We start from the raw sequence: 271,981 nt of genomic DNA, 5'->3' as shown, positions 1-271,981 counted from the left end.
ATCATCTGAAGCAAGAGGTGGTAAAGGAGCTAAAACAGAGCGATTCCGCTAGGCATGTGGGACTTGTGGATGGAGCCCTTCATTCGTTTAACCAGGATTCACGGGTGGTCAATCTGTTGAAATCAGAGCACTACATTTTGGCCACCGTGCTTGATCCTAGGTTTAAAGCCTACGTTGTATCTCTTTTTCTGGCAGACACAAGTCTGCAGAGGTTCAAATACCTGCTGGTGAGACACTTGTCAACTCAAGCGGAACGTGACCCGTCAACAGCTCCTCCTTCACATTCTCCCGCAACTAGGGCTGCGAGGAAAAGGCTAAGAATTCCAAGCCCACCCGCTGGCGGTGATGCAGGGCAGTCTGGAGTGAGTGCTGACATCTGGTCCGGACTGAAGGACCTGCCAACGATTACTGACATGTCGTCTACTGTCACTGTATATGATTCTGTCACCATTGAAAGAATGGTGGAGGATTATATGAGTGACAGCATCCAAGTAGGCACATCAGACAGTCCGTACGTATACTGGCAGGAAAAAGAGGCAATTTGGAGGCCCTTGCAAAAACTGGCTTTATTTTACCTAAGTTGCCCCCCCTCCAGTGTGTACTCCGAAAGAGTGTTTAGTGCAGCCGGTCACCTTGTCAGCGATCAGCGTACGAGGTTACTTCCACAAAATGTGGAGAAGATGATGTTCATCAAAATGAATTATAATCAATTCCTCCGTGGAGACATTCACCAGCAATTTCCTCCAGAAAGTACACAGGAACCTGAGATGGTGGATTCCAGTTAGTGATGTGCACCGGACATTTTTCGGGTTTTGTGTTTTGGTTTTGGATTCGGTTCCGCGGCCGTGTTTTGGATTCGGACGCGTTTTGGCAAAACTTCACCGAAATTTTTTTGTCGGATTCGGGTGTGTTTTGGATTCGGGTGTTTTTTTTTTAAAAAAAACTAAAAAACAGCTTAAATCATAGAATTTGGGGGTCATTTTGATCCCATAGTATTATTAACCTCAATAACCATAATTTCCACTCATTTCCAGTCTATTCTGAACACCTCACAATATTATTTTTAGTCCTAAAATTTGCACCGAGGTCGCTGGATGGCTAAGCTAAGCGACACAAGTGGCCGACGCAAACACCTGGCCCATCTAGGAGTGGCACTGCAGTGTCAGGCAGGATGGCACTTCAAAAAAATTGTCCCCAAACAGCACATGATACAAAGAAAAAAAAGAGGCTCACCAAGGTCGCTGTGTGACTAAGCTAAGCGACACAAGTGGCCGACACAAACACCTGGCCCATCTAGGAGTGGCACTGCAGTGTCAGACAGGATGGCACTTCAAAAAAATTGTCCCCAAACAGCACATGATGCAAAGAAAAATTTAAGAAAAAAGAGGTGCAAGATGGAATTGTCCTTGGGCCCTCCCACCCACCCTTATGTTGTATAAACAGGACATGCACACTTTAACAAACCCATCATTTCAGCGACAGGGTCTGCCACACGACTGTGACTGAAATGACTGGTTGGTTTGGGCCCCCACCAAAAAAAGAAGCAATCAATCTCTCCTTGCACAAACTAGCTCTACAGAGGCAAGATGTCCACCTCATCATCATCCTCCGATTCCTCACCCCTTTCACTGTGTACATCCCCCTCCTCACAGATTATTAATTCGTCCCCACTGGAATCCACCATCTCAGGTCCCTGTGTACTTTGTGGAGGCAATTGCTGCTGGTGAATGTCTCCACGGAGGAATTGATTATAATTCATTTTGATGAACATCATCTTCTCCACATTTTCTGGAAGTAACGTCGTACGCCGATTGCTGACAAGGTGAGCGGCTGCACTAAACACTCTTTCGGAGTACACACTGGAGGGAGGGCAACTTAGGTAGAATAAAGCCAGTTTGTGCAAGGGCCTCCAAATTGCCTCTTTTTCCTGCCAGTATACGTACGGACTGTCTGACGTGCCTACTTGGATGCTGTCACTCATACAATCCTCCACCATTCTTTCAATGGTGACAGAATCATATACAGTGACAGTAGACGACATGTCAGTAATCGTTGGCAGGTCCTTCAGTCCGGACCAGATGTCAGCACTCGCTCCAGACTGCCCTGCATCACCGCCAGCGGGTGGGCTCGGAATTCTTAGTCTTTTCCTCGCACCCCCAGTTGCGGGAGAATGTGAAGGAGGAGATGTTGACGGGTCACGTTCCGCTTGGCTTGACAGTTTTTTCACCAGCGGCCCTCTACAGACTTGTGTCTGCCGGAAAGAGAGATACAACGTAGGTTTTATATCTAGGTCCGAGCACGGTGGCCAAAATGTAGTGCTCTGATTTCAACAGATTGACCACCCGTGAATCCTGGTTAAGCGAATTAAGGGCTCCATCCACAAGTCCCACATGCCTAGCGGAATCGCTCTGTTTTAGCTCCTCCTTCAATGTCTCCAGCTTCTTCTGCAAAAGCCTGATGAGGGGAATGACCTGACTCAGGCTGGCAGTGTCTGAACTGACTTCACGTGTGGCAAGTTCAAAGGGTTGCAGAACCTTGCACAACGTTGAAATCATTCTCCACTGCGCTTGAGTCAGGTGCATTCCCCCTCCTTTGCCTATATCGTGGGCAGATGTATAGGCTTGAATGGCCTTTTGCTGCTCCTCCATCCTCTGAAGCATATAGAGGGTTGAATTCCACCTCGTTACCACCTCTTGCTTCAGATGATGGCAGGGCAGGTTCAGAACTGTTTGGTGGTGCTCCAGTCTTCTGTACGCGGTGGCTGAATGCCGAAAGTGGCCCGCAATTCTTCGGGCCACCGACAGCATCTCTTGCACGCCCCTGTCGTTTTTTTAAATAATTCTGCACCACCAAATTCAATGTATGTGCAAAACATGGGACGTGATGGAATTTGCCCAGATGTAATGCACGCACAATATTGCTGGCGTTGTCCGATGTCACAAATCCCCAGGAGAGTCCAATTGGGGTAAGCCATTCTGCGATGATCTTCCTCAGTTTCCATAAGAGGTTGTCAGCTGTGTGCCTCTTCTGGAAAGCGGTGATACAAAGCGTAGCCTGCCTAGGAACGAGTTGGCGTTTGCGAGATGCTGCTACTGGTGCCGCCGCTGCTGTTCTTGCTGCGGGAGGCAATACATCTACCCAGTGGGCTGTCACAGTCATATAGTCCTGAGTCTGCCCTGCTCCACTTGTCCACATGTCCGTGGTTAAGTGGACACTGGGTACAACTGCATTTTTTAGGACACTGGTGACTCTTTTTCTGAGGTCTGTGTACATTTTCGGTATCGCCTGCCTAGAGAAATGGAACCTAGATGGTATTTGGTACCGGGGACACAGTACCTCAATCAAGTCTCTAGTTGCCTCTGAATTAACGGTGGATACCGGAACAACGTTTCTCACCGCCCAGGCTGCCAAGGCCTGAGTTATCTGCTTTGCAGCAGGATGACTGCTGTGATATTTCATCTTCCTCGCAAAGGACTGTTGGACAGTCAATTGCTTACTGGAAGTAGTACAAGTGGTCTTCCGACTTCCCCTCTGGGATGACGATCGACTCCCAGCAGCTACAACAGCAGCGCCAGCAGCAGTAGGCGTTACACTCAAGGATGCATCGGAGGAATCCCAGGCAGGAGAGGACTCGTCAGACTTGCCAGTGACATGGCCTGCAGGACTATTGGCTTTCCTGGGTAAGGAGGAAATTGACACTGAGGGAGTTGGTGGTGTGGTTTGCAGAAGCTTGGTTACAAGAGGAAGGGATTTAGTGGTCAGTGGACTGCTTCCGCTGTCACCCAAAGTTTTTGAACTTGTCACTGACTTCTGATGAATGCGCTGCAGGTGGATGTTCCGAGGTGGTTAATGTCCTTACCCCTACTTATTACAGCTTGACAAAGGCAACACACGGCTTGTCACCTGTTGTCCGCATTTGTGTTGAAATAATTCCACACCGAAGAGCTGATTTTTTTTTGTATTTTGACCAGGCATGTCAATGGCCATATTCGTCCCACGGACAACAGGTGTCTCCCCGGGTGCCTGACTTAAACAAACCACCTTACCATCAGAATCCTCCTTGTCAATTTCCTCCCCAGCGCCAGCAACACCCATATCCTCATCCTGGTGTACTTCAACAGTGACATCTTCAATTTGACTATCAGGAACTGGACTGCGGGTGCTCCTTCCAGCACTTGCAGGGGGCGTGCAAATGGTGGAAGGCGCAAGCTCTTCCCGTCCAGTGTTGGGAAGGTCAGGCATCGCAACCGACACAATTGGACTCTCCTTGGGGATTTGTGATTTAGAAGAACGCACAGTTCTTTGCTGTGCTTTTGCCAGCTTAAGTCTTTTCATTTTTCTAGCGAGAGGATGAGTGCTTCCATCCTCATGTGAATCTGAACCACTAGCCATGAACATAGGCCAGGGCCTCAGCCGTTCCTTGCCACTCCGTGTCGTAAATGGCATATTGGCAAGTTTACGCTTCTCCTCCAGATGCTTTTAATTTAGATTTTTGGGTCATTTTACGGAACTTTTTTTTTTGGATTTTACATGCTCTCTACTATGACATTGGGCATCAGCCTTGGCAGACGACGTTGATGGCATTTCATCGTCTCGGCCATGACTAGTGGCAGCAGCTTCAGCACGAGGTGGAAGTGGATCTTGATCTTTCCCTATTTTAACCTCCACATTTTTGTTCTCCATTTTTTAATGTGTGGAATTATATGCCAGTATCAATAGCAATGGCCTACTACTATATATACTGCGCAAAACTAAAATGCACCACAGGTATAGAATGTAGATGGATAGTATACTTAATGACGACACAGAGGTAGGTACAGCAGTGGCCTTCCGTAGCGTACTGCTATATATAGTATACTGGTGGTCACTGTGTCAGCAAACTGCAAAACTAAAATGCACCACAGATATAGAATGTAGATGGATAGTACACTTAATGACGACACAGAGGTAGGTACAGCCAGGGCCGGTTCAAGGGCGCTCTGCGCCCCGGGCAGGAAAAGGGGTGTGGCCTGATACAGGGGGCGTGGTCAGTTACGCCCCCTGTACATTGCTAGCGCCGCTTGAATGCTGAGCGGTGCGCGATGACGTCATCGCGCACCGCACAGCAAAAGGTCCTCTCCACGAAGGGAAACTAGACGCTATGGGGTAAATTTACTAAGGTCCCGATTTTGACCGAGATGCCGTTTTTTCATCAAAGTGTCATCTCGGTAATTTACTAAGCAATAATCACGGCAGTGATGAGGGCATTCGTAATTTTTTGGAAGTCCAACAAAAAAATTACGAATGAATACACCATCGGTCAAAACGTGGCTGTTTAAGTATGAATCTCGGTCATTTACTAAGAAGTGCAAAGCAAAAAAAAACAAAACACTGCCGTGAAAAATTACAACTCGTAAAAAAGTGCTTAAAAAAACAGACCTGCTTTTTTTATCCGTGATTGGATAGGCATGCACGGATCCATGAGATCCGTGCATGTATATCAGTGGGAAGGGGTGGGAAAGTGATTATTTTCTCAAAAAAAATTGCGTGGGGTCCCCCCTCCTAAGCATAACCAGCCTCGGGCTCTTTGAGCCGATCCTGGTTGCAGAAATATGGGGGGAAAAATGACAGGGGTTCCCCCATATTTAAGCAACCAGCATCGGGCTCTGCGCCTGGTCCTAGTTCCAAAAATACGGGGGACAAAAAGAGTAGGGGTCCCCCGTATTTTTAAAACCAGCACCGGGCTCCACTAGCTGGACAGATAATGCCACAGCCGGGGGTCACTTTTATATAGTGCCCTGCGGCCGTGGCATCAAAAATCCAACTAGTCACCCCTGGCCGGGGTACCCTGGGGGAGTGGGGACCCCTTCAATCAAGGGGTCCCCCCCCCAGCCTCCCAAGGGCCAGGGGTGAAGCCCGAGGCTGTCCCCCCCATCCAATTGGCTGCGGATGGGGGGCTGATAGCCTTTTTTGAAAATGAAAAGATATTGTTTTTAGTAGCAGTACTACAAGGCCCAGCAAGCCTCCCCCGCATGCTGGTACTTGGAGAACCACAAGTACCAGCATGCGGCGGAAAAACGGGCCCGCTGGTACCTGTAGTACTATTACTAAAAAAATACCCAAAAAAAGACAAGACACACACACCGTGAAAGTAAAGATTTATTACATACATGCACACAAACATACATACATACTTACCTTATGTTCACACGCAGGTCGGTCCTCTTCTCCAGTAGAATCCAAGGGGTACCTGTTGAATAAATTCTACTCACCAGATCCAGGGTCCTCGGGGCAACCATTTGTAATCCAGGTACTTGAATAAAATAACAAAACGGATACCCGAGCCACGAACTGAAAGGGGCCCCATGTTTTCACATGGGACTCCTTTCCCCGAATGCCAGAAACCCACTCTGACTTCTGTCTAAGTGGGTTTCTTCAGCCAATCAGGGAGCGCCACGTTGTAGCACTCTCCTGATCGGCTGTGTGCTCCTGTACTGAGTGACAGGCGGCACACGGCAGTGTTACAATGTAGCGCCTATGCGCTCCATTGTAACCAATGGTGGGAACTTTCTGCCCTGCGGTTGACCTAAAGTGACGTCACCGCTGAGCAAAAAGTTCCCACCATTGGTTACAATGGAGCGCATAGGCGCTACATTGTAACACTGCCGTGTGCCGCCTGTCACTCAGTACAGGAGCACACAGCCGATCAGGAGGGTGCTACAACGTGGCGCTCCCTGATTGGCTGAAGAAACCCACTTAGACATCAGTCAGAGTGGGTTTCTGGCATTCGGGGAAAGGGGGCCCATGTGCAAACATGGGTCCCCTTTCAGTGCGTGGCTCGGCTCTCCGTTTTTTTATATAAGTACGTGGATTACAAATGGATGCTACGAGGAGCCTGGGACCCTGGATCTGGTGAGTAGAATTTATTCAACAGGTACCCCATGGATTCTACTGGAGAAGAGGACAGACCCTCGTGTGAACATAAGGTAAGTATGTATGTATGTTTGTGTGGATGGATGTAATAAAACTTTACTTTCAAGGTGTGTGTGTATTGTCTTTTTTTGGGTATTTTTTTTGTAGTAGTACTACAGGTACCAGCGGGCCCGTTTTTCCGCCGCATGCTGGTACTTGTGGTTCTCCAAGTACCAGCATGCGGGGGAGGCTTGCTGGGCCTTGTAGTACTGCTACTAAAAACAATATCTTTTAATTTTCACAAAAGGCTATCAGCCCCCCATCCGCAGCCAATTGGATGGGGGGGGACAGCCTCGGGCTTCACCCCTGGCCCTTGGGTGGCTGGTGGGGGGGGGACCCCTTGATTGAAGGGGTCCCCACTCCCCCAGGGTACCCCGGCCAGGGGTGACTAGTTGGATTTTTGATGCCACGGCCGCAGGGCACTATATAAAAGTGACCCCCGGCTGTGGCATTATCTGTCCAGCTAGTGGAGCCCGGTGCTGGTTTTAAAAATACGGGGGACCCCTACTCTTTTTGTCCCCCGTATTTTTGGAACCAGGACCAGGCGCAGAGCCCGATGCTGGTTGCTTAAATATGGGGGATCCCATGTCATTTTTCCCCCCATATTTTTGCAACCAGGATCGGCTCAAAGAGCCCGAGGCTGGTTATGCTTAGGAGGGGGGACCCCACGCAATTTTTTTTTTAAGTTTTACAGTGTTTATTTAAAAAAAAAAAAAATGAACCCCAGCACGGATCACACAGATCCGGCCGAGATTCATTGTGATAAAGTCGGCAGTGTTTTGCTAATCACTGCCGTAAAAAACGGGAAAAAAACACGAATGACATCGACATCGGAACAAATGAAAAATCCGAATACGACAGCTTAGTAAATTAGGCGTAATAAATTCAAAAAGTTGCAGTTTTACACTTTCGATGTCATTCGTGATTGAACTTTGACCTTTTTCCGAAAATTACGAATGTTAGTAAATTTACCCCTATGCGTCTAGTTCCCTTCGTGGAGAGGACCTTTGCTGTGCGGTGCGCGATGACGTCATCGCGCACCGCTCAGCAAAGTTACTCTCCACGAAGGGAAACTAGACGCATAGCGTCTAGTTCCCTTCACAGGAGGCGGAAGGGGACGGCAGCGGGCAGCGGAGGCGGACGGGGGACACAGCGGGCAGCAGTGGCGGCTCTTACCACGGTGCGGCGCCCTCCGGATGGCGCCAGCACCCTCCGGAAGGCGGCGCCCCGGGCAAAAGTCCTGCTTGCCCGTGGCAAGATCCGCTACTGGGTACAGCAGTGGCCTTCCGTACCGTACTGCTATATATAGTATACTGGTGGTCACTGTGTCGGCAAACTGCAAAACTAAAATGCACCACAGGTATAGAATGTAGATGGATAGTACACTTAATGACGACACAGAGGTAGGTATAGCAGTGGCCTTCCGTACCGTACTGCTATATATAATATACTGGTGGTCACTGTGTCAGCAAACTGCAAAACTAAAATGCACCACAGGTATAGAATGTAGATGGATAGTACACTTAATGACGACACAGAGGTAGGTACAGCAGTGGCCTTCCGTACCGTACTGCTATATATAGTATACTGGTGGTCACTGTGTCAGCAAACTGCAAAACTAAAATGCACCACAGGTATAGAATGTAGATGGATAGTACACTTAATGATGACACAGAGGTAGGTACAGCAGTGGCCTTCCGTACTGTACTGCTATATATAGTATACTGGTGGTCACTGTGTCAGCAAACTGCAAAACTAAAATGCACCACAGGTATAGAATGTAGATGGATAGTACACTTAATGACGACACAGAGGTAGGTACAGCAGTGGCCTTCCGTACCGTACTGCTATATATAGTATACTGGTGGTCACTGTGTCAGCAAACTGCAAAACTAAAATGCACCACAGGTATAGAATGTAGATGGATAGTACACTTAATGAAGACACAGAGGTAGGTACAGCAGTGGCCTTCCGTACCGTACTGCTATATATAGTATACTGGTGGTCACTGTGTCAGCAAACTGCAAAACTAAAATGCACCACAGGTATAGAATGTAGATGGATAGTACACTTAATGACGACACAGAGGTAGGTACAGCAGTGGCCTTCCGTACCATACTGCTATATATAGTATACTGGTGGTCACTGTGTCAGCAAACTGCAAAACTAAAATGCACCACAGGTATAGAATGTAGATGGATAGTACACTTAATGACGACACAGAGGTAGGTACAGCAGTGGCCTTCCGTACCATACTGCTATATATTATATACTGGTGGTCACTGTGTCAGCAAACTGCAAAACTAAAATGCACCACAGGTATAGAATGTAGATGGATAGTATACTTAATGACGACACAGAGGTAGGTACAGCAGTGGCCTTCCGTACCGTACTGCTATATATTATATACTGGTGGTCACTGGTCAGCAAAACTCTGCACTGTACTCCTCCTATATAATATTAATTATACTGGTGGTCCCCAGTCCCCACAATAAAGCAGCACACTGAGCACAGATATGGAGTGTTTTTCAGGCAAACAACGTATACTGGTGGTCACTGTCAGCAAAACTCTGCACTGTACTCCTGCTATATAATACAGCTGCTCCCCAGTCCCCACAATTAAGCAGTGTGAGCACAGATATATATGCAGCACACTGAGCACAGATATGGAGCGTTATTTTTCACGCAGAGAATGGATAACTGGTGGTCACTGATCAGCAAAACTCTGCACTGTACTCCTCCTATATTATACAGCTGCTCCCCAGTCCTCCCCACAATTAAGCAATAATGCACAATCAAGTTCAACATAAACGGAGAGGACGCCAGCCACGTCCTCTCCCTAACATTTCCAATGCACGAGTGAAAATGGCGGCGACGCGCGGCTGCTTATATAGAATCCGAATCTCGCGAGAATCCGACAGCGGGATGATGACGTTCGGGCGCGCTCGGGTTAACCGAGCCATACGGGAGAATCCGAGTATGGCTCGGACCCGTGTAAAAAGGGTGAAGTTCGGGGGGGTTCGGTTTACGAGAAACCGAACCCGCTCATCACTAATTCCAGTGGGGACGAATTAATACTCTGTGAGGAGGGGGATGTACACAGTGAAAGGGGTGAGGAATCGGAGGAGGATGCTGAGGTCGACATCTTGCCTCTGTAGAGCCAGTTTGTGCATGGAGAGATTGATTGCTTCTTTTTTTGGTGGGGGCCCAAAACAACCAGTCATTTCAGCCACAGTCGTGTGGCAGACCCTGTGGCTGAAATGATGGGTTTGTTAAAGTGTGCATGTCCTGTTTATACAACATAAGGGTGGGTGGGAGGGCCCAAGGACCATTCCATCTTGCACCTCTTTTTATTTATTTATTTATCTTTGCATCATGTGATGTTTGGGGCCAATTTTTTTAAGTGCCATCCTGTCTGACACTGCAGTGCCACTCCTAGATGGGCCAGGTGTTTCTGCCGCCCACTTGGGGCGCTTAGCTTAGTCATCCAGCGACCTCAGTGCAAATTTTAGGACTAAAAATAATATTGTGAGGTGTTCAGAATAGACTGGAAATGAGTGTAAATTATGGTTATTGAGGTTAATAATACTATAGGATCAAAATTACCCCCAAATTCTATGATTTAAGCTGTTTTTGAGGGTTTTTTGAAAAAAAACACCCGAAACCAAAACACACCCGAATCCGACAAAAAATTTTCAGGGAGGTTTTGCCAAAACGCGTCCGAATCCAAAACACGGCCGCAGAACCGAATCCAAAACCAAAACACAAAACCCGAAAAATTTCCGGTGCACATCTCTAAATAGCTGAAATATTCAGTAATTATACATACTTGCCTACTTTACATGTACTCTTTTGTCTGAGAGTCATCTCATAATAGTGATCTATGGCCAACTCTAAACGAGCCCAAAAACCATTACATAGTTTGACGCAGCACACATTTAAAAACTGAGCGACTTACTTTGGTAAGTTGGCCTGTTGATACGGCTGAGAGAGGTTTCTAGTTCCCGCCATGGCTGGAGTCCAACTGCGCATGTGTTGTCAGTCAGCAGTCTTTCTCAGCTCAATTATCCTCCCCTAAAATGGGAACTCACCTAGCAGGCAGTGATAGGTGATTGCACGCTCTGCAATTTTGAAAAGTTAAACTGGTTCCTGACTTTTGCCGTTACCTGACTTTCCCTCTGCCTGTCGCTAGTTCTGAATACCTTGTGTATCGGCCGGCTCTGTTTAAGTGGACTCTGATTACGCCTAAGCCCTGCAAATTGTCTTCTCTTGCACCAGTTTCACTGTAGTATTGTACATGGCCTAGTTTTTCTCTGCACTTTTGTATCTTATACTGCAGAAGTGATATGATATACCAATAAATAGGACTGTATAGATGTATCTTCTTTGACTGTCAAACAAATGTTCGTGCCCGTATTGATCCAAAACCTCCTTTCGACAATGGTTGTGTGCAGTGGCTACCTGGGTTAAAGGGGGGGAACAAAGCGGGCAGGTCTCCAAGCTAATAACATAATCCTCTTCTGCACATGCGCCCGGCCTTCTCTTGTAGACCTCTATTCATGCTGCCTGGGAATGACGGCATTGAACACCCTGGATATATAACCCGGGATGGCCCTAATCCATATGATGCCCTAGACAAGATTTTGGTACGCCCCTTCCCCATGAAGCCCCACATCTACATTTTTGGCAAGTGCCTTAGGCGCCACTGTCCTTGCTTTAAGTATGGGAGGGGGATCACCCATTCCCTTGTCTGGCACAGGGCACCAAAATGTCTAGTTACGGCTCTGGGTCTGTGCACACGATTGTATTTAATCCTTGATTACATGTACTCATAACCAGATCCGGCCCTAATTAATATGATGCCCTAGGCAAGATTTTGGCTGGTGCCCCCTAGCACCGCTGCTAGTTCTGCCTCTGACCCTGCACCTCTCTCCCATCACCATCACCCCTCACTCATAGCAGTCCTCATTTTGGTGCTCCTACCCCCTATATTTTAAATAGGAACAGAGCGCACAGTAGTACCACTTTAACTTATATACGTTACTAATTACAGTAGTGCTCTTTATTCACATTACATCACATTGAATTGCTCCTTAGCCACATTACACCACACTATATTGCTCTTTATTCACATAAGACTACACAGTAGTGCCCTTTCTATATGTTATGCCACACAGTAGAGCACCTTATACACATAATGCCACACATTAGTAATGCATTTATACACATTATTCCACACAGTAATGGCCCTTACACATATGACACACATTATTAATGTCCTTATAAACATAAAGCGCCAAACACATTATGTCAACCTTTATTAATGCCTTATACACATAATGACACAGATAATGTCCCTTGCACTTATGTTGCACATTATTAATGCATTTATACACATGACACACATAATGTCCCTTACAAATATGCCGAACACTATTGCACAACAATCCTGGGGCGGATTGGGATGGAAAACCAGCCCGGGAAATTTATGGAAGCAGCCCTAATTGGAGTGTGGTCTGATGAGGGGGTGGAGTCTGTCGAGGGGGCGGATCACTCCTCATAGGGCCTAATTGTACGCAATTGCAGCCTTCCTAGCATCTTTTGCTGCAGACCAGGGACAGATTGGGAACTAAAGGGGTCTTGTAAAAATTTCTAGAAGTGGCCCGACATGGGCAGTACAAGAGGTAGAACATACCGTCTAGCCATGGCAGCATCACTGGATGGCAGAGTTGCTGTACTGCATAAATGGAATAACAGAATGAATGGGGACAATGCAGTGTACTGAGTGCGGTGGTCATGTGGGGCATGGAGCCACATGACAATACTTGAAACAGGCCCAGGGACACGTCAGCCTACCAGAAATCTTCCTAGTGATCCCTATGGCCAATCCGCCCCTGCAACAATCCTACTCCCACACAGCACTCACACGGCCGCTAACACTGTGACCTCTGCCTCTGCTTGGATACAGATATGTCCTCATACATCTTGTCTCAATATGCCATGCAGCTCCTGTCCAGCTCTTCTAATGTTGGGCACCTTTTTTGCAGAAAATGCGCCTTATTTTCATTATTATGTGACTAGGATGCACAAGCAGCTTCTGCTTATTAAAATATGTAGCATGTCTATATTCTGTGTGTGACTGTGGCTATATCTGCATACGAAATGCTACGTTGCAGTGATTTACAGGAATACACTGTAACGTAGCATTTTGTATGCAGATACAGCCGCAGTCACACACAGAATATAGGCATGCCGCATATCATTTTAATCAGCAGAATCTGCTTGTGCCACTAGTCATTTCAAATGCCACAGGCATTTGCCTAGTTTGCCTATGCCTAGGGCTGACGCTGCTCATAACGTCACCCTTTTTACAGTAGTCAAGGACAGAAAAACTTGTAGCTAATCAGATCATTGCTAAGCTCACAGCAGCAGAGATGAGCATTGATCATGTAGGTGTCCTGTCCACTCCAGTGATGAGTTGCTGAGGACAGGGCTGCATGTGACAGGGATGGTGTCATGGTGTGAGGAGGAGATCCGGGATGGAGACAAAGAAGAACCCACAGACTGAGATACAGAGGAAGCCACCTACATTTGGCTCTGTTCTCACATCAAATAGGATTAGAATAATACCAAGAAGATATTTAAGACACAGAACATGTGTTCTACATATTTATTTGTATTATATTAAACATTATGACAGGTAAGGCACTGCCTCCCCTGACTGCACGTCCCTGGTGTCTAAGTGGCTCTACCTGGTGCAGGGTGTCTAAGGGGCTCTCCCTGGCACAGTGTGTACAAGTGGCACTACTGTGTGGTATAATGTGAATTGATACTATTATGTGACCACGCCCCTTCCCCATGAATCCACACCTCTAAATTTTTGGCAAGTGCCTTAGGTGCCACTGTCCTTGTTTTAAGTATGGGAGGAGGATCACCAATTCCCTTGTCTGGCACAGGGCACCAAAATGTCTAGTTACGGCTCTGGGTCTGTGCACACAATTGTATTTAATCCTTGATTATGTGTACTCATAACCAGATCCGGCCCTAATCAATTTGATGCCCTAGGCAAGATTTTGGCTGGTGCCCCCTAGCACCGCTGCTAGTTCTGCCGCTGACCCTGCACCTCTTTCCCATCACCATCACCCCTCACTCATAACAGTCCTCATTTTGGTACTCCTACCCCCTATATTTTAAATAGGAACAGAGCGCACAGTAGTACCACTTTAACTTATATACGTTACTAATCACAGTAGTGCTCTTTATTCACAATACATCACATTGAATTGCTCCTTAGTCACATTACACCACACTATATTGCTATTTATTCACATAAGACTACACAGTAGTGCCCTTTCTATATGTTATGCCACACAGTAGAGCACCTTATACACATAATGCCACACAGTAATGCATTTATACACATTATACCACACAGAAATGCCCCTTACACATATGACACACATTATTAATGTCCTTATAAACATAAAGCGCCAAACACATTATGGCAACCTTTATTAATGCCTTATACACATAATGACACAGATAATGTCCCTTGCACTTATGTTGCACATTATTAATGCATTTATACACATGACACACATAATGTCCCTTACAAATATGCCGAACACTATTGCACAACAATCCTGGGGCGGATTGGGATGGAAAACCAGCCCGGGAAATTTATGGAAGCAGCCCTAATTGGAGTGTGGTCTGATGAGGGGGTGGAGTCTGTCGAGGGGGCGGATCACTCCTCATAGGGCCTAATTGTACGCAATTGCAGCCTTCCTAGCATCTTTTGCTGCAGACCAGGGACAGATTGGGAACTAAAGTGGTCTTGTAAAAATTTCTAGAAGTGGCCCGACATGGGCAGTACAAGAGGTAGAACATACCGTCTAGCCATGGCAGCATCACTGGATGGCAGAGTTGCTGTACTGCATAAATGGAATAACAGAATGAATGGGGACAATGCAGTGTACTGAGTGCGGTGGTCATGTGGGGCATGGAGCCACATGACAATACTTGAAACAGGCCCAGGGACACGTCAGCCTACCAGAAATCTTCCTAGTGATCCCTATGGCCAATCCGCCCCTGCAACAATCCTACTCCCACACAGCACTCACACGGCCGCTAACACTGTGACCTCTGCCTCTGCTTGGATACAGATATGTCCTCATACATCTTGTCTCAATATGCCATGCAGCTCCTGTCCAGCTCTTCTAATGTTGGGCACCTTTTTTGCAGAAAATGTGCCTTATTTTCATTATTATGTGACTAGGATGCACAAGCAGCTTCTGCTTATTAAAATATGTAGCATGTCTATATTCTGTGTGTGACTGTGGCTATATATGCATACTAAATGCTACGTTGCAGTGACTTACAGGAATACACTGTAACGTAGCATTTTGTATGCAGATACAGCCGCAGTCACACACAGAATATAGGCATGCCGCATATCATTTTAATCAGCAGAATCTGCTTGTGCCACTAGTCATTTCAAATGCCACAGGCATTTGCCTAGTTTGCCTATGCCTAGGGCTGACGCTGCTCATAACGTCACCCTTTTTACAGTAGTCAAGGACAGAAAAACTTGTAGCTAATCAGATCATTGCTAAGCTCACAGCAGCAGAGATGAGCATTGATCATGTAGGTGTCCTGTCCACTCCAGTGATGAGTTGCTGAGGACAGGGCTGCATGTGACAGGGATGGTGTCATGGTGTGAGGAGGAGATCCGGGATGGAGACAAAGAAGAACCCACAGACTGAGATACAGAGGAAGCCACCTACATTTGGCTCTGTTCTCACGTCAAATAGGATTAGAATAATACCAAGAAGATATTTAAGACACAGAACATGTGTTCTACATATTTATTTGTATTATATTAAACATTATGACAGGTAAGGCACTGCCTCCCCTGACTGCACGTCCCTGGTGTCTAAGTGGCTCTACCTGGTGCAGTGTGTCTAAGGGGCTCTCCCTGGCACAGTGTGTACAAGTGGCACTACTGTGTGGTATAATGTGAATTGATACTATTATGTGACCACGCCCCTTCCCCATGAATCCACACCTCTAAATTTTTGGCAAGTGCCTTAGGCGCCACTGTCCTTGTTTTAAGTATGGGAGGAGGATCACCAATTCCCTTGTCTGGCACAGGGCACCAAAATGTCTAGTTACGGCTCTGGGTCTGTGCACACAATTGTATTTAATCCTTGATTATGTGTACTCATAACCAGATCCGGCCCTAATCAATTTGATGCCCTAGGCAAGATTTTGGCTGGTGCCCCCTAGCACCGCTGCTAGTTCTGCCGCTGACCCTGCACCTCTCTCCCATCACCATCACCCCTCACTCATAGCAGTCCTCATTTTGGTACTCCTACCCCCTATATTTTAAATAGGAACAGAGCGCACAGTAGTACCACTTTAACTTATATACGTTACTAATCACAGTAGTGCTCTTTATTCACATTACATCACATTGAATTGCTCCTTAGTCACATTACACCACACTATATTGCTCTTTATTCACATAAGACTACACAGTAGTGCCCTTTCTATATGTTATGCCACACAGTAGAGCACCTTATACACATAATGCCACCCATTAGTAATGCATTTATACACATTATACCACACAGAAATGCCCCTTACACATATGGCACACATTATTAATGTCCTTATAAACATAAAGCGCCAAACACATTATGGCAACCTTTATTAATGCCTTATACACATAATGACACACATAATGCCCCCTGCACTTATGTTGCACATTATTAATGCATTTATACACATGACACACATAATGCCCCTTACAAATATGCCGAACACTATTGCACAACAATCCTGGGGCGGATTGGGATGGAAAACCAGCCCGGGAAATTTATGGAAGCAGCCCTAATTGGAGTGTGGTCTGATGAGGGGGTGGAGTCTGTCGAGGGGGCGGATCACTCCTCATAGGACCTAATTGTACGCAATTGCAGCCTTCCTAGCATCTTTTGCTGCAGACCAGGGACAGATTGGGAACTAAAGTGGTCTTGTAAAAATTTCTAGAAGTGGCCCGACATGGGCAGTACAAGAGGTAGAACATACCGTCTAGCCATGGCAGCATCACTGGATGGCAGAGTTGCTGTACTGCATAAATGGAATAACAGAATGAATGGGAACAATGCAGTGTACTGAGTGTGGTGCTCATGTGGAGCGTGGAGCCACATGACAATACTTGAAACAGGCCCAGGGACACGTCGGCCTACTAGAAATCTTCCTAGTGATCCCTATGGCCAATCCGCCCCTGCAACAATACTTCCCCCACACAGCACTCACAAGGCAGCTAATACTATGACCTCTGCCTCTGCTTGGATACAGATGTGTCCTCATACATCTTGTCTCAATATGCCATGCAGCTCCCATCCAGCTCTGCTAAAGTTGGGTGCCCTTTTTGCAGAAAATGTATCTTATTTTCATTATTATGTGACTAGGATGCACAAGCAGCTTCTGCTTAATAAAATATGTAGCATGCCTATATTCTGTGTGTGACTGTGGCTGTATCTGCATACGAAATGCTACATTACAGTGATTTCCAGGAATACACTGTAACGTAGCATTTTGTATGCAGATACAGCCGCAGTCACACACAGAATATAGGCATGCCGCATATCATTTTAATCAGCAGAATCTGCTTGTGTCCCTAGGCATTCCAAATGCCCCAGGCATTTGCCTAGTTTGCCTATGCCTATGCTCATAACATCACGCTTTTTCCAGTAGTCAAGGACAGAAAAACTTGTAGACAATCAGATCATTGCTAAGCTCACAGCAGCAGAGATGAGCATGTAGGTGTCCTGTCCACTCCAGTGACGAGTTGCTGAGGACAGGGCTGCATGTGACAGGGGTGGTGTCATGGTGTGAGGAGGAGATCCGGGATGGTGACAAAGAAGAAGCCACAGACTGAGATACAGAGGAAGCCGCAGGTTTCATAGCAGCAGGAAATAGGGATGACAAGTGGCTCCTATTAATCTTGTGCAGGAAAACTGAGGGGTTAGATCTGCCTCTATATGAAACAAAGTTAGGACATCCAGAGTATCAGTGTTATTACCTTGGTCCATAGATGTACTCTTGCTTACTGCATTCCTAATTTACTTATGATCTTTTAAGGGGAACATACAGTAGGTGTAGTGCAGAAGTTGGTTGAAAACTTTTATGTTGTTTCCTATCACTTTGGATGTCGAGTGGCACTCCTTTGTACTTCCACACTGCAGCCACCCAGGACGCGGCAGTTATCTACACTTTTCTGTTGTTATTACCTGTTAGATTCGGGTTGGGTATGGGATCCCGGTGTCCAGGATCCCGGCAGTCAGCACACCGACGCCGGGATCCTGTCCGCCAGAATGCCGGCAGGGGGGAGAGCGCAACAAAGCCCCTTGCGGGTTCGCCACAGGTTTTATTCCCACTCTTTGGGTGTCGTGGACACCCACTAGTGGGAATAGCCCTTGGCCCCCTGCCGGCATTTTGACGACCAGGATCTCGGCGTCGGTATGCTGACCGCCGGGATCATGACTACATCCCGTTAGAATCAACCTGTTAACATGACCTTAATGAGCTGCTATTATTTGTTTTGGTTAATACATGTGTATTGCATTGCATGAAAACATTTGTGCCACTATAAGTCTAACTGAACCCACCTTAAACCCCCTTTTTGCCTGGCACAGGAATATATGGTAGCCCGGGGTGAGAGTAACCCCCACCTACCCATCTGCTGAAGTCTTGACAGGAGACCCTGAGTGAAGAACGGGAAGAGTACGGGCATCAGGCAGGACAGCCCCGCCTGAAGAAGTCCCAGAAGATGACCCGACTCTCAGCTAGTACTGTGGAGAGAGAGTGACAGCTGCCCAGTGAGGAAAATATTGACGGGGAGGATCGGAGAGGGCGCCGCCTGACGTGGACGGATCCCTGGGGAACTGCCCAGCGGAGTGCCTCCTTCAGCATCCAGGAGACCCGGAGTGACAAGAAGGAGTGTGAACAGCCAAATTGTTGTTGTTGTTGTTGTTTATTACACCTTCCTGGGCTACTTTTGGATAAATATTTTAATATATTTATTATTATTATTATTATTATTATTATTATTATTATTTATTTATTTTTTTCTCATCGGTTTCCATCAAGTGTGCCTCTTTTACTGTACTTGTCTATGTCCCAACTGTGTGGGAATTTGTTTGTTCCTTTTGGAATACATTTTACACCCCATAGATAACTTTATGTGCTTTGCACAACCTGATGGTATGCTTATCTATCTCAGGAAGTCCATTCCGTGTAAAAGAAACATAGAAACATAGAATTTAATGGCACATAAAAACCACTTGGCCCATCTAGTCTTCCCCTTTTTTTTACCATATTTTTTTTATCTCAAACCTTATTTGATCCTTATTTCTTTGTAAGGATATCCTTATGTCTATCCTTATGTCTATCCCATGCATGTCTAAATTGCTCTACTGTCTTAGCCTCTACCACCTCTGATGGGAGGCTATTCCACTTGTCCACTACCCTTTCCGTGAAGTAATTTTTCCTCAAATGTCCCCTGAACCTCCCCCCCTCCAGTCTCAGTGCATGTCCTTGTGTCCTCTTGCTTCTCTTCATTTGAAGAATGTTTCCCTCCTGGACTTTGTTAAAACCCTTTATATATTTGAAAGTTTCTATCATGTCCCCCCTTTCCCTTTTCTGCTCCAAACTATACATATTGAAATGTTTTAGTATTTCTGGATATGTTTTGTGATATAGGCCATGCACCATTTTAGTCGCCCTTCTTTGCATTTGTATTTGTATCAGTCTCTAATGTATTAATATCCTTTTGAAGATATGGCCTTCAGAATTGAACACAGTATTCTAGATGAGGCCTTACCAATGACCTATACAGTGACATTATTCTTTCTGCTGCTGATTCCTCTCCCAATGAAGCCAAGCATCTGACTAGCCTTCCTCATTGCTTTGTTACATTGCTTACCAGCCATTACGTTATCTGAAATAGTGACTCCTAGATCCCTTTCCTCCTCTGTAGTTTCCAGTATACTGCCATTAATACTATATTTAGTCTTTGGATTTTTGAGACCCAATTGCATGATTTTGCATTTTTTGGCATTAAACTGTAATTGCCACACTCGTGACCATTCCTCTAGTCTACCTAGATCATCAATCATTTGTTTTACCCCTCTTGGTGTGTCCACCCTGTTGCATACCTTTGTGTCAGCTGCAAAAAGGCATACTTTCCCTTTAATGCCATTTACAATGTCACCAATAAAGATATTAAAAAGCACTGGTCCAAGTACAGATCCCTGGGAAACTCCACTGGTAACGTTTCCCTCCTGTGAATGCACTCCATTTACCACAACTCTCTGTTTTCTATTCTGCAACCAAGATCTTATCCATTCAACAATCTTAGTATCTAATCCCAAGCTTTCCAGTTTATTTAGCAGTCTGCGATGTGGAATAGTGTCACAAGCCTTACTAAAGTATAGATAAGCTATATCCACGGCTCTACCTTTATCCATCACCTTAGTCACACCGTCAAAAAAGTCAGTAAGGTTTGTTTGACATGATCTCCCCCCAGTGATTCCATGCTGTTTGGGATCATGTAAATTGCTGGATTTGAGATAATCTACAACTCTTTCTTTTAAGAGTGTTTCCATCAATTTCCCTACTACTGATGTAAGACTCACTGGTCTGTAGTTGTTTGCCTCTTCCTTGCATCCACTTTTGTGCAGTGGGACTACATTCACTCTTTTCTAGTCCTCTGTAATTAGTCCTGTAGCTAATAACTGGTTGAATATTTTCTGTTAATGGTGCTCTCTAGCCTCTTTAAGCTCTGTTAGTATCCTTGGATGTATCCAATACATTTTCCCATATTGATTTGGCTCTTATATCCCCCGATTTGGTCCCTAAGGTAATTCAGGTTAAATACTTGCCTAGGGGGATTTCTGACCATTCCCCTGTCTTGTTGATATTGGATCCTTTGTCTCCTCAGGGTGTTAAATTCTGGAAACTCAACCCGTTCTGGCTGTCATTGATGGGTGATGGAGCTGACATGCTTGCTTAATGGCGTGATTTTCAGGATTTTAATGCCTCCAGTCCTACCCCTACTGTTAAACATGATGCATTTAAAGCTTCTATCTGTGGTTCCCTTATTAAAAAGGTGGCAGCTATTAAGCGATCTAGTAGGGAGGAGGCATCCCGTCTTGAACAGATCTGTTGCCAAATAGAAGCTGATTATCTTTTGATCAAATCTCCCTCCTTGTATGCCCGGTGGGAGCTGGCCCGAAGGGAATGGATGATGTTTTTGTTTGATAAATCCAAGCATCGATTGCTATTCTCTAAACATTCCCTGTACTCGCAGGCTGAGGTGGGGGGCAGTTATCTTGCCTTTCTTTCAAAGGAGGAGAGGGGCAGTATTTCTGTCCAGCAGATCTGTGACTCTCAGGGTGTTCTAAAATACTCGTGCCCTGATATTAATGACGTATTCTTTACCTACTACTCCTCATTATACACTTCTAAGGTGTCCTATAGAGCGGACCAGCTGCGTGATTACCTCTCCCATATACAATTTCCATGACTGTCCGCATTTTTGGACTTCCCATTTACTACTAAGGAACTGGACGCTGCCATAGCATCATTCCCCAATAATAAGGCCCCTGGATGTGACGGAATATCCATCGAATTCTATAAAAAGTTCAAATAATTTTATATTCCCTATTTAGTTGAGTTAGGTTCTCTGCCTCCCTCAATGTCTGAGGCCATTATCATTGTAATTCTTAAGCCAGGTAAAGACCCCACCTCCCTGGACTCTTATTGTCCTATTTCTTTGCTTTCCACGGACGTTAAGATTTTGGCTAAAGTTTTGGCTGTCCGTTTAAATACTGTGATTACATCTATTGTTCACAGTGACCAGACGGGCTTTATGCCGGGGAAGTCTACAATACAGAACCTTCGTAGACTCTTCTGCCCTCTGCAGAGGGGAGACCGCAATGGGCCGGAGGCGGTGGTGGTGTCCTTGGATGCTGCCAAGGCCTTCGACTCAGTAGAGTGGGTATATTTGTGGGAATTAAATTTGCATTCGGTCCTAAATTTGTTCGGTGGGTCCAGTTGCTGTATTCTTCCCCAGCTGCTCAAGTCTCAGTCAATGGTCATGTGTCACGACCCTTTCCGCTGGAGAGAGGTACAAGGCAGGGTTGCCCGCTCTCCCCGGCCTTGTTTGCCCTCGCCATTGAACCATTGGCTAGTTGCATACGTATGTCTCTGGACATTGAGGGAATTAAGGTTGGGGACCATGTTGATGTAATCGCATTTTATGCTGACGACATGCTTCTATTTCTTGATGACTCTGAGAACTCATTACTCTCCATGCTTAGGATAGTTAATCACTTTGGAACTTATTCTGGTTTACAAATAAACTGGAGTAAGTCCAGTATTTACCCCATATCTGGTGTTCTACCTGTTGTGGCGGACTCTTCCTGTCCGCTGCAATGGACTCTCCGGTTTAAATATTTAGAAGTTTGGATATCCCCACGTCCTCAGGATTATGTTGCACTGAATGTGGAGCCTGTGAAACATGATTTTAAGAAGAAAGCTCATCTGTGGAAGAAGCTTCCTCTCACTGTCATGGGCCGTATTAATTTATTTAAAATGTCTATCCAACCCAGGTATCTATACTTATTGCAACAATCTCCTGTATATATACCCAAGAAGATTTTTTCATCCATTGACAGTGTTATATCCTCTTTTATCTGTGGTGGCAGAGCACCTAGGGTTGCCATGAAAGCCTTGGTTAAGTCCAAATTGGACGGAGGACTGGGCCTCTCCAATATGCGGTTATATTACTTGGCCTCTCAACTGGTTCACCTTTCTGAATGGCTTCTGGGTACAGGTGGAGATACGTTATTGGGGTTCTATGCTGAGTGGGTGGAGTCCCCTTTCTCCTTGCTTCAATTTCTGCTTTCCGGCTCTATTCTCTCTGGCCTTCCTCCTATTCGCAGACAGGCTCTCTTGTTATGGCGTTTGGCGCACACCTTTTTTGACTGGCACGACATTGATGTAGAGATATACCCTTGTGGTTTAATGCTTCTTTCAAAGAGCTGCTTCCTTTGTCCCCAGATAATTTATGGTTGAGGGTAGGAGTTGCCACAGTTGCTCAGCCCTATGATAATGGCCCTCTTAAATCATTTGAACAGATACGTAGTGACTGTGCTGTTGCTAATTCTGCCTTCTTCCGTTATCTCCAGTTACGTCATGCAATGCAGGCGCAATTTGGTGCAGCCCCTCTAGTTGTTTCGGTGTCCCAGTCAAAAAACTGCTTCTTACGCTGGGCCCCATGGGACGTATATCTACGATCTATGCCGCGCTGAATGTACATGTCAATTCACATTTATTCAACCCATTGAAACTTAAATGGGAGAGTGATCTTGGTGCCCTCGCTAATGAACACTGGACACAAATCCTGGGCTCCATCCAATATACTACCCCGAGTGTTAGATACCAACAGGTCTACTTTTATATCCTCCATAGAGTATATCGCACTCCAGTAATGCTGCATAGAGCACACCTCCGGTCTGATACCTGCTGTCCAAAGTGCGGTGTAGGGAGGGCTGATTTTTGGCATTTACTCTGGTTTTGCCCGAGGTTGGTTCCCTTCTGGATTGCAATTTGGAATGACATTACCCTCACAGAACCCTCTCTCGCTATGTTGGATCCTAGACTATGTCTGTTTGGGCTAGATATCGAGGAGATGCACTCCCTGGTTCTATACCGCTATGTTTTATGTTTAACTACCTTGGCAAAGGTGCTGATAGCCAGGAAATGGTTCTCCCCTGAGCCGCCTAATATTTCCCACTGGAGGTCTTTGGTTAATGAGGTCTCTGGTCATGAAAGGGTGATGTTTACATCTAGGGGCACGTTGGTTAATTACTTGGCTAAATGGGATAGGTGGTATACATCCATTTATGGAATGGGAATGTGTGATGGGAGGGGGGTTGCACACTGTTAATACTGAATTCCGAGAGACTGCACTAATGTTGAAGCTGTCCTGAAGCTGACTCATATCTGCACCTCCATTATGTTTATTAATTTATTTTTTGCTACTTAATAAAGAAATACTGAATAAAAAAAAAAAAGAAGAAATGTCTGAGTCTCGCCCCCACCTCCAGGCCGCGCTGTCCACCGTCATGCTGAGGACTTTGGCGTACCTGGAGCAGGGTTCTGTTCCTGGCCACCCGCAGCAGCAGGTTTCTTGGATTTTGTCGACCTCCTCTAAAGAAGGTGTTGGACGGTTTGGCCTTTCTTGTTTTAGCAACCCGAAAGGACTGTGATGTAGCTGAAGAAAAAGGTTTCTTCGTAGCAGGTGCAGCTGAGGGAAGAAAAGGTGACTTACCCGCTGTAGCCGTGGAGATCCACGCATCCAGCGCTTCCTCAAAGAGAGTCTGACCTGTGTAGGGTAGGGTCTCCACACCTCTCCTGGATTCCGCGTTGGCAGACCACTGGCGCAGCCAAAGTCCCCTACGAGCTGAGAGAGACATGGAAGATATCCCTGCAGCCATGGAACCCAGGCCTTTCATGGATTCCACCATAAATCCTGCAGAATCCTGAATGTTACGTAAAAACAATTCAACATCACTTTTATCCATTGTATCCAAATCCTCAAGTAACATGCCTGACCACTTTACTATAGCTTTGGAAATCCATGTACAGGCAATAGTGGGACATAGAATCGCCCTTGCAGCCGTGTATATGGATTTGAGCGTAGTATCAATTTTGCGAACAGCCGGCTCCTTTAAGGCAGTAGATCCTGGAACAGGTAAAACCCCCTTTTTCGAGAGTCTGCATACAGATGCGTCCACTATGGGTGGGTTTTCCCATTTTTTCCTATCCTTCTCAGGGAAGGGGAAAGCAACCAGAACCCTTCTAGGGATCTGGAATTTTTTCTCCAGGTTTTCCCATGCTTTCTCAAAAATAGCATTTAATTCCTTGTACGCAGGGAAGGTTAGCGAGGCTTTCTTATTGTCAGTGAAGCAAGCCTCCTCAATCTGCACAGGTGTTGTATCAGCAATATTCAACACATCCCTAATTATTATTATTATTATTATCATCCTTTATTTATATGGTGCCACAAGGGTTCCACAGCACCCAATTACAGAGTACATAAACAAATAATCAAACAGGAAAACAGCAAATTACACTTGATGACAGTGCAGGACAAGTACAGGGTAAATAAACATAGTTACATCAGCAGATGATACTGGAATAAGTATCAGGTGACAGAAGACTGCTGGATTTGGTGCAGTTGAAGATTATTAAAGTAAGAAAAAGGATAAGCACATAAGGGAAAAGGGCCCTGCTCGTGAGAGCTTACATTCTAAAGGGGAGGGGTAGGCAGACAGGGGTGACACAGTTGGGGTACATAGAGAGCGTGGAACAGAGGGTTAGGATGAGATTTGGCTGGGTTTGGTGAAGAAGTGGGTCTTGAGAGCCCGTTTGAAGTTTTGTAGAGAGGTGGAGAGTTTGAGGGGGAGAAGTAGGAAATTCCAGAGAAGTGGTGCAGCACGTAAAAAATCTTGGAGGTAGGAGTGGGAGGAAGTAATCCGTAGGCAGGAGAGTTGGCGTGCATTAGCAGAGCGAAGAGGACGGGTGGGAGTGTAGAGGGAGATAAGGTCAGAGATGTAGATGGGAGAGGAGTGGGTGAGGGCTTTGTAAGCAAGTGTGAGAAGCTTGAACTGGATTCTGAAAGGGAAGGGGAGCCAGTGAAGGTCAAGTAAGAGAGGAAAGGTGGACGTAGTGTGTTTGGTGAGGAAAATGAGCCGGGCAGCAGCATTGAGGATTGGAGTGGAGAGAGGCGTTTTGGTAAAACCTCCCTGAAATTTTTTTGTCAGATTCGGGTGTGTTTTGGATTCGGGTGTTTTTTTTACAAAAAACCCTCAAAAACAGCTTAAAACATAGAATTTGGGGGTCATTTTGATCCCATAGTATTATTAACCTCAATAACCATAATTTCCACTTATTTTTAGTCTATTCTGAACACCTCACACTTCACAATATTATTTTTAGTCCTAAAATTTGCACCGAGGTCGCTGGATGACTAAGCTAAGCGACCCAAGTGGCCGACACAAACACCTGGCCCATCTAGGAGGGGCACTGCTGTGTCAGGCAGGATGGCACTTCAAAAAAATAGTCCACAAACAGCACATGATGCAAAGAAAAATGAAAGAAAAAAGAGGTGCAAGATGGAATTGTCCTTGGGCCCTCCCACCCACTCTTATGTTGTATAAACAGGACATGCACACTTTAACAAACCCATCATTTCAGGAATTGATTATAATTAATTTTGATGAACATCATCTTCTCCACATTTTGTGGAAGTAACCTCGTACGCCGATTGCTGACAAGGTGAGCGGCTGCACTAAACACTCTTTCGGAGTACACACTGGAGGGTGGGCAACTTAGGTAAAATAAAGCCAGTTTCTGCAAGGGCCTCCAAATTGCCTCTTTTTCCTGCCAGTATATGTACGGACTGTCTGACGTGCCTACTTGGATGCGGTCATTCATATAATCCTCCACCATTCTTTCAATGGTGAGAGAATCATATGCAGTGACAGTAGACGACATGTCAGTAATCGTTGGCAGGTCCTTCAGTCCGGACCAGATGTCAGCACTCGCTCCTGACTGCCCTGCATCACCGCCAGCGGGTGGGCTCGGAATTCTGAGCCTTTTCCTCGCTCCCCCAGTTGCGGGAGAATGTGAAGGAGGAGCTGTTGACGGGTCACGTTCCGCTTGACTTGACAATTTTCTCACCAGCAGGTCTTTGAACCTCTGCAGACTTGTGTCTGCCGGAAAGAGAGATCCAACGTAGGTTTTAAATCTAGGATCGAGCACGGTGGCCAAAATGTAGTGCTCTGATTTCAACAGATTGACCACCCGTGAATCCTGGTTAAGCGAATTAAGGGCTCCATCCACAAGTCCCACATGCCTAGCGGAATCGCTCTGTTTTAGCTCCTCCTTCAATGTCTCCAGCTTCTTCTGCAAAAGCCTGATGAGGGGAATGACCTGACTCAGGCTGGCAGTGTCTGAACTGACTTCACGTGTGGCAAGTTCAAAGGGTTGCAGAACCTTGCACAACGTTGAAATCATTCTCCACTACGCTTGAGTCAGGTGCATTCCCCCTCCTTTGCCTATATCGTAGGCAGATGTATAGGCTTGAATGGCCTTTTGCTGCTCCTCCATCCTCTGAAGCATATAGAGGGTTGAATTCCACCTTGTTACCACCTCTTGCTTCAGATGATGGCAGGGCAGGTTCAGGAGTGTTTGCTGGTGCTCCAGTCTTCGGCACGCGGTGGCTGAATGCCGAAAGTGGCCCGCAATTCTTCGGGCCACCGACAGCATCTCTTGCACGTCCCTGACGTTTTTTAAATAATTCTGCACCACCAAATTCAATGTATGTGCAAAACATGGGACGTGCTGGAATTTGCCCAGATGTAATGCACGCACAATATTGCTGGCGTTGTCCGATGTCACAAATCCCCAGGAGAGTCCATTTGGGGTAAGCCATTCTGCGATGATGTTCCTCAGTTTCCGTAAGAGGTTGTCAGCTGTTTGCCTCTTCTGGAAAGCGGTGATACAAAGTGTAGCCTGCCTAGGAACGAGTTGGCGTTTGCGAGATGCTGCTACTGGTGCCGCCGCTGCTGTTCTTGCTGCGGGAGGCAATACATCTACCCAGTGGGCTGTCACAGTCATATAGTCCTGATTCTGCCCTGCTCCACTTGTCCACATGTCCGTGGTTAAGTGGACATTGGGTACAACTGCATTTTTTAGGACACTGGTGACTCTTTTTCTGAGATCTGTGTACATTTTCGGTATCGCCTGCCTAGAGAAATGGAACCTAGATGGTATTTGGTACCGGGGACACAGTACCTCAATCAAGTCTGTAGTTGCCTGTGAATTAACAGTGGATAACGGAAACACGTTTCTCACCACCCAGGCTGCCAAGGCCTGAGTTATCCGCTTTGCAGCAGGATGACTGCTGTGATATTTCATCTTCCTCGCAAAGGACTGTTGGACAGTCAATTGCTTACTGGAAGTAGTACAAGTGGTCTTCCGACTTCCCCTCTGGGATGACGATCGACTCCCAGCAGCAACAACAGCAGCGCCAGCAGCAGGAGGCGTTACACTCAAGGATGCATCAGAGGAATCCCAGGCAGGAGAGGACTCGTCAGACTTGACAGTGACATGGCCTGCAGGACTATTGGCTTTCCTGTGTAAGGAGGAAATTGACACTGAGGGAGTTGGTGGTGTGGTTTGCAGGAGCTTGGTTACAAGAGGAAGGGATTTAGTGGTCAGTGGACTGCTTCCGCTGTCATCCAAAGTTTTTGAACTTGTCACTGACTTATGATGAATGCGCTGCAGGTGACGTATAAGGGAGGATTTTCCGATGTGGTTAACGGCCTTACCCCTACTTATTACAGCTTGACAAAGGCAACACACGGCTTGACATCTGTTGTCCGCATTTGTGTTAAAATAATTCCACACCGAAGAGGTGATTTTTTTTTGTAATTTGACCAGGCATGTCAATGGCCATATTCGTCCCACGGACAACAGGTGTCTCCCCGGGTGCCTGACTTAAACAAACCACCTCACCATCAGAATCCTCCTTGTCAATTTCCTCCTCAGCGCCAGCAACACCCATATCCTCATCCTGGTGTACTTCAACAGTGACATCTTCAATTTGACTATCAGGAACTGGACTGCGGGTGCTCCTTCCAGCACTTGCAGGGGGCGTGCAAATGGTGGAAGGCGCCACCTCTTCCCGTCCAGTGTTGGGAAGGTCAGGCATCGCACCCGACACAATTGGACTCTCCTTGGGGATTTGTGATTTAGAAGAACGCACAGTTCTTTGCTGTGCTTTTGCCAGCTTAACTCTTTTCATTTTTCTAGCGAGAGGATGAGTGCTTCCATCCTCATGTGAAGCTGAACCACTAGCCATGAACATAGGCCAGGGCCTCAGCCGTTCCTTGCGACTCCGTGTCGTAAATGGCATATTGGCAAGTTTACGCTTCTCCTCAGACGCTTTTAATTTTGATTTTTGGGTCATTTTACTGAACTTTTGTGTTTTGGATTTTACATGCTCTCTACTATGACATTGGGCATCGGCCTTGGCAGACGACATTGATGGCATTTCATCATCTCGGCCATGACTAGTGGCAGCAGCTTCAGCACGAGGTGGAAGTGGATCTTGATCTTTCCCTATTTTACCTTCCACATTTTTTAATGTGTGGAATTATATGCCAGTATCAATAGCAATGGCCTACTACTATATATACTGCGCACAACTGAAATGCACCACAGGTATGGATGGATAGTATACTTGACGACACAGAGGTAGGTAGAGCAGTGGCCTACTGTACCGTACTGCTATTATATACTGGTGGTCAGCAAACTGTGCAAAACTGAAATGCACCACAGGTATGGATAGATAGTATACTTGACGACACAGAGGTAGGTAGAGCAGTGGCCTACTGTACCATACTGCTATATATTGTCAAAGTCAGAAAAATATCCCTTTACACGCTGCCATATTTGCACCTCACGCTGGTCCGCGCTGCGCATGCGTGCGCTTTCCCGTGATAGCGCATACCCGCTGATGCGTGCACCCGCTCGCATCGGTATGCGTATTTACGGTAAGGAGTATGTAGTCGTAGCGTGCGACCCAATCGTTACATATTTCCACAATTAATGTAGTTTGTAGATCATGGTCCCTTTGATAGATTCTGAAAGTTTGGTTAATATAGAATGTCCCTGAACGGAGGAATCCCTCTTTGTATTGTAGGAAGGGTCTAACAGGAGTCATACAGTAGTGTTTGGTACCCATCGGAAGAGTATTTAAATAGCAATATTCCGGTGTTGGTTTGGAGCGTATTAATCGCTCGTGCGAATAGTTATGGACATAAGAAGTTTATGTCCATTACTATTATTTACTCTTACTCAGGTATGCGGCGGGAAACCTAGTTTCCCACCCACCTGAGCTGTTTGAAATCGTCACAGCCCACCTGTATGAATCACCCTATGACCTTTTGTTATAATGCGAAGCCGAATTCCTGCGTCCAATGGACAATGAGGTTGTAGGGACCATTAGATTGCATTGTGTGAGTAGCATAAAAGACGGGCCTGTGGCATCCAGCTTTCACTTCTCATCAAACGGTTCTCATTGCTGATAATCGGGAAGCTGGATGTCCAGAGGCGCATGCGATCATACCCTTTGTGCGTAAGTTTTTCTCCGTAATCATATTGTCTTTCCGTGAGCCAATCTCTCTCTCTCCGTCTCTCTCTCTCTCTCTCTCTCTCTCCCTTCTCTTTCTCTCGTATCTCCCATTGACTAGTATTGTATTGTATTAGATCAGCATAGTATTGTATTGTATTTCTTGTATAGTTATTCGGTTAGGAAGTCTCTGTTATATTGTAGTGTATCATTTGTACTGTGATTCCTTTTTACAAGTATATTAGTTATAATACAGTTAATAGGCTTTGGACCCTAAACCAGTATCTGTGTATTTCCTATAGTTTCAAGTGTTCACTTGAGCGTCGGTGACGCTCAAGCAGCTTTGTAGTTAGTCAGGTTACACAAGGTTGCACTTACACCCTGTATTCACATTAAGGTATTCTGTGTATTTCATTGATAAAAGGTTTAGACATAAAGGTATAGCGTTGTGAGCGTCGGCGCCGCTGGTGATCTCCTCGTGGTCTCGAGCGTCCGCTACGCCATAGCGAATCATTACTCTAGTCATCACCAATAACGTGCTGTCCTGTGATCACTGGGCCGTGAGCGAACGTGACGCTTGAGCGTCTCGCCTACGGCTAAGCGATCGTTACGCAACTAGCGTACCCTTACGGTACTTCTTAAGTAAACAGCGTACTGTGTTCTTAGACTTCATTAAGGGTTGTTTATACGACAAAGGAATTTAACATTGTCAATTGGGGACTCGTCCTGTCCTTCTCATATCTGCACTAGGTAGATCAGCAGACATTATCCCCCAGCAAAGGGTGGGAGGTTGTCTCGCAGTGCTGACGGGATAAGCGTCTGCTTCGCTTAGATAAAGAGTGCTGAAGGAATCCGGGAACCGGAAGTAAGAACAAAACGCTTGTGTCCTTTAAAACTGTTTATTTCTCTTCTGTCTTGCGTATACACGCACGCATACATATATATCTGCATTTCTTTTTCAATTTCGTATATCACTATTCCTGTTTGCCAATTTTTATAGTTGATAGAAAGTGCTAAAAAAGATTTGCTGTTATTTCATAGTAGAGGTAATAGTTAAAGTAAAGACCAACACACGGCTTGTCTGGGAGATAAGGCAGTCAGTGTGGTGTGCGGTAGATGATCAGGGATCATCTACATTGATAAAAGTAGAAATTGTGTTACGGTGGATCTTTTGTTTTGCGTACACGTGTCTCTAACAAAGACTAGCGTACGCAATCCAAAGGCAGACGCACGCAGCGTACATTACGCAACGTAGCGTCCGGTTACGCCCACGTAGCTCAAGTTGTGAAAAGGCGATAAGTAACGCGACGCGGTAAATAACGCAAATCTATTTTTGGAAAATTTGAAATTTAGTTTAACAGATCCTGCTCCTAATTGGTAACACAGCTGGGCTAAAGAAAATTTCTGCGCAGAAATAGATATAGAAACGAAAGTGTACATGTGTTGAGTGAGTGTGTTTTTATTACATAAGTTTATATAACTTAGAGGTTGAACCAAAAAGAAATCGGGTAGGACATACGTGTAAGTGACATATACGGTGGCTAAGGAGGCATCCTTGGTTAAATAAAATATGAGCATTAGAGTATAGCGGACCAGTATACAAGACCAGGAGGTCAAACCAGGAACAAGACCAGGAGGTCACAAGGTACAAGAAGGTCCGCTATAAAGGTACAAGAAGCACAACCCCGGGGGTTGGTGCTAAAACCCATATAGGCCATTGGAAGCTCTGGCTGAAGGAATTCGCAGCTGCAATTTTCGATTCCATTGATCTCTCAGTACATAACAGGTAGTGCTTATGTACTGAACGATTGTACCGCACGTAATTGTGTGCAGTAGTTAGTAATCTGACCTAATACCATTAGAGTAAAGTGGTCACAAACGCTATTTGTACATTCTGACGTGATTTGTGTAATTTTTTATTTTTAAAGGGAAGTTCGCTGGTCACTCAGGAACTATCTAACAACCCCACCTTTACTGGAAAGAGTAAGTGTCCTGCGGGTAACCCTCATATGTTCCAGTAAACAGAAGGTTTCTGGTAGGGCCCTGTATCGAGTACGCCAGCACCATATCGGTGTGATCAGGTCGTATTGGTCGAGGTGGGCGAGTGAGTGGGGTACTCGGTAAACCGCCACCGCCGGCCTATTTTGAATAATTTGGTTTGCTGTAAGGGTTCGCTGAAGACCGTGATATAAAGATCAAAGGAGTAGTAAGCAACACCTGCAGATTATGGGGGCCAATTGTTCAGGTAGGGGGCGATCAACCCCGGTTCGGGTTGATTCAGAGAACCGACCAGTCGGGTCGGCAAGGTACATCATGTGTGAAAAATACGGAAGTCACACAGAGGTTTTATGTGATGAATGGGAGAGAATGACTGTACAAGACAGGGAGAAATTCCCAAGAATAGGTAGCTTCAGTCCAGAAGTGTTACAAAATTTAAGGAGGAGGATATGTCTCATAAAATCAACAAAGAGACGAATTCAGCATCATGATTATTTACAGTTGTGGCAACAGGAAGGTGAGATACAGAGAGGTTTGGCTCTGGCGGCGGGATCTGGGGCAGTCAGGAAACTGATAGCCACAGCCCCGCCACCACCATACATAGCAGGAGAGAAGTTGATTACGGAGAGAAACGCACTGGGTTGTAAAACACAAACACTTAGTAACCCTGTAAATGTTAATGATGTTAACCAAGTAACTCATGCAAGTATTAACCCGTGCAAGTTGTACCCTGTTTTGAACTTTCCTCAGGAGTGTGATCAAGAAGACGATCCAGCAACAATTTCAGCTCTCTCTCTAGCGGCCACCATAGCAGAGACCACAGTAGGCACAGCAACACCCACGAGATTAGCGAAGGCCCCTAGCGGAGGGATAGGTGAGGTCGTGTCAACGGGTAAGTACGGCACCATGCATTATACTGAAACAATTTCACCACAAGTTGTAGAATCTACACAGAATGAGGTTGTTAGAGTTAACCCTGTTAGAGTAATAGCAGTTCCCAATGGGAAAACAGATGTATCAGGAGCCACTCCCATAAGGAACATTGCCATGTACACTCCATTTTCCCGAATGGAATTAAGAACAATAGTGTCCGAATTTCCTGACCCCAGGAAAGACTTAGTTGCTAGCCAAAAATACATCAGGGATCTAGGTAACACTGTAGAACCCAACAACAAGGATTGGCAGATACTGCTAAGAGCTTGTTTACCTTCAAATGTCGACTCAGTTCAATTCTTAGCCGATTGTGGACTAGATAAAGATGTACCGCTTACAGACGTGTACAACAAGGATAATGTAAAAAGGATAAATTTACAGCTAAAGGAGTATTTCCCAGCCGTTGTTAAATGGAACAAAATATTCTCCATTAGACAAAAAGAGTCCGAAACGGCAACAGAATATTTTCATCGGGCACTATTAGAAATGGCAAAGTACACTGGAATAGAAGACATTAGGACCAACCCAAACCACCAAGAAGTAGCAGTATCTGTACTGATGGATGGTTTAAAGGAAACATTAAAGACTAGGGTTCAGACCACGCAACCATGTTGGCGAGGTCTGTCGGTGTCCACATTAAGAGAGGCTGCTATTGATCACGACAGAAACATCACTAGACACAGGGAGTCGCAAAGTGATAAGTTGATGTCAGTAAGTATACAGGCGCTGACCACAAGGCAGCCTGCGTATGTACCACCGAATCCTGTGGGTAAGTCAAGTATAATAACATGTTTTTCTTGTAACAAACAGGGACACTATGCACGAGACTGTAGAACAAAGAGTGTACAAAGATCTTTTCAACCCCCTAGACAACGACACGACACACGACATTGGGAGCAGGGTCCACAGAGGCGGAGTTTTGAGCCACATACAGGGGAAACAAAAAGATACCCCCCGAACAGAGATTGGCATGCCTCTGGTAGTTCCCAGCTAACTCCCCCACAAGTAGTTGCTGCCAACGGGATTCAGGGAGGTCAGCATACCCAATAGGGGTGTGGCCATACCTGTAATCTGCAGCCAGTGAAATTGATTGCCAGTCTTGGAAGTGAACCAGAGATTGCAATCAATGTAGCTGGTAAAACTTTAAACTTTCTTGTAGACACAGGGGCGGCCAAGTCAGTGATAAATTCGACAGTGGGCATGAGAACCACTGGTAGGACAGTTCCAGCCATGGGAGTAACAGGAGTAGTCCAGCACTACCCTGTTAGCAAACCAGCCGAGATTACAATAGGGCCTTTGCATACCAAGCATTCGTTTTTGCTAGCTGCATCGGCACCAACCAATCTCCTGGGAAGAGACTTACTATGTAAAATGGGTTGCGTCATTTATTGTACTCCTGAAGGTGTATTCTTGGACATTCCTGAGAATCACGCTCAGGAAGTACGAGACATGTTAGACTCCCCATCAAAATTAATGTCACATCCCATTATGACAAATAGGAATCCATCCCAAATAGAAGAGATGACATCTCAGATACCAGTGTCACTTTGGACAAAAGATGGACAGGACACTGGATTAATGGCAAACGTAGCTCCAGTAGTTGTACAAGTAAAAGATGGTAGGATAGCTCCAAAAATCCCACAGTATCCTCTGAAGCCAGAGGTGGAGTTAGGAGTTTTCCCAGTAATAGAGCGCTTGCTACAACAGGGCATTCTAGTAAGAACGTCCAGCACAGCAAATAGTCCCATCTTCCCTGTTAAAAAGAGTGGGGGGAGGGGTTACAGGCTAGTGCAGGATCTAAGGGGGATTAACAAAATAGTTGAGAGTCAGTTCCCCGTAGTGCCAAATCCAGCTGTCATCCTAATGCAAATTCCTCCCACTGCCAAATTTTTCACTGTTATTGACCTCTGCTCCGCATTCTTTTCGGTACCTCTGCACCCTGACAGCCAATACTTGTTTGCATTCACATACAGAGGAGTCCAATACACGTGGACTCGGTTACCCCAAGGTTTCATAGATAGTCCAAGTATATTTTCTCAGGCTTTGCATGATTGTTTACAGTCTTTCCAACCGGAGAGTGGATCAGTATTGATACAGTATGTAGATGATTTACTACTGTGTTCAGATTCGCTGGAAGCTTCCCTGAAGGATACGAAACAGCTCCTGTTTCATCTTTCAGACACAGGACATAAGGTTTCCAAAGATAAGTTGCAATTATGCCAACCTAAGGTAAAATATTTGGGACACTGTCTAACACAAGGACTGAGACACCTGACCGCTGATAGAATCCAAGCCATTAGAGACATGACACTGCCACAAACCCAGCAACAGATCAGGACGTTTTTAGGAATGTGTGGGTATTGCCGTAATTGGATCCCAGGGTTTTCCATATTGGCGTTACCTTTGCAGGAAATGGTCTCCTCAAACAAACCTGATAGGATCTCGCATACAGACGAATCCGAAACAGCATTTGAGAGACTCAAACAGTGCCTAACGCAGGCGCCAGCACTAGGTATGCCAGACTATGGGAAACCCTTTGAACTATACGGAACAGAAAGTGCTGGTTGCGCAGCAGGTGTACTAACCCAAAAACACGGTGATGCCAGCAGGCCAGTTGCATACTACAGCGCTCAGCTAGACACGGTAGCGCGATCCCTTCCCACATGCTTGCGTAGCGTTGCGGCGATAGCATTGCTAGTGACAAAAAGCGAAGATGTCGTGCTAGGCCACAACCTCACAATCCATACACCACATGCAGTATCTGCCTTATTGAATTCTGCCCAAACCAGACACGTCTCATCAGCAAGGTTTACAAGATGGGAATTGGCATTAATGGCCCCAGTAAACATCACCATAAGGAGATGCAGCGCATTAAATCCTGCAACATTTCTCCCAGGTGTGCCTGGTCAGACACAAAGGGTGGAAGGTGAGAGTGATGGGGAAGGAGGATTTAATACAAAGGAAGATGCACATGATTGTATGGAATATTTGACCCAAAATTTTACCGCAAGGCCTGACATCAGTGACAATCCACTGGAAGATGCAGAACTCACGTTCTACACTGACGGTAGTTGTCATAGACAGTCAGACTCGGGAGACTTGTGTACTGGATACGCAGTCGTAGATGACCAAGACACCATAGAAGCGGAACCGCTAGGTCCACCTCACTCAGCCCAGGTTGCTGAACTGGTCGCCCTAACCAGAGCATGTGAATTGGCTAAGGGTAAGTCAGCCAATATCTACACCGATTCTAGATACGCCTTCGGGGTAGTACATGATTTCGGAGCCCTATGGCGCCTCAGAAATTTCATGACGGCAGCTGGTACACCGATAGCGCATGCAGCTTATATAAAAAGGCTTCTAACAGCGATACAGGAACCCGACAGAGTGGCTGTTATCAAATGTAAAGCACATACATATAGTCAAGACCCAGTGTCACTTGGTAACAGCCGAGCAGACGAAGCAGCTAAGCTTGCAGCTGCTACCCCCATACAGACAGACACCACACAACTGATGGTATTTAATACCATCAACACACAGAAGTTGTGTGAGATGCAGAGTTTGTGTTCCACACAGGAAAGAGCAGTCTGGAAGGCAAAGGGATATGGCCAGGAGTCCTCAGGGCTCTGGACGGATGGACATGGTAAACCAGTGGCCCCCAGAGCATATCTTCCATGTCTGGCTGAAGCAGCTCATGGGTTGACTCATCTAGACAAGGAGGGAATGTGCAAATTGGTAAGAGCATACTGGTGCGCCCCAGGATTCTCCTCTCATGCGGGTAAAAGAGCAATGTCATGCCTTACCTGTCTGAGAAAGAATATTGGAAAAGCAATACCTACAGAACCATCCCATATCCCACCTGCCGGCGGCCCTTTCCAGGTAATACAAATTGACTTCATTCAATTACCCCCATGTCGAAATTTGAAATATGTACTTGTTTGTATAGATGTTTTCTCGAATTGGGTCGAAGCATTTCCAGCAGCTACAAATACCGCTATGTTTACAGCTAAAAAAATTGTACAGGAATTTGTATGTAGATATGGTATCCCTAGAATCATTGAAAGTGATAGGGGTACCCATTTTACCGGTGATGTCTTTCAAGGAATGTGTAAATTAATGGGTATTGATAGCAAGCTGCACACTCCGTACCGTCCACAGGCGAGTGCGAAGGTCGAAAGAGTGAACAGCACTATTAAAAATAAATTGAGTAAAGTAATGGCAGAGACAGGATTGACGTGGCCAGAAGCTTTACCCATTGTTTTGTATAGCATCAGAACCACTCCCAGGTCCCCTCTTAACCTGTCCCCTTTTGAAATTCTGTTTGGTCGACAACCGCATGTCATGATTAACCCTCAGGATGATTTGAAATGTAACAATGAAGTAACTGTAAAATACTTGATTAACATGAGTAAGCAGTTGAGGAATCAAAATGATAATCTGAAGTTGGTGATTCCTGATTTACCAGATAGTAATTGTCATGACATTGAACCTGGGGATTATGTAATGATACGAAATTTTCTACGCTCAGGTTGTCTTATTGATAGATGGGAAGGACCATACCAGGTCTTATTGACTAGCACCACAGCATTGAAGGTTGCTGAGAGAGAGACTTGGGTCCATTCATCCCACTGCAAAAAGGTTGCTGATCCAGAGAAGTCCCGTGATAAGGAACAGACGGTAGAGGTTGTATCACTGGAGTGTCTGTTCCAGGAGGACTGAGGCGGCACCTGAGCCTTGAAGACCGAAAGCAGTTGTTGACTCCCTTCCCCCTTTTATTGTTTTTCTCCACTTCCCATCCCCTCTCCCTTAAATTTTCTTTTTCCCCCTTCTCATTCTTCTCTATTTCCTCCTCAAAGATGGACTTGCCCCAAGAGACTGTGATCCGGATTTTGATGTTAACCATGATGTTGACCAGAGCAGTCTGTTCCGGCGAGAGTACCATAGAGGTCGAGAGAGGTTCTGGAATGGGTTCCGATTATGATGATGGAGGCGTAGTTTTCCAAGATCAACCAAACCAACAAGCAAAGGCGAGTATCAGAAAACGATCCGATAGAAGAAATTGTGATGGATTGTTAGCTGAAGAAAACTGTATCTGTAGGCTCTGTGACAATTTGATTGAGGATGGGTGCATAAAGAAATGCCAATCCAGTTTTAATATCCATATGGACCGGCATCCATTGAGTGACTATCACTCCTTAGTGGGTAACGTATTAAACCAAACAGATTGTTGGGTATGCTCTCAAGTACCTCAGGGTCATAGCAAATCAGGGCTAGTACCATTTCCTTTAACGTTAGGGGAGGTACTTGAGCTAAGTGGTGGGAGACCGGTGGACCGGAGGTTTAACATCTCCAGCCCTCCTAGTTTGAAGCTCCACCAATACCATGTGGATAGGTCCCTCTTATGTTTCAATATCTCCAATCCCCGTAAACCGGGAAATTGGGAAGTGTCATGGAGCAACCTTACCATGACCTTTTCACACAGAGCAGATAGAATGCCTACAGATACAGAGCTTGTACGCCACATAGCCAGTAGAGGAAAATCTTTCCGGTATAGGTATACCTTAGGAAATAGGATTACGAGAATTGGAGAAGTATCACCAGGATACTGTGCACATATCGTACAAACTGATACATGCATTAAGCAGATGGAAGAATTAGGGTCAGGAGAGTTCACCTGGAAGGTGTGTAATATGGTAATGTCCTTCTCTGTCCCATATGTTCTCTCCGATGATGCATATTTCATATGCGGGAGAAAGGCGTACAAGTGGCTTGCCCCAAACTCTGAAGGATTGTGTTATATTGGAAAAGTATTGCCTGAAGTGATGACTGTTACACATGACAAAATGAAGGACATACACCGGGGTGCCCAAGCTCCTTATACTCACACTCATTACGAGCACCGAGTTAAAAGACAACTGTCAGAAAGGTTAGAGCATCCGGTCTCTGATCTTATCCATGAATCCACCGGGATTCAGGTTCTGGTAGCGTTAGATTTCACTCGCACCGCTCGAGGAGTGATGAATTATAGATACATTTCCGCACTCGCCAATTTGTTAGATAATATCACTGAAATGTATGATGACACGTTCAGATACACTGGAAGAGAACTTCAAGCTTATAAAACAGAACTAGTTCAGCATAGGATGGTTCTTAATTATCTTACAGCAGTAACAGGCGGATATTGTGTTACATTGGCAACACAGTACGGCATAAAGTGTTGCACGTATATCACAAATAGCACCGAGGATCCGGTAGAGGTCATAGACCAAAAGATGGACGATATTCTCCAATTAAAATGGGAATTTCGCCGAAAACACAATCTCACCCTTGCCGCTGTAGGTAATGAGCTGACTAGTTGGGTGTCATGGTTGAACCCGCGAAATTGGTTCTCCGGTTTAGGAGACTGGGCTCAAGGAGTCATAATGGATGTTGGAAAGTTTCTCCTATGTATCTTAGGTGTTGTTATATCTATTGGATTGATATTTAGATGCGGGCAGGCTTTAATGAGGTGCAAACAAAGTACAAAAGTGATGAGCTTGAGGAGTGAGGAAACCGTAATTAACCTAGATTTGATTTATGACCCAATGATAGAAACCATGATGTGATGAAAAATGCGATTATACGGTCCGTTTCTTTCACCTGTTTTTCTGCTTTTCCCCAAGATACAAAGACCCCCTTGGACGAGGAAGTTGACGAGACGCTATACAGACAACAGACAAGCACCAAAGATGAAGTTTTGACCACTTGAGAAATGGACATTTGATGAACTTTGCCATGGATCCCCAGTTTCCCTAGTATTTTTAAACTCACGCTAGCCCAACATTTTTTGTAAATCTGATGGCACTGACAAAGCTATTTGCTCATGCCCAAGGAGCAATACAGCGCAAAGAAGACGACTCTCAACAGATACCGAACAAAACTTCAACAACAGATGTACATTTCCCTGACATAGAATATCATTGCATTTTCCATAAGTGTTCTTTATCTTCATCTCTACAACCCTCAGGTAATAACACACATAGTATAGGGAATACAGGCACAGATATCAGCAATCACATATTCCCCCATTCATGTATCATCAACTAAAATGTGCTCCCCATTTTGTTCAAAAGCCGAAAAGAGCTCGGTAAAGTTTGACAGCCCATCCACAGACCTGTACCACGGGATAAGAAGGAATTCAAATGTATACTTCGCAATACCTCGAAGCTTGATTTACCACACGTACGGCACGATGATACATGACCCTCCAAACATGGACTCATACACACATGCTTCTGCTTTCTCACTAGGTCATACCCTCTTCACACCTACTCCACTCTTCTTCCTTTCCCCACCATGGAAATCAATTAACCCCTGACTTATATTTTTCTCCTTTTGAAATGTTTTAGAAGGTGGCAGTTATTATTGACTGCCAAAGGGTGGACTGTCAAAGTCAGAAAAATATCCCTTTACACGCTGCCATATTTGCACCTCACGCTGGTCCGCGCTGCGCATGCGTGCGCTTTCCCGTGATAGCGCATACCCGCTGATGCGTGCACCCGCTCGCATCGGTATGCGTATTTACGGTAAGGAGTATGTAGTCGTAGCGTGCGACCCAATCGTTACATATTTCCACAATTAATGTAGTTTGTAGATCATGGTCCCTTTGATAGATTCTGAAAGTTTGGTTAATATAGAATGTCCCTGAACGGAGGAATCCCTCTTTGTATTGTAGGAAGGGTCTAACAGGAGTCATACAGTAGTGTTTGGTACCCATCGGAAGAGTATTTAAATAGCAATATTCCGGTGTTGGTTTGGAGCGTATTAATCGCTCGTGCGAATAGTTATGGACATAAGAAGTTTATGTCCATTACTATTATTTACTCTTACTCAGGTATGCGGCGGGAAACCTAGTTTCCCACCCACCTGAGCTGTTTGAAATCGTCACAGCCCACCTGTATGAATCACCCTATGACCTTTTGTTATAATGCGAAGCCGAATTCCTGCGTCCAATGGACAATGAGGTTGTAGGGACCATTAGATTGCATTGTGTGAGTAGCATAAAAGACGGGCCTGTGGCATCCAGCTTTCACTTCTCATCAAACGGTTCTCATTGCTGATAATCGGGAAGCTGGATGTCCAGAGGCGCATGCGATCATACCCTTTGTGCGTAAGTTTTTCTCCGTAATCATATTGTCTTTCCGTGAGCCAATCTCTCTCTCTCCGTCTCTCTCTCTCTCTCTCTCCCTTCTCTTTCTCTCGTATCTCCCATTGACTAGTATTGTATTGTATTAGATCAGCATAGTATTGTATTGTATTTCTTGTATAGTTATTCGGTTAGGAAGTCTCTGTTATATTGTAGTGTATCATTTGTACTGTGATTCCTTTTTACAAGTATATTAGTTATAATACAGTTAATAGGCTTTGGACCCTAAACCAGTATCTGTGTATTTCCTATAGTTTCAAGTGTTCACTTGAGCGTCGGTGACGCTCAAGCAGCTTTGTAGTTAGTCAGGTTACACAAGGTTGCACTTACACCCTGTATTCACATTAAGGTATTCTGTGTATTTCATTGATAAAAGGTTTAGACATAAAGGTATAGCGTTGTGAGCGTCGGCGCCGCTGGTGATCTCCTCGTGGTCTCGAGCGTCCGCTACGCCATAGCGAATCATTACTCTAGTCATCACCAATAACGTGCTGTCCTGTGATCACTGGGCCGTGAGCGAACGTGACGCTTGAGCGTCTCGCCTACGGCTAAGCGATCGTTACGCAACTAGCGTACCCTTACGGTACTTCTTAAGTAAACAGCGTACTGTGTTCTTAGACTTCATTAAGGGTTGTTTATACGACAAAGGAATTTAACATTGTCATATTATATACTGGTGGTCAGCAAACTGTGCAAAACTGAAATGCACCACAGGTATGGATGGATAGTATACTTGATGACACAGAGGTAGGTAGAGCAGTGGCCTACTGTACCATACTGCTATATATTATATACTGGTGGTCAGCAAACTGTGCAAAACTGAAATGCACCACAGGTATGGATGGATAGTATACTTGACGACACAGAGGTAGGTAGAGCAGTGGCCTACTGTACCGTACTGCTATATATTATATACTGGTGGTCAGCAAACTGTGCAAAACTGAAATGCACCACAGGTATGGATGGAGAGTATACTTGATGACACAGAGGTAGGTAGAGCAGTGGCCTACTGTACCGTACTGCTATATATTATATACTAGTGGTCAGCAAACTGTGCAAAACTGAAATGCACCACAGGTATGGATGGATAGTATACTTGACGACACAGAGGTAGGTAGAGCAGTGTCCTACTGTACCGTACTGCTATATATTATATACTGGTGGTCAGCAAACTGTGCAAAACTGAAATGCACCACAGGTATGGATGGATAGTATACTTGATGACACAGAGGTAGGTAGAGCAGTGGCCTACTGTACCATACTGCTATATATTATATACTGGTGGTCAGCAAACTGTACAAAACTGAAATGCACCACAGGTATGGATGGATAGTATACTTGACGACACAGAGGTAGGTAGAGCAGTGGCCTACTGTACCGTACTGCTATATATTATATACTGGTGGTCAGCAAACTGTGCAAAACTGAAATGCACCACAGGTATGGATGGAGAGTATACTTGATGACACAGAGGTAGGTAGAGCAGTGGCCTACTGTACCGTACTGCTATATATTATATACTGGTGGTCAGCAAACTGTGCAAAACTGAAATGCACCACAGGTATGGATGGATAGTATACTTGACGACACAGAGGTAGGTAGAGCAGTGGCCTACTGTACCGTACTGCTATATATTATATACTGGTGGTCAGCAAACTGTGCAAAACTGAAATGCACCACAGGTATGGATGGATAGTATACTTGATGACACAGAGGTAGGTAGAGCAGTGGCCTTAGGGCCGTAACTACGTGTGTGCCAAGTGGGCTTGGCACACAGCGCAGTTGCCCTGAGGGCGCACGGCCAGAGGCATGTAATGAGTCAAATTGACTCATTACATGCCGCCTCTGAAGTCTGCGCCGTGCGCCGCGCTGTGGAGGAAGAAGTCAGCAGCGCCGGGCAGCGGAGAAGGAGGAGGAGGGAGGGGGACTGGAGCCGCAGCAGCGCTATTTCATTGGTAGTAAGCGCCGCTGCAGCATCCCCCTCTCCTTCCGTATTGGCTGCCCGGCGCTGCTGTGGATGCTGGGATGCGGTTCCTCCATCCCAGCATCCACAGCAGCGCCGGGCAGCCAATATGGAAGGAGAGGGGGATGCTGCAGCGGCGCTTACTACCAATGAAATAGCGCTGCTGCGGCTCCAGTCCCCCTCGCTCCTCCTCCTTCTAACGCTGGGTGGAGTTCAGCGTTATGATGCGGTAACGTCACACGCTGGGGGGGGGGCTTTTCAAATGGAGTCGCCGAGGAGGAGCAGGCGGGTGCCATTTCACACACAACATCAGGAGGAGGAGGCGCTTGGAAGGGTGTGGCCTGGGCCGTGTGGCGGTGTATTTAACGGGCAGCGGCAGGCGGCAGCCAGAAGAGGATGGTACTGACAGCAGTCCCACGGTTCCACTCTCTCACTGAGAACACCGCTCGCTCCAGAGTGAGTATTCATTCTGTGACTGGGTATGCTCTGCTCCCTGGCTGCCTGGCTCAGTGGCTCCAAATAAAATACCCCCCGGAGTGGGTGGCTGGTTAGTTGCTGCTGATACCGTGTTATTGTGCAGTCACAGAAGTGAATGAATGTCATTTTAACAAGTGCAATATACAAGTAGATAGTGGCGCGGCTGGGGATTTCAGAAATGTGGATCAATTATCTATTACAATAAGCAGCATAAATTGCACATTTAAAAAAGGTTCTTTAATTTCTCTAATAAAATTACACATAAAAAATGATGTACATCATACTTAAATCAATTCTCAATGGCCAATTCTTAATTTCTATCAAGTCATTTAGCTTAAATGATCATTATGAAGGAATGACTCCCAATTTGCAATGAAAAAGAAACAAAAATAAAAGAAAATCACAATAGTCTCTCAATGAGGTGCCGGCACCCTAAGCGGTTTTCCAATCTAATAGTTGCTGTCCCGGTGGAAATATTTTCTTCCCCTAGTTGACAGATAGCAATCTGTATATTGGAGATTCTCACTTTTAAATAATTACTGTTGTAATATAGATACTGTTCCCTTTAGCCAGTTCCTTGGTCTAATTTCCACACATTGTGCAGTGTGTATTTTACACAGTGTACCTGCGTCTCCCCGGATTTAATCCGTCCCGTCCACTCTGCTGGCTATGCCAGTGTCTTACAGCATTGGTGGTCGGTGGAAGTACGGGTTCGGTCTCTCTCCTTTCCCCGGAGGTTCGCGTGCTCCTGCGGCAAGTGAACAGTCTGACGTCAGTGGTGGAAATTTCTCCGTGTAGCCCCTTCGTATAACAAGTGAGTTGACTTCAGCATCGTAGTGAGTGGCCAATTTGTGCCCAAACATCTAGAGACTTTACATATGGGCTAGCTGACGTTTGCTAACGCCAAAGAATTTCTGGCAAGACATAAACATAAAGACATACAGAGTAATACCCATTTCACACTGCCAATGCCGGATCCCACTCGGGAATTGGAAACGGGTCCTTCCCAGGTGGGATCCGACATTGGCCGCTGCTGCAGGCTTCCCCGACCCGGGAATATGCTGGGCGGGTTGCCATAGCAGCGGGGGGCAGAGACGGCGGCGGCGGTGGAGGCCGCGCTGGGAGATGAGATCATCTCCGTGTCGCCTCTCCCTGCTGTAGTAAAAGGGTCCCGGGACGCATCGACCCGGGAGCCCGTTTACGCAGCCACTGACCCGGTATTAAACCTGGGTATAATACTGCTTTATTCCCGGGTTGAATTGCCGGGTCAGGCGACAAGGGATTTCAGCTATGCCCCTTTCATACCGCACGCTGACCCGTGTCGACCCAGCAATATGCCGGGTCCATACCGGGTTATTTGTGCGGTGTGAAAGGGGTATAAGCAGGGCCGTAACTACGTGTGTGCCAAGTGGGCTTGGCACACAGCACAGTTGCCCTGAGGGCGCACGGCCAGCGGCATGTAATGAGTCAAATTGACTCATTACATGCCGCCTCTGCTGTGTGCGCCGCCGCGCTGTGGAGGGAGAAGAGAGCACAGAGCAGCGCCGGGCAGCGGACAAGGAGGAGGAGGAGGGAGGGGGAGCAGGGAGCTGCAGCAGCGCTATTTCATTGGTAGTAAGCGCCGCTGCAGCATCCCCCTCTCCTTCCGTATTGGCTGCCCGGCGCTGCTGTGGATGCTGGGATGCGATTCCTTCATCCCAGCATCCACAGCAGCGCCGGCCAGCCTATACGGAAGGAGAGGGGGATGCTGCAGCGGCGCTTACTACCAATGAAAAAGCGCTGCTGCGGGTCCAGTCCCCCTCCCTCCTCCTCCTTGTCCGATGCCTGCACAGAGGGAGCTGCACGAGGAGCCTGACTGCCAGCGGGGAGAAGGTAAGTATATCTCTCTTTCTTTCTCTCTCTCTCTCTCTCAGGGGGACACCGTCTGCCATAATGTGTAAAAAGAGGGACTGGCTGCCGCAATGTGTAAAATGGGGGACCGGCTGCCGCAATGTGTAAAAAGGGGGACTGCCTGCCACAATGTGTAAAAAGGGGGACTGGGGCTGCCGCAATGTGTAAAAAGGGGACCTGCCTGCCGCAATGTGTAAAAAGGGGAACTGCTGGGGCTGCCGCAATGTGTAAAAAGGGGGACTGGGGCTGCCGCAATGTGTAAAAAGGGGGACTGGGGCTGCCGCAATGTGTAAAAAGCGGAACTGGGGCTGCCGCAATGTGTAAAAAGGGGGACTGTGGCTGCCGCAATGTGTAAAAAGGGGGACTGGCTGCCGCAATGTGTGAAAAGGGGACTGGCTGCCGCAGTGTGTAAAAAGGCGGACTGGGGCTGCCGCACTGTGTAAAAAGGGGGACTGGGGCTGCCGCAATGTGTAAAAAGGGGGACTGGCTGCCGCAATGTGTGAAAAGGGGACTGGCTGCCGCAGTGTGTAAAAAGGGGGACTGGGGCTGCCGCAATGTGTAAAAAGGGGGACTGTGGCTGCCGCAATGTGTAAAAAGGGGGACTGTCTGCTGTAATGTGTAAAAAGGGGGACGCTGTCTGCCGTAATGTGTAAAAAGGGGGACTGTCTGCTGTAATGTGTAAAAAGGGGGACGCTGTCTGCTGTAATGTATAAAAGGGGCTCTACCTGGTGTAGTGGCGCTACTGTGCAGCGTAATTTGAATAATGGAGACTACTGTGCACCATAGTATGAATTGCTATTATTTTGTGGCCACGCCCCTTCCCCATAAAGCCACGCCCCTATATATTTTTCACGCGCCTACGGCGCGCACTGCCCCTGTCTTACATGGGGGGGGGCGCCAATGTCATTTCTTGCACATAGCGCTAAAATGCCTAGTTACGGCACTGGGTATAAGTGGCCCACCACTGGGCTAGCCGCTCAGCTGCTGTAGACGGAACTTTATTTTTTTTTCTCTTACAGCCTGCCAACGACCTTCCCATCCCTCTTGGTTCAAGTGCGTTGCCTCTCTGCCATGATACAGAGACAGACAGCAGCGGGGTTTTCCCGCCCGTGAGCTGGAATAGCGTCTGGAACTTCTGGCCTATGACCGAGATAGCAGCGGGGACCCTTGAGTGTGAGCCGTAATCTGGCACGGGTCTCAAACCTGTGAGCCGGGGTAGTGGCAGTGGCCTCTGGCCTGTGAGCTGGGGTAGTGGGGGAACCATTGACCAGTGAGCCAGGGGAGCGGTGGGGGGGGGGGGGGGTTTGGGGCGTCATCCTGTGAGCTGGGTAGTGGCATGGAGCTTCCAGCCTGTGTGCCCGGGTAGCGACGGGGGTTATGCTGGCCATAGTGATAATGTTGCTGGTAGACCAGATCGCAGATCGGCTGACCTTGTCTTGGAGATTATTGTAGTGTGCGAGGGTAATATAGCTATATAATGATATGTACATGGCCTGTTGTATAGTGTTGCTGTAATATCCTTTATATACAGTATGTCGGAGAACTTCAGTACGCCACAGGCTCTGCCACAGCCCCTCTAACCCCCCCCCCCCCCCCTCCACTTCCATTCTTATCCACTTCCCATCATCTGGCACCTCCTCCTAGGGGCCCTGCCTATTTTGTCAGTCCCCGGCCCCACAATTTCTGATGGCAGCCTTGTGTGTGTGACCCTCCTGGAGCCGGGTCACTGGGAGAACCACATCTCTCAGCTAAGCCTCCCAGCAGCCCCCTCTCCAGTTGGAAGATAGAGGTGAGACCACCGGGAGCTGCGGAGACCACCAGAGACCTCCAGAAAGGTGAGTACAATTTCTTTTTATGCATCACTGGGGTTTCAGCACTAAATATCCTGCAACCACTTTTTTTAAAATGGATACCATGGGTATCCGGCGCACACATACCCGCTGTAATCCAAAATTGGGCGCGAAGTAAACTAGTTTTTTTACCTCACTGTACCTCTCTCCCAATTGAATCTTATAAAGTTCAATTTACTTACAAGGAAAAGCAGTACCTTGTTACACTAGTTATAGCCGCTGCGGCCGTCCAAACATAAGCAAATAACCGCTAAAATATGTATGCACGTTGCGGATACATGCCGACACACTGTGCGCACAATGCAGCGACGCGTGTGGCTGAATACACCTTATCCCTAAACAAGAATGGAATGCGACACCAGTAGTTAAATGTAATGTTGTGATCCAACGCATCAACAGTATTTACTCAAAAGATACAGATAAAGATACAACAATGTTACAGAGAAGAGCTACAACCAATAGTACATACGTTTGTTCGCGAGCGCTCCCGGATCCAGGACTCAGTCAGTCTTGGCAAGATGACCTCAGAGAAATAGGGACTGAAGCCTGGATCAGGAGACCTCTCTTTTATACAATGAGTCCAAATACAGCACAATGGGAAATGTAAGCTCTTCTTCCATAGGTCAAGGGGCAGGTCATTTACAGTACATGAGGTGTCATAGGTTGGTTTGAATGAATGGGCGATGCTTGGTCCAGGTGCAGATGTTCGCCACTGGGTTCCCGCCGAATATCAAGGGTACAGTAATTACGGTAGTTTATGAATATTACAATTCTGCACATATCTATACGCTGAAACATGCGATAAACTGCAAATAGCGACCGGAATGTATATCACAAAATACTGCACATCTGGATACCAAACACTAAGTCCTAACCTTGCTCTGTCCCCTCACATCCAGTAACCCTGAATAACTCTGTTGTTCTACCTTTAGAGTATATGTAACTTGCTGGCAAAGTGTGTGGAGATTATGTGTAAATTATGCACTATATGAATAGAATATTGAATATGTCTTTGTGGCTTTTCTGTGCGAATGCGTATGCTACCGTATATACTCATACCATGCGCCAATCCGCAAGGCTCGTGAGCCAGTGTATGTAGCGTGCGTGTATGCGTACGCACGGCGACCATGCGCACACACAGAGGCCACTCTGTTTGGTGTTTGCATGTGGTGTGTGTGTAATATTTTCGACTTTGACAATCTGAATTCCGGAGAGACTCAATAGGCTGCACACTGTGGAACTTTCTGGTAACTTGAATTGGTACATTACCCAAATGCTCGCATTGATATACCTGTGCACCTAAAGAGACTGAGGGGCCCATTTACCAAACAGTCTTTGCGGCTAAATCCTAGGTATCTGCTGTAATCTGCCCATTACCGCCTGCAGCCTGCCTGATGTATCAATATCGGGAATGCGAAGCATTCCCAATATTGATCCTGCAGCTACCACAATCTCCTGACTGCGGTAGCCCATTGTAGCCTATAGCTACACATTGCGGGATGTAGTTCCGTCAGGGTTCCCCGGGAACCCTCCGCCCTGCTGGAAATGGCCCCTGTGCACGGCAGTTAGGGTACAGCGCATACGCAGAGGCCCGATCACCCCGCTCGGCACATCTTTCGGAGCCTTTGTCCCTGCATGTGCCAGGTGATACATCCCGCTGATAGGATTGCATATTACAATGTGACCCTGGGCGATAAAATCCCGTCCAGAACACATGCAACATGTGATCTATGATAAAGGCCCACCCTCATTGTACTTGTACTGTTGCATTACCCGCCCGCTGACGCTGATAGACCTGCGCAAACATAAGAGACACAATAGACTGCTGATGGTGGAGCTTCCTGCTAACCGCCATTATTGCTTTATTCACCTGCTCACGTTGATATACCTGTATGTAAGGGGTAAATCAGAGAGTGTTATTCTGCCATTGACGGTACTATATCCTGGTACATGCTGTTTTTGCTTGTATCAATGACTTCATAGTACATCACAATAAAACTGAGTTGTACCAGATCTGTTTGTGGTTCTTGTGTCTGCTAGGGGAACAGCTAGAGTTTGCCACTCTGTCACGGTGGTTGCTCCCGGTACTCTCTGGGAACAGAAGCCATGTGGCCACTGATCTATAGGAAGAGGGAGCCTGCATCTAACACCTGTGCCTTGTACGGGGATACGGTCATTAGGTCGACCACTATTGGTCGACAGGGTCACTAGGTCGACAGTTCAAAAGGTCGACATGAGTTTTCCACATCTTCTTTATTTTTGGACTTTTTCATCCTTTTACGATCCTCGTGGACTATGATTGGGAATAGTAACCTGTGCCGAGCGCAGCGGTAGCGAGGGGACACGGTGCACTAATTGGGGTTCCCGGTCACTTTACAAAGAAAACAACACAAAAAAAGTAATTAAAAAAAACCCTCGTCGACTTTTTGACCTGTTGACCTATTACATGTCGACCTAATGACCATGTCGACCAATAGTGGTCGACCTAATGACTGTCGACCTAAGTTGTGTCGACCCATACCCCTTGTAAGTACCTATTTCAAAGGATCTGGAATCCGCCCAGAAGTTCAGGGAGTACTACATAGCGCAAGTATTTTATTTATTTATTTTTAGTGCACACAAACTCCATCTAATTAACATGGACCTTTATATTCAGGATCCCATTGTCCGTGCAATGACTTTTACTATTCACATTGATTGAATAACTAATGTGATGTATTGTTTTCTGAAGACACTAGCACATGAGCCTTTCTCTGCATACACAGCCTGATCCAGTGTTACACACAAAGCATCTGCAAATACGCCCAGAAGTAAATGTTATCATTCAGAGTCGTCGCATCTGTGTGACCGCAGCTCCTCCATCCCTCCGCTGATCAAAGCAGTCGCCATTATCATCAGCGGCAGCACATATCCGCCAGCCCTATCTGTGGTGCAAGAGATCCGGCTGAAATCAGATGGAACTCGGCATACGTTCACCTCTGATGAACCGTAGTACGCCCATGGATTACCTGTCCTACCTGTGAATGACCTGTCGCAGACCAGTAACACTCCGCGGAGATGGAACCGAGATCCGTGTGATAATGAAAAGCCGATAATTACCCTAAGCAGGGGCCGAGGCTTGCGCAGTCTGCTACAGATCGCCAGGCTCATACGCAGATGGAATTGTGCGCAACTCTGAATCAGAACCAGCGTAGCTAGCGAGATTCCAATGTACTGAACTCCAGTTTGTAGAAGAAACTTGGTCAATAGGTTTGTAGCAATACAATGTCAATTTCAGGAAGCAGCAATTAACAGATTGTTATCAGAGTGTTATCAAATACACAACTACAAGTGGAAACATTTCATCTCAATCATCCAATCATCTTTCACACTGGACGGGCAATTACTTTCATAAATCTACCCCTCCTTTAGACGACCTTTGATTGATTTATTTATTTAAAGCACCTGTAGTTAGGTTATGATAGTATTCCCAAGTAGCCCCAGGACCTCCACCGGAACCTGCGATGTCACATCAGGGAGGGGGGACACTCCCAGAGTAGCTGGGTGGGTAGTGTAAAGGTCCCCTGTATGGTAGGCGTGTTGTATATGAAGCACAAGATTGGCCAAGAGTCTTCCAATCAGGGTATGGATACACTGCACAAACGACCCCCTTGTTTACGGAACAGCGAGGACGGGCTCATTACAGCAGCTCTCACCCATCCTTAGTGTCAGGATAGCTGCGCTACATAACATTATTGGGGGTTGTGTGCGAGGTGTGAATATTGAACTGGGGCAGAGAAGGAGCAGGGAACCCAAACCAAGATCATTATCCCTCAAGTACAAACACAAACCGATAGCAAGAATGAGGCACCTTCTCTCAGGAGGCATTTATGAGAGGTAGTAGAGAGAAGTGAAAGTGTTAGCAGTTACAAACAACACCCACAGGAATACCAGGACTACTACACAACACACACAGGAGTACCTGGACTTCTACACAACACACACAGGAATACCTGGACTACTACACAACACACACAGAAATACCTGGACTACTACACAACACACACAGAAATACCTGGACTACTACACAACACACACAGGAGTACCTGGACTACTACACAACACACACAGGAATACCTGGACTACTACACAACACACACAGGAATACCTGGACTACTACACAACACACACAGGAGTACCTGGACTACTACACAACACACACAGGAGTACCTGGACTTCTACACAACACACACAGGAATACCTGGACTACTACACAACACACACAGGAATACCTGGACTACTACACAACACACACAGGAATACCTGGACTACTACACAACACACACAGGAATACCTGGACTACTACACAACACACACAGGAATACCTGGACTACTACACAACACACACATGAGTACCTGGACTACTACACAACACACACAGGAGTACCTGGACTACTACACAACACACACAGGAATACCTGGACCAGGGCCGTAACTGTGTGCCTGGCACACAGCGCAGTGGCCCTGAGGGTGCAACTGGCCACATTGTAATGAGTCAAACTGACTAATTACAAGCTGCCTTTGTGTGTGAGGTGAGGAGCAGCAACTCCGGGAGCAGGGGATTAGGAGGAGGGAGGGGGAGGAGGGAGCCGCAGCAGCGCACTGTAATTGGTGGCGGTGCTGCTGCAGCTGTCCCTCTCCTTCTACATAGGCTGGCCGCCGCTGCTGTGAATGCTGCGTGGGCTTCCCTCATCCCAGCATTCCCAGCGGCGGCGGCCAGCCAATGCTGCGGCTCCCAGGTCCCCCTCCCTCCTCCTCCTCCTCCCCTGCCCGGGATCTGCCAGCAGCTGCACTGAGGAGCCTGACTGCCTGAGCCAGCGGGAAGAGCGTAAGTATCATCTATTCTTTCTATCTATCTATCTATCTATCTATCTATCTATCTATCTATCTATCTATCTATCTATCTATCTATTCTATCTATTCTATCTGTCGTAATGTGTAAAAAGGGTACTCGGTCTGCTGTAATGTGCAAAAAGGGGACTCTGCTGTAATGTGTGAAAAGGGGACTCTGGGGGTCATTCCGAGTTGATCGCAGCCAGCAACTTTTTGCTGCTGCTGCGATCAACTAATCTCCGCCTATGGGGGAGTGTATTTTAACATAGCAGAGCTGCGATCGCTTGTGCAGCCCTGCTATGCTTAAAAATTTTCCTGCAAAACAAGACCAGCTGTGCAGCTACTTACCCAGCGCGACGGATCCAGCGATGAAGTCCCGGTCCTGACGTCAGACCTCCGTTCGCCTGGACACGCTTGCGTTCTTCTTACTACTCCCCGAAAACGGCCTCCAACGGTGAGTATCCGCCCCGGCCCGCCTCTCCGCTGTCAATCTTCTTTCCGTCCAGCGCTGTGTCTTTTCTTCACGCTAGGGCAACACCACGCGTGCGCACTGACCCGATTGCACCGCTGCGTGCGAACGGGTCAGAATGACCCCCTCTGTCCGCCATAATGTGTAAAAAGGGGACTCTGTCTGCTGTAATGTGTAAAAAGGGGACTCTGTCTGCCATAATGTGTAAAAAGGGGACTCTGTCCGCCGTAATGTGCAAAAAGGGACTCTGTCTGCTGTAATATGTAAAAAGGGGACTCTGTCTGCCGTAATGTGTAAAAAGGAGATGCTATCTGTCGTAATGTGTAAAAAGGGGGCGCTGTCTGCCGTAATGTGTAAAAAGGGGACTCTGCCGTAATGTGTAAAAAGGGGACTCTGCCTGTCGTAATGTGTAAAAAGGGTAATCTGTACACCATAATGTGTAAAAAGGGGACGCTGTCTGCCGTAATGTGTAATAAGGGGACTCTTCCGTAATGTGTAAAAAGGGGACTCTGCCTGTCGTAATCTGTCCACCATAATGTGTAAAAAGGAAACGCTGTCTGCCGTAATGTGTAAAAAGGGGACTCTGTCTGCCGTAATGTGTAAAAAGGGGACTCTACCTGGTGTAGTGGCGCTACTGTGCGGCGTAATTTGAATTGGTATTATTTTGTGGCCACACCCCTTCCTCATGAAGCCACTCCCCTATATTTTTGATGCGCACCTATGGCATGCACTGCCCCTATTTTACATAAGGGGGGGAGGGGGCGCTGATGCCGTTTCTTGCACACAGCGCTAAAATGTCTAGTTATACCACTGACCTGAACTACTACACAACACACACAGGAATACCTGGATTACTACACAGGAATACTTGTGTACAATAACATTACCTCTGTGCACAGAAAAGCCACATCTAGAGTAATACTGCCTGGAGCCGCCCCACACAGATATAATGACTGTTATAATGACTAGAAATAATAATACCTTGCTCCCATAGCCACTTGCCACAATTTAGGCCCCCGTCTAAATCCCAGTGTGCACTGTGGGCTCAGATTACCGTCACCTGTTTATTTATTTCCTTTCATTAACTAAAAGGGACGGAGGGAGCAAAACTTTAATGACATTGTTTTTAAAGGACTACTGTGAATTCTAGCACTAGTACAATACTGTACATTAGGTGTAGACAGAACTCAGGCAGCCCACATTTTTGTACACAGTCACAAGCCAAAAACATTTATCGTTACCCAGCACTGTCACTCAGGCCTCTCTCACTCACGGGGTGGCTCCCTATGTTTTGGCATCACCGCTGACCTAGTACTGTAGTAGTGGCTGAGGAGAGTGTCCAGTGGCTGCGGACTGTAACTCTGTAATGAGAGAGCTGGGAGGCGGACTGACTCTGCGCAGCCTCTTTCAGCAACTGTCCGGGTGTCAGCCCATTTGGCACATTCTACATTTTTGGTTAAGATATGTGTGTTACGTGTTTCATAATATAGAAGCTTCCTGTGTATAAGCCAGGTGACAGAGCCAAGCACATCCTAACATGAGGGTAGAAGTGCTGAGGACTTTGCTAGTGTACAAGGTTACATGCAGTGTTATAGAACGCTACTTCTGTCAAGAGATTGGAATTGATTGGCTGAGGTTTGTCAGTGTTGTAAGATGCTGTTTCATACTGTGATAACTAGTCTTCTTCAGAGGTCCTATAGCATAAACGGAGATAGTGAGACTTCTGTATAGAATGCACATTGCTTGCTGAGACTGTTAGTCAGTCACCCATCACCCGTAGTAGAGTGACTGCAGCCGCGGAGTACCATTTCCTCTCCTCCGTGAGGGCAGCTGCTGTACACCAGATCTCTGACGTTATATAGCGGCCAGGGCTGGCTTTCTGTGCGCCATTGGCCTTCTCTTCTTCTCTTCATATGCACGTGAAGCAACGTCCAGACATAAGTATATTGTTCTCAATGAATTGACAAGGGCACGGCACATCAAGAACACCCGTATGGCCTGCATCATGGACCCGGGGCAGTTGTCCGGTGGTCAGGAGACGCACGTAACAAGCACTCGCCATTATTAGGAGCTGTCGCGCCATCACCTGGGACAGAAAAAATTGGTTACACTGTGTTTCTGTAATCCACACTCACATCCCCTCCACGAGGACTCACCTAACCTACATTGGCTCACCCGATGTTCTCATACTACAACTCCCAGCATAGGTCTGGCTAATCACAATTCTATTCATTTTAAGGTAATAAAGTCAAAAACAGAAACATCCCATGCAGGCCCTTATCCTAAGCTTGTTCTCTAGACAGGGTTACAGCTGAGGCCTTATCCTCCGTGCACCACACACTGGAACCAACCTATCAGTGACCAACCCTGGTACCGCCACATCAGCCAAGGGCTAGTAGAAGCAATTCCAGATCACCCAGACAGAGTGTCCTATAGTAATGTGTAATAATGTGGGCAGAGCCTGAATCATGGTTTCCTTGTAGGGGGGATATTTGGGCACCGGGGAAGAGGAAGGGGTAGGGAGAAGGTAGTATAACAGGCCCCTACAGGCACTTACTGCAGGAGAAATTGCATGACATGACAAGGGAAGGAACAGCCCCCTGGTAGTTACCATATATAAAACAGCTAAAATATACAAATATAGGCTGTGACTCAGAGGTGGATGTGGGTGCAGTAGTCCTTGTGACTATTGCTGCAGCGGATACAGCGTTTTTATGCTAACCCGTGGATAAATGACATGGCCCCTGGCTGCCGCGTTAATCTGCCACATCATGTACAAAGATGCACCATCGGCGGACAATTGGTTGCAAGATTGGAAATTGCACCTGCCTATGGCAGAATATCAGGGGGATCATGGCTGCTGGTGTCAACAGAAGTGCATCTTTAGACGCAATCACTGACACCGACACACAATTTAGATCTACGTCTGCTGACAGTAATCATCAGGACATACGCGGCAAAACATGCGTCCACATCTGAGTCATACCCATAGTACCATATGGACCAAAACAAGTTGCTAGTATGACGTACTCCTCATGTGTTTAGCTGCACGGATCATGGAGCCCCGGAGTCCTGTGACACAGATGACACTACTGCCCGCCAGATGTCTTATCTTACTGCAGTCACAGGGGAAGAGGGGACGGTCCAGCATGCCCGAGGAGCAAAGATCAGCGCCAACCAAATGTGAAGACTAAAGAGAGAAGAAGGAGGAGAGGCGCGGGAGTGCGGTCAGAGAGGAGGAAGGCACGGCCATTGCTGGGACCGTCACCAGACCACTCTGAGAATCCACAGAAGGACAGAATGCAGTATAGCTGCACTCAATGGGGTAAATTTACTAAGGTGGGAGTCTTTTTAGAACTGGTGATGTTTCCCATTGCAACCAATCAATCTAATTTATTCTAGAAGCAGCTGGATAAATGTTAAGTAGAATCTGATTCGTTGCTATGAGCAACATCACCAGTTCTAAAAAAACTCCCACCTTAGTAAATTTACCCCTGACATAGGGATCATGGTGGTCATTCCGAGTTGTTCGCTCGTTGCCGATTTTCGCTATATTGCGATTAGTCGCTTAATGCGCATGCGCAAGGTTCGCAGAGCGCATGCGCTTAGTTATTTTACACATAAGTTAGGTATTTTACTCACGGCATAACAAGGAATTGTCATCGTTCTGGTGATCGTACTGTGATTGACAGGAAGTGGGTGTTTCTGGGCGGAAACTGGCCGTTTTCTGGGCGTGTGCGAAAAAACGCTGCCGTTTCTGGGAAAAACGCGGGAGTCTCTGAAGAAACGGGGGAGTGTCTGAGCGAACGCTGGGTGTGTTTGTGACGTCAAACCAGGAACGAAACTGACTGAACTGATCGCAATGGCAGAGTAAGTCTGGAGCTACTCAGAAACTGCTAAGAAATTTCTATTCGCAATTCTGCTAATCTTTCGTTCGCAATTCTGCTAAGCTAAGATACACTCCCAGAGGGCGGCGGCCTAGCGTGTGCAATGCTGCTAAAAGCAGCTAGCGAGCGAACAACTCGGAATGAGGGCCCATATTCCTTTAAGAATAAGCAGTGGGAACAACTACTGCAGGTTCAGGCAGAGACACACAGGGCGTCCGTAGCATAGAGAGGCTGTAGGAGTCTAGAAGAGAAATACATCTCTTACCACAGCTGCCAGTCTCACAGAGAAAACTGCACACGTGACAGACAGAGCTGAGATTTGTTTCAGAGAAAGCTGCATGTCTCTCCAAAACAGCTGCCAATCTATCAGGAAGAGTTACCAGATAACTAGAGAGAGCTGCCAGATAACTGAGAGAACTGCCTGTCCCAGAGGGGAGATTCACGGCAACAGAGCAAGCTGCCAGGGGTAATGTACAAGCTGTCAGAGAAACAGAGGGAATCCAGGTCCTGTGCTGTGGCCTATGAATAGGTTACTGCAAATTGTACTGTGTCTAAGCCAATGACCCAGGTGCATACTGTTGTAGCTAACACTGCAGCTATCTTACCATACAGACAGGAGATCACTGGAGAACCAAACAGGCGTGTATAGAAAGCTCTATAGCAGGGGTATTCAACATGCGGCCCTCCAGCTGATGTGAAACTACACATCCCAGGCCAGCATGCCCTACCACAGTATTCCCAGGGCCGGTTCAAGGGCGCAGAGCGCCCCGGGCAGGAAATGGGGCGTGGCCTAATACAGGGGGCGTGGTAAATTACGCCCCCTGTACATTAAAAGCGCCGCTTGAATGCTGAGCGGTGCGCGATGACGTCATCGCGCACCGCACAGCAAAAGGTCCTCTCCACGAAGGGAAACTAGACGCTATGAGTCTAGTTCCCTTCGTAGAGAGGACCTTTGCTGTGCGGTGCGCGATGACTAGAGATGAGCGGGTTCGGTTTCTTTGAATCCGAACCCGCACGAACTTCACTTTTTTTTTCACGGGTCCGAGCGACTCGGATCTTCCCGCCTTGCTCGGTTAACCCGAGCGCGCCCGAACGTCATCATGACGCTGTCGGATTCTCGCGAGACTCGGATTCTATATAAGGAGCCGCGCGTCGCCGCCATTTTCACACGTGCATTGAGATTGATAGGGAGAGGACGTGGCTGGCGTCCTCTCCATTTAGATTAGATTTAGAAGAGAGAGAGAGAGAGAGATTGCTGTGATACTGTAGATTAGAAGAGAGTGCAGACAGAGTTTAGTGACTGACGACCACAGTGACCAGTGACCACCAGAGACAGTGCAGTTGTTTGTTTTATTTAATATATCCGTTCTCTGCCTGAAAAAAACGATACACAGTCACACAGTGACTCAGTCTGTGTGCACTGCTCAGCCCAGTGTGCTGCACATCAATGTATTGTATATAAAGCTTATAATTGTGGGGGAGACTGGGGAGCACTGCAGGTTGTTATAGCAGGAGCCAGGAGTACATGATAAATAATATTATATTAAAATTAAACAGTGCACACTTTTGCTGCAGGAGTGCCACTGCCAGTGTGACTAGTGGTGACCAGTGCCTGACCACCAGTATATTAGTAGTATTGTATACTATCTCTTTATCAACCAGTCTATATTAGCAGCAGACACAGTACAGTGCGGTAGTTCACGGCTGTGGCTACCTCTGTGTCGGCACTCGGCAGGCAGTCCGTCCATCCATAATTGTATTATAATATATACCACCTAACCGTGGTTTTTTTTTCATTCTTTATACCGTCGTCATACTAGTTGTTACGAGTATACTACTATCTCTTTATCAACCAGTGTACAGTGCGGTAGTTCACGGCTGTGGCTACCTCTGTGTCGGCACTCGGCAGGCAGTCCGTCCAACCATAATTGTATTATAATATATACCACCTAACCGTGGTTTTTTTTTCATTCTTTATACCGTCGTCATACTAGTTGTTACGAGTATACTACTATCTCTTTATCAACCAGTGTACAGTGCGGTAGTTCACGGCTGTGGCTACCTCTGTGTCGGCACTCGGCAGGCAGTCCGTCCATCCATAATTGTATTATAATATATACCACCTAACCGTGGTTTTTTTTTCATTCTTTATACCGTCGTCATACTAGTTGTTACGAGTATACTACTATCTCTTTATCAACCAGTGTACAGTGCGGTAGTTCACGGCTGTGGCTACCTCTGTGTCGGCACTCGGCAGGCAGTCCGTCCAACCATAATTGTATTATAATATATACCACCTAACCGTGGTTTTTTTTTCATTCTTTATACCGTCGTCATACTAGTTGTTACGAGTATACTACTATCTCTTTATCAACCAGTGTACAGTGCGGTAGTTCACGGCTGTGGCTACCTCTGTGTCGGCACTCGGCAGGCAGTCCGTCCAACCATAATTGTATTATAATATATACCACCTAACCGTGGTTTTTTTTTCATTCTTTATACCGTCGTCATACTAGTTGTTACGAGTATACTACTATCTCTTTATCAACCAGTGTACAGTGCGGTAGTTCACGGCTGTGGCTACCTCTGTGTCGGCACTCGGCAGGCAGTCCGTCCATCCATAATTGTATTATATACCACCTAACCGTGGTTTTTTTATACCACCTAACCGTGGCAGTCCGTCCATAATTGTATACTAGTATCCAATCCATCCATCTCCATTGTTTACCTGAGGTGCCTTTTAGTTCTGCCTATAAAATATGGAGAACAAAAAAGTTGAGGTTCCAAAATTAGGGAAAGATCAAGATCCACTTCCACCTCGTGCTGAAGCTGCTGCCACTAGTCATGGCCGAGACGATGAAATGCCAGCAACGTCGTCTGCCAAGGCCGATGCCCAATGTCATAGTACAGAGCATGTCAAATCCAAAACACCAAATATCAGAAAAAAAAGGACTCCAAAACCTAAAATAAAATTGTCGGAGGAGAAGCGTAAACTTGCCAATATGCCATTTACCACACGGAGTGGCAAGGAACGGCTGAGGCCCTGGCCTATGTTCATGGCTAGTGGTTCAGCTTCACATGAGGATGGAAGCACTCAGCCTCTCGCTAGAAAACTGAAAAGACTCAAGCTGGCAAAAGCACCGCAAAGAACTGTGCGTTCTTTGAAATCCCAAATCCACAAGGAGAGTCCAATTGTGTCGGTTGCGATGCCTGACCTTCCCAACACTGGACGTGAAGAGCATGCGCCTTCCACCATTTGCACGCCCCCTGCAAGTGCTGGAAGGAGCACCCGCAGTCCAGTTCCTGATAGTCAGATTGAAGATGTCAGTGTTGAAGTACACCAGGATGAGGAGGATATGGGTGTTGCTGGCGCTGGGGAGGAAATTGACCAGGAGGATTCTGATGGTGAGGTGGTTTGTTTAAGTCAGGCACCCGGGGAGACACCTGTTGTCCGTGGGAGGAATATGGCCGTTGACATGCCAGGTGAAAATACCAAAAAAATCAGCTCTTCGGTGTGGAGGTATTTCACCAGAAATGCGGACAACAGGTGTCAAGCCGTGTGTTCCCTTTGTCAAGCTGTAATAAGTAGGGGTAAGGACGTTAACCACCTCGGAACATCCTCCCTTATACGTCACCTGCAGCGCATTCATAATAAGTCAGTGACAAGTTCAAAAACTTTGGGTGACAGCGGAAGCAGTCCACTGACCAGTAAATCCCTTCCTCTTGTAACCAAGCTCACGCAAACCACCCCACCAACTCCCTCAGTGTCAATTTCCTCCTTCCCCAGGAATGCCAATAGTCCTGCAGGCCATGTCACTGGCAAGTCTGACGAGTCCTCTCCTGCCTGGGATTCCTCCGATGCATCCTTGCGTGTAACGCCTACTGCTGCTGGCGCTGCTGTTGTTGCCGCTGGGAGTCGATGGTCATCCCAGAGGGGAAGTCGTAAGCCCACTTGTACTACTTCCAGTAAGCAATTGACTGTTCAACAGTCCTTTGCGAGGAAGATGAAATATCACAGCAGTCATCCTACTGCAAAGCGGATAACTGAGGCCTTGGCATCCTGGGTGGTGAGAAACGTGGTTCCGGTATCCATCATTACTGCAGAGCCAACTAGAGACTTGTTGGAGGTACTGTGTCCCCGGTACCAAATACCATCTAGGTTCCATTTCTCTAGGCAGGCGATACCGAAAATGTACACAGACCTCAGAAAAAGAGTCACCAGTGTCCTAAAAAATGCAGCTGTACCCAATGTCCACTTAACCACGGACATGTGGACAAGTGGAGCAGGGCAGGGTCAGGACTATATGACTGTGACAGCCCACTGGGTAGATGTATGGACTCCCGCCGCAAGAACAGCAGCGGCGGCACCAGTAGCAGCATCTCGCAAACGCCAACTCTTTCCTAGGCAGGCTACGCTTTGTATCACCGCTTTCCAGAATACGCACACAGCTGAAAACCTCTTACGGCAACTGAGGAAGATCATCGCGGAATGGCTTACCCCAATTGGACTCTCCTGTGGATTTGTGGCATCGGACAACGCCAGCAATATTGTGTGTGCATTAAATCTGGGCCAATTCCAGCACGTCCCATGTTTTGCACATACCTTGAATTTGGTGGTGCAGAATTTTTAAAAAAACGACAGGGGCGTGCAAGAGATGCTGTCGGTGGCCAGAAGAATTGCGGGACACTTTCGGCGTACAGGCACCACGTACAGAAAACTGGAGCACCACCAAAAACTACTGAACCTGCCCTGCCATCATCTGAAGCAAGAAGTGGTAACGAGGTGGAATTCAACCCTCTATATGCTTCAGAGGTTGGAGGAGCAGCAAAAGGCCATTCAAGCCTATACAATTGAGCACGATATAGTAGGTGGAATGCACCTGTCTCAAGTGCAGTGGAGAATGATTTCAACGTTGTGCAAGGTTCTGATGCCCTTTGAACTTGCCACACGTGAAGTCAGTTCAGACGCTGCCAGCCTGAGTCAGGTCATTCCCCTCATCAGGCTTTTGCAGAAGAAGCTGGAGGCATTGAAGGAGGAGCTAACACGGAGCGATTCCGCTAGGCATGTGGGACTTGTGGATGCAGCCCTTAATTCGCTTAACAAGGATTCACGGGTGGTCAATCTGTTGAAATCAGAGCACTACATTTTGGCCACCGTGCTCGATCCTAGATTTAAAGCCTACCTTGGATCTCTCTTTCCGGCAGACACAGGTCTGCTGGGGTTGAAAGACCTGCTGGTGACAAAATTGTCAAGTCAAGCGGAACGCGACCTGTCAACATCTCCTCCTTCACATTCTCCCGCAACTGGGGGTGCGAGGAAAAGGCTCAGAATTCCGAGCCCACCCGCTGGCGGTGATGCAGGGCAGTCTGGAGCGACTGCTGATGCTGACATCTGGTCCGGACTGAAGGACCTGACAACGATTACGGACATGTCGTCTACTGTCACTGCATATGATTCTCTCAACATTGATAGAATGGTGGAGGATTATATGAGTGACCGCATCCAAGTAGGCACGTCACACAGTCCGTACTTATACTGGCAGGAAAAAGAGGCAATTTGGAGGCCCTTGCACAAACTGGCTTTATTCTACCTAAGTTGCCCTCCCACAAGTGTGTACTCCGAAAGAGTGTTTAGTGCCGCCGCTCACCTTGTCAGCAATCGGCGTACGAGGTTACATCCAGAAAATGTGGAGAAGATGATGTTCATTAAAATGAATTATAATCAATTCCTCCGCGGAGACATTGACCAGCAGCAATTGCCTCCACAAAGTACACAGGGAGCTGAGATGGTGGATTCCAGTGGGGACGAATTGATAATCTGTGAGGAGGGGGATGTACACGGTGATATATCGGAGGGTGAAGATGAGGTGGACATCTTGCCTCTGTAGAGCCAGTTTGTGCAAGGAGAGATTAATTGCTTCTTTTTTGGGGGGGGTCCAAACCAACCCGTCATATCAGTCACAGTCGTGTGGCAGACCCTGTCACTGAAATGATGGGTTGGTTAAAGTGTGCATGTCCTGTTTTGTTTATACAACATAAGGGTGGGTGGGAGGGCCCAAGGATAATTCCATCTTGCACCTCTTTTTTCTTTTCTTTTTCTTTGCATCATGTGCTGATTGGGGAGGGTTTTTTGGAAGGGACATCCTGCGTGACACTGCAGTGCCACTCCTAGATGGGCCCGGTGTTTGTGTCGGCCACTAGGGTCGCTAATCTTACTCACACAGCTACCTCATTGCGCCTCTTTTTTTCTTTGCGTCATGTGCTGTTTGGGGAGGGTTTTTTGGAAGGGACATCCTGCGTGACACTGCAGTGCCACTCCTAGATGTGCCCGGTGTTTGTGTCGGCCACTAGGGTCGCTAATCTTACTCACACAGCTACCTCATTGCGCCTCTTTTTTTCTTTGCGTCATGTGCTGTTTGGGGAGGGTTTTTTGGAAGGGACATCCTGCGTGACACTGCAGTGCCACTCCTAGATGTGCCCGGTGTTTGTGTCGGCCACTAGGGTCGCTAATCTTACTCACACAGTCAGCTACCTCATTGCGCCTCTTTTTTTCTTTGCGTCATGTGCTGTTTGGGGAGGGTTTTTTGGAAGGGCCATCCTGCGTGACACTGCAGTGCCACTCCTAGATGGGCCCGGTGTTTGTGTCGGCCACTAGGGTCGCTAATCTTACTCACACAGCTACCTCATTGCGCCTCTTTTTTTCTTTGCGTCATGTGCTGTTTGGGGAGGGTTTTTTGGAAGGGACATCCTGCGTGACACTGCAGTGCCACTCCTAGATGGGCCCGGTGTTTGTGTCGGCCACTAGGGTCGCTTATCTTACTCACACAGCGACCTCGGTGCAAATTTTAGGACTAAAAATAATATTGTGAGGTGTGAGGTATTCAGAATAGACTGAAAATGAGTGTAAATTATGGTTTTTGAGGTTAATAATACTTTGGGATCAAAATGACCCCCAAATTCTATGATTTAAGCTGTTTTTTAGTGTTTTTGGAAAAAAACACCCGAATCCAAAACACACCCGAATCCGACAAAAATAATTTGGTGAGGTTTTGCCAAAACGCGTTCGAACCCAAAACACGGCCGCGGAACCGAACCCAAAACCAAAACACAAAACCCGAAAAATTTCAGGCGCTCATCTCTAGCGATGACGTCATCGCGCACCGCTCAGCAGTTACTCTCCAGGAAGGGAAACTAGACGCATAGCGTCTAGTTCCCTTCAGGAGGCAGACGGGGACGGGGATCGGGACGGGGACGGCAGCGGAGGCGGACATGGACACAGCGGGCAGCAGTGGCGGATCTTGCCACGGTGCGGCGCCCTCCGGATGGCGCCAGCGCCCTCCGGAAGGCGGCGCCCCGGGCAAAAGTCCTGCTTGCCCGTGGCAAGATCCGCCACTGAGTATTCCATACCCTCCAACATGACCCGCCCCACTAGGTACAAAATGCTCTGTTTCTGGACTTCCGTCTTAATTTATTATTGCCATCACCTGTGAAGAAACAGCTTTCTTATCATTTAACTAGTTCAACACAGGTGATGGAAATCATAAATTAAGAGGGAAGTCCAGAAACAGAGCATTTTGTACCTAGTGGGGCGGATCATGTTGGAGGGTCTGGTATTCCTATTACGGCATGCTAAAACTGTGGTAGGGCATTCTGGGATGTGTAGTTCCACAGCAGCTGGTTGGCCGCATGTTGAATACCGCTGCTGTGTAGGTTTCCAGCATTTATCACTGTCTGCTTAAAGTGTGAGTAACGTACCATGGGCCCGATTCAGACCTGATTGCTACTGTGCCTTCAGGTCCCGTGGCAATGATCAGGGCTGGCAGAGCGTGTCACATATCACCTGCTGCACAGCAACGTCTGCCAGTAGCGGGAGCAGAATAGGGTGGCAGAGTGACCTCCTACGTCTGGTAAAATTGTCCAACTTTCCCCTACACTGAGATGAAAATCACCCAACTAGAACATTCCTCTGACGTTTTCCAGCACGTGTCAGCAAACCGCCAACTATCATTTACTCCCACACACCAGAAGATTATCATTCCATTTCCAACATGCAGGGAACAAGAGCTACAGGATAGCTAACATGACAGCAATGGATTCCAATGGCTAGGAGCGACAGACCACGAGTCATAGGTAGTACGGACAAGGACGCCGGACAGCAACCAAATATAAGCAAACTCATACCAAAGGATCAGAGACTGAAGCTAGAAGAACAAGCACCGGCCCTGTGTACGCTCTGAGAGTAAAGTGGGGCTCTCAGGAGGGTGGACCAACATTACAGGGTCTCCGTAATCTCCAGGCCCCATAACCAGCAGCTCCCCACAGTGACAATAGTTCTACCACTAGTAATAATAATCATTATACTGTAATACAATAGAAATGTTTATGCCCTGCAGGAATGTAATTCATCCTTTCTCTGACGTCCTAGTGGATGCTGGGGACTCCGTAAGGACCATGGGGAATAGCGGCTCCGCAGGAGACTGGGCACAAAAGTAAAGCTTTAGAACTACCTGGTGTGCACTGGCTCCTCCCCCTATGACCCTCCTCCAAGCCTCAGTTAGATTTTTGTGCCCGAACGAGAAGGGTGCACACTAGGTGGCTCTCCTGAGCTGCTTAGTGAAAAGTTTAGTTTTAGGTTTTTTATGTTCAGTGAGACCTGCTGGCAACAGGCTCACTGCATCGAGGGACTAAGGGGAGAAGAAGCGAACTCACCTGCGTGCAGAGTGGATTGGGCTTCTTAGGCTACTGGACATTAGCTCCAGAGGGACCGATCACAGGCCCAGCCATGGATAGGTCCCAGAGCCGCGCCGCCGGCCCCCTTACAGAGCCAGAAGACAGAAGAGGTCCGGAAAATCGGCGGCAGAAGACGTCCTGTCTTCAACAAGGTAGCGCACAGCACTGCAGCTGTGCGCCATTGCTCTCAGCACACTTCACACTCCGGTCACTGAGGGTGCAGGGCGCTGGGGGGGGGCGCCCTGAGACGCAATAAAAACACCTTGGATGGCAAAAAAATGCATCACATATAGCTCCTGGGCTATATGGATGAATTTAACCCCTGCCAGAATACACAGAAAAACGGGAGATAAGGCCGCCGAGAAGGGGGCGGAGCCTATCTCCTCAGCACACTGGCGCCATTTTCCCTCACAGCTCCGTTGGAGGGAAGCTCCCTGGCTCTCCCCTGCAGTCACTACACTACAGAAAGGGTTAAAAAAGAGAGGGGGGCACTAATTACGCGCAGTATTAAAAATACAGCAGCTATAAGGGGAAAAACACTTATATAAGGTTATCCCTGTATATATATAGCGCTCTGGTGTGTGCTGGCAAACTCTCCCTCTGTCTCCCCAAAGGGCTAGTGGGGTCCTGTCCTCTATCAGAGCATTCCCTGTGTGTGTGCTGTGTGTCGGTACGTTTGTGTCGACATGTATGAGGAGAAAAATGATGTGGAGACGGAGCAGATTGCCTGTAATAGTGATGTCACCCCCTAGGGAGTCGACACCTGAGTGGATGAACTGTTGGAAGGAATTACGTGACAGTGTCAGCTCTGTATAAAAGACAGTGGTTGACATGAGACAGCCGGCTACTCAGCTTGTGCCTGTCCAGACGTCTCATAGGCCGTCAGGGGCTCTAAAGCGCCCGTTACCTCAGATGGCAGATATAGACGCCGACACGGATACTGACTCCAGTGTCGACGGTGAAGAGACAAATGTGACTTCCAGTAGGGCCACACGTTACATGATTGAGGCAATGAAAAATGTTTTACACATTTCTGATAATACGAGTACCACCAAAAAGGGGTATTATGTTCGGTGAGGAAAAACTACCTGTAGTTTTCCTGAATCTGAGAAATTAAATGAGGTGTGTGATGATGCGTGGGTTTCCCCCGATAACAACTGATAATTTCTAAAATGTTATTGGCATTATATCCTTTCCCGCCAGAGGTTAGGGTGCGTTGGGAAACACCCCCTAGGGTGGATAAAGCGCTCACACGCTTGTAAGAACAAGGGCTCTACCCTCTCCTGAGATGGCCGCCCTTAAGGATCCTGCTGATAGAAAGCAGGAGGGTATCCTAAAATGTATTTACACACATACTGGTGTTATACTGCGACCAGCAATCGCCTCAGCCTGGATGTGCAGTGCTGGGTTGGCGTGGTCGGATTCCCTGACTGAAAATATTGATACCCTAGATAGGGACAGTATATTATTGCCTATAGAGCATTTAAAAGATGCATTTCTATATATGCGTGATGCACAGCGGAATATTTGCCGACTGGCATCAAGTCTAAGTGCGTTGTCCATTTCTGCCAGTAGAGGGTTATGGACACGACAGTGGTCAGGTGATGCGGATTCCAAACGGCATTTGGAAGTATTGCCTTATTAAGGGGAGGAGTTATTTGGGGTCGGTCTTTCAGACCTGGTGGCCACGGCAACAGCTGGGAAATCCACGTTTGTACCCCAGGTCGCCTCTCAACATAAGAAGACGCCGTATTATCAGGCGCAGTCTTTTCGTGGGCAAGCGGGCAAAAGGTTCCTCATTTCTGCCCCGTGACAGAGGGAGAGGAAAAAGGCTGCAGAAATCAGCCAGTTCCCAGGAACAGAAGCCCTCTCCCGCCTCTGCCAAGCCCTCAGTATGACGCAGGGGCTTTACAAGCAGAATCAGGCACGGTGGGGGCCCGTCTCAATGAATTTCAGCGCGCAGTGGGCTCACTCGCAAGTAGACCCCTGGATCCTTCAGGTGATATCTCAGGGGTACAAATTGGAATTCGAGACGTCTCCCCCTCGTCGTTTTCTAAAGTCGGCTTTACCGATGTCTCCTTCTGACAGGGAGGCAGTTTTGGAAGCCATTCACAAGCTGTATTCCCAGCAGGTGATAATCAAGGTACCCCTCCTGCAACAGGGAACGGGGTATTATTCCACACTGTTGTGGTACCGAAGCCGGACGGCTCGGTGAGACCGATTCTAAATCTAAAATCTTGAACACTTACATACGGAGGTTCAAATTCAAGATTGAGTCACTCAGAGCAGTGATTGCAAACCTGGAAAAAGGGGACTACATGATGTCTCGGGACATCAAGGAGGCTTACCTTCATGTCCCAATTTACCCTTCTCACCAAGGGTACCTCAGGTTTATGGTACAGAACTGTCACTATCAGTTTCAGACGCTGCCGTATGGATGGTCCACGGCACCCCGGGTCTTTACCAAGGTAATGGCCGAAATGATGATACTCCTTCGAAGGAAGGGAATTTTAGTTATCCCTTACTTGGACGATTCCCTGATAAGGGTAAGATCCAGGGAACAGTTGGAGGTCGGTGTAGCACTATCTCAGGTAGTGTTGCGGCAGCACAATTGGATTCTCAATATTCCAAAATCGCAGCTGATTCCGACGACTCGTCTTCTGTTCCTAGGGATGATCCTGGACACAGTCCAGAAAAAGGTGTTTCTCCCGGAGGAGAAAGTCAGGGAGTTATCCGAGCTAGTCGGGAACCTCCTATAACCGAGCCAAGTCTCAGTACATCAATGAAATGGTTCTGGGCAAAATGGTGGCTTCCTACGAAGCAATCCCATTCGGCAGATTCCACGCAAGAACTTTCCAGTGGGACCTGCTGGACAAATGGTCCGGGTCGCATCTTCAGATGCATCAGCGGATAACCCTGTCACCAAGCACAAGGGTGTCTCTCCTGTGGTGGTTGCAGAGTGCTCATCTTCTAGAGGGCCGCACATTCAGGACTGGGTCCTGGTGACCACGGATGCCAGCCTGCGAGGCTGGGGAGCAGTCACACAGGGAAGGAATTTCCAGAGCTTATGGTCAAGCCTGGAGACATCACTTCACATAAATATCCTGAAGCTAAGGGCCATTTACAATGCTCTAAGCTCAGCAAGACCTCTGCTTCAAGGTCACCCGGAGTTGATCCATTCGGACAACATCACGGCAGTCACCCACGTAAACAGACAGGGTGACACAAGAAGCAGGAGGGCAATGGCAGAAGCTGCAAGGATTCTTCGCTGGGCGGAAAATCATGTGATAGCACTGTCAGCAGTATTCATTCCGGGAGTGGACAACTGGGAAGCAGACTTCCTCAGCAGACACGACCTCCACCCGGGAGAGTGGGGACTTCACCCAGAAGTCTTCCACATGTTTATAAAACTCGACAAGTATTGCGCCAGGTCAAGGGACCCTCAGGCAATAGCTGTGGACGCTCTGGTAACACAGTGGGTGTACCAGTCAGTGTATGTGTTCCCTCCTCTGCCTCTCATACCCAAGGTACTGAGAATTATAAGATGGAGAGGAGTAAGCACTATATTCGTGGCTCCGGATTGGCCAAGAAGGACTTGGTAACCGGAACTTCAAGAGATGCTCACGGAGGATCCGTGGCCTCTACCTCTAAGAAGGGACCTGCTCCAGCAAGGACCCTGTCTGTTCCAAGACTTACCGCGGCTGCGTTTGACGGCATGGCGGTTGAACGCCGGATCCTGAAGGAGAAAGGCATTCCGGATGAAGTCATTCCTATCCTGATCAAAGCCAGGAAAGATATAACCGCAAAACATTATCACAGCATTTGGCGAAAATATGTTGCGTGGTGCGAGGCCAGTAAGGCCCCGACGGAGGAATTTTCAACTAGGTCGATTCCTACATTTCCTGCAAACAGGAGTGTCTATGGGCCTGAAATGGGGGTCCATTAAGGTTCAAATTTCGGCCCTGTCAATTTTCTTCCAAAAAGAACTAGCTTCAGTCCCTGAAGTTCAGACGTTTGTGAAAGGGGTACTGTATATACAGCCTCCTTTTGTGCCTCCAGTGGCACCTTGGGATCTAAATGTAGTTTTTGGGTTCCAAAAGTCACATTGGTTTGAACCACTTAAATATGTGGAGTTAAAATATCTCACATGGAAAGTGGTCATGCTGTTGGCCCTGGCCTGGGCCAGGTGCGTGTCAGAATTGGCGGCTTTATCCTGTAAAAGCCCTCATCTGATTTTCCATTCGGACAGGGCGGAATTGAGGACTTGTCCTCAGTTTCTCCCTAAGGTGGTTTTCAGCGTTTCACCTGAATCAACCTATTGTGGTGCCTGCGGCTACTAGGGACTTGGAGGACTCCAAGTTGCTAGACGTTGTCAGAGCCCTGGAAATATAGGTTTCCAGGACGGCTGGAGTCAGAAAATCTGACTCGTTGTTTATTCTGTATGCACCCAACAAGCTGGGTGCTCCTGCTTCTAAGCAGACTATTGCTCGTTGGATTTGTAGTACAATTCAGCTTGCACATTCTGTGGCAGGCCTGCCACAGCCAAAATCTGTAAAAGCCCATTCCACAAGGAAGGTGGGCTCATCTTGGGCGGCTGCCCGAGGGGTCTCGGCTTTACAACTTTGCCGAGCAGCTACTTGGTCAGGAGCAAATACGTTTGTAAAATTCTACAAATTTGATACCCTGGCTGAGGAGGACCTGGAGTTCTCTCATTTGGTGCTGCAGAGTCATCCGCACTCTCCCGCCCGTTTGGGAGCTTTGGTATAATCCCCATGGTCCTTACGGAGTCCCCAGCATCCACTAGGACGTCAGAGAAAATAAGAATTTACTTACCGATAATTCTATTTCTCGTAGTCCGTAGTGGATGCTGGGCGCCCATCCCAAGTGCGGATTGTCTGCAATACTGGTACATAGTTATTGTTACCAAAAAAATCGGGTTATTGCTGTAGTGAGCCATCTTTTCTAGAGGCTCCTCTGTTATCATGCTGTTAACTGGGTTTAGATCACAAGTTGTACGGTGTGATTGGTGTGGCTGGTATGAGTCTTACCCGGGATTCAAAATCCTTCCTTATTGTGTACGCTCGTCCGGGCACAGTATCCTAACTGAGGCTTGGAGGAGGGTCATAGGGGGAGGAGCCAGTGCACACCAGGTAGTTCTAAAGCTTTACTTTTGTGCCCAGTCTCCTGCGGAGCCGCTATACCCCATGGTCCTTACGGAGTCCCCAGCATCCACTACGGACTACGAGAAATAGAATTATCGGTAAGTAAATTCTTATTTTTTAGTGACTCTCCCACATACAGAGGAGCCACCAGATACCACCAGGCAATGCATAGGCAGGGGTGTGGCAAGGCCTTTGTGGGCCCCACAGCAACATTTTGAATGGGCCCCCGTCCCAATGCTTCTAGAGAGTCTTCTCTCTGCAGCAGTTGTTAATTTTATTCCCTATAATAGTGCCCTGTTCATTTTCTGAACCACAGTAGAGCCTTATTTAATGTTATGCCCCATAGTAGTGCCCTTGTTTATTTTATGAATCATAGTAGTGCTTAATGTGCCTATGTCACATTTCAGAGCTGCCAGTACACATTATGCCGCACAGTACTCCCAATTCACATTATGATATATAGTGCTCCCCATTCATATTGTGCCTCATTACAGTGCCCCAGTTCATATTATATAGCATTAAGATGCCCTCCAGTTCATTTTATACCACACTACAATGAGCAGGACCAGGGGCATACCTACATATATTGCAGGCCTCAAGGAAAAAGTTTAAAAGGACCCCTGCATACCACCCAATGGCGAAAAATGTATATAACACATGTATCTGTGACAGGGAAGATGTCCCCTCTCAGCTCTGGGCCCCATAGCAGATGCACTGCCTGCACCTATGGTAGCTACGCCCTTGTATATAACACATGTATCTGTGACAGGGAAGATGTCCCCTCTCAGCTCTGGGTCCCATAGCAGCTGCACTACCTGCACCTATGGTAGCTACACCCTTGTATATAACACATGTATCTGTGACAGGGAAGGTGGCCCCTCTCAGCTCTGGGCCCCATAGCAGCTGCACTGCCTGCACCTATGGTAGCTACCCCCTTGTATATAACACATGTATCTGTGACAGGGAAAGTGGCCCCTCTCAGCTCTGGGCCCCATAGCAGCTGCATTGCCTGCACCTATGGTAGCTACACCCTTGTATATAACACATGTATCTGTGACAGGGAAGGTGGCCCCTCTCAGCTCTGGGCCCCATAGCAGCTGCACTGCCTGCACCTATGGTAGCTACGCCCTTGTATATAACACATGTAACTGTGACAGGGAAGGTGGCCCCTCTCAGCTCTGGGCCCCATAGCAGCTGCACTGCCTGCACCTATGGTAGCTACACCCTTGTATATAACACATGTATCTGTGACAGGGAAGGTGGGCCCCTCTCAGCTCTGGGTCCCATAGCAGCTGCACTGCCTGCACCTATGGTAGCTACGCCCTTGTATATAACACATGTATCTGTGACAGGGAAGGTGGGCCCCTCTCAGCTCTGGGTCCCATAGCAGCTGCACTGCCTGCACCTATGGTAGCTACGCCCTTGTATATAACACATGTATCTGTGACAGGGAAGGTGGCCCCTCTCAGCTCTGGGCCCCATAGCAGCTGCATTGCCTGCACCTATGGTAGCTACACCCTTGTATATAACACATGTATCTGTGACAGGGAAGGTGGGCCCCTCTCAGCTCTGGGCCCCATAGCAGCTGCACTGCCTGCACCTATGGTAGCTACGCCCTTGTATATAACACATGTATCTGTGACAGGGAATATGTCCCCTCTCAGCTCTGGGTCCCATAGCAGCTGCACTACCTGCACCTATGGTAGCTACACCCTTGTATATAACACATGTATCTGTGACAGGGAAGGTGGCCCCTCTCAGCTCTGGGCCCCATAGCAGATGCACTGCCTGCACCTATGGTAGCTACGCCCTTGTATATAACACATGTATCTGTGACAGGGAAGATGTCCCCTCTCAGCTCTGGGTCCCATAGCAGCTGCACTACCTGCACCTATGGTAGCTACACCCTTGTATATAACACATGTATCTGTGACAGGGAAGGTGGCCCCTCTCAGCTCTGGGCCCCATAGCAGCTGCACTGCCTGCACCTATGGTAGCTACCCCCTTGTATATAACACATGTATCTGTGACAGGGAAAGTGGCCCCTCTCAGCTCTGGACCCCATAGCAGCTGCATTGCCTGCACCTATGGTAGCTACACCCTTGTATATAACACATGTATCTGTGACAGGGAAGGTGGCCCCTCTCAGCTCTGGGCCCCATAGCAGCTGCACTGCCTGCACCTATGGTAGCTACGCCCTTGTATATAACACATGTAACTGTGACAGGGAAGGTGGCCCCTCTCAGCTCTGGGCCCCATAGCAGCTGCACTGCCTGCACCCATGGTAGCTACACCCTTGTATATAACACATGTATCTGTGACAGGGAAGGTGGCCCCTCTCAGCTCTGGGCCCCATAGCAGCTGCACTACCTGCACCTATGGTAGCTACGCCCTTGTATATAACACATGTAACTGTGACAGGGAAGGTGGGCCCCTCTCAGCTCTGGGTCCCATAGCAGCTGCACTGCCTGCACCTATGGTAGCTACGCCCTTGTATATAACACATGTATCTGTGACAGGGAAGGTGGCCCCTCTCAGCTCTGGGCCCCATAGCAGCTGCATTGCCTGCACCTATGGTAGCTACACCCTTGTATATAACACATGTATCTGTGACAGGGAAGGTGGGCCCCTCTCAGCTCTGGGCCCCATAGCAGCTGCACTGCCTGCACCTATGGTAGCTGCGCCCTTGTATATAACACATGTAACTGTGACAGGGAAGGTGTCCCCTCTCAGCTCTGGGCCCCATAGCAGCTGCACCCCCTGCACCTATGGTAGCTACACCCTTGTATATAACACATGTAACTGTGACAGGGAAGGTGGCCCCTCTCAGCTCTGGGCCCCATAGCAGCTGTCTGCACATATGGTAGCTACGCCCTTGTATATAACACATGTATCTGTGACAGGGAAGGTGGCCCCTCTCAGCTCTGGGCCCCATAGCAGCTGCACTGCCTGCACCTATGGTAGCTACACCCTTGTATATAACACATGTATCTGTGACAGGGAAGGTGGCCCCTCTCAGCTCTGGGTCCCATAGCAGCTGCACTGCCTGCACCTATGGTAGCTGCGCCCTTGTGCATAGGTCTACTCACTTCTGGAACATCCTGTGGGATAAGTGGGATCTTCTTGCTGCACAGCACAGGCTTCTCCCTGGAGCCACTGGCCAGCAGAGGGCTCTCCTCGGTCGCATGGTTCTCATCACCTGTCTGAGCCAGCGAAGGATCAGCGGGAGTCTCTATGTAGATAAATAGCTGGTCCAAGCACTGTCTGAGATCATCCTGCGCAAGATAAAAATACAGTGTAATGCGGGCACACCTTATTGCCATATACCTATACAGAACACACATATTCCGCAGCGTTCTATGGAGAGTATTCAGTTATTCACATCAATCTCTGCGCCAGTGGAGCTTACACCATATGAACACACACGCTAGAGATAATTTTTGTGTGGGGAAACCAGAGTACTCAGAGGAAATCACTTTAGCACAGGGAGAATATACAAACTCCATTCAGCTAGAGCCATGGTGGGAATCGAACCTCAGTGCAGTGAGGCAGAAATGCTAACCATTACACCAACCGTGCTGCCGAAACAGGAAAAGGAATCTCAAGTGCAACATAAACAAACACCTGTTTGTGTATAAGCACAAATCCTTCAGGCTTTCACACTGCGCAAACTCCGGAACCAAACATACACAAGTATGGGCGATGCAGACTTGTGCGTAGTTCAAGTGCACCTTGGCTAGGGACTGAAGGGCATAACCACAAGTTGTTCTCATGTAGGCAAAGCTCTGAGAGCGCATGTCGATAGAACTGCAGACTACACAGAGGTGGGTGGAAGTGTAATCCGGTCCATTATGTAGCTTCCATAACATCTGGTCCTCTATACCTAAGAAGTTGGGACTGCCTGTGCTACATATCTACAGCTCACTGCATGCATTGTTTAGCCTGTGTTGCATACTGAATGCGACATGTGTATTACATGGAACAGAGATTATGGAGAGTAAAGATGCACACTAAAAAATCCTCTTTGGTAAAGCTGGTATCCTCACTTTTTGCATTTAGATTTCCCCCACATTACAGCAGTCTGTAGAACAAGATGGCAGCTATGGCAGTGCACCTAGCTGGAAAGCCACCGATTGCCTGATCCACTGTACAAGTGAGACCTTACAACAGTAAAGCAGATTGTAAATTGAGAAGAGGGATAAACAATGTCTGAAAATCTCTGCTCTATGAATAAGCAGCCAAATATGTCTCCCAATATTGGGGGTAATTCAGAGTCGATCGCAGCAGCAACTTTGTTAGCAGTTGGGAAAAACCATGGTGGTCATTCCGAGTTGATCGCTCGCTAGCAGTTTTTAGCAGCCACGCAAACTCTATGCCGCCTCCCACTGGGAGTGTATTTTAGCTTAGCAGAAGTGCGAACGAAAGGATCGCAGAGCGGCTACAAAATAATTTTGTGCAGTTTCAGAGTAGCTTCAGACCTACTCAGCGCTTGCGATTACTTCAGACTGTTCAGTTCCTGATTTGACGTCACAAACACGCCTTGCGTTCGCCCAGCCACGCCTGCGTTTTTCCTGTCACGCCTGCGTTTTTCCAAACACTTCCTGAAAACGGTCAGTTGACACCCAGAAACGCCCCCTTCATGTCAATCACTCTGCGGCTGCCTGTGCGACTGAAAAGAAACGCTAGACCCTGTGTAAAACTACATCGTTGGTTGTAATAGTACGCCATGCGTGCGCATAGTGCCGCATGCGCAGAAGTGCCTTTTTTTGCCTCATCGCTGCACAGCGAACGAATGCAGCTAGCGAACAACTCGGAATGACCATCCATGTGCACTGCAGGTGGGGCAGATATAACGTGCAGAGAGAGTTAGATTTGGGTGGGTTATTTTGTTTCTGTGCAGGGTAAATACTGGCTGCTTTATTTTTACACAGCAATTTAGATTTCGGTTTGAACGCACCCCACCCAAATCTAACTCTCTCTGCATGTTATATCTGCCCCCCCCTCCAGTGCACATGGTTTTGCCCAACTGCTAACAAAGTTGCTGCTACGATCAGGTCTGAATTAACCCCCATTGCCTCCTCACCTGATTCATGCTGGCCAAACGCTGGGAGAGTCTCTGGTGACAGCCCCAGACATGGAAGTAGATGAAGCACAGCTGGACAACGGTGTCAAGGAAATGCTTTGTGCCCGGCTCAGGACACTTGATAAATGACTGGAAAGCTGGAAATGGCAGGAGCAGCACTGGGCAGAATAAAGTACACGTTCATGCTTTTATAAAATTATGTTAAGTAGATGTTGAGTAGAGCAAACATATGCCTGTGAGATGTTTCCATTCAAGTGTATTATCTATGTAGCCTAGAAGTATTCTATCTTATGATGGAGCTAAAATCTTGGCCAGTAGGGGGCGCTGTTCATTCGTAGTCTACGGATAAGTCTAGGGCTAAGTTTTATTTTCAACTTTGTACAACACACAATACGGATGCTGCAACCTATATGGATATAAGCAGCAGTGCCTCCTACCTTGTTGAAGGAGAAGGGCTGCCGCTGGCGATGCTGCCGGTCCTCCCCTCCTTGTCCCCGCCGGCACCTGTGCAGTTCACAGACGCCGGGACCCGGCACATGTGCAGTAGCGGCGACTGTGCAAAACCACAGCTTCTATGGACTGCATTGGCAGCAGCCCATAGAAGCCAGCTAGGGATGACAAGGCAGAAGCCAGCTCTCTGCCTACTGCAGCCCGGACTGGCAGTCCTAGAGAGAGGAAATGCCTCCCAGTGGGACTGCCTGTAGAGTCTGTGACTGGCAGGTAGGACTTCCAATAGGAAGTCACTGCCAGTCGCAGTGAAGCCAGTGCAGTCTCGCGGACTGCATCTGGCTTCACTGACGGTGAGCTGGGTGGCAGATTTTACCTGGGGGGGTGCATTCATGCATGCCATAGGTAAGTGTTTATAGCACTATAAGTGTATAGCACTATAAACCTTTATATATAACCTTTTCCCACAAGTATGACATAGCTTAATGCAGTATGACATAGTTTAAAGTGATATGGAAGAGTGGAGTAGGGACCAGGACAGCACAGGTGGAAGCTACAGTATACGGGTCCCCAATACCGCTGAGTCACATTACAGCTGCTGCCACAGTAGTGACACCTATGGCTATGGGGGCACTTTAATACAGAATACTATTTACAGATGAAATCCAGGGAGCAAATTTAGGGAACAGCTGGAAATGGCAGCTAGCTGGCCTACAACGCGGACTCACCGTGGCCTTTTGCTGCTTCAGCTCATTAGCCACACATAGTGTTTATTTCTTCAGTGACTCTGCTTCAACAAACATAGAGTTTGCCAGCCTGTAGTGTAAAGGATACAGATGGAACACTGTGCCACCTCTTCCATCGGTTACTGATTCCCAACAGGACATTGTATTCCATGAAGAGCTCATTGGCTGCCGCCAGTCGGATATCTGTATTGATATTTATCTAGCATGATGGACAGATGATAAGGTTAGTTCATAAGAAGGGTAAGAGACATCCCAAGTCCCCACGGAATGCATTCACCTCACCTTCTTTTGGTGTTGGTTGATGATTACAATGACCACGACAGTGACCATGGCAGCAGTCAGGGTGACGGAGATGCTGGTCAACCAACTATGGCCGCTGGAGAACACTTGTGCCGTGAAGTAGAGATTGGTCCAAATGGAAGAATACATGATCTAAAAGAGTAAGGCTGGTGAGAATATCTTGTGTTCCAATCCCAAGCTCTACCAATACTCATCTCTCTTTCCCATATCATTTACCTTCACCTACTAACAGCATCAATAGACTCTACTCTCTTTCCCCTCGCTCCCTGACAACATTTAATAATCAGCACTGCAAGTATGGTGGTACGGGGCGGTAAGGCGTACCGGTAAGAAATTCCCAGCCGATACGCCATACCGCTGGCTGCTGTGTGAGGGGAGGAGAGCGCAGCGCATCGCCTCTCTTGCCCCTCAATTCTCTCTGATGTACTTCGGAGGCTGCGGCGGCGGTGGAGTGAATCTCAATAAGGAACCGGTTTGGTAGCCAATCAGAGCTCGCAGACCGGCAGCCGCGGCTCCTGATTGGTTGCCGGTTTGCGAGCTCTGACGAACCGGTGCCTCATCTGAGATACCCGCCGCCGGAGACCGGACTTCACGAGCATTGAGCGGCAGGAGAGGCGCGCGCTGCGCTCTCCTCCCCTCACATAGCCGCAACAAACTAAGGCAGCGGTGAGGAGGGGGAAGAGGCACTCTGGGGCAATGTATATCTGGCACTGTGGGGCAATGTATATCTGGCACTGTGGGGTAATGTATATCTGGCACTGTGGGGGCATTTGTGTATCTGGCACTGTGGGGCAATCTGTATCTGACACGGGCATTTGGGGGCATTTGTGTATCTGGCACTGTGAGGCAATGTATATCTGACACTGGGGCATTTGTGTATCTGGCACTGTGGGGCAATGTGTATCTGGCACTGTGGGGCAATGTGTATCTGGCACTCTGGGGGCATTTGTGTATCAGGCACTCTGGGGGCATTTGTGTATCAGGCACTCTGGGGGCATTTGTGTATCAGGCACTCTGGGGGCATTTGTGTATCAGGCACTCTGGGGGCATTTGTGTATCTGGCACTCTGGGGGCATTTGTGTATCTGGCACTCTGGGGGCATTTGTGTATCTGGCACTCTGGGGGCATTTGTGTATCTGGCACTCTGGGGGCAATGTGTATCTGGCACTCTGGGGGCAATGTGTATCTGGCACTCTGGGGGCAATGTGTATCTTGTACTCTGGGGCAACGTGTATCTGGCACTATTGGGGTCATATGTGCATCTGGCCACCCCATATGTGTATCACGCCACCATTTTCATTGGCCGTGCCCCATGTGGTATTTGGTCACACCGATTTTTTTGACGCGCGCGCACACAGTACCTATAAGACATTTTTTCTACTTGCACCACTGTTAATAATACTCATCTTTTCTTCCCTTCTAATATTACTTCATCCACTGGCAGTATGTAACATACTCCATACTTACTGACAATCTGGCTGCCCCCTCCGGGAGAAGGCAGCAACGTCGGAGCAGCAGGGGCGTGGCGATGCGGCTTGATGACGTTTAGGGGCGGGGTTGGGGGGCGGGCTGCACGATCACGTCATTGTGGCCCCGCCTCCTGTCTAGCAATGCCGTTAATATTGGCATTGCAAGGCAGGGGGAGGGGCCAGGATGACGCGAATCGCGGCATCTGACTCCCAGACCGTGCACTTTGAACTGCGCCGCCGGGGATTGGTAGGTGATGTGGGGGGGTTGCGGGTGGTGGGCGCTCGGCCGGGAGACTTGCCTTCTCTTCCAGGGAGCCGGGAGCGCCACACGAATTTCGGGAGCCTCCCGGCCATTCCGGGAGAGTAGGCAAGTATGACATACTCATCTCTCTACATCATCATTTCTCTGACGTCCTAGTGGATGCTGGGAACTCCGTAAGGAACCTGGGGTAATATCAGAAATATGCAACACATTTTTCATTGCCGTAATCATGTAACGGGTGGCTCTATTGGAATGTACACTAGTCTCATCATCGTCGACACTGGAGTCAGTATCCGTGTCGACATCTGTGTCTGCCATCTGAGGTAGCGGGCGTTTTAGAGCCCCTGATGGCTTTAGAGACGTCTGGGCAGGCACAGGCTGAGAATCCGGCTGTCCCACATCTGCTATGTCGTCAAACCTTTTATGTAAGGAGTCGACACTGTCGCGTAATTCCTTCCACATAACCATCCACTCAGGTGTCGACCCCGCAGGGGGTGACATCACATTTATCGGCACCTGCTCCGCCTCCACATAAGCCTCCTCATCAAACATGTCGACACAGCCGTACCGACACACCGCACACACACAGGGAATGCTCTGACTGAGGACAGGACCCCACAAAGCCCTTTGGGGAGACAGAGAGAGAGTATGCCAGCACACACCAACAGCGCTATATAACACAGGGATTAACACTATAACTGAGTGATTTTTCCCAATAGCTGCTTGTATACACAATATTGCGCCTAAATTTAGTGCCCCCCCTCTCTTTTTTACCCTATGTAGTCTGGAAACTGCAGGGGAGAGCCTGGGAGCGATCCTTCCAGCGGAGCTGTGAGGGAAAATGGCGCCAGTGTGCTGAGGGAGATAGCCCCGCCCCTTTTTCGGCGGACTTCTCCCGCTTTTTTCTATGTATATCTGGCAGGGGTATTTTACACATATATAGTCTCTATGACTATATTATGTGTTATTTGCCAGCCAAGGTACTCAATATTGCAGCCCAGGGTGCCCCCCCCCCCCCCCAGCGCCCTGCACCCATCAGTGACCGAAGTGTGAGGTGTGCATGGGAAGCAATGGCGCACAGCTGCAGTGCTGTGCGCTACCTTGATGAAGACCGAAGTCTTCTGCCGCCGATTTCCAGGACCCTCTTCTTGCTTCTGGCTCTGTAAGGGGGGCGGCGGCGCGGCTCCGGGACCGGACGACCGAGGCTGGGCCTGTGTTCGATCCCTATGGAGCTAATGGTGTCCAGTAGCCTAGAAGCCCAAGCTAGCTGCAAGCAGGTAGGTTCGCTTCTCTCCCCTTAGTCCCTCGTAGCAGTGAGTCTTTTGCCAGCAGATCTCACTGAAAATAAAAAACCTAAAATAAACGTTCTTTTTCTAAGAGCTCAGGAGAGCCCCTAGTGTGCATCCAGCTCAACCGGGCACAAAATTCTAACTGAGGTCTGGAGGAGGGTCATAGAGGGAGGAGCCAGTGCACACCAGGTAGTCCTAAAGCTTTCTTTAGTTGTGCCCAGTCTCCTGCGGAGCCGCTATTCCCCATGGTCCTTACGGAGTTCCCAGCATCCACTACGGACTACGAGAAATAGATTTACCGGTGAGTAAAATCTTATTTTTCCTTCATTCGCTACCAGTATTTAATAGTACTGTACCCTCTTTCCATTATTACTTTATTCTCCTTCTCTACTTTAAGTGCTCTCTGATGCCCCTATTAAATAGTACTCTCCTTTTCCTTATTATTTTACTGAGAATTCCACCAGCATTAAATAGCAGTCTCCTTCCCTTATGCTTTTATAACACCCACTGGCAGTCTATATAATAAAGTCAACTGCAGGTTAAAAGTTATGTCATCACATTGACAGCTACTGTATTTTGGTATGACCTCTGACTCCTCCCGCCTGTATCATTCACTTACAGCGAGTCCCAGCATAACACACATCTATGGGCTCCTACAGATCCTAAGTAGGCATAGAAGTGGAGGAAAGAAAAGAGACAGAGGGGGAGATGTACTAAGCCTGAAAAGTGATAAATAGCACTGTGATAAAGCACCAGCCAATCGGCTCCTAACTGTCATGTTACAGGCTGTGTTTGAAATCACTGTGATATTTATCACTTTTCAAGCTTAGTACATCTGGCCCAGAGAGAGAGAAGGGAAAAGAAACCACAGGGACAATAGCTAATATTAATATAATCTCTTCAAAGTCTTATCATTTTACTTCACTTGCTACCATTTTCAATACTATTCTTTGGTTGCCGTCTCATTATATACTCATCTACTCACCTTATAATTTTTATCTCCTCACCATATCACTTTGATCACACTTTGGGGGTCATTCCAAGTTGATCGCACGCTGCAACTTTTTGCTGCCCGTGCGATCAACTAGACGCCGCCTATGGGGGAGTGTATTTTTGCGTAGCAAGGCTGCGATCGCTTGTGCAGCCGAGCTATGTAAAAACATTTTGTGCAATTTCTAAGTAGGTCTGGACGCCTGCGTTCGGATCTCCACTCCCCAGTTGACGCCCCGGAACACCTTCCTCCTGTCAATCACGGTGCGATTGCGGCAGCGATCGTTTTCTTCTTTAATTCAGTCGCTGCAGGGCAGCCGGCCGCGCGCATGCGCATTCAGGACCCGTTCGCATGGCTGCGAAAAAAAGCAGCGTGCGAACAGGTCGGAATGACCCCTTTATCCTTTATAGATATCTCTCTTTGGTCTGGAGGTCTCTTGGTCTGGACAACAATGAAAGAATTTCACTTTGAAGAACATGGAATCCCTATTTCACTAACTTAAACTAAACTCCAGGGGGCGCACCTTACTGGATGCCCCCGAGTGACATCACTGCACACCCTGAACTATCTGCATTGGACAACTGGCGAATACCTAACAGAAAAACACTGAGGCGACAACGTAGGAGCGACATTTGTAGTAAGGCAACCTGAAACGTGCAACCGCATCTTGCACACTATGGGCCTGATCTACAGTTCTAATGCGTATGGTGCAACCAACACAGGAAAACCGGGTGGTTATATGGTGTAACGGTACGGACAGAGTATACCACCAAAGTCATAGAGATCCCACACTTACCAGGGCCAGGACCATTCCAAAGCCTCGGGAGCTGAAGAAGATATATCTGTTTACCTCTGGGATGAGAGCAGGAATCTGTAGGGAGTCTCTGCACTGGTCCGCCGGGACCTCAGGGGAAGAACAAGGAAAGGTCATACTTAGGGGTGTATTCAATTGATGTCGGATACTTTCCGACGGTGACGATCCGACATTTGAGTATTCAATTTCTGTCAGATTTGGCCGTTCCTGACAATGCCAATCCAACTTTTTTTTAAGTCGGATTGACACTGTCGGGAATGGGGCTAAAACCTGTCAGATTTGGCCGAGATTCGGACAAAACACGTGGATCCACAGCTATTCCGCCGATCCACGTGTTTTCCGATAAGTCGTAGCCAAACTGAATAGGTCAGAACAGTTTCCGACCTAAAAAAGTCGGAAACTGACGTCTTTCCGACAAGACGACAGTTCTGACTACAATTGAATACCCCCCTAAGCCTGAAATATGCCGTAACAATATCTTCCTGATCAACAGAACATCACACACAGCAGTATGCACCCGTACCTACCCTCAGTATACACAAATGGTGGGATTAATCATTCTTCTGTCTGAGACCGTGCAACTCAGCCTGAACTCCCTGCATCTCTTACGGTATTCGGATGGAAAACAGACAGCAAATAGACGGTCAATAGGGCGATACCAGATGGTCGACAGTCAATAGATGGACAGGGTGAAAAGGTCGACAGGTAAATGGTCAGCAAAAAAGGTAGACACATTGTTTTTCATGATTTTTTATGATCTTCAGGATTAGGGTTAAGGTAAGAGTTAGGGTTAGTCACTTGGGGGCGTGTTAGGGTTACGCTGCCAGAGGAGACAGTTAGTAGTGTTGCCCCCGGGATTGTTTCGGGGTAGGGCGCTGGTGCTGCGGGGGCACTTTGTGTGCGCGAGCCAAAGGCTTGCACTTACACATAAATGGGCATGGCTTGCTGTGGAGGGGGCGCAGTTCCGCTGGTGTCACTAGTGGGGGCGTGCCCAGCCCGGCGCGTCACTCGTGGGGATGTGTATAGGTGCTGGGCTTACCCCAAGCGCTCCCTTTCCTGTGAATAGCGCACGGCATCTATTCACATAGTGGCGACAGCAGCAGGCTGTTTTAGCAGGGCGCCGCTGAAGGAGCAGGGCGCATTTTGCCCTTTAAAAATAGGGCAGGGCGCGGCGCTAAAACAGCCTATCATTAACACTAGGTAGGGTTAGGCACTTGCTGGAGGGTTAGAATGCTGAGAGGTAGGTTAGGGTTAGGCACTTGCTGCAGGGTTAGAATGCTGAGGGGTAGGTTAGAGTTAGGCACTTGCTGGAGGGTTAGAATGCTGAGGGGTAGGTTAGGGTTAGGCACTTGCTGCAGGGTTAGAATGCCGAGGCGTAGGTTAGGGTTAGGCACTTGCTGGAGGGTTAGAATGCTGAGGGGTAGGTTAAGCACTTGCTGGAGGGATAGAATGCTGAGGGATAGGTTAGGGTTAGGGACTTGCTGGAGGGTTAGAATGCTAAGGGGTGGGTTAGGCACTTGCTGGAGGGTTAGAATGCCGAGGGGTAGGTTAGGGTTAGGCACTTGCTGGAGGGTTAGAATGCTGAGGGGTAGGTTAGAGTTAGGCACTTGCTGGAGGGTTAGAATGCTGAGGGGTAGGTTAGGGTTAGGCACTTGCTGCAGGGTTAGAATGCTGAGGCGTAGGTTAGGGTTAGGCACTTGCTGGAGGGTTAGAATGCTGAGGGGTAGGTTAGGGTTAGGCACTTGCTGGAGGGATAGAATGCTGAGGGATAGGTTAGGGTTAGGCACTTGCTGGAGGGTTAGAATGCTAAGGGGTAGGTTAGGGTTAGGCACTTGCTGGAGGGTTAGAATGCCGAGGGGTAGGTTAGGGTAAGGCGCTTGCTGGAGGATTAGAATGCCGAGGGGTAGGTTAGGGTTAGGCACTTGCTGGAGGGTTAGAATGCTAAGGGGTAGGTTAGGGTAAGGCACTTGCTGGAGGATTAGAATGCTGAGGGGTAGGTTAGGGTTAGGCACTTGCTGGAGGGTTAGAATGCCATGGGGTAGGTTAGGGTTAGGAACTTGCTGGAGGATTAGAATGCAGAGGGATAGGTTAGGGTTAGGCACTTGCTGGAGGGTTAGAATGCTGAGGGGTTGGTTAGGGTTAGGCACTTGCTGGAGGATTAGAAACCTGAGGGGTAGGTTAGGGTTAGGCACTTGCTGGAGGATTAGAAAGCTGAGGGGTAGGTTAGGGTTAGGCACTTGCTGGAGGGTTAGAATGCCGAGGGGTAGGTTAGGGTTAGGCACTTGCTGGAGGGTTAGAATGCTGAGGGGTAGGTAAGGGTTAGGCACTTTCTGGAGGGTTAGAATGCCGAGGGGCAGGTTAGGGTAAGGCACTTGCTGGAGGGTTAGAGTGCTGAGAGGTAGGTTAGGGTTAGACACTTGCTGGAGGATTAGAAAGCTGAGGGGTAGGTTAGGGTTAGGCACTTGCTGGAGGGTTAGAAAGCTGAGGGGTAGGTTAGGGTTAGGCACTTGCTGGAGGGTTAGAATGCCGAGGGGCAGGTTAGGGTAAGGCACTTGCTGGAGGGATAGAATGCTGAGAGGTAGGTTAGGGTTAGGCACTTGCTGGAGGGTTAGAAAGCTGAGGGGTAGGTTAGGGTTAGGCACTTGCTGGAGGGTTAGAATGCCGAGGGGCAGGTTAGGGTAAGGCACTTGCTGGAGGGATAGAATGCTGAGGGGTAGGTTAGGGTTAGGCACTTGCTGGAGGGTTAGAATGCCGAGGGGCAGGTTAGGGTAAGGCACTTGCTGGAGGGTTAGAGTGCTGAGAGGTAGGTTAGGGTTAGGCACTTGCTGGAGGATTAGAAAGCTGAGGGGTAGGTTAGGGTTAGGCACTTGCTGGAGGGTTAGAATGCCGAGGGGCAGGTTAGGGTTAGGCACTTGCTGGAGGGTTAGAATGCTGAGGGGTAGGTTAAGGTTAGGCACTTGCTGGAGGGATAGAATGCTGAGGGATAGGTTAGGGTTAGGCACTTGCTGGAGGGTTAGAATGCTAAGGGGTAGGTTAGGGTTAGGCACTTGCTGGAGGGTTAGAATGCCGGGGGGTAGGTTAGGGATAGGCACTTGCTGGAGGGATAGAATGCTGAGGGATAGGTTAGGGTTAGGCACTTGCTGGAGGGTTAGAATGCTAAGGGGTAGGTTAGGGTTAGGCACTTGCTGGAGGGTTAGAATGCCGAGGGGTAGGTTAGGGTAAGGCGCTTGCTGGAGGATTAGAATACCGAGGGGTAGGTTAGGGTTAGGCACTTGCTGGAGGGTTAGAATGCTAAGGGGTAGGTTAGGGTAAGGCACTTGCTGGAGGATTAGAATGCTGAGGGGTAGGTTAGGGTTAGGCACTTGCTGGAGGGTTAGAATGCCATGGGGTAGGTTAGGGTTAGGAACTTGCTGGAGGATTAGAATGCAGAGGGATAGGTTAGGGTTAGGCACTTGCTGGAGGGTTAGAATGCTGAGGGGTAGGTTAGGGTTAGGCACTTGCTGGAGGATTAGAAACCTGAGGGGTAGGTTAGGGTTAGGCACTTGCTGGAGGATTAGAAAGCTGAGGGGTAGGTTAGGGTTAGGCACTTGCTGGAGGGTTAGAATGCCGAGGGGTAGGTTAGGGTTAGGCACTTGCTGGAGGGTTAGAATGCTGAGGGGTAGGTAAGGGTTAGGCACTTTCTGGAGGGTTAGAATGCCGAGGGGCAGGTTAGGGTAAGGCACTTGCTGGAGGGTTAGAGTGCTGAGAGGTAGGTTAGGGTTAGACACTTGCTGGAGGATTAGAAAGCTGAGGGGTAGGTTAGGGTTAGGCACTTGCTGGAGGGTTAGAAAGCTGAGGGGTAGGTTAGGGTTAGGCACTTGCTGGAGGGTTAGAATGCCGAGGGGCAGGTTAGGGTAAGGCACTTGCTGGAGGGATAGAATGCTGAGAGGTAGGTTAGGGTTAGGCACTTGCTGGAGGGTTAGAAAGCTGAGGGGTAGGTTAGGGTTAGGCACTTGCTGGAGGGTTAGAATGCCGAGGGGCAGGTTAGGGTAAGGCACTTGCTGGAGGGATAGAATGCTGAGGGGTAGGTTAGGGTTAGGCACTTGCTGGAGGGTTAGAATGCCGAGGGGCAGGTTAGGGTAAGGCACTTGCTGGAGGGTTAGAGTGCTGAGAGGTAGGTTAGGGTTAGGCACTTGCTGGAGGATTAGAAAGCTGAGGGGTAGGTTAGGGTTAGGCACTTGCTGGAGGGTTAGAAAGCTGAGAGGTAGGTTAGGGTTAGGCACTTGCTGGAGGGTTAGAATGCCGAGGGGCAGGTTAGGGTAAGGCACTTGCTGGAGGGATAGAATGCTGAGAAGTAGGTTAGGGTTAGGCACTTGCTGGAGGGTTAGAAAGCTGAGAGGTAGGTTAGGGTTAGGCACTTGCTGGAGGGTTAGAATGCCGAGGGGCAGGTTAGGGTAAGGCACTTGCTGGAGGGATAGAATGCCAAGGGGTAGGTTAGGGTTAGGCACTTGCTGGAGGATTAGAGTGCTGAGAGGTAGGTTAGGGTTAGGCACTTGCTGGAGGGTTAGAATGCCGAGGGGCAGGTTAGGGTAAGGCACTTGCTGGAGGGATAGAATGCTGAGAGGTAGGTTAGGGTTAGGCACTTGCTGGAGGGTTAGGAAGCTGAGGGGTAGGTTAGGGTTAGGCACTTGCTGGAGGGTTAGAATGCCGAGGGGCAGGTTAGGGTAAGGCACTTGCTGGAGGGATAGAATGCCGAGGGGTAGGTTAGGGTTAGGCACTTGCTGGAGGATTAGAGTGCTGAGAGGTAGGTTAGGGTTAGGCACTTGCTGGAGGGTTAGAAAGCTGAGGGGTAGGTTAGGGTTAGGCACTTGCTGGAGGGTTAGAATGCAGAGGGGCAGGTTAGGGTAAGGCACTTGCTGGAGGGATAGAATGCTGAGGGGTAGGTTAGGGTTAGGCACTTGCTGGAGGATTAGAGTGCTGAGAGGTAGGTTAGGGTTAGGCACTTGCTGGAGGATTAGAATGCTGAGGGGTAGGTTAGGGTAAGGCACTTTCTGGAGGATTAGAATGCTGAGGGGTAGGTTAGGGTTAGGCGCTTGCTGGAGGATTAGAATGCTGAGGGGTAGGTTAGGGTTAGGCACTTGCTGGAGGATTAGAGTGCTGAGAGGTAGGTTAGGGTTAGGCACTTGCTGGAGGGTTACGGTTAGGCACCAGGGGGAGTGTTAGGATTAGGCACTAGGAGGGTTACTAAACACAAAAAACATGTGTTGACTTTTTTTTGTGTCGACCTTTAGGCCCTGCAACATAAATCCATATCGACCATTTAACTGTCGGCCTTTTGACCCTGTCAACCGACTGACCATCTAAACACTGTCGCTCCTTTAATCCTCACCCATCTCTTACAGACTTCCACTATCTGATGTAACCGTGTAACTGTCACCACTGTAAGAAATCATCGCTCAGTGACAGTTTCATAAATGACATCTACAGTTGTTCCACATATGCCTGCGTCATAGACGTGTCACCCCTGTAATCCCATGCCTCAGACATACTCAGGCAAACTGACACTTTGGCTTCGGGGGCACTGTATTTATAATTAAGTGATAATTAAGCGATGGCGTTAACCCTGTTAGGATGTACATGGAGCGCTGTAACGGGAGGGAGGGAATGACTTTTCTAAATTATGTGAATCCCCAATTTCAATTCAAATGGATATCCTTAATGAATGAAACGACTGGAAGAGTGTCACTGCGATTCCAGCGTCACATAATACATTGTGTGCATTATCTGGCCGGAATTATACTGTTTTCTCTCCCGATGCGAATCACACATATTGCTAACACAAACATACATGCAATGTATAACACTCCACCTGTGTGACTGACCCCGAGCTATAACCCTGGTCATAGAGACAGTAGCGTCAGTGTCCAATTGTTCATGGCCTGTATGAATCGCAGTATAAGACCATTGATCTGTTTATCAAAGCAATGTAACAGATAGACATTTATGAAGCACAGCAGGGGCACAGTGTAAATCGTCCTTGGTAGTGCCTGTATTTGCTCAGTTTTTCCTGTATCTCCGGCAGAGACTTATGTAGGAAAGTGGTGGTATGGAGCATAACGCCACACCAGCCAATGGGAGAAATTAGGTAGAATGATGTCACTTCCCTCATACACACAAAAATCTACATGTTATAAAGACAGTCTCATACCCCTTTCAGACCGCATCAAAAACCCGGTATATTGCCGAATTTTTGCTGTATCAACCTGGTTTGAGCTTCAGTGTGAGAGCGCCATTATGAATTTACTGGGTCAAACAACCCGGTATTTCAACCCGTGTAAAAAGAAGGATCCTACACGGTTCGGAACCGGGTCATTTGGCAGTATGAAAGTCTCAGACCCGATATATTCAACCTGGGAATCTTAAAATGATGATGTCACTAGTCTGAACCCGGAAATAACAGGCAGCACTCTGTACACAGTGAGTCTTTATTTATACTGCATTCACAGGGCTACACTGCTTGGACAATATGGCAACCTGTAGTGAGGATGACGTTAGGGAGTTGTTGAGGATAAGAGGGGAGGCGGAAATCGCCAACCAAATTACAGGGACTGTAAAGGATGCAATAACCTATAAAAACATCACAAAGATGCACGCAGCCTCTGATTTCCAGCGCACCTCACAGCAGGTAAGAAATAAATTTAAGGCCCTTAAAAGGAATTTCAGTAAGGTCCACGACCACAACCGAAAAAGAAGTGGTGCTGCCCATTTGGCGTGGCAATATCACGAGCAGTGTGCCACCATATTTGGCCACACAGCCCTTACGACACCTGTTAGCTTATCCTCCAGCCACATGTGCTGTGTCGGCCATGTTTGCTGCACTACTGCGCACTCCCCAGCCCCTCCTTGTGATACCTTTCAAACCTCATCAATGTGAGACAGAAAAGTCCATTTAAAATGACATCACACTGTTTTCAATGGGTGAACCGGGTTCAGTGTGAAAGGCACCAATCCGGGAATAACCTGGTAATAACACGGCTCCAAAATGCGATGTGAAAGGGGTATAGCGTGTTCAGAACGGGGTTGGAAGCGTGTTCAAAAGCCGGTTCATTACCGGGTTAGTGATGTGAAAGCGGTATCAGTGTCTCCTCACTCTTAAGCTAACAATGAGGCTAAACAGACCTGTATTGGAGAAAACACGGAACCAGTTTATTGAATGACAGTGGATGCAGTTATGTAGTAGGAGCTTATGCTGGATGCTGACCCTTTATACCCCTTTCACACCGCACAAATAACCCGGTATCGACCCGGCATATTGCTGGGTCGACACGGGTCAGTGTGCGGTGTGAAAGCGCCATGTCGGATTTCCCGGGTCGCCTGACCCGGTAATTCAGCCCGGGTTATAAGCAGTGTTATTCCCGGGTTGAATACCGGGTCAGTGGCTCTATAAATGGGCTCCCAGGTCGAGACGATCCGGGACCTGTTTACAAAATAGGGAGAGGCGGCGCTGGCTCCGCCCCCTGCCGCTATGGCAACCGACCCGGCAAAATGCCAGGTCTGGAAGCCAGCAGAAAGAGGTAGGAGAGTCTCCAATGCCAGATCCCACCCGGGAAGGAGCCGTTTCTAATTCCCGAGTGGGATCCGGCATTGGAGATGTGAAAGGGGTATTACACTTCAGCCTTATTACCAGGTTGTTGCCGGGTCGACCAGGGTCGAGGTGCAGTGTGAAAGCGCCAAAGTGAATAACCCGGGTCGAGCAACCCTGCATTTCAACCTGGGTTAAAAGAAGGGTTAAACACGGGTCGGACCCGGGTCGCTGTGCAGCGTAAAAGCCTCTGACTTGGGGTATTCAACCCGGGTCTCAGAAAAAGGTGCTGATTGGCTGTGTATGTGTCGGCTCAGAGCAGTCCCCAGCCCCTCCTTTCATTTCCTTTGAAACGTCATCAATGTGAGCCAGAAAAGTCCATTATAAATCACATCACAGTGTTTAACATGGGTGACTCGGGTTCAGTGTGAAGGGCACCAACCCGGGAATAACCCAGGTTGAAACTGCAATGTGAAAGGGTCTCAGGCTGCTCGGACCCGGGTCGGACCCAGGTTCAAAAGCTGGGTCCGACCTGGGTTTACGATGTGAAAGCAGTATTACAGTTTCTCCACACAAGTATAGAACCTGCAATGCTGCTTTATATGCACCAGGTGGAGTCAGACCACTGAGGACCTACAGTGTGAGGAGATGATGCATTACCCTACACGTCTAGGCTCTCATTTAGAGTTTGATGCATTTGCACTCTGAACATACATGAACAGATTATCACAGAAAAAGCGTACTTATAGATGTGTCCCCATACACTATGCCATGTCAGATGTGTCCCCATACAATATGCCATGTCAGATGTGTCCCCATACATTATGCCATGTCAGATGTGTCCCCATACAATATGCCATGTCAGATGTGTCCTCCTCATACATTATGCCATGTCAGATGTGTTCCCATACAATATGCCATGTCAGATGTGTCCCCATACAATATTCCATGTCAGATGTGTCCCCATACAATATGCCATGTCAGATGTGTCCTCCTCATACATTATGCCATGTCAGATGTGTTCCCATACAATATGCCATGTCAGATGTGTCCCCATACAATATGCCATGTCAGATGTGTCCCCATACATTATGCCATGTCAGATGTGTCCCCATACAATATGCCATGTCAGATGTGTCCCCATACATTATGCCATGTCAGATGTGTCCCCATACATTATGCCATGTCAGATGTGTCCCCATACAATATGCCATGTCAGATGTGTCCCCATACAATATTCCATGTCAGATGTGTCCCCATACAATATGCCATGTCAGATGTGTCCCCATACATTATGCCATGTCAGATGTGTCCCCATACATTATGCCATGTCAGATGTGTCCCCATACATTATGCCATGTCAGATGTGTCCCCATACATTATGCCATGTCAGATGTGTCCCCATACATTATGCCATGTCAGATGTGTCCCCATACATTATGCCATGTCAGATGTGTCCCCATACAATATGCCATGTCAGATGTGTCCCCATACAATATGCCATGTCAGATGTGTCCCCATACATTATGCCATGTCAGATGTGTCCCCATACATTATGCCATGTCAGATGTGTCCCCATACATTATGCCATGTCAGATGTGTCCCCATACATTATGCCATGTCAGATGTGTCCCCATACATTATGCCATGTCAGATGTGTCCCCATACATTATGCCATGTCAGATGTGTCCCCATACATTATGCCATGTCAGATGTGTCCCCATACAATATGCCATGTCAGATGTGTCCCCATACATTATGCCATGTCAGATGTGTCCCCATACATTATGCCATGTCAGATGTGTCCCCATACATTATGCCATGTCAGATGTGTCCCCATACAATATGCCATGTCAGATGTGTCCCCATACATTATGCCATGTCAGATGTGTCCCCATACATTATGCCATGTCAGATGTGTCCCCATACATTATGCCATGTCAGATGTGTCCCCATACATTATGCCATGTCAGATGTGTCCCCATACATTATGCCATGTCAGATGTGTCCCCATACATTATGCCATGTCAGATGTGTCCCCATACATTATGCCATGTCAGATGTGTCCCCATACATTATGCCATGTCAGATGTGTCCCCATACAATATTCCATGTCAGATGTGTCCCCATACATAATGTCATGTCAGATGTGTCCCCATACATTATGCCATGTCAGATGTGTTCCCATTCAATATGCCATGTCGGATGTGTCCCCATACAATATTCCATGTCAGATGTGTCCCCATACAATATTCCATGCAGATGTGTCCCCATACATAATGTCATGTCAGATGTATCCCCATTCAATATGCCATGTCAGATGTGTTCCCATACATTATGCCATGTCAGATGTGTCTCCATTCAATATACCATGTCAGATGTGTCCCCATTCAATATGCCATGTCATATGTGTCCCCATACAATATTCCATGTCAGATGTGTCCTCCTCATACAATATGCCATGTCAGATGTGTCCCCATTCAATATGCCATGTCAGATGTGTCTCCATTCAATATACCATGTCAGATGTGTCCCCATTCAATATGCCATGTCATATGTGTCCCCATACAATATTCCATGTCAGATGTGTCCTCCTCATACAATATGCCATGTCAGATGTGTTCCCATAAATTATGCCATGTCAGATGTGTCCCCATACAATATGCCATGTCAGATGTTCCCCATACAATATGCCTTGTCAAATGTGTCCCCATACAATATGACATGTCAGATGTGTCCCCATACAATATGACATGTCAGATGTGTCCCTATACAATATGCCTTGTCAGATGTGTCCTCCTCATACAATATGCCATGTCAGATGTGTTCCCATACATTATGCCATGTCAGATGTGTCCCCATACAATATGCCATGTCAGATGTGTCCCCATACAATATGAAATGTCAGATGTGTTCCCACAAAATATGCCATGTCAGATGTGTCCCCATACAATATGCCATGTCAGATGTGTCCCCATACAATATGCCTTGTCAGATGTGTCCCCATACAATATGCCATGTCAGATGTGTCCCCATACAATATGACATGTCGGATGTGTCCCCATACAATATGACATGTCGGATGTGTCCCCATACAATATGCCATGTCGGATGTGTCCCCATACAATATTCCATGTCAGATGTGTCCCCATACAATATTCCATGCAGATGTGTCCCCATACATAATGTCATGTCAGATGTATCCCCATTCAATATGCCATGTCAGATGTGTCTCCATTCAATATACCATGTCAGATGTGTCCCCATTCAATATGCCATGTCATATGTGTCCCCATACAATATTCCATGTCAGATGTGTCCTCCTCATACAATATGCCATGTCAGATGTGTCCCCATTCAATATGCCATGTCAGATGTGTCTCCATTCAATATACCATGTCAGATGTGTCCCCATTCAATATGCCATGTCATATGTGTCCCCATACAATATTCCATGTCAGATGTGTCCTCCTCATACAATATGCCATGTCAGATGTGTTCCCATAAATTATGCCATGTCAGATGTGTCCCCATACAATATGCCATGTCAGATGTTCCCCATACAATATGCCTTGTCAAATGTGTCCCCATACAATATGACATGTCAGATGTGTCCCCATACAATATGACATGTCAGATGTGTCCCTATACAATATGCCTTGTCAGATGTGTCCTCCTCATACAATATGCCATGTCAGATGTGTTCCCATACATTATGCCATGTCAGATGTGTCCCCATACAATATGCCTTGTCAGATGTGTCCCCATACAATATGCCATGTCAGATGTGTCCCCATACAATATGAAATGTCAGATGTGTTCCCACAAAATATGCCATGTCAGATGTGTCCCCATACAATATGCCATGTCAGATGTGTCCCCATACAATATGCCTTGTCAGATGTGTCCCCATACAATATGCCATGTCAGATGTGTCCCCATACAATATGACATGTCGGATGTGTCCCCATACAATATGACATGTCGGATGTGTCCCCATACAATATGCCATGTCGGATGTGTCCCCATACAATCTGCCATGTCAGATGTGTCCTCATACAATATGCCATGTCATATGTGTCCCCATACAATATTCCATGTCATATGTGTCCCCATACAATATTCCATGTCAGATGTGTCCTCCTCATATAATATGCCATGTCAGATGTGTCCCCATACAATATGCCATGTCAGATGTGTCCCCATACAATATGCCATGTCAGATGTGTCCTCATACAATATGCCATGTCATATGTGTCCCCATACAATATGCCATGTCAGATGTGTTCCCATACATTATGCAATGTCAGATGTGTCCCCATACAATATGCCTTGTCAGATGTGTCCCCATACAATATGCCATGTCAGATGTGTCCCCATACAATATTCCATGTCAGATGTGTCCCCATACAATATGCCTGGTCAGATATGTCCTCCTCATACAATATGCCATGTCAGATGTATTCCCATACATTATGCCATGTCAGATGTGTCCCCATACAATATGCCTTGTCAGATGTGTCCCCATACAATATGCCATGTCAGATGTGTCCCCATACAATATGCCATGTCAGATGTGTCCTCATACAATATGCCATGTCATATGTGTCCCCATACAATATGCCATGTCAGATGTGTCCCCATACATTATGCCATGTCAGATGTGTCCCCATACAATATGCCATGTCAGATGTGTCCCCATACATTATGCCATGTCAGATGTGTCCCCATACAATATGCCATGTCAGATGTGTCCCCATTCAATATGCCATGTCATATGTGTCCCCATACAATATTCCATGTCAGATGTGTCCTCCTCATACAATATGCCATGTCAGATGTGTCCCCATTCAATATGCCATGTCAGATGTGTCTCCATTCAATATACCATGTCATATGTGTCCCCATACAATATTCCATGTCAGATGTGTCCTCCTCATACAATATGCCATGTCAGATGTGTTCCCATACATTATGCCATGTCAGATGTGTTCCCATACATTATGCCATGTCAGATGTGTCCCCATACAATATGCCATGTCAGATGTTCCCCATACAATATGCCTGGTCAGATGTGTCCCCATACAATATTCCATGTCAGATGTGTCCTCCTCATATAATATGCCATGTCAGATGTGTCCCCATACAATATGCCATGTCAGATGTGTCCCCATACAATATGCCATGTCAGATGTGTCCTCATACAATATGCCATGTCATATGTGTCCCCATACAATATTCCATGTCAGATGTGTCCTCCTCATACATTATGCCATGTCAGATGTGTTCCCATACATTATGCCATGTCAGATGTGTCCCCATACAATATGCCATGTCAGATGTTCCCCATACAATATGCCATGTCAGATGTGTCCCAATACAATATGACATGTCAGATGTGTCCCAATACAATATGCCATGTCAGATGTTCCCAATACAATATGCCTTGTCAGATGTGTCCCCATACAATATGCCATGTCAGATGTGTCCCCATACAATATGACATGTTAGATGTGTCCCAATACAATATGCCTTGTCAGATATGTCCTCCTCATACAATATGCCATGTCAGATGTGTTCCCATACATTATGCCATGTCAGATGTGTCCCCATACAATATGCCTTGTCAGATGTGTCCCCATACAATATTCCATGTCAGATGTGTCCCCATACAATATGCCATGTCAGATGTGTCCCCATACAATATGCCATGTCAGATGTGTCCCCATACAATATGCCATGTCAGATGTGTCCTCATACAATATGCCATGTCATATGTGTCCTCATACAATATGCCATGTCAGATGTGTCCCCATACATTATGCCATGTCAGATGTGTCCCCATACAATATGCCATGTCAGATGTGTCCCCATTCAATATGCCATGTCATATGTGTCCCCATACAATATTCCATGTCAGATGTGTCCTCCTCATACAATATGCCATGTCAGATGTGTCCCCATTCAATATGCCATGTCAGATGTGTCTCCATTCAATATACCATGTCATATGTGTCCCCATACAATATTCCATGTCAGATGTGTCCTCCTCATACAATATGCCATGTCAGATGTGTTCCCATACATTATGCCATGTCAGATGTGTTCCCATACATTATGCCATGTCAGATGTGTCCCCATACAATATGCCATGTCAGATGTGTCCCCATACAATATGCCATGTCAGATGTTCCCCATACAATATGCCTTGTCAGATGTGTCCCCATACAATATGACATGTCAGATGTGTCCCCATACAATTTGACATGTCAGATGTGTCCCCATACAATATGCCTTGTCAGATGTGTCCTCCTCATACAATATGCCATGTCAGATGTGTTCCCATACATTATGCCATGTCAGATGTGTCCCCATACAATATGCCTTGTCAGATGTGTCCCCATACAATATGCCATGTCAGATGTGTCCCCATACAATATGACATGTCAGATGTGTCCCCATACAATATGCCATGTCAGATGTGTCCCCATACAATATGCCATGTCAGATGTGTCCTCATACAATATGCCATGTCATATGTGTCCCCATACAATATTCCATGTCAGATGTGTCCTCCTCATACAATATGCCATGTCAGATGTGTCCCAATACAATATGCCATGTCAGATGTGTCCCCATACAATATGCCATGTCAGATGTTCCCCATACAATATGCCATGTCAGATGTTCCCCATACAATATGCCATGTCAGATGTGTCCCCATACAATATGACATGTCAGATGTGTCCCCATACAATATGCCATGTCAGATGTTCCCCATACAATATGCCTTGTCAGATGTGTCCCCATACAATATGCCATGTCAGATGTGTCCCCATACAATATGCCATGTCAGATGTGTCCCAATACAATATGCCTTGTCAGATATGTCCTCCTCATACAATATGCCATGTCAGATGTGTTCCCATACATTATGCCATGTCAGCTGTGTCCCCATACAATATGCCTTGTCAGATGTGTCCCCATACAATATGCCATGTCAGATGTGTCCCCATACAATATTCCATGGTCAGATGTGTCCCCATACAATATGCCTTGTCAGATGTGTCCCCATACAATATGCCATGTCAGATGTGTCCCCATACAATATGACATGTCGGATGTGTCCCCATACAATATGCCATGTCAGATGTGTCCCCATACAATATGCCATGTCATATGTGTCCTCATACAATATGCCATGTCATATGTGTCCTCATACAATATGCCATGTCAGATGTGTCCCCATACATTATGCCATGTCAGATGTGTCCTATACAATATGCCATGTCAGATGTGTCCCCATACAATATGCCATGTCAGATGTGTCCCCATACAATATGCCATGTTAGATGTGTCCCCATACAATATGCTATGTCGAATGTGTCCCCATACAATATGTCATGTTGGATGTGTCCCCATACAGTATGCCATGTCAGATGTGTCCCCATACAATATGCCATGTCAGATGTGTCCCCATACAATATGCCATGTCAGATGTGTCCCCATTCAATATGCCATGTCAGATGTGTCCTCATACAACTAGCCTCAATATGCCATGTGACATGAGATGCCTAGCATGAGTGGGCCGCCAGGTTCTGTCCAACTCTGACAGCGCCGGGTGTCTTTTTTCACATTTTTTTTACCTGAAAGTGTCTTATGGAGCCCACACACGGTGCAATTATCGCATGCTATTTGAACTTTATAGTTCAAATAGCATCGAGTCTAGTTCTGTGTGGTGTCACTTGCGATGCGCGCTCCCGTGAAGACCATATCACAAGGCAAAAAAATATGTGCAGGCAGGTATTTTTGTACTAGATCGCATACATTACATTGTAGTGTAGTCAAAATCGGATGTAGTTCAAATAGCATGTAGTTCAAATAGCATACCCCACTTAGTCCAAATCGCATAGCACACATTGTATAAGCTCAAATCGCACCTAGCACAAATAGCACCATGTACAGGCTCCATAAATCACGCTGAGGGCACCAGGAGACTGTGCTGATTAATCTGTAGACATGTGCAGTTCGGTTTTGCAGAAATCCGTATCCACCCAAATTTTGTGGATCCAAACTGCACCAAATCCCAGTCCGGATCTCCCAAGGAGAATTGATCAGAACTGGGTCACGGTTCAGATCTTCCTGAGGTTCGGAATTCGGATATTAAATCTGAATTTTGGGTTATGGATTGCAAAAATTACATGATTTTATAGATTTTTATCAAGGATTATCTATTTTTAACAAAACCGAATCCAAACCAACATGCTTCAGTATGATTTTACCAAAATACAAAGAGGTCTATTCATGAAGCAGTGAAAAGTGTGGAGAAGTGAGCCAGTGGAGAAGTTGCCCATCCATGGCAACCAATCAGCTTTGAAGTAACATTTAGAATTTGCATACTATACAATTATACGGAGCTGCTGATTGGTTGCCATGGGCAACTTCTCCGCAGGTTCACTTCTCCACTCTTTTCACTGCTTCGTGAATAGACCCCAAAGAATTAGAACTAAAACCAAAACATGGGCGACTGCAAACATCTCCATTCATTTGGACACCTGTATATCTGTGTGTGACGGAGTATACACAGCAGAGGCAGAACTCTGGGAGGCAACGGAGTCATGTGTTGCCGGGCTCCTGCTCTGAAGGGGGCACCTCTCCTCCCATTCTGTGACATCAGTGAATTAAGTTAATTGATAGCTGCCGCTATCTTTTCAGTGGGTGACTTCCTCACTGGTCCCTGCACCTTACAAATCACACCCTCTTTTTTATACTCAATATACACATAATTATCACACCCAGGATTAGAAACCACAACCTATTACACTGGAAGCAGACACCTTACTGATGAAGCTGTTTGCTCCTGTATAGGAAATATGAGAATTTTAACTATATGAAGATATTTCTCTGACAATTACATGTAACTTCATATAGTTAGAATTCTCATGCTTCCTGTACAGGAGTAAATAGCTCCATCAATAAAGTGGGGCACCAATATTTATCTTGCCTCCGGGCAACTGGGACGAACTTACGCCACTGATACACAGCACAACAGAAGGGAACTTGATGTAGAAAATAACTGCTGCATCGTAGCACTGTGTATACAGATTCAGAGACTTAGTTGTACATTTTCCGGTAAAAAGACACCCGGCACTAGCAGAGTCTCACGGTACCTGGCATGCTGAAAGGATGTTTGCTGCAACTGCAGCAGCATTGTATGAGGACACATCTGTACATGTGTAGGTTGTGTATGGAACTGTGTATAGTCAAGCCACAAAAACTGACATACACATGGGGCTGTATTTAAAATAAGATTTTACTCACCGGTAAATCTATTTCTCGTAGTCCGTAGTGGATGCTGGGGACTCCGTAAGGACCATGGGGAATAGCGGCTCCGCAGGAGACTGGGCACAACTAAAGAAGGCTTTAGGACTACCTGGTGTGCACTGGCTCCTCCCACTATAACCCTCCTCCAGACTTCAGTTAGGATACTGTGCCCGGAAGAGCTGACACAATAAGGAAGGATTTTGAATCCGGGTAAGACTCATACCAGCCACACCAATCACACCGTATAACTCGTGATACTATACCCAGTTAACAGTATGAACATAACAGAGCCTCTCAACAGATGGCTCAACAATAACCCTTTTAGTTAACGATAACTATATACAAGTATTGCAGACAGTCCGCACTTGGGATGGGCGCCCAGCATCCACTACGGACTACGAGAAATAGATTTACCGGTGAGTAAAATCTTATTTTCTCTGACGTCCTAGTGGATGCTGGGGACTCCGTAAGGACCATGGGGATTATACCAAAGCTCCCAAACGGGCGGGAGAGTGCGGATGACTCTGCAGCACCGAATGAGAGAACTCAAGGTCCTCCTCAGCCAGGGTATCAAATTTGTAGAATTTTGCAAACGTGTTTGCCCCTGACCAAGTAGCAGCTCGGCAAAGTTGTAAAGCCGAGACCCCTCGGGCAGCCGCCCAAGAAGAGCCCACTTTCCTCGTGGAATGGGCTTTTACAGATTTAGGGTGCGGCAGTCCAGCCGCAGAATGTGCAAGTTGAATCGTGCTACAGATCCAGCGAGCAATCGTCTGCTTAGAAGCAGGGGCACCCAGCTTGTTGGGTGCATACAGGATAAATAGCGAGTCAGTTTTCCTGACTCCAGCCGTCCTGGAAACATATACTTTTCAGGGCCCTGACTACGTCCAGTAACTTGGAATCCTCCAAGTCCCAAGTAGCCGCAGGCACCACAATAGGTTGGTTCACATGAAAAACTGATACCACCTTAGGAAGGAATTGGGAACGAGTCCTCAATTCCGCCTTTCCCATATAAAATACAGATAAGGGCTTTTGTATGACAAAACCGCCAATTCTGATACACGCCTGGCCGACGCCAAGGCCCACAGAATGACCACTTTCCACGTGAGGTATTATAGCTCCACGGATTTAAGTGGCTCAACCCAATGCGACTTCAGGAAATCCAACACCACGTTGAGATCCCACGGTGCCACTGGAGGCACAAACGGGGGCTGATTATGCAGCACTCCCTTAACAAAAGTCTGAACTTCAGGCAGTGAAGCCAGTTCCATTTTGGAAGAAAATCGATAGAGCCGAAATCTGGACCTTAATGGAACCCAATTGTAGGCCCATAGTCACCTCTGACTGTAGGAAGTGCAGAAATCGACCTAGCTGAAATTTCTCCTTTGGGGCCTTCCTGGCCTCACAGTACGCAACATATTTCCGCCATATGCGGTGATAATGGTTAGCGTTCACTTCTTTCCTAGCTTTAAATAGCGTAGGGATAACTTCCTCCGGAATTCCCTTTTCCTTCAGGATCCGGCATTCAACCGCCATGCCGTCCAACGCAGCCGCGGTACGTCTTGGAACAGACAGGCCCCCTGCTGCAGCAGGTCCTGTCTGAGCGGCAGAGGCCATGGGTCCTCTGAGATCATTTCTTGGAGTTCTGGTTACCAAGCTCTTCTTGGCCAACCCGGAACAATGAGTATAGTTCTTACTCCTCTCCTTCTTATTATTCTCATTACCCTGGGTAAGAGAGGCAGAGAAGGGAACACATACACCGACTGGTACACCCACGGTGTTACCAGAGCGTCCACAGCTATCGCCTGGGGGTCCTTGACCTGGCGCAATATCTTTGTAACTTTTAGTTGAGGCGGGACGCCATCATGTCCACCTGTGGCCTTTCCCAACGGTGTACAATCATTTGGAAGACTTCTGGATGAAGTCCCCACTCTCCCGGGTGGAGGTCGTGTCTTCTGAGAAAGTCTGCTTCTCAGTTGTCCACTCCGGGAATGAACACTGCTGACAGTGCTAACACATGATTTTCCGCCCATCGGAGAATCCTTGAGGCTTCTGCCATCGCCATCCTGCTTCTTGTGCCGCCCTGTCGTTTACATGAGCGACCGCCGTGATGTTGTCTGACTGGATCAGTACCGGCCGGTGTTGAAGCAGGGGTCTAGCCTGACTTAGGGCATTGTAAATGGCCCTTAGTTCCAGAATATTTATGTGTAGGGAAGTCTCCTGACTTTTCCATAGCCTTGGAAGTTTCTTCCCTGTGTGACTGCCCCCCAGCCTCGAAGGCTGGCATCCGTGGTCACCAGGACCCAGTCCTGTATGCCGAATCTGCGACCCCCTAGAAGATGAGCACTCTGTAGCCACCACAACAGCGACACCCTGGCCCTTGGAGACAGGGTTATCCGCCGATGCATCTGAAGATGCGACCCGGACCACATGTCCAACAGATCCCACTGGAAAATCCTTGCATGGGACCTGGCGAATGGAATTTCTTCGTAAGAAGCTACCATCCTTCCCAGGGCTCGCGTGCATTGGTGCACCGACACCTGTATACGTATTAGGAGGTCTCTGTCTAGAGACGACAACTCCTTGGACTTCTCCTCCGGGAGAAACCCTTTTTATCCTGTTCTGTGTCCAGAACCATACTCAGGAACAGTAGACGCGTCGTAGGAACCAGCTGCGACTTTGGAATATGCAGAATCCAGCCGTGCTGTTGTAGCACTTCCCGAGATAGTGCTACTCCGCCGAACAACTGCTCCCTGGACCTCGCCTTTATAAGGAGATCGTCCAAGTACGGGATAATTATTTCGGCCATTACCTTGGTAAATACCTTGGTGCCGGGGACAGACCAACGGCAACGTCTGGAATTGGTAATGACAATCCTGTACCACAATTTTGAGGTACTCCTGGTGAAGAGGGTAAATAGGGACATGCAGGTAAGCATCCTTGATGTCCAGTGATACCATGAAATTCTCCAGGCTTGCAATAATCGCCCTGAGCGATTCCATTTCGAACTTGAACCTTCGTATATAAGTGTTCAAGGCTTTCAATTTTAGAATGGGTCTCACCGAACCGTCTGGTTTCGGTACCACAAATTTTGGAATAGTAACCCCGGCCTTGTTGAAGGAGGGGTACCTTGATTTCACCTGCTGGAAGTACAGCTTGTGAATTGCCGCCAGTACTACCTTTCTCCGAGGGCAGCAGGCAAGGCTGATGTGAGGTAACGGCGAGGGGGAGTCGCCTCGAACTCCAGCCTGTATCCTTGTGATACTATTTGCAGAACCTAGGGATCCACCTGTGGGCAAACCCACTGGTCCCTGAAGTTCCCGAGACGCGCCCCTACCGCACCTGTCTCCACCTGTGGAGCCCCAACGTCATGCAGTGGACTCAGAGGAAGCGGGGGAAGATTTTTGATCCTGGGAACTGGCTGCTGGTGCAGCTTTTTCCTTCTTCCCTTGTCTCTGTGCAGAAAGGAAGCGCCTTTGACCCGCTTGCTTTTCTGAAGCCGAAAGGACTGTACCTGAAAATACGGTGCTTTCTTAGGCTGTAAGGAAACCCGAGGTAAAAAAATTTTCTTCCCAGCTGTTGCTGTGGATACGAGGTCCCAGAGACCATCCCCAAACAATTCCTCACCCTTATAAGGCAGAATCTCCATGTGCCTTTTATAGGCAGCATCACCTGTCCACTGCCAGGTTTCTAATACCCTCCTGGCAGAATGGACATTGCATTAATTCTGGATGCCAGCCGGCAAATATACCTCTGTGCATCCTTTATATCTAAGACGACGTCTTTAATATGCTCTATGTTAGCAAACTATTATCCCTGTCTTAGAGTATTAATATTATCTAACAGGGTATCAGACCACGCTGCAGCAGCACTATTTATGCTGAGGCAATTGCAGGTCTCAGTATATAACCTGAGTGTGTATATACAGACTTCAGGATAGCCTCCTGCTTTTTATCAGCAGGCTCCTTCAAGGTGGCCGTATCCTAAGACGGCAGTGCCACCTTTTTTGACAAACGTGTGAGCGCCTTATCCACCCTAAGGGATATCTCCCAACGTGACCTATCCTCTAGCGGGAAAGGGTACACCATCAGTAACTTTTTAGAAATTACCAGTTTCTTATTGGGGGAACCCACGCTACTTTACACACTTCATTCATTCATCTGATGGGGGAACAAAACACTGGCTGATTTTTCTCCCCAAAAATAAAACCCCTTTTATCTGGTACTTGGGTTCATGTCAGAAATGCGTAACACATTTTTAATTGCCGAGATCATGTAACGGATGTTCCTAGTGGATTGTGTATATGTCTCAACCTCGTCGACACTGGAGTCAGACTCCGTGTTGACATCTGTGTCTGACATCTGAGGTAACGGGCGCTTTTTTGAGCCCCTGATGGCCTTTGAGACGCCTGGGCAGGCGCGGGCTGAGAAGCCGGCTGTCTCACAGCTGTTTTACGTCATCCAGCCTTGTAAGGAGTTGACATTGTCGGTTAATACCTTCCACCTACCCATCCACTCTGGTGTCGGCCCCACAGGGGACGACATCCCATTTATCGGACTCTGCTCCACCTCCACGTAACCTTCCTCATCCCACATGTCGACACAGCCGTACCGACACACAGCACACACACAGGGAATGCTCTGACTGAGGACAGGACCCCACAAAGTCCTTTGGGGAGACAGAGAGAGAGTATGCCAGCACACACCAGAGCGCTATATAATGCAGGGATTAACACTATAACTGAGTGATTTTTCCCCCAATAGCTGCTTGTATAAACAATATTGCGCCTAAATTTAGTGCCCCTCCTCTCTTTTTAACCCTTTGAGCCTGAAAACTACAGGGGAGAGCCTGGGGAGCTGTCTTCCAGCTGCACTGTGAAGAGAAAATGGCGCCAGTGTGCTGAGGGAGATAGCTCCGCCCCTTTTTCGCGGACTTTTCTCCCGTTTTTTTATGGATTCTGGCAGGGGTATTTATCACATATATAGCCTCTGGGGCTATATATTGTGATATATTTGCCAGCCAAGGTGTTTTTATTGCTGCTCAGGGCGCCCCCCCCAGCGCCCTGCACCCTCAGTGACCGGAGTGTGAAGTGTGTATGAGGAGCAATGGCGCACAGCTGCAGTGCTGTGCGCTACCTTGGTGAAGACTGATGTCTTCTGCTGCCGATTTTCCGGACTCTTCTTGCTTCTGGCTCTGTAAGGGGGCCGGCGGCGCGGCTCTGGGACCGAACATCAATGGCCGGTTCCATGCGGTCGATCCCTCTGGAGCTAATGGTGTCCAGTAGCCTAAGAAGCCCAAGCTACCACCAGTTAGGTAGGTTCGCTTCTTCTCCCCTTAGTCCCTCGCTGCAGTGAGTCTGTTGCCAGCAGATCTCACTGTAAAATAAAAAACCTAAAATATACTTTCTCTCTAGGAGCTCAGGAGAGCCCCTAGTGTGCATCCAGCTCAGCCGGGCACAGGATTCTAACTGAGGTCTGGAGGAGGGTCATAGTGGGAGGAGCCAGTGCACACCAGGTAGTCCTAAAGCTTTCTTTAGTTGTGCCCAGTCTCCTGCGGAGCCGCTATTCCCCATGGTCCTTACGGAGTCCCCAGCATCCACTAGGACGTCAGAGAAAAGGGGGTGTGGTCATACACTCCCGATGCATGATCACGCCACAGGTTGGGGTGTCATGAGTCACAGGGGTGTGGCTCTTTGCATGCCTCGTCTCTTTCTGTATGTCAGCTGAGCAGAGCATCGGGAGATAGAGACGCTCGGCCTGGCTTTTGGGCCTGACTGGGCCATCGGCCCTTTTTGCATTTGCCAGAAGTGCCCGATGACTAGTCTGGCCCTCTTAGGTGTTACTGTAGTTGCTGCCCATAACTCCTATACCGAGCCTCAGATGTTCTGTTTTTGTACATCTAAATGGCGTCTTCAATTGCTAACTCATTTCAGTGACATTACAGCAAATGACATGTTATACATGTGACTCGTATTATGAAATACTGTGAATCACATGTCATAACTCATATGCAATAGGGAATCCGGTCTGAAAATCGACACTGTCTATATCGACAATGTTTAGGTCGACCACTATAGATCGACAGTCACTAGGTCGACAGGGTTGGAAGGTCGACAGGGTAAAAGGTCGACATGAGTTTTTCACATTTTTTTTCTTTTTTTGAACTTTTTCATACTTAATGATCCACGTGGACTACGATTGGAACGGTAATCTGTGCCGAACGAAGCGGTAGCGGAGCGAGGCACCTTGCTCAAAGTCGCTCGCCATGCAAGGGGACACGGTGCACTAATTGGGGTTCCCGGTCACTCTACGAAGAAAACGACACCAAAAAAACCTCATGTCGACCTTTTGACCTGTCGACCTAGCACATGTCGACCTAGAAACAATGTCGACCTTCCAACCCTGTCGACCTATAGTGGTCGACCTAAACATTGTCGTCCTAGACAGTGTCGATCTAATGATCCACACCCATGCAATAGTGGTACAGTATGTTACTGTTCAATAGGACCTGTAAGAACTTATGTACTGTACAGTGTCGGACTGGGGCATGAAGGGCCCACCGGGGGAATGCAGTGATAGGGGCCCATACTTAAGGGTGTGGCCAGCTTACAAAGGGGGTGTGGCCAGCCTCCACAGAGGCTTGAAATACACAATAGTCTAGTGCGGTGTAATGCATCATATCTACCATGTATAATACAAGTGAACAGTCTGGAACCTGATCCCTAGAGGAAGGAGTGGGCACTCAGGCAGTGGGGCCTACCGGTGGTTTCCCTGGTACCCCTGTGGGCCAGTCTGCCCCTAGTACTGTATCTCATATAAATGAATGAGAATCCTATAGAGCTTACTTGTCCCTTAACCAATATTACTGAAAATCATTTGTCACTGTAGTCTAGTGAGGTCTGAGGTACCTGGATGCCACATTCCTGGAGGCTCTGGAGGCTCTGGAGGCACTGTTCTGCGTGCTTATCTCTTGATGTGTATGGCAGGACTACCAATAATCGTCCATTGTAAAGACCTGCACAGAGGGAAAGAACAACCATTTAGATATCTGTGGTTGTACCATGTGCCTCAGATGTGACAGCATGGTTGGGGTAGTGGTTAACATTGCTGTCTCACAGACATATCGATTATTGTACAAGGCACTTTCTGTGTGAAGTTCGCTCCTGTGTGTTTGTGTGGGTCTCTTCTGTGTACCCCCGTTTCCTCCATTACTCCAAACACATACTTACTGGGCTTCTGACAATAAATATACCCTAATATGTGTGTGTGTACATGTGATAAGGAATATATATAGTAAACTGATGTGAGCGACTAATTATTATCTGTAAGGAGCTGTATAATATGTATAAACTACATAAATATCTATTAATAAATAAAATTAGCTTCTCATAATCTATAATTACATCTAGTACAGGGATTTTAAAGGGTATCCGGACTCCAGGTCGACAACAAAAAGGTCGACACACCTTAGGTCGACGCCAATTGGTCGACACACCTTAGGTCGACATTGACAAAAGGTCGACATGGACAAAAGGTCGACAGGAACAAGGTCGACATGGAAAAAGGTCGACATGAGTTTTTTATGTTTTTTTTTCTTTTTTCGAACCTTTTCATACTTAATGATCCACGTGGACTACGATTGGAACGGTAATCTGTGCCGAGCGAAGCGGAGCGAAGGCACCATGCCCGAAGCATGGCGAGCGAAGCGAGCCATGCGAGGGGACGCGGTGCACTAATTGGGGTTCCCGGTCACTCTACGAAGAAAACGACACCAAAAAAAATAAGAATTTACTTACCGATAATTCTATTTCTCGTAGTCCGTAGTGGATGCTGGGGACTCCGTCAGGACCATGGGGAATAGCGGCTCCGCAGGAGACAGGGCACAAAAATAAAGCTTTAGGATTAGGTGGTGTGTACTGGCTCCTCCCCCTATGACCCTCCTCCAAGCCTCAGTTAGGATACTGTGCCCGGACGAGCGTACACAATAAGGAAGGATATTGAATCCCGGGTAAGACTCATACCAGCCACACCAATCACACCGTATAACTTGTGATCTGAACCCAGTTAACAGTATGACAAACGTAGGAGCCTCTGAACAGACGGCTCACAACAATAACAACCCGAATTTGTTTGTAACAATAACTATGTACAAGTATTGCAGACAATCCGCACTTGGGATGGGCGCCCAGCATCCACTACGGACTACGAGAAATAGAATTATCGGTAAGTAAATTCTTATTTTCTCTAACGTCCTAGTGGATGCTGGGGACTCCGTCAGGACCATGGGGATTATACCAAAGCTCCCAAACGGGCGGGAGAGTGCGGATGACTCTGCAGCACCGAATGAGAGAACTCAAGGTCCTCCTCAGCCAGGGTATCAAATCTGTAGAATTTTGCAAACGTGTTTGCCCCTGACCAAGTAGCAGCTCGGCAGAGTTGTAATGCCGAGACCCCCCGGGCAGCCGCCCAGGATGAGCCCACTTTCCTTGTGGAATGGGCCTTGACAGATTTAGGTTGTGGCAAGCTTGCCACAGAATGTGCAAGTTGAATTGTGCTACAAATCCAACGAGCAATCGTCTGCTTAGAAGCAGGAGCACCCATCTTGTTGGGTGCATACAATATAAACAGTGAGTCAGACTTTCTGACTCCCGCCGTTCTTGAAATATATATTTTCAATGCCCGGACCACGTCCAACAACTTGGAATCCTCCAAATCGTTAGTAGCCGCAGGCACCACAATAGGCTGGTTCAGGTGAAACGCTGACACCACCTTAGGCAGAAAATGAGGACGCGTCCGCAGTTCTGCCCTGTCCGTATGGAAAATCAGATATGGGCTCTTATATGATAAAGCCGCCAATTCTGATACTCTCCTGGCTGAAGCCAGGGCCAGTAGCATGGTTACTTTCCATGTAAGATACTTCAACTCCACCGATTTGAGCGGCTCAAACCAATGGGATTTGAGAAAATTCAAGACTACATTAAGATCCCACGGTGCCACTGGGGGCACAACCGGGGGCTGTATATGTAGTACTCCTTTTACAAAAGTCTGGACTTCAGGAACTGAAGCCAATTCTTTCTGGAAGAAAATCGACAGGGCCGAAATTTGAACCTTAATGGACCCCAATTTGAGGCCCATAGACAATCCTGTTTGCAGGAAATGTAGGAATCGACCCAGTTGAAATTCCTCCGTGGGGGCCTTCCTGGCCTCACACCACGCAACATATTTTCTCCAAATGCGGTGATAATGTTGTGCAGTCACCTCCTTCCTGGCTTTCACCAGTGTAGGAATGACCTCTACGGAATGCCTTTTTCCCTTAGAATTCGGCGTTCAACCGCCATGCCGTCAAACGCAGCCGCGGTAAGTCTTGGAATAGACACGGTCCCTGCTGAAGCAGGTCCCGTCTTAGAGGTAGAGGCCACGGATCCTCCGTGAGCATCTCTTGAAGTTCCGGGTACCAAGTTCTTCTTGGCCAATCCGGAGCCACTAGTATCGTTCTTACTCCCTTTTGCCGTATAATTCTCAGTACTTTTGGTATGAGAGGCAGAGGAGGGAACACATACACTGACTGAAACACCCACGGTGTTACCAGAGCGTCCACAGCTATTGCCTGAGGGTCTCTTGACCTGGCGCAATACCTGTCCAGTTTTTTGTTGAGGCGGGACGCCATCATATCCACCATTGGTTTTTCCCAACGGTTCACAATCATGTGGAAGACTTCTGGATGAAGTCCCCACTCTCCCGGGTGTAGATCGTGTCTGCTGAGGAAGTCTGCTTCCCAGTTGTCCACTCCCGGAATGAATACTGCTGACAGTGCTATCACATGATCTTCCGCCCAGCGAAGAATCCTTGCAGCTTCTGCCATTGCTGTCCTGCTTCTTGTGCCGCCCTGTCTGTTTACGTGGGCGACTGCCGTGATGTTGTCCGACTGGATCAACACCGGCTGACCCTGAAGCAGGGGTTTTGCCAGACTTAGAGCATTGTAAATCGCTCTTAGCTCCAGTATATTTATGTGAAGAGACATCTCCAGGCTTGACCATACTCCCTGGAAGTTTCTTCCCTGTGTGACCGCTCCCCAGCCTCTCAGACTGGCATCCGTGGTCACCAGCACCCAGTCCTGTATGCCGAATCTGCGGCCCTCTAACAGATGAGCACTCTGCAACCACCACAGAAGAGACACCCTTGTCCGTGGCGATAAGGTTATCCGCTGATGCATCTCCAGATGCGATCCGGACCATTTGTCCAGCAGATCCCACTGAAAAGTTCGTGCGTGGAATCTGCCGAATGGAATCGCTTCGTAAGAAGCCACCATCTTTCCCAGGACTCTTATGCATTGATGCACAGACACTGTCCCTGGTTTTAGGAGGTTCCTGACAAGTTCGGATAACTCCCTGGCTTTCTCCTCCGGAAGAAACACCTTTTTCTGAACCGTGTCCAGACTCATTCCCAGGAACAGCAGACGTGTCGTCGGGGTCAACTGAGATTTTGGAAAATTCAGAATCCACCCGTGTTGTTGCAGCACTAGTTGGGTTAGTGCTACTCCGTCCTCCAGCTGTTCTCTGGACCTTGCCCTTATCAGGAGATCGTCCAAGTAAGGGATAATTAATACGCCTCTTCTTCGCAGAAGAATCATCATTTCGGCCATTACCTTGGTAAAGACCCGAGGTGCCGTGGACAATCCAAACGGCAGCGTCTGAAACTGATAATGACAATTTTGCACCACGAACCTGAGGTACCCTTGATGTGAAGGGCAAATTGGGACATGCAGGTAAGCATCCTTTATGTCCAGGGACACCATAAAGTCCCCTTCTTCCAGATTCGCTATCACTGCTCTGAGTGACTCCATCTTGAACTTGAATTTTTGTGTGTACAGGTTCAAAGATTTCAGATTTAGAATAGGTCTTACCGAGCCGTCCGGCTTCGGTACCACAAATAGCGTGGAGTAATACCCCTTTCCCTGTTGTAGGAGGGGTACCTTGACTATCACCTGCTGAGAAAACAGCTTGTGAATGGCTTCCAATACCGTCGCCCTGTCTGAGGGAGACGTTGGCAAAGCAGACTTTAGGAACCGGCGAGGGGGAGACTTCTCGAATTCCAACCTGTAACCCTGAGATACTACCTGCAGAATCCAGGGGTCCACCTGTGAGCAAGCCCACTGTGCGCTGAAATTCTTGAGTCGACCCCCCACCGCTCCTGAGTCCGCTTGTAAGGCCCCAGCGTCATGCTGAGGGCTTTGCAGAACCCTGGGAGGGCTTCTGTTCCTGGGCAGGGGCTGCTTGCTGCCCTCTCTTACCCCTTCCTCTGCCCCGAGGCAGATATGACTGTCCTTTTGTCCGCTTGTTCTTATAGGACCGAAAGGACTGCGGCAGAAAAGACGGTGTCTTTTTCTGTTGGGAGGGGGTCTGAGGTAAAAACGTGGATTTTCCGGCAGTTGCCGTGGCCACCAGATCCGATAGACCGACGCCAAATAATTCCTCCCCTTTATACGGCAATACTTCCATATGTCGTTTGGAATCCGCATCACCTGACCACTGTCGCGTCCATAAACTCCTTCTGGCAGATATGGACATCGCATTTACTCTCGATGCCAGAGTGCAAATATCTCTCTGCGCATCTCGCATATAAAGGAAAGCATCCTTTAATTGCTCTATAGTCAATAAAATACTGTCCCTATCCAGGGTATCAATATTTTCAGTCAGGGAATCCAACCAGACGACCCCAGCACTGCACATCCAGGCTGAGGCGATGGCTGGTCGCAGTATAACACCAGTATGTGTGTATATACTTTTTAGGGTAGTTTCCAGTCTCCTATCCGCTGGATCCCTGAGGGCGGCCGTATCAGGAGACGGTAACGCCACTTGTTTTGATAAGCGTGTGAGCGCCTTATCCACCCTAGGGGGTGTTTCCCAGCGCGCCCTAACCTCTGGCGGGAAAGGGTATAATGCTTATAACTTTTTTGGAATTAGCATTTTTCTATCTGGGTTAACCCACGCTTCATCACATACATCATTTAATTCCTCTGATTCAGGAAAAACTACAGGTAGTTTTTTCACCCCCCACATAATACCCCTTTTTGTGGTACTTGCAGTATCAGAGATATGCAAAGCCTCCTTCATTGCCGTGATCATATAACGTGTGGCCCTACTTGAAAATACGTTTGTTTCATCACCGTCGACACTAGATTCAGTGTCTGTGTCTGGGTCTGTGTCGACCGACTGAGGTAAAGGGCGCTTTACAGCCCCTGACGGTGTCTGAGACGCCTGGGCAGGTACTAACTGGTTTGCCGGCCGTCTCATGTCGTCAACTGATTTTTGTAATGTGCTGACATTATCACGTAATTCCATAAACAAAGCCATCCATTCCGGTGTCGACTCCCTGGGGGGTGACATCACCATTATCGGCAATTGCTCTGCCTCCACACCAACATCGTCCTCATACATGTCGACACACACGTACCGACACACAGCAGACACACAGGGAATGCTCTTATCGAAGACAGGACCCCACTAGCCCTTTGGGGAGACAGAGGGAGAGTTTGCCAGCACACACCCAAGCGCTATAATATATATGGGAACAACCTTATATAAGTGTTGTTCTTTATAGCAGCTTAAATATATCCAATATATCGCCAAAAAATGCCCCCCCTCTCTGTTTTACCCTGTTTCTGTAGTGCAGTGCAGGGGAGAGTCCTGGGAGCCTTCCTCACAGCGGAGATGAGCAGGAAAATGGCGCTGTGTGCTGAGGAGAATAAGCCCCGCCCCCTATTTCGGCGGGCTTTCCTCCCGTAGTTTTAGATAACTGGCATGGGTTAAATACATACATATAGCCTCAATGGCTATATGTGATGTATTCTTTTGCCATAAGGTATTAAAATATTGCTGCCCAGGGCGCCCCCAGCAGCGCCCTGCACCCTCCGTGACCGCTTGGTGTGAAGTGTGTGACAACAATGGCGCACAGCTGCAGTGCTGTGCGCTACCTTCATGAAGACTGAAGAGCCTTCTGCCGCCTGTTTCCGGACCTTCAATCTTCAGCATCTGTAAGGGGGGTCGGCGGCGCGGCTCCGGGACGAACCCCAGGGTGAGACCTGTGTTCCGACTCCCTCTGGAGCTAATGGTGTCCAGTAGCCTAAGAATCCAATCCATCCTGCACGCAGGTGAGTTGAAATTCTCTCCCCTAAGTCCCTCGATGCAGTGAGCCTGTTGCCAGCAGGACTCACTGAAAATAAAAAACCTAAAAAACTTTTTCTAAGCAGCTCTTTAGGAGAGCCACCTAGATTGCACCCTGCTCGGACGGGCACAAAAACCTAACTGAGGCTTGGAGGAGGGTCATAGGGGGAGGAGCCAGTACACACCACCTAATCCTAAAGCTTTATTTTTGTGCCCTGTCTCCTGCGGAGCCGCTATTCCCCATGGTCCTGACGGAGTCCCCAGCATCCACTTAGGACGTTAGAGAAAAAACTCTAAAATAAAAATAAAAATAAAAATAAAAAACTCATGTCGACCTTTTTCCATGTCGACCTTGTTCCTGTCGACCTTTTGTCCATGTCGACCTAAGGTGTGTCGACCAATTGGCGGCGACCTAAGGTGTGTCGACCTTTTTGTTGTCGACCCTGAGTCCCAGGCCCATTTTAAAGACCACTCGAAGTGCACTGTCATACTAACAATAATGATGGGGAGGGGGCATCACTGAGAAGATGTTTTCTCAAACTCACATGTAAAACATATAACTCAATGACCGCCAGGTCTACAGCTCCTGTGTCCTCCAAGAAGGAGACTGTAGGACACGCCTGGCCAACCTGTGGCTCTCCAGCTGTTGTGAAACTACAAATCCCAGCATGCCCTGCCACAGTTTTGCTATTAGGGAATGCAAAAGTTGTGGCAGGGCATGCTGGGATGTGTAGTTTTACAACATCTGGAGAGCCACAGGTTGGCCAGGCCTGCTGTTGGATGTCATATTAGAAACGAAGGCCAATCGCATTTAATAAAAATATCCCAAATAAGTACAGCCCCTTATAAGTTGTATCTATTGTACTATTAAATGTAATGCTCAGTACTACTTATTTTATAATGCTGCTAATTTCCATCCAGGGTGAGAGGGAAGCCCTGAATCCCTCCATCACTTCACAACTCTCACTGACTTCCTGCTAGATACAGCCACCTCACTTCACCCACAGCCAGTGCTGTCGCCAACACACACACATCATGGAGACGGGGGTAGGGTGAGAGACAAAGGAGACATAAAGAAAAAAAAGAAAGAGGGAACATGAGTCAGGAGAGACATGGGGTGGCTTGAGGCTGGAAAGACACAGGAGGAAATGAGGGTAGAGAGACACAGGTGGCATAAGGCTGGAGAGACACGGGGTGGCATGAGGCTTGAGAGACACAGGAGAACATGAGTCTGGAGAGAAACGGGTGAAATGAGACTAGAGAGAGATAGGAGGGCATGAGGCTGGAGAGACACAAGGTGGCATGAGGTTAGAGAGACACAGGGGTGGCATGAGGCTGGAGAGACAGGGGTGGCATGAGGCTGGAGAGACACAGGGGTGAAATGAGACTAGAGAGAGATAGGGGGGCATGAGGCTGGAGAGACACGGGGTGGCATGAGGTTAGAGAGATACGGGGTGGCATGAGGCTGGAGAGACACAGGGGTGGCATGAGGCTGGAGAGACACGGGGTGGCATGAGGCTGGAGAGACACGGGGTGGCATGAGGCTGGAGAGACACGGGGTGGCATGAGGCTGGAGAGACACGGGTGGCATAAGGCTGGAGAGACACGGGGTGGCATAAGGCTGGAGAGACACGGGGTGGCATAAGGCTGGAGAGACACGGGGTGGCATAAGGCTGGAGAGACACAGGAGAACATGAGTCTGGAGAGACACAGGGGTGAAATGAGACTAGAGAGAGATAGGAGGGCATGAGGCAGGAGAGATACGGGGTGGCATGAGGCTAGAGAGACACAGGGGTGGCATGAGGCTGGAGAGACATAGGGGTGGCATGAGGCTGGAGAGACACAGGGGTGAAATTAGACTAGAGAGATAGGAGGGCATGAGGCTGGAGAGACATGGGGTGGCATGAGGTTAGAGAGATACGGGGTGGCATGAGGCTGGAGAGACACGGGGTGGCATGAGGCTGGAGAGACACGGGGTGGCATGAGACTGGAGAGACACGGGGTGGCATGAGACTGGAGAGACACGGGGTGGCATGAGGCTGGAGAGACACAGGAGAACATGAGTCTGGAGAGACACAGGGGTGAAATGAGACTAGAGAGAGATAGGAGGGCATGAGGCTGGAGAGACACGGGGTGGCATGAGGCTAGAGAGACACAGGGGTGGCATGAGGCTGGAGAGACACAGGGGTGGCATGAGGCTGGAGAGACACAGGGATGGTATGAGGCTGGAGAGACACAGGGGTGGCATGAGGCTGGAGAGACACAGGGGTGAAATTAGACTAGAGAGATATAGGAGGGCATGAGGCTGGAGAGACATGGGGTGGCATGAGGTTAGAGAGACATGGGGTGGCATGAGGTTGGAGAGATACGGGGTGGCATGAGGCTGGAGAGACATGGGGTGGCATGAGGCTGGAGAGACACGGGGTGGCATGAGGCTGGAGAGACACAGGAGAACATGAGTCTGGAGAGACACGGGTGAAATGAGACTAGAGAGAGATAGGAGGGCATGAGGCTGGAGAGACACGGGGTGGCATGAGGCTGGAGAGACACAGGGGTGGCATGAGGCTGGAGAGACACAGGGGTGGCATGAGGCTGGAGAGACACAGGGGTGGCATGAGGCTGGAGAGACACAGGGGTGAAATTAGACTAGAGAGAGATAGGAGGGCATGAGGCTGGAGAGACATGGGGTGGCATGAGGTTAGAGAGACATGGGGTGGCATGAGGTTAGAGAGACATGGGGTGGCATGAGGTTGGAGAGATACGGGGTGGCATGAGGCTGGAGAGACACGGGGTGGCATGAGGCTGGAGAGACACAGGAGAGCATGAAGGTGGAGAGACATGGGTGAAATGAGACTAGAAAGAGATAGGAGGGCATGAGGCTGGAGAGACACGGGGTGGCATGAGGTTAGAGAGACACAGGGGTGGTATGAGGCTTGAGAGACACAGGAGAGCATGAGGCTGGAGAGACACAGGAGAGCATGAGGCTGGAGAGACACAGGAGAGCATGAGGCTGGAGAGACACAGGAGAGCATGAGGCTGGGGAGACACAGGAGAGCATGAGGCTAGAGAGACACAGGAGAGCATGAGGCTAGAGAGACACAGGAGAGCATGAGGCTAGAGAGAGATAGGAGGGCATGAGGCTGGAGAGACATGGTGGGGCATGATGCAGGAAACACAGGGGATGGGGACTTGATGCTAGAGAGCACATTGAGGGTTGGGGCAGGTGAGACATAGGGGGGACAAGGCTATATGGCGGTCACACTAGCTAACTAAAATAAATTTAGGGTCTGATTCGGAGTTGGATGCAGAGATGATGCCGGACGTAGTGGAGCATTTTATTCCTTCTGCCCATGCCTCTAATTCGCACTACACGCGAGTCCAGATCCCATGCACACAGAGTCACAGTTCTTGAGGCTCACGGGAAAGACAGGTTTTGAAAATGTATTGGGCTTTCCTGGAAGATGCCAGGGAGGTGGCTAAGCGGGCGCACCGTGATGGCAGTCTTATGGGCATGTTATGGGAGTGTTGTGGACGTGCCGCAGATAGTGGCTGCGACGTAGAATGGCAACAATGCAGGAAAGGGGAGTTAGAGTTCTACTATTCTGTGATAAATTCTAATACTTGCAAAGTGGTGCTAGTAGTGGGGAGAGCGTGGTTATTCTGACCCTTTATAGGTCACTAGTAGGATATCTGAGTACAGTTCTGGTGGCCCTACTTACAAAAACATATTGATAAAATAGCTACAAGTCAGGGAACGGCTACTAAGACAGTGCATGGGGTGCTTAGCGAAGCTTATCAGGAACATGCACAGCTATAGGGGTATACAAATCTGAGAGCAGTGTGCACTCACATCTTGTACACCTAGAGAACCAGGTCCGTCATGAGCAGTGAGGGGCCAGAGCACTGGAGAGGGGGAGGGGGGCGGGGGGGATCAGTTAAGGTGTGACCTCTGCCCTTCCCATTTTTAAAAATAGTGAGAAATGGGGTGGGCTCACTCCTCTCAGCCAGGGTGTAGATTCAGGGGAGGCGATCAGTGCGATGGCCCCCACCCCCAATAACACTTGCAGGGAGAGGAATCCAGAAGCAGCAGCAGCCTCCATGGACCCTCTGCAGACCAACAAAACAGCAGTCTGTGCTGGTGAACGAGACTGCTGCCGCTGCTCCTCTCTCTCCCTGCCCAATGTGCTACTGACCGGGCCCCAGGTGACAGGCAGAAGCTGGAACTCATTCTGTGTGCATTATTGCTTTTCTTACTTTCCAGCAGCCACTTATGCTATTACCAGGAGCAGAGAGCTGACAAGCTGCCTGTACACTAACGCCTCACATCTCTCACCTGAATGTAATGTGACCACTGGCTCAGAGCTCTCACTCCACGGACCCGCTCCCCCATCCTGCCCAGTCATCCTTCCATTACAGGCGGCTAATAGCAGGAGAGACGGTTTCAGCAGAAGTCAGGTGCCTCAGGACTCATCTCTGCTCGGGCGGGTTATCTGTAATTGTACAGAGGCCATGTATTAGTGTTCCCTTCACACAAAGTATTACTGTGTTCAACTGCCATGCAATCCCCACATACACACAAAAAGCAAATATGCAGAGAATCTATGGGGGTCATTCCGAGTTGATCGTAGCTGTGCTAAATTTAGCACAGCTATGGTCAGGCACTCAGACATGCGGGGGGACGCCCAGCACAGGGCTAGTCCGTCCCGCATGTCAGTGCCGCGCCCCGCCCCAACGGCCCGGCCACACCTGCGTTGACCGGACTGTGCCCCCTAAACGGCGGCTTAACGGCGCCGTCCAGTCTCCTCCCACCCGGCGACCGCCTCTGCCTGTCAATCAGGCAGAGGCGATCGCTAGGCAACGATGGCCTTCGGCCGTCTGGCATGTGCTGCAGTTCTGACCAGATCGCACCGCTGCAAACAACTGCAATGTGCGATCGGGTCGGAATGACCCCCTATGTGAGCAGGACGACTGTTGCCAATGTTTTATACCTGACATTTATATACTATAAATGTGGAAACAAATCCATAACCTTTGTGTACCTTATATACTGCATAAGATGTACCTTTATTATAAGTTTATATTTATATGATGCCAATAAGTGTTGGTAGCACCGTCCGGAGAAAATAACAATACTATGCACAAACAATGAAATATAAAAAGGTTCAGACCGCACAAGCTGAGAAATCAAACTGTGAGGAAGTTAGACAATGAAGTGAGTGACAATAATAAAGCTGGGTACACACTATGGCATTTTTGGGGGTGAAACCGGCAAATACTGTCGGCCCATTGTTCTGCTATTGGACAGGCCCGATATCTGCGCTACACATTAAGCGATCTGTTCTTATTTGCGACTTTCTGCACACCGCACTGGGGGCCCGATTCAGCATGGATAGCAGAAGTGCGGAAATCGCTGTACACATGCGCGAGAACTTAGATTTATCTAAGTCCCGGCAGGGGGCGGCGGCAACGGGGTGGTGTCGCTGCGTTCTATGGACGGCGTTGTGGTGTTGGGAGGGGCACGGTCCAGGCAATAGATGCGTGTCCGGACCGTTTGCAGTGCAGGACGCAGCGGCTGCATGACATCACACACAGCCGCCGCGACCCTGTGCTGGGCGCCTCCCCAGCATGCTAGTGAAAGGAGTTGTAGTTTTGCGGCTTCTTGCAAAACTACAACTCATGCTGAATTAGGCCCTGAATGTGCATATATCTGCCACAAGGAGGATTGGGTAATCAGGATACACCATAGGAAATATGGGTAGATGCCCACACACTGCACAAAGGGGGTTATTCAGAGATGGACACGGATCTTGCTTCGGAAGCAAAATCTGCGTCCATATACTCACAGGGCAAGGCCACCCAGCATGTGTGGGGCTGCCCCGCGACGCGTTTGCAATTTAATTGCGAACACATTGAATAGAGGTTGACCCTGCCTGTGCAGCCTCTACAGGCTGCAGGGTACATGACTTTTGCATTGACCCATCAAAGCCGTGTAGAGCAAATATACTTCCTCATGCTGAGGGGCGTATTGTTAAACCTTCCTGGCAAGCTGGGACACCCAAAGAAGCCCAGGTCAGGGCCATCTTAACATATGGGCTTACTGAGCAGCTACCCAAGGGCCCCACAGTTCTAGGAGCCTTCGAGCCAGGGAAGGTTGGGCCATGGACACCCCCCCCTCCCTCCCCCAACCAGAGCGCAGAATTTTCTACCTGCCTCCCAGACAGCAGCCAGACAGTGAATGGGACTGATTGGTGGATGACTGAAGCTATCCACCAATCAGAGTGCTGGCAGCCATTCACTGTATAGAAGCATGTGAAAAGATGGCGCAAGACTGCAGGAGGGGTAAGTTGTGAATTTTTTTTATGTTGTGCTTATTATTATACAGTACGTGTGGACACAGTAATATATTGCTTGTTTCTAAGAATTTATTTTGCTTTTAAATATATAGGCAGTGGAGCACGCGGGGGGGCTTCCGAGTACCTGGAAACCCCCCTCGCTAAATCCTGCATTTGCCCCTGATAAAGGGGATATTCAATTGTTTGAAAAGTCTGTTGGGTGTCTGTTTTTTTCCTGTCTTTTAGATAGGAAAAAACAGACACCCAACTGACTTTTCAAACAATTGAAGACCCCCCACAGTGCTCTTAATTCTCCTGCCAGCGATTCCTCAATTGACTTTACTAACTTGTCTACACATAGGTAGTCATTCCGAGTTGTTCGCTTGTTGCCGTTTTTCGCAATGGTGCGATTAGGTGGAAAATGTGCATGCGCATGGTACGCAGCACGCATGCGCTAAGTTATTTAACACAAAACTTAGTAGATGTGCTGGTGTTCGTGCGGCGCTTTTCAGTCGCACTGCTGATCGGTGAGTGATTGATAGGAAAGGGGCGTTACTGGGAGGTAACTGAGCGTTTTCCGGGAGTGTGCTAAAAAACGCAGGCGTGCCAGGGGAAAAAAACGCAGGAGTGGCTGGAGAAACGGGGTAGTGGCTGGCCGAACGCAGGGCGTGTTTGTGACGTCAAAGCAGGAACTAAACGGACTGAGGTGATCGGAATCTGTGAGTAGGTCTGGAGCTACTCAGAAACTGCAAGGAATTATTTAGTAGCAGTTCTGCTAATCTTTCGTTCGCTATTCTGCTAAGCTAAGATACACTCCCAGAGGGCGGCTTAGCGTTTGCAATGCTGCTAAAAGCAGCTAGCGAGCGAACAACTCGGAATGAGGGCCATATTTCATTCAGTAAAAAGCAGTGCACCTAAATGTACCATACTTCACTGTGCAGCATTTTGTGTGGAGAGTACAGCAGATAAATGGCCAGGTGCACGTTAGAAAGATGTGTACCCTAGCTGACGACACAACCGATATAACGTTATATCGGTTGGCCGTACACACTCAACGATATATCGCGCGATATAAGAGTTCACGGACACATTTAGGATACCTGCCATCGGATTGTTCTGATGAGTGTGCAGTGCACTGATGGGATGGCCCAGCAAACGACCCGTAGGTGCACACTAGGCGATATGGCCTGGTGATAAAGTTCCAACCAATCAGCTCCTGTAATTTTTCAAACACATGGTAGTTAGGAGCTGATTGGCTGATACTTTCTCACCGTGCAATTTATCACTCTCCAAGGCTAGACAAATCTGGGCCTTAGTTATTATGGATTCTAAGGTGCATATCCAATTTTGTGCGTTACTTTTCTTTTTGGTTGTGCCGCATATGAAATTTTAGCCGGCAGCGAGGTTCTTCCTATCCAATTGTCCAGGAGGATTTTCCCCATGTTCATTTCAATAGGATTTAACGCAGCTTTTTTCTTGCAGCTTCAGAGCATGTGTAAAGTCGGGGTCAGTCGCTATTTTTAGATAAAAAATGTTGGAACTTTCTTCAGAACCCCTGGGGCACCCATCCCTAATGATTAATTAATCAGTTAGAAGTTTTACATTTGCTTCATTTGCCCAATAATTACAAGTGATATTCTATAAAGTGCAGAATAATGGATGAAAAGATGTGGGACAGATATATGGGGGTGCTATACAGGGACGGATCAAGCCCTGGGGTGCCGGGGCACTTAAGACAGGGGGGCCTAGATGGAAGGTGGGGAATGTAGATTAAATTGTACATACCTCCCAACATGTCGCATTCCAGGAGGGACAAAATGCTCTCTACCTGGACTTCTCACTTAATATATGATTGGTGTGACCTGTGTTGAACTATTTAATTGATAAGAAAGATACTTCAACACAGGTGAGTGCAAATTTAGAAGGAAATCCAGGTAGAGAGCATTTTTTTTTTATCCTCCTGGAATAGGTCATGTTGGGAGGTATAGATTGTGTATATGAAATTTAAACCAATGGTGTATATTAGTTTTAACTACTAGTGTAATAATGCCTTAGTACTGTTTATAGTTCCACCTAACTGAAAGACAACTATTTTATAAACTTTTCTTGTAGTGGAACAAAGACAACTTAACCTTAAAATACACATAAAAAAATAAATAATTTACCTTGTCACATGCAAGAATAGCAGCAACCTCTGTACTACTTACACACTGGGACAAGACTCAGGAGGACTCCCTGTGTGTGTCTGTATCTTTAGGCCCAAATGGTTTAGTTGCATAACAGTTTACACAGGGCTCAGACACCCAGGCGGGGAGGAGGAGAAGCTGGGATCCCTGTGTCACTTACAGCTCTCTCCACCCTTCTATCTCTCCTCTGGTCAGAAAGCTCTGTCGGTAGCTCATTGTGACCGGACACCTTTCGTTCGCGTTCCCAGTGCACAGAATGGAAGGTTAGGTCACACGGACCTGACCACATAGGGGATTCCCGCTTACCGTCAGTAACCGCCTGTTACTGACTCCACCCACTGCGCTGTGGGCGGGTTTATGCTGCCACCACCAAACTCCTAACCTGCCATGGCGTTTGGAACCACGGTTCTGCTCTGTATGTGCCGACACGCTGCCTTACCACACCTGTGTGGTGTTGACGAATCCCCACTAGCCACTTGCTAGGCCTCTACCGGTAGCTGGCGGAAGGCGGAACTTGGAGACGTTAGGTGCTTCCCTGGACAGCCGGAGGACGGGGCTATGTTTGGCATAACCCTGTAGGTCACAAGATGAAGCAATCTTCTTGAGGCAGATGTTTATTTGCTCAATAATAGTCTTAAAAAAGACTCTTCCCTATTGCTAGGGGCAACAGCATACAGCAAGATGTTCACAGCAGAAAGTAGTTGGTATAATACAATTTTCATGGTGCAACTGCCCTCCTTTTATCCTACTCCAATACACATTACCACAAGGGGTAAGCCCGCACTGTGGTGTACAACCAATCAATGTTTACCCATGGGCTGTGCATGCCTTGGTCACATGCACAGCTAACATTGTTCTCTATGGACAGTGGGGAGTGGTCACTCTCCTTTGTCTGTCCCATCCTGGAGGATCAGGATACGCCCCGGTGCCGTTCAGTCTAGGCTGGGGGAAGTTTTCCCGCCTAAACTGACTTCCAGAAACCTGACCGGGACCTAGCCCACTGCCTGCAGCCTGGATTCGGGCTCCAGAACTGGGCAGCCTAGATCCCCGGTCAGGGTTTCCTGGCTACTACGGGTGATCTCCATGGAGCTCCAGAAAACCACTCAGCTTGTTTCAAAGCTGAGCTTCTCCTCTCTCTCCCAATGCCACTTTCAAGTGTGAGGCTGGAAGGGAAAGTATTCCGTTTTTGGGGAAAAGGTCTGGGAGAATCCATCAGCCTGCACAGCCATGGATTCCCCCCTCCTGGGACACACAACCAAGTAAGTGCATTTTACCTTTAAATACATCACATTTAAAACACACTGTACATTCTCCTTTAAATATACACTGAGCCTGTGCACTGCACAGGCTCCACATACCCAGGCACTGCAGTGCCTCACATACCAGTCCAATATCTCTTACATTTAAATACATTGTGTTGTTGTTATTAAATACTGTGCCCAGCGCTCAGCGCTGGGCTCCCCTAGCCCTGAAGCCTGGTTGCTAGGGCTCTCTCTCAGCGCTGGAGGTATGGGGCTGGCTTCCCCCATCCTCCAGCCTGCCTGCCTGCCACTGGGGTCCAGGGAGCTGGCTCTCCCTGTCCCCCCAGAGCGGCACTCACTTTGTGGCCTCGCCGCACGGTGAGGCGCACCCCCTGATCTAAAGCCCGGCGGCCTAGGACACTTGTCCCGGCCGCCGTGGCTCTGTGTCCGTTGCAGCGCTGAGGTGCCGGGAGCGTAGCTCCCGGACCCCAGCGCTCACCAGCCTGATTGTCCCCACGTCGCTAGGGAGCCGGCTAGCCCGGTCCCCCATGAGCGGCACACTCTGGAGCCCTCGCCGCGCAGGGGGGCGGCTAGCCCGGTCCCCTGTATGCGGCGCTGATATCTGTGGCCTCACCGCAGCGTCCGGCGGGGAGCCGGGCTGCGGCGCACCCCCCCTGCCGCCCAGCAGCCCGGGACATTCATCCCGGCTGCCGCGGCTGGCCACCTCCAATGGGCTGAGGCGCCGGGAGCAGAGCACCCGGCCCCCAGCGGCGGCACCCACAGAGCGCACTGCAGCGGGAGCGGCTCTCCCGCCTGCAGCGGCTCCCCCTCCGTAGCGCTGAGGTGCCGGGAGCGTAGCTCCCGGACCTCAGCGCATACACAGCGGCTCTCCCCTCCCCCGGCGCGCACACACAGATCAGTGCGCCGGGGAGCTCCCTCACTGCCGCGGTCGCCGGAGAGGTCCGGGACCGCGGCATACAATTTCAAAATACATTTTTAAAACATTTCTAAACACACAGCGCCTAGCGCCCACACTATTTTAAACATGGCGCCAAGCGCCCATTGTCCTCATAATGGCGCCGGGCACTAGGGGTTAACCCCTTCAGTGCCACGGCGGCCATTGTCCACGTGGGCTGGGGGTCTCTCCGGCCACACTCATGAAACCATGAAATATGATATTCCTGTGTCTCTACCTGCACTGCATACTGTCCTGCTCGCATTCTGGCTCCTGGTTCTGCTGCTGCCTAAGAGGGAAAGCTAGTGATGTCAGTGTGCTCTTGCCGGGGGAGGGGGGGGGGCAGCCTGACAAAGGGGGGCCCAGGGAACAGTATGCCCTGCATCCCCCCTTAATCTGGCTATGGTGCTGTATGGATGGTACAGGTGTTTTTAAGATTGCAGGTGAGACTTAAACTGGGTACACACTGGCCGATTTATCGGCCGTTCTATTGAACAGCTAATATATTGCAGGTCCGTCAGCCAGTACGTACGAACAACAGGTCTGCGAACTCCGTCGTTCACAGACCTATTGCGTCGGCCCTGCTGCACAGTCGACGGCCAATATATTGTTAAATATATTGGCATGTCGGTGTGTGTGTACGCGACCGCCCGTACACAAGCTGCAGCAGCCGGTGGTGACTGACAGCTGAACTGGGCGGGCTTGTGTAAATGCCCGCCCAGTTCGTGACATCAGTCACTGACGGATCCGGCACTTGATATATCTGCAGATCAATTGATCTGCAGATATATCTTTAGGTGTGTACCCAGCATAACAGATGTATTTTTTTTTTTTTTTTTAATAGAGTATTTTTATTCATCAAAATGGAAAAATTACAGACATTTCAGTTAGAGATGAGCGCCTGAAATTTTTCGGGTTTTGTGTTTTGGTTTTGGGTTCGGTTCCGCGGCCGTGTTTTGGGTTCGAACGCGTTTTGGCAAAACCTCACCGAATTTTTTTTGTCGGATTCGGGTGTGTTTTGGATTCGGGTGTTTTTTTCAAAAAACACTAAAAAACAGCTTAAATCATAGAATTTGGGGGTCATTTTGATCCCAAAGTATTATTAACCTCAAAAACCATAATTTACACTCATTTTCAGTCTATTCTGAATACCTCACACCTCACAATATTATTTTTAGTCCTAAAATTTGCACCGAGGTCGCTGTGTGAGTAAGATAAGCGACCCTAGTGGCCGACACAAACACCGGGCCCATCTAGGAGTGGCACTGCAGTGTCACGCAGGATGTCCCTTCCAAAAAACCCTCCCCAAACAGCACATGACGCAAAGAAAAAAAGAGGCGCAATGAGGTAGCTGTGTGAGTAAGATTAGCGACCCTAGTGGCCGACACAAACACCGGGCCCATCTAGGAGTGGCACTGCAGTGTCACGCAGGATGGCCCTTCCAAAAAACCCTCCCCAAACAGCACATGACGCAAAGAAAAAAAGAGGCGCAATGAGGTAGCTGTGTGAGTAAGATTAGCGACCCTAGTGGCCGACACAAACACCGGGCCCATCTAGGAGTGGCACTGCAGTGTCACGCAGGATGTCCCTTCCAAAAAACCCTCCCCAAACAGCACATGACGCAAAGAAAAAAAGAGGCGCAATGAGGTAGCTGTGTGAGTAAGATTAGCGACCCTAGTGGCCGACACAAACACCGGGCCCATCTAGGAGTGGCACTGCAGTGTCACGCAGGATGTCCCTTCCAAAAAACCCTCCCCAAACAGCACATGACGCAAAGAAAAAAAGAGGCGCAATGAGGTAGCTGACTGTGTGAGTAAGATTAGCGACCCTAGTGGCCGACACAAACACCGGGCCCATCTAGGAGTGGCACTGCAGTGTCACGCAGGATGTCCCTTCCAAAAAACCCTCCCCAATCAGCACATGATGCAAAGAAAAAGAAAAGAAAAAAGAGGTGCAAGATGGAATTGTCCTTGGGCCCTCCCACCCACCCTTATGTTGTATAAACAAAACAGGACATGCACACTTTAACCAACCCATCATTTCAGTGACAGGGTCTGCCACACGACTGTGACTGATATGACGGGTTGGTTTGGACCCCCCCCAAAAAAGAAGCAATTAATCTCTCCTTGCACAAACTGGCTCTACAGAGGCAAGATGTCCACCTCATCTTCACCCTCCGATATATCACCGTGTACATCCCCCTCCTCACAGATTATCAATTCGTCCCCACTGGAATCCACCATCTCAGCTCCCTGTGTACTTTGTGGAGGCAATTGCTGCTGGTCAATGTCTCCGCGGAGGAATTGATTATAATTCATTTTAATGAACATCATCTTCTCCACATTTTCTGGATGTAACCTCGTACGCCGATTGCTGACAAGGTGAGCGGCGGCACTAAACACTCTTTCGGAGTACACACTTGTGGGAGGGCAACTTAGGTAGAATAAAGCCAGTTTGTGCAAGGGCCTCCAAATTGCCTCTTTTTCCTGCCAGTATAAGTACGGACTGTGTGACGTGCCTACTTGGATGCGGTCACTCATATAATCCTCCACCATTCTATCAATGTTGAGAGAATCATATGCAGTGACAGTAGACGACATGTCCGTAATCGTTGTCAGGTCCTTCAGTCCGGACCAGATGTCAGCATCAGCAGTCGCTCCAGACTGCCCTGCATCACCGCCAGCGGGTGGGCTCGGAATTCAGAGCCTTTTCCTCGCACCCCCAGTTGCGGGAGAATGTGAAGGAGGAGATGTTGACAGGTCGCGTTCCGCTTGACTTGACAATTTTGTCACCAGCAGGTCTTTCAACCCCAGCAGACCTGTGTCTGCCGGAAAGAGAGATCCAAGGTAGGCTTTAAATCTAGGATCGAGCACGGTGGCCAAAATGTAGTGCTCTGATTTCAACAGATTGACCACCCGTGAATCCTTGTTAAGCGAATTAAGGGCTGCATCCACAAGTCCCACATGCCTAGCGGAATCGCTCCCTTTTAGCTCCTTCTTCAATGCCTCCAGCTTCTTCTGCAAAAGCCTGATGAGGGGAATGACCTGACTCAGGCTGGCAGTGTCTGAACTGACTTCACGTGTGGCAAGTTCAAAGGGCATCAGAACCTTGCACAACGTTGAAATCATTCTCCACTGCACTTGAGACAGGTGCATTCCACCTACTATATCGTGCTCAATTGTATAGGCTTGAATGGCCTTTTGCTGCTCCTCCAACCTCTGAAGCATATAGAGGGTTGAATTCCACCTCGTTACCACTTCTTGCTTCAGATGATGGCAGGGCAGGTTCAGTAGTTTTTGGTGGTGCTCCAGTCTTCTGTACGTGGTGCCTGTACGCCGAAAGTGTCCCGCAATTTTTCTGGCCACCGACAGCATCTCTTGCACGCCCCTGTCGTTTTTTAAAAAATTCTGCACCACCAAATTCAAGGTATGTGCAAAACATGGGACGTGCTGGAATTTGCCCATATTTAATGCACACACAATATTGCTGGCGTTGTCCGATGCCACAAATCCACAGGAGAGTCCAATTGGGGTAAGCCATTCCGCGATGATCTTCCTCAGTTGCCGTAAGAGGTTTTCAGCTGTGTGCGTATTCTGGAAAGCGGTGATACAAAGCGTAGCCTGCCTAGGAAAGAGTTGGCGTTTGCGAGATGCTGCTACTGGTGCCGCCGCTGCTGTTCTTGCGGCGGGAGTCCATACATCTACCCAGTGGGCTGTCACAGTCATATAGTCCTGACCCTGCCCTGCTCCACTTGTCCACATGTCCGTGGTTAAGTGGACATTGGGTACAACTGCATTTTTTAGGACACTGGTGAGTCTTTTTCTGACGTCCGTGTACATTCTCGGTATCGCCTGCCTAGAGAAGTGGAACCTAGATGGTATTTGGTAACGGGGGCACACTGCCTCAATAAATTGTCTAGTTCCCTGTGAACTAACGGCGGATACCGGACGCACGTCTAACACCAACATAGTTGTCAAGGACTCAGTTATCCGCTTTGCAGTAGGATGACTGCTGTGATATTTCATCTTCCTCGCAAAGGACTGTTGAACAGTCAATTGCTTACTGGAAGTAGTACAAGTGGGCTTACGACTTCCCCTCTGGGATGACCATCGACTCCCAGCGGCAACAACAGCAGCGCCAGCAGCAGTAGGCGTTACACGCAAGGATGCATCGGAGGAATCCCAGGCAGGAGAGGACTCGTCAGAATTGCCAGTGACATGGCCTGCAGGACTATTGGCATTCCTGGGGAAGGAGGAAATTGACACTGAGGGAGTTGGTGGGGTGGTTTGCGTGAGCTTGGTTACAAGAGGAAGGGATTTACTGGTCAGTGGACTGCTTCCGCTGTCACCCAAAGTTTTTGAACTTGTCACTGACTTATTATGAATGCGCTGCAGGTGACGTATAAGGTAGAGATGAGCGCCTGAAATTTTTCGGGTTTTGTGTTTTGGTTTTGGGTTCGGTTCCGCGGCCGTGTTTTGGGTTCGAACGCGTTTTGGCAAAACCTCACCGAATTTTTTTTGTCGGATTCGGGTGTGTTTTGGATTCGGGTGTTTTTTTCAAAAAACACTAAAAAACAGCTTAAATCATAGAATTTGGGGGTCATTTTGATCCCAAAGTATTATTAACCTCAAAAACCATAATTTACACTCATTTTCAGTCTATTCTGAATACCTCACACCTCACAATATTATTTTTAGTCCTAAAATTTGCACCGAGGTCGCTGTGTGAGTAAGATAAGCGACCCTAGTGGCCGACACAAACACCGGGCCCATCTAGGAGTGGCACTGCAGTGTCACGCAGGATGTCCCTTCCAAAAAACCCTCCCCAAACAGCACATGACGCAAAGAAAAAAAGAGGCGCAATGAGGTAGCTGTGTGAGTAAGATTAGCGACCCTAGTGGCCGACACAAACACCGGGCCCATCTAGGAGTGGCACTGCAGTGTCACGCAGGATGGCCCTTCCAAAAAACCCTCCCCAAACAGCACATGACGCAAAGAAAAAAAGAGGCGCAATGAGGTAGCTGTGTGAGTAAGATTAGCGACCCTAGTGGCCGACACAAACACCGGGCCCATCTAGGAGTGGCACTGCAGTGTCACGCAGGATGTCCCTTCCAAAAAACCCTCCCCAAACAGCACATGACGCAAAGAAAAAAAGAGGCGCAATGAGGTAGCTGTGTGAGTAAGATTAGCGACCCTAGTGGCCGACACAAACACCGGGCCCATCTAGGAGTGGCACTGCAGTGTCACGCAGGATGTCCCTTCCAAAAAACCCTCCCCAAACAGCACATGACGCAAAGAAAAAAAGAGGCGCAATGAGGTAGCTGACTGTGTGAGTAAGATTAGCGACCCTAGTGGCCGACACAAACACCGGGCCCATCTAGGAGTGGCACTGCAGTGTCACGCAGGATGTCCCTTCCAAAAAACCCTCCCCAATCAGCACATGATGCAAAGAAAAAGAAAAGAAAAAAGAGGTGCAAGATGGAATTGTCCTTGGGTCCTCCCACCCACCCTTATGTTGTATAAACAAAACAGGACATGCACACTTTAACCAACCCATCATTTCAGTGACAGGGTCTGCCACACGACTGTGACTGATATGACGGGTTGGTTTGGACCCCCCCCAAAAAAGAAGCAATTAATCTCTCCTTGCACAAACTGGCTCTACAGAGGCAAGATGTCCACCTCATCTTCACCCTCCGATATATCACCGTGTACATCCCCCTCCTCACAGATTATCAATTCGTCCCCACTGGAATCCACCATCTCAGCTCCCTGTGTACTTTGTGGAGGCAATTGCTGCTGGTCAATGTCTCCGCGGAGGAATTGATTATAATTCATTTTAATGAACATCATCTTCTCCACATTTTCTGGATGTAACCTCGTACGCCGATTGCTGACAAGGTGAGCGGCGGCACTAAACACTCTTTCGGAGTACACACTTGTGGGAGGGCAACTTAGGTAGAATAAAGCCAGTTTGTGCAAGGGCCTCCAAATTGCCTCTTTTTCCTGCCAGTATAAGTACGGACTGTGTGACGTGCCTACTTGGATGCGGTCACTCATATAATCCTCCACCATTCTATCAATGTTGAGAGAATCATATGCAGTGACAGTAGACGACATGTCCGTAATCGTTGTCAGGTCCTTCAGTCCGGACCAGATGTCAGCATCAGCAGTCGCTCCAGACTGCCCTGCATCACCGCCAGCGGGTGGGCTCGGAATTCTGAGCCTTTTCCTCGCACCCCCAGTTGCGGGAGAATGTGAAGGAGGAGATGTTGACAGGTCGCGTTCCGCTTGACTTGACAATTTTGTCACCAGCAGGTCTTTCAACCCCAGCAGACCTGTGTCTGCCGGAAAGAGAGATCCAAGGTAGGCTTTAAATCTAGGATCGAGCACGGTGGCCAAAATGTAGTGCTCTGATTTCAACAGATTGACCACCCGTGAATCCTTGTTAAGCGAATTAAGGGCTGCATCCACAAGTCCCACATGCCTAGCGGAATCGCTCCCTTTTAGCTCCTTCTTCAATGCCTCCAGCTTCTTCTGCAAAAGCCTGATGAGGGGAATGACCTGACTCAGGCTGGCAGTGTCTGAACTGACTTCACGTGTGGCAAGTTCAAAGGGCATCAGAACCTTGCACAACGTTGAAATCATTCTCCACTGCACTTGAGACAGGTGCATTCCACCTACTATATCGTGCTCAATTGTATAGGCTTGAATGGCCTTTTGCTGCTCCTCCAACCTCTGAAGCATATAGAGGGTTGAATTCCACCTCGTTACCACTTCTTGCTTCAGATGATGGCAGGGCAGGTTCAGTAGTTTTTGGTGGTGCTCCAGTCTTCTGTACGTGGTGCCTGTACGCCGAAAGTGTCCCGCAATTTTTCTGGCCACCGACAGCATCTCTTGCACGCCCCTGTCGTTTTTTAAAAAATTCTGCACTACCAAATTCAAGGTATGTGCAAAACATGGGACGTGCTGGAATTTGCCCATATTTAATGCACACACAATATTGCTGGCGTTGTCCGATGCCACAAATCCACAGGAGAGTCCAATTGGGGTAAGCCATTCCGCGATGATCTTCCTCAGTTGCCGTAAGAGGTTTTCAGCTGTGTGCGTATTCTGGAAAGCGGTGATACAAAGCGTAGCCTGCCTAGGAAAGAGTTGGCGTTTGCGAGATGCTGCTACTGGTGCCGCCGCTGCTGTTCTTGCGGCGGGAGTCCATACATCTACCCAGTGGGCTGTCACAGTCATATAGTCCTGACCCTGCCCTGCTCCACTTGTCCACATGTCCGTGGTTAAGTGGACATTGGGTACAACTGCATTTTTTAGGACACTGGTGAGTCTTTTTCTGACGTCCGTGTACATTCTCGGTATCGCCTGCCTAGAGAAGTGGAACCTAGATGGTATTTGGTAACGGGGGCACACTGCCTCAATAAATTGTCTAGTTCCCTGTGAACTAACGGCGGATACCGGACGCACGTCTAACACCAACATAGTTGTCAAGGACTCAGTTATCCGCTTTGCAGTAGGATGACTGCTGTGATATTTCATCTTCCTCGCAAAGGACTGTTGAACAGTCAATTGCTTACTGGAAGTAGTACAAGTGGGCTTACGACTTCCCCTCTGGGATGACCATCGACTCCCAGCGGCAACAACAGCAGCGCCAGCAGCAGTAGGCGTTACACGCAAGGATGCATCGGAGGAATCCCAGGCAGGAGAGGACTCGTCAGAATTGCCAGTGACATGGCCTGCAGGACTATTGGCATTCCTGGGGAAGGAGGAAATTGACACTGAGGGAGTTGGTGGGGTGGTTTGCGTGAGCTTGGTTACAAGAGGAAGGGATTTACTGGTCAGTGGACTGCTTCCGCTGTCACCCAAAGTTTTTGAACTTGTCACTGACTTATTATGAATGCGCTGCAGGTGACGTATAAGGTAGAGATGAGCGCCTGAAATTTTTCGGGTTTTGTGTTTTGGTTTTGGGTTCGGTTCCGCGGCCGTGTTTTGGGTTCGAACGCGTTTTGGCAAAACCTCACCGAATTTTTTTTGTCGGATTCGGGTGTGTTTTGGATTCGGGTGTTTTTTTCAAAAAACACTAAAAAACAGCTTAAATCATAGAATTTGGGGGTCATTTTGATCCCAAAGTATTATTAACCTCAAAAACCATAATTTACACTCATTTTCAGTCTATTCTGAATACCTCACACCTCACAATATTATTTTTAGTCCTAAAATTTGCACCGAGGTCGCTGTGTGAGTAAGATAAGCGACCCTAGTGGCCGACACAAACACCGGGCCCATCTAGGAGTGGCACTGCAGTGTCACGCAGGATGTCCCTTCCAAAAAACCCTCCCCAAACAGCACATGACGCAAAGAAAAAAAGAGGCGCAATGAGGTAGCTGTGTGAGTAAGATTAGCGACCCTAGTGGCCGACACAAACACCGGGCCCATCTAGGAGTGGCACTGCAGTGTCACGCAGGATGGCCCTTCCAAAAAACCCTCCCCAAACAGCACATGACGCAAAGAAAAAAAGAGGCGCAATGAGGTAGCTGTGTGAGTAAGATTAGCGACCCTAGTGGCCGACACAAACACCGGGCCCATCTAGGAGTGGCACTGCAGTGTCACGCAGGATGTCCCTTCCAAAAAACCCTCCCCAAACAGCACATGACGCAAAGAAAAAAAGAGGCTTTTTACTGATATTTGGTGTTTTGGATTTGACATGCTCTGTACTATGACATTGGGCATCGGCCTTGGCAGACGACGTTGCTGGCATTTCATCGTCTCGGCCATGACTAGTGGCAGCAGCTTCAGCACGAGGTGGAAGTGGATCTTGATCTTTCCCTAATTTTGGAACCTCAACATTTTTGTTCTCCATATTTTAATAGGCACAACTAAAAGGCACCTCAGGTAAACAATGGAGATGGATGGATTGGATACTAGTATACAATTATGGACGGGCTGCCGAGTGCCGACACAGAGGTAGCCACAGCCGTGAACTACCGCACTGTACTGTGTCTGCTGCTAATATATAGACTGGTTGATAAAGAGATAGTATACTCGTAACTAGTATGTATGTATAAAGAAAGAAAAAAAAACCACGGTTAGGTGGCATATACAATTATGGACGGGCTGCCGAGTGCCAACACAGAGGTAGCCACAGCCGTGAACTACCGCACTGTACTGTGTCTGCTGCTAATATATAGACTGGTTGATAAAGAGATAGTATACTCGTAACTAGTATGTATGTATAAAGAAAGAAAAAAAAACCACGGTTAGGTGGTATATACAATTATGGACGGGCTGCCGAGTGCCGACACAGAGGTAGCCACAGCCGTGAACTACCGCACTGTACTGTGTCTGCTGCTAATATATAGACTGGTTGATAAAGAGATAGTATACTCGTAACTAGTATGTATGTATAAAGAAAGAAAAAAAAACCACGGTTAGGTGGTATATACAATTATGGACGGGCTGCCGAGTGCCGACACAGAGGTAGCCACAGCCGTGAACTACCGCACTGTACTGTGTCTGCTGCTAATATATAGACTGGTTGATAAAGAGATAGTATACTCGTAACTAGTATATATGTATAAAGAAAGAAAAAAAAACCACGGTTAGGTGGTATATACAATTATGGACGGGCTGCCGAGTGCCGACACAGAGGTAGCCACAGCCGTGAACTACCGCACTGTACTGTGTCTGCTGCTAATATAGACTGGTTGATAAAGAGATAGTATACTCGTAACTAGTATGTATGTATAAAGAAAGAAAAAAAAACCACGGTTAGGTGGTATATACAATTATGGACGGGCTGCCGAGTGCCGACACAGAGGTAGCCACAGCCGTGAACTACCGCACTGTACTGTGTCTGCTGCTAATATATAGACTGGTTGATAAAGAGATAGTATACTCGTAACTAGTATGTATGTATAAAGAAAGGAAAAAAAACCACGGTTAGGTGGTATATACAATTATGGACGGGCTGCCGAGTGCCGACACAGAGGTAGCCACAGCCGTGAACTACCGCACTGTACTGTGTCTGCTGCTAATATAGACTGGTTGATAAAGAGATAGTATACTCGTAACTAGTATGTATGTATAAAGAAAGAAAAAAAAACCACGGTTAGGTGGTATATACAATTATGGACGGGCTGCCGAGTGCCGACACAGAGGTAGCCACAGCCGTGAACTACCGCACTGTACTGTGTCTGCTGCTAATATAGACTGGTTGATAAAGAGATAGTATACTCGTAACTAGTATGTATGTATAAAGAAAGAAAAAAAAACCACGGTTAGGTGGTATATACAATTATGGACGGGCTGCCGAGTGCCGACACAGAGGTAGCCACAGCCGTGAACTACCGCACTGTACTGTGTCTGCTGCTAATATATAGACTGGTTGATAAAGAGATAGTATACTCGTAACTAGTATGTATGTATAAAGAAAGAAAAAAAAACCACGGTTAGGTGGTATATACAATTATGGACGGGCTGCCGAGTGCCGACACAGAGGTAGCCACAGCCGTGAACTACCGCACTGTACTGTGTCTGCTGCTAATATAGACTGGTTGATAAAGAGATAGTATACTACTAATATTATATATACTGGTGGTCAGGTCACTGGTCACTAGTCACACTGGCAGTGGCACTCCTGCAGCAAAAGTGTGCACTGTTTAATTTTAATATAATATTATGTACTCCTGGCTCCTGCTATAACCTATAACTGGCACTGCAGTAGTGCTCCCCAGTCTCCCCCACAATTATAAGCTGTGTGAGCTGAGCAGTCAGACAGATATATAATATATAGATGATGCAGCACACTGGCCTGAGCCTGAGCAGTGCACACAGATATGGTATGTGACTGACTGAGTCACTGTGTGTATCGCTTTTTTCAGGCAGAGAACGGATATATTAAATAAACTGCACTGTGTGTCTGGTGGTCACTCACTATATAATATATTATGTACTCCTGGCTCCTGCTATAACCTATAACTGGCACTGCAGTAGTGCTCCCCAGTCTCCCCCACAATTATAAGCTGTGTGAGCTGAGCAGTCAGACAGATATATATAATATTATATATAGATAATAGATGATGCAGCACACTGGCCTGAGCCTGAGCAGTGCACACAGATATGGTATGTGACTGAGTCACTGTGTGCTGTGTATCGCTTTTTTCAGGCAGAGAACGGATTATAAATAAAACTGGTGGTCACTGGTCACTATCAGCAAAACTCTGCACTGTACTGAGTACTCCTAATGCTCCCCAAAATTAGTAAATCAAGTGTCTCTCTAATCTATTCTAAACGGAGAGGACGCCAGCCACGTCCTCTCCCTATCAATCTCAATGCACGTGTGAAAATGGCGGCGACGCGCGGCTCCTTATATAGAATCCGAGTCTCGCGATAGAATCCGAGCCTCGCGAGAATCCGACAGCGTCATGATGACGTTCGGGCGCGCTCGGGTTAACCGAGCAAGGCGGGAAGATCCGAGTCGCTCGGACCCGTGAAAAAAAACATGAAGTTCTGGCGGGTTCGGATTCAGAGAAACCGAACCCGCTCATCTCTAGTATAAGGGAGGATGTTCCGAGGTGGTTAACGTCCTTACCCCTACTTATTACAGCTTGACAAAGGGAACACACGGCTTGACACCTGTTGTCCGCATTTCTGGTGAAATACCTCCACACCGAAGAGCTGATTTTTTTGGTATTTTCACCTGGCATGTCAACGGCCATATTCCTCCCACGGACAACAGGTGTCTCCCCGGGTGCCTGACTTAAACAAACCACCTCACCATCAGAATCCTCCTGGTCAATTTCCTCCCCAGCGCCAGCAACACCCATATCCTCCTCATCCTGGTGTACTTCAACACTGACATCTTCAATCTGACTATCAGGAACTGGACTGCGGGTGCTCCTTCCAGCACTTGCAGGGGGCGTGCAAATGGTGGAAGGCGCATGCTCTTCACGTCCAGTGTTGGGAAGGTCAGGCATCGCAACCGACACAATTGGACTCTCCTTGTGGATTTGGGATTTCGAAGAATGCACAGTTCTTTGCTGTGCTGCTTTTGCCAGCTTGAGTCTTTTCATTTTTCTAGCGAGAGGCTGAGTGCTTCCATCCTCATGTGAAGCTGAACCACTAGCCATGAACATAGGCCAGGGCCTCAGCCGTTCCTTGCCACTCCGTGTGGTAAATGGCATATTGGCAAGTTTACGCTTCTCCTCCGACAATTTTATTTTAGGTTTTGGAGTCCTTTTTTTACTGATATTTGGTGTTTTGGATTTGACATGCTCTGTACTATGACATTGGGCATCGGCCTTGGCAGACGACGTTGCTGGCATTTCATCGTCTCGGCCATGACTAGTGGCAGCAGCTTCAGCACGAGGTGGAAGTGGATCTTGATCTTTCCCTAATTTTGGAACCTCAACATTTTTGTTCTCCATATTTTAATAGGCACAACTAAAAGGCACCTCAGGTAAACAATGGAGATGGATGGATTGGATACTAGTATACAATTATGGACGGGCTGCCGAGTGCCGACACAGAGGTAGCCACAGCCGTGAACTACCGCACTGTACTGTGTCTGCTGCTAATATATAGACTGGTTGATAAAGAGATAGTATACTCGTAACTAGTATGTATGTATAAAGAAAGAAAAAAAAACCACGGTTAGGTGGTATATACAATTATGGACGGGCTGCCGAGTGCCGACACAGAGGTAGCCACAGCCGTGAACTACCGCACTGTACTGTGTCTGCTGCTAATATATAGACTGGTTGATAAAGAGATAGTATACTCGTAACTAGTATGTATGTATAAAGAAAGAAAAAAAAAAAACCACGGTTAGGTGGTATATACAATTATGGACGGGCTGCCGAGTGCCGACACAGAGGTAGCCACAGCCGTGAACTACCGCACTGTACTGTGTCTGCTGCTAATATATAGACTGGTTGATAAAGAGATAGTATACTCGTAACTAGTATGTATGTATAAAGAAAGAAAAAAAAACCACGGTTAGGTGGTATATACAATTATGGACGGGCTGCCGAGTGCCGACACAGAGGTAGCCACAGCCGTGAACTACCGCACTGTACTGTGTCTGCTGCTAATATATAGACTGGTTGATAAAGAGATAGTATACTCGTAACTAGTATGTATGTATAAAGAAAGAAAAAAAAACCACGGTTAGGTGGTATATACAATTATGGACGGGCTGCCGAGTGCCGACACAGAGGTAGCCACAGCCGTGAACTACCGCACTGTACTGTGTCTGCTGCTAATATATAGACTGGTTGATAAAGAGATAGTATACTCGTAACTAGTATGTATGTATAAAGAAAGAAAAAAAAACCACGGTTAGGTGGTATATACAATTATGGACGGGCTGCCGAGTGCCGACACAGAGGTAGCCACAGCCGTGAACTACCGCACTGTACTGTGTCTGCTGCTAATATATAGACTGGTTGATAAAGAGATAGTATACTCGTAACTAGTATGTATGTATAAAGAAAGAAAAAAAAACCACGGTTAGGTGGTATATACAATTATGGACGGGCTGCCGAGTGCCGACACAGAGGTAGCCACAGCCGTGAACTACCGCACTGTACTGTGTCTGCTGCTAATATATAGACTGGTTGATAAAGAGATAGTATACTCGTAACTAGTATGTATGTATAAAGAAAGGAAAAAAAACCACGGTTAGGTGGTATATACAATTATGGACGGGCTGCCGAGTGCCGACACAGAGGTAGCCACAGCCGTGAACTACCGCACTGTACTGTGTCTGCTGCTAATATATAGACTGGTTGATAAAGAGATAGTATACTCGTAACTAGTATGTATGTATAAAGAAAGAAAAAAAAACCACGGTTAGGTGGTATATACAATTATGGACGGGCTGCCGAGTGCCGACACAGAGGTAGCCACAGCCGTGAACTACCGCACTGTACTGTGTCTGCTGCTAATATATAGACTGGTTGATAAAGAGATAGTATACTCGTAACTAGTATGTATGTATAAAGAAAGAAAAAAAAACCACGGTTAGGTGGTATATACAATTATGGACGGGCTGCCGAGTGCCGACACAGAGGTAGCCACAGCCGTGAACTACCGCACTGTACTGTGTCTGCTGCTAATATATAGACTGGTTGATAAAGAGATAGTATACTCGTAACTAGTATGTATGTATAAAGAAAGAAAAAAAAACCACGGTTAGGTGGTATATACAATTATGGACGGGCTGCCGAGTGCCGACACAGAGGTAGCCACAGCCGTGAACTACCGCACTGTACTGTGTCTGCTGCTAATATATAGACTGGTTGATAAAGAGATAGTATACTCGTAACTAGTATGTATGTATAAAGAAAGAAAAAAAAACCACGGTTAGGTGGTATATACAATTATGGACGGGCTGCCGAGTGCCGACACAGAGGTAGCCACAGCCGTGAACTACCGCACTGTACTGTGTCTGCTGCTAATATATAGACTGGTTGATAAAGAGATAGTATACTCGTAACTAGTATGTATGTATAAAGAAAGAAAAAAAAACCACGGTTAGGTGGTATATACAATTATGGACGGGCTGCCGAGTGCCGACACAGAGGTAGCCACAGCCGTGAACTACCGCACTGTACTGTGTCTGCTGCTAATATATAGACTGGTTGATAAAGAGATAGTATACTCGTAACTAGTATGTATGTATAAAGAAAGAAAAAAAAACCACGGTTAGGTGGTATATACAATTATGGACGGGCTGCCGAGTGCCGACACAGAGGTAGCCACAGCCGTGAACTACCGCACTGTACTGTGTCTGCTGCTAATATATAGACTGGTTGATAAAGAGATAGTATACTCGTAACTAGTATGTATGTATAAAGAAAGAAAAAAAAACCACGGTTAGGTGGTATATACAATTATGGACGGGCTGCCGAGTGCCGACACAGAGGTAGCCACAGCCGTGAACTACCGCACTGTACTGTGTCTGCTGCTAATATATAGACTGGTTGATAAAGAGATAGTATACTCGTAACTAGTATGTATGTATAAAGAAAGAAAAAAAAACCACGGTTAGGTGGTATATACAATTATGGACGGGCTGCCGAGTGCCGACACAGAGGTAGCCACAGCCGTGAACTACCGCACTGTACTGTGTCTGCTGCTAATATATAGACTGGTTGATAAAGAGATAGTATACTCGTAACTAGTATGTATGTATAAAGAAAGAAAAAAAAACCACGGTTAGGTGGTATATACAATTATGGACGGGCTGCCGAGAGCCGACACAGAGGTAGCCACAGCCGTGAACTACCGCACTGTACTGTGTCTGCTGCTAATATAGACTGGTTGATAAAGAGATAGTATACTACTAATATTATATATACTGGTGGTCAGGTCACTGGTCACTAGTCACACTGGCAGTGGCACTCCTGCAGCAAAAGTGTGCACTGTTTAATTTTAATATAATATTATGTACTCCTGGCTCCTGCTATAACCTATAACTGGCACTGCAGTAGTGCTCCCCAGTCTCCCCCACAATTATAAGCTGTGTGAGCTGAGCAGTCAGACAGATATATAATATATATAGATGATGCAGCACACTGGCCTGAGCCTGAGCAGTGCACACAGATATGGTATGTGACTGACTGAGTCACTGTGTGTATCACTTTTTTCAGGCAGAGAACGGATATATTAAATAAACTGCACTGTGTGTCTGGTGGTCACTCACTATATAATATATTATGTACTCCTGGCTCCTGCTATAACCTATAACTGGCACTGCAGTAGTGCTCCCCAGTCTCCCCCACAATTATAAGCTGTGTGAGCTGAGCAGTCAGACAGATATATATAATATTATATATAGATAATAGATGATGCAGCACACTGGCCTGAGCCTGAGCAGTGCACACAGATATGGTATGTGACTGAGTCACTGTGTGCTGTGTATCGCTTTTTTCAGGCAGAGAACGGATTATAAATAAAACTGGTGGTCACTGGTCACTATCAGCAAAACTCTGCACTGTACTGAGTACTCCTAATGCTCCCCAAAATTAGTAAATCAAGTGTCTCTCTAATCTATTCTAAACGGAGAGGACGCCAGCCACGTCCTCTCCCTATCAATCTCAATGCACGTGTGAAAATGGCGGCGACGCGCGGCTCCTTATATAGAATCCGAGTCTCGCGATAGAATCCGAGCCTCGCGAGAATCCGACAGCGTCATGATGACGTTCGGGCGCGCTCGGGTTAACCGAGCAAGGCGGGAAGATCCGAGTCGCTCGGACCCGTGAAAAAAAACATGAAGTTCTGGCGGGTTCGGATTCAGAGAAACCGAACCCGCTCATCTCTAATTTCAGTGTATACCGGGATATCCGGGTGACATTATATTACATATACAACTGTACTTAGCCACGCCATACCATATACACATAGGGTTAAACTTGACCGGCATACATATGGCTATCGCAATAACGACCCACAAAAAACATTTTTTTCTGAAGTCTGAAGGTAAATATCTATACATTCGTTAAACGTTTTCAAATTTCCCCCCATTCTAACTCAATTAACCCCCCAACTATAAGGCCAAACATGACCTAGCACACCGACCAAGGGTGCCTAAAAAATATCAGTAATTAACAAAAAAAATAAAAATAAAAACAAACTAAATAATAATAATAACAACAACAAAAACATAAGCAGAATAAACAAATCAATTCCATCAAGCCTGTAGTCTCATAGTCACGCGAGGCGAGGTACATAATCCGCATAATGTACATATCAATACGAGGGGAGGGGGCCCAGGCCATTTACACATGTCCCACATAGCCAGGCCCTCATGAAGGTACACAGAGTCTCAAAGCTTGAGAGCAGGGGAGGAGTATATAGAGTTGATCCAGAAGGGCCATATTTTCCCGTATTTAGAGAGAGCATTATTTTTCATATAGACATACTGATCTTTCAGTACGGTGTCATTCACCAAGACTTTAAATGCAGACATCGTAGGAGAATGTGGGGCCATCCATGTCTGCGCTATGCATACCTTAGCAAGGGCGCAAATGCTACGAGCATACAGTCCCTCCCACCGAAGCCCAGAATCATGCCCTCCCACCCCCAAAATGCAGAATCCCGGAGTCAGCATGACTCTCAGTACCCCTGTATGTTCCAGAATCGACCCGACCCCAGCCCAAAACACCTGTAAGGATGGACACTCCCACACTAGATGCAAGAATGATCCGCCAGAAGTCCCACATTTAGGACAGGCGGCAGCGCCACCGGCCCCGAACCTGGCCAACCTGCTCGGTGTCATATACGATCTGTGTAGTACAAAGAGTTGAAATTGTTGGAACCGCAGCGATTTGGTGACCTGGCTCGAGTTTCCTAGCGCAACCCCCCACTCCTCTACATCTATAGGGCCTAAGTCATGCTCCCAGCGCTCCCGAAGAATCGAGAGCGGGTCTGCATGTATTGTTGCAAGAAGGTACGAGTAGGTGAAGGAGATCACCTTGACCCGACCCAATGCACGTAAAAAGGTTTTGATGGGGAAGGGGAGGAGCGCTGGGGGTGAATCCCCGAACTGTGATTGTAAGGCGTGCCGGAGCTGTAGATATCTGTAAAAGTAAGAGTTCGGGAGACCAAACTCCTCTTTCAAGTGCTGAAAGGATTTCAGAGCCCCGCCGCTATACAGCTGGGATATGGAAGTCACCGAGTATGGGGCCCACACCCCCGTACCCTCCAAGGACCCCAGCTCACGAAGCGATGTGGAGTGCCAGAGAGGAGTATCCGGGTCCATACCATCATATCCAAACATACCTGACAAGGCCAGCCAAATCTTCATGGCCTGATAAATAATAGGAGGGGACAGCCGTGAAGCGCTCCCTCCCACAAGAATCTGCGCCGGGGAAAGGTCCGGGTAATAGCACCTTAAAAACGCCCGACATAAATCAGCCTCCTCTCCACCCCGCAACCAACTGCCAATGTGAGCGAGCTGGGCCGCATAGTAGTACAGCTGGAAGTGAGGCAAGGCCAATCCCCCGTCAGCCTTTTGTCTAGTAAGGGTAGTCAGCTTTATTCTAGGCCTTTTATTGGCCCATATTAGTGATGTCAATATACTGTTCAATTTCTTAAAGAAGGCCGGAAAGACGTACACAGGGGATTGTGAAAAAAACATATAGTAGCTTGGGCAAAACTATCATTTTAATAAGGCTAACCCTACCCATCATTGTCAGTGGGAGTTTACACCAGGCCCTCGACTTACGTACAATCATGTGTATAAGCGGGTCAAGGTTCAAGGGTATAAAATCTGAGGGGTCGTTAGTAACCTGGATCCCCAGGTATTTAAACTGGCCCGTCCAGCACAGCGGCAGGGGTATCTTCGGCACCTGGGGAGGAGAACCCATGATGGGCATTATAAATGATTTGGACCAGTTTATACGGAGACCTGAGAAGCCGCCAAAGGTCTCTATGACCTGCAGCACCACAGGCATATCCACGGCATAGTCATGTAAGAACAGCAACAGGTCATCCGCATAAAGGGCTATTTTATCAGTGCAGGGGCCCGTAACGACTCCCCCAATGTCCGAGTGCGACCTTACCAGACAAGCCAAGGGTTCGATGGCTATGGCAAACAAGGCGGGGGAGAGGGGGCATCCCTGTCTGGTGCCCCTAGTCAAGGTGAAGGAGGAGGATATATAGCCGTTGACCGAGATCCTGGCACGTGGATTCTGATAGAGTAGTTTGATCCATTGTATGAAATTAGGGCCAAAGCCCATATATTTTATGACTCCCCACAGGTAGGACCATTCAACACTGTCGAAGGCCTTAGCCGCATCCAGCGAAACCACAACCGCGTCCGAGGGGAAATCATGTGGAGCCTGTAATACTGTATAAAGCCTGCGCAGATTGATGGACGTGGATTTCCCCGGCATGAAGCCAGATTGATCCCGATATATTACCGTTTGGATTACCAGGTTGAGCCGAACCGCAAGGATTTTTGCCAGGATCTTGGCATCGGTAGGGATAAGGGAGATTGGTCTATAAGACTCCTTCAGTTCTGGGTCCTTGCCGGGCTTTGGCAACACTATAATAACGGCCTCGGACATTGAGGGAGGAAGTCGGTTGGAGGCAAATATATCCGTGTACATCTCAAGCAGTTTTGGGCCGAAGAACTGCACATACTGTTTGTACAGCTCGGTGGGAATACCATCACTTCCCGGAGACTTACCACCAGGGCACATTCCTATCGCCGCAGTCACTTCTTCTAAAGTCAAGGGCGCGTCCAGAGAGTCCCTAGCCTCAGGGGGAAGCTTTGAAAGGGGTATATTAGACAAATATAGATCTAAGTCCCCCTCGGAGCACGACATCTGGGAGCCGTAGATCTCCCTAAAGTACGATAGGAACAGCTGTATCATATCAGGGGTATTGCTCACAATGGAGCCATCGGGGCCAGACATCTGCACTATCGTATTCCCAGGGCAGTCATAGTGCACCAAATGAGCTAATAGACTACCTGGCCTGTCCGCCTGCATGTATAGATTGGTTGCCCTGAACAAAAGGGATCGTGCATTTTTGTCTGCGAGGCAAGCCAGGCAAGCCTCCTTAGCTAACAACCACCGTACTTTTAGTGCAGAGGTACCCTCCGCCAAATATCTAGTTTCTAAATCCCTATAGTCATACTCTAGCCGTCGCTCCGTCGCTCTGTACTCTAACTTGCGGGTAGCGATCTTACCGATCAGCGTACCGCGCATATATGCCTTAAATGTGTCCCATACAACATGTACCGGGGCTGAGCCCATATTATCCGCAAAAAAAGCCCTCCCACCTGGACTGTAACTTCGGGCATTCTCCTAACTGAATCAACCAGGATGGATGCAACCTCCAGTAAGACTGTCCCCTCCGGCACTCCACATCAAGAGACAACAACAGGGGCGAGTGATCAGACACCCCCCGCACCTCATAATGAACATCCGTTACACTAGGTAGAAGCTCGGGCGAGACCAGGGCCAGGTCGATTCTGGAAAATGTACCATGCGTTCCAGAGAAGCATGAGTACTGTCTAAGTGTAGGGTGCCGAACCCTCCAAGCATCCACCCACTGCATACTATCTATAACATCCGCGAACTTAGAGGGAGAAGTCGACTGGCCACCTTCCGCCCCCATATCTCGAGTGGACCTCCATCTATCCAGGGAGACATCCAGCACGTTGTTAAAATCCCCTAGACATATAACAGGAGTTTGGGGGGACGAAGCAATAAACGATGCAGCTTTCTGCAGGACATCATATGAAAATGGGGGGGGGATGTAGACAGACAAAATGAACAAAGCACGGGAGTTCAGCTTACATTCCATAAACACAAACCTGCCATATGGATCAGTATTTACCGTGATTAATTCAAACTGTACGGTTCTCCGTATCATTACCGACACTCCCCTGGAAGAGGAGGAGTGCGAGGAATGATACGCCCAGCCCACCCAAGGCCTACGGAGTGACAATAGCCTATTTCCCTCCAAATGAGTTTCACTCAAACAGATGACGTCCGGTCCATATTTCTTAATCATTTTGAATACCAGGGACCGCTTTACTTTGTTATTAATGCCCCGGACGTTCCAAGCCAAAATCTTTAAAGCAGACATGTGACACTATGTATATTCCGAGACGCAGCGCTCTGTGAAAGCCCAAGCAACAGCATAGTCTGGGCCCCCGCCCGTCCCTGCAAAGTGCTAGCCCGCAACCCACAACCCCTGAAATAGCACAACCTCACCTCGCATAAGAATAGGCCACCATATGGGAAACAGAAACCAATACAAAACAGAAACAAAAACATGCCAGAAAAATAAACAGCATCCCCACAACATCCCCCCTCCCCGTATACCTCCCCGAACTGTGGCATACACATATCCCTAACAAACCACCACCCTGGTATTCCAAAAAAGCCTACGACAGTGCTATACGCAGCGAACAGACCCAAAGGGAAAGAAACCCTTAATACTGTATGTAAAGTCACTGCTCAACAATGTCCAGAACAACCATGACCAGGGGAGACTCCCCGGACGTATACTTGCGTATAGATGGCCCATGGAGAAAGGTAGCTGGGCGTCAGTCCGGAGCCAGCTGGCGGGCACCCGGAGCGTATCTGTCCAGCCAGGCCGCCGCCTCCCTCGGAGTGTTGAAGAACTTGGTTTCCCCGTCCGCCACCACACGCAGCCGGGAAGGGAACAGCATTGAATAGGGGAGATTCAAGTCGCGAAGTCGCCGCTTGACAGGCAGAAACTGGGCCCGATCTTTTTGGACATCCGCAGCGAAATCCGGAAATGCTGACACCCGGACACCATTTCGAATCAAAGGGCCCTTCGTGCGACCCAGGCGCAGAACAGAGTCTCGGTCTTTGTAATGTAAGAACTTGGCTATAAATGTCCGCGGCGGGGCACCCGGGGGCAGAGGCCGGAACGGTACCCGATGTGCCCGCTCCACTGCAAACTGGGATGTAAAGGACTCAGCACCATATGCTTCTGTCAACCAGGATTCCAGGAAGTCCTCAGGATGTGCCCCTTCCTCCTTCTCAGGTAAGCCCACGAATCTTACGTTGTTTCTGCGAAGTCGTCCCTCCATATCCAGGAGTTTAGTTTGCAGTGTAGAGACTTGCTGTGTGACCGCAGAAACAGACCGCTGGAGGGGGGCGCTGAGGTCTTCCAAATTAGAGACTCGCGTCTCCGTTTCTCCCACTCTCTCTCGTACCCGCTGAACATCCTGGCGCAACAGGGATAGGTCACACTGCACCTTCTCCATTTTGTCCGATAGACGCTGTTCACTGGCCGCTATGGCCTCCAGGACCTGCTGAATGGAAGGAGGAGGTGGCTGCGCGTCCGCGCCCGAGTCGGCCTCAGCCGGGGGAGTCGGCTGAGCAGCCGGTTGACGGGCATACTTCTCCAATTTACCCGCCGCACTCTGGCCACCCTTCACCATGATAGCAAGGCTTAGGGAGCGCTCAGGGTCCCTGTATTCAGTGTCAGAAAGCACAGCAGAGGAGAGGAGGTACAATGTCAGCAGCACTTCAGGGCATCCAGCAGGAGAGCACAATGGAGGTGGGGGCCCAAGGGGGCCTGGGGCAATATGATATTGTATGCTGTGTAGTGTTCCACGGGGACAGGACAGTCCGTGTCCAGAGCAGCTCCCCCAGCCCCGCAGTTCCCACAGATGCAGAGAGTCACACAGGCAGGATATACAGCAAAGCTGCAGCCAAGATGGCCGCCGGATCATGCAGTCTCTCCCCTCCCTGCACAAGGAGCTCGGTTCCAGGCTCCAGGAGGCAGAGGTGGTCGGGAGAATCAGCCAGGGGACACAGGCGAGGGGGCACCGCTCACTCCAGGCACCGGGTAAGCCAAATCTCGGCGATCGCCGCTGGTCCGTGCGCGTGCGCGCGCCCGCGGCTATGTGTTATAAATTTAGTCCGGGGATCCTCTGGCGGCCTAGGCCCAGGAGTCGGGCGGCCGCTGGTACAGGCTGGGAGCTCCGGAACACGGCCGCAAACGATGCCCGCAGCCGCCAGACAGACAGCGCTCTATACTGGCCAGGTCTGAGCCGCAGAAGGGGCCCCAGGATGGATGCAGGATTTATCCGTCCGTGGAGCTCCACCAGTCTGCTTCCTACCCGCTCAGCGCCGTGGCCACGCCCCCTTAATAACAGATGTATTTAACACAAAAAAAACAAAAACAAATATTTAAATGGCTTCAAATTACACAAAAATGAAGGGGTCTATTTACTAAGCCTTGGAGTGTGATAAAGTGGAGAGAGATAAAGTACCAACCAACCAGTTAATGTCATTTGTCAAACACAGACTATAAAATAGCAGTTAGGGGCTGATTGGCTAGTACTTTATCTCTCTCCACTTTATCACACTCCAGGGCTTAGCACATAAACCCCTAAATTATAGGCATTTTTATGCACCCCAAAATTAAACTAGAGCCATTCTTTGGACAAAAACACTTCTTTTTTTATAATTTTTTACTGTTCTGTAACTTTTTTTGTTATGGACAGGCAGTCACATTTCTGGTGTTAGCCACAAAGTGCTGCTGGAATGGTCAGAATGGCTGCACTACACAACCACTACACGCTGGAGGTGCTCAGGAAAAGGCCGTATTCAATTAGCCGCAGTAATTTACAGCAAGGGGAAAAGGGTGGTGGCCTCAGGCTTTAACGCCCTGGGCTATTGAATTACAGCCCCTCTTCTTTGCGTGGGAAATTACCCGATACCGAGCTTTAACCCATAGAATTCGCAATAAATTCCCAAACCTGTGGGTTAACAGGTGTGCTGCACTCATGATCAGGGCAGTCAATGCGGATTTCTGCTCGATTCTCCTCAGATTCGAACAGAAATCCGCATTAACTGCAGCCAGCAGTCTGATTGTAAGTCTAACTGAATAGCCCCGCAGGATTAATTAACCTGCGGTAATTAACCGCGGCTTATTGAATCCAGACTTAACTATTTTAGGGTTCTTTACAGTGATGCAGTGAGTGAAGCCGCATTTCACCGAGAATTGAATAGGAGTCAAATACTGTGAACAAATGAATAGACAAACTTACACAAAGATGCAGCAAACTTTGCACACTTATTTTCTAAAAGTAAAACTGGGGTACCCGAGTGACGGGTGCCGTATAGAAGATCTACAGTAATTAGGCAGACAGTCATTAGGTCATCCCCATAAGGATCGACAGGGTCAAAAAGGTCTACATGGAAATGTTCGACACAAAAAAAGGTCAGCACAAGTTTTTTACTTGCCCAAGGGCAGTCCTATTATTTTTTAAGTCTAACATTATGAACAGACTCATAGGAAGGTGCTACGATACCACTTTCATGTGCTGCATCTCATTACACTGAGCTTACATTCCGGAAAAAAAACTAATTATTAATTATTCAGTATAAGAAAGGGAGGTGTTAAATGCATGCATTATCTACTGAGCTACAAGAAGCGCTGCAACTACCGTGTAAACCTGAAGAGAAAGAGAGTTAGTCATGTGTTATAGTTCTGTAATAATAGCCTGTTATGTCCTTCACTTACGTCTGGCCGGCTGTGGGGTCATCCACCTTGTAAGAGGGAAGTGTCAGTGCAGACATATTTGCAGCCACTTGTGTCAGTAATCAGAAGACAGGAAATACACTTGCTCTGTATTTCTATATATATACATACTGTATAATTACAAAAATGTGTGTGTATGTCTTCCTGCTTTTACTGACAGTACTGCTGCAGCTATGCTGGAGTCTCCTCCCCTTGTGTAGCCCAACACTTTCCAGGCTGCTAACCTGCTCCCTCCCTGGGCTGTCCTCATCACAAGGTAACCCTCAGGCTCCTGGGCCTGTGATAGGTCTTCCTAACCTGGAGAAGGGAGAAAAAGAGGGAGAGCAGGGAGAGAGAGAGAGGAGAGGGAGAGAGAGAGAGAGAGAGAGAGAGAGAGAGAGAGAGAGAGACACGTTGTGTCTCTCTTGGCATCTGGCCAGAACACGAGATGCAAAGGATTCTGGGTACAGATAAGAGAGAATTAAATTGCTGAACTGCTACTAAATAGTGCTGACTAATTGTCATGTGCGGTAATTCAGTTCCAGCTGTCCTAAAATTATTACAAATAGTTCTGTAGAATATGCAGGTTCAAATATGTATATATATCAGTATAAATATATATATATCATCGGGGGTTAACAGCCTGTCCTGCCGCCTTGTGTGCTTTCTGCAGCAGCTTCTCACGCCCCCCAGTTCCCCCGGTGCAGCGCACCAGGGGTTAACACTGGGTAGTACTGCCTTGTGCTGCTGGGGCTCCCTGCATGGAAACCAGAACATGAAATCCCTGATATTGAGCATGAAACAGATGGCAACTAGCATGAAACTGCTGGCAACGGGCATAGAACCCAGGGCATGAAACCATAAACAATGAGCATTAGACTCCTGGCAACGAGCATGGAACCCAGGGCATGAAACCATTGGCAACGAGCATGAGACCCCTGGCAACTAGCATGAAACCGCTGGCAAAGGGCATAGAACCTAGGGCATGTAACCATTGGCAACGAGCATGAGACACCTGGCAACGAGCATGAGACCCCTGGCAACGAGCAGGTAATCTAAAAATAATTAGAGGCCTTACTGTGGGCATAATTTGTATGGGACATTATTGTGTGTGGAGCATAAAATGGTGTCGGGCATAACTGTATGTGGCATAATTTGTAATAGGCATTACAGTGTGTGGCATAGTGTGGAATGGGCATTACGGTGTGTGTAAAAATGTGGAATGGGCGTTACGGTGAGTGGAATAATGTGGAATGGGCATTACTGCGTGTGGCATAATGTTGAATAGGTTTTATGGTGTGTGGAATAATGTGGAATCAGCATTACGGTGTGTGGAATTAGGAGGAATGGGCATTACAGTGTGGAATAATGTGTAATGGGCATTACGGTGTGTGGCATAATGTGTAAGGGGCATTACTATTGGGAGCAAAAATTACAAATAATGTAAAGGGCATGAATCAGTTTCTTTTTTCCTGTGTTTTTTTTTTCCTGTGTTGTATAGGGGTTCTACCTGGCATAATGTGTATTCGGGGGACTAATGTGTGGTGTAATATGACTGATGAACACTACTGTGCCGTGTAATGTGAATTGGTACTATTCTGTGGCTACACCCCTTCCCCATGAAGCCATGCCCCATATTTTTTATGTGCGCCTTCGGTGCGCACTAGCCCTAACCTTTTTACATACCCCCACTTCAAAATTTCCACCTCGACCACTGTGTGTGTGTGTGTGTGTGTGTGTGTGTGACTGTGTGTGTGTGTGTGTATATATATATATATATATCGGTGGAAAAGTGGTACTTAGCGCTACACCAAATGAGTGAAAATAAAGAGAGTCTTAGTCCAGAGACAGTGGTATGTCCAATTTCTCTGTCTCCAATCCACACTCCCTCTGACAGGGTGGCAGCCGTAATCCAGGTGACCGGTGTTCAGTCGGTCTGTTTTGATGGATCTAGAAAGAAGGTGAAAACAGCGCCTACTAGTGCAGTATATTAGGATCCTTCAAATGAAAACCTCCACCAGTTCAATAACACCCTTAGAAAAACGCAAGTACTATCATGAGTGGAGTTAACCACTTAATTAAACTGCACGCTCTCAAAATGGGAATTCCCGAACTGGATAGATTTCTCCCTTCAGCTCCAGAACCTCATGGTACTTCTAATGCTCAATGATCACCAATGAAAAGAAAGAAGGTAGCCGAAATAGTGTAATAAAGTTTTAACACCAGTTTAATTGTTAAAAAACAAAGCAAATACTAGAGATGAGCGGGTTCGGTTTCTCTGAATCCGAACCCGCCAGAACTTCATGTTTTTTTTCACGGGTCCGAGCGACTCGGATCTTCCCGCCTTGCTCGGTTAACCCGAGCGCGCCCGAACGTCATCATGACGCTGTCGGATTCTCGCGAGGCTCGGATTCTATCGCGAGACTCGGATTCTATATAAGGAGCCGCGCGTCGCCGCCATTTTCACACGTGCATTGAGATTGATAGGGAGAGGACGTGGCTGGCGTCCTCTCCGTTTAGAATAGATTAGAGAGACACTTGATTTACTAATTTTGGGGAGCATTAGGAGTACTCAGTAGTGTACAGTGCAGAGTTTTGCTGATAGTGACCAGTGACCACCAGTTTTATTTATAATCCGTTCTCTGCCTGAAAAAAGCGATACACAGCACACAGTGACTCAGTCACATACCATATCTGTGTGCACTGCTCAGGCTCAGGCCAGTGTGCTGCATCATCTATTATCTATATATAATATTATATATATCTGTCTGACTGCTCAGCTCACACAGCTTATAATTGTGGGGGAGACTGGGGAGCACTACTGCAGTGCCAGTTATAGGTTATAGCAGGAGCCAGGAGTACATAATATATTATATAGTGAGTGACCACCAGACACACAGTGCAGTTTATTTAATATATCCGTTCTCTGCCTGAAAAAAGCGATACACACAGTGACTCAGTCAGTCACATACCATATCTGTGTGCACTGCTCAGGCTCAGGCCAGTGTGCTGCATCATCTATATATATTATATATCTGTCTGACTGCTCAGCTCACACAGCTTATAATTGTGGGGGAGACTGGGGAGCACTACTGCAGTGCCAGTTATAGGTTATAGCAGGAGCCAGGAGTACATAATATTATATTAAAATTAAACAGTGCACACTTTTGCTGCAGGAGTGCCACTGCCAGTGTGACTAGTGACCAGTGACCTGACCACCAGTATATATAATATTATTAGTAGTATACTATCTCTTTATCAACCAGTCTATATTAGCAGCAGACACAGTACAGTGCGGTAGTTCACGGCTGTGGCTACCTCTGTGTCGGCACTCGGCAGCCCGTCCATAATTGTATATACCACCTAACCGTGTTTTTTTTTTCTTTCTTTATACATACATACTAGTTACGAGTATACTATCTCTTTATCAACCAGTCTATATATTAGCAGCAGACACAGTACAGTGCGGTAGTTCACGGCTGTGGCTACCTCTGTGTCGGCACTCGGCAGCCCGTCCATAATTGTATATACCACCTAACCGTGGTTTTTTTTTCTTTCTTTATACATACATACTAGTTACGAGTATACTATCTCTTTATCAACCAGTCTATATATTAGCAGCAGACACAGTACAGTGCGGTAGTTCACGGCTGTGGCTACCTCTGTGTCGGCACTCGGCAGCCCGTCCATAATTGTATATACCACCTAACCGTGGTTTTTTTTTCTTTCTTTATACATACATACTAGTTACGAGTATACTATCTCTTTATCAACCAGTCTATATATTAGCAGCAGACACAGTACAGTGCGGTAGTTCACGGCTGTGGCTACCTCTGTGTCGGCACTCGGCAGCCCGTCCATAATTGTATATACCACCTAACCGTGGTTTTTTTTTCTTTCTTTATACATACATACTAGTTACGACGAGTATACTATCTCTTTATCAACCAGTCTATATATTAGCAGCAGACACAGTACAGTGCGGTAGTTCACGGCTGTGGCTACCTCTGTGTCGGCACTCGGCAGCCCGTCCATAATTGTATATACCACCTAACCGTGGTTTTTTTTTCTTTCTTTATACATACATACTAGTTACGAGTATACTATCTCTTTATCAACCAGTCTATATATTAGCAGCAGACACAGTACAGTGCGGTAGTTCACGGCTGTGGCTACCTCTGTGTCGGCACTCGGCAGCCCGTCCATAATTGTATATACCACCTAACCGTGGTTTTTTTTTCTTTCTTTATACATACATACTAGTTACGAGTATACTATCTCTTTATCAACCAGTCTATATATTAGCAGCAGACACAGTACAGTGCGGTAGTTCACGGCTGTGGCTACCTCTGTGTCGGCACTCGGCAGCCCGTCCATAATTGTATATACCACCTAACCGTGGTTTTTTTTTCTTTCTTTATACATACATACTAGTTACGAGTATACTATCTCTTTATCAACCAGTCTATATTAGCAGCAGACACAGTACAGTGCGGTAGTTCACGGCTGTGGCTACCTCTGTGTCGGCACTCGGCAGCCCGTCCATAATTGTATATACCACCTAACCGTGGTTTTTTTTTCTTTCTTTATACATACATACTAGTTACGAGTATACTATCTCTTTATCAACCAGTCTATATATTAGCAGCAGACACAGTACAGTGCGGTAGTTCACGGCTGTGGCTACCTCTGTGTCGGCACTCGGCAGCCCGTCCATAATTGTATATACCACCTAACCGTGGGTTTTTTTTCTTTCTTTATACATACATACTAGTTACGAGTATACTATCTCTTTATCAACCAGTCTATATATTAGCAGCAGACACAGTACAGTGCGGTAGTTCACGGCTGTGGCTACCTCTGTGTCGGCACTCGGCAGCCCGTCCATAATTGTATATACCACCTAACCGTGGTTTTTTTTTCTTTCTTTATACATACATACTAGTTACGAGTATACTATCTCTTTATCAACCAGTCTATATATTAGCAGCAGACACAGTACAGTGCGGTAGTTCACGGCTGTGGCTACCTCTGTGTCGGCACTCGGCAGCCCGTCCATAATTGTATACTAGTATCCAATCCATCCATCTCCATTGTTTACCTGAGGTGCCTTTTAGTTGTGCCTATTAAAATATGGAGAACAAAAATGTTGAGGTTCCAAAATTAGGGAAAGATCAAGATCCACTTCCACCTCGTGCTGAAGCTGCTGCCACTAGTCATGGCCGAGACGATGAAATGCCAGCAACGTCGTCTGCCAAGGCCGATGCCCAATGGCATAGTACAGAGCATGTCAAAACCAAAACACCAAATATCAGTAAAAAAAGGACTCCAAAACCTAAAATAAAATTGTCGGAGGAGAAGCGTAAACTTGCCAATATGCCATTTACCACACGGAGTGGCAAGGAACGGCTGAGGCCCTGGCCTATGTTCATGGCTAGTGGTTCAGCTTCACATGAGGATGGAAGCACTCAGCCTCTCGCTAGAAAACTGAAAAGACTCAAGCTGGCAAAAGCACCGCAAAGAACTGTGCGTTCTTTGAAATCCCAAATCCACAAGGAGAGTCCAATTGTGTCGGTTGCGATGCCTGACCTTCCCAACACTGGACGTGAAGAGCATGCGCCTTCCACCATTTGCACGCCCCCTGCAAGTGCTGGAAGGAGCACCCGCAGTCCAGTTCCTGATAGTCAGATTGAAGATGTCAGTGTTGAAGTACACCAGGATGAGGAGGATATGGGTGTTGCTGGCGCTGGGGAGGAAATTGACCAGGAGGATTCTGATGGTGAGGTGGTTTGTTTAAGTCAGGCACCCGGGGAGACACCTGTTGTCCGTGGGAGGAATATGGCCGTTGACATGCCAGGTGAAAATACCAAAAAAATCAGCTCTTCGGTGTGGAGGTATTTCACCAGAAATGCGGACAACAGGTGTCAAGCCATGTGTACCCTTTGTCAAGCTGTAATAAGTAGGGGTAAGGACGTTAACCACCTCGGAACATCCTCCCTTATACGTCACCTGCAGCGCATTCATAATAAGTCAGTGACAAGTTCAAAAACTTTGGGTGACAGCGGAAGCAGTCCACTGACCAGTAAATCCCTTCCTCTTGTAACCAAGCTCACGCAAACCACCCCACCAACTCCCTCAGTGTCAATTTCCTCCTTCCCCAGGAATGCCAATAGTCCTGCAGGCCATGTCACTGGCAATTCTGACGAGTCCTCTCCTGCCTGGGATTCCTCCGATGCATCCTTGCGTGTAACGCCTACTGCTGCTGGCGCTGCTGTTGTTGCCGCTGGGAGTCGATGGTCATCCCAGAGGGGAAGTCGTAAGCCCACTTGTACTACTTCCAGTAAGCAATTGACTGTTCAACAGTCCTTTGCGAGGAAGATGAAATATCACAGCAGTCATCCTACTGCAAAGCGGATAACTGAGTCCTTGACAACTATGTTGGTGTTAGACGTGCGTCCGGTATCCGCCGTTAGTTCACAGGGAACTAGACAATTTATTGAGGCAGTGTGCCCCCGTTACCAAATACCATCTAGGTTCCACTTCTCTAGGCAGGCGATACCGAGAATGTACACGGACGTCAGAAAAAGACTCACCAGTGTCCTAAAAAATGCAGTTGTACCCAATGTCCACTTAACCACGGACATGTGGACAAGTGGAGCAGGGCAGGGTCAGGACTATATGACTGTGACAGCCCACTGGGTAGATGTATGGACTCCCGCCGCAAGAACAGCAGCGGCGGCACCAGTAGCAGCATCTCGCAAACGCCAACTCTTTCCTAGGCAGGCTACGCTTTGTATCACCGCTTTCCAGAATACGCACACAGCTGAAAACCTCTTACGGCAACTGAGGAAGATCATCGCGGAATGGCTTACCCCAATTGGACTCTCCTGTGGATTTGTGGCATCGGACAACGCCAGCAATATTGTGTGTGCATTAAATATGGGCAAATTCCAGCACGTCCCATGTTTTGCACATACCTTGAATTTGGTGGTGCAGAATTTTTTAAAAAACGACAGGGGCGTGCAAGAGATGCTGTCGGTGGCCAGAAAAATTGCGGGACACTTTCGGCGTACAGGCACCACGTACAGAAGACTGGAGCACCACCAAAAACTACTGAACCTGCCCTGCCATCATCTGAAGCAAGAAGTGGTAACGAGGTGGAATTCAACCCTCTATATGCTTCAGAGGTTGGAGGAGCAGCAAAAGGCCATTCAAGCCTATACAATTGAGCACGATATAGTAGGTGGAATGCACCTGTCTCAAGTGCAGTGGAGAATGATTTCAACGTTGTGCAAGGTTCTGATGCCCTTTGAACTTGCCACACGTGAAGTCAGTTCAGACACTGCCAGCCTGAGTCAGGTCATTCCCCTCATCAGGCTTTTGCAGAAGAAGCTGGAGGCATTGAAGAAGGAGCTAAAAGGGAGCGATTCCGCTAGGCATGAGGGACTTGTGGATGCAGCCCTTAATTCGCTTAACAAGGATTCACGGGTGGTCAATCTGTTGAAATCAGAGCACTACATTTTGGCCACCGTGCTCGATCCTAGATTTAAAGCCTACCTTGGATCTCTCTTTCCGGCAGACACAGGTCTGCTGGGGTTGAAAGACCTGCTGGTGACAAAATTGTCAAGTCAAGCGGAACGCGACCTGTCAACATCTCCTCCTTCACATTCTCCCGCAACTGGGGGTGCGAGGAAAAGGCTCAGAATTCCGAGCCCACCCGCTGGCGGTGATGCAGGGCAGTCTGGAGCGACTGCTGATGCTGACATCTGGTCCGGACTGAAGGACCTGACAACGATTACGGACATGTCGTCTACTGTCACTGCATATGATTCTCTCAACATTGATAGAATGGTGGAGGATTATATGAGTGACCGCATCCAAGTAGGCACGTCACACAGTCCGTACTTATACTGGCAGGAAAAAGAGGCAATTTGGAGGCCCTTGCACAAACTGGCTTTATTCTACCTAAGTTGCCCTCCCACAAGTGTGTACTCCGAAAGAGTGTTTAGTGCCGCCGCTCACCTTGTCAGCAATCGGCGTACGAGGTTACATCCAGAAAATGTGGAGAAGATGATGTTCATTAAAATGAATTATAATCAATTCCTCCGCGGAGACATTGACCAGCAGCAATTGCCTCCACAAAGTACACAGGAAGCTGAGATGGTGGATTCCAGTGGGGACGAATTGATAATCTGTGAGGAGGGGGATGTACACGGTGATATATCGGAGGGTGAAGATGAGGTGGACATCTTGCCTCTGTAGAGCCAGTTTGTGCAAGGAGAGATTAATTGCTTCTTTTTTGGGGGGGGTCCAAACCAACCCGTCATATCAGTCACAGTCGTGTGGCAGACCCTGTCACTGAAATGATGGGTTGGTTAAAGTGTGCATGTCCTGTTTTGTTTACACAACATAAGGGTGGGTGGGAGGGCCCAAGGACAATTCCATCTTGCACCTCTTTTTTCTTTTCTTTTTCTTTGCATCATGTGCTGATTGGGGAGGGTTTTTTGGAAGGGACATCCTGCGTGACACTGCAATGCCACTCCTAGATGGGCCCGGTGTTTGTGTCGGCCACTAGGGTCGCTAATCTTACTCACACAGTCAGCTACCTCATTGCGCCTCTTTTTTTCTTTGCGTCATGTGCTGTTTGGGGAGGGTTTTTTGGAAGGGACATCCTGCGTGACACTGCAGTGCCACTCCTAGATGGGCCCGGTGTTTGTGTCGGCCACTAGGGTCGCTAATCTTACTCACACAGTCAGCTACCTCATTGCGCCTCTTTTTTTCTTTGCGTCATGTGCTGTTTGGGGAGGGTTTTTTGGAAGGGACATCCTGCGTGACACTGCAGTGCCACTCCTAGATGGGCCCGGTGTTTGTGTCGGCCACTAGGGTCGCTAATCTTACTCACACAGCTACCTCATTGCGCCTCTTTTTTTCTTTGCGTCATGTGCTGTTTGGGGAGGGTTTTTTGGAAGGGACATCCTGCGTGACACTGCAGTGCCACTCCTAGATGGGCCCGGTGTTTGTGTCGGCCACTAGGGTCGCTAATCTTACTCACACAGCTACCTCATTGCGCCTCTTTTTTTCTTTGCGTCATGTGCTGTTTGGGGAGGGTTTTTTGGAAGGGCCATCCTGCGTGACACTGCAGTGCCACTCCTAGATGGGCCCGGTGTTTGTGTCGGCCACTAGGGTCGCTAATCTTACTCACACAGCTACCTCATTGCGCCTCTTTTTTTCTTTGCGTCATGTGCTGTTTGGGGAGGGTTTTTTGGAAGGGACATCCTGCGTGACACTGCAGTGCCACTCCTAGATGGGCCCGGTGTTTGTGTCGGCCACTAGGGTCGCTTATCTTACTCACACAGCGACCTCGGTGCAAATTTTAGGACTAAAAATAATATTGTGAGGTGTGAGGTATTCAGAATAGACTGAAAATGAGTGTAAATTATGGTTTTTGAGGTTAATAATACTTTGGGATCAAAATGACCCCCAAATTCTATGATTTAAGCTGTTTTTTAGTGTTTTTTGAAAAAAAACACCCGAATCCAAAACACACCCGAATCCGACAAAAAAAATTCGGTGAGGTTTTGCCAAAACGCGGTCGAACCCAAAACACGGCCGCGGAACCGAACCCAAAACCAAAACACAAAACCCGAAAAATTTCAGGCGCTCATCTCTAGCAAATACCCGTACATCAAAATAATGTAAAAATAGCTTATCTGATGTGTAGTAGATACAGTTCAGTCTCTGTTCCTCAATGCGTTTCGTCCTTATGGCATATCAAGCTTGGACTTCATCAGGAGTATACATATATACACACACTATATTATATATATATATATATATATATATATACAGAAATGGTGGATAAGATACTTTAGAGCGACCAATGGTGTCAATAAATATTAGGAGGGTAAAAGTTAAAAAAAGGTAAATTTTAATCACAATAACATTTGCACCAATAAAAGATAAAGAAAAACCACAATAAAAATATGTATAAAAATTTCACGGTCAGAGTTAAAAAAAGGGGGGTCAGTACAAAAATATCACCAGCATATATAAAAATAAGTTAAAAAAGTATATATATGATAAGGGTTATGAGGACTCAATTCAAAAAAGAATATATATATATACAATTAATAAGATCAACTATAGGTAAAAAATCAAATCTTAGCTTAAAAGGAGGTAGGTATCCCCAACGCGTTTCGTCCTATCTGGACTTCCTCAGGGGGTAGAGAGCAAGTGGGACAGCACAGGTATATATACCCCTATTAATGAGGAAGTGATCTCTACATCACTTCCTGTCAATCAGGAGACCAAGAATTAGCATATTGAAACATATTATAAAAAACAAGCTCAGACATGTTCAATCCACTATTTGGATTGGACTGAGCAAAACCGCTATTATATGTATTTAATTTGAGCTCAGGGAAGCCTTAGAAAGCTCCCTGAGCGGAGTTTCCCCGGACTTCCTGTACGGACAGTGGGTGACATCACGTCCGCCCCACTTCCGGCGTCGTGGTTTCTGTACTGCGCATGTGCCGGGTGCGGACATCCCGAACCCACGGCGCATGCGCCCACGGGCTGGAGAGGCAACAACTTTTGAGGTACAAATCGAAGACAAAGGGGGAGGATGTAGTAAGGTTCATCACTACCTACAGTAGACATGGTAACTTCATCAAGAAAACCCTTAAGAAACACTGGAACATCCTCTTAATGGATCCGGTTCTAAAGGAGTATCTCCCGAAAGATCCACTGGTGGTATTCAAGAAATCACAGAATCTCAAAGGCACCAAGCAGAATCTGGTGGCACAAAGCATGCTGAGGAAGAAAGAAATCAAATCAGGTATGCCCAAATGTGTCGGGTGCTACAAGTGTGGTCGCTGCAATATGTGTCGTTATCTACACCCCAACAGAAAGACGTTCAGGAATACAGATGGGTCCAGGGAGTACAAGATCAAGGGATTCATCAATTGCAACACGATTTCAGTGATTTACATGCTGGAATGCTCATGTGGAATGAAGTATGTAGGAAAAACCAAGAGACCCCTGAAGATTCGGATTCAGGAGCACGTAAGGAATATTAAAAATAAGGTACTATCCCATGCGGTCTCTAAACATTTCCACTAGAGATGAGCGGGTTCGGTTTCTCTGAATCCGAACCCGCCAGAACTTCATGTTTTTTTTCACGGGTCCGAGCGACTCGGATCTTCCCGCCTTGCTCGGTTAACCCGAGCGCGCCCGAACGTCATCATGACGCTGTCGGATTCTCGCGAGGCTCGGATTCTATCGCGAGACTCGGATTCTATATAAGGAGCCGCGCGTCGCCGCCATTTTCACACGTGCATTGAGATTGATAGGGAGAGGACGTGGCTGGCGTCCTCTCCGTTTAGAATAGATTAGAGAGACACTTGATTTACTAATTTTGGGGAGCATTAGGAGTACTCAGTACAGTGCAGAGTTTTGCTGATAGTGACCACCAGTTTTATTTATAATCCGTTCTCTGCCTGAAAAAAGCGATACACAGCACACAGTGACTCAGTCACATACCATATCTGTGTGCACTGCTCAGGCTCAGGCCAGTGTGCTGCATCATCTATTATCATAATATCTATATATAATATTATATATATCTGTCTGACTGCTCAGCTCACACAGCTTATAATTGTGGGGGAGACTGGGGAGCACTACTGCAGTGCCAGTTATAGGTTATAGCAGGAGCCAGGAGTACATAATATATTATATAGTGAGTGACCACCAGACACACAGTGCAGTTTATTTAATATATCCGTTCTCTGCCTGAAAAAAGCGATACACACAGTGACTCAGTCAGTCACATACCATATCTGTGTGCACTGCTCAGGCTCAGGCCAGTGTGCTGCATCATCTATATATATTATATATCTGTCTGACTGCTCAGCTCACACAGCTTATAATTGTGGGGGAGACTGGGGAGCACTACTGCAGTGCCAGTTATAGGTTATAGCAGGAGCCAGGAGTACATAATATTATATTAAAATTAAACAGTGCACACTTTTGCTGCAGGAGTGCCACTGCCAGTGTGACTAGTGACCAGTGACCTGACCACCAGTATATATAATATTAGTAGTATACTATCTCTTTATCAACCAGTCTATATTAGCAGCAGACACAGTACAGTGCGGTAGTTCACGGCTGTGGCTACCTCTGTGTCGGCACTCGGCAGCCCGTCCATAATTGTATATACCACCTAACCGTGTTTTTTTTTTCTTTCTTTATACATACATACTAGTTACGACGAGTATACTATCTCTTTATCAACCAGTCTATATATTAGCAGCAGACACAGTACAGTGCGGTAGTTCACGGCTGTGGCTACCTCTGTGTCGGCACTCGGCAGCCCGTCCATAATTGTATATACCACCTAACCGTGGTTTTTTTTTCTTTCTTTATACATACATACTAGTTACGAGTATACTATCTCTTTATCAACCAGTCTATATATTAGCAGCAGACACAGTACAGTGCGGTAGTTCACGGCTGTGGCTACCTCTGTGTCGGCACTCGGCAGCCCGTCCATAATTGTATATACCACCTAACCGTGGTTTTTTTTTCTTTCTTTATACATACATACTAGTTACGAGTATACTATCTCTTTATCAACCAGTCTATATATTAGCAGCAGACACAGTACAGTGCGGTAGTTCACGGCTGTGGCTACCTCTGTGTCGGCACTCGGCAGCCCGTCCATAATTGTATATACCACCTAACCGTGGTTTTTTTTTCTTTCTTTATACATACATACTAGTTACGAGTATACTATCTCTTTATCAACCAGTCTATATTAGCAGCAGACACAGTACAGTGCGGTAGTTCACGGCTGTGGCTACCTCTGTGTCGGCACTCGGCAGCCCGTCCATAATTGTATATACCACCTAACCGTGGTTTTTTTTTCTTTCTTTATACATACATACTAGTTACGAGTATACTATCTCTTTATCAACCAGTCTATATATTAGCAGCAGACACAGTACAGTGCGGTAGTTCACGGCTGTGGCTACCTCTGTGTCGGCACTCGGCAGCCCGTCCATAATTGTATATACCACCTAACCGTGGTTTTTTTTTCTTTCTTTATACATACATACTAGTTACGAGTATACTATCTCTTTATCAACCAGTCTATATATTAGCAGCAGACACAGTACAGTGTGGTAGTTCACGGCTGTGGCTACCTCTGTGTCGGCACTCGGCAGCCCGTCCATAATTGTATATACCACCTAACCGTGGTTTTTTTTTCTTTCTTTATACATACATACTAGTTACGAGTATACTATCTCTTTATCAACCAGTCTATATATTAGCAGCAGACACAGTACAGTGCGGTAGTTCACGGCTGTGGCTACCTCTGTGTCGGCACTCGGCAGCCCGTCCATAATTGTATACTAGTATCCAATCCATCCATCTCCATTGTTTACCTGAGGTGCCTTTTAGTTGTGCCTATTAAAATATGGAGAACAAAAATGTTGAGGTTCCAAAATTAGGGAAAGATCAAGATCCACTTCCACCTCGTGCTGAAGCTGCATCCAAGTAGGCACGTCACACAGTCCGTACTTATACTGGCAGGAAAAAGAGGCAATTTGGAGGCCCTTGCACAAACTGGCTTTATTCTACCTAAGTTGCCCTCCCACAAGTGTGTACTCCGAAAGAGTGTTTAGTGCCGCCGCTCACCTTGTCAGCAATCGGCGTACGAGGTTACATCCAGAAAATGTGGAGAAGATGATGTTCATTAAAATGAATTATAATCAATTCCTCCGCGGAGACATTGACCAGCAGCAATTGCCTCCACAAAGTACACAGGGAGCTGAGATGGTGGATTCCAGTGGGGACGAATTGATAATCTGTGAGGAGGGGGATGTACACGGTGATATATCGGAGGGTGAAGATGAGGTGGACATCTTGCCTCTGTAGAGCCAGTTTGTGCAAGGAGAGATTAATTGCTTCTTTTTTGGGGGGGGTCCAAACCAACCCGTCATATCAGTCACAGTCGTGTGGCAGACCCTGTCACTGAAATGATGGGTTGGTTAAAGTGTGCATGTCCTGTTTTGTTTATACAACATAAGGGTGGGTGGGAGGGCCCAAGGACAATTCCATCTTGCACCTCTTTTTTCTTTTCTTTTTATTTGCATCATGTGCTGATTGGGGAGGGTTTTTTGGAAGGGACATCCTGCGTGACACTGCAGTGCCACTCCTAGATGGGCCCGGTGTTTGTGTCGGCCACTAGGGTCGCTAATCTTACTCACACAGCTACCTCATTGCGCCTCTTTTTTTCTTTGCGTCATGTGCTGTTTGGGGAGGGTTTTTTGGAAGGGACATCCTGCGTGACACTGCAGTGCCACTCCTAGATGGGCCCGGTGTTTGTGTCGGCCACTAGGGTCGCTTATCTTACTCACACAGCGACCTCGGTGCAAATTTTAGGACTAAAAATAATATTGTGAGGTGTGAGGTATTCAGAATAGACTGAAAATGAGTGTAAATTATGGTTTTTGAGGTTAATAATACTTTGGGATCAAAATGACCCCCAAATTCTATGATTTAAGCTGTTTTTTAGTGTTTTTTGAAAAAAAACACCCGAATCCAAAACACACCCGAATCCGACAAAAAAAATTCGGTGAGGTTTTGCCAAAACGCGGTCGAACCCAAAACACGGCCGCGGAACCGAACCCAAAACCAAAACACAAAACCCGAAAAATTTCAGGCGCTCATCTCTAGCAAATACCCGTACATCAAAATAATGTAAAAATAGCTTATCTGATGTGTAGTAGATACAGTTCAGTCTCTGTTCCTCAATGCGTTTCGTCCTTATGGCATATCAAGCTTGGACTTCATCAGGAGTATACATATATACACACACTATATTATATATATATATATATATATATATATACAGAAATGGTGGATAAGATACTTTAGAGCGACCAATGGTGTCAATAAATATTAGGAGGGTAAAAGTTAAAAAAAGGTAAATTTTAATCACAATAACATTTGCACCAATAAAAGATAAAGAAAAACCACAATAAAAATATGTATAAAAATTTCACGGTCAGAGTTAAAAAAAGGGGGGTCAGTACAAAAATATCACCAGCATATATAAAAATAAGTTAAAAAAGTATATATATGATAAGGGTTATGAGGACTCAATTCAAAAAAGAATATATATATATACAATTAATAAGATCAACTATAGGTAAAAAATCAAATCTTAGCTTAAAAGGAGGTAGGTATCCCCAACGCGTTTCGTCCTATCTGGACTTCCTCAGGGGGTAGAGAGCAAGTGGGACAGCACAGGTATATATACCCCTATTAATGAGGAAGTGATCTCTACATCACTTCCTGTCAATCAGGAGACCAAGAATTAGCATATTGAAACATATTATAAAAAACAAGCTCAGACATGTTCAATCCACTATTTGGATTGGACTGAGCAAAACCGCTATTATATGTATTTAATTTGAGCTCAGGGAAGCCTTAGAAAGCTCCCTGAGCGGAGTTTCCCCGGACTTCCTGTACGGACAGTGGGTGACATCACGTCCGCCCCACTTCCGGCGTCGTGGTTTCTGTACTGCGCATGTGCCGGGTGCGGACATCCCGAACCCACGGCGCATGCGCCCACGGGCTGGAGAGGCAACAACTTTTGAGGTACAAATCGAAGACAAAGGGGGAGGATGTAGTAAGGTTCATCACTACCTACAGTAGACATGGTAACTTCATCAAGAAAACCCTTAAGAAACACTGGAACATCCTCTTAATGGATCCGGTTCTAAAGGAGTATCTCCCGAAAGATCCACTGGTGGTATTCAAGAAATCACAGAATCTCAAAGGCACCAAGCAGAATCTGGTGGCACAAAGCATGCTGAGGAAGAAAGAAATCAAATCAGGTATGCCCAAATGTGTCGGGTGCTACAAGTGTGGTCGCTGCAATATGTGTCGTTATCTACACCCCAACAGAAAGACGTTCAGGAATACAGATGGGTCCAGGGAGTACAAGATCAAGGGATTCATCAATTGCAACACGATTTCAGTGATTTACATGCTGGAATGCTCATGTGGAATGAAGTATGTAGGAAAAACCAAGAGACCCCTGAAGATTCGGATTCAGGAGCACGTAAGGAATATTAAAAATAAGGTACTATCCCATGCGGTCTCTAAACATTTCCACTAGAGATGAGCGGGTTCGGTTTCTCTGAATCCGAACCCGCCAGAACTTCATGTTTTTTTTCACGGGTCCGAGCGACTCGGATCTTCCCGCCTTGCTCGGTTAACCCGAGCGCGCCCGAACGTCATCATGACGCTGTCGGATTCTCGCGAGGCTCGGATTCTATCGCGAGACTCGGATTCTATATAAGGAGCCGCGCGTCGCCGCCATTTTCACACGTGCATTGAGATTGATAGGGAGAGGACGTGGCTGGCGTCCTCTCCGTTTAGAATAGATTAGAGAGACACTTGATTTACTAATTTTGGGGAGCATTAGGAGTACTCAGTACAGTGCAGAGTTTTGCTGATAGTGACCACCAGTTTTATTTATAATCCGTTCTCTGCCTGAAAAAAGCGATACACAGCACACAGTGACTCAGTCACATACCATATCTGTGTGCACTGCTCAGGCTCAGGCCAGTGTGCTGCATCATCTATTATCATAATATCTATATATAATATTATATATATCTGTCTGACTGCTCAGCTCACACAGCTTATAATTGTGGGGGAGACTGGGGAGCACTACTGCAGTGCCAGTTATAGGTTATAGCAGGAGCCAGGAGTACATAATATATTATATAGTGAGTGACCACCAGACACACAGTGCAGTTTATTTAATATATCCGTTCTCTGCCTGAAAAAAGCGATACACACAGTGACTCAGTCAGTCACATACCATATCTGTGTGCACTGCTCAGGCTCAGGCCAGTGTGCTGCATCATCTATATATATTATATATCTGTCTGACTGCTCAGCTCACACAGCTTATAATTGTGGGGGAGACTGGGGAGCACTACTGCAGTGCCAGTTATAGGTTATAGCAGGAGCCAGGAGTACATAATATTATATTAAAATTAAACAGTGCACACTTTTGCTGCAGGAGTGCCACTGCCAGTGTGACTAGTGACCAGTGACCTGACCACCAGTATATATAATATTAGTAGTATACTATCTCTTTATCAACCAGTCTATATTAGCAGCAGACACAGTACAGTGCGGTAGTTCACGGCTGTGGCTACCTCTGTGTCGGCACTCGGCAGCCCGTCCATAATTGTATATACCACCTAACCGTGTTTTTTTTTTCTTTCTTTATACATACATACTAGTTACGACGAGTATACTATCTCTTTATCAACCAGTCTATATATTAGCAGCAGACACAGTACAGTGCGGTAGTTCACGGCTGTGGCTACCTCTGTGTCGGCACTCGGCAGCCCGTCCATAATTGTATATACCACCTAACCGTGGTTTTTTTTTCTTTCTTTATACATACATACTAGTTACGAGTATACTATCTCTTTATCAACCAGTCTATATATTAGCAGCAGACACAGTACAGTGCGGTAGTTCACGGCTGTGGCTACCTCTGTGTCGGCACTCGGCAGCCCGTCCATAATTGTATATACCACCTAACCGTGGTTTTTTTTTCTTTCTTTATACATACATACTAGTTACGAGTATACTATCTCTTTATCAACCAGTCTATATATTAGCAGCAGACACAGTACAGTGCGGTAGTTCACGGCTGTGGCTACCTCTGTGTCGGCACTCGGCAGCCCGTCCATAATTGTATATACCACCTAACCGTGGTTTTTTTTTCTTTCTTTATACATACATACTAGTTACGAGTATACTATCTCTTTATCAACCAGTCTATATTAGCAGCAGACACAGTACAGTGCGGTAGTTCACGGCTGTGGCTACCTCTGTGTCGGCACTCGGCAGCCCGTCCATAATTGTATATACCACCTAACCGTGGTTTTTTTTTCTTTCTTTATACATACATACTAGTTACGAGTATACTATCTCTTTATCAACCAGTCTATATATTAGCAGCAGACACAGTACAGTGCGGTAGTTCACGGCTGTGGCTACCTCTGTGTCGGCACTCGGCAGCCCGTCCATAATTGTATATACCACCTAACCGTGGTTTTTTTTTCTTTCTTTATACATACATACTAGTTACGAGTATACTATCTCTTTATCAACCAGTCTATATATTAGCAGCAGACACAGTACAGTGTGGTAGTTCACGGCTGTGGCTACCTCTGTGTCGGCACTCGGCAGCCCGTCCATAATTGTATATACCACCTAACCGTGGTTTTTTTTTCTTTCTTTATACATACATACTAGTTACGAGTATACTATCTCTTTATCAACCAGTCTATATATTAGCAGCAGACACAGTACAGTGCGGTAGTTCACGGCTGTGGCTACCTCTGTGTCGGCACTCGGCAGCCCGTCCATAATTGTATATACCACCTAACCGTGGTTTTTTTTTCTTTCTTTATACATACATACTAGTTACGAGTATACTATCTCTTTATCAACCAGTCTATATATTAGCAGCAGACACAGTACAGTGCGGTAGTTCACGGCTGTGGCTACCTCTGTGTCGGCACTCGGCAGCCCGTCCATAATTGTATACTAGTATCCAATCCATCCATCTCCATTGTTTACCTGAGGTGCCTTTTAGTTGTGCCTATTAAAATATGGAGAACAAAAATGTTGAGGTTCCAAAATTAGGGAAAGATCAAGATCCACTTCCACCTCGTGCTGAAGCTGCTGCCACTAGTCATGGCCGAGATGATGAAATGCCAGCAACGTCGTCTGCCAAGGCCGATGCCCAATGTCATAGTACAGAGCATGTCAAATCCAAAACACCAAATATCAGTAAAAAAAGGACTCCAAAACCTAAAATAAAATTGTCGGAGGAGAAGCGTAAACTTGCCAATATGCCATTTACCACACGGAGTGGCAAGGAACGGCTGAGGCCCTGGCCTATGTTCATGGCTAGTGGTTCAGCTTCACATGAGGATGGAAGCACTCAGCCTCTCGCTAGAAAAATGAAAAGACTCAAGCTGGCAAAAGCAGCACAGCAAAGAACTGTGCATTCTTCGAAATCCCAAATCCACAAGGAGAGTCCAATTGTGTCGGTTGCGATGCCTGACCTTCCCAACACTGGACGTGAAGAGCATGCGCCTTCCACCATTTGCACGCCCCCTGCAAGTGCTGGAAGGAGCACCCGCAGTCCAGTTCCTGATAGTCAGATTGAAGATGTCAGTGTTGAAGTACACCAGGATGAGGAGGATATGGGTGTTGCTGGCGCTGGGGAGGAAATTGACCAGGAGGATTCTGATGGTGAGGTGGTTTGTTTAAGTCAGGCACCCGGGGAGACACCTGTTGTCCGTGGGAGGAATATGGCCGTTGACATGCCAGGTGAAAATACCAAAAAAATCAGCTCTTCGTTGTGGAGGTATTTCACCAGAAATGCGGACAACAGGTGTCAAGCCGTGTGTTCCCTTTGTCAAGCTGTAATAAGTAGGGGTAAGGACGTTAACCACCTCGGAACATCCTCCCTTATACGTCACCTGCAGCGCATTCATAATAAGTCAGTGACAAGTTCAAAAACTTTGGGTGACCGCGGAAGCAGTCCACTGACCAGTAAATCCCTTCCTCTTGTAACCAAGCTCACGCAAACCACCCCACCAACTCCCTCAGTGTCAATTTCCTCCTTCCCCAGGAATGCCAATAGTCCTGCAGGCCATGTCACTGGCAATTCTGACGAGTCCTCTCCTGCCTGGGATTCCTCCGATGCATCCTTGCGTGTAACGCCTACTGCTGCTGGCGCTGCTGTTGTTGCCGCTGGGAGTCGATGGTCATCCCAGAGGGGAAGTCGTAAGCCCACTTGTACTACTTCCAGTAAGCAATTGACTGTTCAACAGTCCTTTGCGAGGAAGATGAAATATCACAGCAGTCATCCTACTGCAAAGCGGATAACTGAGTCCTTGACAACTATGTTGGTGTTAGACGTGCGTCCGGTATCCGCCGTTAGTTCACAGGGAACTAGACAATTTATTGAGGCAGTGTGCCCCCGTTACCAAATACCATCTAGGTTCCACTTCTCTAGGCAGGCGATACCGAGAATGTACACGGACGTCAGAAAAAGACTCACCAGTGTCCTAAAAAATGCAGTTGTACCCAATGTCCACTTAACCACGGACATATGGACAAGTGGAGCAGGGCAGGGTCAGGACTATATGACAGTGACAGCCCACTGGGTAGATGTATGGACTCCCGCCGCAAGAACAGCAGCGGCGGCACCAGTAGCAGCATCTCGCAAACGCCAACTCTTTCCTAGGCAGGCTACGCTTTGTATCACCGCTTTCCAGAATACGCACACAGCTGAAAACCTCTTACGGCAACTGAGGAAGATCATCGCGGAATGGCTTACCCCAATTGGACTCTCCTGTGGATTTGTGGCATCGGACAACGCCAGCAATATTGTGTGTGCATTAAATATGGGCAAATTCCAGCACGTCCCATGTTTTGCACATACCTTGAATTTGGTGGTGCAGAATTTTTAAAAAAACGACAGGGGCGTGCAAGAGATGCTGTCGGTGGCCAGAAAAATTGCGGGACACTTTCGGCGTACAGGCACCACGTACAGAAGACTGGAGCACCACCAAAAACTACTGAACCTGCCCTGCCATCATCTGAAGCAAGAAGTGGTAACGAGGTGGAATTCAACCCTCTATATGCTTCAGAGGTTGGAGGAGCAGCAAAAGGCCATTCAAGCCTATACAATTGAGCACGATATAGGAGGTGGAATGCACCTGTCTCAAGTGCAGTGGAGAATGATTTCAACGTTGTGCAAGGTTCTGATGCCCTTTGAACTTGCCACACGTGAAGTCAGTTCAGACACTGCCAGCCTGAGTCAGGTCATTCCCCTCATCAGGCTTTTGCAGAAGAAGCTGGAGGCATTGAAGAAGGAGCTAAAAGGGAGCGATTCCGCTAGGCATGTGGGACTTGTGGATGCAGCCCTTAATTCGCTTAACAAGGATTCACGGGTGGTCAATCTGTTGAAATCAGAGCACTACATTTTGGCCACCGTGCTCGATCCTAGATTTAAAGCCTACCTTGGATCTCTCTTTCCGGCAGACACAGGTCTGCTGGGGTTGAAAGACCTGCTGGTGACAAAATTGTCAAGTCAAGCGGAACGCGACCTGTCAACATCTCCTCCTTCACATTCTCCCGCAACTGGGGGTGCGAGGAAAAGGCTCAGAATTCCGAGCCCACCCGCTGGCGGTGATGCAGGGCAGTCTGGAGCGACTGCTGATGCTGACATCTGGTCCGGACTGAAGGACCTGACAACGATTACGGACATGTCGTCTACTGTCACTGCATATGATTCTCTCAACATTGATAGAATGGTGGAGGATTATATGAGTGACCGCATCCAAGTAGGCACGTCACACAGTCCGTACTTATACTGGCAGGAAAAAGAGGCAATTTGGAGGCCCTTGCACAAACTGGCTTTATTCTACCTAAGTTGCCCTCCCACAAGTGTGTACTCCGAAAGAGTGTTTAGTGCCGCCGCTCACCTTGTCAGCAATCGGCGTACGAGGTTACATCCAGAAAATGTGGAGAAGATGATGTTCATTAAAATGAATTATAATCAATTCCTCCGCGGAGACATTGACCAGCAGCAATTGCCTCCACAAAGTACACAGGGAGCTGAGATGGTGGATTCCAGTGGGGACGAATTGATAATCTGTGAGGAGGGGGATGTACACGGTGATATATCGGAGGGTGAAGATGAGGTGGACATCTTGCCTCTGTAGAGCCAGTTTGTGCAAGGAGAGATTAATTGCTTCTTTTTTGGGGGGGGTCCAAACCAACCCGTCATATCAGTCACAGTCGTGTGGCAGACCCTGTCACTGAAATGATGGGTTGGTTAAAGTGTGCATGTCCTGTTTTGTTTATACAACATAAGGGTGGGTGGGAGGGCCCAAGGACAATTCCATCTTGCACCTCTTTTTTCTTTTCTTTTTATTTGCATCATGTGCTGATTGGGGAGGGTTTTTTGGAAGGGACATCCTGCGTGACACTGCAGTGCCACTCCTAGATGGGCCCGGTGTTTGTGTCGGCCACTAGGGTCGCTAATCTTACTCACACAGCTACCTCATTGCGCCTCTTTTTTTCTTTGCGTCATGTGCTGTTTGGGGAGGGTTTTTTGGAAGGGACATCCTGCGTGACACTGCAGTGCCACTCCTAGATGGGCCCGGTGTTTGTGTCGGCCACTAGGGTCGCTTATCTTACTCACACAGCAACCTCGGTGCAAATTTTAGGACTAAAAATAATATTCTGAGGTGTGAGGTATTCAGAATAGACTGAAAATGAGTGTAAATTATGGTTTTTGAGGTTAATAATACTTTGGGATCAAAATGACCCCCAAATTCTATGATTTAAGCTGTTTTTTAGTGTTTTTTGAAAAAAACACCCGAATCCAAAACACACCCGAATCCGACAAAAAAAATTCGGTGAGGTTTTGCCAAAACGCGTTCGAACCCAAAACACGGCCGCGGAACCGAACCCAAAACCAAAACACAAAACCCGAAAAATTTCAGGCGGTCATCTCTAATTTCCACATGTGCCATAATTCAGACCCTGAAGAACTGACCTTCAAAGGCATTGAACTTGTCTCATTGGGCGAGAGAGGAGGAGACCTTGGCAATCTCCTATCCAAGAGGGAGATGTTTTGGATTTTCGAATTGAACACTCTGCACCCTGAAGGCTTCAATGAGGGCTATGAAATAGCCCCGTTTTTATGACGTAAGCACATTGCACTTTTCAACCATTTCACCAGGGTGACCTACCTCTTTCTGCCTCGCTGTCGCACCTTGCAGACCCATATATTATACCACTATTACAGCCATACCACACTGGAAATGCCCAATTCCGCCCGAACTTGGAAGCCAAGCAGTGTTTGGGCCCGGCCAGTACATAGATGGGGAACCATCATGGAAGACCAGGTGCTGTAGGGTGGAATATGGGATGTGAGAGTGCTACTATGACTTCCCCGTGAGGGGTTCCTGGTGCCTTGGGTGATATACAGATGAGTTTTGAACACATGCAGTCTCTTGTACTACCATAATGGAAACTCAGTTTCTGATATTTATAAAACTTGGTATTATCCTGTTGCCAGTATTTCCTCTTGCCCCCCCCCCCCCCCCCCCCCCGCCCTTTTTCCCTTCAGGGCGTGTTTCCCTTGTGCATATATAGCTTTATTTTTATATATTTTTATATGTATTTTTATATATTTTTCTACTTTATGTCGGCCTCATCTGTCCTTGCAAAAAATTATAGTCAAAATTATTTTAGAATATATATCATTTTTTATATATATCTAGTCCCAATGTGCATCTTATTTACATGGGTCTAAGCCCATTTGTATAATAGACACCACCGTTTTGTTTGAGAAAATATCCTATATGAAATCATAATATCAGACAAATTCTATATTCCTTTTTTTATATCTAAAACTTCTGTATGACCCTGCTCCTTTTTTCATCTTCATTTTATATGTGTTTCCCAATGAGAAAAATCCCACCCAAGATGGCCGCTGGGACTGTATACAATTAGTGTCTGCAAGCAACATGCTCCAAGAAAATGGATGCCAATCTTTTATACCATCGGATGTGATCAAAGAACGAACATAACTAAATACAGAACTTCTCCTTAAATTAGTGTTGCAGACACTCAAGTACCATCTTATGCTGAACATTTATTAAACACTATATACAGATCGCGGGCGCAGGCACTGTGCGTCCGGGACGTCCGTACCCGGCGCATGCGCAATGGACGTAAAACACAACAAACTGAATGCATCAGGATCTGGACAATGCCCGTGGGCGCATGCGCCGTGGGTTCGGGATGTCCGCACCCGGCACATGCGCAGTACAGAAACCACGACGCCGGAAGTGGGGCGGACGTGATGTCACCCACTGTCCGGACAGGAAGTCCGGGGAAACTCCGCTCAGGGAGCTTTCTAAGGCTTCCCTGAGCTCAAATTAAATACATATAATAGCGGTTTTGCTCAGTCCAATCCAAATAGTGGATTGAACATGTCTGAGCTTGTTTTTTTATAATATGTTTCAATATGCTAATTCTTGGTCTCCTGATTGACAGGAAGTGATGTAGAGATCACTTCCTCATTAATAGGGGTATATATACCTGTGCTGTCCCACTTGCTCTCTACCCCCTGAGGAAGTCCAGATAGGACGAAACGCGTTGGGAATACATACCTTCTTTTAAGCTAAGATTTGATTTTTTACCTATAGTTGATCTTATTAATTGTATATATATATATTCTTTTTTGAATTGAGTCCTCATAACCCTTACCATATATATACTTTTTTAACTTATTTTTATATATGCTGGTGATATTTTTGTACTGACCCCCCTTTTTTTTAACTCTGACCGTGAAATTTTTATACATATTTTTATTGTGGTTTTTCTTTATCTTTTATTGGTGCAAATGTTATTGTGATTAAAATTTACCTTTTTTAACTTTTACCCTCCTAATATTTATTGACACCATTGGTCGCTCTAAAGTATCTTATCCACCATTTCTGAGATTACTTGTAAAACACCTTACCAGTGTTTTTTATTTAAGACATGAGCTGACGCCCTTAATATATTGAAGGGAGTGTACTTTTTAGGAGTATTTATAGTTATTCTGGTCCATATACTAGTACAAATTGTTATCGCTAATTGGCGCTGCCTAGCTTCCTCCTTTTCACACATTGTTTTTGGTAAACTTGCCCGCAGCTGCCTTGTGTAAGCCGATACATAACTGACAGTATGTTCCGAACCAGTGAACGCACCAACAGAAGGAGCAATGCTTGCCACAAAATTTTTAATGAAACAAGCCAACCAGAAAATGTACCCGATACCGACACACTTGACGAAATGTTTTGGAGCATGGAAAGGTTACTTATTAAAGAAGTGAAGGCATGGTGGAACATCAAGGGGCTTGAACATTATATCAGCGTGGACCGGGTACCCAGAGGCTTAAGAATTACGAAGCAGCCTACTTTTGGGACCGAGAACCCTGAGTTTATTAAGGAATGGGACACCACACTCCATGATTGTTCAGTCAAATTGATGAAGATCCTTATAACTGAAAAGAAACGTGTCATTTCGAAACTGGAATCAGAAATCAAAGAGACTAAAAACAGACTGGAGGTATTTAAAGACAAGGAAGACTTTAAGATCAACGAAAAGGTACTAAACAAGAAACTTGAACATATTGAAGATGAGGTTATTAGGAATAAAAGCAAGAAATTTTTAAGGGACAAGCAAGATTACGAAAATAACAGAATCAAGAATTGGAGCAGGTTCATTAAAGGAGACAAGCCAGAACCCAAACCTAGAAGGGAATATTGGCAGTCCACATCTAGGGGAGGAATGGAGAATGGGAGGAGTTACCCACAGAGAAGACAGAATACGGAGACCTTCAATAGATTTTCCGCACTGCAAAGATTGAGCTCTACTAACGAGGAGGCTTTTTTGTCACCAGGCCCAGATACACGTCCCAAAACTACGGCAAGAAACACCATAAAGGACAGGGTCACGAATATAACACCCATGAAAAGAAGACTGGCCGAAGAAGGAGAGGATGCAGAGGAGGCAGGAGGAATGTACAATTACAAAAACAAAAGGCGACACCTGTAGTAGGGGAGGCATCAAATGGAATATTCAATTTATCAAGTCACACACTATCAGAGTACGAAACAGCAGTATTGAGCAAAGGACTTTCTTATGCACCCACTAAAGGTATGAATAGATTTGACGTTTTTATCGACCTAAACAAGTTTATAAGGAAACTGACTCTCAAGAGGCATTTTCTTAAAAAAGAAAATGCAGTGATTCATAACTATGAACAATCAAAATCAGGATTAAAACCAGTTTCAAAATTCTACCCTCTAGAATCTAAAGGCCATAACGTGGGAATTTTTTATGATTTGGTAAAGAGGGATTTATGTGATACTGAAATTGAACCCATTAAAGAGAAGAACCTTACTAATAGAGAAGTAAAAGCTATTAAGGATTTGCAGGCCAATAACAATATCGTTATAAAATCTGCTGACAAAGGGGGGGGGGTTGGTTATTATGGACCGGGAGGCGTATGTAGCAGAGGCTAACAGACTACTGGGCGATAGAACTTCATATACGCCACTCCCGACTGATCCAAAAGAAGGTTTCGTGGAAGAGCTAAGAATTTTACTCCTGAAAGCTTTCAGATGTGAGATTTTAACTAAAGACGAGTACCAATACCTTTTTAACTCCAACCCCACTACCCCCATTTTTTATTTTTTGCCTAAGGTACATAAGTCCATGATAAACCCACCAGGGAGACCCATTGTGGCAGGGATTGACTCATTAACATCACATTTGTCAGAGTATGTGGACTTGTTTTTAAGAAAACATGTGGTAAACCTTCCGGCATACCTCAAAGACACCACATCGGTTCTTAACCTGATGGAATCGTTCGAGTGGAAAGAAACTTACAGATGGATCACAATTGATGTACAGTCACTCTATACATGCATAGAACATGAAAAAGGAGTTGAGGCTTGCAATGGATTTTTAAGCCAAGATGCGGACATCACAGAGGAACACAGACAATTTTTATGCGAACTAATGTATTTCATTTTAAAACGTAACTATTTTAAATTTTAGATGCATACTTCTTGCAAATCTGTGGCACAGCCATGGGCACGATTTTTGCGCCCAGTTTCGCAAATCTTTTTATGGGACATTGGGAGAAGGAGCACATTTTTAACGACCACCCATTTCAACAAAATATCGCTTTTTATAAACGTTACATAGACGATATCTTAATTGTATGGGATGGTGACGAGACGAGTTTTAATTAATTTTTTACGTATTTATCTAACAACTCGATGAATCTCCATTTTACCGCCAATGAAAACATTACAGAGATTGAGTTCCTGGATCTGGTACTGTCGCATGAGGGCAATGAAGTGATCTCCAAGAATTTCATAAAAAAGTAGACATGAACAGCTACGTCCACTTTAAAAGTAATCACAGTCAACAATGGAAGAACAATATCCCTTTTTCACAGTTTACCAGAATTGCCCGCAACTGCAAAAACCCTGAGGACCGTGATCAACAATTACAAGTGTACACCGAACGATTCAAGGAAAAAGGATATCCCAATCATCTCCTGGGAGAAGCAAATGTTAAGGCTAAAAACCTGGAGAGGCAACAACTTTTGAGGTACAAATCGAAGACAAAGGGGGAGGATGTAGTAAGGTTCATCACTACCTACAGTAGACATGGTAACTTCATCAAGAAAACCCTTAAGAAACACTGGAACATCCTCTTAATGGATCCGGTTCTAAAGGAGTATCTCCCGAAAGATCCACTGGTGGTATTCAAGAAATCACAGAATCTCAAAGACCTGGTGGCACCAAGCATGCTGAGGAAGAAAGAAATCAAATCAGGTATGCCCAAATGTGTCGGGTGCTACAAGTGTGGTCGCTGCAATATGTGTCGTTATCTACACCCCAACAGAAAGACGTTCAGGAATACAGATGGGTCCAGGGAGTACAAGATCAAGGGATTCATCAATTGCAACACGATTTCAGTGATTTACATGCTGGAATGCTCATGTGGAATGAAGTATGTAGGAAAAACCAAGAGACCCCTGAAGATTCGGATTCAGGAGCACGTAAGGAATATTAAAAATAAGGTACTATCCCATGCGGTCTCTAAACATTTCCACATGTGCCATAATTCAGACCCTGAAGAACTGACCTTCAAAGGCATCGAACTTGTCTCATTGGGCGAGAGAGGAGGAGACCTTGGCAATCTCCTATCCAAGAGGGAGATGTTTTGGATTTTCGAATTGAACACTCTGCACCCTGAAGGCTTCAATGAGGTCTATGAAATAGCCCCGTTTTTATGACGTAAGCACATTGCACTTTTCAACCATTTCACCAGGGTGACCTACCTCTTTCTGCCTCGCTGTCGCACCTTGCAGACCCATATATTATACCACTATTACAGCCATACCACACTGGAAATGCCCAATTCCGCCCGAACTTGGAAGCCAAGCAGTGTTTGGGCCCGGCCAGTACATAGATGGGGAACCATCATGGAAGACCAGGTGCTGTAGGGTGGAATATGGGATGTGAGAGTGCTACTATGACTTCCCCGTGAGGGGTTCCTGGTGCCTTGGGTGATATACAGATGAGTTTTGAACACATGCAGTCTCTTGTACTACCATAATGGAAACTCAGTTTCTGATATTTATAAAACTTGGTATTATCCTGTTGCCAGTATTTCCTCTTGCCCCCCCCCCTTTTTCCCTTCCCCCTTATATATGTGCATATATAGCTTTATTTTTATATATTTTTATATATATTTTTATATATTTTTCTACTTTATGTCGGCCTCATCTGTCCTTGCAAAAAATTATAGTCAAAATGATTTTAGAATATATATCATTTTTTATATATATCTAGTCCCAATGTGCATCTTATTTACATGGGTCTAAGCCCATTTGTATAATAGACACCACCGTTTTATTTGAGAAAATATCCTATATGAAGTCATAATATCAGACAAATTCTATATTCCTTTTTTTATATCTAAAACTTCTGTATGACCCTGCTCCTTTTTTCATCTTCATTTTATATGTGTTTCCCAATGAGAAAAATCCCACCCAAGATGGCCGCTGGGACTGTATACAATTAGTGTCTGCAAGCAACATGCTCCAAGAAAATGGATGCCAATCTTTTATACCATCGGATGTGATCAAAGAACGAACATAACTAAATACAGAACTTCTCCTTAAATTAGTGTTGCAGACACTCAAGTACCATCTTATGCTGAACATTTATTAAACACTATATACAGATCGCGGGCGCAGGCACTGTGCGTCCGGGACGTCCGTACCCGGCGCATGCGCAATGGACGTAAAACACAACAAACTGAATGCATCAGGATCCGGACAATGCCCGTGGGCGCATGCGCCGTGGGTTCGGGATGTCCGCACCCGGCACATGCGCAGTACAGAAACCACGACGCCGGAAGTGGGGCGGACGTGATGTCACCCACTGTCCGGACAGGAAGTCCGGGGAAACTCCGCTCAGGGAGCTTTCTAAGGCTTCCCTGAGCTCAAATTAAATACATATAATAGCGGTTTTGCTCAGTCCAATCCAAATAGTGGATTGAACATGTCTGAGCTTGTTTTTTATAATATGTTTCAATATGCTAATTCTTGGTCTCCTGATTGACAGGAAGTGATGTAGAGATCACTTCCTCATTAATAGGGGTATATATACCTGTGCTGTCCCACTTGCTCTCTACCCCCTGAGGAAGTCCAGATAGGACGAAACGCGTTGGGGATACCTACCTCCTTTTAAGCTAAGATTTGATTTTTTACCTGTAGTTGATCTTATTAATTGTATATATATATATTCTTTTTTGAATTGAGTCCTCATAACCCTTACCATATATATACTTTTTTAACTTATTTTTATATATGCTGGTGATATTTTTGTACTGACCCCCCTTTTTTTTTAACTCTGACCGTGAAATTTTTATACATATTTTTATTGTGGTTTTTCTTTATCTTTTATTGGTGCAAATGTTATTGTGATTAAAATTTACCTTTTTTAACTTTTACCCTCCTAATATTTATTGACACCATTGGTCGCTCTAAAGTATCTTATCCACCATTTCTGAGATTACTTGTAAAACACCTTACCAGTGTTTTTTATTTAAGACATGAGCTGACGCCCTTAATATATTGAAGGGAGTGTACTTTTTAGGAGTATTTATAGTTATTCTGGTCCATATACTAGTACAAATTGTTATCGCTAATTGGCGCTGCCTAGCTTCCTCCTTTTCACATATATATATACAGGTTGAGTATCCCATATCCAAATATTCAGAAATACGGAATATTTCGAAATACTGACTTTTTTGAGTGAGAGTGAGATAGTGAAACCTTTGTTTTCTGATGGCTCAATGTACACAAACTTTGTTTAATACACACAGTTATTAAAAATATTGTATTAAATGACCTTCAGGCTGTGTGTATAAGGTGTATATGAAACATAAATGAATTGTGTGAATGTACACACACTTTGTTTAATGCACAAAGTTATAAAAAATATTGGCTAAAATTACCTTCAGGCTGTGTGTATAAGGTGTATATGAAACAAATGCATTCTGTGCTTAGACTTGGGTCCCATCACCATGATATCTCATTATGCTATGCAATTATTCCAAAATACGGAAAAATCCCATATCCAAAATACCCCTGGTCCCGAGCATTTTGGATAAGGGAGACTCAATCTGTATATATATATATATATATATATATATATATAAAATGATCTGTCCTAGAACAAGTAAGGGATTCACTTGGATACACGTGGTTACTTAATAATATGATGTTCGTATGTCAATGGACACAAATCTGTGGAATGTGTTCCAGTCACGAGAGAATAAACCATCCCCAATAGCTCCTAGAAAAATCCTAAAGAGCAGTAAACCACAGAAATTTCTGCAACCTCTAACCATATTATATTACACTGGGTGCACATTATCCGTTAGCTTATTTTAGTTTTTATGTATCACCCTTTTGTGAATTTCTATTTTTTCCTTACTGTGGTTGCAGTAATCAGTCTTATTTTATAGCACAGCTTCAGTCTGTGTGGTGTGTGAGTTTTGCAAAGTTCATACATAGCCTCCTGTGTTGTGGGTTTATTTATTACATAGGGAACTGGTCTTTATCATCATCATTATTATTATCATATATGTATATGTATAATACATCTCTGCAGAGTTACAAATAACATAAAAATACAATTGTACATAAAAGCAAAACAAGTTCAGACCAGGTTGAGGAAGGAAATGCAGATGTGAAAAGAGGCTGGAGGGTCCTGCTGCAGGGAGCTTATAGTCTCTGGTATGTTATCATATGTACACACATATAAAAAAAAAATTGTTGATTTAACCTTAGTTTTGTCAATAAATTACCTTTAAACAGAGAATTGCGTGAAGTTCCTTCCTAAATATAATCCTGTCTTGATATCTCTTTCAGGTGCTCAACCAGATGTCTCTCAAACTCTCCGAAGCTGTCATACTTTCTCCAACGTTCCGGCTTCCCGTGCTGCCTCTGGATAATCCAAGCACAAATGTTTGAGATTTCTTTCACCAAAGTGCTGTCTCCTCCTTCTAGTCTAGCTGCAAAGTGTTAATGAAATGATAGTTACATGTTAAAATGTACAAATATTTTAATACTATATACTCCATGTTCTAGTCTATAGCTATGGCTATAAATAAATACACAACATTATAATACCATCAAATGTCCTGGAATTGAATATCTAAGCAATGAATAATGTTTCTCCTCTGTGCAATGCAGATGAAAAAGATTTCTGTTGTAATTGTTCCGTATTATAATAATTGTTGTGAAATCCATTGCTTTAGAGCAGACAGTTGGCAGGAAATGTGCTAATCACAGCCTCAATCTTTTATTGTTAAAACTGTCCAAAGTTTCTCAATGCCCTTTCACAATGCAATTGTATTGTAATGTAATCCCGTAAAGTTTGTAAGATTTATACATCAATATTGTAAACTTTTTCTCAGGGCACGAGGAGCACAGAATAAATGCTCATACAACAATAGTAAAGAAGAAGAATTAGGGGGGTATTCAATTAGCTCCTAGAATTTCAAAGCTATCTAATTCATAGGTGGTCTTCTGTATGCCGGCGGTCGGGCTCCCGGCGCTCAGTATACCGGCGCCGGGAGCCCGACAGCCGGCATACCGACACTTATTTTCCCTCGTGGGGGTCCACGACCCCCATAGAGGGAGAATAAAATAGTGTGGCGCGCGTAGCGCGCCACCGTGCCCGTAGCGTGGCAAGCGCAGCGAGTCCGCAAGGGGCTCATTTGCGCTCGCCACACTGTCGGTAAGCCGGCGGTCGGCCTCCCGGCGCCGGTATGCTGGTCGCCGGGAGCCCGACCGCCGGCCAGCCGTAGTGAACCTCTAATTCATCCCCCTGCGTATTCAATTGCAGGCCGTTTTTGCCCGTTTTTAAGGCATTTTTGCCATTGCCTATTCAATTTATTTTTTTTAGCGAAAAGGCATTGGCGAAAAATGCCTCAAAATCAGCTAAAACAGCCCGCGTTTTCGCAGGCACATGTGCGAAAAAAACGTGGATTCGCCAATCCACATGTTTTTCACTCCAGACAAATTTTTGGCCTAGGTGGAAAAACGGCCCTGCTATTGAATAGGGCGAATCCCCATTCATCCATAAAATAGCAAAGAGTGCAGTTTTTCACCTAGGTGAAAAAATGGTCCTAATTGAATACCCCCCTTAACCTTCATTTAATAGGTAGTTGCTTGCTACAGCAACACCTACCTAGGATGATGACCAGGGGCGTAGCCAGAACTTTATGGGCCCCATAGCAACGTTTTCAAGGGGCACCCGTTCCAATGCTTCTAGAGAGACACTTCTCTGCAGCAGTTGTTAATATTATGCCCCATAGTGGTGCCCTAGTTTCTTTTATGAATCGCAGTAGTGCTTAAGTTCACCTTATGTCACATTTCAGAGCTTCCAGTACACATTATGGCACACAGTACCCCCAATTCACATTATGATATATAGTGCTCCCCGTTCATATTGTACCTCATTACAGTGACCCGGTTCATGTTATATAATATTAAAAAATGCCCCCCAGTTAATTTTATACCACACTACAATGAGCAAGTCTAGGGGCATACCTTGATAAATTGCAGGCCCCAAGGAAAAAGTTTGAAAAGACCCCTACGTACCACCCAATGGCAAAAAATGTATATAACACATGTAAATGTGACAGGTAAAAAGGGGGTGTAGTATTATATGGCGGCGGCCGGGCTCCCGGCGACCAGCATACCGGCGCCGGGAGCCCGACCGCCGGCATACCGACAGCGTGGCGAGCGCAGATGAGCCCCTTGCGGGCTCGCTGCGCTCGCCACGCGCGCCACACTATTTATTCTCCCTCCACGGAAGTTGTGGACCCCCACGAGGGAGAAAATCTGTCGGTATGCCGGCTGTCGGGATTCCGGTGCCGGTATACTGTGCGCCGGGATCCCGACAGTCGGCAACCTGAAGACCACCTGTAAAAAGGTAGTCCCTCTCAACTCTGGTCCCCATAGCAGCTGCACTGCCGGCACCTATGGTAGCTACCCCCTTGTATATAACACATGTAACTGTGGCAGGGAAGGTGGCCCCTCTCAGCTCTGGGCCCCATAGCAGCTGCACTCCCTGCACCTATGGTAGCTACGCCCTTGTATATAACACATGTAACTGTGACAGGGAAGGTGGCCCCTCTCAGCTCTGGGCCCCATAGTAGCTGCACTCCCTGCACCTATGGTAGCTACGCCCTTGTATATAACACATGTAACTGTGGCAGGGAAGGTGGCCCCTCTCAGCTCTGGGCCCCATAGTAGCTGCACTCCCTGCACCTATGGTAGCTACGCCCTTGTATATAACACATGTAACTGTGGCAGGGAAGGTGGCCCCTCTCAGCTCTGGGCCCCATAGTAGCTGCACTCCCTGCACCTATGGTAGCTACGCCCTTGTATATAACACATGTAACTGTGGCAGGGAAGGTGGGCCCCTCTCAGCTCTGGGCCCCATAGTAGCTGCACTCCCTGCACCTATGGTAGCTACGCCCTTGTATATAACACATGTAACTGTGACAGGGAAGGTGGCCCCTCTCAGCTCTGGGCCCCATAGTAGCTGCACTCCCTGCACCTATGGTAGCTACCCCCTTGTATATAACACATGTAACTGTGACAGGGAAGGTGGCCCCTCTCAGCTCTGGGCCCCATAGTAGCTGCACTCCCTGCACCTATGGTAGCTACGCCCTTGTATATAACACATGTATCTGTGACAGGGAAGGTGGCCCCTCTCAGCTCTGGGCCCCATAGTAGCTGCACTCCCTGCACCTATGGTAGCTACCCCCTTGTATATAACACATGTAACTGTGACAGGGAAGGTGGCCCCTCTCAGCTCTGGGCCCCATAGTAGCTGCACTCCCTGCACCTATGGTAGCTACACCTTTGACAATCACGGAGACTTTAGTGATGCACAGCAGAGAATCGCAAAATATAGGTGCGAAAAACAGTTGATGTGGTTTATGTAATGTGTTGTGGGGTTACACATCCTAGTAAATATATGAGAAATGGGAAAATTAACTTCTCTGAACAGTATTCATAGTAAAGTCCATTTTAATTAACAACATAGTTTATTCACTTTTGGCCCAGAATTATTCATTTTTTACTTTTTCTCTACCTATGCCTTGCATCTCTCACGTTTCTCCCTGTCTTTCTCTGTTTTTCTTTCCACCTTCCCTGTGTGTCTCTGCCTACCTCGTGGCCAGGCCTGTGGTGGCTGCTGTGTTGGCAGGTGCTCACAATGCATGGTAGGTCCAGCGTGCACTCACAGCACCAAAGTGCTGCTATACAGTACGGTAGTTTTATTATCTCCTATATAATAGCCCAGATCTGTGACTCTGTGCCTGTGTGTATAATGCTGGGCGTGGCTAGGAGCTCTCATTGGGTTAGCAGCAGGTCTATCACACCCAGTCCACAGCTGATTGGGCGAGAAACGCCCTCCCACACAGGTTACATCCAATTGGAGGCTCTGCCTTTTGGCTGTTGGGTGTTCCCAGAGCAGGATTAACAATGGGGCTGATAGAGCTGCAGCTCCAGGTCCACACCCCAAAATAGGCCCACTGCATCTGCAGCAGCATACCCTCCAACAATTTACACATAAAAATTGCTACAAAATCAAAAAGGGGGCGTGGCCACGGGCACCCCTTTTCCTATAACTTCAATGGAAGCTTGGAGAGCCAAAAATCGGTACAGACCATAAAAAAAAGGTACTGTACCTGCCAAAAAGGTGCAGCTGGAGGGTATGCCACTGCATCTGCAGCAAGTCTCTGCGCTGTAGATAGGGGACAAAAATCCTTTTACTGCAGCGTCCTATGTCCTGCTGCCAGTCCGCTTGCCCCCTCCGGCATCAACAATCCCCACTCCCTAGCCACGGCTCAGGTGGAACAAAAGCTGCTGCGGCCACTGGCATAGAGGTGTATGAAAGCGGCGCAGCGGAAGGCTTTCATAGCCTTCCCTGCGCCGCATACTCTGAGCCCCGGAGCCTCCTCTGCGCGTGATGTGATAAAGCTAAATATTTATCTTATATAAAACCCTTTATGAGGTCTAAGAACACTGTACGCTATTTACGTATGAAGTACCGTAAGGGTACGCTCGTTGCGTAACAATCGCTTAGCCGTAGTCGAGACGCTCAAGCGTCGCGTTCGCTAACGGCCAAGAGATCACAGGCAGGCACGCTATTGGCTGCTGACTAACGTAATGATTCGCTATAGCGTAGCGGACGCTCGGGACCACGAGGAGATCACCAGCGGCGCTGACGCTCACAATGTTAAACCTTTAAATCTAAACCATAAACAATGTAATATGCTGTAAAACCTTAGTGTAGAGATAGGGTGTAGATGCAACACAGTGTAACCTTATTAACTCTAAAGCTGTTTGAGCGTCACCGACGCTCTGAGAATACTTAACACTATAAGAAATACACAGATACCTGGGCTTAGGGTCCAACGCCTAATATATATATATATTATGAATGATATACTTGCAAAAGAATTAATACAAATACAAATCATACACTACAATATAACATAGACTACCTAACCAGATAACTACACAGGAAATACAATACAATACAATTACGTTTTAAGGGAAAATAAGAGAGAAAGAGGAGGAGAGAGAGAGAGAGAAATTGGCCCACAATAACAAGAAGATCAATATAGTTGCGGAGAAACACTTACGCACAAGGGGAAACGATCGCATGCGCCTCTGGACATCCAGCTCCCGATTCTCAGCAATGATAACCGTTGAAGAGTGAGAGCTGGATGTGATCGGCCTGTCTATTTATGCCCCACACACAATGCAATTCAATGGTCCCTACAATCTCATTGTTCATTGGACACAGGAATTCCTCCTCGCATTATAACAAAAGGTCATAGGTTGATTCATACAGGTGGGCCGTGACTATTTCCAACAGCTCAGGTGGGAGGGAAACTGAGTTTCCCGCCGCATGGATAAGTAAGTGCAAATACAGTAAATGTTCATAAACTTCTTATGTCCATAACTATTCGCACGAGCGATTAATCCGCTTCAAACCAACACCGGAATATTGCTAATTAAATACTCTTCCGATGGGTACTAAACACCACTGTATTACTCCTGTCTGACCCTTCGTATCAAACAAAGAGGGATTTCTCTGTTCACGAACATTCTATATTAACCAAACTTTCAGAATCTATCAAAGGGACCATGATCTACAAAATACATTATATAGTGAAAATATGTAACGATTGAGTCGCACGCTACGATCACATAAACTCTACCGTAAATACGCATACCGTGCGCCTGCGGGTGCCCGCGACTGTGAGTATGCGCACGTTCGGGAGAGCGTACGCATGCGCAGCACGGACCTGTGTGAGGTGCAAATATGGTAGTGTGCATAGAGATATTTTTCTGACTTTGACAGTCCACCCTTTGGCAGTCAACAATAACTGCCACCTTCTAAAACATTTCAAAAAGAGAAAAATATATGTCAGGGGTTAATACATTTACATGGTTGGGTAGGGGAGGAGAGGAGAAGGTAGGAAAAGGGTATGACCTAGTGAGATAGCAGAAGCATGTGTGTATGAATCCGTGCTTGGGGGTCATGTATCATCGTGCCGTACGTGTTTTAAATCAAGCTTCGAGGTATTGCGAAGTATACATTTGAATTCCTTCTTATCCCGTGGTACGGGTCTGTGGATGGGCTGTCAAACTTTACCGAGCTCTTTTCGGCTTTGGTTGTAACAAAATGGGGGAGCACATTTTAGTTGATGATACATGAATGGGGGAGATATGTGATTGCTTATATCTGTGCCTGTATTCCCTATCGACTATGTGTGTCATTACCTGAGGGTTGTAGAAATGAAGAAAAGACATAATTACGGTAAATGCGGTGGTATTCTATGTCAGGTAAATGTACATTCGTCGATTGAGGTCTTGTTTGGTGTCTGTTGAATGCAGTCTTCTTTGTGCTTTTGCCCATAAGGTGCGAGCAAAAGCTGTCAATGTCCATAGATTTACAAAAGTGTTGGGCTAGCGTAATTTTAAAATTTCTAGGGAAACTGGGGATCCATGGCATAGTTCATCAAAAATCTGTGTATCAGGTTGTCAAAACTTCTTCTTTAATCCATCTGTTGTCTGTATATCGGCTCATCAAACTCCTTGTCCAAGTGGGTCTTTTTACCTTGGAGAAAACGGAAAAACAGGTGAAAGAAACGGACCGTAGAAATCGCATTTTCATCACATCATTGTTTCTACCGTTGGGTCATAAATCAAGTCCATTGGAATTACAGTTTCCTCACTCCTTAAACTCATTACCCTAGTACGACGATTGCACTTCATTAAAGCCTGACCGCATCTAAATATCAAGCCAATCGTTATGATAACACCTAAGATACATAGGAGAAACTTCCCAACATCCATTATGACTCCTTGAGCCCAGTCTCCTAAACCAGAGAACCAATTTCGCGGGTTCAACCATGACACCCAACCAGTCAGCTCATTACCTACAGCAGCAAGAGTGAGATTGTGTCTCCTGCGAAATTCCCACTTCAGTTGGAGAATATCGTCCATCTTTTGGTCTATGACCTCGACCGGGTCCTCGGTGCTATTCGTAATATATGTGCAACATTTCACGCCGTATTGTGTTGCCAGTGTGACACAATATCCGCCTGTCACTGCTGTGAGGTAATTAAGAACCATTCTATGCTGTACCAGTTCTGTTTTATAAGCTTGAAGTTCTCTTCCAGTATACCTAAACGTGTCATCATACATTTCAGTGATATTATCTAACAAATTTGCAAGCGCAGATATGTATTTATAATTCAGCACTCCTCTGGCGGTGCGGGTGATATCTAACGCGATTAGAAACTGAATCCCGGTGGATTCATGGATCATGTCAGAGGCCGGATGCTCTGTTCTTTCTATCAGGTGCCGTTTAACTACGTGCTCGTAATGGGTGTGAGTATAAGGAGTTTGGGCAACACGGTGTATGTCTTTCATTTTGTCATGTGATACAGTCATTACTTCAGGCAGTACTTTTCCAATATAACACAATCCTTCAGAGTTTGGGGCAAGCCACTTATACGCCTTTCTCCCGCATATGAAATATGCATCATCGAGGAGAACATATGGGACGGAGTAGGACATAACCATATTACACACCTTCCATGTGAAATCTCCTAACCCTAATTCTTCCATCTGCTTAGTACACGTATCAGGTTGTACGATATGTGCACAGTATCCTGGTGATACCTCTCCAACTCTCGTAATCCTATTTCCTAAGGTATACCTATACCGGAAAGATTTTCCTCTACTGGCTATGTGGCGTATAAGCTCTGTATCTGTAGGCATTCTATCTGCTCTATGCGAAAAGGTCATGGTTTGATTACTCCATGACACTTCCCAATTTCCCGGCTTTCGGGGATTGGAGATGTTAAAACATAATAGGGACCTATCCACATGGTATTGGTGGAGCTTCAAACTAGGAGGGCTGGAGATATTAAACCTCCTGTCCACCGGTCTCCCACCACTTAACTCAAGTACCTCCCCTAACGTTAAAGGAAATGGTACTAGCCCTGATTTGCTATGACCTTGAGGTACTTGAGAGCATACCCAACAATCTGTTTTATTTAACACACTACCCACTAAGGAGTGATAGTCACTCAATGGATGCCGGTCCATATGGATATTAAAACTGGACTGGCATTTCTTTATGCACCCATCCTCAATGACATTGTTACAGAGCCGACAGATACAGTTTTCTTCAGCTAACAATCCTTCACAATTCCTTCTATGGTCAATGCTATCGGATCGTTTTCTGATACTCGCCTTTACTTGTTGGTTAAGTTGTTCTTGGAAAACTACGCCTCCATCTCTGTCATCTGAACCCATTCCAGAACCTCTCTCGACCTCCATGGTACTCTCGCCGGAACAGACTGCTCTGGTCAACATCATGGTCAACAGGAAAATCCGGATCACAGTCTCTTGGGGCAAGTCCATCTTGTAGGAGGAAACGGAGAAGAATGAGAAGGGGAAAAAATAATTTGAGGGAGAGGGGATGGGAAGTTGGAGAAAAACAATAAAAGGGAACAGGGGATCGACAACTGCTTTTGGTCTTGTGATTTTCAATGCTCAGGTGCCGCCTCAATCCTCCTGGAACAGACACTCCAGTGATACAACCTCTACCGTCTGTTCCTTATCACGGGGCCTCTCTGGATCAGCAACCTTTTTACAGTGGGACGAATGAACCCAAGTCTCTCTCTCAGCAACCTTCAATGCTGTAGTGCTAGTCAATAAGACCTGGTATGGTCCTTCCCATCTGTCAATAAGGCAACCTGAGCGTAGAAAAATCCGTATCATTACATAATCCCCATGTTCAATGTCATGACAATTACTATCTGGTAAATCAGGAATCACTAACTTCAGATTATCATTTTGATTCCTTAACTGTTTACTCATGTTAATCAAGTATTTTACAGTCACTTCATTGTTACACTTCAAATCATCCTGAGGGTTAATCATAACATGCGGTTGTCGACCAAACAAGATTTCAAAGGGAGATAGATTAAGAGGGGACCTGGGAGTGGTTCTGATGCTGTACAGTACAATGGGTAAAGCTTCTGGCCATGTCAATCCTGTCTCTGCCATCACTTTACTCAGTTTATTTTTAATAGTGCTGTTCACTCTTTCCACTTTCGCACTCGCCTGTGGACGGTATGGAGTGTGCAGCTTGCTATCAATTCCCATCAATTTACACATTCCTTGAAAGACATCACCTGTAAAATGGGTACCCCTATCACTTTCGATAATTCTAGGGATACCATATCTACATACAAATTCCTGCACAATTTTCTTAGCCGTAAACATAGCGGTATTTGTGGCCGCCGGAAATGCTTCGACCCAATTTGAGAAAACATCTATACAAACAAGTACATATTTCAAATTTCGACAAGGGGGTAATTGAATAAAGTCAATCTGTATTACCTGGAAAGGGCCGCCGGCAGGTGGGATATGAGATGGTTCTGTAGGTATTGCCTTTCCGATGTTCTTTCTCAGACAGGTAAGGCATGACATTGCTCTTTTACTCGCATGAGATGAAAATCCTGGGGCACACCAATATGCTCTTACCAACTTGCACATCCCTTCCTTGCCCAGATGAGTCAGCCCGTGTGCTGCCTCAGCTAAACATGGAAGGTATGCTCTGGGGGCCACTGGTTTACCGTGTCCATCCGTCCAGAGTCCTGAGGACTCCTGGCCATATCCTTTTGCCTTCCAGACTGCCTTTTCCTGTGTGGAACACAAATTTTGCATCTCACACAACTTCTGTGTGTTGATGGTATTAAATACCATCAGTTGTGTGGTGTCTGTCTGTCTGGGGGTAGCAGCTGCTAATTTAGCAGCTTCGTCTGCCCGGCTGTTACCAAGTGATACTGGGTCTTGGCTATATGTGTGTGCTTTACATTTGATAACAGCCACTCTGTCGGGTTCCTGTATCGCTGTTAGAAGCCTTTTTATGTGAGCTGCATGCGCTACCGGTGTACCAGCTGCCGTCATGAAATTTCTGAGGCGCCATAGGGCTCCGAAATCATGGACTACCCCGAATGCGTATCTAGAATCGGTGTAGATATTGGCTGATTTGCCCTTAGCCAATTCACATGCTCTGGTTAGGGCGACCAGTTCAGCAACCTGGGCTGAGTGAGGTGGGCCTAGCGGTTCCGCTTCTATGGTGCCTTGGTCATCTACGACTGCGTATCCAGTACACAAGTCTCCCGAGTCTGACTGTCTATGACAACTACCGTCCGTGTAGAACGTAAGTTCTACATCTTCCAGTGGGTTGTCACTGATGTCAGGCCTTGCGGTAAAATTTTGGGTCAAATATTCCATACAATCATGTGTGTCTTCCTTTGTATTAAATTCTCCTTCCCCACCACTCTCATCCTCCACCCTTTGTGCCTGTCCAGGCACACCTGGGAGATATGTTGCAGGATTTAATGCACTGCATCTCCTTATGGTGATGTTTACGGGGGCCATTAGTGCCAATTCCCATCTTGTAAACCGCGCTGATGAGACGTGTCTGGTTTGGGCAGAATTTAACAAGGCTGACACTGCATGTGGTGTATGAATTGTGAGGTTGTGACCTAGCACGACGTCTTCGCTTTTCGTTACTAGCAATGCTATCGCAGCAACGCTTCGCAAGCATGTGGGGAGGGATCGCGCTACCGTATCTAGCTGAGCGCTGTAATATGCTACTGGCCTGCTGGCATCACCGTGCTTTTGGGTTAGTACGCCTGCCGCGCAACCAGCACTTTCTGTTCCGTATAGTTCAAAGGGTTTCCCATAGTCTGGCATACCTAATGCTGGTGCCTGCGTTAGGCACTGTTTAAGTCTCTCAAATGCTGTCTCAGACTCGTCTGTATGCGAAATCCGATCAGGTTTGTTTGAGGAGACCATCTCCTGCAAGGGTAACGCTAGAATGGAAAACCCTGGGATCCAGTTACGGCAATACCCACACATTCCTAAAAATGTTCTGATCTGTTGCTGGGTTTGTGGCAGAGTCATGTCTCTAATTGCTTGAATTCTATCAGCGGTCAGGTGTCTCAGTCCTTGTGTTAGACAGTGTCCCAAATATTTTACCTTAGTTTGGCATAATTGCAACTTGTCTTTGGAAACCTTGTGTCCTGTGTCTGAAAGATGAAACAGGAGCTGTTTCGTATCCTTCAGGGATGCTTCCAATGAATCAGAACACAGTAGTAGATCATCCACGTACTGTATTAATACTGATCCACTCACTGGTTGGAAAGACTGTAAACAATCATGCAAAGCCTGGGAAAATATACTTGGGCTATCTATGAATCCTTGTGGTAATCGAGTCCATGTGTATTGGACTCCTCTGTATGTAAATGCAAACAAATATTGACTGTCAGGGTGCAGAGGTACCGAAAAGAAAGCGGAGCAGAGGTCAATAACAGTGAAAAATTTCGCAGTGGGAGGGATTTGCATTAGGATGACAGCTGGATTTGGCACTACGGGGAACTGACTCTCAACTATTTTGTTAATCCCCCTTAGATCCTGCACTAGCCGGTAACCCCTCCCCCCACTCTTTTTAACAGGGAAGATGGGACTATTGGCAGTGCTGGACGTTCTTACCAGAATGCCCTGTTGTAGCAAGCGCTCTATTACGGGATACACTCCTAACTCCACCTCTGGCTTCAGAGGGTACTGTGGGATTTTTGGAGCTATCCTACCATCTTTTACTTGTACAACTACCGGAGCTACGTTTGCCATTAATCCAGTGTCCTGTCCATCTTTAGTCCAAAGTGACTCTGGTATCTGAGATGTCATTTCTTCTACTTGGGAGGGAGTCCTATTTGTCATAATGGTATGTGACATTAATTTTGATGGGGAGTCTAACATGTCTCGTACTTCCTGAGCGTGATTCTCAGGTATGTCCAAGAATACACCTTCAGGAGTACAATAAATGACGCACCCCATTTTACACAGTAAGTCTCTTCCCAGGAGATTAGTCGGTGCCGATGCAGCCAGCAAAAAGGAATGCTTGGTATGTAAAGGCCCTACTGTAATCTCGGCTGGTTTGCTAACAGGGTAGTGCTGGACTACTCCCGTTACCCCTATGGCTGGAATTGTCTTACCAGTGGTTCTCATGCCCACTGTCGAATTTATCACTGATTTGGCCGCCCCTGTGTCTACAAGAAAGTTTAATGATTTACCAGCTACATTGATTGCAATTTCTGGTTCACTCCCAAGACTTGCAATCAATTTTACTGGCTGCAGATTACAGGTATGGCCACACCCCTATTGGGTATGGTGACCTCCCTGAATCCCGCTGGCAGCAACTACTTGTGATGGAGTTAATTGGGAGCTACCAGAGGCTTGCCAGTCTCTGTTCGGGGGATATCTTTTTGTTTCCCCTGCATGTGGCTCATAACTCCGTTTCTGCGGACCCTGATCCCAATGTCGTGTGTCGTGTCGTTGTCTAGGGGGTTGATAAGATTTTTGTATATTTCTCGATCTACAGTCTCGTGCAAAGTGTCCCTGTTTGTGACAAGAATAACATGTTACCACATTTGACTTACCCACAGGGTTTGGTGATATTAACACAGGCTGTTTTGTGGTCAAGGCCTGTATACTTACTGCCATTAACTTATCACCTTGTTGTTCCCTGTGTCTGGTGATATTCCGGTCGTGATCAATAGCAGCCTCTCTCAAAGTAGCCACAGACAGACCTCGCCAACATGGTTGTGTGGTCTGTACCCTAGTCTTTAATGATTCTTTTAAACCATCCATCAGTACCGATACTGCTACTTCTCGATGGTTTATGTTTGTTTTAATGTCCTTTATGCCTGTGTATTTTGCCATTTCTAATAATGCTCTGTGAAAATATTCTGCAGCAGTTTCTGACTCTTTCTGTCTAATGGAGAAAATCTTGTTCCATTTAACTACCGCTGGGAAATACTCTTTTAACTGTAAGCTTATTCTTTTTACATTGTCTTTGTTGTACACATCTGTAAGAGGTACATCCTGATCTAATCCATAGTCAGCTAAAAATTGAGTTGCGTCAACATTGGAGGGTAAACATGCTCTCAGCAATATCTGCCAGTCTTTGTTGTTGGGCTCTACCGTGTTACCTAGGTCTCGGATGTATTTTTGGCTGGCAACTAAGTCTTTTCTAGGGTCAGGGAATTCAGACACTATGGTCCTTAATTCCATTCGGGAAAATGGGCTATACATGGCAATGTTCCTAACAGGAGTGACTCCTGAAGTGTCTGTTTTCCCATTTGGAACTACTATTACCTTAACAGGATTAACTCTAACAACCTCATTCTGTGTAGATTCTACAGGCTGTGGTGAAATAGTTTCAGCATAGTGTATGGTGCCGTACTTACCCGTTGATACGACCTCACCTATCCCTCCGCTAGGGGCCTTTGTTACTAATCTCGGGGGTGGAGCTGTGCCTACTGTGGTCTCTGCTATGGTGGCTGCTAGAGAGAGCGCTGAAATTGTTGCCGATTCGTCCTCTTGATCACACTCCTGAGGAAAGTTCAAAACAGGGTACAACTTGCACGGGTTAATACTTGCATTGGTTAATTGGTTAACATTATCTTTAACATTTACACAGTTGCTAAGTGTTTGTGTGTTACACCTTAGTGCGTCATTCTCCGCAACCAATTTCTCTCCTGATATGTATGGTGGCGGTGGGGCCGTGGCTATCAGTTTCCTGATCGAGCCAGATCCCGCCGCCTGAGCCAATCCTCTCTGTATGTCACCCTCCTGTTGCCACAACTGCAAATAATCATAATGCTTGATTCGTCTCTTTGCTGATTTAATGAGACATATCCTTCTCCTTAAACTCGTTAACACTTCTGTGCTGAAGCTACCTACTCTTGGGAATTTCTCCCCGTCATGTACTGTCATTCTCTCCCATTCATCACATAAAGCTTCTGTGTGACTTCCGTACTTTTCACACATTACGTACCTTGCCGACCCGACTGGACGGTTTATGGAATCAACCCGAACCGAGGTTGATCGCCCCCTTCCTGAACAACTGGCCCCCATAATTTGCAGGTGTTACGGACCCTTACAAAAAACCAAGATATTCACGATAGGTTGACGGTAAGGTTTACCGAGCACCTTACTCACTCTGCCCACGCCGACCAATACGACCTGATCACACCGATATGGTGCTGGCGTACTCGACCCAGGGCACCTATTTAACCTTTGTTTACTGGAACATGCGAGGGATATCCGCAGAACACTTACTCTTTCCAGTAAAGGTGAGGTTGTTGGACAATTCCTGAGTGACCAGCGAACTTCCCTTTGTAAAAATAAAAAATTACACAAATCACGTCAGAATGTACAAATAGCGTTTATGACCTTCGTACACAAATAGTACCGGTCAGGTTTACTAATGCACACAATTACGTGCGGTACAATCGTTCAGCACATAAGCAACTAATCTTATGTACGGAGCGACCAGTGGAATCGAAAATTGCGGCTGCGAATTCCTTCAGCAAGAGCTTGTATGGCCTATATGGGTGTTGCACCAACCCTTTTAGGTGTTGTGCCTGTGGACTGTATAGCGGACTTCCTTGTCTGCTGTACCTGAACCTGCTGGTCTGCTATGACCTCCTGGTCTGTTACAGTATGACCTCCTGGTCTGCTATACTCTAATGCTCAAATTTTATGTTTAACCAAGGATGCCTCCCTAGCCACCGTGCATGTCACTTACACGTATGTACCTCACGAGAACTCGATGATTTCTTTTGGTTCAACCTCAAAATTGTATGTAAAAACACTCACTCACCACATGTACACTTTTGTTTCTATTTCTATTTCTGCGCAGAAATTTCTCTTTAGACCAGATGTGTTACAAATTAGGAGAAGGATCTATTAATTTAAATTTCGAATGTTAAAATAAATTTTCGCTATTTATCGCCTGTTGCGTTATTTATCGCGTGTTGTTTGAGTTACGTGGGCGTACCCAGACGCTCCGTTGCGTAATTTACGCTGCGTGAGTCGGCCTTTGCGTACGCGAGTCTCTCCCTTTGTTAGAGACACGTGTACACCAGTCTTTGTCTACCGTAACACAACTAACACGTTTTATCAATGTAGATGATCCTCGATCATCTACCAAGCACCACACCAATCTCTCCTTATACCTTTAGGTAGAGTTGCGTGTATTTCTATACCTTAACTGTATTACCTTTACTCTTACACTTTAACTATGAAATAGCGACAAATCTCTCTTAGTACGTTTATCAATTATACAATGGCAAACAGGAGAGTGATATATGAAAATACACGAATGAAAAGAAATGCAGATATGCGTGCGTGTGTACGCAAGACAGAAATAAACAGTTTTAAAAGGACACTATCGTTTTGTTCTTACCTCCGGTCCCGGATTCCTTCAGCACCCTTTACTAAGCGAAGCAGACGCTTATCCAAACAGCACTACAAGGAATATGATCTCCCGCCCTTTGCTGCTGGATGATGTCTGCTGAAATTACCTAGTGCAGATATGTGAAGGACGGGCGAGCCGCCAATTGATAAAGCTAAATATTTATCTTATATAAAACCCTTTATGAGGTCTAAGAACACTGTACGCTATTTACGTATGAAGTACCGTAAGGGTACGCTCGTTGCGTAACAATCGCTTAGCCGTAGTCGAGACGCTCAAGCGTCGCGTTCGCTAACGGCCAAGAGATCACAGGCAGGCACGCTATTGGCTGCTGACTAACGTAATGATTCGCTATAGCGTAGCGGACGCTCGGGACCACGAGGAGATCACCAGCGGCGCTGACGCTCACAATGTTAAACCTTTAAATCTAAACCATAAACAATGTAATATGCTGTAAAACCTTAGTGTAGAGATAGGGTGTAGATGCAACACAGTGTAACCTTATTAACTCTAAAGCTGTTTGAGCGTCACCGACGCTCTGAGAATACTTAACACTATAAGAAATACACAGATACCTGGGCTTAGGGTCCAACGCCTAATATATATATATAATGAATGATATACTTGCAAAAGAATTAATACAAATACAAATCATACACTACAATATAACATAGACTACCTAACCAGATAACTACACAGGAAATACAATACAATACAATTACGTTTTAAGGGAAAATAAGAGAGAAAGAGGAGGAGAGAGAGAGAGAGAGAAATTGGCCCACAATAACAAGAAGATCAATATAGTTGCGGAGAAACACTTACGCACAAGGGGAAACGATCGCATGCGCCTCTGGACATCCAGCTCCCGATTCTCAGCAATGATAACCGTTGAAGAGTGAGAGCTGGATGTGATCGGCCTGTCTATTTATGCCCCACACACAATGCAATTCAATGGTCCCTACAATCTCATTGTTCATTGGACACAGGAATTCCTCCTCGCATTATAACAAAAGGTCATAGGTTGATTCATACAGGTGGGCCGTGACTATTTCCAACAGCTCAGGTGGGAGGGAAACTGAGTTTCCCGCCGCATGGATAAGTAAGTGCAAATACAGTAAATGTTCATAAACTTCTTATGTCCATAACTATTCGCACGAGCGATTAATCTGCTTCAAACCAACACCGGAATATTGCTAATTAAATACTCTTCCGATGGGTACTAAACACCACTGTATTACTCCTGTCTGACCCTTCGTATCAAACAAAGAGGGATTTCTCTGTTCACGAACATTCTATATTAACCAAACTTTCAGAATCTATCAAAGGGACCATGATCTACAAAATACATTATATAGTGAAAATATGTAACGATTGAGTCGCACGCTACGATCACATAAACTCTACCGTAAATACGCATACCGTGCGCCTGCGGGTGCCCGCGACTGTGAGTATGCGCACGTACGGGAGAGCGTACGCATGCGCAGCACGGACCTGTGTGAGGTGCAAATATGGTAGTGTGCATAGAGATATTTTTCTGACTTTGACAGATGTCACATAAGTGCCTCCCCGCCACAGCTGAGCCTAGATCCCCAGAGGCCCTGACTCCGCAACACAGCACCTGGGCTGCCGGCCTGGAAGCCCCGAGATCAGTGGCGTAACTAGGGTCCCGCAGCCCCAGCGAGCGCTTGGAGGCACGCAGGGCTGCGGGGCGCCCTATCCGCCGCCACTGATTTCTGCTGGGAAGGGGGGACACGGAGGGCACAGCGCGCGCCTCTCCTGTGTGTCCCTCCTGCGTCTCCGGCGGCAGCGGCGTGTCTGTTAAATGAAGTGCCCAACACTTCATTTAACAGACATAACGCTGCCGGCAGAGACGCAGGAAGGACACACAGGAGAGGCGCGCGCTGTGCCCTCCATGTCCCTCCTTCTCGAATGGCACTGGGAGAGCATATTTAGCACTGGGGGGGGGGGGTACCTGGCACTGGGGGAGCATATTTAGCACTGGGGGGGCATATTTGGCACCGGGGATGGGCATATTTGGCACTGGGGGGGGCATGTTTGGTACTGGGGGCGCATATTTGGCACTGGGGGGTATATGTGTACCTGGCACTGGGGGGGGGCATATTTGGCACTGGGGGTATATGTGTACCTGGCACTGGGGGGTATATTTGGCACTGGGGGCATATGTGTACCTGGCACTGTGGGGGAATATCTGGCACTGGGGGCATATGTGGCACTGGGAGCACAGCCCTAGCAACAAGCATTACCCCCTGGTTACAAGCACCCAGCTCATGAAATCCCTGGCAACAAGCATTACCCCCTAGCAACGAGCATGACACCCAGTGCATGAAACCCCTGGCTACGAATATGACCACCTGGCAACAAGCTTGAAACCCAGCACATGATTCCTCTGGCAACAGCATAACACCTACCGCATGAAACCCCTGGCAACGAGCATGACACCCTGAGCATGAAAACCCCTGGCACCGTGCATGGAACCAAGAGCATGAAACCCCTGGCAACAAGCAGGTAATTTAAAAGTAATTAGAAGCCTTACTGTAGGCCTTAATGTGTAATGGGCATTGCGGTGTGTGGCATAAGGTATCACGGACGTTGCAGTGTGTGTCATAATGTGTCACAGGCATTACGGTGTGTGGCATACTATGGCCCTCATTCCGAGTTGTTCGCTCGCTAGCTGCTTTTAGCAGCCATGCAAACGCTAAGCCGCCGCCCTCTGGGAGTGTATCTTAGCTCAGCAGAAGTGTGAACGAAAGGATTGCAGCGCTGCTACAAAAAAAAGATTGTGCAGTTTCAGAGTAGCTCGAGATCTACTCCTACCTTGCGATCACTTCAGACTATTTAGTTCCTGTTTTGACGTCACAAACACGCCCTGCGTTCGGCCAGCCACTCCCCCGTTTCCCCAGCCACTCCTGCGTTTTTATCTTGCACACCTGCGTTTTTACACAAACTCCCTGAAAACGGTCAGTTACCACCCAGAAAACCCACTTCCTGTCAATCACTCTGCGGCCAGCAGTGCGATTGAAAAGCGTCGCTAGAGCTTGTGTAAAACTGCATTGGCCTTTGTGAAAGTACGTCGCGCGTGCGCACTGCGCCCCATACGCATGTGCAGAATTGCCGATTTTTAGCCTGATCGCTGCGCTGCAAACAACGGCAGCTAGCGATCAACTCGGGCATTGTGGTATGTGGTATAATGTCTCAGGGGCATTGCAGTGTGTGGCATAATGTATACCGGGCATTGCGGTGTGTGGCATAGGGTATAACGGGCATTGCGGTATGTGTCGCAGGCATTGCGGTGTTTGGTATACTATATCACAGGCAATGTGGTATAATGTCTCAGGGGCATTGCAGTGTGTGGCATAATGTATACCGGGCATTGTGGTGTGTGGCATAGGGTATAACGGGTATTGCGGTATGTGTCGCAGGCATTGCGGTGTTTGGTATACTATATCACAGGCAATGTGGTAAAATGTCTCAGGGTCATTGCAGTGTGTGACATAATGTATCACGGACATTGCAGTGTGTGGCATAATGTATCACGGACATTGCAGTGTGTGGCATAATGTGTCACAGGCATTGTATGTGCTATAATGTATCGGGTATTGCAGTGTGTAGCATAATGTATAACGAGCATTGCGATTCCTGTCATAATGTGTCACAGGCATTACGGTGTGTGGCATAATGTGTCGGGGGTATTACGGTATGTGCATATTGTGTCATGTGCATTATTGTGTGTGGCATACTGTCTAAGGGCCATTGCAGTATGTGGCATAATGTATACTGAGCATTACTATAAGGAGGAAAAATGACAAATAATGTAAGGGGCATGAATCAGGATTATTTTTCTCCCTGTGGTGGCCAACGTTTGGGCATGCAGGTTGCAAAACTAGGGTATAAGGTAGTCTTTTTCTGCAATGCCACGCCCCTATATGCAAAGCCACGTCCATTTCAGCAAGGCCACACCCCTTTTTGCGTGCGCAGATTCATCGCTTTGCTAGTGCCAATTATTGGGGGGCGGGGGGGAAGGGGCGCCAGAGAATTTTTTGGCTTGGGGGAGAAAAATTTCTAGTTATGCCACTGCCCGAGATAGCTAATGTGTCGGCTAGAGTGGGTGATATCGCAGAGGGTAATGTCTGGACGCTGAATCAATGTAATAGGTGACAGTGCTGTGCAGTGCAGTGGGTGTGCAGTGTCACTGACACTGCACTGCAATCTCACCTTTTACATTGATTCAGTGAGTCAGTCAGTTCTGCCAACCAGCCACTATTGTTAGCACCAATGTCCCAACAACCCGCATTACAGGAAAGTAGATGCAGTAAATAAACTAGTGCATCTTCTTCCCTGTAACACCAGCGCTAACAATAGTGACTGGCTGTTTGGCTGCTGTGCGAGTCTTTGGGAGAGCCAAAGGGAGGACAGCTGCTTCCAGGAGGAGAAGCAAGGAGAAGCATTACCCGCCCCTCCCCCACTCGCAGTACCTCTGGGCCCCATCCGCGGCACCCCCAGACACCCCCCTCTACCACCCGCGGTGGCTCCAAACCCGCAGCACCTCCGCACCCACCCCTCCCCCACCCACGGCACCTCCACATCCGCTCCTCCCCCACCCGTGGTGGCTACGGAACCCTTCCCCCACCCACAGCACCACCGCACCAGCCCCTCCCCCACCCGTGGCACCCCCGCAACCGCCCCTCCCCCACCCACGTCTCCCCTGGACCCCTCCACCATCCACGTCTCCCCTGCACCCACCACTCCCCCAACCACAGCACCTACTAGGTGATTCATCAGGCCCTGCGCGTGATGCTCACGTCGTTGCAAGGGGCTACGACTCCTTTACCATCGCACACCATTTGTCCGTGCAATATTTAACCACTCACACAATTATGATTGGATGTAATACTCCATGTAATAAAAATATACCACGCCACAAGGGCGTGCAAGGGTTAAGGGGGCGTAGCCCCTTACGACGGTGTGGAGAACACCCGTAGGGCGCCATGAATCATCTAGTAAAGATAGAGGAGCTGATTCTGAGTTGGGTGAAAGCAAAAAAAAGCAAGAAGCTTTGTACATGGTAAAAACATGTTGCAACGCAAGTAGTGCAAATACATTTAAAGTCTGATATTCACCTGTCACGGTATCAGAAATGTAAGGGGTGTTCCTGGACAGAGACTGGGAGGTATAGTAACAGGGGGGTGGCTAAAAATATGCACGATGATGGTGCGTCTTATGGGAATGTGCCGCAGGTGTGTGGCTGGGAGTGATTGTGTGCAGAGCCCACAACTGCTCACATAGGAGGCCACGCTCAGACAGAGAAACAGCACCTTCCACATGGCTGATGGCAGTTTTCATGGTGTGACTGATGGTGGCATCTAAAGACGCACCAGATGGTAATGCAGCATCTATAGTGATTGACAGAGGGTGTCTCAGTGCTTGCGCATTTAGACACACAGATGTACACCAGGGAGGGGCTTTGTAGTGACATTGGTATAAAGTCGCGGGCACAACTGCGCTAATAGAGGAAGCTGCTGCCATGTCTTCGTCTGACTCACAATCAGACCCTTAGTGTTCTGCATGCAGTACAGGGAATATATTCCTCCACCGTTAGGATGTCCTCAAATCTCTTGTCATCCATCCATGTGGCGTAAAAGGATATAATGGAATATAATGGTGACATTCTAAACAGTGTTAAATGAAGGTTAGAACACACCCAGCTATAAAGGTGATAATCGTGCACTTAAAGGTCACCACACATCCTGCACCTATTACAGATACACCAATGATCCACGGAGACGTATCTCCGCACAGATTATAGATCCACTCCAGCTGGATCTTATAACGTTGGAGAAATATAAGTAGAAGGGACATTGGGCCTAATTCAGACCTGATCACAAAAGCGAAATCTTTCTCTAATGGGAAAACCTTGGGGGTAATTCCAAGTTGATCGCAGCAGGATTTTTGTTAGCAGTTGGGCAAAACCATGGCCCTCATTCCGAGTTGTTCGCTCGTTCTTTTTCATCGCATCGCAGTGAAAATCCGCTTAGTACGCATGCGCAAAGTTCGCACTGCGACTGCGCCAAGTAACTTTACTATGAAGAAAGTATTTTTACTCACGGCTTTTTCTTCGCTCCGGCGATCGTAATGTGATTGACAGGAAATGGGTGTTACTGGGCGGAAACACGGCGTTTCAGGGGCGTGTGGCTGAAAACGCTACCGTTTCCGGAAAAAACGCAGGAGTGGCCGGGGAAACGGTGGGAGTGCCTGGGCGAACGCTGGGTGTGTTTGTGACGTCAACCAGGAACGACAAGCACTGAACTGATCGCACAGGCAGAGTAAGTCTGGAGCTACTCTGAAACTGCTAAGTAGTTAGTAATCGCAATATTGCGAATACATCGGTCGCAATTTTAAGAAGCTAAGATTCACTCCCAGTAGGCGGCGGCTTAGCGTGAGCAACTCTGCTAAATTCGCCTTGCGACCGACCAACTCGGAATGAGGGCCCATGTGCACTGCAGGTGGGGCAGATGTAACATGTGCAGAGAGAGTTAGATTTGGGTGGGTTATATTGTTTCTGTGCAGGGTAAATACTGGCTGCTTTATTCTTACACTGCAATTTAGATTTCAGTTTGAACACACCCCACCCAAATCTAACTCTCTCTGCACATGTTATATCTGCCCCCCCTGCAGTGCACGTGGGTTTGCCCATTAGAGAAATAGTTTGCTGTTGCGATCAGGTCTGAATTAAGGGGGTAATTCAGATCTGATCGCTGGGCTGCTAATTTTGCTGTCCAGCTTTCAGATAGTCGCCACCACCAGGGGGAGTGTAAATTCGCTGTGCAAGTGTACGCCGAGCTGTGAAAATCCACTGTGTGCAGTCTGTGCGCAACCCAGGACTAACTCCTACAGTGTGATCACATCAGGCTGATCGGGGCCGCAGCTGATGTCAGACACCCTGCCTGAAAACGCTAGGGCACGCCTGCGTTTTTTCGGGACACTTCCTGTGAACACTCAGTTGCCACCCACAATCGGCCTCTTCCTGTCAATCACCTTGCGAACGTCCGTGCGATCCTTTTTTCGCACCATCCCGTCGCTGACCGGTTGTTGTTGTCCGACGCGCGTGCGCATTGCTGTGCATACGCATGCGCAGTTAGGACCTGATTGCCCGCTGTGCGAAAACGCACAGCAGCGATCAGATCTGAATTACCCCCTAGGCCCACTGATTCTAATTTGGAAATAAAGCAAAAAAGATCAAGTAACTGAGGACATGGGCAGAACCATGCTACACTGCAAGGGGAGCAGATGTAATATGCAGAGAAAGTTAGGTTTGAGTGGGGTGCAGGGACGGACTGCCCATCTGGTACTTCTGCACCTCAGTGATAGATTTTGGATTGGTACCTAAAGTTTAAAGCAGAAATTGGGTCACCTTTGGAATTTTTATTTTTGACCAATATCCAGGGATGCGGCGGGGCTTAGAGAATTTTTCATAGGCACTGGCAGCATAATGGCTCCAGCTCCCGTTTGAAAACCATGCACCGAAATCAACTTCTGTGACCTCAGTGAAATTTTTTGGTTCGGTACCTAAAGTTTAAAGCAAAAATTGGGTCACCTTTGTAATTTTTATTTTTGACCAATATTGAGGGGTCTGGGGCTCTGGGCCCGTGGGCTACATGCAAAAGCAGCCAGTATTTACGCTGCACAGAAACAATATAGGTTTTTGCTACCCTTGTGTGACAACATGGTTTGTTCCAGATACAAAGTTACTTGCTTTTTTGCTTTTCTTCCAAATCAGAATCAGGCCCATAGTGTTTATCCCTGCTGTATTAAGCACGGGTTACAGACATTTCTTTTGATGGTTTTGTACCTAACGTGATGTGTGCATGCCGCAAATTTCCATCTATAGAAAAAGTGCACATTACACAATAATGGCCCTCATTCCGAGTTGATCGCTCGCCAGCTGCTTTTAGCAGCAATGCAAACGCTAGGCCGCCGCCCTCTGGGAGTGTATCTTAGCTTAGCAGAAGAGCGAACGAAAGATTATCAGAACTGCACAGGAAAAATGTCATGCCGTTTCTGAGTAGCTCCAGACCTACTTCTATCTTGCGATGACTGCAGTCTGTTTAGTTCCTGGTTTGATGTCACAAACAGGCCCTGCGTTCGGCCAGCCACTCCCCCGTTTCTCCAGCCACTCCTGCGTTTTTACCTGGCACGCCTGCGTTTTTTAGCACACTCCTTGAAAACGCTGAGTTGCCGCCCAGAAACACCCACTTCCTGTCGATCATACAACGAACACTCTGTAAAACTGCAAACTTTTGTATGAAAGTACTTAGCGCATGCGCGTTGCGTACCATGCGCAGAATTGCCGTTTAGTCACCTGATCGCTGCGAAAAACGTCAGCGAGCGAACAACTCGGAATGACCACCAAAGTGCTAATGCTACTGTCTGGCCTTGGTAAAAACATCTTCAATTCTGACATGTCATTTCCAATAGACATAAGCAGTCCTATATCACCTAATAATGCAATGTGTAAGACAGAATGTTCACGCTGGGCTGTGACCCAGAAAGAGAATTAACCGGAGGTACATGTTGCCCAGTGACTCACACCAGGCAGTAAGCTGATCTTTGCAGTAATACGCACAGATTGACCTGTTTCCCTTCAGTGTTGTGCAGTGCTCTGTAATTATATTGCTGCCTGTGAGGCTGGTACAGAATTGAACGTGAGACTGTTTGCAGAATCACTTGTGATATTTTCTCACTGAACAAGCTCCAGAACCAAGCTTGTCCGCACTCCTGTCGTATACACTGGGCTCAGGGGTGCCACAACATTTTAGGTTGGGGACGGCCAAGATATCATCTCATTTTGTCACTCCCACAAGGGCAGCTGAACTTAACCACCATCTGTACAACAAGGGTTTTCAGCTCCAAGGTGCAATACTACTACTGACAAGAATTGGTAGAAATTAGTAATTAGCAACCACTCAGTCTTATATGACACTCCCTAATGGCCAAAAAGTGTATATAGGGGGTGATTCAGAGTTGTTCGCTCGCTAGCTGCTTTTAGCAGCATTGCACACGCTAAGCCGCCGCCTACTGGGAGTGTATCTTAGCATAGCAGAATTGCTAGCGAAAGCTTCGCTAATTTCCTCGTAACGATTACCCCGCAGTTTCTGAGTAGCTCCAGACTTACTCATCCATTGCGACCAGCTCAGTCCTTTTCGTTCCTGGTTTGACGTCACAAACACACCCAGCGTTCGCCCAGCCACTCCCCCGTTTCTCCAGCCACTCCTGCGTTTTGCAACTCGAACGCCTGCGTTTTTCCGCACACTCCCATAAAACGGCTAGTTTCCGCCCAGAAACACCCACTTCCTGTCAATCACACTACGATCAGCATAGCGATGAAAAAGTTTTGTTATGCCGTGAGTAAAATACCTAACTTTTGTGTAAAATAACTAAGCGCATGCGCTCTGCGAACCTTGCGCATGCGCAGTAAGCGACTAATCGCAGTATAGCGAAAATCGGCAACGAGCGAACAACTCGGAATGACCCCCATAGGGCGTCAGCTTAATCCTAAATATAAAAAGCAATGATGAGTCACTTACTGTAGTAGAACTGTGGTAATAGGGATAGGATTATATGAGCGACCACTGGTGTCAAATCAATATGCTAAGAGAACAAGCATTTAAAAAGATATAACATCAATGTATTTGGAACACATACATGTACATATACTGCTAAAATACTGACACAGAGGAGAAAAAAAGGTATATATATATATATATATATACACACACACACACCTACAGTAGCAGCCGGCACTCACACACATAGGGGTCTATTCAATAACTGTCGGAAGCTGCCATCTTGTCGGAAAGACGGCAGCTTCCGACAGTTTTAGGTCGGAGGGGGTTCCGACCTATTCAGTAGGGCCCCATTTATTCCGACTAGTCAGGAAACCCGGCTTGTCAGAATGCACGCTGAGAAGCCGCCGACCCGCGTGCATTGTCGGAAGCGGGGCCAAACCTGACAGGTTTTAGCCCCGTTTCCGACAATCTCAATCCGACTTTAAAAAAAGTCAGATTGAGATGAGGGATCGGAGAGCAGGAGACGGGAGGAGCAGCGCTGCAGCGGGGAGAGCAGGAACCCAGTGGCAGCGTCCGCCTGGCTCCAGCAAGCGAGTTTCCGCTTGCTGGAGCCGGGTGGACGCCGCCGTGAGCCTTCGCTGATGCTGCCGCTGCTCGCCCCGTCTCCTCCTCTCCGTCTCCCCTCCTCTGCTGCTCTCCCGCTGCTGCCCCCACCACCACAGACATCTCTATCACGGCAGCCACTGACAGCTCTCCCCCCCACCCCCTCCCTTCCCTGCGCCGCTGACAGCTCCCACCGCCACTGCTGTCAGCACACCAGGCAGCTGCTGACAGCAGCGGCAGGACAGGACACAGGGAACGGCCAACTCCGACAGTCGAATTTGGCCGCTCTTTGAATAGGGGTTGTCGGGTCCATTCCGACAACTGCATTTATTTGTATAAAATTAAAAAAAAAGAAAAAAATGCTATAAAAGTTGGTACACAAATCATGACATAAGAAAAAACATGAAAATGATGGATGCTTATCTTTAAGAGCGAAGCAGGTACAGAGAGTCTCCAACGCGTTTCATCCTGTGGACTTCCCTTGAACAACGAGCTCTCAGGGTAAGTGCATGAATGTGGTTTAAAATGTAGGAAGGGGTATCATAGCATGGGCTTTCTCTGGGATCAATTTTATCATGCCCCTTCCTCATGAGGGCAAGTGCCTTATATCCCTATTGGAAAAATGGCATGGGCGGGCGCCAATTCTTTTTCTGGCACAGCGCACCAAAAAGTCTAGTTACGGCAGGACAGTCACATAGATACATATAACTCAGCATATGCGCAATCATCCACATTTTTCTCTGTGCATGGATCGTGGGTGTACGGCTGGCCCTATGAGGTACCTATGCTCCTAGAATAACAACAAATACATAAAGAAGATCTAGATATGGACATATAGTAATTTAGGGACAAGGTCAGGTATTTTATTTGCCTTTCATGCAACTTTTTCTCTTTTTTTATTTAAAGCTGAGTCACGTGCGTGCTATTTTGAGTATGTATATCAGGCACAAGCATGAATCATGGTCTGTTCATTGAGGACACTGAGACTCTGTACTGGGAGTTCTGGATGCACAACTCCTTCTGTTCACCTATCACAGTGGTGTAAAATGTACAGTGTGCGTGCAAAGGGACAGACAAGAATAACCAGAGGAACGTTAGTAATTATTACTACTGGCTTGTCAGAAAAAGAAAAAAATAATAGAATTGTGAAAATAATAATATACCGGTAACAAAAGTTAAACATTGATACCGGTATATCTAAAAAGCATATTGTAAGATTATTTGCATATTTAAATGACTGAGATTTTTGCACGTAACTTAGAGAACAAATGCATTCATTATCAATATAATTTTTTGATCATCCTTTTAGAACATTATTATATCCTTCAGGTGTCACTATTGCTATTACTATGATCGTCAGCGACTGAAATATAGCAGCATTGCAAAGAACATGCTTGTCCCTTTAACATTAATGAACTCTTACTAGTAAATCTAACTCTCTCTGCACATGTTAAATCTGCCTTCCCTGCAGTGCACATGGGGGGTAATTCCAAGTTGATTGCAGCAGGAATTTTGTTAGCAGTTGGGCAAAACCATGGGGGTAATTCCAAGTTGATCGCAGCAGGATTTTTTTTTAGCAGTTGGGCAAAACCATGTGCACTGCAGGGGAGGCAGATATAACATGTGCAGAGAGAGTTAGATTTGGTTGGGTTATTTTATTTCTGTGCAGGGTAAATACTGGCTGCTTTATTTTTACACTGCAAATTAGATTGCAGATTGAACACACCACACCCAAATCTATCTCTCTCTGCACATGTTATATCTGCCTCCCCTGCAGTGCACATGGTTTTGCCCAACTGCTAAAAAAAATCCTGCTGCGATCAACTTGGAATTACCCCCAAAATTCCTGCTGCGATCAACTTGGAATTACCCCCTATGGGCTGTAACACACACTCCGGTTTTTCCCGGATGGCAAAAAGCCGGACAAACTTTGTCCGGCTTTTTGCCATCCGGGAGAAACCGGCAGAGTCTGTCACACAGGACAGCTTTGAGCCGTGTGTGATGCTGTGCGCATGTGCAGCATCAGACACGGCTTGAGAAAAAACCGTTGTGTGTGAAAGCTTCCCTTCACACACACGGTTTACTGGCTGCAAAGACGGCCCGCCGCCGGCCCGGCAGCCGGACCTTCCAGTGTTGAGACCTGGCTGCAACCCGGCAGCCGGGCCGGGACCGTGCCGTGTGTAAGGACACATTGCGCTGCATGTGTCTTTACATCACGGCAGCGGTTTAAAGCCGGCCGGGTGTTTGCCGGGCGGCGCCAGCCGCCTCGTGTGTTTCGGCCCTCAATGTAAACATGTAAAATATTAAGCAACTGTGCAGATCCAATTTTGTAGGAGTTGCTAAAGGCAGTATTTCGACTGCCGGGATCCCGACTAATGGGATCCTGACCGGCAGGTGCAAATCAGCCATAGGGCTCACCAGGAAGAGTCCCTGATAGGCTGATGTGCCTGCGGTGCCTGTTTTGTGTGTTGTCATGTGGCCCCACCCCGCACATGACAGGCAGCCGCACTCAGAGCCTAATTCAGACCTGTTCGCTCGCTAGGGTTTTTTTGCAGTTCTGCGTTCGCATAGTCGCCGTCCATAGGGGAGTGTATTTTTGCTGTGCAAGTGTGTGAACGAATGTGTAGCAGAGCTGTACAAACAGATCTTGTGCAGTCTCTGCGCAGCCCAGGACTTACTCAGCCGCAGCGATCACATCAGCCTGTCCGGGACCGTAATTGACATCAGGAACCCTCCCTGCAAACGCATGGACACGCCTGCGTTTTTCCAAACACACCCAGAAAACGGTCAGTTGACACCCATAAACGGCTTCCTCCTGTCAATCTCCTTGCGAATGCCCGTGCGAATTGATTCTTCGTACAAACCCATCGCTGAGCGGCGATCCGCTTTGTACCCGTGCGACGCGCCTGCACATTGCAGTGCATACGCATACGCAGTTTAGACCTGATGGCCCGCTGTATGAAAACGCAGCCTAGTGATCAGGTCTGAATTAGGCACTCAGGGGCAGATTTATTAAGCCTGGAGAAGTGATAAAGTGGAAGGTGATAAAGGATCAGCCAGTTAGCTCCTAACTGTCATTTTTCAAACCCAGCCTGTGACATGGAAGTTAGGATCTGATTGGCCGGTACTTTATCACCTTCCACTTTATCACTTCACCAGGCTTAATAAATCTGCCCCTCAGTGCACTGCATTGTCCCCATTCATTCTGTTATTCCATCTCTGCAGTACAGAACCTCTGCCATCCAGTGATGCTGCCATGGCTACACAGTGGGGGTCATTCCGAGTTGATCACTAGCAGATTTCGGTCGCTGCGCAGCAATCAGGCAAAAAAAATCGGCACTTCTGCGCACGCGTATGCGTACTGTTACAACGAACGATGTAGTTTTACACAGGGTCTAGCGAAACTTTTCAGTCGCACTGCTGGCCGCAGAGTGATTGACAGGAAGAGGGCGTTTCTGGGTGTCAACTGACTGTTTTCAGGGAGTGTTCGAAAAAACGCAGGCGTGCCAGGAAAAACGCAGGCGTGGCTGGGAGAACGCAGGGCGTGTTTGTGACGTCAAAACAGGAACTGAATAGTCTGAAGTGATCGCAAGCGCTGAGTAGGTCTGAAGCTACTCTGAAACTGCACAAAATTATTTTGTAGCCGCTCTGCGATCCTTTCATTCGCACTTCTGCTAAGCTAAAATACACTCCCAGTGGGAGGCGGCATAGCGTTTGCACGGCTGCTAAAAACAGCTGGCGAGCGATCAACTCGGAATGACCACCAGTAAGTTCTACCTCCTGTGCTGCCCATGTCAGGTCTCTTCTACAGAATTTTACAGGGCCACAATTAGTTCCCAATCCACCCTGGTCTGCAGCAAAAGACACAAGGAAGGCCGCAATTGCGTACAATCGGGGCCTATGAGGAGGGATCCTGCCCCCTCAACAGACCACACACCCTCATCAGACCACACCCCCATTAGGGCTTCTTCCATAAATTTCCTGGGCTGGTTTTCCATCCCAATCCACCCCTGCTGACCGGGTCCCTTCCAAAGGTGCCTGTGTAAGTTTTAGATCAGCAGGCGAATTAGGTTGTCCTAATTGACTACAAAACAAAATTTAATCCACAGTGCATCTGGATCTTACAGACATTGATTGGGATTGGTGAAAAATGTGGTTGGACAGTGACTTCAGTCTGACCTTATTTGCTGTCATCGTCCAAACATCTTCACTATTAGTGTCTCCAAGGTTCTGGCCACATGAATAGTGAAATTACACTGCTCAAAAAAATAAAGGGAACACTTAAACAACACAATGTAACTCCAAGTCAATCACACTTCTGTCAAATCAAGCTGTCCACTTAGGAAGCAACACTGATTGACAATCAATTTCACATGCTGCTGTGCAAATGGAATAGACAACAGGTGGAAATTATAGGCAATTGGCAAGACACCCCCAATAAAGGAGTTGTTCTGCAGGTGGTGACCACAGACCACTTCTCAGATCCTATGCTTTCTGCCTGATGTTTTGGTCACTTTTGAAAGCTGCCGGTGCTTTCACTCTAGTGGTAGCATGAGACGGAGTCTACAACCCACACAAGTGGCTCAGGTAGTATAGCTCATCCAGGATGGCACATCAATGCGAGCTGTGGCAAGAAGGTGTGCTATGTCTGTCAGCGTAGTGTCCAGAGCATGGAGGCACTACCAGGAGACAGGCCAGTACATCAGGAGACGTGGAGGAGGCCGTAGGAGGGCAACAACCCAGCAGCAGGACCGCTACCTCCGCCTTTGTGCAAGGAGGTGTTACGATCCTGATGCTCAGGACAGGGGAGATCTTATGTAGTGAGTCCTGAGCACCAAGACGGAATGCTGGGATTGGGAAATGGGAAGGAAATAGCCCCTAGCACCCTACCTCCGTTGTCTTACCCGTGTTATCAATTCACGCCTGAACGACTATGGTTTCTTGGGCCCATGGCAGCCGCGTTTGAAGGGCGGATTAGGTCTGCCCAACTCCGATGCCCCCTCAGGTCTTAAAGAGAGACAAGGCGTGAACTGAGACAGGGTAATAACAAGGGGACCTCTACCTGAAACAACCACGCTAGGGGCTATAAACTACCTAAAAACTAAACGTATGTGCGGCACGCCGCCAAAGGAAAAAGAACTACAAAGAAACCACTGTCCACTCCCCTACACGGCACCGCCGAGTTCCGGAGAGGACAGTGAAAGCGGAAACCTCCGCAAATGCACCAATTCACAGTAAAGTAAACACTAAGCGGCATAGGCCGCAACATGCGGCAGAAGCCGCTACTCACGAAACCGGGCGAGAACCCCAGATGACAAACAGGTTCGCAAGGACTAGAAGGATTCCCAGGACCGGCTTCGGACCTCCAAAGTACCAAAGGGCAGGGAGCAAGATCCACCAAACACGACTGACAGGAACAGAGTTCTGCAAGGCAGGAACAGCATACAAGAAGCTATCACCGGCGGGGCTGCAGTGTGCTGGCTCACATAAAAAGGCCCTGCTGGCCAATAACAGGAGGGCCAGCAGGACCAGCCTCCAGACCCTAATTACTAGTTGCCGTGCAGCTGCCCTGCTGCACGAGCAACCTAATTAACTATTCTTAGCAACGGGGAACGCGGTCCACCTGTGGCGTCCCCGTTGCTATGCACCCGGCGGCCCTGCACGCACGGCGTCCTGCGTTGCCAGGGACCCGGCGGCTATCGTGCGCACGGCGTCCTGGCATTGCTAGGCGCCGTGCGGGGGACAGGGAAGGAGAGAGGCGCGGCGGCCGTGACCGCTGCTCAGTCAGGGCACGGCCGAAGACCGCCGCGCCTAACAGTACCCCCCCCCCCTTGAGGAGGGGTTAAAGAACCCCTAGAGCCAGGTTTCTGAGGAAACTCCTGAAAGAAAATCCTCTTCAGCTTGGGAGCATGTAAATCTTTATCCAACACCCAAGATCTTTCTTCAGGGCCATAACCTTTCCAGTGGACCAAAAAATAGAGCCGACCCCGAGAAAGCTTAGAATCTAAAACCTTCTCCACCAAGAACTCTTGTTGCCCCTGAACATCCACCGGAGATCTACCCTGGGAAGTCCTCCGAGGAAATCTCCTGGAAGAAAAATACTGTTTCAAAAGAGAACAGTGAAAAGTATTGCCAATTTTGAGAGATCTCGGCAAGCGTAGTCGAAAAGCAACTGGGTTGACCTTCTTAATGATAAGGAATGGTCCAATAAATTTGGGTCCCAATCTAGCCGAAGGTTGTCTGAGCTTGATGTTGCGAGTTGACAACCATACCTTATCTCCCACCTTAAAAGTGAAAGGACGTCGGAGCCTATCAGAAAATGTATTTTCTCGGAAGGCAGCTTTTCTCAAGGCAAGGTGCACCTTTCTCCAAATTGTTCTGAGATGGGAGGTTAAGGTCAACGAGGAGACTGGAGAATGAGGAAAAAAAGAGTTGGCTCTAGGATGAAAGCCAAAGACTGAAAAGAATGGGGACTCCTTGGTGGAAGAATGACAAAAGTTATTATAAGCAAATTCGGCTAACGGAAGAAATTCAGACCAATCATTCTGGAGTTTGGCCGAATACAACCGTAAATACTGTGTTAATGACTGGTTAACTCGTTCGGTTTGTCCGTTAGATTGTGGATGGTACCCAGATGTTAAAGAGAGTTTCATATTTAATGAGGCACAAAAACGTTTCCAGAAACGAGCAATGAATTGCGGACCCTGATCAGAGACAATATCCCTGGGCAACCCATGGAGCCTGAACACATGACGGAGAAACAAGACTGCCAACCCTTGAGCAGAGGGTAATCGGGGAAGAGCAATGAAATGAGCCATCTTACTAAAACGATCTACTACCACCCAAATGACTCGAAATCCGGCTGAAAGAGGAAGGTCCACCACGAAATCCATGGATATATGTGACCATGGCCTGAGAGGAACGGCTAAAGGTACGAGTTGCCCGATCGGCAATGAACGAGGAACCTTATGCCGTGCACAAACCTGACAGGAATGGACAAATTCCCTTACATCTTTAGAAAGACTAGGCCACCACACCGAGCGAGAGACTAACTCCAAGGTCTTAGTGATACCTGGATGACCAGAGACTTTGTTGTCATGAAACTCAGCTAAAACAGTGCCTCTCAGAAATTCAGGGACAAAGAGACGATCAGCAGGAGTCGGTTTAGGAGCCTGCTGTTGAAGCTGGACTAACTGATTAAATAAATCATGTGTGAGGCCTGCCCGGATGACAGATGATGGAACTATGGGGGTAGTAGCAGGATGGTTATTGTGAACCGGAAGAAAACAACGTGACAGGGCATCAGCTTTAGTATTTTTGGAACCGGGCCTGAAGGTGATAATAAACCTGAAACAAGTAAAAAACAATGCCCAACGTGCCTGCCTAGCATTAAGCCGTTTAGCTGACTCAATATACTGCAGGTTCTTATGGTCAGTAAACACTGTAATAGTATGCCTAGCTCCCTCCAGCCAATGCCTCCACTCCTCGAAAGCCCATTTAACTGCCAGCAATTCTCGATTACCAACGTCATAGTTGGATTCTGCGGAGGAGAATTTCCTGGACATGAAGGCACAAGGGTGTAATTCCTGAGACTCCGGATCTTCCTGAGATAGGATAGCCCCCACTCCAACCTCTGAGGCATCTACCTCGACTATAAAGGGGAGCTCCGGGTTAGGGTGCATGAGAACAGGAGCCGAGACAAAGGCCTGTTTTAAGGCCCGAAAGGCAGACTCGGCTGCAGGCGACCAATTGGAAGGGTCCGATCCTTTTTTAGTCAATGCTACTATAGGAGCGACCAAATCAGAAAAGGTATGAATGAACCGCCTATAATAGTTTGCAAACCCTAAAAAGCGCTGAAATGCTTTTAAATTTGTGGGTTGCGCCCAATTAAGGATGGCCTGGAGTTTTTTCGGTTCCATGAAAAATCTCTGGGGAGAAATAATATACTTCCGTGATGTGAAAATCACATTTCTCTAGTTTTGCGTATAAATGATTCTCCCGTAGTTTTTGAAGAACCAGACGCACATGGGTAATATGTTGTTCCATAGACTCAGAATAAATCAAAATGTCGTCTAAATAAACGACAACGAACTTTCCAAGAAAGTCACGAAGAACATCATTGATGAGGTCTTGAAATACCGCAGGAGCATTTGACAGCCCAAAGGGCATCACCAGGTATTCATAATGACCCGACTGTGTGCTGAAAGCCGTCTTCCACTCATCCCCAGATCTTATTCGGATGAGATTGTAAGCTCCTCTAAGATCAATTTTTGAGAAGATAACGGCAGAGCGTAACTGATCAAAAAGTACTGAAATCAAAGGCAAAGGGTAGGTGTTTTTAACAGAAATTTTATTCAGAGCCCGAAAATCAATACATGGTCTGAGCGACCCATCTTTTTTCTCAACAAAAAAGAATCCTGCACTCAAAGGAGATTTCGAAGGCCTAATGAAGCCTTTTTTCAGGCTTTCCTGGATATAATTATCCATAGCCGTGGTTTCTGGCCCGGAGAGGGCATATAATCTCCCCTTAGGTAAAGTGGCCCCGGGAACTAAATCTATAGCGCAGTCATAGGACCGATGGGGAGGCAGAACGTCCGCATTACCCTTGGAGAACACATCAGCAAAATCCTGATATTCCAGAAAAATAAGTTCTGGGGTAACTGCCGCAACCCGGACAGGATGGGAAATACACTCCTTAACACAAAAAGGACCCCATTGGGAAATCTCCCCAGACCGCCAATCTATGGTGGGATTATGAAAGGCAAGCCAGTGGTGACCCAAAACTACTGGAACTGCCGGACAATGTGTAAGGTAAAATTCTATTTCTTCTGAATGTAGGGCCCCCACTGTCAGCAATACTGGAGGTGTGCGGTGAGTAATAACCCCATTGGAAAACGGACCCCCATCCAAGCCGTGCATGGTGATACGTCTATCTAAGGGTATAAGTGGAACGCCTAAAGCCTTAGCCCAAGCTAAATCCATAAAATTTCCTGCAGCTCCACTGTCGACGAAGGCCGACACCAACGAACTGAGGCTGCCAAAGGAAATCTTTACCGGAACTAATAGAGAATTATTAGAGGAGATTAACTGCAGACCCAAGTGAACCCCCTCAAAATTCACTTGGTCAGAGCGTTTCCCGGCTTGTTCGGGCAGTTACGTGCGATATGTCCCTTACCACCACAATACAAACAAAGACCAGAACTTAACCTTCTGGTTCTTTCCTCTGGGGACAGCCGGGAGAGACCCATTTGCATGGGCTCCTCGACGTCCTCAGGAAAAGTATATACACATGGATTAGGCCTAAAAGTTGTTCCTCTTTCAGCCCTCCGCTCTCGGAGACGACGATCAATTTTAATAGCGAGCGTCATGAGTTTGTCTAGAGTCTCAGGAGCGGGGTACTGAAGGAGACTGTCTTTAATCACTTCCGACAGTCCGAGGCGAAACTGACTGCGCAGGGCCGGGTCATTCCAGCCACAGTCGTTCGACCAACGGCGAAATTCGGTACAATACACCTCTGCTGGATTTTTGCCTTGCTTAAGGGCACGCAGGTGACTCTCAGCTGATGCTTCTCTATCTGGGTCGTCATATAAGAGGCCTAAGGATTTAAAAAAGGCGTCTACTGATAACAAAGCATCATCATCCGCTCTTAGCCCAAACGCCCAGGTCTGAGGATCACCCTGAAGTAGAGACATCACAATCCCGACCCGCTGAGACTCAGTACCAGAGGAACGGGGCCTTAAACAAAAATAAAGCTTACAAGCTTACTTAAAATTTAAAAAATCCTTTCGGTTACCCGAAAAACGGTCAGGTAAATGCATCTTTGGTTCTGGAACCATACTCGGGGAGGCTCGCAAAAGATCTTCCTGCGATCTCACCCGAAGAGTAAGGTCCTGAACAATCTGAGTTAATTCCTGTATTTGGTTAACCAAAAGCTGACTGGGGTTTGGCCCTAAACCTGCCGGATTCATGAGGCCGAATTTCTAGGCCCACCAATACAACGGAAAAAATTAAACCCCTTTTTTTTTATGTGGGCCGGTGATAATGTTACGATCCTGATGCTCAGGACAGGGGAGATCTTATGTAGTGAGTCCTGAGCACCAAGACGGAATGCTGGGATTGGGAAATGGGAAGGAAATAGCCCCTAGCACCCTACCTCCGTTGTCTTACCCGTGTTATCAATTCACGCCTGAACGACTATGGTTTCTTGGGCCCATGGCAGCCGCGTTTGAAGGGCGGATTAGGTCTGCCCAACTCCGATGCCCCCTCAGGTCTTAAAGAGAGACAAGGCGTGAACTGAGACAGGGTAATAACAAGGGGACCTCTAACTGAAACAACCACGCTAGGGGCTATAAACTACCTAAAAACTAAACGTATGTGCGGCACGCCGCCAAAGGAAAAAGAACTACAAAAAAACCACTGTCCACTCCCCTACACGGCACCGCCGAGTTCCGGGGAGGACAGTGAAAGCGGAAACCTCCGCAAATGCACCAATTCACAGTAAAGTAAACACTAAGCGGCATAGGCCGCAACACGCGGCAGAAGCCGCTACTCACGAAACCGGGCGAGAACCCCAGATGACAAACAGGTTCGCAAGGACTAGAAGGATTCCCAGGACCGGCTTCGGACCTCCAAAGTACCAAAGGGCAGGGAGCAAGATCCACCAAACACGACTGACAGGAACAGAGTTCTGCAAGGCAGGAACAGCATACAAGAAGCTATCACCGGCGGGGCTGCAGTGTGCTGGCTCACATAAAAAGGCCCTTCTGGCCAATAACAGGAGGGCCAGCAGGACCAGCCTCCAGACCCTAATTACTAGTTGCCGTGCAGCTGCCCTGCTGCACGAGCAACCTAATTAACTATTCTTAGCAACGGGGAACGCGGTCCACCTGTGGCGTCCCCGTTGCTATGCACCCGGCGGCCCTGCGCGCACGGCGTCCTGCGTTGCCAGGGACCCGGCGGCTATCGTGCGCACGGCGTCCTGGCGTTGCTAAGTGCCGTGCGGGGGACAGGGAAGGAGAGAGGCGCGGCGGCCGTGACCGCTGCTCAGTCAGGGCACGGCCGAAGACCGCCGCGCCTAACAGGAGGAACAGGAGGAGCACTGCCAGAGCCCTGCAAAATGACCTCCAGCAAGCCACAAATGTGCATGTGTCTACTCAAACGATCAGAAACAGACTCCATGAGGGTGGTATGAGGGCCGGACGTCCACAGGTGGGGGTTGTGCTTACAGCCCAACACCATGCAGGACGTTTGGCATTTGCCAGAGAACACCAAGATTGGCAAATTCGCCACTGGCACCCTGTGCTCTTCACAGATGAAAGCAGGTTCTCACTGAGCACATGTGACACACGTGACAGAGTCTGGAGACGCCAAGGAGAACGTTCTGCTGCCTGCAACATCCTCCAGCATGACCGGTTTGGCAGTGGGTCAGTAATGGTGTGGGGTGGCATTTCTTTGGGGGGCCGCACAGCCCTCCATGTGCTCGCCAGAGGTAGCCTGACTGCCATTAGGTACCGAGATGAGATCCTCAGACCCCTTGTGAGACCATATGCTGGTGCGGTTGGCCCTGGGTTCCTCCTAATGCAAGTCAATGCTAGACCTCATGTGGCTGGAGTGTGTCAGCAGTTCCTGCAAGACGAAGGCATTGATGCTATGGACTGGCCCGCCCGTTCCCCAGACCTGAATCCAATTGAGCACATCTGGGACATCATGTCTCGCTCCATCCACCAACGCCACGTTGCACCACAGACTGTCCAGGAGTTGGCGGATGCTTTAGTCCAGGTCTGGGAGGAGATCCCTCAGGAGACCATCCGCCACCTCATCAGGAGCATGCCCAGGCGTTGTAGGGAGGTCATACAGGCACGTGGAGGCCACAGACACTACTGAGCCTCATTTTGACTTGTTTTAAGGACATTACATCAAAGTTGGATCAACCTGTAGTGTGTTTTTCCACTTTAATTTTGAGGGTGACTCCAAATCCAGACCTCCATGTGTTAATAAATTTGATTTTCATTGATCATTTTTGTGTGATTTTGTTGTCAGTATGGTGGCCAATCCCGGGATTGGGATCGGCGGGATCCCGGGATTTAGGCCCAAAAATGGCCGGGATTCAATCCCGGGATTAGAAGCTCCAATCCCAGGGATTGAGGGATCAGCGTTGAGCGTCCACAGGACGCTCAGATGCTGCCCGGCTTCCTCCTTCCGGGTCCCCAGCGCAGCTTGAGAGGTCACGCTGCGCTGTCAGGAGCCGCCAGCAGCAATCAAGGGATGATCCCCTCCCGCCCGCCCTCGGTATATGGTAAGTTATATGTGCGGGGCGGGCGGGGTGGGGCGAGGGGGCGGCCACCTATCTAAAAGCCAATCCCGGGTATCACGGGAATCCCGGGATTGGCCATTTTTCAATCCCGATACCCGGAATTGAAAAAATGGCCCGGGATTGGCTTCCCTAGTTGTCAGCACATTCAACCATGTAAAGAACAAAGTATTTAATAAGAATATTTCATTCATTCAGATCTAGGATGTGTTATTTTAGTGCCCCCTTTATTTTTTTGAGCAGTGTATTTGACATTCGCACAGGGGCAGATTGGGATTGAAAACCAGCCCGGGAAATTTATGGAAGCAGCCCCAATAGTGGAATTGCATAATATGCTAAAGTTTACCCGTTAAGACACTGTTTAGCCCTTGCTATGCAAATAACACTATAAACACATTTTTTGGGTGTGTATCATTAGATCTATAAACGAAAGGTCTACAGTCAATAGGTTAACCCCCACAAGGTCAACATGGAAAAGATCGACATTGGCATTAATTGCATTAAGTCGACATGAGAAAGGTAGGCAGTAAAAAAAGGCATGGTTAAAAGGTCGACACATGGACAGGTCGACATACCAAAAGGTCGACACAAAAAAAGGTCTACACAACATTTTTTTCGTTGTGTGTCATCTTCGCCATCACAGCACAGGGAACCGCAATTAGTGTACCGCATCCCCTGGCATGGTTCTGCTTTGGGTAAGATTACTATTCCCTGCCGTAGCTTACGTGGATAGTAAAGTATGAAAAAGGTGGGGGAAAAAATTATTTAAAAAACTCCTGTCGGTCACGTGTGTTGACCATTTGAATCTGTCGACCTTTTTACCTGTTGACCATAAGCACCGTCGACCATTTACGTGTCGTCATAATGACCACGTCGACCTTTTTGACCATGATGATATAATGCATGACGGCCTTTTGAACCCGCCGACCTAATGTACTTCGACCATTTGTGTCAACCTTTTGACTGTCTATCTAGACACTGTAGATGTAAAGATTGGATACCCAAATCTTTACCCCAGCTCAGCGATTTAATCTTCTGTATGCATTGCTAGCGGCACTTAATATGTAAAGGAATTGCAGGATATTACTGAAGCCTTTCATTCGGAGCTATAATAAGAACACGTAGGTAGGAAGAGGCAATTAATCTTATTGTTCTTATACAAAAGTGCATGTTTTGTAGTCTCATGGAAAGGTAGTAAGAGTAATCCCCTGCTGAGCACCTGGCACTCCTGCTGGGAGCCAAATCATATTATATTGTAAACTTAGCTCTCATTTTCATTACTTATGTGGATACATGCTGCTCTCGTTAATATTTCAGAATATGCTCCATCCCCTACTGTAGGCTAACTCAGACCTGCAAAATGAGATTGTTGGGTACACCAGGCGCAGCCAGGGTTAGAGGGAGAATGAATGGCGTGTGCTTCAGTCACTTTCCTGCTGTAAAACACATCTACCCACATCAGCTGGAGAAATCTTTGGCCTCTAAATTATCTACTTTCCAATTCCCCAAACAAGCAGCAACTAACAAAATCCCCCTATAATAGTGTTAGATATATAACATGTCCAGTACATGCTGCTGTTATAAGAGATAATGGGGGTCGTTCCGAGTTGATCGCTAGTGAAAAATGTTCGCAGCGCAGCAATTAAGTGAAAAAGCGGCACTTCTGTGCATGCATATGCGGCGCACTGCGCACGCACGACGTACTTTCACAACAGGCGATGTATTTTTACACAAGGTCTAGCGGTGCTTTTCAGTCGCAATGGCAGCCGCAGAGTGATTGACAGGAAAGGGGCGTTTCTCTGTGGCAACTGACCGTTTTCAGGGAGTGTTCCAAAAAACGCAGGCGTGCCAGGAAAAGCGCAGGCGTGGCTGGGCGAACGCAGGGCGTGTTTGTGACGTCAAATCCGGAACTAAATGGTCTGAAGTGATCGCAAGCGCTGAGTAGGTCTGGAGCTACTCTAAAACTGCACAATTTTTTTTTGTAGCCGCTGTGCGATCCTTTCGTTCGCACTTCTTCTAAGCTAAGATACACTCCGAGAGGACGGCGGCCTAGCGTTTGCACTGCTGCTAAAAACAGCTAGCGAGCGATGAACTCAGAATGACCCCCAATGGCCCTCATTCCGAGTTGATCGCTCGCTAGTTACTTTTTGCAGCCATGCAAACGTATAGTCGCCGCCCACGAGGGAGTGTATGTTCACTTTGCAAGTGTGCGATCGCATGTGCAGCCGAGCGGGCCGAAAAAGTTTTTTGGGGTTTCTGAGTAGGTCTGAACTTACTCAGCCCTTGCGATCACTTCAGCCTGTCCGGTCCCGGAATTGATGTCAGACACCCGCCCTGCAAACGCCTGGACACGCCTGCGTTTTCCCTACCACTCCCAGAAAACGGTCAGTTGACACCCATAAACGCCCTCTTCCTGTCAATCTCCTTGCGAACGGCTGTGCGAATGGAATCGTCGCTAGAAGCATTGCACAGCAACAATGCTGTTTGTACCCATACGATGCACGTGCGCATTGCGGTCCATACGCATGCGCAGTAGTAACCTGATCGCTGCGCTGCGAAAATCGGCAGCGTGCGATCATCTCGGAATGACCCCCAATGTCCCTCTACAGATAAAGATATAGGGTGGAATTCAATTGTTTGAAAAGTCGGTTAGGTGTACGTTTTTCCCCTGTCTATTAGATAGGAGAAAACAGACACCCAACTGACATTTCAAACAATTGAATACCCCCCATAGTGTTTATTCCTTGAAATAATTAAACATAAAATAATACATCAAAATGATGTATGGACCCATATCATTCCTTGAACCAAAAGGGATTCAATATATTTATAGCTACCAGTCTTAAGGGCCCCATACACTACAGCGGCATGTCGTGCCCTCATGTCGCATAAGATTTCCCTTGAACCGCCCGGCAGCCTCCCGGGCAGCAGGATCGCATACGATACATCGTATGCGGTCCTTTTGCATACAATGTATCTTATGCGATCCCAGCCATGCCTGCGGGAACCGACATATCACGAGTGCAGCACTAACTATCTAGGAGCTCTGATCCGATGCTCACGGGACCACGCATCGGATCGGATGTAAAACACATCCGATTTTCCACTTTTCATCCGATTTATCGTCCCGAAAGGTCAAAATTGGATTAAATCGGCATTATCGTTGTAGTGTATGAGGCCCTTAAGTGTAAACCCAGAGTCCTTTTATGCACACACTTTGCAATATGTCTGGTCTCCTTAGCGCGGATAATGACAGGATAATTAAGATAAAGGGGTCTATTTACTAAGCCTTAGATGGAGATAAAGTGCCAGCCAACCAGCTTCTAACTGTCATTTTTCAAACCCAGCCTGTGACATGGTATTTAGGAGCTCATTGGCTGGTACTTTATCTCCGTCCACGGCTTAGTAAATAGACTCAAACGTCTGTATGGCCAATAGTGGTCCATGTAACACTTCATAAGTTTCTGTAGTGGCTTTCGCAAATCCATAAACATCTCGGCGCAATTTGTTGTACTGAATTACAACTTCCGTAGAGACATTTGTAGTTGGGTTTGAAGTACTGGCGGCTGATTATTGACACATATGTGTCTTTTGAGCTAGCTCTATTACTCCACTGTTGCCACTACTGGGACTGATATCATCTGCATTAACTGCTGCTAATCCAGGTTTAGGTTCTTTGTTGGACTTGAAGTTCCATAGCTACTGCATCTCTAACCTCATCCCTCTCCATATGTCCTTTCACATACTTTGCTATGCCAATGACCGCCGCCTGTCTTCACAACTGATTATCCTTCTATTCCTGCCTCCAAGACAAGTTCTGCTCCTCACCACTGGAACTCATTCCCTCTCCATATCTAACTCTCGGGTGTGGTAGGGTATGCCGGCGGCCGGCCTCCCGGCGACCAGCATACCGACGCCGGAATCCCAACTGCCGGCATACCGACAGCTGGGCGAGCGCAAATGAGCCTCTTGCGGGTTCGCTGCGCTCAACACGCTGCGGGCACGGTGGCGCGCTACGCTGTCTATTCTCCTTCCAGGGGGGTTGTGGACCCCCAAGAGGGAGAAAAGCTGTCGGTATGCCGGTGCCGGTATGCTGGTAGTTGGGAGCCCGGCCGCCAGCAAACAGAAGACCACCCCAAACACTCTTCCTCCCTTCAAAGCTTCAAACGGGCACTCAAAATGGATTCTTTTTATCAAAGCATACCAACTCTGTTCCTAACTTAACCTATTGTCTCTGGACATTGACTCCCATCTCTGTGTCTCCCATGTCTGACTGCTCCCACATTATAGTTTGTAGGCTCTCTTGAGCAGGGTTCCCTTCACTTATGTACAGTACTCTTCCTTCCCATGCCAACGCCATCATGGGCCTTAGAATTCCTTTTGAAAATCAGTGGCTATGAACCTGTCTGCTGCATCAACAAACTGACATACAGGCTGCGCCATTACTAGTTGCCTAGTTTTATCAAGATTTTTTGTATTGAAGTGTCATTTTTGACCATGTATATATTGTTTTGCCCTGTTATGTTTATAATGTACTTCTGTATTCACTTATGTACTATTACGTTTGTACTGTATGTTTATACGGCACTCCGGACCCCTTGTGGCACCCTATATAGAAGGTATAGTAATAATAATTACTGTCTGCGTCTCTTTCGCTAGTTGATATATATTTGTAAATATTGTTAATAGAAATGTCATACAGTAAACAGCAACCCCCCCTCCCCCAGGGGAGAAAAAAAAGGAGACACAGGATTATGATGATGAAACATTTAAACTTTTTTTTTATTTTAACGGGAGGCACGGAAAAGCCAACTTAGATGCTTAACATAGCATGAGGCAGTAATAGGGGAGAAGCAAGGCTTATTTATCAACATAACAGTGCTAGTCTTTGGTGTGATAGTTTACATGGAGTTTTGGTTCTACAATACACACAGAGGTCACCAGCTGCTCTATAATCATCTCTCTATTGTTCTTGTAGTCCTCCTTCATGATGGCTATCTTTACCAAGGCTTCTCTCCCAATCGCTTCTTTGCAGCAGGCCGGGACCTCCAAAGCCTATAAGAAGAGTTCAAGTAATGAGGACAATGACACAAGAGAACATTGTAAATGAAGCACATAGTGCATGTTTCCTGCAAACTTACTGATGGCTGAATCTCCTGGTTACACTGTACTGAAAGTATTAGAGGAGAATGAATAAGTAATTATAAATAGGTTGTGTCCATTTAGTAAGAAATGAAGGAGTGTTGTTGTTGCGAAGCTGCCATCTATTATTGGGGGTAATTCAGACCTGATCGCTAACAGGCTGTTTTTTTGCAGTCCAGCGTTCGCATAGTCGCCGCCCACCGGGGAGTGTATTTTAGCTGTGCAAGTGTGCGAACGCATGTGCAGCCAAGCAGTGCGAAAAGATCTTGTGCAGTTTCTGAGTAGCCCAGGACTTACTCAGCCGCTGCGATCACTTCAGCCTGTCCAGGACCGGAATTGACGTCAGACACCCGCCCTGCAAATGCTTGGAAACGCCTGCGTTTTTCCAAACACTCCCAGAAAACGGTCAGTTGCCACCCACAAACGCCCTCTTCCAGTCAATCACCTTGCGATCGCCCGTGCGAATGGATTCTTCGCACAAACCCATCGCTGAGCGGCGATCCGCTTTGTACCCGTGCGACGCGCCTGCGCATTGCAGTGCATACGCATGCGCAGTTCTGACCTGATCGCAATTACCCCCATTATCATTCTGACCACTGGGAGCACTGTTCTATTAAAAACAACAGACAGTAATTTCAGGGATGCGGTCAAACTTCCAGCAGCCTGGATCCTGACAGAATACTGACAGCGGGATCCCGATGCTCAGAATCCCGACAGAAACCTTTGGGGCAGTGGTGTCACAACGGGGGTGCTGGTGATGCGGTCTGCTCCCGGGTGTCACCCGCTGAGGGTGTCACAAAAATAGTGTCAGGAGCCGGGTGCTACACTCAGCTCCTGTCACAGTGTCGGAGCGGCACTGCAGACAGACAGTTTCCAGGGGCAGCCCAGCATTTCTAGGACCCCCGGATTGATGAAAACAGGAATCGGGCTGCTAGGCCATGCACTTCTAATGAGCCATGACCCTTCCCCTTTCAAGGTGCGTGCACCAGGCCAGGTGTCATCAAGGCTAGTGACACCCGTGCCTTGCGGTTAGGGTTAGACACGAGGGGGTGGGTTAAGGTTAGGCTGCGGGGATGGGGGAGGATAGGGTTACATTGCACGGTGGGGAGGGGGGGCAGTTAGGGTTAGGCTTCTGGAGGGGGTAGTTAGGCTGCAGGAGGGGTGAGCTACGGTTAGGGGTAGGATCACACCTTAATGCGGGAGGGTTGCCCACTCTTCCTGGGGTGCAGGGGACTACCTGAAAAATTGGGTGTCTCCTGCAGGAACTGGGAGAGTAGACAAGTATGGGTAGGATTAGAGATAGGGTAAATATACCACGAAACGCGGAGATTCTGACCGTAAGGCTCCCGCAGTCGGCATTCTGTTGGGATCCCGACTGCTAGCATTTCATACCCAACCAATATTTCATTGTACTTGAGCTGAGCAAGTTAAATATCCACTTCCACTTATTTATTTTTTTTAGTTCAAAAACACCCTATATTATGTACTGAACATTTATAGGTAGATAAAGTGAAAATAAACCTTATTTATAAATACAACTTACCGTATATTCCCTTTAAATATTGTTTTTTTTTCTCTCTTAGAAACGTACCAGCTCTATTACCACCTAATCTGGCAAACCTTTTACATTTGCCTCTTTGAAATAGCTGCAGAGAGGTGGGGTGGGGGCATATGGATTAAAGCAGTTTCTTTTTTAGATTTTAGATTGGCATTTACTCCTGTCCTTATATTACTTCATTTACTCCTGTCATACTCACTCTTGTCCCTATCCTCACCTCCTAAGAAAACTTCATTATACAGGTCCCAGGAGATGACAATGCCGCTGCTGCCGCTGGTCGGGTCTCGAGAGAGGACTGAGCCGCTGCCAGCCAAGTCTTGGAACTGCACAGTGGTGGCTTGACTGCGCATGCGCAAATTCCCGGCAGCCATAGGCCCTGATTCCATGGGTGCTTCCGGGCCTTAGCATCCACGGAAAATGATGAGCACTCATGGAACCAGCCACTGTCCCAGTAAAGTTTGGGAGGGAGGGTGCGGGCATCAGTAAGTATACCCACTAGCCCACGCAGTGGATTGAGACGCGCTGGGGGCTACGGAAGCGCTTTCGTCCATAGCTGTGTAAAACCCCCCAAAAATGGCCACCACCAAGGAGGAGACAGATGCTAGAGGTCACATTTGACCTCTAACCCCTGCCTCCTCGGCGGCGGGCATTTTACAATGCTATGGACGGAAGCACTTCCGCAGCCCCCAGCACGTCTCAGTCCACTGCGGGGGCCATGCTATGCTTTCACACCCGTGCAGGAGGGGGGGGGGGAATGATAGGGCCTGACATGCGGGGTGGACTAGCCCTGTCCTGGGCATCCCCCCTGCATGGCAGAGAAACTGATCATAGATGTGCTAAATTTAGCACATCTACGATCAGGTCTGAATCACCCCCTAAGTCCAGGGACCTGGAGCCGAGACCTGGGAATTTGCCAGGTCAGCCTATGGGGGTAGTTCAGAGTTGATTGCAGCAGCAAATTTGTTAGCAGTTGGGCAAAACCATGTGCACTGCAGGGGGGGGGGGGGGGCAGATATAACATTTGCAGAGAGAGTTAGAATTGGGTGGGTTATTTTGTTTCTGTGCAGGGTAAATACTGGCTGCTATATTTTTACACTGTAATTTAGATTTCAGTTTGAACACTCCAAACCCAAATCTAATGGGCCCTACAGACTCGGCGACGTGCCGCCGAGCTGCCCGACCGCCGATATGGCCGACGGGCGACCTGGCGGCGCGGGGGGGGGGGCAGTGACGGGGGGAGTGATGTCGGCCAGTGTGTAGGGCCCATAACTCTCTCTGCACGTTACATCTGTCCCCCCCCCCCTTCCCTGCAGTGCACATGGTTTTGCCCAACTGCTAACAAATTTGCTGCTGCAGTCAACTCTGAATTAGGCCCTATATTAGTTTGCTTTCACACATGCAGAAATCTTGGATTGATGCGTGTTCACATGCAAGAACCTGGGATTTAGCTGCATGTGTGAAGGAGCTATAGCTTGTTTCTCATCAGGAATAATTGCTTCCCATCTCAGTGTATTTCTCCTATCCACCAGGCATGCAAAATACCACACTAATTAGCAGAAATTCAGGATTAAAGCCACACTCCTTAAACACATTTGTATTCCAGACAAGTGTAAGAAAAATAAAAACCTTTTACAATGACAAAGGTTTCTGTACAAACATTTACCACTTGCTGCTGTCCTGTACTTGTTATTCCCATGACATCATCAAAGGGGAAGTGGTAAATCTCCAGCAAACCCATATAGACACTTCACAGCGTCACTCACAATGCGGAGTAGCATACACGTCATCCGGGGTGAAGAGACCATTTATCTCCTCTCCGGCAGTTACTACTCAGGCAGCGTTGCGCTGGGGTATGACGGGACCCCCCAGGGAAAGCTGTAGTAGGGACCCAAGCTTGATGTATCTAGCAGCCAGCCAACAGAGAGGGGTGTGGCCAGCCACCACAGAGTCTTGCCCAACCATTAGAGAGTACATACAAAGAACAGAGCCCGTTTATAAAGGAAGGGGAAGGGGAGTGTCAGGACCACCCACTTTGATTGGCAGGAGGGCTCATCTCGGAGTTGTTTCCATAGAAACTAACCAAGCACCCAAGTTCATGTATGAACTTGCTTGCGTTTAAAGCTCCCAACCTTTTTCACTAGGGAGGCTATAGTATTACAGCCCTTGTCACGGTTATAGAAATACTACTATTTAATACAGGCAACTCTACAGCATGGGATTTCTGTCACTTTACACATTTTGGGCGGGATGTAAGGACGCCGAGTTCGGCAGTCGTGCGGGTTGCCGGACGAACCCGGACGTTTTTTTAAAGGGGCAATCACTTACAAGGCAAAACTATGCCATGCAAGTGATTGCCCCTTTTAAAAAAAAACTCCCGAGTTCGACCGGCATCCCGCACGGCCGCCGAACTCACATCCCTCCCATGACACTGTCCCACATCGCAGACTGCTAAATAAACTTGAAAGCCTGGGGGTGGATTATAAATCAGTTAAATGGATAAGAACCTGGTTGCAGGATAGGAAACAGACAGTCGTAGTTAATGGAGTGCAATCTATGGAGGGAAATGTTACCAGTGGAGTACCCCAGGGATCTGTACTTGGTCCGTCCAGTTCTCTTTAATATCTTTGTTGGTGACATTACAGATGGTGTTGAAGGGAAGATATGCCTTTTTGCAGATGATACAAAGATATGCAACAGGGTAGACACACCGGGAGGGGTCAAACAAATGATAAATGACCTAGGTAGGCTTGAGAAATGGTCAAGAACGTGGCAACTACAGTTTAATGCTAAAAAATGCAAAATCATGCACTTGGGTCTCAAAAACCCAAAGGCTAAGTATAGTATCAAGGGTACTATAATGGAAACGACTGAGGAGGAAAGAGATTTAGGAGTCACTATTTCAAGTGACTTGAAGGCAGGAAAGCAATGCAACAAAGCAATGAGAAAGGCAAGTCAGATGCTTGGTTGCATAGGGAGAGGAATCAGTAGCAGGAAAAAAGAAGTGATAATGCCACTGTATAGGTCATTGGTACGGCCCCATCTGGAATACTGTGTCCAGTTCTGGAGACCCTATCTCCAGAAGGATATAAATACATTAGAGAGTGTACAAAGAAGGGCAACTAAAATGGTGCATGGCCTACATCACAAAACTTACCCGGAAAGGCTAAAAGATCTTAACATGTATAGTTTGGAGGAGAGAAGGGAAAGGGGAGACATGATAGAAACTTTCAAATATATAAAGGGTCTTAACAAAGTTCAGGAGGGAAACATTCTTCAAAGGAAAAGAAGTATTAGAACTCGAGGGCATACATTGAGACTGGAGGGGGGGAGGTTCAGGGGAAATTTAAGGAAAAATTACTTCACAGAAAGGGTAGTGGATAAGTGGAATAGCCTCCCATCAGAGGTGGTAGAGGCTAAGACTGTAGGGCAATTTAAACATGCTTGGGACAGGCATATGAATATCCTCACAAAGAATCAAGGTTAAAAAAGGGTTGAGATTGCCTAAAGGATAAAATAAAAAAGGGGCAGACTAGATGGGCCAAGTGGTTCTTATCTGCCGTCAAATTCTATGTTTCTATGATGTTCCAGCACCAGCTAAGTACATACAGCAGCGTCTTCAACTTTGAACTCTTTCTCGTGCTGCAGCCGGAACTGCTCGATCTCAGCCTGCGCTTCCTCTCTGGCTCGTTTCAGATGTTTGATCCTTTCTGGAATAGAAGAAAGTAGGGATCGCAAGTCATTAGCCACTTCCCGGGGACATTTGGCACCAATACCACACACAGGGGAGTATCCAAGTATCCACGATGCCGTTTCGGCTGATCAAAACGACTGGATATCGTGATTAGTCCAATGAGATGCCATTTGATAGGACAAAATTGGACCCGCGCTTGAGTGAAACATATGACATCGGGGATCCCCGGTGTTATGCGGCTCCGGCAGGCTACTTATCGTGGATTATGCTCTGGGTGCCTGAGGCACCCAAAGCATAATCCCCGATAAGTACCAGCATGGGGGGGAAGTGCACCGCATTGGGGCTAACTGGATAGGCCCCGGCAATACAATTACCCGCAGTCATTAACCACAGTCATCAGTATAGGAAAGCCATTGTAATAACCAGTAATAGAAGTGCACATACATATATCAATGAATGATGCCTAATAGTCACATGTATTTCCAGCAGGAAGTGATACAAAACCTACTTGAACGTGAAATTACGACGTAAGAAAATTTCTCTCCATGTGATCATCTATGCATTATGAATGGACAGTCTAAAGCTGGGTACACATTGCGCAGGCTTGACGGCAGACCTACCATCACGCCAACAGAGCGGCCGATCCAGGTAAGTATATACACTTACCGAACGGCTGCTCCATATGTCTGTCCTGACATCCAGCCAGGCAGCATTTGGATTTGTCCGCCCAGCTGTGACATCAGTCACTGCAGCCGGGGGCGGATTTAGGGGTGCCCCTAGGCACAACAGTATTGGCCGCCTCCCCCACCTAATTTTATTATTTTCATTGATTGGTTATAAGCCCATTTAATAGACCTTTTTCATTGATTGGTTATAAGCCCATTTAATAGACCTTTTTCATTAATTGGTTATAAGCCCATTTAATAGACCTGTATAAACACATGCATCCAAGTGCTGCCCCCAAACAAGTGCTGCCCCTAGGCATGTGCCTCATGTGCCTAATAGGAAATTCGCCTATGCCTGCAGCCGGTCTATTGCAAGCAGACGCCTCCTGCTGCGGTAGTGATGCGACCTGCATCCTAGAATGCAGCATCGGATCACTGGATTCACCATCGGTCAGCTTGCAGCACCCATGGGGATGCGCAAACCGCCTGTCGCAGAGGCCAGGAGATCCCTAGACTTTTCCCTCCCCCGAAATAGCGGCGACATGCCTCCATTTTCACAAGGAACGGAGTCCTGTCCATGCGCAAAGTACCAATAATCAGCACTTTGCACATCTTGGCGCAGATCTGTTCGGGGATCTGAAAAAACCCCAATGCGTGATTCTGTTAAAACCCTGTGTGAGGAAAAGGCTGAAATTAGTGGCGTATGCTTTCAATATATTGTTGAACTACAAGTCCCAGTATGCAATATCAACAAAACAAGATTTGTAGGGAATGCTGGGACTGTATATAGCCCTGGTATAGAGAACGAAACAGGTTATCAGGAGAGGGGCGTTTCGGGATATTGCACAGAGAAGTATAGTAAGAGCATAGCTAACGTTGCCTAGCCTCTGCCACTATCTCAGCAGCTCTCTTCTCTGCCTGGAACAGCTGCTGGATGTATGCTGACTGTTTCTCCATACTACTGCTGCTTCCTGCCTCCTCACTTCTCAGGCAATACAAGGGTATAAGGATTTGTCCCAGTCAGGTAACCGGGTGACGTAACTGCAGCAACACTTGACTACGACCTTACTTGGCAGGACTGTGCCTCTCCCAGTCACATGACAGCATCACATGCACCAGCTGTGTAGCACAGCCTGTAAAATGCCAGAAACTGATTGGTCGGTATTTCGGGCTCTATTTAGTAAAACATTAAAACCTCTTTTCTCCATCATATCAGCTGTAGAAAATACTTTTTCTCTTCTACCATTTAGAGAAGAGAGAACTGCAGTGAAACTTTCTCCAAAAGTTAACACCATTTTTAGGTTCAAGTTCAGAACATGGAACCTGCTGGATTAGGATAACTAAACTGCTTTAGAACATCATTAAACATGTTCAGAATATTATACAGTGTACCCTCGCGGGCACGCTCCACTTGCCACAGGTTACTATTCCCATTTGGTGTCCAGTGTGGATAGTGAAACTAATGGCCCAGGGGTCCCATGTTATGAACTCAGGGGCAAACGCAGGATTTACTCAGGGGGGTTTCCGTGTGTGTGTGTGTGTGTGTGTGTGTGTGTGTGTGTGTGTGTTTGTGTGTGTGTGTGTGTGTGTATATATAATATATACAGTATGTATTCTAAAAAATAAATATATATATATATATATATATATATATATATATATATATATATAGTCATTTGTAAAGGAGGGCACTCACCAATTTTTTGTAAAATTGTAGATGTAGTTTTAATATCAGATCATCAAGTCGACGTTTCGATCACATCCCAGTGATCTTTGTCAAGACACCAAACAATGTTCAAGGCAACAGGACACCACAAGCAGCATGTCCAACCAATTCACATACAGAGCTATTTATACCCCTGCAAAGTGAGCACCCCTAGGACACACCCACCGTCACTCATAGTATAGGACAAACTACAAATCTGTGATACAACATGTCTGAAAATGAAAAACACTGGCTAGATAAGTATTAGCATCTGGCAGGGAGCCCATAGGGACGAAAACCGCCAACCACATTGTCATAAAAGTATTAGTAATAAGCTAAATTGAGAACCAGGAAATGCTCGTGCGTTCCAAAAAGCCACGGAACGCACGCGCCAGGCGGAAGTGGCACGCAAAAGCGGAAGTGACATCCCGTTGCTATAGGGACCGTACAGAGGCCGGAGATAGCTGAAGGCATAATATGCGCCCTGTCCATCAACGGCGGTACCGCCCCTGGGTAATAACCAAACACAGGCGTTGTCATAGAGACAACAATCACAGACTAGCCAGCACAAAACCGTATATTAAAGGATAATAAGCAAGTGCTGTCAATCAAAGCCTCATATCAAATCTATACTAGTGGACAGAGTGTCAGGGGGGTGCCCGGTGGCTCAAAACGTAGGGAAAGAAAAAACGACATGTAAATATGATGTTATAAACTACATACAGTAGTGTGAAGACATAGCTTCCAATATTAAAAACATGACCTTTAATAATAAAAATAAATAATAAAGCCCGGGTAATATAGGGCGCACCGCGGCCGACTGGAAGAGATGGCACCCCCAAGATATCGGAGGTGCCACCGATACCAGCCTAGCCCCAGGCGCGCGACACCACCCGGTCAACACTAAATAGAACAACAATACCCACAACCAAAAAGGGGAAAAAGAAGGGGGGACAGAGAAGGCTTTGCTGTTGGTACTTAGAAATCAGATAATAGTCCTAAAGATTATAGAAAAATGCCATATGGATTGGCTTCATTAAGACCTAACGGAGTAATAGTCCCCAGTTCAAAGATCCACCTGGATTCACGTTGTTTAAGTTTCAATTCCCTATCGCCACCGCGAGTGGAAGAGGGAATATGATCAATCAGCATGCATTTGAGACTGGATATGGAATGTATATGTTGTAGCCAGTGTTTTGCTACTGGCTTGTCTGTTTTATTAGTTTTGAGTGCCTGGCGGATGGAATAGCAGTGGTTAGCCATCCGTTCACGAAAGCAGCGTGTCGTCAACCCAACATAATAAAGTCCGCATGGACATATGATGATGTAAATCACATAATCAGACATACAGGATAGCTTGTACTTGATGGAAATCCTTTTTCCACTATGTGGGTGTGCAAAAGAGGAACCACTAGTCATTGACCTGCAAGTAGTGCAGTCGGGGCAACGGAAACAGACAGTTTTTCTCATCGTTAACCAAGTGGTATTAATTTTTTGAGGTTGTAAAGATGGTCACATCAATAGCTGCCGTAGATTTGGTCCTCTACGGTATGAGTGCATAGGAGGTCTTTGGCTTAAACCTTCCAATTTAGCATCAGTTGCAACTATAGGCCAGTGTTTTTTAATGGCCTTTTCAGCAATTCTTGCATTGGTGTCAAAGGTTGAGGTAAAGATTAGTCTGCTTGTGTCAAAGGTCGGCGACGACTTCTTGATACTGTCGTTAAATTTGGTTTTTGCTTTCTTAAGGCATCGGGAAACAACTACTGGTGAGTACCCTCTATCCAGAAATCTTTCAGACATTTCTGTCAATTGGTGCTCTGCAATCTCTGGAGAGGAGTTATTACGCAGCACACGTAGAAATTGAGAGATTGGCATGCTTTCGTTTAGGTTTTCGGGGTGGTGACTAGTGGCAAACAATAGTGTGTTACGATCAGTCTGTTTGCGAAACAGGGTGGATCCTAGACGGTTTTGCTGTCTAAAAATTGTTACATCCAAGAAATTCATTGAATCATGGTCTACTGGGTGTGTAAAACGAATGGGACTATCAATAGAGTTAAGGTATTGGACCATGTCACAGAACTCACCAGCGGTCCCCTTCCACAAAATAAATATATCATCGATATAACGCCCGAAATAGGCAAGTTTATCACCAAATCTAGGGATGATATATGTGTTTTCCTATTCGTACATGAACAGATTCGCATATGACGGCGCCAGGTTGGATCCCATGGCGGTCCCCGTGTTCTGTATAAAAAACTCATTACCATAGCAGAAATGGTTCTTGCTAAGAACCAACTCCGCCAAAGCCATCAGAAACTCAACAGGGGGGCCGACATGTGCACCACAACCCAGCGCCGTCGGAAGCGAACTCAAACCAGCAGAGTGTGGAATCACTGTATACAGTGAATTTACATCTAATGTGGCCAACAGAATGTCATCAGTAATATCACCCATTTGGGAGATTTTCTGTAAGAAGTCCCCGGTGTCTCTGATATAACTTGACATGCCAGTAACAAGGGGTTGCAGAAAACTGTCAACAAACTTAGCAATCGGTTGCAAGATCTCCAGAGATTGCAGAGCACCAATTGACAGAAATGTCTGAAAGATTTCTGGAGAGGGTACTCACCAGTAGTTGTTTCCCGATGCCTTAAGAAAGCAAAAACCAAATTTAACGACAGTATCAAGAAGTCGTCGCCGACCTTTGACACACGCAGACTAATCTTTACCTCAACCTTTGACACCAATGCAAGAATTGCTGAAAAGGCCATTAAAAAACACTGGCCTATAGTTGCAACTGATGCTAAATTGGAAGGTTTAAGCCAAAGACCTCCTATGCACTCATACCGTAGAGGACCAAATCTACGGCAGCTGTTGATGCGACCATCTTTACAACCTCAAAAAATTAATACCACTTGGTTAACGATGAGAAAAACTGGCTGTTTCCGTTGCCCCGACTGCACTACTTGCAGGTCAATGACTAGTGGTTCCTTATTTGCACACCCACATAGTGGAAAAAGGATTTCCATCAAGTACAAGCTATCCTGTATGTCTGATTATGTGATTTACATCATCATATGTCCATGCGGACTTTATTATGTTGGGTTGACGACGCGCTGCTTTTGTGAATGGATGGCTAACCACCGCTATTCCATCCGCCAGGCACTCGAAACGAATAAAACAGACAAGCCAGTAGCAAAACACTGGCTACAACATAAACATTCCATATCCAGTCTCAAATGCATGCTGATTGATCATATTCCCTCTTCCACTCGCGGTGGCGATAGGGAATTGAAACTTAAACAACGTGAATCCAGGTGGATCTTTGAACTGGGGACTATTACTCCGTTAGGTCTTAATGAAGCCAATCCATATGGCATTTTTCTATAATCTTTAGGACTATTATCTGATTTCTAAGTACCAACAGCAAAGCCTTCTCTGTCCCCCCTTCTTTTTTCCCCTTTTTCCCCCTTTTTGGTTGTGGGTATTGTTGTTCTATTTAGTGTTGACCGGGTGGTGTCGCGCGCCTGGGGCTAGGCTGGTATCGGTAGCACCTCCGATATCTTGGGGGTGCCATCTCTTCCAGTCGGCCGCGGTGCGCCCTATATTACCCGGGCTTTATTATTTATTTTTATTATTAAAGGTCATGTTTTTAATATTGGAAGCTATGTCTTCACACTACTGTATGTAGTTTATAACATCATATTTACATGTCGTTTTTTCTTTCCCTACGTTTTGAGCCACCGGGCACCCCCCTGACACTCTGTCCACTAGTATAGATTTGATATGAGGCTTTGATTGACAGCACTTGCGTATTATCCTTTAATATACGGTTTTGTGCTGGCTAGTCTGTGATTGTTGTCTCTATGACAACGCCTGTGTTTGGTATTTACCCAGGGGCGGTACCGCCGTTGATGGACAGGGCGCGTATTGTGCCTTTCGCTATCTCCGGCCTCTGTACGGTCCCTATAGCAACGGGACGTCACTTCCGCTTTTGCGTGCCACTTACACCTGGCGCGTGCGTTCCACGGCTTTTTGGAACGCACGAGCATTTCCTGGTTCTCAATTTAGCTTATTTCTAATACTTTTATGACAATGTGGTTGGCGGTTTTCGTCTCTATGGTGCTAATGGATGCTAATACTTATCTGGCCAGTGTTTTTAATTTTCAGACATGTTGTATCACAGATTTGTAGTTTGTCCTATACTATGAGTGACGGTGGGTGTGTCCTAGGGGTGCTCACTTTGCAGGGGTATAAATAGCTCTGTATGTGAATTGGTTGGACATGCTGCTTGTGGTGTCCTGTTGCCTTGAACATTGTTTGGTGTCTTGACAAAGATCACTGGGATGTGATCGAAACGTCGACTTGATGATCTGATATTAAAACTACATCTACTATTTTACAAAAAATTGGTGAGTGCCCTCCTTTACAAATGACTGTTTATTGGAATTAACTGCTCCGTGGAGTGGAGCACCATCTCATGTGGACTTTGATGGGCAGTTTAGTGCGGATATTCTCCTCTCTCTCTCTCTCTCTCTCTCTCTATATATATATATATATATATATATATAGACTTAATCGGCACTCTGTTTCAGGATTCAGTTTAGTAATTGCTGCGGTGCCCTCTGTGGGTAGAACTTACTGCCTATAACAGAGTATGGATCCGGCGGCACTCAAGCAGACTGAGACAGTAGATATGCAGATAAAATTCCTTTAATCCTTTAATCCATCCTACGGCGTTTCGGGGTATAACCCCGTCGTCAGGGACAAAGCATTCACATATAACAGACCAACAAACTGAGCTTATATAGCAGTACTGACACTTGTTATACACAATTATCATGCTCACCTGGCCATGGCTTGCGGCGTCCGTCACTCCCGCTCTCACTACACTGTGGACGCTGGAAAATGACGTCAGCCGGTAAGACCAATGAACAGCCGGTCACATGGCCATGGGTTGTTGCAAGGGGATGCTAAACAGAATTTTTTTTACAAATACCGCTCCTAAACAACATGTACATACAAAAATAGAAAAAAGCACACAGACCCACTAACTAAACACTTATTAAAAACTTGACACCACAACCGTGACCCACCGATGCCAAAACGTTTACGGATGTATATAATCTACATAGTGTACTGCACTATGACCTGCAAAGTTGGATGACATAAGAATAAATCCCAGAAAAAGGCAACAATTCATCTTTTAAACCAAGGATAACGCTAATCAGTCATCCTTATTTACATGAGTGCTTGTATACCCAATTGTTCATTAAGCCCCTTTGGGGCAATGGTATTCAACCTATCGATCCATCTGCACTCTCTCTGTAAGAGTATTTTACCTCGGTTGCCCCCCCTATGTGATGCTGGCACATGATCAATAATGATCGCTCTGATGCTTGCTATGGTGTGTCGAGCCTGTAAACAATGCCTGGCGACCGGTTGGTCGCTCTTTCCCTTTTCTAACGCTTGTTTAATAGAGCTGCGATGCCCTGCCATGCGTTCACGGAATTGCCTCTGGGTTTTACCCACATAGGCAAGACCGCATGGGCATTTCAACATGTAGACCACATGGGTGGTCGTGCATGTGACTCGATGCTTGATCTGATACGTTTTGCCTGTGAGTGGATGATTAAACGTGGACCCTGTTAGAAGGGTATTGTAAGTCGAACATCCTAAGCATTTGAAGCACACCAATTTAGGTCTTAAAAAGCGAGATTGGTTCAGTTTAGTAATGGAGAAAACATCCTTCTTAACTACCATGTCCGCAATGTTTTTGCCCCTCTTATAACTGGGGAGTAATAGACTATTGTGCAATGCTGTTAGATCTCTATCCGAACTAACAGTAGGCCAGTACTTTTTAGCCGTCCTAGTAGTCGACTGTGTGTTGGTCGTATATTTGTTGACCCAAGGGATCACTGCTTGTCTAGTGGCATTGTCTATTTGTGTGGAGTCTTTGCCCAATAAGGCTCGCTCTCTAGAAATATTAAGCGCTTTTGCCCTGGCAATGTTCAATTCTTTCCTAGGGTAACCTCTTTGAACAAACTTGTCTACCATCTGATCTATAGTCTGTTCACATTCCTTCGGATCTGAGGTAATGCGCCTCACTCTAAGAAATTGACTATAGGGCAACCCCTTTCTAAGAGCCAAAGGGTGGAAACTGCTATGGCTCAACAGTGAATTCCTATCTGTGAGCTTGACATACAGAGATGTCCTAATAGCCCCCTCATGTATATTAATCTGCACATCTAGGAAATGAACAGAGGATGAGCTCATCTCAAATGTGAGTTTGACAGGATTGTCTAAGGCATTATGAGAGTCGAACACATCTTTGAGAGTAAGTGCCGATCCTTCCCAGAAGATTATCAGGTCGTCTATATAGCATCTATAATAGTAGACCTGTGGACAAATATGTTTACCCAAATGTAGGTAGTTGGTTTCAATAGAAAACATGTATGCATTAGCGTATGATGGGGCCACCAGGGACCCCATCGCACAGCCTGTCTTCTGCAGGTAATATTTCCTATTAAAAGTAAAATAATTACGGGTAAGTACTAACCCCAATAAACGTAAGAAAAATGGAACAGCTGGACCTGCATATGCTGGATTATTCGTGATCAGATGTTGTACAGCCTCCACACCTGCATCATGTGGTATGCAGGTGTAGAGGCTAGACATATCCGCCCCACACATCACCAACTCACTGGGTAAAGGGCCCAAGGCCTCCAATTCTAACAAAAAGGTGTAGTATCTTTGAGATATGAGGGCATAGACTGAATGCAAGGATTCAAGTACGAGTCTAAATAGATGGAAATCGGGTGATATAATGAATCTCTAGCAGACACTATAGGTCGTCCCAGGGGATGCTCCAGTGTCTTGTGGATCTTAGGAACAGTGTAAAAGAGGGGAACCCTCGGGAACTCAACTCTCAAAGCATTCATGATTTCTATGGTAATAGTACCCTCCATATATGCCTTGTTCAACACCTCATCCAACTCCCTCTTAAACTTTACAGTCGGATCAGCAGATAACAAATCATAGACATCAGCAGTAGCCAATTAACGATTACATTCATTTAGATAATCAGACAGATCCTGCACGAGAACGGCACCTCCTTTGTCTGCATTACGAATAATCAGGTCAGTTCTCTGTGCCAAGTTATTCAAAGCTAACCATTCATTATTATTCAAATTATTATATACTACCTGACCCTCAGGTGCAGCAGCCGAGTCCTCTAGCAGTCTAGTATAGGTCTTAATAGAGGAATTATAAGATAACGGATCAAATTTAGAACGCGGCAAGATTTTTTTCAATTTAGTGGGGATTAAGTCCGTGCTTGTCGTGGCAGGTCTCATCCCAAAGTGTTCTTTAATCCTTAATATCCTGTTGAGGTTGGCGACATCTGCTTTCCACTGTAACGGGTCAGGACGGGTTGTAGGCACGAAGGATAGTCCTTTGGATAAAACTTTAGTCTCATCAGCAGTCAGAGCTGAGGAGGAAAGATTAAACACAATCTCATTCACCGGCGGGGAGGTTTTGCACTGTTTGTTTCTTTGATTTTGCCCCGACCTCCGCATCCTCGGCCTGTGCCTGGCCGTCGGGCCGCTCTCGTTTGTACCCCTAAAGGGAGAACTCCTTTATCAGTTGAGGAATGATTATCAGAATCACTCCTGCTGGTGCTGGAAGCTGTGCTATCCCATTGTCTGTTGGGGGCCCGTTGTCTCCGTTGGTGAGGGGGGCGTGCCTGGTTGGATCCCGTACCCCCCAACCAGGGGTAGACCCGTCTTTGTTAATAGTCCTGCTGGACTTTCGTTAATTTATCTTTCTTAAATTTTATTAAGTCACGTTTATACGTCTCAATCTGGGATGTTAATTTTTCCAACCAATTGGTACGTGTATCCTCCTGCAAGATAACTCGATGGGATTTCTCAAACTCCTCAATCTGTGACTTAATGTTGTTAAGTTCTCTGGTGGATTCCTCCACCACTAATAGTAACAAGTCCATAGAACACTTGTTGAGTATGGCCACCCAACGACGACAATTTAAGGCCACATTATAACGTCCTATGGTGGGGATATTGTGTATTCGGAACCCCCTAGGTATCTGATTATTCCGATAATAATCAGAAAGACTTATTCCGTGGTACATGTAATCACATTCTCGTTGTTTGAGACGTAGTAATTTAGTAATTGTTTATAGAGATCCTCTGCAGATTTATGATCTTGTTCGTCATCTAATTTCTGCGTGACCAAAATGGATTGTGCTTCTGCATCCGAGAAGCTGAACCTTTCTCTGGCATCCAAGTGAACCAGGTCCAACAGTGTGTCTAAGTCAGTATTTGCATCTGACATCTTTGCAAGGATGGGACACAGCCGTGGGTCAATGTATCACCGGAACTAACCAGTGTAAAAGTATAAGCAAATGTCCTTAAAGTTGTATTGTGTCCTCCGGTGCCTTGATGTAACCAGTAAAAGAAGTCACTGCAGCTTCCAGTGCTACTGGTCAATATAGTCAGACTTAATCATCCGGCACTCTGTTTCAGGATTCAGTTTAGTAATTGCTGCGGTGCCCTCCGTGGGTAGAACTTACTGCCCATAATAGAGTATGGATCCGGCGGCACTCAAGCAGACTGAGACAGTAGATATGCAGATAAAATTCCTTTAATCCTTTAATCCATCCCGGATCAGTCCAATCTAGCACCAGCGATAGCGATGCGCGGGACTGCGCATCGCTATCGCTGTGAGGGGTACACACGGAGAGATCACTGCTTAAAATCTAAGCAATCTAGTCAGATTGCTTAGATTTTAAGCAGCGATCGTTCCGTGAGTACCCCCCTTTAGGGCTGCAAAGGATTTTTCTTGCAAAAGGACTTGGCTCTTATCTTACAGGTGGCAGAGGTCAGCCTTTGGCCTGTGCTTTAAATAGCACTCTATTTGCTCATTAAAGGGGAATTATACATTTTCAGGTGCATTTATAGCAGTGTAATAAAATCCTTTAATATGTTTGATGGTGACAATTCTAATAAAGACAGTACTTTATGTCCCCTCGTTCTCATAATTAATGTAAATCATAAATTAGGCATGAATGAGCAGTATTTTTGGAGAGAAATGTCAGCGTGGCCAGTACTTTGAAGTATTTGCTCTTTACACCACCTACCATAGTGGCCCAAACCCGCAATATGGACAGGCATCAAGGTATATATGAGGCAGATAGTTACATAGTTACAGAATTGTTGAGGTTGCAAAAAGACAGATGTCCATCGAGTTCAACCTGTATAATAAATGTTTTTTTTTTGTTTGTTTTTTAATCTTAATTAAATGTTGTATCCTTGGATATTTTTTTCCACTAGGAATTTATCTAATCCATTTTTAAACTTATTGATAGAGTCCACCATTACTACCTTCTCTGGCAAAGAATTCCAAACCTTTACTGTTCTTACTGTGAAGAACCCTTTTATCCGTTGTGTATGGAATTTTTTTTCTTCTAACCTCAGGGGGTGTCCTCGTGTCCTATGTAGTGTTTTTTGATAAACAAATCGTTTGATAAATCCTTGTATTGTCCCTTAATGTATTTAAAAATATTAATAATGTCTCCTCTCAGTCGCCTCTTTTCCAGTGTAAACAAATCAAACCTTTTAAGTCTTCCTCATAATCCAGTGCCTCTAACCCCTTAACCAGTTTGGTGGCTCGCCTCTGAACCTTTTCGAGTTCCAAGATATCTTTTTTTATAGTGAGGGGCCCAAAACTATACACAATATTCCAGGTGTAGCCGCACCAATGATTTATACAGTGGCAGGATTACACTCTCATCCCTTGTCTCCATTCCCCAATTAATGCATGCTAACACTTTTTTTGCGTTTGTTGCTGTATTTTGACACTGCGTACTGATACCAAGTTTATTGTCGATGAGCACTCCCAAATCTTTTTCAACTACCGTTACCCCTACATTTTCCCCATATAGTTTATAGGCTGCCTGATTGTTCTTAGTACCAAAGTGCGTAACTTTACATTTGTCTGTATTGAACCTCATTCTCTATTTATCTGCCCAGACCTCAAGTCTAGATAAGTCATTTTGTAGAGACTCAACATCCTTGTCTGAATTAATTACTCTACATAGCTTAGTATCATCTGCGAAAATTTACACTGTGCTTTCCAGTCCCTCTCCTAGGTCATTAATGAATATATTAAACAACAATGGTCCGAGTATTCCTGTATACTGTGGTATTCCAGAGCAGTGAAGCCCATTCAGAGAACATCCCATTAATCCCCACTCGCTGTTCCCTATTGAACAGCCAATTATTCACTCAAGTACAAATAGTGTCCCCTACCCCAAGCTCCCTTAATTTGAGAATTAGTCTCTTATGTGGAACTTTGTCAAAGGCCTTAGCGAAGTCCAAAAAGATCACATCCACTGCATGACCCTGATCAATATTATCGCTCACTTTCTCATAGAAGCTTATTAAGTTAGTTTGACAGGATCTATCCTTCACAAAACCATGCTGATTCCTAGTAATAACCTTGGAGGTATCCAACTGCTCAAGTATGCTGTCCCTTAATATAACTTCTAGTAATTTCCCAACTATAGATGTCAAACTTACCGGTCTATAGTTACCTGGGTGAGTTTTAATACCCTTTTTAAATATTGGGACTACCTCTGCTATACTCCAGTCCTTTGGTATCGTTCCTGAACTAATTGACTCTCCTGGGGTGGAGTCCATGCGGCCCAGGAGATTTATTTATCTTAATTTTACTTAGTCTCTCCCGGACTACATCCTCGTTTAACCAAGTACCTAGCATTGGGTCGTTTTCATAGCTTATGTTATGCTCTACTCTCGTCAACCTGTCCTCATTTGTTAATACTAAAGAAAAGAATTTATTAAATAAATTCACTTTATCCCTATCAACATTAATCAAGACATCCAACTCACCCTTTAAAGGCCCAATATTCTCCCTATTTAACCTTTTTCCGTTTATGTACTTAAAGAACTTTTTGGGGTTTGTTATACTCCTTTGCAATTTGTTTTTCGTTTTCTATTTTTGCTGCTCTGATTTCTTTTTTGCATTTTTTGTTACATTCCTTGTAGAACTGAAATGATTCCACCATTCCGTCAGACTTTAATGCTTTGAAAGCACGCCTTTTTTTATTCATTTGTTCCTTGACCCTCTTATTAAGCCACATCGGTTTGAATTTCCTACTCCTGTTTTTGTTGACTTTGGGCATATACAAACGAGTGTACTTATTGAGCATAGTTGTAAAAACATCCCACATTTCAGCAGTATTCTTACCATGCAATACAATTTCCCAATTGATGTCCCTCATTGCTTGTCTCAGCAATATGAAATTAGCTTTCTTAAAGTTAAAAGTTTTAGTTAGACCCTTATATTGTTGTTTTTGGAAGCTGATATCAAATGTGATCATATTGTGATCGCTATTTCCTAGGGTCTCCCCTACTTTAGTATTTGATATTATTTCCTCATTATTAGTTAGTACTAGGTCCAGTATAGCCCTATGCCTAGTTGGTTCCCCGATTACCTGGGACAAGTAGTGATCTTTAAGCATGTTTAAGAACCTATTACCCCTAGTTGTATTTACTGTTTCTGTGTTCCAGTTTATGTCTGGGTAATTAAAGTCCCCAACAATAATAACGTCCCCCATACCTGCAGCTTTTTCGATTTGCTGCCAGAGTAGTAATTCGTCAGACACACTAATATCTGGCGGTTTATAGCATGTCCCTATTAGAAGTTTTTTTGTATCTTTACCCCCACTTGAAATCTCAAACCACAAAGACTCCACGTTATCTCCAGTCCCCTCGTAAATGACTTCCTTTAAATACGGTTTTAAAAAGGTTTAACATATAGACAAACACCCCCTCCCTTTTTATTAGTCCTATCTCTCCTGAAGAGGGTGAACCACTCCATGTTTGCCGCCCAGTCGTGTGAATAGTCCCACCATGTCTCTGTAATGCCTATTATATCATATTGGTCATTAAGTGCAATTGTTTCTGATTACCCCATTTTACTTGTTAGGCTTCTTGCATTTGTATACTAATCATACAGTTAAGTGCACTCGGTGCACTTAGTAGAAAGGAATTTGGGGACATAGTATTTGTAAATGAGCCCAGGGGTCTATAGCCCCCATTTTTTGGACACAATGCAAATGAAAAAATAATTTTTTTAACACGTACTCATGAAAGCCTGCAGAAGCATATTCTGTGTCGGGCAATGAAGGGAGCATGATTCAGTGTCAGTGGGGCTTTCACAAGCTGACAATCACGAGCTAATCGTAAGACTGTCATCACTATCATCGGTAATAAGCACCAGTCCCTGACCAACCGCTAACAATCCTTCCTTTCTAGGGGTAATTCCTTTTTCTAGCTCTGCACGCAGTTGCATGTGAGTGAGCATTGCCTATGACAAATGGCGGAACTTGTGAGTGATGGGCCCAGGTGCAAAAATATCATTTGGGCCCCCTCCTCCACAACAAACCCAAGTTCACAATTGGGTGACAGGGAGAGGCAGAGGATGACAGTGTAAAAGCAGGGGGTTGCAACGGAAGACAAGGGGAGGCAGAAGGTGACAGCGGAATGCAAGGGGGAGGCAGAGGGTGACAGGAAGTGACAGTGGGTGACAGTATAAGGCCGGGGGAAGCAGAGGTTGACATAGCGGGGCAGAGGGTGACAGCAGAGGGCAGGGGAGGCAGAGGGTGACAGGGAGAGGCAGTGGATGACAGGGATAGACAGTGGGCTAAAGGGGTACAAGCACAATGTGCTGCATGGTACGGAGAACAGGGGGCATGTGCCTTGGTGGGAGCAGGAACACAGCGGTCTGTCTGTGACAGGGGCCCCTGCTCCTTGTGCTTTCCTCAGTTTGACAATTGGTCAGGCAGACTCTTACAGTCCCAGTTATTTACAGTCCCAGTTATACTGGGTGTGAGTTGCATTTAATTCACAGACAACAATGAATCAGAAAAAATGTACAGGTGCCTGTTAATTAGAGGCAGTATGGCAGGACTCTTCTATCAGTCTGGCACACACAAGGTCAGCCCTGCCTCCCCAAGGTAAGGGGCAGGTCCCTCAGGCAGTCGGGCCCACCCTGCTCTCTGCACTAGGCCATTCAGCCGACATTGCTTAAAATGGTCTGCGGGAGGCAGGGGATAACTCTTTACTGATCTGGGTCTTAGTCCTCAGGAGCCCCGGTCCAATGCGCCTGCTGCACCAAAGGTAGTTCCGCCTCTGTGGTGGGCTCAGATGATAAGGGGGCATGGGTAAATCAGGGAGGCATGTCCATGCCTTCATTTAATAAAATGAATGAAAAATCATATGCCTGCTGCTGAGGGGGCATTTCTACACAGGTGGCTAAGGCGTCTGCCTATCCCCACAGACAAGCCCGGGTAATTAGTACCTGACCCCCGTGCTGGCACCCCTGCACATGTCCCACCCCGTACAGTCGCTTCAGTCGTGTGGTTTGCTTTCCATACTACTCTTCATAGTGGGACATTTGCATTTGCTGCTATATAAATAATAATTTGTTTTCTAGTCTATTCAACTGATGTTGTGTTTGTTATGCCTTATTTCTTTATGGTCTCCTGAGGGATCTCCTCCCAGACTTGGACTACAGCATCCGCCAACTCCTGGACAGTCTGTGGTGCAACGTGGCGTTGGTGGATGGAGGGAGACATGATGTCCCAGATGTGCTCAATTGGATTCAGGTTTGGGGAACGGGCGGGCCAGTCTATAGCATCAATGCCTTCGTCTTGCAGGAACTGCTGACACACTCCAGCCACATGAGGTCTAGCATTGTCTTGCATTAGGAGGAAGCCAGGGCCAACCGCACCAGCATGTGGTCTCACAAAGGGGTCTGTGGATCTCATCTCGGTACCTAATGTCAGTCAGGCTACCTCTGGCGAGCACATGGAGGGCTGTGCGGCCCCCCCAAAAAATGCCACCACACACCATTACTGACCCACTGCCAAACCGGTCATGATTGAGGATGTTTCAGGCAGCAGAACGTTCTCCTTGGCGTCTCCAGACTCTGTCACGTCTGTCACATGTGCTCAGTGAGAACCTGCTTTCATCTGTGAAGAACACAGGGCGCCAGTGGCGAATTTGCCAATCTTGGTTTTCTCTGGCAAATGCCAAACGTCCTGCACGGTGTTGGGCTGTAAGCACAACCCCCACCTGTGGACGTCGGACCCTCATACCACCCTCATGGAGTCTGTTTCTGATCGTTTGAGTAGACACATGCACATCTGTGGCTTGCTGGAGGTCATTTTGCAGGGCTCTGGCAGTGCTCCTCCTGTTCCTCCTTGCACAAAGGCGGAGGTAGCGGTCCTACTGCTGGGTTGTTGCCCTCCTACGGCCTCCTCCACGTCTCCTGATGTACTGGCCTGTCTCCTGGTAGCGCCTCCATGCTCTGGACACTACGCTGACAGACACAGCAAACCTTCCTGCCACAGCTCGCATTGATGTGCCATCCTGGATGAGCTGCACTACCTGAGCCACTTGTGTGGGTTGTAGACTCCGTCTCATGCTACCACTAGAGTAAAAGCACCGCCAGCTTTCAAAAGTGACCAAAACATCAGCCAGAAAGCATAGGAGCTGAGAAGTGGTCTGTGGTCACCACCTGCAGAACAACTCCTTTATTGGTGGCGTCTTGCTAATTGCCTATAATTTCCACCTGTTGTCTATTCCATTTGCACAACAGCATGTGAAATTGATTGTCAATCAGTGTTGCTTCCTAAGCGGACAGTTTGATTTCACAGAAGTGTGACTGACTTGGAGTTACATTGTGTTGTTTAAGTGTTCCCTTTATTTTTTTGAGCAGTGTATTTAGTTCTGTGAAGATCCTGAAAATGTTAGACATATATTTGTATATATTACTGTCTGGTAATAGGTCTTCTCTATAAAGTAATACTGTATACTCAATTATAACCAGCAAAAACTTTGTCTTCCATCCCTGGCTATGACCTTTTTTTTAATGTCTCCTTGAGCTGTATCATATACAACGTGTGTGATACGGGACACCGGCGTTTGGGATGCTGACAGTCAGAAGACTGTCAGCAGCATCCCCGTCAGGGATCAGGTAATTATGCTTACCCTCCCCCTCACTTCATTCTGCCTAACCCTAACCTCTCCGCCCCCCTCCACCCCAGCCTAACCCTAACCCCCCATCCCTGCAGCCTAACCCTAACCCACCCTTAGCCACATCCTACCCCTAACCCCCACGGAGGAAACCGACACACCCCTATACAACATACTACACAGCGCTGACATCATATATACAGTACTATATTCACAATTATACAATTTCATAATCTGAATTTCTTCACCCAAAGTGTCCTCTGCAGTCAGCTTACACCCTCCTACATGTGTATTGCATCTCACCTGCAACCCAGTGTAAAGGACGCTTTTATTCACTAAAGCGTTCATTTTGTTCCTAGCTGGGAACAAATAAAGTTGTGCACACACATTTTGTATGTACTATTTGGGTATGCCTTACATGGTGCTGGAAGTTGCACCCACAGATATTATATTGCGCTTCCGCCCTCTCATTTGCATACAGTGCAACTGGCATTGCAGGGGACAGTGATAAAAAAAAAATAGGATTTTAATTACCTACCGGTAAATCCTTTTCTCGTAGTCCGTAGAGGATGCTGAGGTCCACATTAGTACACATAGTACAATGGGGTATAGACGGGTCCACTAGGAGCCATGGGCACTTTAAGAGTTTAATAGTGTGGGCTGGCTCCTCCCTCTACGCCCCTCCTACCAGACCCAGTCTAGAAACTGTGCCCGAGGAGACGGACATACTTCGAAAGAAGGAAATACACAGATAGTGGTGAGATTCACACCAGCTCACACATAACAAGGCTAACCAAGCTAACCTGCTTGGAACAATCCAGCAACAGCTGAACAACAGTACTTAACCAAGTAACAATGCAGTACTTAACCAAGTAACAAAGCAGTACTGAACCAAGAAACAACTGCAGGAAAACGAAGCGCTGGGCGGGCGCCCAGCATCCTCTACGGACTACGAGGAAAATAGGATTTTAATACCTATCGGTAAATCCTTTTCTCTTAGTCCATAGAGGATGCTGGGGATGCTTCAAGAACCATGGGGTATAGACGGGATCCGCAGGAGACATGGGCACACTATAAGACTTTGAATGGGTGTGAACTGGCTCCTCACTCTATGCCCCTCCTCCAGACTCCAGTTATAGGAACTGTGCCCAGGGAGACGGACATTTCGAGGAAAAGGATTTATTTAAGTATTTTAAAACTAAGGTGAGATACATACAAGCTCACACCTCAAACACGCCGTACAACATGGCATTCAACAACAACGCATGCAACGGCATGACCAACAACAGTCACAGACTGACTGAACTCAACGCAACATGAGCGTAACTATAACCAAACTGCAGATACAGCCCGCACTGGGACGGGCGCCCAGCATCCTCTACGGACTAAGAGAAAAGGATTTACCGGTAGGTATTAAAATCCTATTTTCTCATACGTCTTAGAGGATGATGGGGATGCTTCAAGAACCATGGGGTTTATACCAAAGCTCTAGAACGGGCGGGAGAGTGCGGATGACTCTGCAGCACCGATTGACCAAACAAGAGGTCCTCCTCAGCCAGGGTATCAAACTTGTAAAACTTTGCAAAGGTGTTTGATCCCGACCAAGTAGCAGCTCAGCAAAGTTGTAACGCCGAGACCCCTCGGGCAGCCACCCAGGATGAGCCCACCTTTCACCGGGCTTTCACCAATTTCGGTAACGGCAATCCTGCTGTAGAATGAGCCTGCTGAATCGTATTACAGATACAGCGCGCAATTGTCTGCTTAGAAGCAGGAGCCCCAATCTTGTTGGGAGCCCACAGGACAAACAGAGCCTCTATTTTCCTAATCTGAGCCGTTCTGGCGACATAGATTTTCAAAGCTCTGACCACATCGAGAGACTTCGATTCCGCCAAGGCGTCAGTAGCCACTGGCACCACAATAGGCTGGTTCACATGAAATAATGAAACCACCTTTGGCAGAAAGTTCTCAACTCCGCTCTATCAGCATGGAAGATTAGAAAGAGGCTTTTGTGAGATAAAGCCGCCAACTCAGACACCCGCCTTGCGGACGCCAAGGCCAACAACATGACTACTTTCCAAGTAAGGAATTTTAATTCAACCTTGCGCAAAGGTTCAAACCAATGAGATTACAGGAACTACAATACCACATTAAGATCCCACGGTGCCACAGGAGGCACAAATGGAGGTTTGATGTGCAGCACGCCCTTCACGAAGGTCTGAACTTCTGGAAGGGAGGCCAATTCTTTCTGAAAGAAGATTGACAAGGCCGAAATTTGTACTTTAATGGAGCCTAACTTCAGGCCCGCATCCACACCTGCTTGCAAAAAATGTAGCAAACGCCCCAGTTGAAATTCTTCTGTAGGAGCCTTCTTGGATTCACAGCAAGAAACATATTTCCTCCAAATACGGTGGTAATGCTTTGCCGTTACTTCTTTTCTAGCCTGAAGAAGTGTGGGAATGACTTCACTAGGAATACCCTTCGAGCTTGGATCTGGCATTCAACCGCCATGCCGTCAAACGCAGCCGCGGTAAGTCTTGATACACACACGGCCCCTGTTGTAACAGGTCCTCCCATAGAGGAAGAGGCCAGGGATCTTCTATGAGCAACTCCTGAAGATCTGGATACCAGACCCTTTTTGGCCAATCCGGAACAATGAGGATCGCCTGAACCCTTGTTCTTCTTATAATCTTTATCACCTTTGGAATGAGTGGAATGAGTGGAAGTGGAGGGAACACATAGACCGACGGAAACACCCACGGTGTCACTAGGGTGTCCACCGCTATTGCTTGAGGGTCCCTCGACCTGGAACAATATCTCTGAAGTTTCTTGTTGAAGCGAGACGCCATCATGTCCATTTGAGGCATTCCCCAACGACTTGTCACTTCTGCAACTACCTCTTGATGAAGACCCCACTCTCCTGGATGGAGATCGTGTCTGCTGAGGAAGTCTGCTTCCCAGTTGTCCACTCCCGGAATGAAGACCGCTTGCATGTCTTTCCGCCCAGCGAAGAACTTTTGTGGCCTCGGCCATCGCCTCTCTGCTCCTTGTTCCGCCCTGGCGGTTTATGTACGCCACTGCTGTTATGTTGTCTGACTGAATCAAGATGGGCAGATCGCGAAGAAGATGTTCTGCTTGCAGAATGCCATTGTAAATGGCCCTTAATTCCAGAATGTTTATGTGCAGACAAGCTTCCTGGCTTGACCATTTTCCCTGAAAGCTTCTCCCCTGTGTGACTGCTCCCCAGCCTCGGAGGCTTGCATCTGTGGTCACCAGGATCCAATCCTGAATCCCGAACCTGCATCCCTCCAGAAGGTGAGAACTGCGCAGCCACCACAGGAGGGAGATCCTGGTCCTGGAAGATAGGAGTATTTTCCGGTGCATGTGTTGGTATAGTGCGATGGATCGATACCATAGGTGTGCAGTGGGGAGCCTTAGATAAAGTATTACCTCAGGAGTTACCTTGTATACAGACAGAACGAGACTTGAGATGTATATCTTCTTTATATAGTACTGAAAAAGCAGGATCAATACAACAGGTTTCAGTATCATCAGCTTATCTCCTTCTCCCTCAGAGACTCTTCTAGAAAAGACACATGTGAGGTAAAACAAACAAGTACATAACATATGCAACAGACAAACACTACATCTCTGTAACTATACAGCGCCATCTGCTGCCCCTGTACGGTAACTACATGCATATAAACAAAACCATAGTCTGTTGTCCATATTTCAACACCCCTTCTCAACAGACTGGGTTTCTTCAGTTAGACCCATCTTTGACGTAAGTCTCCAATGTCTCTCTCTGGTAAGAGGCTTAGTCATGATATCAGCTGTCATATCTTCTGTTGGGCAATAGTTCAACTCTATAAGACCTTGTTCCTGTAGATCCCTCAGGAAGTGATGCTTGACATCAATGTGCTTGGTTCTTGGGTTCACTCTTTCTGTTTGCGCTAATGCAAGGCATCCTTGATTATCCTCATATATCTTGATAGGTTCTTCTTGAGGCATTCCTAGGTCTGATAGTAGTTGCATTAACCATACCACTTCTTGACTTAGTGTGAATGTTCCATCACCTTCTCTTGAGATTTGCATTCCCAAGTAATGCGTTATGTGGCCGAGGTCTTTTGTTTCAAACTGACGGTTTAGTTCTTGTAACAATTCAACTTCGTCCCCTTCTTGTTCGAAACAAACTAGCAAATCGTCCACGTAAATTAATACATAGAATCATCTTTCCTCTATCAACTTTGTATAGAGACATGGGTCTGCTTTGCTTCTGATGAATCCCTTTTCTGTCAGAACTCCATTTATCTTTGTATTCCATGCTCTTGCTGCTTGTTTAAGACCATATATACTCTTGTTCAGTTTACATACGTGATCTGGGTTCTGAGAATTCACGAAGCCTGGTGGTTGTTCCATGTATATATCTTCCTTTAGTTCACCATGTAGGAAAGCCGTCTTTACATCGAAATGTTTCACTTTCATACCCTTTATGGCTGCTGTTAGGAGTAAGGTTCTAATGGTAGTGTGCTTCACGACTGGAGCAAACGTTTCATCATAATCTTCTCCAAATTTCTGTGAATATCCTTTAGCAACTTCTTCTCGTGATGCAGGTTCTTGCATGTTAACGGCTTTTGCTTTGTAAGATAAACGTGTAGGTGCTTTTCCCTTATTTTCTCTTGAAGAGCGTCTCACACCCTCGGATGCACTCTCATGAGTGTCGCTGGTATTTGTCTTGTGTTGTACTTCAACTTCTTGAATGATCTCTACTTCATCTGTTTCTTTGAATTTGGTGCTTTCTTCTTCTTCAGTAGAGTCTACTGGAATTATGACATCATCTCGTGTTTCTTCTATGAATGTCACACTGTTGCTTATAACTACTTTTCCAGTTCTTGGATTTAAGATTCTGTAGCCTTTTGAATGTTCACTATAGCCGACTAGAACTCCCTCTTCTGCTCGGTTCTGCAACTTGCTTCGTCTTTCAGCAGGAATGTAAACGAAGGCTCTGCATCCAAAAACTCTAATGTGCTTTAAGCTGGGTTTCTTACCGTGCCACAGCTCATATGGTGTCTTCCTTACTGCTTTGGAAAGTAGTCTGTTTTGGAGATAGGTGGCTGTTGCTGCTGCTTCACCCCAATATTTATCAGGTAGTCCTGAATCTGTAAGCATGCACCTTATCATTTCTGTTAGTGATCTGTTTTTCCTCTCAGATACGCCATTTTGCTCTGGTGTATATGGTACTGTCTTCTGATGCTCAATACCGAGTCCTCTTAAGTACCGTTCTATTTTCTGTCCTGTGAACTCGCCTCCATTGTCGCTGCGAAGAGTTAGCATATTCCTCTTGAATCTGTTTCTGGTCATGTTCACGTAGTCTTGCAGCTTTTCAAAGACTTCATCTTTACTTTTTATTAGATAAGTGACTGTGAACCTGGAGTAGTCGTCAATGAATGTCAGTATATACCTTTTGTCTCCTATGGTTCGCGTTTTCATAGGTCCGCATACATCACTATGTACCAGGTCTAGTGGTCTGGAAGCTCTGTTTTCACTTTTCTTAGGAATTGTTGTCCTTGTCGCTTTCGCTTTTATGCAACATTGACACTTCATCATTTCTGAACAGTCTGACACTTTGAGATCCCTGGCTAGGTCTCTCTTCTGCATTTCCTTTATGCAATCTGGGTGTCTGTGTCCTAATCTTCTATGCCACTTGTGAATACAGTCAGCGTGTTTCTGTGTACTCAGCTTTGCCTGCTGTGCTGCGATATCCAGACAGTATAAATGTTCTTTTATTCTGGCTGTAGCTAGTGTTTCTCTTCCGTTTTGGATAAAACACTTATTATTCTGAAACTTTACAGTAAGTCCTTTTTCTACTAGATTCTTTACTGATAGCAGTGCTCCCTCAAGCTTGGGAACATATAGCACATCTGTTACGGGTATTTCTGTATAGCTGCCATTACCCTTGGAGCATAGGAATTGACCATTCCCTTTCCCTTCTGCAATGATATTTGTTCCATCTGCTAGGTAGATTGTTTCTTTATGGTTCAAATCAAGTTCAGTAAAGAAGTCCTTGTTATTTGTCATGTGACTAGTCGCTCCTGAGTCTACATACCACTTTTCTGATAATTGGTTTACTGTCGCTTTAAATGTTCCATTCCAATTGTGTGCTCCTGTATCTGTAAGTGTGGCTTTGGCTCTTTGTTTGTGTAATCTTTCTGGTGGTTTGTGCTGCTCTGTCTTCCATATGGTGCAATCTCTTTTCAGGTGACCCACTTTCTTGCATCTGAAACATGCTCTTGTTTCCCTGGTGTGTGGCTTAGTGTCCGCCATTTTAAGTGCTTTCTCTGTGTCACTTTCAGTATTGCACTCTGTAAGCTCCTTTCTGCGTTGATACTCCTCTATGAGCCTGTTCTTCACAAAGTCTGGTGTGATTTCTGCTTCAGGTCTCATTTCTAGTGCGTTTATTAGTGCACTGTATGTATCTGGTAAACTGCAAAGGAGGATGGCTACTATGTGGTTGCTTTTGATTTCTTCTCCCATTGACCTGAGCTGTATGGTTATCTCTAGTAGTGCACTGATGTGTTCTTGCATTGTCTTGCCTTTATTAAATCTCATTTGATATAATTTTCTTAATAGGAATAGTTTGCTGTTCAAACTTGCTCCTTCATGCACTCTCTGCAAAGCACACCACATGCCTTTAGCTGTACTCTCTTGTCTTATGTGTATAAGCTGTTCATCTTCCACTAGTAAACTTATAGTGGCTCTTGCCTGTCTGTCCTTCTTAATCCACTGCTGATCCTCTCCTTCAGGTCTGTCTGCATTTATAACATCCCATAAATCATCTCTGGTTAATAGCATTTCTACTTTAAACTTCCATGTTTGATAGTTCTCATTAGAAAGCTTGCTAGCAGCTAGTCTGAGATCTGTGTAATTTGCCATAACCCTTCCTTGTATAGATCTCTCTATTCTTCTGTGGTATTAAACTTGTTTTACTCACAGTTTTCTTTCCAAGGTTCTCCTGGGTTGTTTCTTGTGTGTTACACAGTCTGCTGTCTGCGCCTGCGCCTGCTGGGACTTGCAGTGCGACTCGTGATCTGGATGCTGCTTAGGATGCACTCCTGAAAACTTTATCTTATATAGACTCCAGTCTGGGCCCATAACCTGTTGGTATAGTGCGATGGATCGATACCATAGGTGTGCAGTGGGGAGCCTTAGATAAAGTATTACCTCAGGAGTTACCTTGTATACAGACAGAACGAGACTTGAGATGTATATCTTCTTTATATAGTACTGAAAAAGCAGGATCAATACAACAGGTTTCAGTATCATCAGCTTATCTCCTTCTCCCTCAGAGACTCTTCTAGAAAAGACACATGTGAGGTAAAACAAACAAGTACATAACATATGCAACAGACAAACACTACATCTCTGTAACTATACAGCGCCATCTGCTGCCCCTGTACGGTAACTACATGCATATAAACAAAACCATAGTCTGTTGTCCATATTTCAACAGCATGTCCATGTAGGCCGCCACCATCTTCCCCAGCAACCGAGTGCATTGAAGAACTGACACTCTTGCCGGTTTCAGAATCTGTTTTACCTTATTCTGTATTTCCAGAGCCTTTTCCACTGGAAGAAACACTCTCTGTAATTCTGTATCCAGAATCATACCCAGGAACGACAGCCGTGTCGACGGCACCAACTGTGATTTTGTTGTTGCAGAATCGTCAGCGAAAGCACAACATTTTTCAGCAATTGTTCCTTGGATCTCGCCTTTATGAAGAGATCGTCCAAGTACAGGAAAATTGTGATTCCCTGCTTGCGCAGGAGAACCATCATTTCTGCCATAACCTTGGTAAAAATCCTCGGAGCCATGGACAGACCAAACGGCAATGTCTGAAATTGGTAATGACAATCCTGAACAGCAAACCTCAGGTATGCCTGATGTGGAGGATATATGGGGACGTGTAAGTAGGCATCCTTTATGTCGACCGACACCATAAAATCCCCCTCCTCCAGACTGGAGATCACTGCTCGGAGAGATTCCATCTTGAATTTGAATTTTTTTAGAAAGAAATTGAGGGATTTTAGGTTCAGAATCGGTCTGACCGAGCCATCCGGCTTCGGGACCACGAACAGACTCGAATAAAAGCCTTCCCCCTGTTGTGATGAATCCACAATGCTCTCCTAGCTGAGACTGCCATGGCATTGGCCCTTGATCCCAAAAGGCCAATATCCCTTGCAGCTTCTGTTAACTATGCTGCAGCGTCCCTGATATGACCCAGAGTCAAAAGCATGCTATCCCTGTCCAGGGTATCCATTTCAGATGACAAGTTATCTGCCCACTTTTCTATAGCGCTACTCACCCATGCCGATGCAACGGCAGGCCTGAGTAACGAACCCGTAGTGACATAAATGGATTTTAGTGTATTTTCCTGCTTACGATCTGCAGGATCCTTTAGGGCTGCCGTGTCAGGAGACGGGAGCGCCACCTTTTTGGATAAACGCGATAAAGCCTTGTCTACCATGGGGGTTGACTCCCATTTTTCCCTGTCCCCAAAAGGAAACGGGTATGCCACTGGAATTCTTTTGGGAACCTGTACCTTCTTGTCAGGATTTTCCCAAGCCTTTTCAAAAAGAGCGTTCAGTTCATGAGAGGGAGGAAACGTTACCTCAGGTTTCTTTCCTTTAAACATACAGACCCTTGTATCAGGAACAGCAGGGTCCTCTGTTATATGGAATACTTTCTTTATTGCCACAATCATGTACTGAATGCTCTTAGCCAGTTTAGGATTCAATCTGGCATCACTATAGTCGACACTGGAATCAGAGTCCGTGTCGGTATCCGTATCTGCTATCTGGGTAAATGCACGCTTCTGTGACCCCGGAGGGGTCTGAGCTTGTGACAATGCATCCTCCTTGGACTTTCTCCATGTCTGGTTCTTAGACTCAGATTTATCCAATCTTTTAGTCAACCGCTCCACATTTGCATTCAGCACACTCAACATATTTACCCAATCATCCGTCGGTGGAGCTGACACGGTCACTCTCACAGTCTTTTCTGTCCCCACTCCAGCCTCCTCCTGGGAAGAGCACTCAGCCTCAGACATGTCGAAACACACGTACCGACACTGACAACCACGCTGGGGCTATAGGAGACAGACCCACAACAAAGCCTGTTAGAGAGACACAGAGGAAGTTCTGCCAGCTCACACCCAGCGCCTATCCCGGTTCTGAAGCGAGTACAGTACTGCCCAGACCTGCTAGCGCTTTTATACTTAAATAATTAGCACCAAATCTCTTGTACAGTAGTGTGGGAGGCCAGGCTCAGCGTCTCTGCAGCTTCTGTGAAGAGAAAATAGCGCTGGTCAGAGCTGTGAGGGCTAAGCCACGCCCCCTTACTGGCGCGCTTCAGTCCCGCTTAAATTAGATATTTATACTGACGGGGGTCTTTGATTAGTGCCTAGGCACTTTATATATCACTGCCAGTGCTGAATTGAGGCTGTTTTGCTGCCCAGGGCGCCCCCCCCCCCTGCGCCCTGCACCCTTCAGTGCCGTTCTGTGTGTGGGAGCATGGCGCGCAGCGCGGCCGCTGCGCGGTACCTCAACTAGCCATCTTCAACTAGCCGTCTTCTGCCGTCACTGAAGTCTTCTGATCTTCATATACTCACCCGGCTTCTGACTTCTCGCTCCAAGTGGGATTACGGCGCGGCTCTGGGACCGAGCAGCTAGGCGTACCGTAGTGATCGGACCCTCTGGAGCTAATGGTGTCCAGTAGCCTGAGAAGCTGAGCCCTGAAACTCAGTCTGCTTCTCCCCCCTCAGTCCCACGATGCAGGGAGCCTGTAGCCAACAGGTCTCTCTGAAAATAAAAAACCTAACTAAGTCTTTTTCTGAGAAACTCTGGAGAGCTCCTCAGTGTGCATCCAGTCTCACTGGGCACAGAATCTAACTGGAGTCTGGAGGAGGGGCATAGCGGGAGGAGCCAGTTCACACCCATTCAAAGTCTTATAGTGTGCCCATGTCTCCTGTGGATCCCGTTTATACCCCATGGTTCTTGAAGCATCCCCAGCATCCTCTAGGACGTATGAGAAAGGATTTACCGGTAGGTAATTAAAATCCTATTTTCTCTTACGTCCTAGAGGATGCTGGGGTCCACATTAGTACCATGGGGATGTACCAAAGCTCCCAGTACAGGAGGGAGAGCGCGGAGGTTCCTGCAGAACTGATCGACCAAACTTTAGGTCCTCAGTGCCCAAAGTATCGAACTTGTAGAATTTAGCAAACGTGTTCGACCCTGACCAAGTAACCGCTCGGCAAAGCTGTAAAGCCAAGACACCCCGGGCAGCCGCCCAGGAAGAACCCACCTTACGAGTAGAGTGAGCCTTAACAGATTTTGGACACAGCAAGCCTGCCGTAGAATAAGCATGCTGGATATTGAACCTGATCCAGCGAGAAATCATCTGCATTTGAAGCAGGACACCCAATCTTGTTCGGGACATAAAGGGCAAACAGAGAGTCCGACTTTCTGTGACGAGAAGTTCTCTTCACATAATCTTCTTCAAAGCCCTCACAACATCCAAGGACTGTGAGGTAAGTGAGGAGTCAGTAGCCACTGGCACCACAATAGGTTGGTTGATATGAAAAGCCAACACAACCTTCGGAAGAAATTGCTGACGCGTCCTGAGCTCAGCTCTATTTTCATTGCAGGACAAAGCCCCCAATTCAGACACACACCTAGCAGATGCTAATGCCAACAGGGTGACCGTCTTCCAAGTGAGAAACTTGACCTCAACCTCCTGTAAAGGTTCAAACTAATCCGATTGCAGGAACTGCAACACCATGTTAAGATCCCAAGGTGCTGTAGGAGGCACAAAGGGAGGCTGGATGTGCAGCACCCCTTTCAAGAAAGTCTTAACCTCAGGGAGGGAAGCCAACTGTTTCTGGAGAAAAATGGATAAGGCCGAAATCCGTACTTTTATGGAGCCCAAACGTAGGCCCACATCCACACCTGGATCAGGGTAGGAATAACCTTTTTCGGAATGCCTTACCGAGCTAAGATCTGGCGTTCAACCTCCATGCCGTCAAACATAGCCGTGGTAAGTCTTGATAAGCGAACGGCCTCTGATGCAGAAGGTCCTCCCGAAGAGGAAGAGGCCTCGGATCTTCCAGCAGTTACTCTTGAAGATCCACGTATCAAGCCCGTCTTGGCCAGACCAGAGCAATGAGGATCGCCTGAACTCTTGTTCATTTTATAAGTTTTAGAATCCTTGGGATGAATGGGAGTGGGGGGAACACATACACGGACTGGAAGATCCACGGAGCCACCAGTGCGTCCACCTCCACTGCCTGTGGGTCTCTCAACCTGGAACAGTACCTGTGAAGCTTCTTGTTGAGGCAGGAGGCCATCATGTCTATGTGAGGTACGCCCCAAAGACCTGTCACCTCTGCGAACACCTCTGGGTGGAGTCCCCACTTTCCTGGATGGAGATCGTGTCTGCTTAGGAAGTCCGCTTCCCAATTGTCCACTCCTGGAATGAAGATTGCCAACAGCGCCAACGAGTGTCTTTTTGCCCAGAGGAGGATCTTTGTTACCTCTGTCACTGCAGCTCTGCTCTTCGTTCCGCCTTGTTGGTTGATGTAGGCCACCGTCGTTACATTGTCCGACTGCACCTGAATGACCTGACCCTGCAGAAGATGTGCCACTTGTAGAAGGCCGTTGAATACGGCTCTCAGTTCCAGAATGTTTATTGGAAGGATGGATTCCAGACTTGACCACCTTCCTTGGAAGTTTACCCCTTGGGTTACCGCGCCCTAACCTCTGAGACTTGCATCTGTGGTTAGAAGGATCCAGTTCTGAATCCCGAACCTGTGGACTTCGAGAAGGTGAGGCATTTGCAGCCACCATAGGAGTGAAATCCTTGCTTTCGGCGACGGACGTATCCTCTGGTGCATGTGTAGGTGGGATCCCGACCACTTGTCCAGAAGATCCAGTTGGAAGGACCGTGCATGAAATCTTCCGTACTGTAGAGCCTCGTAGGAGGCAACCATCTTCCCCAGAAGACGAATGCACTGATGAACCGATACCCGGGTAGGCTTCAAGACATCCCAGACGATTGTTTGTATCACCAACGCTTTCTCTAGTGTAGAAATACCCTCTGCACTTCCGTGTTGAGGATCATCTCTAGGAAAGAATCTCCTTGTCGGCTCCAAATGTGACTTTGGAAGATTCAGGATCCATCCATGATCCCGGAGCAGTCGAGTTGTGAGAGCAATGGACTGCAACAACTTCTCCCTGGATGATGCTTTTATCAGCAGATCGTCCAGATATAGAATTATGTTCACTCCCTGCTTGCGAAGTAGAAGCATCATCTCTGCCATTACTTTGGTGAACACCCTCGGTGCCGTGGATAGGCCGAATGGCAGTGCCTGGAACTGATAGTGACAGTCCAACAGCGCAAACCTGAGATAAGCCTGGTGTGGTGGCCAAATAGGAATGTGAAGGTATGCTTCCTTGATATCTAAGGATACCAGGAATCCCCCCTCCTCCAGACCTGAGATCACCGCTCTCAGAGATTCCATCTTGAACTTGAATTCCCTCAAATATGGATTTAACGATTTGAGGTTCAATATTGGTCTGACCGAACCGTCAGGCTTCGGCACCACAAAAAGGTTTGAGTAGTAACCCTTGTTTACCAGATGAGGTGGAACTGGAACAATGAAATTTGCCCTTTCCAATTTTTGAATGGCTTCCTGTAAGATAGCCCTTTCTGTCAGCAAAGCTGGTAAGCCTGATTTGAAAAATCTGTGAGGTGGAAGCTCTTGAAACTCCAATCTGTACCCCTGAGATACAATATAATGTACCTAGGGATCCAGGCCTGAGGACGCCCAACGGATACAGGCCATTCATACACTTCCCCCCTGACAGAATCTCACTCCACACCCAGTACCAGTGGGCCTGATTTCTGTACTCTACAGTCAGACACCCGGAACCTCTTTGGCCCAGCTGACGCCATTGTAATACATGGGAAGAGAGGCAGTGCTCGGACGGAGATTGCTCTCCACCTTCACACCAGGTCCAGCTGCATATTAACGGAGCTGACTACCTACATCACAGCGCTCCCTGCACGGGACACAGTGCGGCCCACAGCATAGAAGATCTCTACGGGCTCACTCAGTCACAGCGCACCCAGCAATGGTGATCACCTTTTGCCTCTGCTGCCGGACCGAGGTTACGCCACTGGGGCGCCCACTGTCAGATATACAGCGCTCCCTGCACGGGGATCAGCGCCACTAACAGCATTAAAGACCTCCAAGGGTTTTTCTTCATCTCAGCACATCCACCAGCGGTGTTCATTCATCGCCTCTGCTGCAGGATCGGAGGCACACTACTGGGGCGCCTAATACTATACTTACTCAGCAATTGCCGCAATCATACGGCACACCTCGGTCCCGCTAATTGTGAGGTCCCAGACACCCTGCCACATACAAGTGTCTGGCTAATCTCATCACTATTCAAGGTGCTCTGACCCTCATTCCGAGTTGATCGCTAAGTTTTTCGGTCGCACAACATATTCGCAAAGTTGCGTTAATGTAGTAAATATGCGAACCTCCGCCCCCAACGTATTTTTGCACATTCGTACGCAGTATTACACAAAGTGGGCGTACGCCAAATGACATCGCAGTAATGCGAAACCATCGCAGCATTGCGAATCCATCGCAATAACACATACTTAATCGTAAAAATACTAAGTTTTAGTAGATTTACACATTTTACCGTAAAAGTGCACACTTTTAAGGAAAAACGCTCAAAAATGTTTTTTTAAAGCTATTAAGTGAAATTACACCATTCCTTTTAAAGTCAACAAGCCCTTTTCAATAACGAATCCAATTAGTGTAATGATTGATAATGTTCCTAAACAATTAAGTCTGCAAAACAAACCAGATTAACACTTTGTTGCCATAATTGCCCATCAACATGTAAAAGTGTATATATTTTTTTTTTCCTTTGTTTGTTTTTAAAGGTGTTGTTTGTGAATGAAGGTGTTTACATGTTTCTTAACACAATAATCTCCTTTTTTTTTGTTAATAATCTAACGTAAGATGTGTGTAATGTTTTTTGCAAACAATTTCTGCCTGCCAATCAGCTGATCCTTTTTTGCATTAATAAACACAACACCCGGTTAACTTTAATCAACTTTTTTTATTTTATTTTTTAAAATAAATCAGTTTTTTTTTTCTTAAAATAAACAAAATCATGCAAATTTTTGCAAATTTTCAACACAATGCATTAATCCTTGCAGGTATTCGCGCATGGTGTAAAGAATGCCTCCAAAACTTGTAGGATCTCCAACTGCAACATCTGAAATTAAGATGCAACACAAACATTAATAACTTAATTACATTACTTATTATCCAAGCAAGGCGCAAAGCACACTTAAATGCAGGCATGTCCAAACTGCTGGACTCCAGCTGTTGTGAAACTACATATACCAGCATGCCTTGACACAGTTTTGTGGTCAGGGAATGCCAAAGCTGTGTCAGGGCATGCTGGGATGTGTAGTTTCTCAACAGTTGTAGGGCCGCAGTTTGGACAGGCCTGCTTTAATGGCAAAGTTACTACATCCTGCCTGTTTTATGGTACAATCATTAGCAGAACAACACACAAGCCTGCTCAGCCTTTTTTTAAGATTTTAAAGTGTTCCAGACCATGGGTTACATTTACTACTATGTGAGTTATATTTAAGATGGAACGTTGCCCATAGCAAACAAGCAAAAATATGAATATTATATTGTAGAAGTGGTTCCCAATTTTTAAAGTATAATCTTATTGGTTGCTATGGCCGACATCCCATGTTAAAGATAACTACCATCTTCGTCAATGTTACACCATGTTGGCATTCATTCCCATTTGGTTTTTTTTTTATTGTTTTTTTTTTTTAGGGTGTTGGTCCTGCATCATCACACTGCATATCAACATCTTCAGAAGGACAACATATCCTAGCATGCCCACACTCCATGAAAGCTGCCCTTACTAAATAAGGTCAAACAGGTTTGACTTTATCCAATAATCATTTTGTGAGTGTAACTTTCACACCACAAATCATTGGGTCGTTAGGCTGCCTAACAAAGTGAAGCATGTGATTTGTAAGTGTAAATATTAAGAATACACAGGCACAAGTGTAAAAGAACAACAACATACTAAACTCCACTCAGGTCTAACTGTTTCCCAGAAAACCTAACACATATAAACCCTGTTGTCCTGTCAACCCTGTTGACCTAATGAGTGTCGACCTAGAGTGGACACACAAAACATGGCACACATAAACACTGGACATATAATGACACTCAAATAAATGTAAATGCAACATGTACACCATGAAGAAAAACACAATTAATTTTCCTTGGTACAAGAATTCCAACAGTACAACACTGCATGTTTTGTCATTGTAAGTGTAAGTAGGTAATCATTTTTAACAAAATGTTAAAACACTTACTTTCCTCGGCAACATGAAGACTCCCTGAACTGTCTTCAGGGGCTTCCTCTGCCCATTCACTGGGTGGGGATGGCGGCTGGATGGGGGAAGGCGGCTGGATGGGGGAAGGAGGAGGGATTGGGGAAGGAGGCTGGATGGGGGAAGGAGGCTGGATGGGGGAAGGAGGCTGGATGGGGGAAGGAGGCTGGATGGGGAAAGGAGGTTGGATTGGGGATGTAATTTCAGAGGGTGGGTCTGATTGAGAGGGTGAGGGGGGCGGTGAAAATGTTAGGCCAATAGAGGGTGAGGGGGGCTGAGAAGGTGAGTTGGAAGTAGAAGGAGAAGGGGTATGGGAAGGAGGAGAAGGGGTCACAGAAAGAGAAGGAGAGGTTGGCTGAGAAGGGGAGTGGAAAGCGGAGTGGGCCTGGGAAGCTGAGGGGGCCTGGGAAGCTGAGGGGGCCTGGGAAGCTGAGGGTGACTGGGAAGCTGAGGTGGATTGTGAAGCTGAGGGTGATTGGGAAGCTGAGGGGGATTGGGAAGCTGAGGGGGAGTGAGAAGGGGAGGGGGAGTGAGAAGGGGAGGGGGAGTGAGAAGGGGAGGGGGAGTGAGAAGGGGAGGGGGACTGGGAAGTGGAGGGGGAGTGAGAAGGGGAAGGGTGCTGAGCTGGTGCATCATGTGGTGCTTGCCGTTGTGGTCGTCCTAGAATGATTGGTAAAATATATTTCAATTTGCATGTTAAATTACATACTAATCAATTGTAATTTTCACTGTTCGGTTCCATGTAAAAGAAAGTTTTTGTAAGAATTTTTAAAAAATAATTATTCAAACCTCTTCATGTTGCCCACTGCAAACAAAATTATGACATTTAAAAATTTTGTCGGTCATTCCTGTATCTATTCCATTGAGACATATTGATTTGTCTAGCCAACATCACCAGATCACTATTCAAGCTACCTTATTATATAGACAGCACTGATCAAGTTTTTTGGTACAGTTTCCTGCCTGGTTACTAATTATGTAAAACATGCACTTCTTTAGGGACACTTTGCTACAGTCAGTAATGTTTGCCCTAACCACACACACTGTCCTATTTTTTCAAAATGTTCACTCAGTGTTGCAATTAGCCTACCACTTAGTGAAAATTTGCACTATTTATGCTAATAATCTTATGTAATGTTACTTACTGCGTGCATGCATAGTGCGGATTTGCTGGCGGATCTCCGCCAACAGCTCTGGAGTCCTCCTTCGGAGATCACTCCATCTCCGCTCTAACTGGATGATGGTCCGCCTGCTGCGGACGCGAGACCGCAGCAGGCGACGGACCTCCGCGTAGGCCTCGCGCTTAACACGATTGGGGATGAATCGCCCAACGCGGCCTACGCGGCGGTCCATCACCGCAACCAGGACGCGGAGCTCCCGCCTGGTGAAAGGTGCCGCACGCATCATGGCAATGGCGTTTTCCTTATTTGGGCATATATTTATAATGTCTGTTAGCATGTGATTGGTCCACAATCTATGCTGTCATATGTCATTTATAATAACTTTATTGATCTTTGCAATGCTGTGAAGAGCAGAGTGTTATTTCGCACGAGCGGAACTACGCATTCGCATAAGCAAATTTTAAGCAAAACACAACCATAAAATTTAAAACAAAAAAACACAGACACAGACACACACACAGTTTTAGATCAATTTATAAACATATCTGAGTACTCACCTCAGTTTGTGTGGTCTTTCAGCTGGACATTCACAAAGTGGGCAACATTCAGTTTCATTTGTTTGTGTTTTTGTTTAAATAATCATGATGTTAGAATAGTAAAAAAATAAGGACACTATTTAGCAACATCACAGTATTGTTTGACACAAAATTAAATTGTCAGCTTAACGTGTTATTGTTTTTTGAAGATAAAAAAAAAACAGATTCAAACACACAAAAAGCATTACACAATGACCTTACAATAGCAAACACAATTTCTACATTTAAATACAAAATGATGCATACTGTGCTTTTATTTTGGTAACAATAGAGTAAAAAAAAACACTATACCTGAAAAATTCAGCAACAATGCTTGCCCTGACTTGGCTCCCCCTCCTTGTAACACTCCCCCCACCGAAGTGTCGGACAACCCCTGGCTCCTCATCAGGCAATTCCTCTGTCTGAGGAAGCTCTACGCTACTCCTTACCGCGATATTGTGGAGTATAGCGCACAGGACCACTATTTTACTTGCCATCTCCGGCGAATACATGATGTCGCCACCAGTGCGGTGGCGCACACGAAACCGCCCTTTAAGGACCCCAATTGTGCGCTCCACCAGCTGCCTAGTGGCAGTAAGCGCGGAGTTAAATGCCGTCTGTGGTCCTGGCCTGGGATTACGGTAAGGAGTCATGAGCCAGGGGGTGCAAGGATATCCACGGTCTCCTGTTTGAGGGAAAAAAAAAATTAGAAATAGTCAATTTGGAAAAATATACAAAATTTTGAACAAAATATGTGCAACAACTCACCCAATAACCACATGTCTGCTCGTTGACTTGATCTTAATCTGTGCCATATCCCTGATTGTCTAATGACATACGCATCATGGGAACTTCCAGTAAACTTTGCGTTCAGGGAAAGGATCTGGAGGGATGGCCCACAAACAACCATTACATTCAGAGAATGAAACAGTTTCCTGTTTCTATAAATTTCTTCATTATGTTTTGGTGGCTGAATAGCTACATGTGTGCCATCCACAACCCCAATAACATGTGGGAAGCGACTACCACCTTCCGCAAATTGCCGCTTCACCACATCTAGGGCACCAACATCCAAAGGCATAGCAATAAATTGCTTCACACGCTTGAGGAAAGCCTGGCAGACACGCCGCAGGACCTTACTGAACTGGCCCTGCGACATGCCAACCAGGTCTCCAACCACATGCTGGTAAGACCCTGTTGCCAAAAAATGTAACACAGCAAGGAATTGTGTCAATGGTGGTATTGCTGTAGGATACCGAATTTCAGACTCCAGATCACTCTCTATTATGGAGAGAGTGTCTAGGATTAGATGTGGTGGCAGCCTGTATCTACGTACAACCACATCATCTGGCATCCCAAAAAGTAGGACACGGGGTCGGAAAATTGGTGGCCTAGCACGCCTCCGTTGCCTTGGTTGATGAGGAGCCGGTTGTGGTTGTGGGGCTGGCGGTTGGGGTGGGAGTGCTGGCGTGGGTTGGGGAGGTAGGGCTTCTGCTGCGATAAATATAGACATCACACACTTTTATAAAAACAAAAACAAAAAATTGAATAAGACAAAAACAAAGTCCAAAAAATATGCAAACAAAAAATTATTACAAAAAGGGTGTGTCAACTTACTGCAGGAGCGTAAGACATTTTTTCTGGGTTCAATTCAGGACCAAAAAGAATATTATAAAAAAAAATAAAAAAAAATTTATAATGAAAGCTACATATGTTAAATTGTAATTGTTAAAAATACTATTATTTACAAACACAGAACATCAAACACATCACAAACAACTACTACAAAATTAAGAATAATTGGTTAAAAAAATTTAAATTAAAAAAATAAAAAGTTAGCCCTTTAGTAGCTAGCCCAGCCAAGAACAACACTACTTTGCTGATCAATCCCGGTACAAAACATAACATTTATTATCAAGATGGAAAACAAACATAATCAAAACACTTTGAACAAACACAAACAGGCACCAACACAGGCCCAGGGAACTTACCTGATCCAAAATAAAGAAAGGAACTCTTTGTGTTATACAGCACACCAAAGAAACAAAATCAACTAGGGTTACGTCACCCAAAAAAAAACTCCTACAAGAGAGCAAATATGACAGTCAAAAACAACATACAGACCAATAAACAAAACAGGCACCAACACAGGCCCAGGGAACTTACCTGATCCAAAATAAAGAAAGGAACTCTTTGTGTTATACAGCACACCAAAGAAACAAAATCAACTAGGGTTATGTCACCCAAAAAAAAACTCCTACAAGAGAGCAAATATGACAGTCAAAAACAACATACAGACCAATAAACAAAACAGGCACCAACACAGGCCCAGGGAACTTACCTGATCCAAAATAAAGAAAGGAACTCTTTGTGTTATACAGCACACCAAAGAAACAAAATCAACTAGGGTTACGTCACCCAAAAAAAAACTCCTACAAGAGAGCAAATATGACAGTCAAAAACAACATACAGACCAATAAACAAAACAGGCACCAACACAGGCCCAGGGAACTTACCTGATCCAAAATAAAGAAAGGAACTCTTTGTGTTATATAGCACACCAAAGAAACAAAATCAACTAGGGTTACGTCTCCCAAAAAAAATCTCCTACAAGAGAACAAAAATGTCAGTAAAAGCAATGAAGCACAGGTTTATTTGCAAAAATGGACTAGCTAAATATATATGTGTAAAAAAGAATAACAAACAATCAACATAAAATAAACACTTTGAAATCAAAAAATGAACAACAAGACGAATTCCAGAATACTCACAAACGAAAAATCGCAGACAAAATGCTACACTGACTATATTCTAAACGCAAACGAAAGGACAAATGTATGCTTGACAATTACTCACTCTGAAAATTCCTATAGCACCTTCACGCACAAGCCAACAAACTCAAGTGAAACTCCAAACTACCTACACTCACAGCGTGCAAAGTAGGCCCTTAAATAAGCAGTGCAATCATTAATCAGATTAACAGTGTACACCTGTGTGAATTAACGCTACGCACGTAGGTATATAAGCACACACCTCGGCGTACACACGTCATCACAAACATGGCTTCTCGTGAGCAAATCGCAGCAGAGATGGACCGCATTGCAGAGCAGGAGATGGCATTGCGGAAAAGACGCCTAGATTGCCAAAGGCGCATGTTGGAATCCGCCTCTGCGGATGTTGAAGAGGCAGGACCTAGTACTCTGCAAATGTCTGCTTCTGAACCACAACAATTGACTGGGGATACCCTGCCACACACACAAAGTGACCAAACTGAGGGAGAATTGGCTTTAGCCACACAAACACAACAGACAGAAGCTGCTAGTGAGGAGGAAGATGGTGATGACCAACAAGAAGAAACCTCACAGGCTACCTCCAGACGGAAGAAAAGACAGCCTGCATTCACTAAGAGGGAGTTGCGTGTCTTGGTCACGCAGGCCATGTCCAAAATCCATAGAGGGCCAAAAAACATGGGGGCTGCTTCAAAAGAACGAATCTGGAGAGACATCACAAAATCTGTGAATGAAGTTGGCTCTGTCGTCAGAACATCACAGGAAGTGAGACGACGGTAAGTGCATATTGACAGTCCTTTTTCTGTGCTAAGTTGACTAAAAAATGTAGTTACATGTGATGTTATGTCTAGCAAACACAAGCAGAACACGTGTCCTATATATTAGCTTAGACAAATAATAAGACTCTACTTTGTCCCTCTTTCACAATACATATGTAGGTGGGCCGACTTCAAATCCCGCCTGAAGGCAAAGAGGGCTGCGGAGTGGAATGCCTCAAGGGCTACAGGTGGAGGAGCACCTGTCGCTGTGGAGTATACTGACTTGGAGGAGATGGCGATGCCCTGTGTCAGTTATGAGGAGGGCCAAGGGGTGTCTCATATGGACACGGACCTGCCTGAGATCCTGACGGGACATGACTTGGAAGGTAAGTTTACACATTTAGTTGTCTGTAATTTTGACAGTATTTATAATAATAAACTAATTTTGTATCCTACTTTTTTCCCACACATTCTTCTATTTGCTTGCCACAAAACACAGCACAGGGGGGTGATCCGTTTGAGTCACAGGACGGTTATGTGGTTGAGGCTGAGGTGGAGGGACCTAGTGAGTCTGGCAGTGTGGGCCAACAAATCCCACCTCTGCAGGTTCCTACTGGCCCCCCCACCCAACCCTCTGCTATCCCGGAGATCCTGCTTGAAATCGCTAGGTATGGTGAGAGCCTAAATCGGTTTCAAGACGGGGTCATCCGGGAGGTAAGCCAGATAGCTGTCCGGCTCACTGAGCACCGAACCTGTGTTGAGCAAGGTGTTGCTCAACTCTGCCAAGGTCTGGCAGAGATCAGGCAGGGCCAAGAACAACTTGCCTCCTCATTCCAAACCCTTGCAAATAACATCTTGCAAGGGCTCCAGGCCATCGCTGTCTCCCTTGCCCACAGTGGCAGAGAGCCACCCACATCGGCTCCCTCCCCTGCCCCTGCCCAGGAAGAACAGCCCACTGGGCAGGCCCAACGAAGGTCGCTCCGCAGACCTTCCAAAGAAGAACAGCCTCAGGCGGGGAGAAAAAGAAGAAAATGATGTCTCTCCAGATGGGCAGCACCCATGTTTTTGATGTTGCCTCTATGTATTTTTGGAGTTGGCTTGTGTGACCAGAATGGATAACTCCCTCTTAGTGAAATGTATTCTTTCTGTTTGGATGTATTGTAGCCTGTGAGTTTATGTGTATAAACACCAGAGCCATCTTCCTCTTACTAGTGTGCTATGTATTGTTGTGTTTGTGTGGTGGATCCTAATTCTTTCTCATTTGGTTTAAAATTTGTGTGTGGCAGGGTGTGTCATGTTTTATTTATGCTTTAAAAATATACTTTTGTCAGAAGCAGAATTTTGCAGAGTACTGAGTTCTGCTATCTAATGATTGTCAGTGCCATCTGCTTGCTGCTTGGTCCATCTCTGCCTGTGCGACTCACGTGGAGCCATGTTTAAATGTTGTGAAATATTATTATAGTAATAAAAAATATATTTAAAAAATTTGAGCAGTTTCTTCAAGGTAATGCAGTTCAAGAAAGATTAGGTCAGCATATAGACACTTGTAGACCAATCTGCTAATTCTCCTTAAAAATTGAAAATAAAAACAAAAAAAAGGTATGCTTTGCACCACACTTTAATGTCCATATTAAGTAAACAGACACGACGCTTTTTAAAAATATCTATGGTCAACAGGACATCATTTCAAACATTGTCAGATATTATAATCAAATATTATTGTGACTTTTAAGACTAAATTAAAGTGTATGCTGCATTATGTGGGTGTTGGTTTATTTGTAAAAAATGTTGCAGATTTCAAACACTTTCACAAATATTTTCACTTGCTTGTATTTGGGAGTCTTACACACATTAAAACAAGTTTTACAAATGCTTACACAACAAATTCAACAAAAATCACACCCTTATTTGGCAGTGTGTGAGATTTATATGTGAGTAGAATAAACATGTAATGTGTGTTCAGACAATTGCTGGTTGGTAACTTTCATCTGCTCATTAATTAACAAGTAATTGGACATCAGATGAATGTGATATCCAATTAACTGCTAATTACTGCATACACACTTGTACCAGTACTTCGCAAATGTAGAGTAACTGCAGACCTACTCGGCTGCTGCGTGAATGTTGCTACGGTTTCCTATGTTAGTTTTAACAGCGACAATGTTTATTTGCGAAAAACACGCCCATTGCGAGTTGCATACTCCCACACTGTACGCCCACTTTCACGCCCATGTCGGAGCATTGCGAAGTCTCGCCTCCGCCACGCCCACGCCACTCCTCGTTTTCGTTTGCCAGTTACGGCTTTTTTTTTTCTGAGTAATTTTGCCCAGTTGTCGTACGTATGTACTCGCGCATGCGTAATCACGCATTTGCGCATGCGCAGATACTTACATTTCGTACATTTGCGTTGCGAAGACTCTTAGCGATCAACTCGGAATGAGGGCCTCTATACGTTGTGCTGCCATCATCATTTGGCACCCAAGGATCTTCTATATATATATATATATATATATATGTGACTTTTACATAACTTTTTATTCTACATGTCAGCCTGTGCTGTAATCTCTATTTCTTTGAGTGGATAATACTATCATATATTCAGCAGCAGTTATGGCTATTAGTGCATGACCATACATCCCTCTATTTTATATTAGTACAGCCAGCATATGACCCAGTGAGCATCCACCAGGCTCATAACTGTGGTGTGGATTTTACACTTGCTTTGTTTCAATACATATTGTTTTAATCGTATATTGGCCCTCATTCCGAGTTGATCGCTAAGAGTCTTCGCAACGCAAATGTACGAAATGTAAGTATCTGCGCATGCGCAAATGCGTGATTACGCATGCGCGAGTACATACGTACGACAACTGGGCAAAATTACTCAGAAAAAAAAAAGCCGTAACTGGCAAACGAAAACGAGGAGTGGCGTGGGCGTGGCGTAGGCGAGACTTCGCAATGCTCCGACATGGGCGTGAAAGTGGGCGTACAGTGTGGGAGTATGCAACTCGCAATGGGCGTGTTTTTCGCAAATAAACATTGTCGCTGTTAAAACTAACATAGGAAACCGTAGCAACATTCACGCAGCAGCCGAGTAGGTCTGCAGTTACTCTACATTTGCGAAGTACTGGTACAAGTGTGTATGCAGTAATTAGCAGTTAATTGGATATCACATTCATCTGATGTCCAATTACTTGTTAATTAATGAGCAGATGAAAGTTACCAACCAGCAATTGTCTGAACACACATTACATGTTTATTCTACTCACATATAAATCTCACACACTGCCAAATAAGGGTGTGATTTTTGTTGAATTTGTTGTGTAAGCATTTGTAAAACTTGTTTTAATGTGTGTAAGACTCCCAAATACAAGCAAGTGAAAATATTTGTGAAAGTGTTTGAAATCTGCAACATTTTTTACAAATAAACCAACACCCACATAATGCAGCATACACTTTAATTTAGTCTTAAAAGTCACAATAATATTTGATTATAATATCTGACAATGTTTGAAATGATGTCCTGTTGACCATAGATATTTTTAAAAAGCGTCGTGTCTGTTTACTTAATATGGACATTAAAGTGTGGTGCAAAGCATACCTTTTTTTTGTTTTTATTTTAAATTTTTAAGGAGAATTAGCAGATTGGTCTACAAGTGTCTATATGCTGACCTAATCTTTCTTGAACTGCATTACCTTGAAGAAACTGCTCAAATTTTTTAAATATATTTTTTATTACTATAATAATATTTCACAACATTTAAACATGGCTCCACGTGAGTCGCACAGGCAGAGATGGACCAAGCAGCAAGCAGATGGCACTGACAATTATTAGATAGCAGAACTCAGTACTCTGCAAAATTCTGCTTCTGACAAAAGTATATTTTTAAAGCATAAATAAAACATGACACACCCTGCCACACACAAATTTTAAACCAAATGAGAAAGAATTAGGATCCACCACACAAACACAACAATACATAGCACACTAGAAAGAGGAAGATGGCTCTGGTGTTTATACACATAAACTCACAGGCTACAATACATCCAAACAGAAAGAATACATTTCACTAAGAGGGAGTTATCCATTCTGGTCACACAAGCCAACTCCAAAAATACATAGAGGCAACATCAAAAACATGGGTGCTGCCCATCTGGAGAGACATCATTTTCTTCTTTTTCTCCCCGCCTGAGGCTGTTCTTCTTTGGAAGGTCTGCGGAGCGACCTTCGTTGGGCCTGCCCAGTGGGCTGTTCTTCCTGGGCAGGGGCAGGGGAGGGAGCCGATGTGGGTGGCTCTCTGCCACTGTGGGCAAGGGAGACAGCGATGGCCTGGAGCCCTTGCAAGATGTTATTTGCAAGGGTTTGGAATGAGGAGGCAAGTTGTTCTTGGCCCTGCCTGATCTCTGCCAGACCTTGGCAGAGTTGAGCAACACCTTGCTCAACACAGGTTCGGTGCTCAGTGAGCCGGACAGCTATCTGGCTTACCTCCCGGATGACCCCGTCTTGAAACCGATTTAGGCTCTCACCATACCTAGCGATTTCAAGCAGGATCTCCGGGATAGCAGAGGGTTGGGTGGGGGGGCCAGTAGGAACCTGCAGAGGTGGGATTTGTTGGCCCACACTGCCAGACTCACTAGGTCCCTCCACCTCAGCCTCAACCACATAACCGTCCTGTGACTCAAACGGATCACCCCCCTGTGCTGTGTTTTGTGGCAAGCAAATAGAAGAATGTGTGGGAAAAAAGTAGGATACAAAATTAGTTTATTATTATAAATACTGTCAAAATTACAGACAACTAAATGTGTAAACTTACCTTCCAAGTCATGTCCCGTCAGGATCTCAGGCAGGTCCGTGTCCATATGAGACACCCCTTGGCCCTCCTCATAACTGACACAGGGCATCGCCATCTCCTCCAAGTCAGTATACTCCACAGCGACAGGTGCTCCTCCACCTGTAGCCCTTGAGGCATTCCACTCCGCAGCCCTCTTTGCCTTCAGGCGGGATTTGAAGTCGGCCCACCTACATATGTATTGTGAAAGAGGGACAAAGTAGAGTCTTATTATTTGTCTAAGCTAATATATAGGACACGTGTTCTGCTTGTGTTTGCTAGACATAACATCACATGTAACTACATTTTTTAGTCAACTTAGCACAGAAAAAGGACTGTCAATATGCACTTACCGTCGTCTCACTTCCTGTGATGTTCTGACGACAGAGCCAACTTCATTCACAGATTTTGTGATGTCTCTCCAGATTCGTTCTTTTGAAGCAGCCCCCATGTTTTTTGGCCCTCTATGGATTTTGGACATGGCCTGCGTGACCAAGACACGCAACTCCCTCTTAGTGAATGCAGGCTGTCTTTTCTTCCATCTGGAGGTAGCCTGTGAGGTTTCTTCTTGTTGGTCATCACCATCTTCCTCCTCACTAGCAGCTTCTGTCTGTTGTGTTTGTGTGGCTAAAGCCAATTCTCCCTCAGTTTGGTCACTTTGTGTGTGTGGCAGGGTATCCCCAGTCAATTGTTGTGGTTCAGAAGCAGACATTTGCAGAGTACTAGGTCCTGCCTCTTCAACATCCGCAGAGGCGGATTCCAACATGCGCCTTTGGCAATCTAGGCGTCTTTTCCGCAATGCCATCTCCTGCTCTGCAATGCGGTCCATCTCTGCTGCGATTTGCTCACGAGAAGCCATGTTTGTGATGACGTGTGTACGCCGAGGTGTGTGCTTATATACCTACGTGCGTAGCGTTAATTCACACAGGTGTACACTGTTAATCTGATTAATGATTGCACTGCTTATTTAAGGGCCTACTTTGCACGCTGTGAGTGTAGGTAGTTTGGAGTTTCACTTGAGTTTGTTGGCTTGTGCGTGAAGGTGCTATAGGAATTTTCAGAGTGAGTAATTGTCAAGCATACATTTGTCCTTTCGTTTGCATTTAGAATATAGTCAGTGTAGCATTTTGTCTGCGATTTTTCGTTTGTGAGTATTCTGGAATTCGTCTTGTTGTTCATTTTTTGATTTCAAAGTGTTTATTTTATGTTGATTGTTTGTTATTCTTTTTTACACATATATATTTAGCTAGTCCATTTTTGCAAATAAACCTGTGCTTCATTGCTTTTACTGACATTTTTGTTCTCTTGTAGGAGATTTTTTTTGGGAGACGTAACCCTAGTTGATTTTGTTTCTTTGGTGTGCTATATAACACAAAGAGTTCCTTTCTTTATTTTGGATCAGGTAAGTTCCCTGGGCCTGTGTTGGTGCCTGTTTTGTTTATTGGTCTGTATGTTGTTTTTGACTGTCATATTTGCTCTCTTGTAGGAGTTTTTTTTTGGGTGACGTAACCCTAGTTGATTTTGTTTCTTTGGTGTGCTGTATAACACAAAGAGTTCCTTTCTTTATTTTGGATCAGGTAAGTTCCCTGGGCCTGTGTTGGTGCCTGTTTTGTTTATTGGTCTGTATGTTGTTTTTGACTGTCATATTTGCTCTCTTGTAGGAGTTTTTTTTTGGGTGACGTAACCCTAGTTGATTTTGTTTCTTTGGTGTGCTGTATAACACAAAGAGTTCCTTTCTTTATTTTGGATCAGGTAAGTTCCCTGGGCCTGTGTTGGTGCCTGTTTTGTTTATTGGTCTGTATGTTGTTTTTGACTGTCATATTTGCTCTCTTGTAGGAGTTTTTTTTTGGGTAACGTAACCCTAGTTGATTTTGTTTCTTTGGTGTGCTGTATAACACAAAGAGTTCCTTTCTTTATTTTGGATCAGGTAAGTTCCCTGGGCCTGTGTTGGTGCCTGTTTGTGTTTGTTCAAAGTGTTTTGATTATGTTTGTTTTCCATCTTGATAATAAATGTTATGTTTTGTACCGGGATTGATCAGCAAAGTAGTGTTGTTCTTGGCTGGGCTAGCTACTAAAGGGCTAACTTTTTATTTTTTTAATTTAAATTTTTTTAACCAATTATTCTTAATTTTGTAGTAGTTGTTTGTGATGTGTTTGATGTTCTGTTTTTGTAAATAATAGTATTTTTAACAATTACAATTTAACATATGTAGCTTTCATTATAAATTTTTTTTTTTTTTTTTATAATATTCTTTTTGGTCCTGAATTGAACCCAGAAAAAATGTCTTACGCTCCTGCAGTAAGTTGACACACCCTTTTTGTAATAATTTTTTGTTTGCATATTTTTTGGACTTTGTTTTTGTCTTATTCAATTTTTTGTTTTTGTTTTTATAAAAGTGTGTGATGTCTATATTTATCGCAGCAGAAGCCCTACCTCCCCAACCCACGCCAGCACTCCCACCCCAACCGCCAGCCCCACAACCACAACCGGCTCCTCATCAACCAAGGCAACGGAGGCGTGCTAGGCCACCAATTTTCCGACCCCGTGTCCTACTTTTTGGGATGCCAGATGATGTGGTTGTACGTAGATACAGGCTGCCACCACATCTAATCCTAGACACTCTCTCCATAATAGAGAGTGATCTGGAGTCTGAAATTCGGTATCCTACAGCAATACCACCATTGACACAATTCCTTGCTGTGTTACATTTTTTGGCAACAGGGTCTTACCAGCATGTGGTTGGAGACCTGGTTGGCATGTCGCAGGGCCAGTTCAGTAAGGTCCTGCGGCGTGTCTGCCAGGCTTTCCTCAAGCGTGTGAAGCAATTTATTGCTATGCCTTTGGATGTTGGTGCCCTAGATGTGGTGAAGCGGCAATTTGCGGAAGGTGGTAGTCGCTTCCCACATGTTATTGGGGTTGTGGATGGCACACATGTAGCTATTCAGCCACCAAAACATAATGAAGAAATTTATAGAAACAGGAAACTGTTTCATTCTCTGAATGTAATGGTTGTTTGTGGGCCATCCCTCCAGATCCTTTCCCTGAACGCAAAGTTTACTGGAAGTTCCC

General features: G+C 46.7%; 2 protein-coding genes, 2 long non-coding RNA genes and 2 pseudogenes across 7 annotated transcripts; 3 read left to right on the top strand and 3 right to left on the bottom strand.

Moving 5' to 3' along the window:
• Positions 1 to 47,884: 47,884 nt before the first annotated feature.
• Positions 47,885 to 147,012, bottom strand: TMEM268 (transmembrane protein 268). Of its 4 annotated transcripts, XM_063936432.1 has the most exons (9): positions 146,831 to 147,012; positions 116,418 to 116,574; positions 105,830 to 105,936; positions 82,023 to 82,130; positions 77,198 to 77,347; positions 77,004 to 77,114; positions 75,723 to 75,794; positions 73,729 to 73,914; positions 47,885 to 54,946 (listed from the first exon to the last, which is right to left on the bottom strand). In XM_063936432.1, the coding sequence occupies exons 2-9, from the start codon at positions 116,485 to 116,487 to the stop codon at positions 54,770 to 54,772; spliced, it is 981 nt and encodes a 326-aa protein (XP_063792502.1). In that variant the 5' UTR covers positions 116,488 to 116,574; positions 146,831 to 147,012; the 3' UTR covers positions 47,885 to 54,769. The 4 variants fall into 4 exon arrangements, with proteins under 4 accessions (XP_063792502.1, XP_063792504.1, XP_063792505.1 ...); XM_063936434.1 differs by lacking the exon at positions 82,023 to 82,130; XM_063936435.1 differs by lacking the exon at positions 105,830 to 105,936.
• A 171-nt stretch (positions 147,013 to 147,183) lies between these two features.
• On the top strand, positions 147,184 to 178,248 carry LOC134948454 (uncharacterized). The gene is made up of 2 exons (XR_010182959.1): positions 147,184 to 147,877; positions 177,981 to 178,248. It is a non-coding gene; the product is annotated as an uncharacterized LOC134948454 (long non-coding RNA).
• On the top strand, positions 169,759 to 169,878 carry LOC134953785 (5S ribosomal RNA; annotated as a pseudogene).
• LOC134953773 (5S ribosomal RNA) lies at positions 174,924 to 175,043 on the top strand (annotated as a pseudogene).
• Positions 178,249 to 220,245: 41,997 nt separating the features above from the next.
• On the bottom strand, positions 220,246 to 227,612 carry LOC134947484 (V-type proton ATPase subunit G 1-like). The gene is made up of 3 exons (XM_063935560.1): positions 227,425 to 227,612; positions 225,800 to 225,900; positions 220,246 to 220,548 (listed from the first exon to the last, which is right to left on the bottom strand). Exons 1-3 carry the CDS (start codon positions 227,504 to 227,506, stop codon positions 220,375 to 220,377), a joined length of 357 nt encoding a protein of 118 aa, XP_063791630.1. The 5' UTR covers positions 227,507 to 227,612; the 3' UTR covers positions 220,246 to 220,374.
• Positions 227,613 to 259,112: 31,500 nt separating this feature from the next.
• On the bottom strand, positions 259,113 to 261,027 carry LOC134947483 (uncharacterized). Its single transcript, XR_010182572.1, has 3 exons — positions 260,848 to 261,027; positions 260,518 to 260,539; positions 259,113 to 259,499 (listed from the first exon to the last, which is right to left on the bottom strand). It is a non-coding gene; the product is annotated as an uncharacterized LOC134947483 (long non-coding RNA).
• Positions 261,028 to 271,981: the final 10,954 nt, after the last annotated feature.

The sequence above is a fragment of the Pseudophryne corroboree genome, chromosome 8 (genome assembly GCF_028390025.1).
Source record: "Pseudophryne corroboree isolate aPseCor3 chromosome 8, aPseCor3.hap2, whole genome shotgun sequence".
Taxonomy (NCBI): Eukaryota; Metazoa; Chordata; class Amphibia; order Anura; family Myobatrachidae; genus Pseudophryne; species Pseudophryne corroboree.
The sequence above is the reverse complement of the archived record's forward strand: the minus strand, read 5'-3'. Positions and strand labels throughout refer to the sequence as shown.

What these genes read in the sequence shown, in the direction of transcription:
- TMEM268 (XM_063936432.1), bottom strand. Translation starts at nt 116,487, where the DNA reads ATGACTGGGCAGGATGGGGGAGCGGGTCCGTGGAGTGAGAGCTCTGAG. An exon ending in TTGGAATGGTCCTGGCCCTG is followed by an intron (nt 77,348 to 82,022) that starts GTAAGTGTGGGA and finishes TTACTCTTTTAG; the next exon opens with ATCATGTATTCTTCCATTTG. An exon ending in TCAACCAACACCAAAAGAAG is followed by an intron (nt 77,115 to 77,197) that starts GTGAGGTGAATG and finishes CCATCATGCTAG; the next exon opens with ATAAATATCAATACAGATAT.
- LOC134947484 (XM_063935560.1), bottom strand. Translation starts at nt 227,506, where the DNA reads ATGGAGAAACAGTCAGCATACATCCAGCAGCTGTTCCAGGCAGAGAAG. An exon ending in AGTGGCAGAGGCTAGGCAAC is followed by an intron (nt 225,901 to 227,424) that starts GTTAGCTATGCT and finishes CTTCTATTCCAG; the next exon opens with AAAGGATCAAACATCTGAAA. An exon ending in TCAAAGTTGAAGACGCTGCT is followed by an intron (nt 220,549 to 225,799) that starts GTATGTACTTAG and finishes CTCTTCTTATAG; the next exon opens with GCTTTGGAGGTCCCGGCCTG.